The sequence below is a fragment of the Aspergillus aculeatinus genome, assembly GCF_003184765.1.
Source record: "Aspergillus aculeatinus CBS 121060 unplaced genomic scaffold BO66scaffold_31, whole genome shotgun sequence".
In the NCBI taxonomy this organism is placed as follows: domain Eukaryota; kingdom Fungi; phylum Ascomycota; class Eurotiomycetes; order Eurotiales; family Aspergillaceae; genus Aspergillus; species Aspergillus aculeatinus.
Genome location: NW_020291500.1, coordinates 105,639 through 348,338, shown reverse-complemented (window position 1 = coordinate 348,338; position 242,700 = coordinate 105,639). Strand labels below are relative to the sequence as shown.

The following is a 242,700-nucleotide window of genomic DNA, read 5'->3' as shown; positions in this document are numbered from 1 at the left end:
ATTGTGGTATCGTAGCCCCCCACAAGCTACGGAGTAGTTGTATGATCATGTGATAAGATAGTACCTCCCGAGTCGACCATTGAAGCTTCCTGCAGTGGTCGGTACAATACCTGGTGCCTCAAGCCTCCAATAAACTCGAATCAATAGCAGCGGGCTTGAGAAGCGAACCAGCCAACCTTTCGACGGCCCCTTGCGTTGCCGGACAGTCATAAAGATGGATGATATAACTGCCGTAGTACAGAGTGAGTAATATTGGTGGTACAGTCTGAAGTCGCCGACCAACTCTTCACACTCTTCTTCTATCTGAGGACCTTTTTTGTACTTCTTTCTTCATCCCCGTCGCTACTGCCACACGCTACCTACCGAAGTCTGAATTTACATCACTCCCCTTTTACTCAGTAGGTACCGTATAAGATTGGTTCCGCAGCCGGACTTTTCCAAACAGGCACCAGGCACAGTCGGGCCGCCCGCCCCCAGCCCCTCTTTGTTTGATTCGCCGTCCATAGAACAGGCTTCTCCTCTGGGAGCTTTCTGCCACACAAAATATTTCACCAACATTACATACTATGAACAGAATTTGGCTGAGCTGTCCAAGCCTCCTCCATGAGGGAGGACAAGAAGGAGAAAATTCAGAAGAAGAAGAAGAAGCAGAAAAAGGAGGAGTCCCGTCACGGGCGGAAGGAGAGAAGGGTGCTACTATAATTAGCAACATTCGCCCCCCACCTCCCTTCCCACTCCCCTATGAGGCTTAGATATGAGACTAGAAAAGACGACTAAGCTACTAATGGTAGTCTAGGTACGTACTACTGAGTACTGTCCGTATTTAGTGTTTTGGGTTCCACACCCCACTGGCACATCCAGGGTTTGTTGGATTTCTGATGACAGACAGTGTTGAGGACTCGTGAGATGCAGATTTATTCGAGTAGTCCAGTAACCACCAACCCATTGTCAAGAATGACAAGTCACGAGTCTGAGTCGATTCCTCTTGGTTGAAGTTGTTACTTCATTTTGACTTTGTAAGACTCCTTAGCATACAACAAATGGACTTCATATTGCAAGGTGAAATCTACTTTGTACTCCGTACTGTACATACGTGCGGATACCTAGTACTCAAAACTCAAGGGGTGCCTAGCTGTCTGAGTTTCCTCTATTTTTGCCGCCCTTATTACATCTGTATTATAGCTACTCCGTACGTTTAACATTCCATCCGTAATCCATTCCAGTCGAAAATAATAATACGTACCTGAAAAACTGGACTATTCTAGTCTAGTCTATCAAAATGACTAGTTGACCGACCAACTAAGTTAGTAAACTAGGGTTGCGCTCCGAGCTGTCTTTGTCATTCGAATCCATCTCCTTCTTCTCCCCTCATTCTCTCCTGTCCCCTAGGCAGGTTTGTTTTCGTTTTGCCTTTCGAGACCCCGTCGCAGAAAACCTAGCTATCGTTCATTGTTCATACGCGCACAACCAACCCCTCTTCTATACCCACTAATGCTGGAAACTCACTTAAGAAGTTAAGTCGCTTAAGAAAATCACTTGAACCCACCAGCCCTTTCCAAGGACCCGCTAGTGGACTGTGAGGGTCCCAGCCGCTGCTGATCGATCATTATACGTATACGCTGTATCAGAAAGAAAGCTCCCTTGGGCCACCTCGCCTCTTCAAACCAGATTCTTCGGAGACCCCTGAGTGAGCTCGAAGCCTCCCAAGCATCCACATCTACCACTCACTGATCTGCCTTGACGCTATCTCATTTTCCTTCACGTCATCCACTTCTTTGCTTGAAATATCATTATTCTCGTGAGCAGGCTTCTCTCCGCCCCGCTGCGATCGAAATCTGTGTGGTTTTCAGACAAGGCCCAGAATTATTCCAAGCACACCCAGCACCCTTTTCGAAAAACCACGCCGGTTCTCTCTCCCTCAGCTACGCGGGCCATCCCTCAGTCCAATTTCCCTTCCTCCACCACGCCGGTAATTTTTTATGGGACAACAATAGCGCCAACAGGCAGGGGCTGGAGTATTGCGGATTCTGGGAGCTGGCGTAGCTTGCTAATCCCATCTGGAAGTGGTTCCGGCTTCGCTAGTGGTCGCTTCGGTTTCAGTCCAGATGCCAATAAAGCTTCCCAAAGGTTTCGCTCGACGAAAATCGTCTGGCAATGCTCTCGAGGAGGTGGAAAATCCTCCTCAGTCATCATTTAAGGTTTTTGAACGACCATCCGCCGACAAGAAATCCTCCAGCGATGGCAACCTGATGTCGAAGAGGCTAAGCGAAGGTCAGCCTCTGTATTCGCCATCCGAAGACGATGATAGCAACATATTTGCAGCGTCGGAAAACCACCATTCACGCAATTCGTATGATCCTCTCCCTACTACACTTTTCTACTATCAAGGTACTAACGATCGTGGTGGAAAAGTCCATACGAAGGAAATCCTTCGGCCCGCTTTTCTCAGTCTACACGCCGGTCAACAGACGGAGCGCCTCCGATTGAGACTCAGTCCCCGCATTCGCGGAACTTGTACGAGATACCAATTCCTCCTATCTCTGGTGCACTTCGGGCAGCCGGGCGAACATTTTCTTTCGGTGGGAGATTTTCGAAGACTTCGGCTGCGGTTCCGCAATCTCAATCATCCATTTCTGGACCCTCAAGAAACCGAGCTATGACTGCGAGCACAACAAACACTGCGACCGCACCGAGACTTCCCGAGACAGAGCTGCAATTTAATGAGATGGAAGACGATTTTCAGAACATGTTTGGTAGCCTTGAAAAGCGCTACTATACTCCACAGGATTCATCACAAGAGAGAGCTTTACAACCGGTATGTCAATGCCTCTGCCTCTACTGTCCACCCTGCCACAGGGCCCCCTTAAAGACTCCGTAAGGGTCTTTGCTGATTTCTACATTAAGCCAGTCGGTGTCGATTTCTAACATGTATTCTAGGACTCGTCAGCACCACGCAAGTCTGGACACGAAGGTCCTGCGAGAAAAGATGAAAGGGTCCCCCGCCCAACACCCATTGATACTGATCGATCGCAGGAAGTTGAGCCGTCTCCTTACTCCTGGGATAGCCGACATTCTGAAGATGGTTTACTCGCAGCCATCGATTCGCCCAGAGAACAGCTAGGTAGACAGCATGCACGTCCAGAAATGAGTACAGGTTCCGCGGGAGAAAGGCCAAGATCTGCAGCGCTACCCCATGTCGTGTCGTTTGCGGCCGCTACTACCTCTCATCGATCTCTCGACAAACCACAGACTGCCTCTGATAAGGGATTGAGGCGAAGTGTGATATATACAAGCAAACGCGACTCCGCACCTGTCGACGACGAAGATGCTAAATTAATCATGGAGTCTCTTTATTCTGGCAAAAAGGGTGTACAGGTATTATCCACGTCCGACAAAGGAGTTTCAGACGCCGAGAACGAGTCATCCCTCTTCCAGAACGAAGACTTGTCAGTGGGTGCGGCTCATACTGAGCACCAGGGGCCTCCGACGTTAGTTGGGCCAGCGGAACACAACAACCTTGATGCTTCGATTGCGGCACATGCTCACCTGGCCGCACAATACGAAAGGTATCAACCGGCATCAGCCTCCTCAGCAAATAAGATCATGACGCCCTCCCAATTTGAACACTATAGACAACAACAGGAGCTCAGAAGATCCACAAGCGACGCATCTATAAGTGAGAAGTCTGGCGAAAGCGATTACGAAGAGGAGGATGAAACAGAGAAAAACCGTGAGGCTGAAAGGCAGAGACGGAAGCAGGAGGCTCATCTTTCTGTCTACCGACAGCAAATGATGAGAGTGACGGGCCAACAATCTTCCGCTCCTGCCCTGCCGACAGACATTGATCGGGCTAGCAAGAGTGCACCAAACTTGTTGCAACAAGGCAATTTATCCGGAAGCGGCAAGAGCAGTGATGGTGATGATGACGAAGAGATTCCATTGGGGATTCTTGCAGCACATGGTTTCCCAAACAGGAATCGGCCTCCCAGTCGCCTAACACCTTCTAACTCTATACCCAATCTTCGAAACTCCTTTCAACAGCCATTTATATCGTCTCCGGGGTCTGCCGCAGAACAGGATATGGCGAACCGTAGTAGCTTACCTGTCTTCGCCCGAAATCTGCCTCGAGACCCATATTTTGGTGCAAGCCTGGTCAACCCCTCTAACAGAGAATCTCTAGCCCTAGGAGGAGGCGCGTCTGTGCATGGTGGCCACTCGCCCGCGTTACCTCCAGGAGGCTTAGTGGGGGTCATTGCTACTGAGGAACGGGCTAGAGCCATGAGAAGGGGAAGTCCCAACACCCAAGCCATGTATGACTATCAGGCTGGTGGAGTATCCGGATCGGCAGTTCATCCTGGTGGTATTCCCAGACCTTACACTATGATGAACCTGAATCCAACCACTATGACTAGCTCGCAGCCATCGATATCTGCAACGGAGCAGGCACAAATACAACTTTCACAGCAAATGACGCAAATGGTGCAGATGCAGATGCAATGGATGCAACAGATGATTCAAATCCAGGGTGGCCAGAACGTTCCTCAAACTACAATCCAGGGCGGCCCTCTACCCGGTCTGGGAGCTAGTGTCAACATGCGGCCGTCATCGATGCCGTCAGCCGACACTATGAGCGGTGCATCGCCTGGTCACCAAGCTGACCACAGGACGCTCAGCATGCTTGACCCCAACGCCTCTTCTCGGTTGAATGCCCCGGCTTTGCCATATGCGTCTGGGGCCCTCAGGCCTGGCACCCCAGCAGGTCAAGGCTATGCACCCTCTATTGCCCCGTCCGAACGTAGCAATGTTGGGTTAGCATCCCGCTATAGACCTGTCTCCACGATGCAGCCAGATCCTGGGGCTTCGACTCTCCATTCCACATTCAACTCATGTAACGACGAGAATGAGAAACTCTCCGCTGTTGTTCCAGCCGGGTTGGCCATGTCTAATCGTCCGCTGTCCAGCCATAATCCCACACCCACTCACCCCAAGCCAAGTAACAGCGTTGCGGCGGACGATGACGATGACGATGAAGGCTGGGCTGAAATGATGAAAAAACGAGAAGACAAGAGGAACAATTGGAGGATGAAGAAGGAAACTTCTAGTTTTGGGGACTTGCTCAATGCAGTACATTAGCATGGTTAGTTATGTCCTGACGTATATTCTAGGTCTCAGGCCTAAATCTGCACATGCACCTTTCACTCTCGCCTCGATTTGTTTCCCTGAGAGCGATTTCTTCCTTCATCCGATCATCTGTTATCATTTGTGTGACATCTCAGCGCAGCAAACTGACTGTTCTGCATGCCTATGCAGTTGCTGTTGTTCAACCGTATTTTCGAAATCTGTTCGTTTCCTCGGTCCATCTCCCGACTGTCTCTTTTATTTTTCTGGATATGATTCTATACAACTGTTGGCCCCAGTGATTTGGCTTGTTCTCACTTGAGATATGGTTGATGGTGATAATGGCTAGCAGCTTTCTCCCTGTCTTTTGTCTTCGTGAAACGGACCTGGATAAGGGCTTATGAGTGGCGTTTTAATGGCTTGTCTATCTTTAGCCCAGTGCGGGTTGTGATGTTTTGCATTCATCTTCATGTCGCATGTATCTTTTTGAACCTGTACTTAATATGTACTCGATATCCATAAAATAATCTTACATCCTCGGTCTCTCTCACTTGGATAGAAGACATCGACTTCCTGCTGGAGTCGAAGTTATATAATGAGTTCCGACGAGATCAACGACCTTTCGGTGTGAGACGAGTGTCTTGTCCAAGGAAGTATCTTTTGTAAAACATGGGGTGACCCTCCCTGAGCAACCCGGAAAACGTCACCATTGTGGCTCGAGCTGGGAGCAAATCTTTAACATAGATAAGAAGGCAGACATTATTCACCCGGTCTGGTCAACCTGGAGCCTGTCTATAAGTGCGATCATAATAGCTATTTATCTTGTGCAGGAAGAAATGTGCAAAAACATTCAGGTACTACTATTTAGTCAATGGTGGTTGGTCACAAAGGGGAACTGATAGCCGAGTAACTGCTGATCACGTGCTTTGATTCCGAGATTCTTCAGACGTTACCAAAGCATTATCCGAAATTGCTTGCATCTACAACAATCTCACTTTTAGTACAGAGTCTTTGTTCAGCTCAAGCAGCGGGAAGTTGCATTCCTCATTTTGATCAAGTGAATCCTCTGTATCACTTCTCTATTATAACTTACCTACGGTACCACCGCTTAGGCTTCATTATCCTCCCTCGCACTTCCTAAGGGACAAAGAAGATACAGCGGAAGAGGGTTGGCTTCAGCTTCAGCTCTCTGCTTACTTTATAGTTATTTACTTGAGTCTAATACTGCTGACTGCTGTGTTGGGATCGCGGCTAGTTTCGGTTCTCTTGAATTCCCCTCCTTCGTCTGGATATCTGAACTCCAAATACAAGATGAACGCCCCAGATCGGTAAGAATTACTTTTAGTTAGAAGCATGGCTCTTCCTTCTGTTCATATCAGCATCCATCGTTTGAAATTAAAGACCTGTACGTGGGTGCAGCTGTAAGAGCTTTTGTCATTCATTGACTGACCCCAACCTTGGAGTCTTTGCATGGCAATTGCTCTTGTTCATTTCATCCTTTCCCCACAAATTCCCACGTCACACTGGTTGGTGTTTGCTGCTACTGTTTCCCCATTTTGTCTCGTTCTTCTGTACATCACCCTTACGTCAATCACCTTTCACCGAGCCCTTGCTGCCTGCTCCGAGTCATTGTCACGTTAGACGGCTGCGGCCATGAGTCCGAGCAAGGAATATCTTCTGCCGCCGGAGACAGCCTATGCTCGTTGGAGACACGGCAACGGCGGGCCTCGAGTAGGCTGTCAGTCCACGATCAATGTGTCCCATGACCAGCAGCAAAGGTCGGCTCCGTCCGATCGACAGTGTTGTGCCCTTGTGTTCATTCGATCCGTTGGCTCTTCGCAAGTGATGGTCAAGGTCCATCTACTGACCTATTCCTCAACCAGCTACGAGTCATTTGTGCTCGCCAGTGGCGAAAGCAAAGTCGAGATGGAGATAGATACTCGTGCGTCACTTATCCTTTTCGGCCTTGCCTGGTGAATGATACAAACTCTGATTTCGACCAGGCATCCCCTCTTCCGCTATCTTCACCTTTAATAAAGAGGATCACACTCTAGGGAACTTGATCCGTTCTCGCCTGCTACAGAGCTCTCATGTCCTCTTCGCTGCGTACAAGGTAAGCCCTTTCACGTTCAGTGATAACTACTGGCCAGGATGGATTTTGACAAGAAGTACATAGGTGCCTCATCCGCTTGTCCCGCAGTTTCTGCTACGCGTACAGACAGATGGCGAGATTACTCCCAAAGAAGCTGTTATTACCGCCTGCCATGAGCTTGTGCGTGACCTGGGTATTCTCTCCCGAGAATTCACTAAAGAGTATGAGCTCCGTAAGATGGTGGGGGCCACTCAACAGCAGAACGGTGGTCAGGATGGACTATAGTCACTATCTGCTGCTGTCCGCAGAATTAACCTGCTACGCGATTCCTGACGTGCTGAATCTTTAAACTTACCCAGCCGGATATGTTTCTGTTATCATCATACCCTTTGTTGTCAATATCCCGCTGTTTTCAACTTGGCTCTGTTTGCATGGACAGATCGAAACGCGCGTGCATCTATTTATCTGTCATCAGGACTAAGTGCTTTTATCGCTTGTTTTACTTCGCTTGTTTCACATGTGATTAATCTATAACTTGCTTAATGCGTTGCCTTAAGCGTTCCAGGGTGATACTTTTTCTTACGGCAGGATCAAAAAGTATTCACGTAACTTGTCTATATTTTTAATTCAGTAATCTTCTAGGTGGCTGAATATTGGCTAACCCTGTCCAGGCACTCGGGAGTAGCGACTATGTACTATACTAGTACGTAGATTAACAGTAATTGATCAACTTTCTTAAGCTTGAGTAGATACTTGTAACTTGATAGCAGTCGCTTAACTCGCTAGTAATAATAGGTTAACAATATTGTTAGTTAGCTAAAGAAGCCAGGTAAGTCAGCAAGCCACCTTGCAGACTCAATAACTCCAGATCTATTGAAAGCTATTGGGCCAACAAGCAACAAGCAACAAGCAACTAGATATAATCAAGATTTTCAGATTGATTGTGATACAAGTAATAATACATACACTTTGTACTGTACAATATATAGGTGGTTTGTGGGTAGGCCTAAATTGCCTCCGGGTTGGCTTGGTTATTATTTGACTGACAAACACACTAAGTTAGTTAGTTAACCACGTACCTAGTAGTTATTGTACTGTAGTACTGTACTCCGTACAGATTAATTACTGAGTGACTTACCGTCCCTGATTATGTAAGTTGTCAACCGTCGTCAGCGTCACCGGCAGCTCCCCTTCCCAGTTCCCCCCACCCCCAAATACTCCCGCCTCCCCCGAAACCCCCGAAACTGTTGCCTGTCCTGTTCGCGCGGCCGGCTCTTCTTCTGTTGTTTTACCTTTTCTCCTCCTATTCTGCGCTCTCCATCGTCTCCTTATTTTGAGCTTGTTTCTCTTTCCTCTCCTTCAGTAAATGTAACCGTGCGTTTGCTAATGTATTCTTCGTCGAGCTCTTTCCTGGGCGCCAACAGCGCTCGTCCCGGCCAACCCCCTTTCGTGCAGCCGCAGCAGCCGCAGCAGCAGCAACAGCAACTGACCCCCTACTCGCCATTTCCTCCCAGCCAACCACAGCAACAACAACAACAACAACAACTACCACTACCACTACCACATCAAACTGGCTTCGTTCCTCAGTCAACCGGCTATGGGCCTCAGCTGGTCGGGCTAGGGGGCTCTCAGCTACAGCCTCAGTCTACAGGATTCCCCACCGGGCAGCTGCAGCCTCAAGTTACTGGTTACCCTGGAGCATTATCACAATCGCTTCAGAATGGTTATCAAGTTTCAGCTCAGCAACCACAATACACGGGGCTTTCCCCCCAGCCGCAGACTGCGCAGTTTCAAGTCCCATCGAATACAGGTCTTCGACCTGCTCCTAGGACATCAACGGAAATGGCAGACTCATTCCAGGGCAGTACTAGGATGGCGCCACCGCCGCCGCCCAAGTCAGCCGGGAATAAGATTCCCAATATCAGACTGTCATTCATCACGGCGCAAGATCAGGCCAAATTTGAACAGCTATTCAAATCTGCCGTAGGGAGTAATCACACAATGAGTGGTCAGTCATGCGAATCGACCTTAGGAGAGCCTTAGCTCGCACGGTTACTAATACTTTCTCACAGGAGAGAAAGCCAAGGAGCTTTTACTACGGTCGAATCTTTCGGGAAGTGACCTATCCAAGATTTGGTGAGTTGCCAAGCTCCGTCTCCAGTATCAGGATGTTGCTAATGATTACAGGGTTCTATCTGATTCTACCAAGTCAGGGCAGCTGTTTTTCCCCGAGTTCGCTTTGGCAATGTATCTATGCAACCTCAGGATCACAGGCAGGGATCTCCCGGAGGCCCTTCCCGAGAAAATCAAGAACGAGGTATCTAGCATGGTCGACATAATCTCTTTCCAAGTTCCGGATACACAACCGGAGCCCGTCGCGAGGACAAATGTCCCGAACTTTGATGGTCTAGTGATGGAAAATCAAGCTATCCCTTCAGCTCCGAAGCAGCCTCAGCCTCAGCAACCTACTAACGCCCAGCTTTTGACCCAGCTCGCGGCGCAGCACACGGGCTTCCAGCAAACGAGCGGCTTCCAGCAAAGTCAGTCGTCGTTTTCAGGCCAAGGCTCTCTTCCTTCCCAGATCACAGGTCTACCTGGGCAATCTCGGCAGCAAGATTTGCAGCCCCAGCCAACAGGGTTCATGCCTAACCCTCAGCCTACGGGCTATAGCGGGCCTCGCCCTCCTATTCCACCAATGCCTACCGGTCCCGGGTACAGCCTTAGTCCTTCACAAACCGGGGCCGCCCCTGGGTTAATTGCGCAGCCTACCGGTGTTCCCGGTCAATGGGGCTTCGTCAATGCCCCGTCGTCGGGGTTGCCTAATATTGAAGCTCTCAAGCAGCAACTCATGCCGCAACCGGGACGCGAAGGAGGCTTTTCCGCTGCCGGCCTTTCGGGCAACGCTCGCATTCCCTGGGCTATCACAAAAGAGGAGAAAAAGATTTACGATGATCTCTTCCGGGCATGGGACGGATTTCGCAAAGGCTTCATCGGCGGTGACACCGCGATCGAGATAATGGGCCAAAGCGGCTTAGACAGGAAAGACCTGGAGCGCATTTGGACGCTGGCAGACCCTCACAATAGAGGCCGTCTCAACATGGACGAATTTGCTGTTGCGATGCATCTGATCTATAGGAAGCTCAACGGGTATCCAGTGCCTAGCCGCCTACCACCGGAGCTTGTTCCCCCGTCAACGAGGAATCTGGATGATTCTATCGGCACAATCAAGTCTATGCTTTCACAGGATGCAGAAACACGGAAAGCTTCAGGCGCGTTTCTACAGCCGCAGAAGACCGGTGTCAGCTATCTGAAAGAGCATTCATTCCGTGGTGGTTCAACTTCTCCAGGAGCCGGCCGCAAAGATGCCACTTTGTTTAAGAACAACGATGAGGCGGCTGCCGGTTATCGCTCCAGCGCTCGTCGTCGTGTAGGTAACAGTGGTCGGACACCGTCCCCTGCTACTTCACAGGCACCTCAAGAGGAATTTTCTGTCGAACAACTGAAGAAGAAGATGCGTGAGGCGCAGATAATGCTTGATGCGGTGGACTTCCAGGACGAGAATCAGGCCGAAGAGGATGATGCTTTAGATCGAAGAGACCGGAGAGAGGCGGAAAGCCTGATGGATCGCATTCGACGTGTGCAAGATGACATTGACACCCACCCAGATGCCTTCTTGCGCAACCTTGATTCTGGCGCAGAGCGGCGATCGCTACGCCGTCAGCTACAGGCTTATGAGGACCTAGTTCCGCAAATTGCATCGGAGGTGAGGCGCATCGAACGAGAGATTGCAGAAGCTAGATTAGAGCTATTCCGCCTCAAGGATGCCAAGGACCATCCTAACAGTGCCTCTAACATCGTCGGCACAGGGCCCGGGGGCTCTGTGACTGAGGCTGATCGCATAAAGGCACGGGCGCGTGCCAGAATGCAGGCCCGCGCTGCCGAACTCGCTGGAAGGCCTCCCCCGCCTTCCCAGGATGATGATGGAGCTGCTGCTCGTCGCCTCGAAGTTGAAGCTGCCAAAGTGAAGGCTGAGCGAGAGAAAAATGAGACGATGACTCGCGATGTGGAAGTTAGCGTGAAGGAATTCGCACAGAGTCTTGAAGACAGCCTCAAAGACGGTGGTGAGAGTTCCACACGTGAGCACGAAAGAAGACGTTGGGAAGATGCCTTGGGTGTGGAAGATTTTATTCGGGACTTTATTTACGATTTGAAACGCGGTAGCCGCACCGCCCATATTCGTAAGGACGAGTAAGAGGTCCCTCCCATATCACCCATGAACACCATATCAACCGCAGCCAGAGAGCCCTGGGAACGACCTCGTTAACTGACATTCGCATCTAGACAATCTGGGCCAGCCACTGCCGAAGACCAGCGTCAACATGATGACGGTAGATTGTCCCCGAACGTACCTGCCGTGCGGTCCTCCCCCGTGTCCACAGGCTCTATGGGATCGTTGCCTGGTTCTACACATGAGGACCGGGTGATGGCTGCCAGGGAGCGTGCACAAAAGCGCATTGCTGAGCGAATGGCAGCTGCCGGCCTGAAGCCTCAAAATGGCGCCATTGAAACTCTTGCTCAGCGTCAGGAGCGAGAGAAGAGGGAACGCGAAGAACGGTTAAAGCGGGCCGAAGAGGAAGATGCCAAGCGGGAACAAGAGAGACAGCGACGTCTGGCCGAAGAGCAACGAGGACCTGTGATACACTCCAAACCGGCTGGCAAGAAGCCTCCCCCAGCACCACCTTCGAGAAGGGTTCGCACCGACAGTGCGGACCAGGTTGATGCGAAGAAAGCTGCGAATGCAGTCGCCGAAACAGGACAGTCTAATCGTGAACAAGCCATCAGAGAGGAGCAGCGTGCACTAGAGGAAGAGACCATGCGCATGGAGTATGCCCCCATTGCAACACGATTTCTATAACCATCTTACTAACATGCAAACTTACTTTAGGTCCGAGGCCGAACTGCGTGAAGAAGAGCTGATGAAGGAGAAAGAGGCACAGGAAGCGCGCCTTGCTGCACTTCAGGAGCAGGTCAGGCAAGGCAAGATAAAGAAGCAGGAAGAGAAACGAAGAAAGGAAGACGCAATACACGCGGCGAAGGAGCAGGAAGCAAGGCTTGCAGCTCAGCGTGCTGAGCTTGAAATGGCACGAGAAAGAGAGCGGCAGCTTCAATTGGAGTTGGAAGGCCTTGAGCAGGAAAGTTCTTCAGATGAGGAAGGCCCCGCAGATATCGTTCCTCGGGATGCCACACCGACTCAAAGTCAAGTCTTTCCCGCGGCATCAACCACTGCGCTTCCAGCCTCGAACACAATCTCAGCGCCGCCGGTAGATCCCGTCGTCAGTCCCGGCCAGTCCTCCGCGGGTAATCTCAGCCCCGAGGCTGAATCCAAGAATCCCTACTTTAAGAAAATTGGTCAGGGTCCAGAAATTCCTGCTGCTTCTCTGCCGGTTTCTCACCCCACAACAAGCGTGCCTTCAAAAGCCGATTCCCAGTCGACGAACCCTTTTCATCGATTAACGCAACAACAAGAGAGCACCAAACCGACTTTCACTGCTCCTGGACCTTTGGAACGCAAGTCGCGTGTTCGTCCTGAAGCAGACGATGACTGGTCTGCAGCAGGCTCAGACTTCGATTCCTCTGATGACGACGATGACGAACGCCCTGGAGGTGGCAGTGCGAAGCAGCTCGCCAGTATCCTATTCGGTACTATGGCTCCTCCGCGGCCTTTGAGCGCCATGGATGACAAGCCTTCGTCGAAATCGTCCAGTTCTATACAAGATATCCCGGTAGACCCACAAGTGCCATCTGGTGAGAAAGAAGATACGATTTCTGGAACTGAAGGAACGCCCTCGCCACCTCCACCCCCCCCTCCTCCGGTGCCTGTTTTGAGCGTCGAGCCTGCTGCTCCGCCGCCGCCGCCGCCGCCGCCGCCTCCTGCACCCGGCATGGCACCTCCTGCTCCACCTCCGGGTATACCTCCGCCACCTGCACCCCCTTCAGCACCAGCAGGCGCAATGGACCGAGGGGCTTTGCTAGCCTCCATCCAAGCAGGTAAAGGGCTTAGGAAAGTGCAGACCAATGACCGAAGCATCAGTTCTACCGCAGGTCGTGTTTTAGACTAAGAACGCGATCTACTTGACCTTGAAATGTTTGTTTTTAGAGCTCTACCACTTTGGATGTCAAGAACGTAGTTGAGAAGATGCGCCGTGAACCTCACCTCGAATTGACTTTACTGTTTCAGATGACTACGTAAAAAGAGCACGCGGGATAACCCCTACAACAGTGAAAAACAAAACCTAACAAAGCATTGGTGTGACTTGAATACCCCCTTTCAATATATATCCTAATCTATATATAGTGTATAAATGACAGAGCAAAGCACCAGGCACCTTCCCAAGAGCCACTGAAGGAATGTGATATTCCTGCGAAAGATCTTTTAGGATAGCTCCCAAATCCCTTGCAAACTTCAACTTATAGAATTTCAGCAACAACATTGCCTAGTGTACTGATACCCCATAAGACCACAAGGCCCCAACCGATCTTCCGGTCCATCCTCCAGCCGTTCAACGGAACTACAATCAATAGCCCGAGCAGAGTAAGCAATAAGGTAGCGCCACTGATGACAAGAACTTTCGAGACCTCAATTTCGTAAGAGCCTCCGTGCGCTTCGATGGTTCCTGGCCTCGCATTCACAGTCATGTATAGACCCCCCAAGCCGATTCCTAGAAGAATATTTAGCATGGGCCCCCCAAAGCAGGCACTTAGTGCCATGACAGGATAGCCCAGACGCGCAACAGTGATATCTGCAACAAGATCACCTAGTGAGTTGCCCACGGCGAAGACTGTGAGTCCTAGAAGAGAATCACTGATGTTCAAGATAACACCTAAGGTCTTGAGGAGGTTGACCACTTCTGTGGCTATTGTCGCAATCCAGAAGATAGCGACGACAAACCCTAAGAGTGCTAGAAAAGGCCGCCACTTTTTTGGAGGCTGCGAAGCCGAACGGTGCCGCGTGCTGATTATAAGGGCCGTACTACATACCAGCGAAAATAGTAGTGAGACCAAGAACGGTAATAGTAGACTGCGAAGCTTCAACTCGGGATCCGTGGCCGTCCAAGTAATCAGAGCCACAAAGAAAGGACCCGTGAAAAGCTGGACCCAGACCAGCCAAGAGCACCACTCTTTCGTGGTTGTTGTACACGAACCCGTGCTTTCTTCAACGAAAGGAATTTCAGAATCAAGGCGTGACCGCGGTGGTGCACACTGGGACTTCCGGCTTGAATGAATGGCATCTTCGGTTCTGGGTTCTTGATCAAGGGCATGTAGAAGTGGGCTGTCTTCCGGTAAAGCTATCAGGGGCGCAGGGTCGTTGACAGTATTTGCAGGTGTTATGACGACGGAAAACCCGCCAGCATCAGGGCTTGACTGTGCTGCCTCAATGACAGGGAGTGTGATTGTTAACAGAAACACACTAGGAGCTGCAATGACGCCTAAAAGTCGCTCCCAGATAGATTTGGATTTCCATCCAACCATTGTAGGGAAAAGGATCGCCATGATTGACTGAAATTTAGACCAAGAGGTAGCCCAAGATGTTGCCGACGTTTTGATTTGGTTGCCCCCATTGACCTCAACACCGTCCTGAAAATAGAGTGGTTCAGTGGGACTTGTAGCAGGCGGTAAGCGAATGCTCGGTGCCCTCGATGACACTGGACCCATTCCATCCAGGAGAGGTGGAAAAGGGCTAATTGGGCTATCTAGATGGGCTTCTGCAGATAGAGCCGTACCCCTAGGGGATATGGCCAGTGGAGAACTGGGATGTGAGTTTGATGACTGATATGTGGGTAAGTGGAACGTTTCCGGAGGAGCAAGGAGGTTTGGACTCTGGCTTAAACAATTGGGCTGATGTATGCCGCTCATTGCTTGACTGTTGACCGAGGGTTGGCTGACAGTCAGCAGGGGTTGTCGGGAGTTAGACTCTAATATGCTTGTGTCCAATTTTAGGTCCACTGCAGCGTTGGCAGATACGGCTCGAGTTCGAGTTGAAACGCGTGCTTGGTTAGAATGCAAGCGATCGCTGGTCAAGGGTCGACTAGCGTGCGGATGAGATGCAACCGAGACGTTGTCCGAATGCACATATGGCGTGGCCATTTCCTCGCTGTCTGAATATTGGTCCAGGTTGACGGGTGAGGCATCTGGGTGAAGGTTCCTCGATTTCTGGAGAGAAGTAAGAATGGACTGGAATTCCAGTGCACCCACGAGGCTTGGCCGGATGGGATTTAAAGTATTGCGTCGCCGGGCAACTGGGCGAAAGACACGCATGTTATCCCGTATTTCAGCCAGGTAACGGTTGCGGGTTTCATCGTCTTCCTCTCCTTCTTGCCAAATCCCAGCATCAGACCTTTCCAGCGCGTTGAAATCTTCGTCGCGAAGGAGACTCGTAGACTCAGAGGCTATCCCAGGATCATCGTCCTCGAACTCTTCGATGTCGAGCTCTTGATTTTCAGGTATGTGGAAGTGCGACCGTGCCGCTAAGTTTCGCTCGTAGGCTCGGCGCCGTCGTAGGATATACCAGTGCCATGTTACAACAAGCAACACATAAAAACAGTATAGAGCTACCATTGTAGCTGACTCCCAGACATGCAGGCGTCCATCAGCAAGTAGAAACATACTAAAACTCACAGCCACAACAAAGTATCCTACGTCTCGAATGAAACTCCTCCGCGCAACCTTGAATGGGCGGACCAGCGCCATCGAGCCAGCAACCACTGATGTTATAAAGCTTGCTGCGCCGAGAAGTTCCCCGATAGCCAGACTACCACTGTTTGATCGCATGGCAGCAAACGTGGAGAACACGTCGGGGCTACCGTTGCCAAAGGCAAGGAAGGTGACGCCTGTGAGGCTTTCACTCAACCCGAGAACACTGGCCAGTGTGCTCAGATCGATGCAGAGGAAATCACTAGCAGCAATCCCAATAGTACTGAACAATAGGGAGAGCCATGATATGATGACTATGAGCGCCAAAGGCTTCGCATTCGCTAAGGTGCAATAATAGAGCTCAAGGTAGGATATGAGTCCATCTTGATCATCAGGGCAGTTTGTCCTAATGAAAGAGCACTGGTCATGGGCTTGACGGACTAAGCGACACTGTATAGAGCGTAAAGGAAGTCAGAGCCCCGTACTTCATCCAGACTATTACCCGAGACTTGAGAAGAGATACGTACCTCCAGTGTGTTGTCGCGCTGGCGAAGCAGCCATAGGTCGGGAACGGCAGGTTCATGCGTGAGCCGTTGCAAAGTCCAACTGGAGAGACCAAGAAACGTCAGAAGTATGATGGACCAGAAAAATGGCCGAACAGAGAAGCGCCTTTGCCGAGAGATTCGGTTGTGGCGAGAAATCAGTCTTGATAGCATTTTGAGAGATATCGCGGCATCCTGGGCGATAGGCCGTCACGATCCACACACCCGGATAAGCACGTGGCTGGTGCGAAACAGAGTGAGCACCATCCAGCTGCGGCAAAGAGGAAGCGACGAACAAAGTGCTGAGGGTCTGAAAGATGGAGACAGAGGGTGTTGGTGTCGCGCAGATGAACCGGCCGAAGATTGAATGAAGGAGGTAGACAGAGAAGGGGGGAAGAGCAGGTGGAGGACGGATAGTTTAGACAGACAGACCGATGATAGACAGACGACCATCGAGGAAAGACCAGTAAGTAGTTAAGTTAAGTAAGGTTGACTACGTATAGGGAGCACCAGCCACTGATGTCACGGCAGGAGGCGGTGCAGATATGATTATTAAGTATCTTCTTTATACAGTACAGTACAGTATGTGTACCTATCTTACCACTTAGTTACAGCCTGACTAGTTATAGCTAAGTTAGCTAGTATTGTACTATCTGGTAAGTTAACTAAGCTAGCTAACTAACTAGTTAACTAACCACACTCAAGCTGACTCAGCGAGCGGGGAGATTGCGGTAGTGGTTACTGTGGCGGGGCGGATGTTTTGTTGATTGTTTGTTTCGTCCCAGATGGAGGGCTGACTGGGTCAAAACGATAATCACCGCACACCACCACACACCACCACACACCGTTTCCTACGGCCTCATGGTACCTGATGCCGACTATTTGGCTCGTCTGACTCTTAACTCGGAATCGGCTCCCGTAGGGCTCTATACTCATTCGATTTCCGCCGTTCCTTTACAATCCCCTCCCCCACCAACGGAGACACCCTCTGCACAATGCCGCGCGTGGCTAATTCTAAGCACCGTCGCTCCAATGGTGGCGCATCTACCCCTCTCAAGAACTCTCCCATGAGGTTTGCACGGCTCCGTAACTATCTTGGTGGGAAGTACTGACGGACAGTCTTAGGATACCACTCAACGACGACATGGGAGAGAAAGCAGCGCGCATGGAGGCGCGCCAAGCTAGACATGACCGCCACATGGACCAAATCAAGGCTGCTGTCAAGACGCCTATGCCGCCTCGACGATATACTGGATACGGTCAGAGTGCTAGCATGAGCCCCGCCACCCCTCGAGGCTCGGGGTATCGAGGGCGAGAAAGTGATGTGGGTGGACGCAGGGCAGTGACACCAATGAAGCGCGTACCAATCTTGGCCAACTTTGAAGAATGGATGAAAATGGCCACCGACAACAAAATCAATGCTAACAACTCCTGGAATTTCGCACTGATTGACTACTTCCATGATATGTCATTACTCAAAGAGGGCGATGGTGTCAACTTTCAAAAGGCTAGTTGCACGCTGGATGGTTGCGTCAAGATCTACACGAGCAGAGTAGATAGCGTGGCGACGGAGACAGGAAAACTACTAAGTGGCTTAGCCGACAGTCGTGACAAGAGAGCTCGCGAAACCGGAGCTGAGGGCGGCGATGGAGATGGGGCAGACGACGACGAGGACGGAGAAGAAGGTGCCGTTCGAAAATCAAGGAGAAAGGTCTGTTTGCCCTCATAACTTTACTCGCAATCTTCTTGACAGTTGCTAACCCTCGCGAAGGCACAGCGATCACATGAAGCTACACTAGCACCATCCTTCTCCTCGCTCCAATTGAAAAAATTTGAGCTCGAATTCTCCGTTGACCCATTGTTCAAGAAGGCCTCCGCTGATTTTGATGAAGGTGGTGCCAAAGGGCTACTTTTGAATCACCTATCTATTGATGGGCAGGGTCGCATAGTGTTTGATAGCAGTGATGATGCGGCCGCGGCAACTGAAGCAAATTCAAAGGATGCAGACGATCAGGAGGCGGAATCACAGGAACCAGAATCACCACCATCACCGTCTTCGGCCAGAAAAACGGCGGACACCATGTTTGAGGACAGCATGGAGATAGATATGACTCCCTTGGCGGAACGGTTTTTTCCAAACTTGGACCTCGTGGACAATCAGGACATCTGCCCGTCATTGAAGAACTTTGATCTCGGCGACCCAAGCGGCTCGTTAGACATCCCTTTCTTGAAGGCATCCGACGACTGGCGGCATGAGAGAGGCCAAGAGGCGGGTCCCGTGAGTGACGCGTCCGGTATCATGCTGGATGATGACAATGCAGTCGGGTTCGACGACGACGACGACGATGCCACGCTGGCTGGCTTCGATCTAGGCGGAGATGCTGGCTTTGGCGAGGGAGGTGAGGTCTGGGCCCGTGAAGCTGCTTTGGAGCCCATGCTGAAAGTGCATCGTGTTGATCGAGAAGGCGAGGATGATGCAGATGGCGAAGATATGGATCGCGATGATGGGGATGTCTATGGTATCTCTTTGACACACCAGCAAGATAACAGGGATCATGAAAATATTCTCAGCTACTTCGACAATGCCCTACAGAAGAACTGGGCAGGGCCAGAGCATTGGAAGATTCGCCGGATTAAGGAGCATGCCGCTGCGAGCAACGCCAACGTTGCGCCGAAGCAACGTAGGGAAAAGGAACCTTTCGAGATTGATTTCTCTACACCGCTTGATACTACTATCGGGGAACTAATCTATATGCCCGCCAGCTCGAATTCCACAATTTCTCTGCCTAAAACACAATGGAAAACAAAGGGTCGTAACCTTCTTCCGGACGACAAGCACTTCAATTCACAACAATTGCTTCGCCTCTTTCTCAAGCCAAAAGCGAGATTGGGATCCAAGAGATTCACGGGTTCAAAGCGATTTAACCACCGGCGACCTGATCAAACCGCGGGCAATGGGGAGATGGACGAGGCATTTTGGGCAAATCACAAACCGGAGGATGTTGCCGCTTCCGATGAGGGTGTTCCAGGGGCATATGACGCCAACTTCTTCGCGGATGATGATGGCCTTGCATTCCCGAACGGTTTCGACGATGACGATGACGAAAACCTCCCATTCGCTGATGCTAGAGAAATGCTTTCCCCGCCCGCGGATGGAGGTCCAGGTGCATCTGTAGGAGAATCTGCGGGAACGTCAGGCCTTCCCGCACTCCTTAACATGATGGGGTCAGCCCCTGGCTCCACATTGCCAGTTGGTGCTGGAGGATTTGGATCTCAACTAGTAACGCAAGGCGGTCGTCGGGCGCGTCCCGAATATGTCGCTTATGCTCGAGTGGCTAAAAAAGTTGATGTGCGTCGGTTAAAGCAGGAAATGTGGAGGGGCATGGGAGAGCGGCTGATAACAACATCCTCGTTTGATACGCCTCGTGAGGCAGATACCGTACCTCATGTCACCGAGGAAGCTACGCCTCAACACCCCGAGACCGAGACGCAGCCGATCCCAACGTCTACACCATTGGATAAAGGCCGAGAGGATGTTTCTGCGGACAGTACGCTTCGATTCACACAAATCATGAACTCACTGAAAACGGTTTACGCCCCGGAGAAGCTACGCGACATTAGCACGTCCTTTGGTTTCATCTGCCTGCTCCATTTGGCTAATGAACAGGGTTTAGTTTTGCAGAACGATGATGGTCCTAGCAGCCTTGGTGCTGGAAGGTTGGAAGAGATCTTCGTTACTAAAGATGCAAACGCGATCCTCGACGAGGGCAATGCATGAATGGAGAGTGTGATCGGTAGTGCTACCACATGCACAAGGCCGATCACCGCGATATGAGGTAATGCTGATCATTTCTGTGACATGCTTGGGTCTCGTGGGCATAGGCGCTCTGGATTGGGGATTCTTTCGTTAGGAAATGGGCAGGTGTGGCTTTCTTGGCTGTCTCTACCGGTATGCTGTTTTTGCAGTGCAATTTTCAATGAGAAAATCAGCTTACATCTCGCGGCTGTCTTTATTGGCTGCGTTTTATTGTCTTCCTTGTTTCAAATGTCAAATAGTTTAGGCAATGCCGGGATGGACACTTACATATTCCCTCTTCACCTACCATAATATTGACATAATTGTTGATGATGCTTGCTTGCCCTTTCAATCAGGTGTCACATACTCCTTACTGAGTTCGTCGGCTTGAAGTACTTCCAACATCTGTCTCTAAGGCTCTGAATGCAGCAATGCTGCTTCACAGTGATTAGACATTTGCAATTCCAATAACACAGAGCTATGAAGTGAGACACTGTAGGTACATGCGAACGTGGTATCAATTCAAATTACGTATCAACAAAGAATCAGAAACGATTGTAGTAGATCGGCTCGAAAGGAAGCGGCAGTTGAGACCAACAAGGGAGTCGGGGGGAGAGGTGCGCACAGATCTCTCCACAAAATCGACTATCTAGGATATGGAAGTATTGGGAGGTGCTGGGTGAAGAGGGGAAGTAAGGGCAGGCTTATGCTCGATCACAACCGGGGCGTCCAGCAAAGCTTCCCAGACCTAGTATTCAGCATAATTGGTGTTCAAGGCAGACACGTGTGGGTTCCATTCCATCCTTTTTCCGTCATGATTATCTCCAACTATCGAACTCACCCCCGGGGAAATCCAGGGCTCATGGGGCTCTTGTATGCCTCGGGGATAGGTACATTCTCGTAGGTAGGTTCGCCGGGTGCCGCCGTCATGTGATGACTTGAAGTAGTAGGGATCAGAGCAGGTGCATGGAACTCTTCTTGAGCTGGCTGAGGGGTCGCATGCTGAACCCGGATGGGCGGAGGCATGAGTTGGAAAGGTGCTCGGGATTTGGTCTCGGTTGGCTGGTAGGCAAACTGAGTAGCATATACCTCTCCATTCTCTGCTGCGGAGTAGGGATCTTGCGGGAAGGTGTCTTGGGGCATGCCAGTTGATACAATAGGCGCCTTAGGCGTATGAGGAAACCTAGGAGTGTTCGGCGCGGACTGTCGGAGCTGGGCCATGTACAAATCTGTTCTAGCGCGATCGCGGCGGTCCATGGACCTGGCCAGCTTTCTTTTGGTCCAGAAACGGTACGCAACGACCACATAGACCAGGAGCACCAGTATTTCCAAAACGATCTCAATCACGGCACAGACCAGTCCCCAATCCTGTCAGTGTGATTGTGTTAGCCAGACAAAACTGAGAGAATGAGGTTAGCGTACCTGCAAGCGGCAAAGGAGCGCGTAATCAATCTGGTCTTGAAATAGCTGCTCTCGTTCGTTGTGAACACAAGACCACCCCCAGAGATCTTTGTTGTTCCCACTGGACTTCGAGTGCTGGAATATGGCGGCGGCCACAATCCACATCACCAGATCAAAGACAAAAACGCCAACTGTGATTGACGAATAGTATAGGGCAAACTTCTCCGCACGTTTGTGACCACCTTTCCAGTAGCCCCAGAATACTGCGAGACAGGCAAGCAAAGAGATACACGAAACCCCCAGCAGCAGATATTGCGGCCAAGGATTTGTACCAGTCTCCCATGGCGGGAAGGTATTCCGCTCAGGAATCGACTTGGTCGCATGGAAGACGGTTAGTGTTGTACCCAGTATCGTCAGGACGATCAGACTGCATCCAAAGTTGATGAAGCGGAGGAAAACCTTGGCCACGCGAACACGCAGTTTGATGCGCTAAATCATGCCCTCATCAGCATCTAGAGCGAGCATGGCAGCTAGTTTTCAGCTTTGACTTACAAGATCTCTAGCATTCTCCTTCTCGGTGACCTTTTCTTGCTTTTCCACGTAGAACTCTTCCCGAAAGGTCGGACTCAATGGATTGAGGGTTCTTCCTGGGGTGCCAGGAACTTTGAGTGCGCTCTTTAGACCCGGGGATGGGACGTCGTGATGCGAGGCATGGTGCGCCGGATCACTCGCAGCGACATATCCAAAACCCACGTCGGACACATTGGGGAGAGTTTGGAAGGCCTCAGGTGGGTCTGCGAATGGCGACTGTTCTAGATCTGCGGCGTGCGCAGGAGAATGAATGGTTTCTGCCTCTGCAAAACGAGTCACACGACAAGCTTTAAGCGAAGAAGTTGATGATTCAGAAGACTTCCGCTCCTGAATGGCGTTGGGTGGGAACATTGCGCCAGTATTACGGCCACTAACGATATCGATCGGGGACACGGCTTCATAAGTTTGAGGCAAACTTTTCTGGCTCTCTCCGGACATAGACATCTGTGAATGGGTTTGCAGTAGGCCGTATGTAGCAAGGTATGAAGAGGCCAGCTCTCAACCTTGGGTCGCAAAGACGATTGAATAGGGTTGAAGGTTTGAAACAATCGAGCAAGTTATACAACAAGGAGCATCGAAATTGAAAATATGTTTTGATGGCGAGAGATCAAAACAATTCTTTTCTTCGGGAAGGAGGTAGTGCGAATTCCCAATCACCTTCTCGTGTTTGTTCGATATTATTTTGAGCTTATGAATGGTCGAGTACAAGATGAGGGCCCTGAAGCTGGGCTGGCAGTCAGACACGAATACAAAAGGAACTATGAAAGATGAGGGGAGAGGTAGGGAAAGCCGGGCCTGGGCAGCATGATCGCTTTGAATATCAATGAAGAGGTCCTAGCAATACCTTGGGTGGGGAGACATCCCAATAGCATTATGGATTAGATGTATGTGAAGAGAGCAATTAAGCGCCGACAAGGTGCAGCAAGGTGCAGCACAACCTAGGGCGAAAAGTGATTGGATGAGCAAGGAAGTCAAATTGAACCACTAGAGCAGTCGACCTGGCTTGTCACAGTGGAGACGGGGGACGCGATTCGCCGCGAGCAAAGACCATGAAGAAGCCCTGGCTGTCACTTCAGATGCACGTTCCATCACCTGGAGAACGAATCAAATTGGGGATCTCCATGGACTGCCAGATGGGCTTCCCGACTGTGCTGGTGCCGAGCGCCAACTTTGAAACCTTGAAATGCTCACTGCCAGTGCCAGGTGCCTGGCAGTCAGTGTAAGTTGACCATCTTCCACAATCAGCCAATCAAATGAGCTGTAGAACCGCTGGCCATCTGTAACCCGAGAGCAGGTACTCATCAGTATATACAGTACCGGAGAAGCGGGGGAATTTGTTCAAGGACTCGTTACTTAGGAGAGGGGGAAAGGATCATCACGTGGTACCTATTAGTTCTCTGCTATCAATGACTTCGTTATGTGCAGTACTATTACTGTACGGAGCGGAGTACTGTAGTTATAAGTAAGGTGACAGCTGCAAGTCAATCCTTTTCCATCACATCGTCACCTGAGCCCACTCCCTCTTCTTTCCCCTTCTAGTATACTATGTATGGAAGAACTCCGTAATTGATGTTCGTTTATACCTAAAGTCCTCCTGCTTTTCATTTTCATTTTCATTTTCTACTTCTCCTCCTCCTCATTCTCTCTTTCCCGTCTTCATCCATCGCCACTTTCTTTCTCTTCTATTTTTTCTTGTTCTGTCTTCCAAGATTGTTTTTGTCTTCCCCCCCCCCTCCCCCAGAATAAGATACACATCACGACGAATCACAACAGGGGTGAAAATCAATACTGTCACTAGAATACTTTGACAGAGAAGTGCTGTGCTGCAAGAGCAGTGCTGCAGAGATACCTCTCTTCTTCAGAACACTCCATAGGATATTCACTGAAGGATGTGGTACAGTACACTTGAGCAGGGTAAGTCGCCGGCGCCCCCAGCTCGAGCCTAAATTGGTAGGCGGTCGGAGGGCACAGCCACCCAATGGCCCTCCACTGGGAATCTAGAAACCGGGTGTCAGCCCAGCGGTCTTCGCAGCCTTCGGCCCAGCCACGATGATATTTTCCAGTGTCTCAACCAACACAGCCTCGTTCCCACTCCTCTGTATCTGTCAGACTGTTCAGCAACCGTCCCACCCCATTCCCCATGGAGTGAAGGCCTGTCCATCTAGAAGACCGTCTACCTACAGTTGTTACACAGATTGTTTGTGCAGTCTAGTAGTCATATACTCATATCTTTAGGTATCCCGGTAAAGAACTTGCGGTAACTTACATGTATGTACTGTACTGACTTAAGGCTCGAGGTAGGAGTATTTTTAGATTGCCCAGTGGTGGATTGGTGGTGCTGCCCGTAAGGTTGACTGGATCTGGCCAATAACTCCCGAGCCTCAGTACTGTGACCCAGTACTAGCCACACTCCAGCCTGCTCGTGTTTCCCTCCGCTTTCTTTCTTACCAATTCCATACTCTCTCCCTCTCACACATCCACTCTTACACCCACTCTCCGGTTCCCTCAAATCTCTTGCTCTCTCTCTTTATCTGGCCCATGTCTTATTTTCCTTCTCCTCTCGCTTTCTCGCTTCTTGGCCCTCTGTCTCTTCCTGATTCTTTATGCTTGATCGAAATCTCTTGAGTGATTACGAGTACGTATACACACTTTCATTTTGACTGTCAATTTGTTTATGGCAGGGGATCTGGTCTTGTCTTCCCACCGCAGCCACTCTCCACAACAACCACAACAACCACAACAATAGCAATCATTCCCACTCTCCCCTCTACTACTTAAGGTACCTAGTATTCTTTGCCTCATCATTTCGTCTCAACCTTTCAGCCAATCAATTCCTCGGTCTTGTATTGGCTTGAATGTGTGCATCTTGCAGCAGCTTGTGGCCAAAAGCGATCAATTGGCTGGCATTGACATCCCTATCCAATACTCCGTCCGTACCGTTCATACGAAGCCTCCCCCTGCTTACTACTCCATCTCTGCCTGTGCCATTGTTCTCCACCTGGTTCACCATCTGCTCTGCATCTGCATTCAATCTCTCTAAGCTAGTTCGGCTGGTCACTTCTCCCCCTCCCTCTACCCTTTTTGACAGAATTGTGCGTTGAAACCATTTGTTTGTTCCGCTGTTCTTGTCAGCCACACATTTGACCCCTTCAAGAAGTCCTTCAACTCCTCTTTCTCTCTTTCCCTCTTCTGGACGGGACCCCCCCGGCTCCCCAAACCCCTCTGCTTCTTTCTCCTTGTTCGGTCCGCTTCTTCTAAGCTACTGGGCAGGTGTCACCTTGTGCCTGAACCACATTTCTTTTTGGACATATATTTTGCATGACTGTGACTGTTCGTCAACATTCTTGTTTTGACAAGTGCGGGTTTTAGCTTTCTCCCTGCAGCCGTACTATTTCCCCCGAGGCCTTCAGACGGGCTTTCGCCAGATGGACTAACAACATCCCCCGGCCCGCTTCTTGCTCAGATCCGGACGCTAGAATCAGACATCTTCATCCTCTGGTTGTAAAGGTCGCTCGCTGCTTCTGGGCCCTTTCCATGCGGGGGAGTCCATTCAGTCTTTTTATCTGATTATTATCCTTTTTCGTTTTTTTTTTCTTTTTTTAAGAAAAGAGAAATTAACAAGCTGCAACACCTGACCCTGGTCTCGGCTGTTGAATGTGTACGACTCGACTGTCCAGCAGAACATTGCGCGAAGGCTGAATTGGACGTCTCGTCAGCTTGCGCCACACTCGGTTCGACCTAGGTGAGCGCCCCACGCGACAGCGCCTCCTCCTCCCTCCTCCAGCAGGACATCATGCATTTCTTGGACTTCCCTCTTCTATCGAGTACCTGCCCTCTTCGCACATCGTGTCATACTTCATCACGCTTCGTATCTCTCATTAATTCCAGTCGCTTGTCATTGACACTCCCCATGTTTGGTTCCTGAACACACTGACAACAATTTTGCTGAGTTAGCAACTCATACTCTCGCCAAACCCCTCACGCTGGCGGGAAGTAATTATTATCCATGGCTGCGTTGATGCAATCGAACAACGAACCTGTCTCCATCTCTGCCCCACTGCCCGGCTCGTCCGCTCCGATCCTATCGACCTCGTCGGAGTCGATCGCCTTCTTCAAACAACCGAGGCCTGATTCCAGCCTGACGTCTATCGCCAGCGCCGGATTGAACGTCTCTCGCTCAAGAGAATTATTACCGCCAATGACGACCGCTAGTTCAGTTTCCGGTTCGATGGACCGACCACTCGAACAGGAGAAGGGATCAGAGCAGCACAATTCGCAAGTCGCGAGGGAGGCACTCGGCGCCAGCGAAAAGCAGCAGGATAGCTCGGCGCCAGATTGCATACCTTTGTCCTCAGATCAAATGCAGGTAGATTCGAATCCAGCCCCGGTAAATGCGCCTGATGCCTTCGGCACAGCCGAAAATAATCCGACCCTGATGACTACCTCAACAGTAGCCAGTCCTGGTCCAATCGAGGACTCGGCCTCTCATGATGGAGAACATCCTCGCCATCGAGAGGGACTTTCTCAAGAACCAGGAAATAAGTCGTTTTCATACCCAATGCCCACAGCCAGCTTAAACGACCCTCGCCGTGGCCTAAGCCTACCCAATTCTGGCTTTCACAAAGGCCAGCGGTCACCGTCGGCAAAGAAGCACCGTTGCCCTTATTGCTCGACAGAATTCACAAGGCATCATAATCTTAAGAGCCACCTTCTCACCCATAGCCAGGAGAAGCCTTATGTTTGTCAGACCTGTCAATCACGCTTTCGCCGACTTCATGATCTCAAGAGACATACCAAATTACACACCGGTGAACGGCCACACATCTGTCCCAAATGTGGGCGCAGGTTTGCTCGCGGGGACGCGTTAGCTCGCCACAACAAAGGCCAGGGGGGCTGCGCCGGTCGTCGTGCCAGTATGGGAAGCTATGCTCCTGAGGATGAATACGGCGACGCTGCAGCTGCCGGGGCGGCGGATGACACCATGGATGGGCTTGTATATGCTGAACCGGAGCGTATGGATGAGGAAGAAGAACGGCGGCTCAATATGCCTAGTATCAAGAAGCACGATTTACCAACAGAATCGATTTCTCGAGCTAATACTGCGCCGAGTTACCCGTCGCGCCAGCCGAGCACGTATCCCCCTATTGCATCCGGCAGACCATCTCCAGGGGGTCTTTTTCCGCCACCTAGCCACGGTGGCTCAAGCGCGTCGACCTCGCCGATTTCGCAGTCGGCCAACATCGCGTTCCCACCCTCCGGTCAGCCATCGGGCTCGTCTGTATTCCCCACCAATATAACTGAAAGCCCTAAGCCACTTTCTCCCAATGCTTTATCGTCTCACCAACTCGGTCACAACCCGGAGAATAATTCCCAGCTGCACCGCGCTCATTCGCCTGGTCTTTCTCAATCTTTTCAGCAACAAGGGCAACAACCGTACAGCAGGGCTGGCCCCTCAGCGGCTCCAGGGCTGGGCCTTCCCCCTCCTCAATCGTCTGCCCCCCAGCTGCCCCCGCCTCCTGGCTTAAGCTCTTCTGAATCCCGGTTTGCGCTTCATTCACAAGGATCTGGGCCTCCGCCTGCCTCGACTGGCACCAAACATACCCCTTCCCATAGTCATTCAAGCAATCACAGCGGGCCATTGACCTCGAAACCAGGACCGGAAGCAGCTTTGAACAATGGCAGTCAGCTGCCCGGCTCTCATGAAGCCATTTATCTCGAGCAGAGTCGTGACAGAGAAGAAAAGCTCTGGGCATATATTCGCTCTGTCCATGAGGAGTTGAACGGTCTGAAAGCAGAAGTTGCTTCGCTAAGGGTACAATTGGCGTCAGCCAATGTTAATGCATTAGCAACCCCCAGCGTGCCGCTATCTCAGCCAGAGTCCGGTAGTGTCACTGCTGGGCCACGCTGAACGATTTTCTCCATTCTTTCAGATTGCATCCCCTCGGCCCGCTGCCTACTATACATCTCTTGCTCTCTGGTCATGTCTCTTTTGTCTAGTGCTTAGACCCCACCCCAAAACTGGTCCTCGCCTCCACCTTTCTCTTGTGGACCACGAATTCAACGCTGCCCATATTCCTCAGAATACCCGGCAATTGTGTCGGAAGTCATTTACCTTGATCTCCTGCCCGACTGCCAATCCTGTTATGCTCATCCCATGCTCTTCTTACTTCTCTCTTCATCTTCCCGAACTCAAAACCTGGACGCCGTTAATGAACAGTATCCCATTGCCGTGTGTAGACCCGCTGTCAGGTGGGTCTCATTTTTTCCCCTCGAATTTGCCTTTCAGCTTGCCATCAGCATCCCCGGCAACACCGGGCTTTTCCTCGTTCCTGTATCCTTAGTAATTTGTTAGCCGTATGCTTCATTCCGTGCTCGTGGCCACCGGGTGGACTAATAGTCAGGCCATCCCGGGATTTGGCCTTGAATGGATTCACTGTTCACTCTATTTGACTTTACCTCAAGCGACACCTGATGCCGCATCCATGTTACACCCTACTGACTGCGGGAAATTGCCCTCCTTCTAGACTTCTATTTATTGGGCGTTGGTTCTTTTGACCATGCTACTTGTGCATCCACAACCTACCAGTCCACGGGTTGTGAGTAGTGAGTCAGGCTCTTCAAGCGGTCGTCGTGATTGTTTCGGTGGCTCTCTTTTTTTTTGCTGGCTCCAGATCATCAACCATGAGGCTTGGAAGGTAGAGATATATGATCAGACCAATATAAATCAGTGCCGTTAGGCCTATACAGTTCTTCAGCCCAACCTTCAGCCGTCTGAATGTGATCTGCGCATGATCATATTTGCCTTTTTATGACCTTTTGCTGGCTACCCATTTCATGAACAAGCCAACATCCGCCACTACAGCCTTTGGGGCTCCGCCCAGAGTCCAGCTTCGTTGCACCCAGCTCGGGATGGCACCGCCAGCATCAGAGGTGGTGGCCATTGTCCAGGTGACAACGTCGGTGTCCGTCTCGGAAGAAGTGAACAGCACCTGTTCGACACTCGCGTACGCGGCAAGTATCGCATTTGGGGGCTGGGCGGCCGTGACAGCAAAGAGAAAGTCTGACAGGGTCTCGGCCGGCTCCACAGTCGAAGACAGTGGGATTTGCACGGTAGCAAAGCCGCTCCGATCGCTCGGTTGGTCCGCGGAGACGACAAGAACGATGAAGGTGCGCGGGGCGATGAGAGTCCTCGGATGGAAGGTATGGGTAATAACATTTACTGGTCGCAATTTCAGTAAGCAAATTCAGGCGAGGCGATCGCTGTGAGAGGCGTCGTTGGCACCCAGGCAGGTTGCAACAACAGGGGGGACGACTTAACTCACCATGGGTTTCCACCCGCTGCCACCCACCTTCGATCACTGACTGGGATGGCCACTCCAGCAATGTCTCGACGGCGGTTACGCTAGGCGTGTACTCCATCTCATGTGCGGAATGGTTCTCCCTCAGCCCGGCACGAAACTCCGTTGAAGATGCGGTGCCATCGCGGGCTGCGTTCTCGTGCACGCTTGTGCGACAAATCCAAAACTCAGAGCCGCGCTGCTGCTGCTGCTGCTGCTTCTTTGTCTTCTTGGGACCCGTGCCAGAGCAGGCTTTGGGGAGCGAGCATGTCGAGAGGAGGACAGGGGCTGCAGCTGGGGGTGAACGGCGTGGTTTATGGGTAGGATGGAAAGTGGTCGGAATGGCAGACACGAAGGACTGAGCTTCGGTCAGAATGTCGTGGAGGAAGTCGCGCAGGGGTGGTCGAGTTGGCATCTGAGTGAGAGAGGGATGGTCCGGTAAGACGGAAAAGGAGAATGGCTGGAGACGAATGTATGATGGTGGTGACATGATGAAAATGGAACTTCGATGAGCGATAGGGGAGTGAGAAAAGAGAATGTAATTTTGGGAAGATGAGAGAGGAAACAAGAACGAAAAACAGATAGCTTTGAAAACTTGGATGGGGACCTTCCCCTTGCTATATACATATGTGTCGGTCGCTGTCTGGTTACATACCAACCATCCCGCGGAGGGAGGCGGGGGTGGGAGAAGAGAGGGAAAGAGAGATACATACATACATATTCGCGCGGTTTTTATATATTGTCATAGGTCTCATAATAAGGAGACATCTCACCTACTCGTAGTACACCGTATAAACATCAAAGGGTATCAAAAATCAAATATGTCATCAGTCCTCCATTAAAGACTGCGCACTCCCGGGCCAACACTGCCCGTATCAAAAAGCTCAATAAGCCCGGCTCCAAGGGCTTCCTCAAGAGCCCAACGGAAGCTCATCCCGTACAATTGCTTCCATTTTTTCGTGCGACCGGGTAGAATCCCCGCAAACTCTCCCCTTATTCTCTTAGCAATGCTAAAGCTCTGACCATTCTCGACGGCTCCGTCCCATCGGTCCCGAAGAAGGTACAATGGCACCTCCCGCGCACCCGACCGATTCAAAAGCGAAAGAAGGTGGGACCGGCTGGCAGCCAGTAGACGAAGATATGGTCCCGTGTTAGGTAAGGAAAGAAAAAGGGTCGCAGTTTGAAAGAACGTGTTATGCTCAGTCACGGCATTGTCGCTCGCCGCATCATGCGGGCCCTTTCGGCTCGCAGCAGCAGCTACAGCTGAGCTAGCCGGCAGTGCAGGAAGTGATGTGACGCCCGAGGCGCCCTGGGTTAAGGACGAAGAGGAAACAAGAAACCCGGCGCGAATCAAGGCCATATATTCAGGTACCGTGAAGGCGCTACCAGGAACGGCAGGGTTATTTCCGATGCGACTTAGGACTCGTCGGAATTTCTCTAGAGAAAGACAGTTGACACAGTCAGCAAAGTCTGTTTCATCATTTGTTTAAGAGGCAGTAGCTAGTGCCAGTACCTTTTAACGAGTCCTCCAAAATAGGATTGTCTTGCACCAGCTGATCCCACTCTTCAGCGAGGACCAGACAATCACCCAGGCCCGCAGCATCACTGCCTCTTCCTGGCACGATCAAGCGTCGTACGCGGCCCGTGCAAACCAACTCCATGATTTCTTTTTCGACTTTGGTCGGCGCATCGAGTAGCGTATGTACGTGGGCCACAGAGGCAAGCGGGGGGATCGACCGGCGGAGATTCAGCACTTCGGCAATGCGGGTGCTACTCATCCCTGCCCGCTGAGGGACATCCTCGAACATAGTTTTTCGGATGGAGTGAATCGCCTGCATCACATCGGTCGCGGGGGCAGTCTCTGAGATGTACCGCGACAGCCCCAAGTCGGGTAAGAAGCCTTGATCATAATCATCTGTGAAGTTGGGATTGAGAGCATCTGTCGATGAGGCCGTGGCTTTGCGACGCGGATGTGCGGCGAAAGGAGAGACGCGCGGCCTGACAGAGTTTGACTTTTTGTTCTTCTTGATTCCAGCGACAGGGGCAGAGGTGATCCGCAAGGGCATGGCCGGGTGAGTGGTATGATATGGAAGTGCGAAGTATAGAACAAGAAAAAAAGAAGAGCAGCCAGCAGAACTAAAGAAAGTTGGGGGCCTAAGGCTGATGCAGGGACCAGCGATTAGCGATTATCTGCTATCACGTGATAGACAACGTAATTCCTCAAAATACCGGATAAGGTATGCGTATGTATTGTACAGTACCCGTGACAGCACATATACATGAGTAGTTTAGGTTAACCAAGTACATACAGTACAGTCAAACGACCACCATGGATGTGTAAACGGTAAGTAATCATTGAAAAGTTGTGCACCTAAACAGTGACAGCTAAGATTCAGCCTGGAATTGAATCGGTTGTTTGCCTATCTTTCACTTCTTGGGTTCAATTGCGCAGTACAGTACTCCATACACTACCAGCTCTTTCCAAGGTTGTCTAGAACTCTAGACCCACTCCTTTGATAAAAAGAACTACTATTAAGTTATTACATAAAGGTGACATGAACTCTTTTTTATTCTTCTAATTCTACCTGATAATTTACTTCACATGACGTAGCCATGAGAACTTGAAACCCAAACCTGGCTTCTCTTTCTCGTCCTCTTCCTCTTCCTCTTCCTCTTCTTCTTCTTCCTCCTCATCCTTTTCCTTTTACTTTCCATCTCGAGTCTCTGTTCATTCTTTCACACTTCGTCCTACATTTCCCTCTTTCTTCTTATTCCAGACCTTGCTCTGGCTTACCTTCATCGGACCTCCATCCCAATCACTGGTCCTCCATTACTTGCTACCATTTTATGACCATTTAGCTTTTTTCTCCTTGCTTCTCCCCGCTTCATCCCCACCAGGCCGCACCGGGGACTTCCCCCCCTTCTCTGTCACCATGACTATCTACATTGCTTCATTGTATGTCGTCAACTAGGCCTTCCTCTCCATCAGGCAAAAATTTCGAGTGTAGGCTCGGATTAACAATCCATGGAACTCCAGGTTTCTTCCTTATACGGTAGACTTCCATGTGAACGACCCGCACAATCATGAAGCCAACACAACGACTAGCCCACCGCCGACCAACCCTGTGCAAAGCGTTGCTGCCACTCCGAGTGCGGCTGTGAGCTTGTTTGAGAGAAACAATGCCAATGTCAAGCCTGGAATCACCCCTGGGCCTGCATCAGAACATGAACAATTCTTTGCGGCAGACATCGCCAAGGCTGAACTGGAGCACTCCGGCTACCCGTTCCCCAGTACTGATCGGGAAGCAAACCTTTTGACTGAAAGCGAAGCTCACTCACCTGCATGGGGCTCAACCCTTTCTTTAAACCAGCCTCGACCACGCGCAGCTTTCCCGGCATCGCCTTCTATCCTTAAGCACCAAGAACCCATAGCGCCAGGGACGGAACCTGCCAAGGAGAAAATACGTACAACCCCGCAGCCGCCGACCTCGTCTACTACCGATCACCGTCGGCCTCAGAGCCGGAAGAGCTCGTTCTCCGACGCTGAATGGACCATTCAGACTGCGGAGCAGGGCAATGGAGGACTGCGCAACGCTGTGCGATCCGCCACGGATGCTGGCCAGTTGGAGGACAAGGTCTGGGTGGGCACGCTGGGCATGCCTACTGATGCACTGCCCCAATCAACGAAGGATTCCATTGCTCGGAAGCTCGAGGAAGAGTATGGGTCCATGACGGTTTATGTCAGCGACGGCGACTTTGACGGTCACTACACACACTTTTGCAAAACAATCCTCTGGCCGGTATTCCATTACCAAATCCCTGATAATCCCAAGAGCAAGGCATATGAAGATCACTCTTGGATCTACTATGTCAAAACAAACCAGGCCTTTGCTGAGAAAATCGCCCAGAAGTGGAAGCGTGGCGACTCCATATGGATTCAGGACTACCACCTGCTTCTTGTTCCGGCCATGCTGCGGAAGCTGCTGCCTGACGCACAGATTGGCTTCTTCCTGCATATTGCCTTCCCATCTTCCGAGGTGTTCCGTTGTTTGGCCCCTCGCAAGGAGCTCCTAGAGGGCATCCTCGGTGCGAACCTGATCGGATTCCAGACGGACGAATACTGCCGTCATTTTCTTCAGACATGTAGCCGCATCCTCTGCGTAGAGGCCACTAATGAAGGGCTTCAACTCGAAGATCGATTCGTCAATGTAGGCAAATTTTCCATTGGCATTGACCCAACCTCCTGGGATCAGCGGCGCAGGGCAGCCGATGTGGAGAGGTGGATCAAAACCATCGCAGAGCGCTACGAGGGCAAGCGTCTCATTGTTTCGCGTGACAAGATCGACCAGGTTCGAGGCATCCGACAAAAGCTGTTGAGTTATGAGCTTTTCCTTAACACTTATCCCGAATGGCGTGATCAGGTATGGCTATAAGCCAATCTCTTCCTCGTCCCTTGGCTTGTCCCTTAGCATGTGATAATGGTCTCCTAACGATGATTCAGGTTGTTTTGATTCAAGTAGCGACGAGCACGACCGAGCAGCCCGAGCTCGAGGCCACCATTTCTGACATCGCGATGCGGATTAACTCAACGCATTCCACGCTGGCCCACCAGCCACTGGTCTTCTTGAAACAGGACCTGGCCTTCCCTCAGTATTTGGCGCTGATTTCTCTCGCCGACGCGCTGATCATCACAAGCTTACGTGAGGGTATGAACTTGACTAGTCATGAGTTCGTCTACTGCCAGGACGGTAAATGGGGCAACAACAAGAAATATGGATCGCTCATTTTGAGTGAGTTCACTGGTAGCGCGTCTGTGTTTGGTAACCATGCGCTCCTGGTCAATCCTTGGGATTACCGGCAATGCGCAGAGGCGATTCACACGGCGCTGTCGCGGAGTGAAACAGAGCGGAAGGAGGTTTGGATGCAAATGCACCAGGCAGTGCTGCAGAACTCGACAGCCAACTGGGTCAAGTCGTTCAGTGAGACCCTGAACCGTGTTTGGAACGAGCAATCGTCGCGTGAAATAATGGCCGTGCCACGCTTACAGATGAATAAACTGGAGGAGATGTATCAGAAGTCGAATCGTCGATTGATAATTGTGGATTACGAGGGCACCCTTGCATCTTGGGGGTCTCCCAAGAGCATAATCGTGACCACGCCCCAGCGAGCCATCACTACGCTAGCAGAGCTGACGGACGATCCCCGCAACGTGGTGTACGTGATGAGTGCCCGTATGCCAGAAGAGATGGAGCGCCTGTTCCGCCTGGTCACTGGTCTGGGCTTGATTGCAGAGAATGGTTGTTTCGTGCGGGAGCCAAACTCGGAAACCTGGCTCAAGCTGACTGACAAAACTCAGACAGATGCCTGGAAGACAGCGGTGCTACAGATTCTGGATTACTACCAGGAGCGTGCTGAGGGCAGCTGGATTGAACAGCGACACTGTTCACTCGTCTTCCATTACGGATCCGCGGAAGACCAGGTTGCGGCTGCACGACTGGCGTCAGAGTGCGCTGGGCACATCAATGATGCCTGCGCCAACCAGGGCGTCCATGCCATTCCCGTGGAAGGAGCCCTTGTGGTCGAGCCGATGGGTACGAACAAAGCGTCGGCGACGGAACTGGTGTGGCGGTCGTGTCTCAAGCAGAGCCAGCAAGATCAGAGCGTGGCCCGTCCTGATTTCTTGTTGGCAATTGGAGACAGTCGCGACGACGAGCCTGTATTTCGATGGGCCAATAAGCTGGAGAGCGCACAAGCGATTAACCACGTCGTGACGGTAACACTGGGCTCTCGGAGCACAGAAGCCAGGGCTACCCTAACCCAAGGTGTAACTGGTAAGGCTTCTAGCTCTGCATGCTTTCACGTGATTGTGACAAGTGGCTAACTCATTCAATAGGAGTCTTGTCGTGCTTGGAACGATTGGCTGAGCACAAGTCGTAAATGACTCCCCATGCATATCCCAACGCGAACCCGCACATACAAATACACAGACGCGATGACGCATACATCCATAAGCACACGATGACACGATTACAGGACAAACAATCTCACATCTGCATAGGCATGAGTACACGGATACATGCAAAGAGGTGGTCGGCCAACCGCGGGGTTCTTCTAATCGCGGACGTACAGCACCATGCTTGACCTTACAATATAAAAGGACAATTATGCCAGTCTCGTAGGCAAGCCGAACAACAGGGACTAGAAAAGCAGTCAGGGAATTCTAGAATAGGCTGGTGCTAAGGACAGAGAGGATCGGTTGGAATTGTTCCTTGAGTTGGAAATCCTGGCGTTCACTATTAGACCGACCTTGTTTCTAGAGTAGTCAATGCAAACCATAATTAGTCAATTAGAGAAACCCATATTAATTTGAGTATATCAAAACATTTTTTGAAGTATGTACCGGACATATCGACGGATACAATACTTTGCTATATACAGCTTGTACAGTACAGTACAGTACAGTACAACTCGCCCCTCGCCATACCTACATTATCTGTCGCGTGTTTTCTCCGCTTTTCATTACGGCTGAACAGCCGAGGTTCACGGCTCATTGCGACATCCGTCAATACTTCCCTTCCCCATCCCAAGAGTTCGTCTATCGCTTGTCCCTATTTCCTAATCCCTGTCTCTTTATCAACTCATAACGTCTATGTGCAGGACATACGGCCTGTAGATTTTGCTGCTGGCTTGAGTACCATACGAAGGGGAAGGATTTGAGCGCGTCCGAACTATGAACGAGATGGCGATAGCACCTCCGCACGGAACCGCCTTTGAGTCCGCAATCCAAGTTAAACCCATCAACTCACATCAATACTCGGCCCATCTCCGGCAGGATTGGTGCATCGGAGCTGGTAAGAGATCATACCCATTGTTTGGAGTGTGTTGATCGGCAGCGACGCCACTTTTTCGCTCTCGTCCCATAATTCCTACCATACACTGACAAGGAACCACAAAACAGTGCCGCATGGAGGCTATACGAGTGCCATCCTCTACCGCTTGGCGCTGACACACTTTGCTCATACGCATCCGCTGCAGTATCGTGGTCCCGCCACACCGATTGCCATGCAACTGACCTTTCTGCGCCGGACGGCGGTGGGACCTGCCTTGCTCAACGTGCAGGATGTCAAGATCGGGTCGCGGACGAGTACGATTCACGTGACTCTGACACAGGCCCGGAATTCGGGCAGAGGGGCCGGTTCGGAGGAGGCCGCACCGGAAGAGCAAGAGCTCAAGATAGCGGGGTATATCACAGTCAGTCCAGCTCATGCGGAGGTTGGGTTGACGGCCCCAACGGGCTGGATGCCCCTGCCAATGCCGGCAAGGGGGTCGCGGCCCGATGGAGGTGTCGATCTGGTGGCGTTGGGGGGGTCAGGGCGCGACGGCGAGTGGGAGCGGATCAAACTGCCGTTTCCTGAGTTCCGGCGCGCGACGCAGCATGTGGATTTGTACGGTCCCCGACAGCCCAAGACCATGGCGGCTGTGGATCAGTGGGCTCGATTCCGACCGGAGGGTGATCAGACGGCGCGCTGGTCGAATGAAGCGTTGGTGTACCTGACTGATACCTTTCCCCTCGCGTTGTCGGGGCTGGATCAGAGGGCTGCGACGGCAGCAGGCGACGGCGAGGCCGGTGGTCGGCATTGGTATCCGACGGTGGCCTTGAACATCGATTTCAAGAAGCGGCTGCCAGCTACGGGGGAGGCCTGGTTGTACAGTCGAGTGCAAACGGTGTCGGTGCGGGACGGTCGGACGGACCTGGGGGTGACCGTGATGGATGCAGCGGGGCAGGTGGTGGCCGTGGCGACGCAGGTGGGCTTGGTGGTGAGCGCGAGCCGCAATCTAGGCCGTCAGCCGAAGTTGTAGAGGTCTTTGAAGGGGTCTCGAGTGTGTGTATATCAATAGATAAAGCATCTCTATCTTCAGTGAAGGTATATAGACAAATGAAGAGATATACATAAATCTATCTAGCTAGCATCAATATATGCAGGAAAATCGCAAGGGATCGCATTCTATCGACAGGCTCTTTGCGCTGTGCGAGGCCTTGAGTTCTGTGAGATGGCACCTGAGACGCCACGCGATTCACAAGGCTGCTTTCGTTTGAAGCCAAAAGGCAATTGCATCGGTTGTCACGCGTAGCGGGTCCTCGGCCGTCTCGCCTGGCTGCAGAATTTGAGCATGCACCCAGAACTTGCGACCTACCCGAGCCAATACCTTGGCCTGGACAAGCGCATAGCCCGGGACGGCGACGGGTGCGCGATAACGAATGTCAAGCTGGGCAGTGTACAGCATGCCGCGCGGGTGGTGGGCGGAGAGAGCCCCGGCGGCGCCTGTCTCGGGGGCGTGCAATGCAACGGCATAGGACATGGCCTCATCGATACAGGTCGCCAAGAGACCGCCATGAGCGGTCGAGGGATGACCGGAAACCCCTGGGGTGGCTAGCTGCAGGACTAAGTAGAGATCTGGGTTCTCAATTCGAGACACCGAGTTGGGAGCGGGCCAGACGGGGGCAGTATCAGGGAGGGGTGCGAGCAGCTCCGGTTGGCGACGAAGGGTGCAGACATGGGGAATCGTCAATGGGGAGGCCAGTGTACTGGCAAAATAGCCATCCTCACCTGAGTCGGATTTGAAAATGCGGGACCAGGTGCGGATGGGAAAGTAGTCGGGATGATGCAGCAACCGGGTCACCACCGGGGGAACAGCCGCCCGAAATGGTTCGAGGGCGGGGGGATGTGGTTGCTTGAGAATGGATATTGAAGGGGACATGACGTGGGTCAGAATCTGGGGGATATATGGAAGAAAGGGGAAAGGAGAAAGAAAAGAAGTACTAATTAATCTACCCCGAAGTTAGTTGATGCGACAGAGAAGAGGATGGAATGGATGTCAGAAAGTATTCTTATTTGGATAAGAGGAGGAGGGATTCTTCTAGTTATGGTATATATTACAGTTTACTTACAGTTTACTTACAGTTTACTTACAGTTTACTTACAGTTTACTTACAGTTTACATCGGGATAAGATATCTATCTTGCTGTGTACAAAACAGTATTGTCCAGTATTAGGTAGTTTGTTTTGTTTGCCCTTTATCTCTCTCTCTCTCTCTGGATCCTCGGCTACGGAACTCCTCGGGTGATCTACTGTAGTTACAGTCCTCAGTCCCTCTTTTACTGCCATGGTACTGTACTACGTACTACTCTGTACCTCTCTGAACTGTAACAGCAAATCACTTTCACTGGCATCACTTTTGAAGTTCCATTTTTCATTCCCATGATGAGTGGGCGGCTATGTCTTTCCATTCAAATAATTCACCCAAATTATTGGCAACTGAGCGACTGAGCCCGAGTCTACCGAGTCTACTGACTGGCAGCAGGGCAGGAACAAACTCTTTAGTGCCGGCCCTAAACCAAGGCCCCCAAACTCAATTGGGCCTTCCTTCTGCTTATCAACCTCGCACTTGCAGTGGTTCCACCAACCTCCAACCTCTCTTCATTATTCATACCATACCACTGGGCTGGGCAACATTCCTGGCCCAAAGCCAGGGAGACAAGACAAGACACACACTTGGGTCGCCTGACCTATGTATACTTACTTACTGGGTAACAAACTGAAACCCAAAGAGAATAGGGGAGACTGCCCTCTCCTCTCCCCTTCCCCCGCCGCAGCTGCAGGGAGGAGTTCATCTTGCGCATTGCACGCACGGCCTACTTAGTGGCAGTCAACGAGTTTCTCTTTTGTTCGCTCGTTTCATTTCATTTCAACTCGAAGCTCCCCTCGCATCCTAGGGTAGCCTTGACCAATCAAGTCAGTAAGTAGAAAGCGTAAAAACAAGGCACCAGCCATACTAATAATTTCCCGCCGGACAATAATGGGAGAAAGAATCCAGTGAGTGCCAAGGGCTGGCTCCATCTCCTCATTCATCATTGACAACGGAGTCGACTAGTCATCTAAGACTACTCACTAGTGCACCGAAAATTCCCCAGTCTGGTTATTATTGATCGTAATGCTAGTAATCTGGGTGTAAGTATCTGTTTTCCAGATCATGCGGGAACCATCAATGAAGACCATGATTTGAAAAACTAGAACTAGAATTGGAGGAAAAGAAGAGCGCGCGTGTGCATGTAGAAAAAGGGGATATTGAAAAGCAACCAAGAAAAAACAAAACAAAACAAAAACACAAAAAATCTTGAAAAGGAAGGGGAAATAGGAACTTACCTAACTTGAAAAAAATAAAATAAACATATACACAAACTAAGTAAGTAACTTAAGTAACTTAAGTAACTATCGGTAACTCAGGTATGCAGAGAAAGACTGGAGAAGGAAGGATGGATCTAAACTGGCTGTGGCACCTTCTCTCCTCTCCTCTCCTCTCCTCTCCATCCTGTTATTAGCATTATTATTATTATTATTATTATTACCGCCGGACTGCTGTAACTAGCTGTAGCTGAAGCTGTCGCGGTAGCTGCTGCTGCTGTTACTGCTTTACCCTCTTGGCTTAGCTTCTTTCCTTCAGCTTCCTTTCTCCTCTCTTCCTGCTCTCTTATCATCAATTCTTCTTCTCCCTCTCCTCTTTCCTTTCCTTCTCCTCCTCTCTTCTCCTCTTCTTCCTTGTTAAACTTCTGCCTTTCCCCCTTCCCCTCCCCAGAATAGTAGCGTCTCTTTATAACGTCTACTACGTACAATTACCCCATACCTGCTCTTCTTACCTTGCACGTCTCTTTACTGCGACTGTGATATACACATCAGCATCCTACCCTCGCCCATTCGAATATCTACTTAATCACTTTCATCATGTTGGCCTCCTCGCTCTTCGCCCTCGGTCTGGTCGCCTCGGCCACCGCCGCTTCTACCGGCAACTACACTCTACCTGATGGGTTCGACCTGAACGCCATCTCCTCTGGCACCCGCGGTATGCTAGTATGCGATGTTGTCTTCCTTACCCTTCACTGACTCGTTGATTCTAGCCTCTTGGTGTACCGCGGAGCGCAACTCTTGCCCTGAGATTTGTGGTGGAGTCGCTACCAGCAACTCCTGCGACTCGGTAAGCGCATAGCCGAACCAATTGAAGAGAACGAACCGCTCACCATGTCGCGACAGACTACCTTGGACTTCTCCTGCATCTGCTCCAACGGTTCCGCCGCCGACGTGTCGCTTTATGCGCAGACCGTCCCCTTCTTCGTTTGTCAGGCCAATTATGCCCAGTGCATTAGCAACTCGTCCAGCTTGACTGAGGAAGAGCACTGCAAGGACTATGAGAAGACCTGTGGCACCCTGAATGCGTCGGCTGCCTCGACTACCTCGTCCACCACCTCGAGCGCCACCAGCTTGACTACGGCTACTAGCACCAGCACTAGCTCTGACAAGTCTACCACGGCTACCGGGACCAGCACCTCGAGCAGCACTAGCAGCTCGTCCACGGCCAACGCTGCCGTTCGTTTGGCCCAGGAGCATGCCACCGGTCTGTTGGCCACCGCATTGTTTGTGGGACTGCGCCTGGTGTTGTGAGCGAAAGACTTGAGAGCGAAAACGACCCGAAGGAAGGGGCGTGTTATGTGCAAGCGGGTCAACAAACACCAACTGATTGGGACCGTTCGCATATTTTGATGTCTGTGGGTGTGGGGTTAGAGTGCTAGTTCTGCCTTCCAAGACATTTCTCCGAGTCTGTGTAGTGGTAATACCATGTTTCAAGGGGAGGAAGGGTGTTGGTTGTTGTGGTGGTTGTATGTTCTACGACTTGATGTCAAATACGATTATTCCCCGCTGGGCGCCCATAGGAGGGGTCGATCCTTGCACTTTAATTTAATCCGCCATTGAGCTGATTCGTTTTTCTTTTCTTTTCTTTTCTTTTCTTTTCTTTTAAGTGTATAATAGTTTTGTTGTTGTTGTTGTTGTTGTTGTTGTTGTATTGTTGTAGACGGAGGAGCATCCCACAGTATTCCAAGTAACTTATTGATGGTAGAAGCGGCGCCAAGAGTTTTTCCCACAACGGAATGGAATTTTCTCCACCGCCCAATCTCTGCCTGCTTGTAAGTTCTTTCCCTTCCTTTTCCATCTTCGCTTCTTTCGCTTCTCCTCCTTCTTCTCCCTCTGCTTCTCTTTTGGATCTTGTTTCCTTTCTGGTGGAACCCCCCTCCTTCTCCTCCGCCCTCTTATCTCCTGTATCTCAATTTTCTTTCGGTCTTCTCCTTTCCCCTTCCCCTCTCTCTTCTTTTCTCTCTCTCTCCTCCTCCCCCCCTCCCCCACCCCCTCCCCTCCCCTCTCCCCAAAGTACGAACCTCCTCCTCTCCGTACAACCATTGATCGATCTTTCGACATCGACTTCTAATAAACCACCACGATGCCCGCTCCTTCCACCACTCTCCTCATTGAGGGCTCGTTCACCGAACTCGCCGATGAGTTCGCCCAGTACATCGATGCTCTTCGCAAGCCCGACGCCGCCGCGTCCAGTCTCCAGGCCGACATCGCCCCACTGTTGGAACCTCTACGCCAGCAGGAACAGTCTGGTACCGAACCTGATCGCAAGCAGCGCGATGAGGTTCTGAAGAAGCTGGTCTCCGCCGCTGCCGTCCTGAATGCGGCCCCCGAGAAGGGTAAGCAGTTCTTTGGTTGTTGCTGCGGAACGAAGAAAGACACAAGACTTATGACAAATGGACGCAATTGACGCAAACCAGAGATCATCTCCGCCTACAACCTCCTCGTCCACCTTGTTCACCAGGCCTCCGATCCGGACATGTTCCTCTCCCGCATCTGCTCCTACCTCGCCAAACCCATTACCGCCTCTCCCCAGTTCGGTCCCTCCCTGGCCATCTCCATCTTGTCCACCATCTTCAACACCCTCGCTCCCACCGATTCCAGCCGCTACCACGTTCTTCTGGCCATCGTTGCCGTCATCCGCCAGGCCGGTGCCTCGGTCGCATTCGACGCCCTCAAGCCCCAGCTGATCTCCCAGCTGCCTGCTTGGCTCGCCGCTTGGGAGCTCGAGGCTGAGGAGGCCCAGCGCCTCCACCTCGCCATCGCCGATGCCGCTCAAGCTGCCGGTGACGCCGAGCTTTCCCAGTCCCATGTCGTCCAAGCCCTGCAGACTATCCCCGCAGCCCAGGCCTCCAGTTCCGAAGCCCGCGATCTGGCCGTTCGTGCCCTGACTTCTGCGCTCACCTCTCCCGCCGTCTTTGACTTCACTCCGTTGACCGCTTCCGATGCCGTTCAGGCCCTGCGCGCCAGCGACAGCACCCTCTTCGAGCTGCTTGAGATCTTCACCGCCGACACCCTTGACGCTTACGAGGCCTTGATTGCCACCAGCCCTCTGACTGGTATCTCAGGTGGTGTGCTGGCCGAGGCCGGCGATGCTCTGCAGACCAAGATGCGCCTGCTCACCTTGGCCTCGCTGGCCGCTACTACCCCCTCCCGCTCTCTGCCCTATGCCACAATCGCCAGTGCTCTGCGGGTGTCGGACGAGGATGTCGAGAAGTGGGTCATTGACACCATCCGTGCTGGTCTCGTCGAGGGTAAGCTTTCGCAGCTGCGCTCCGAGTTCCTTGTCCACCGCGCCACTTACCGCGTCTTCGGTGAGAAGCAGTGGGCTGAGGTGCAAGGTCGCCTGATGGTCTGGCGCCGCAGCCTGGAACGCGTTTTGGGTGTTGTCCGTTCCGAACGTGAGCGCTTCGTGCGCGAGGGGCTGCAGGCGGCCCAGGCGGCTGAGGAGGCTGCTCAGGGCAAGTCCTCCGATAAGGGCAAGTCGGGTGACCGTCGTCGCCAGCAGGGTAACAACAACAACAACAACAATCAGAACCAGTCTTCGACTCCGGCCGCTCCTGTCGCCAGTGCCCCCGTGGAAGCTGTGGCTGAGTAAATGATGAAAGGACGGAAATGCGGGGAAGGATCAATGACTGATGATGAGACCTACATACCTTGTTTTTTTTGTCTTTCGACCTACTATCTACCAGATACCACACCCTTCAAACCGCGCAGACGGAGCTAGGGACGAGCTAGAAAAAAAAAAGACTTAAAAGTATCTCTGTGTCATGGCTGGGCAGCGGTGTTTAACGCTAATTCTTCGTGTCTTTGGATTGGGTGTTTGTAACTGATTTGTGTTTAACGCTAGAATTGTTCTATTTCACTGTCGGATCGAGATGGACGGTTTGATCGCTTGTGGTGTCAGGGGGTGGTGTGCTGTACCTAGAACATGGAGGATGAATCAACCGTCAAGACGACCTTTCTTGTTGTATCTCCGCCCCATGGCAGAGGGACCTCACCTGGGGGATTTGTGCGTCCTTACGGAGGCAATGGCGGAGATCAGGGGCAGAAAACTCCAAAACAAAATGTAGAATCAGGCCGGTCAGCCCAGCAACAAATCTATAACAAGATCGAATCTCCAAAACTATATGCGGTGGAAATAGATATGAATATATATGTACTTCAGAACGCTGACACCATCGACCACACACGCGTATCATCATCCAAGAGACTGTTAAACAAGTTCTGGAATCTCTGCAACCCATCGCCCATTCTCCTAACGAAACTCACAGGGGGTTCAGACCCTTCTCGCGGAGCCCCGCCCGAATCCTCTCATAGACGTCTCCGACATCGCCGGTAGCTTTCACGGAGACCACCTTACCCTGGGCCGCAAAGGCCTCGACGACGGGCATACTCGTTTCGACAAAGGTACGGAAGCGCTTGCGAATGCTCTCGGCGTTATCATCGTCGCGACCGCTGGTCTCGCCACGCTTGAGGAGGCGGGCCTCCATCACCTCCTCGGGGCAGTCGAGGAAGAGGGTCATCTCGGAGGGGCAGACCGTGTCCTCGAAGAAGACGGCCTGGTCGAGCTTGCGCGGGAAGCCGTCCACCAGGAAGCGAGGCTTGCTGCCTGCACTGGCGGCCGGGTTCGTGCCGGCGGCCAGGGTCTCGGCCATGGCGTCGGACAGCAGCTTGACGGTGATCTCCATAGGCACAATCTTGCCCTCGCGGATGTAGGTGCGGATGAGCTCGCCGGCTTGGCTCCCTTCGCGGACTTGCTCGGCGCGGAGCAGGTCTCCGGCTGACAAGTGAGTGAAGCCGTAGTCGCGGACGAGGTTGGCAGACTGCGTGCCTTTGCCGCTGCCGGGGCCGCCGAGGACGAAGACGACGGTTGTAGTGGTGGGGGAGAAGCGCGGGGTGGACATCTTGATAAGGATGGGATTCGTTTTTTTTTTTTGTTTTTTTGTTTTTTTTCCTTCGTTGTATTTGATTTTCGTTGGGAGGCGAATGAGATTGATTGGTTTCTCCCAAAAGAGAATAAGATGGAGAGACTTTGTTAAGGGAGCGGCGGGGGCGAAGGTGGGGGGCGGGAGGCGCGGAGGGGTTCGAGTCCTGTAAATCAGGTAGAAGACAAAAATGTTAGTTTGTTTGATGGGGGACTGAAGCGGGAAAGAGGGGTAAATATAGCACGGTGCTTGAAGGTACTGTACAACGACAATCGATTTACTCACTTAATCTAAACGGTCTCGGATGGCTTGGGTTTATGGACGCCGGTACGGGACTTTGAGAGTAGAATAAAGGAGCCAGATCCGATACCAATAATAATCAAGAACGGAAGGACTTTGAATTGAGAACGGCTGTATTGAGTGGATTGAGGGGAAGGACCGGGAGCAGAAGTGGAAGAGGGAGAAGGAGAGGAGGAGGAAGAAGAGGAAGAAGAGGAAGAGGAGGAAGAGGACGAGGGAGAGGAGGGGGCGGAATAGGGGCGGCGGTGTTGCAACTGGAGCTGTTGCTGTTGCTGGAGAAGCACCCGAGAAGAGACACGCAGTGGGCGAGGAACAGTCCGGATTAGGGCCGACATGAGATTTAGATTGAGATGAGGATGATGAGAAGCGCAGGAGGAAACGAAAGAGAGAGGGGCATGTATCAGAGCAAGCAGGAATGGATTGTATTACTGAGTCAATGATGCTGTTAGATATCGAGTAACTACAAAGTTAAGTTGCAATTGATTGATTGTAGGCAAAAGGTTGGTCTGCAAGGTTCAGTGCAGTTCAGTTCAGGTTTGGTTGGTTTGGTTGGTTTGAGCCCGTTTTTGGCTGACGAGGCTGTTTGCGGACTAGCGCCACGTGGGTAAGTACACCTTGTAGGTATGTACAGTACTAAGCCTGGAGGTCAACTTATGGAACTAATACGGGCAGCTTATTAGGACGGAACATGCAGGTATATTGAAAATATATTCATATTCATATACATATTCATATTCATATTTATACTTATATATACACATATCTAGATATGTATGTACTAATAGGTGTAAGTTATATATGTCTCTCTAGAACAATATTGCCCGCTCAAAATCAATGCATTTGCTAACCATCCTCCACCACTGGAACCTCGTAGTATGCCTGCATACGACGCTGCTTAAGCACCCAGTAGCTGCCCGCCAGGAGCCCGCCGACGGAACACACCACCAAAATGAAAATCAGTAGGCCACCCACCCCGTGAATGACCTCATTGGCCATATTGACGGCCTTGGCCTCCTCCTTGGCCTTTTCATATGCCTCATCGACCTCTTCCACGTCCTCCTCTGGCGCCTTCTGCTTGCCATATAGAATAGCTGGATCGTCCGGCGTGGGCTTCGCATCGCCTTGGAATCCGGCCAGGCGCCAGTTCGGCGGTGTATCCGTCCGGTGGATCTCTGATGTGCCCAAAACGTTGCCATCCCCGTCCACTGCTTCCACTGATACCCAGTCCAGGTAGCCTTCGGCGATATACATGGTCTCGAAGTCGGATTTGGTGGTGTTGCCGATCAGCACTGGAAGACCCTGCCGGTCAACGCGTGCATAGAAGTTCCAGGATGCAACATCCGTTGCACCGTTCCAGCTGACATGCAAGATGGTTGCCATATCCGTCTCGTCTGTCCCGTAGACCGATGCCACAACGTCCGGTGGTTGGCTAGGCCGACCCACGAAGGGAAATTTGTACGACCGATAAGAAGAGAAGCGCGTGGATGCGAAGTTAGCCTGCATCAGTACCTTGCCGTCGGGACTATGTTCGCTCTGGTAACCCCGCTCGCTCCAGCCAACAAAGACGTTGCCGTTGGGCAACCTTTGGACACTGCCACGAAGCCTGGTTAGGTCGCCGTCCGGCCGGTCGTACCGATCAAGTAGGCGGGCCGTCATGGTTGTCGTGTCGACCTGGACGAACATCGCAGCTGAGACCGTCTCCTCGTTCTCCGCCTCATCAGACGCATTGTTTAGAAAAGAGATAGTCGTGTGCGTGGCGTTGGAATCCACAAACCGCGCGTGATGCTGCTTGGAAAAGGTGAAATCCTGGACAAAATCAGAATACTTTCCGCCCAGACGCCAAATGATGCGTCCGTCCTCGCCGGATATCAAGTAGATCGTGCTCGTGAATCGGGCAGACAGCAGATAATCACCTGCCGCGTTTTTGTCTGCCGCGTTCACATGCACATAATCCCAGCCAGGTTCATTGGATGCCGGCCAGTCGGCGTTCACTTTGACAGACTCATGAATGGGAATGTATCCTAGTGAATTCCACTCGAACAAGACCTCGCCTGTCGCGATGTCCAGCTCGACGAGCCCCCCCGTGACTATCCAACCGTACTCGTTTGGCCGGCCAAGGTCTCCTAGATCCACGTATTCATTCCGGTAGGCGCAAGCTAGTGCTGTCTTCCCGCCGTCGAGGACATTGAACTCATGCATATTGAAGGTCCCAAGATCGTTGGTCACTGCAACTACATTCTCCGGCTCATAATGCTGGTCGAGGATGTAACCATATCCTTTGTCCGCTGCACCGGAGTTGTAGCCATGTTGAAGAATGAATGAAAGGTGAGATTCGTTGTCAATATTGTTCACGGCCTTGAAATCGAATATGTTGCGGTTGTCAAACATGCAAGATCCGGCCCAGATGAGAACCTGATGATCCACACTTGATAAGCTTAGTGCTCCATAGTTTCGAGGCAATTTCAGACGAGCGTTCCGCTTTGTCGTAACAGGTAACAGGTCACAGAGAAATGACACAGCAGAGAGACGGATTCAAGGAGCGATGGAAAAGAAGGGAAGAGAGAAGCATGAAGATGAGCACTTACACCATCTGCGTCATAAATGTAGGGTCCAACTTGGCAAGGTTTCCATTGCTTCGTGGGTGCTTCTGGATCAATCACGCCATATGGCGCAACGAACCAATACCCCGGACTGACAGCCGGGCGATCGTAGTAGGCAATATCGAATTTTAATGCTCTGACCTCCGGCAGCTGATTGATTGTTAGTTAGTCAGTTAGAGACAGACGACGGTCGATATTAGCACCCTTGCCCATCACTTACCGTGACAAAGGACATCAAATCACTATCAGTCTCGGCTTTCGCGACTACACCTCGGAGAGCAAACAATGACAAGAACCAGAGGAATAACATTTTGAAGGAGTGACTGGGAGAGGAATGATCCCCTCCAAAGGCGACATACAACCAACTGAATGGGGAATAAGCAACGACTAATGAACTCGAGAATAAAAGGGCCAAGAAGAGAGAGGGAGAGAGAGAAAACAAAAGAGAAAAGCACGCGGCAGACGAAGAGGAAACGATCAAATCAACCAGGACGGTCGTCACTCGATCTCAGAGCCAAATTCGCATCGGTCGAGGGTGATCATCGGAGACGCTGCCGAGCGGCGGGCAAGGAAAAGAAACAGTTCCATCTTTGGAGTGTGAATAATGAGGACCTATTCATTTACTCGTACTGGATGGAGTACGTACTCGCCCCCGTATGGAGTACGGCAACAGGAGTAGTACGTAGCAGCAGTGTGTCCGCCAGCAGGAGAGTGTGAAAACCACTCTAGAAAGGGAAACGGGATGTGGTCGGGGACAACGCTTCCTTGCAATAGGCTAGAAGCCCGCAAAGTCTGGTAAAAACTCCATCAAGCTTGCCCAGGAAAGGTCAGTGACAACGTAATGGCTGAGATAGACGCTGACGATCAAGCGAGGCGGACACTCTTGGCGGCGTTTCGGAAAGTGGAGCTAAGGCACCACAATCCATCCAGATTCGTCGACTGTCACCCCCGGTGCGGAAAGGAACACTGGATTGAACGAAACGGACTGGGGCAGTTATGTACTATGTACAACCAGCGACTGAATTCATTGTAGACTGTAAGTTACTGTACGTATGAGTAGTACCTCATACTACTATGGAAGGGCAAATAGAATCGATTTACTACTTGATATACGGGGTAAAGAGTTGTCACCCGTACGGCGATATCTTCTTTGCTGAGATCGGACATCGGACATCGGACATCGGACCGTGGACATTGGTTCAAGTTACATGTCCCTGTACTTCGTACTCGGTACGTACGCTGTCCATTCGTGACGTTTCAAAGGTCTTGGCACCATAATGGTTAAATTGCCAAAATCTGATTTCAGAGAAAAACACGAAAGTACTGTACTTACACATACAGTAGCTTCGAGTCAGTTGGTTGTGAACCTGTGGTTCTCGCTCAATTTGGGTAAGCAAATGACACTTGAGTTCGTCTACTTGACCTGCCCCAAACTTGACGGAACTGAAGAAGAGACACTGATCCGCCGAGATCGGAGATGGTTCAAGTGCCTTACGGACCGGCTGCTCTCTCAATGATCTAGCCAATCACAAAATCAGAATGTTCGCAGTCTTTTGCAGCGCATATACATACAAATCCCTGTAGAGTCCATACAATGTATCATTCACAGAGAGATGAGGGCTGGAGCCTAGACGAACACAACGACGTGGGCTGGATCCTTCAGGGCTGCTTCACGGTCTCATTCCTATGAATAGTGGAACCTGTAGAGGCACAACTACGTAGTACGAATCCTTCCAGCTGTCCCACTTGCCCCTTGGCGCACCGTCTGAAATTTAGAATTGGCACAGATTGCGCTAAGATAAAACGCACAGTAGAAGCCTTATCAATATCAACCCTTTCACAATCTGATATCAATCTTTCAAATCTTTCATGCTCAAAGGATAAAATGGTCATCAAGAGGCCCACTAGCTGTGGCGCACGACCGGCCCTTCACCAAGCATAGTCCGCAACCTCAGGCTCCTGAAATATTTTTGGCTTGTATTTGAGAACTTCGGCCACAGCTATTAGCAGCAATCCCTCCGCGCGCTTCACATCCTCCATGCCTAGCTGAGGTGGGAGCCATTGCCCGCACACATTCGTGAGGTTGAGTCGGGATGGATCCCCCGGGCCATCATGCTGAAGCGCATCTGCGATAAGCGCCCATGCCAAAGAACTATAGAGAACTCCTTCATGGGTATAGAGGCCACCGCCGGGCCGATCCCGGCAGATAGTCTGCAAATGGTTGTTGGACACATCTGCTACCGGGGAACCTTGAAGAATCCCAGAAGCTTGTTTTCCACCCATCGGTTGCACAATCTGATCATATGAGGAATAGACAGTCGTCGTGGGCACATAGGCCGAATCGCCTCCGACGCGTCTCAGCGCTCGAACAAAGCCTGCATGCCACGCTTGTTGCCAAATGGCAGGAGTGCAGACAACGTTCGAGAGGATAGGGCAAACAAGTGTTGTCTCCACAGTCCCATGAAAGTCGGGACTGATCGCAATCAGATCCGTGACTACGGCGCGCGTGGACGGCCAATACTTGAATGCCCATTGGGTATTGAGACCTCCTTGAGACCATGCTATGACCGTCAGATTACTTTCCGAGAGGGCGGTGATGTAATTGATCGCGTATGCAATATATTCCGAGTTGACTTGGACGTCCCCTAGAGAAGCGGAAGGGACATTAACCCAGGCCATGCTTACTTCTGGTATGGCCTTTTGTAGTTTTGCGAGGTTGGACTGGAACATCGATCCGGCAGGAATGGCCGAGCCAGGAACGAGTAGAACGGGTTTGAGTTCACCTTTTCTCCTGGTAAGATCGTCTTGTATGTAAATAGCGGCCCGGAGAGTCTCCTCTGCGACACTATAGGGCACATCTTGAGCAGCTTTCCTAGGACATAGCGGTTGATGTGCTAGCACTGGATTTCTGTTGTGAAGCAAGTTTAGTCGAGAGGTCTGATACTGATTGAGTCCCATGAGTATGTCCTGTGACAAAAGTTCTGAAGTGATAATCTTAAGGGCGAGATCGACAAGAGTGAATTGCCGACCACTGGCGAAGATCTTCTCGATTATCTTCCAGACCAGGGGCAGGGAGCCGTCCCCAGTAATCGGAGGAGCGATACTTCCTGCAAGCCTTGCTTGTATGGCACGAGCGAGATCTGAGACCCGGCCATCCACTCCGGGTTCATGGGTAGCATCTGTCAAGATTGAAAGCAAAGTGGGAGCTGGAGTAGACTCGAGCGAGCAGTTAGCCAAAAGTGTCGGGCACGAGCTAAGTACCCCCACAAAAATGCCAATTAGAAAGCCTGTGCTAAAAAAAATACAGAGTCTCATTTTGAAGGTCAGAAAGGGAAGATTGCCTCAGTGCAGAGATTTGTGCCTTCAGAGATGAACCCTGAAAGAACCTGCAGCCATTCGACTGGGCAAGATGCAAGATGTATAAATCCAATCCATGCGTGAGATCCCCTCCCCTCCATTTCCCGGTGCAGTTGGCCTCATAGTTCCAATACTGGGAGTCTTCTCCTGAGTGGAGTCAATAGAAAGCGAGGGAAAAGAGGGATATTTCGCCATGGACCAGTCATCAAGCTTGCTAGAACTCAAAGAAGGGTGTCAGCGGCAGTAGTTTGAAAACAGAGCAGGTGATAGTGAATATTGAGAACAGCCGCAACCATTCGTTCAGTTGGCCAGCTCCTATCTTTGAAACTCAGCACCTAAACAAAGACATGACGTTGGCCGAAGGGCGCCATACAAAACCAGGGCTTGCTCTCACTCGGTCTCCAGGACCCTGCCGCGAGTCCCCTGTAAGCTTGTCATCCGCTCAAAGTTACAGACTTCTGAGCAACCCGAGCTCAAGCCAGAGCCGCGATGGTCAAATGACCAAGAATGCTGCGCAAATGGTTCGTCGGGCTTCTCGCCTGGGGAGAATATGACGGTCTGTGATAAATTCAATGCCACTATGAACTCAGCTCAAATAAGTCTGATCGAGAGCTCAAAGAGGAAACTGCCGATGCAAACGAGATTTGCTCGGGATGAAGGTGGCATTGCTGAGTAGGTAGGTACCAGGGTCCTTTCAATTGTTCGGGTGGGAGATACCTAACCACTGCCGCAATTGCAGCCTTGACTTCCGTCTTTCTGTTGTCGAGATACATACCTCGCTTTATCCGGAGTTTATGGGTCACTATGAATGATGGAAGGCTAGTCTGGAAAAGCTGGCCAAGCACCTGGCAATTCCAGATTCATCCGTAATTTAACTGTCCATCACTGCTCACATCAGTCAGTCCGGCATGCGGTGAAACGACGATGAGGATTAGGGGATAAGGCTGAGGAAAGTTGCAACGGAATCTGTACCAGTTCTTCATGAATTGGTCATATGTTGGAAGGCAAAGTCCCCATTCAGGAGAAGTTTCCTCGTGGTAACCTGTACACTTACATGCGGATAAATAGCAGCCACTTGGACTGAAGTGAACACGCCCATATGAAAGCCTCGGGCATCAACATGCGCAGAACCATGGTCGCCTTTCTGAATTGAATATGATATATCCTTATCCTCTAGAAATTTCGAAGCCGAAGCTGAGCAGATACCTGTGCAAGCCGCCCGTGTTACTGCAGTCGACGTTCCCAGATACCTTGATACGCTACGTACAGAACTAGTTGAGAGGAGACAGACCTTGACAAGGGATGGTTGTCAACCGCCAGAAGGCTTTAAGCACTAATCAAAGACAATCCTACGCTCACGTCGCCGACGATGTATGTGACTTATGGCCACCGGTCAAGCAACAAAGCTGATTGTTCAATTCCCGCGATGGCCGAATAATGCTGCTCTCGTCTTATGTAGGTATTGCACGAGAGGTTTCTGTTTGTCCAGAGGGCTGCTTGCTTTACGCCATAAATCGAACGCCTTGCAGGGGGTCTAGATCGTGGATGAAGCGATCTGCTCAGAAGCATGGATAAGTATGGTTACATCTTCCTGGATATACGAGGGCAGCACAATCTCTATGGTTACGGTTGCTTGCCCAGCCTGAACCTGGAGATTGCGTTTCGCTGCAATATCTGATGGCATGATTGGGAAGCAACACTCGGGATAACGACCCTTTTTAGTCGTCGAAACTTATTTTCATCCATATCTGCTTGACTACCATGAAGCTCACTGATGGGCAGGCACATTATTGTCTTGGTCTGAGTGAATAGTGTGAACGAAGCCCCGATAGTGGCATGTTGAGGTTGATATCTAAATTACAGCGGGGATACGAGGACGCTGGCCTACTATGTAGTGTCGAGCATTGCGTTGGTAAAGACGAGCACTTGAGCATCGCCCAGCAGACGTGACCTGACACCAGCAATGATGAAAGTCAGCTGCATCTGAACCAGGACTTCCCGCCCTTGCTACTCTTGAGCTGCATTCGATTCATCCCAAGCACGATGAGAGTCGTTCAAGACTTCCAGTGAACTCTAGCAGGGCTCAACCCTTGGCAGTACGTGTCTCGGTGTCTTGGCAGGGTATCTGGAATGCAGGAGGAAAGTGAAATCAGAGCAAAGTTCGAATTTGGCGGCGGGGATGGAATTGGAGGTAACTGGGGAGGTGTATGTTGAAACCAGAACTTTCTCAAGAGAGAGAGGAACGAGATTGGGGCTGTTCAATGGAGACTTAAGAGAGGAGGGCCCGGAGAAGGGTCGATGAGATTGGAAAGGATCATGCAAAGAGAACTAGCTTATAACTGATAACTGATACAATACCAGGTAGTAGGGGTGATGATTGGGAAGGGAGGGGAGGGGAGGAGGGAGGAAGGGAGGAGGAGGGAGGGAGGGAGGGTGGATGGATGGATGGATGGATGGCCCACCGGGGGAGGAAACCGAGGGATCCCTACTCCGTAGCCAGTGTAACACTACACGACGGGATGATTAGCCCGATTACCACCGTTGCACCCGCCAGTGGTCTTTATTGTACGGAGTACAGTAACTAACTACTTCAAGTTCTCCTGAGTCCTGACTAAAAGTGTCACATACCACTGAGGGGCAAAATCTCGAAATGAAGCAGAAGAAGAACGAACACCCAGAAAAGATGGATTGGCCAATGGCCGGGTCTCTGTTGTAACTCAACATCCTCAACAATACCCACGACGTTGTCATCATCATCATAACCTGTCGACTTCCGAGCCAGGGTTTCGGCCTGCCGAAATCGTTGCAGCAGCCACATTGCGACCTCCATACCTGTAAAGTGCCACTGTTGAGAATCCATCGGAGAATGTGAGTATGTGGAGGACATTCAATCGTGTGTCATCATAATCCTCATCCATCAATTGTCCATCGATTGTCCATCGATTTTTTCCCCAACCAAGAGAGACAGGTCACTGGTATTGGAGATACCAAAACAGTTTTCAAACAGTACGTATCTATGAGCGATCAGTAGTAATCAATCCACTTCATCCAATGCAACACTGTCACACTGCTGATGATCGAGTTCGATTGCGCCTTTGTATCCACTGATCCACACACGAATGGAACAGCACAGTACTCCGTACAGTACATATAGCTTCTCGTAGTACTTACACAGTAAGTAAAACACATTTATGTAAATTCACAGAGGTTAGTCGAGACGCCTGTCTGTCGGTTTGTCCTTTGTTATATCCCACGAAGAAAATTACAGCACATTGTCTGGTCACCTTCGAGACAAGACAAAAAAGGTTTGCAAACCCCCATAGACATTCAACTACCAAGAGCAGTAGCTCAGGATATGTATAACATGGGCCAAGCCTGAGCGACTCGTTGTGAGACTAATAATATACTACCTTAACCTGTCAGTCACCAAATTATAATCTAGTCCAACGGCAAGGTAGCAATTTGTTGTCTCCACCAGGGACTCAAAGTTGGGGAGAAAAAAAAAGTGGTAAGTACGGAACCATACCTACAATACCAGACCAGACCAACAGCACTTGCCCTTCCATTCCTTCTGCGTTTCCACTTTTCACCCAAGTACGCAAACAAGCAAACGCTCTCTCTCTCACAATACACAATCTCAAGTCACTTTTTCCCCTGATAAATAAATAACACATACTAAAATCGCAGTTCAATGTGTCCCTCCCTTCCTGCTTCCCTCCCTGTTTATCTGTCTGTCTCTAAGCTGTCATTTTCGTTTCTTCCTCCCTCCCCCTCATCCTACCCTGTCTTGGGCATTGCGTACCTCGTACCCTGAGGAATGATAACACGCGCGGCGTTGATTTCGCATACCTTAAGAGACTAGAAGTGCCGGTACAACTCGGATTACCATTGCGAAACCACACCTTGACCGCTGCCACTAAGAATAATCAATCGGTCCTACTACCACCACTACTACTAAGTTACTACTAACTTTACTGCTACTGATACTACTACAACTACAACAATTACGACTACGACTCCGACTACGACTACGACTGCTGCTGCTGCTACCACAACGACAACCACGACAACCACGACAACCACGACCATCCCTTCACCTACATCTTCACCTCCCTTCTTTAACTTACTCACCATCCCGCAACTGATTAGCAACTGAATATCACTCCACATCAGCAAACAACGACTACCACCTCCTTTCCTCCCCCTCCTCAACCACGCAACATCAGCACTCTCGTCCACCTTCATCTATCCTTTCTCTCACCCCTCTTCCGCCCATCCATCCGCCCATCCATCACTAAATTTGTCTCCCCGCCCCCCTCCCCCTTGCAACTTGTTTGACTTTGGCTCAATCTTCTCCACTCACAGGAGGAAGAGGAGGGCCCCAGCATCCGAAATACATCTTGCTCTTCTCCTCCCCTACTTCTCTCAGAAGGAAAATAAAAAAGAGAAAAGTGGAAGACAGTAATTCGGCACCAGGCTTGACCGTGGTCTTCCGTCACTGATATATCACTACGACACCGATATATTACCGTCTTCTCCGTCTTTTGACTCGTGGTTCACGGACCGTGTCCACTGCAAGCTGCGCAAGGATTTGTGACTTGCCGTGGCGGTGTCACCCTCGATCTCATACATCTGGTCTGCTCCACTGGTGAAGAGAACTTCTGGGGATTCTCACCTCATTGGCCCGGTCGAGTGTACTTTTCGTTTGATTGTCTACTTAAGTGGCCTTTATCCGTACTCACGACTGTTTATTTCCGGTGGTGGTTGCGGTGTATAAGGAGCAGCCAAAGTTGATCACGGCCCCATATTCTCATTTTCCCCTACCTTAAGCTGGACAGCCACTCGTCGCTACTGTCCAGACTCTTAAAGGTAGACGCAACACCCGCACCATGCCAGCTCCCTTAGTCAAGGTCATGCACAGGATGCAAGAACTCTTCACCAACATTGTTGCAGCCCTGGAGGCAATGCTTCTGTTCCCATCTCTCTTCCGCGACTCCTCCCGCAAGCGGCGGAAAGCTTTTCAGAGAGCTTATTGGGGACGCCGGACGCTGGATGATTTTGCGAATGAGATTGATCGTCTGCTCTCGGCACCTTTGTCTGTGCAAAACATGATCACAATGTCAGACAAGATTCGCGCGCAGTTCAAGTCCTGTCTTCAAGCCAGCCCAGTATGCATGCTGCCATCCTATAACCATGCTCTACCTTCAGGAGCAGAGAAGGGAACGTACCTGGCGCTGGATGTGGGAGGCTCCACACTTCGTGTAGCCTTGGTGGAACTACGTGGTCACGGGGTCATGCGCACCCTCCATGTGTCTTCTTCGTCAATTGATAATGAGGTCAAATTGCTAGAAGGAACGATGTTCTTCGACTGGATGGCAACAAAGATCGACGCCATGTTACAAGAGGTAGGCTCAAATTATGGCCGGGGGAATACCCCACTTTCCATGGGCTTGTCCTGGTCGTTTCCGATTGAACAAACATCCATCAGCAGCGGTTTGGTAATACATATGGGCAAGGGGTTTCATTGCTCTAATGGCACCGTTGGGCAGGAGCTCGGCAATTTAATTGTCCAATCCTGCAGAGCGCGTGGCCTGAACATTGAAGTGGATGCTATCGTGAATGACAGCTCCGCAACCCTGCTGTCTCACGCTTATGTGGATCCGGCGACTCGCATGTCCCTCATTTTGGGGACCGGAACGAATGTGGCGATTCATTTTCCTGTGCACCAGATCGGATTGACCAAGTTCGGCACCAGACCTCCAGGTTGGTTTGATTACGCGAAACACGTTATCATCAACAGCGAGATGAGTATGTTTGGTGGCGGAATATTACCTATGTCCCGGTGGGACGAGGTCCTGAACAGCACCCATCTTCGACCTGACTATCAGCCTCTGGAGTATATGATTACTGGCCGCTACCTCGGCGAAATCATTCGGCTTATTATCGTCGAAGCAGTGGAGACAGCGCAGCTGTTTGGCGGCAATCTTCCTCACTCAATGCGCGACGCTTACTCGTTTGACACTAGTATCATTGCTTGCATAGAAGCTGATACATCAACTAGCTTAGCCTCATCGACAAACATCTTGCAGAAGGAACACACGTTTGCCACACCTCCGTCGGTGGAGGAAATGAGATTTCTCCAGCGTGTCTGCCAGATCGTCTCGAACCGAGCCGCAGGATATCTTGCGACAGCAATCCATAGCATGTGGTGCTTGCGTAATGAGGCAGAGTACCCGGAACTCAGCACTCCCGCAACCGCATTCCTCAAAGAGACGCAGGAGGTGACTGTGGTTGAGAGTGAAGGTAGCCCACTAAGTTTGTCGATCGCCTGCGATGGTAGTGTCATCAACAAGTATCCCGGGTTCAGAGATCGTTGTCAACTCTATCTGAACGAACTTGTCAAGGAGACGCGCACTTTGCAACTGCCTTCCATTCCGTCGGCGGAACCTTACATCCGCCTTGATCCTGCTCCAGATAGTGCCATTGCTGGAGCCGCAGTCGCTGTAGCCGTGGCTGTCGCGGAGAAAAAACCAGAGTAGTCTTCAGAGGGGACCTGGTCTGGTGAGCGAAGGTGCCTGCGCTATGCATTATGAATTGCTCATTTCAACAATCACCCGGCCTTATGCCAACCTTCTTTGCATTCAAGGTGTTTTCTGCTCTCCGCGGGCGCCGTTGTGTCTGTTGCATTTTCGAATGTGGGCAATTGAACGATCGGTTGCCTCATTACCTGCTCCTTGCTTTGGGTGATTCACTGCCCATGCCATCATCAGGGCTGTATTTCTAATCTAGGGTTCGTTTCCATTGCATATAAGGGATTAATAATCATGCGCAGCATCTTTGAATACCAAGCGGCCAACAAGATAGATGGTTGAGGGGTTTTTATCCATACACTTTGGATGTACATAATCATAGTTAGCGGTACAAGAACTGTGTGATGCCCCACGGCCCCCTCGGACATATACAACGCCTTGGCTTGTCCTGATCTTCAGGGACTGTTTTTCTCAACTCAAGATCCAGACAGGCCTCGCTGTACGAAAGTGGCTACAACAGACCGCGGATTGTGACAGTAACACGTGCACACACATGACAATAGGCCACAATTGATTACAGCATCTGCACGTATTGTTCTGGGAGGCAGATGAATTACTGCTCCCCACAAAGATCCAATAACAACTCCAGAATCCGCCGCTGCAACTGCAACAAATCTTGCCTGCTAATGAGTGTCTCTTTCTGGCCGCCAAACGGATTCACTACAGTCTCGGACTTGGCATCAGCGGTCAGCACCAGGTCTTTTCGGATATTGAAGAATGGAATCCCTAATCCACGCAGCTCCGCAATCATGGCATCAGCCATCTGCCTCGAAGCTCTGTAGACCTTCGCATCGTAGTTAGTCAGCTCGGCTTGATCTTCTTCGGCTGTCTGTTAGTCAAGTGCCACGAAGGCGCATTAGTCCAGTCAGATAAAACCCAGTTCTGCTTGCGTATCCGCGTCGTGTCTTTTTTGTCTTCAAGCCATCACGATAACGCCACCAGCGCAGTACGTACCGAAATTGATTTGTTATTGTCAACTGGCGCACCGACAGAGCGTCTAGTTGGTCGAGAGTCAGAGAGAAACGATCTCCAGATAGTACCTGACCCGCTCCTTATTTCCCTTTTGTTTCTGGACCGAGGCAAACTGCATCGACCACGGAACATAGAACGACATGGCTTTCCTAGCGACTGTTGGATTCCACTCACAGCACAGCATCGAGCTCCTTTTTCTTCTCCGTTCGCGCTTGCTGCTTCTTCACCAAAGCTTCCCGACCCTGCCACCACTGTTTTTCGTGGTCGTGCTGGCGGCGGATTAACCATCGGATGCGGCTTTGGAGGTTCTCATTCTGGGACACTGTGCGCATGACGTGGCGGAGAGCGGCATTCCAAGTGGTTATGGATGAAGGATCACCACCCGTTGTGCTGTTTTGAGTTGTCTGGGCTCGCGGAGGGTGGGTATAACTGGGATTTGGAGAGGGCAAAGCCTTCTTCTGCTGCGCTTGCTGCTGCGCTTGCTGCTGGTGCGTCACGGGAACCGAGGGGAGGGTTTCTGATGGTTCGTATGGATCATTATCTTCGGGGTCATCGGGATGATGTGCCTGAGAGTCAGTGGGCGGGACAATGTCAGAAGATGAAGCTGGGGATTGTTGGTTGGATAGCGCAGAGAGGGTTCGCAGAACAGATGTCAGATCGGCTGAGTTGTAGTCCATTGTTTCTTGAGGGGAAGGAGGTATTTATTTCGCAGCCGAATTAAGTAGGTAGTGGTGGGAGGTATTACGCGCGATTTGAAATTTCCTGGGAGAATATCAATATACTATAGATATACTGAATGAAGAACATGGATGGCGGTTGTCGTTGCTGTAGGTTTGAAGAATGAACCTTAAGAGTTGAGCCGAAGTGGTGGTCGATGGGGGAGGGGGGGCTCGCAGGCTCTCTTTTCTTAGTGTTGCTCTGCTCTTCTTGTTCAATGCAATCGACCTCTTCATTTCCTCCGCTGAAAATTTCCCCGACCCCAACCAAACCTCCGTTTCTTCCACGATCCGCTCTCCATCTGTCTTCAGGGCTTCAGGTTACCGGAGAGGAACATTTATGCTGGATTTAGCCTATTGATATTGAACATTTATTGGTTTCGCTCGATTGCCTCCTCCTCCTCCCTCCCCCCACCACCACCTATTCTCGAACGACCGAGTCCGGCTTGAGGTCATACCATCATCCATCCATCCATTATCCCCACGCTCCATCCCGCCGCCTCCTTCCCTCCTACCCTCAGTACACCTCTTCCTTTCGCTTGTATCTTCATCAATCCTGATCGGCACATCGACGACTGGCATAATGTCTCGATCCGCCGCCGATGCGACCCGTTTCACGGCCACAGGGCCTTACGCCCACTCGAAGCCTGGTTCCGCGGCTCCGTACAAGCTTCCCGGCTTCATGGCCAATGCAGCTCAACAGCAACAGGGTGGACAGCCCGGAGGCAAACCCGAGACTCCTAAGGAGAAGGTCGAGCGATTGCGAGCACAAGCCCGTGCTGCCCGGTTAGCCCAGTCGACGTCGCGCGTGGATCAGATGATCGACTTTGGCCGTCGATTCGCCAACAAGGCCCACAAGACCATGGTTTATACTCTTATTGCTGCATCGGGTATGTTGAACCGCCTTTCCTCCTCGAGCATGCATTTGAGCAGAAGTTCGCACTTAATGCCAAGCTTGCTGCGGGGGAGCTGTTCCCTCTGCGCTCCCTCTCTCCCTGGCCCCTTCTACTTCGTGATAGGCGACAAATATCTATGAACCTCACCCAGCGACTGACCGTAGAGCGAAACAGGCGTTTGCGGAGCCCTCACCGTGTATTCCATTGTGTCTCTCTCTTTATACAACCGCCGTCAGCGAACACTGTGGATCGAGAAGGAGCTACAGACCCTACAGGACGCCAAGGTGGCCTACGTCAACGGAACCGCCACGCCGGAACAGCTGGAATTGCTGAAGAACGAGAAGATTGCCGAGATCTACCAACGAAAGAAAGACGAGGAGCGGCAGCAGCGCCCTTGGAACAAGGCGAAGCAGTACTTATTTGGGGGCTTGAAGGCGGACGAGACCCCCGCCGAGGCAAACCCCAACCCCATCCCCGAGAGCCTTGTCGCGGAGGACAAGCCTCGCGTCCTTGAAGCCATCAATGCCGCGAAGGCGTCCGGTGAGATTGTCGCTCCCGCACAGCAGGGCCAGCTGGACACCCTGGCGGCCAATGCCGAGGATGCTGCTAAGCAGACGACGCGAAGCTGGAAGAGCTGGCTCACTGGAAGGTGAAAGGACGACGTACGGAAATCAAGGAAAATACAGGGAAACTCACATGGCGCGCGGGGAGAGAGCAAAGCTTTCTCATACTGTCTGCTCGCAGCATCTCCCCCCGGAAGACCCCTGTTTCATGTTTCGCATGGCATTTTGTCGTCTCTTCCTTCCTCTCTTCTACCACATTTGGGGTTGTGGCGTATCCTGCTTTTTCTCTTCTGGGTGTGTGAACGTGTGTGCGCGCTTCGCCGAGATGTACCAATCTATGTGCTGTTATTCTATTTGCGAGACCTGCGCAAGTCTCAAGTGTGGTTTTGCCATATCGATGTACATATACATATATTCCTATTATTTTCTTTTTTCCCTTGATGATCTTACTACATTGGCTACTTATTTGCAGATGCTAAGCTAATTCGACACTAGCATCCGCCGAGCTGCTGTGTGAACTATGGAGATTTCAATGATTCAACTGTACGTTTCAAATTGCGTGCGAAACTTTGGATAATTGGATGTAAACCCGAACCAATCGCAGAGGACGTAAGATAATCATGCCAAACTTTTGATACTACCATGAATCAAGACCCTGAAACCAAGCTACCAAGGGCCACTGACGCGAGCACACAACACCCAATATGTGGACAAGTAAGTGGAAAGAAAACAAAACGAAGAGAATCATTATCGTCACCGGATTAAAGGCAGGAAAAATCAGAGCGCCCTGGCTATGGTATATAAATCAGACCATCTCGAATAAACAGAAGGGAAACCGTCACGCCTGAACTGTCGAAACAGTCGTGATAGCTTATTCGGCAGCAACCTTAGCCTTGGCGGCACGTCTGGCACGAACTGCATCTGCCAAGTCTTCCAAAACAGTGACCGTGGTCTCCCAGTCGATGCAAGCGTCCGTGATACTGACACCCTTGCGCAAGCCGGAGGGACCCTCGGGAGGGACCTTCTGGTTACCCTCGTTAATATTGGACTCGATCATAACACCGATGATAGCATCCTGGCCCTCGCGGAGCTGGTCACCAACTTCCTTTGCGACCAAGGGCTGGTTGCGGTGGTTCTTGTTGGAGTTACCGTGAGAGCAGTCAACCATGACAGCCTCGCGCTGCTTCTTGCCATGGAGGGCCTCACGGGCAGCCTTAATGCTTTCGCGGTCGTAGTTGGTACCCTTGTTGCCTCCACGAAGGATAACAAAACCGTGTTCGTTACCGGAAGTCTTTGTGATGGCAGCCAGACCCTGCTTGGTGACACCCAAGAAGCGGTGGGGGTGGGCGGCGGCGCCAATGGCGTCAATGGCCACGGTCAGGTTGCCGTCGGTGCCGTTCTTGTAGCCGATGGGGAAACTGAGACCAGAGGCGAGCTCACGGTGCAGCTGGGACTCGGTGGTACGGGCGCCGATGGCACCGAGAGAGATGAGATCCGCAAGGTACTGGGGGGAGATGGTGTCCAGCATCTCGCTGGCAATAGGCAAGCCCATGCTAGTCAGGTCTGCGTAAAGACGGCGGGAGACACGAAGACCCTTGTTGATGTTGTAGGTCTCGTCAATATCCGGATCGTTGATCAACCCTTTCCAACCGACAGTGGTGCGAGGCTTCTCCAGGTAAGCACGCATGATGACGCAGAGGTCGCCGGAGAGCTTCTCAGACAGCTCCTTGAGGCGGCGGGCATACTCCAAAGCCGTCTCAGGGTCATGAATGGAGCAGGGGCCAACAACCACGAGCAGGCGGTCATCGCGCTGCTCGATGATCTCAATTGCCTGGTTGCGGCCGGCACGGACGGCCTCTAATGCGCGCGCGGGCTAGGACAATGGTCAGTTTTATATCATTCAAGAGGTTTAGCAGGTTGACGGAGAGCGAAAGGTAGTCTGGTTTCATGATGTGGCCCCACGGTGGCTCACAATGGCCGAGAAAGTGGTGCGGAAGTGGTGCGGAAGTGGTATGACTCACAGCAGGGATCTCAGTCTGCAGAAACTGGGGGGAGAGAAGGGGATCATATCCCAAGACTACGAGGGCGCAATGGTTAGCTGAGAACGATCTCGGCCGCGCTTATGATGCCATTGTAAACTCACCACGAGTGTCCTCGCTGACTTCGGTGGTGCTGATCAAAGGCATTGTGGTGTAGGGAGACACGCAGAATGTGCTGGGAAAAAATATGGATGTAGCTCTTTGTGGTATACCCGAGGAGGGGTAATGAACAATGAATGAACAAGTGGAAGTAGACTTTAAGCTCTCAAGTTCTGTTGAATTGATTGGAAATTAAAAAAGAGGCTAGAAGCCGGCCAAGGTAGCGAGAAAATGAGGAGTTAAGTGATTGACGAGATGGGGGGAGGGCGAGAAAGAGGGAAGAAAAAACAGAATCAAATTGCAGATTGGCAAGCGGAGTTCAAGTTTAGAAAGAAGAAGAAGATGGATGGATGGATGGAGGAACAAGACGGGGATTGCACCGAGTGGGCCCCGCGATCGGACTGATTCACACAAATGAAAAATTAGGAGCCTCGATTAAGGTTGTATGGCAGGAGAGGCACCAAACCGTATTGACTGTAATGTCCGTGAAACAATACCACACTCTTCCCTCCACTCTTCCCTCGACTGGTGTATCACCACCATCATCATACAGTAATGTATGTACATATTGAGAGTCCAGAGTCCACAGTCCACAGTCCGGACTCCGTAGAGGCTCCGCGCAGATATCACACCTATTCCGGACAGACCTTAAGTTGTTGGGCTAGGATACGCTCCGACCTGCGGCCAAATGCACTACAACCGGGGTGAGATGGTGACGTCCTCCGTGTTGCGGTCAGCTCAGTAGGTATGCGCATAGCTGAACCTCACCTGCCAGTGGTGACACCAGAGAGGTTGATCTCGCACAGATCCGAGGCAATCGCGACTCAGCCCTCCCCGGCAGCACTTTGGTGCTGCGTTCCATAGCTGGTCGCTGATGCGCATGGTGTTTTCTCACCGCTAGACTGAAACGTGCCGAACTTGAGGCACTGACAGATCGACCGCCTCGTTGTCAGTCCCTCCTGCAGACGTAGTACAGCAGGAAGCGTGGTCTCGGTGTCCTGGCTCACAGAACTGGGGGTGCTGCCAATGATAATGGATCAAGGCCACACACGTGCCGCAGACACTTATCTCAGCAGGGAACCAGCCAGCTGGCCTTCGAGATACCATAATTCTGCATCAGGCAGAAGAACTCATCCTGATATACCGCTGCATAGAGAGTCGATATCTCAATCTAAATCATGATGGACTGACCTCACCCCACATGACTTCGACCAGCCAACTGTCGGTGTAGTGTTGATTGCCTGAACTGGAACCTATCAAGGTTGCCTTATGACAATATAAATCACTCTACCAGTACGCATCCTAAGACTTTGTTTACCGGAAGAGGTCATGCTCCCCTTCGATGCAAGCGACCTGGCTCAATTTCGAAGGTGTCGCAGGGCTTCAGTATTGAGCTGCAAGGTGCAGTCCATGCTCCATCCGTCCAACCATTGTGAATCTATGAAATATGCCGAAGCAGATTCGTATAGATTCTTCCGGAGCTACCAAACAGCCTCTTCCTCGATCTTTAAGGCAACCAGTTTGTGTAGACTATCACTGGTAGATCAAGTTGGATGTGTCAGACTACTTGGGTCACATAAACGGAGAGTCAGCGTTCAGCACTGCTGACGGTCACCTGGTCAGGGCCATACCACAAGGCAGGTCTGCAAGCCACGGACTGAGCTGGGAGCTTGCTCGGTCACAGGCACACAAATACAGGTGCTTTGAAATTACCCATACTCGAAATCTACCAAGCGGCCCACGACGGCAGGTTCCGTGTGGACCTGGGGATAGTTTAACGGCTGCATATCCTCCACAGTCCCCATGCAACTGACAACCAGGGGTAAGGCAATAAGCTTCCTCCAGAGTGGGCTGGAGATTGGTGGTCGACGAATGAATCAGAGTACTGATGATGCTAGCGAGTAGAATTATTAGTGGGTCAAGAGGAGGGGAGAACTCTTTTTTTGCTGTTGAGAAATGATTGAGAGGTGTGTCCAGGAGAAGAGAAGGGGAGAATCAAAGGTGTGGTGCGCGCATTTACTGGGGCCGGAGTAGTGTTTTGGGGAATTTTGGGGGAATTGCTAGCGTGTAAGCGTTTTGCCGGAGAGGAAGGGAAGAACGCTTCTCCCGCATGCAGGAAAAAGCGGCCAATCCCGCATGGTTATCTCTAAACCCAGTGGATACCTTTCGGTGAGCGATAGTCTAATAATCCATAGGAAGATCGATGTTTCGAAATCTAAGTTAGGTTCCAGAGTTGTAGATTGACTTTTCCCTCCAAAAGTGTTCGTTATATCAATGTGCTGGTGGGGGCTCGTTTGCCTTTGAATGCCTTATTGATTCTCGTCCCTCGTCCTCATTCATGGGAGAACCTCCTCTCCTTTCCAATCCCAACATCGACCTCGCCCGTCATTGTTGCCGGGCCTCATTGTACACAAGAATTGAAGTAGCTTATTAGCAGAGTCGAGAGGCTGTAACATGTTTCGTCCATCCCAGTATTCCTTCGTGAAGTCCGTCTGGACGGTACCGGGGTGCATCGCTACCGCTAATGCCCGGTCATTGCTCCGAGTGCGTAGATATAAGTCAAAGGTTTTCGCTATTTGGAAAACAGATGCCTTACAGGCACGATACGAGTACCAGCCTCCAGTTGCGTTGTCCGAAATTGAGCCTACTCGCGCAGCCATCATGGCGTATATGGCATGTGATGGGAGTTTCCAAGAGCAATCGTCCTCTCGAGGCTTTGGGTCTACCAGAAAGGGCTTCGAAGACTTGGTAGGCAAAAAGGGTGCCAGGTGCTTCATCAGCAGCATGGGGCCGAGAGCGTTGACCTTGTAGCTATTTAGAGCGCTGGCAGCATCAATTTGCGATGGTGATTTTTCGACGTGTAGGATTCCAGGAACGGTGATAGCTATACGGAGAGCAGCGTCTGGATACTCTCGTCGAATATGTGAGGCCATTGCTTGAATGGTTGATTCATCTGATAGAGTGTTCAGCAGGAGGACAAGCAAAGATTGAGGTTTGGCCAAGTGAAGAGCTTCGTACCAGTCACGTCCATTTGCAAAACCCTCAGTCGCTCTCTTGGGTCATCAGATCGGCTCTTGACTGCTTTTAACAGGCTATCTTGGACTTCATCACATTCCCTTCTCGCAGTTGCGATGACGGGTAGGTTCGTGTGAGACAGCAGCTGTTGGGCAAAGGCGAATCCCAGTCCTTTCGAGGCAGGAGCCACGAGGGCGAACCCGCTACCTGGAGATACCATTGATTGCTGAGCTAGGCTTGCGAAGTAAGATCGATCTATTGGGCTTAAAGAAGGATGGGAGCTCAACTGTCGAGGAAACTCCATTCACAGGAATGATTCGAGCAACCATGACTGGACAAGAGTGACATCATCGATCATTGATACTCTGAGATACCCATCCTGTATCTTGATACTCGTACAGAGATCAGAGCAGGCAACATCATAGGTAAGCCTTTATGTGCGCGGTCATTGCAGTGGCATGCTATGACCATTGAAGGAAGAACTCATCACCACTTTAGTTAAACACTTCAGACTGGGCGTCTCACTCACGATGATGTTCCTTAGGTTGGTTTGGTAACAGCTTAAATGTTCAACTGGTATTCGCTGTGTAATGGTGCTCGAATGCGGGTGTATCGTGGTGTATTAGGTATTTTTTTCCGTCGGAGGAATTCTAAAGTGCCTAATAGTTACTAGCGTAGTAGTAAGCAAAGCAAATAACCTGCGAAATCTCATTGGAAGGTTGTCCAATATGTGGCCTGAGGCTTCCATCGCTCTAGTTCTGGACTTTCCCTTTGCTCTGGCAACTTGAACTGAGCTTAAGTTCAATGTTTCATGTTCCTACCCCGGGTTTTGATGCATCCTTGGCCAACACCATCTTCTATAGACCGGTGAATACATGAGCAGTCAAACAAATGGTGTTTGAACTCGCCTCGATATAGCTCCTGCAACTGCTCGGGCACTTGGAATCCATTTTCCAATGTACCGAACTCCCATCTGTCGATAAAAACAGGGGGCCCCAGTCACTTTTCACATTGTCATTGCCATACTTTAATGGGTGAACTCGCCTCCAGTTCGCTCGCTTCCTCACTCGCTGTCTTGCAGTACTGCTGCCGATTTAGACATGATCACTTATACCCCCAAGCGTCCGCGAGAGAAGGAGGACCATGAGCCCGATGGAATCACAAGTCATGGAAAAAAGGTACGCCTGTAGCTGAAGTCCGCAGGAAACCGTGATGTAGTGCTCACAACAGTCAAACAGAAACATCGCTCTTTACCTCTACGTGCCTCTTCCCAAACAAATAGCAGTTTCCCGTTCTTGAAAAGTGACCAGAATGCCCCACAAGTCGGCGTGTCGAGTCTGACCCCAGCGGAGTCCTCGGAGGACGATAATGATCATGGACATCGTGGTGACAACCCTCGCAGCTGCTTAATGGAAGCAGAGTATCAGCAGGCCCAATCTGTGCTTTCAGCCGCTCGGTATGGCACGGAAATGGACGTTGACAACGGCAACAATGTCGGTGTGGATTTTGTTGACGAGAGCTGCAATGACCGCTCACAACAATCCCCAATACCACCCAGAGTCATCTACCGCTCGCTCACAATAAGCGAGCAACAGACTACACGCCTTGCCCTTGAAACCTGCCCCTCTGCGGTCGATTCCACTGAGAACATGGAACATCGAAACGGTGCATATCGTACACGTCGCGATGCTTTGGATGACTTGTACAACGACCGCAATACAGCTTGGTGGCGTGATCAACATCTTCCCAGCCCCGTTAGTGACGGCGATGCCATGGCCATCAGTAGCAAAGATTCGGCTAGCGATGCGGATATGGCCTACACTATGTCGCGCCCGGCGTCCCCTTCTTCTGGACAGATGAGTGGCATGTATAAGAGCATGCGTGATTCAAACCCTTCGCCGGGTACTATTACAGGGGGTGAAACCAGCCCAAAGAAGTTGACATTCTCGATGGGCTACCGGTCTGATTGTGAGAAATGCCGACGCAAGGTCCCTGGTCACTACAGTCACATTATACGCTGTTGATATTTTTATGATACCCTAGGCTCACGGTGTTTCTCGATGTTCCTTGTTTTACGTTTCTTATTTTACACGTCAAATGTAGTGGTCGATACGGAGCACAACAGGCTGCTGTTATATAAAATTCCAGTAAAGAGTTGTGGATCTTGGTCACTCTCACAGAATGTAGATCTCCGCCTGCAGAGTCGAATCGTAGATCTATTTACCTACCTTACTATACTAGGTACTTTGATTTGCCTACCTATTTCGGAATGCATACTTCGGAGCTATGGCTACCAAGCACTGTCCGGTCATTTCCGACTTGGTGTTCCGATGAAGCTGACATAAGCATCCGGATCCGAACAAGACGGAACGGATTCAACTGGTTATTTGCCATCGGAAAGCAAACCGTATGTACCTAGTCGATAACAGATAAGGTAAGGTATATCTATGGGAAGTATCTGCTTGGGCAGGCGAGAACAGCATTAGATCACTCGAGATTGACCACCAAGAGAATAAACAATACGGAAGGAGAGGGGGTGGGGGTTCCCGTCCCTGGAATATATGTACTCGAGCACGCACAACACTTCGGCAAGGCATAGCCGTAATCAGATCCTCAGATTCCCCCCCCCTCCGCCTTTCCCCGCGGCTGTCCGCTTAGCCGATCTTCACTGCCGGCAATACGGTGGCTCCTCCAGAACGGCTCGTTCACCAGCAATGGATCCCGAGCCCCAGAATTTCCTACCATGGCGGCCCTTTCGTCAATAAGTATGCTAGCGCTCCCCAGTTTTCTCTTTTTTCCTGTCGGAATTGATACACGAGCTGCGACTTCTGCTCTAACGTGAAATCCTCCAAGCTTCTGATCCTCTGGTCATCATTCTTTTTGCAAAGGAACCCCTAGATCTACTTCACGATGGCCTCTCCGATTCCCCGGGGCCTGCGTCAGGTCCTCCAGAAGTCTCCCAATGACATTGTCATTCTCTCTTCTCTCCGTACGCCTGTAACCCGAGCGAAGAAAGGTGGCTTCAAGGATGCTTATCCCGAAGAGCTCCTTGCCAACGTGCTTCGTGCCACTCTTGAGGCGAACCCGAACCTTGACCCGGCCCTAATTGACGACGTCGCCATCGGTTCTGTTCTCCAGGAGCTCGGCGGTGCCAAAGCTGGCCGTATGGCTCAGATCCATGCCGGTTTCCCTAACACCGTCTCTTTCCATACTATCAACAGACAATGCTCGTCCGGCCTGGCTGCTATCTCCACTATTGCCAATGGAATCCGTGCCGGCGCAATTAACGTTGGTGTCGGTGGTGGAATGGAGTCCATGACCCGCAACTACGGTTCCCGCGCTATTCCCACTGTCCTCTGGCCTGAACTCAAGGATTCATACTCGAAGGATGCTCGGGATTGCATCATGCCGATGGGTATCACTTCGGAGAATGTCGCCGCTCGCTACGGAGTCTCCAGAGCAGACCAGGATGCCTTTGCCGCCGAGTCGCACAAGAAGGCAGCTGCGGCCCAAAACGCCGGCCTTTTTGACTCCGAGATTGTTTCTGTGAAGACCGTGTCCTACGACCCCGAGCACCCCGACGCTGCTCCCACCGAGATCACCGTCTCGAAGGACGATGGAATCCGCCACAACCTTTCAGTCGAAAAAATGGCTAGCTTGAAACCCGCCTTTTCTGCCGATGGTGCCAGCACTGCTGGAAACAGTTCTCAGGTCAGCGACGGTGCTGCTGCGGCCCTGCTGATGCGCCGCTCTACGGCTACTGAGCTCGGCTTGACCTCTTCCATCAGGGCTCGCTGGGTTGCCTCTGCTGTTGCTGGCTGCGCTCCCGACGAGATGGGTGTTGGCCCTGCCGTTGCCATTCCCAAGCTTCTGCAAATGCTGGATATGAATGTTTCCGACGTTAACATCTGGGAGATCAACGAGGCCTTCGCCTCCCAGGCTCTGTACTCTATTCGCAAGCTCGGAATTGACGAGTCCAAGGTCAATCCCAAGGGTGGTGCTATTGCCATCGGTCACCCTCTAGGTGCCACTGGTGCCAGACAATTGGCGACTCTTATTCCTGAGCTTGAGCGCACCGGCCAGGATGTCGGTGTTGTTAGTATGTGCATTGGAACTGGTATGGGTATGGCTGGCATGTTTGTCCGGGAGTGAAAGTGCGGAAAGTGAGGGTTGCATCATTCTGTACAGTTTTGTGTTTTTCTCTTTTACATTTTCATGATTTCAGCGTAGACGCATGTATATACACCCACAATTCATGAAGTTTTACTTTCCCATATCCTTTTTTCTTGCTTGTTCTTCACGACCGTAGAGTTTCTGGTGTGTACTTTACGGCAATTTACGTGGTTCAGCATGAGTATTCTTCCCGACGCCAAGCCCGGCGATTTGTCTCACGTGACAAACCGTCCGGAGTTCTTGAAACTTTTCCCAAGACTGGCCGAAGAGTCCCCGACAGCAATCCCGCAACGCTGCAGTCATGCGTCCCTCTGTGCGTCTGTTAAACTTGGAAGTGCCCTCTATCCAGGGGGCCCGATCTCTCTATGTCTGCTCAGTCTGCAGACATGAAGCGCGTCCCCGTCCGATTGTCGCCCGCCAATTCTTGCGCAACGCCTCCAACGCGAACTCGCTGACCGAGAAGGTGCGCCGCAAGATCTGGGGCACCGACAACCCCCCCGGTCTTAAAGACCCCTATGGCGGTGAGGGTGCTCTTGAGCGGAAATTCAAAAGCAAGCAAGCTCCGACGGTAGTAGAAGAAGAGACACCTGAAGCTTCGCAGGCGCTTGACACCGCTGCAGACGAGGACGCTGCTCCCGCTGCAGACGACTACGAGCCGGCGACAACATGGGAGGGTCTCGATCGCGTCGGCCACCTCGGTCGGTGGTCTGACCTTCCTCCTGCGCCGACTGACGCATACAAGTCGTAAGTGGTCCTCTGGCTGTCCAGGCATCCCGCTTGTATTCATCTGGGAAGCGAAACCCTTCTGTATAGTTCTTCAGTGGGCTCTGTGCAGTTGTCTAATGAGTCTTTCTTAACACAGGTTCCAGTACAAGAAGAAGATTACTAAGAAGGGCTTACTCTCAATTGCGGCTCACCAGGCTGTCGTCGAGCTCTGCCTCATGCACCAGCTGGGTAAGCCCTTGACGAGCATCTGTGATGTCGAGGAGCACGATCAGTCGGTTTTCAAGTTAATCTGGAAGACCAAGGTTGTACCGACCTCGGATGGACAATGGAATGCGGCACTGGAGTATCCCAACAAAGAGGCTGAGGAGGCTCTTGTCTATGTTTTTGAGCAAATCGGTGGCCAAAAGGTCGCTCCTGAAACGGAGGAAGCGTCGCAGGATGTTGAAGAGGCAGAAGAAGCGACAAACGACTTGACAGACATCCTCGGCACTGACGAGACCAAGCAACCTTTCTTTGGTTATCAAACTATTCGTGACAATGGTTTCTTGTCTCTGTCGCTGAATGATCCGGCCACGAAGTTTGCTGTCAGTCTCCGTTCCCCCTTCGCCCTTCACAGGGCAGTCAATCTGTCGCAGTTGCTGACTCAGTTCGCAATTTAGTTCTTGAAGAGATTCTCCCAATTGACTGGCCACTTCTTCCCTGACCCTGCTGTTCATTCGATCGCCACTGTTCAGCAGGTCGTTGACCACGTTCAGCAAGTCGTGAAGCCGAAGCCGAAAAAACTGGCTGATTACCTCGCCAATAATCAGCGGTACTCAAACATGCCCAATATCAAAGTCTTCGCCAAGAGACAGAAGCGTTCTGACAGGGATGAAGAATTGGGCCGCAAGAAGCTCATTGAAGCCGAGCTTCGCGCCAGAGGTCTTATTGAATAGACTGCTACGATGGTGGATTTGGGGTAGGTCCCCGAGGTTTAAGTTTCTAGTTCTTGTAGCATGTTATTTGTTAAACCCTTGCTGTACAATAGGAAGCAATGTTTTGTTCGTTCGAATATCATTGAAAGTATCAGTACAAAAATTCAAATCTATCATATAAAGAAATTGGGGTAATGAGCTAGGTCCTATGCTTTGCCGAACTTCCACCGAGAAACCAATCCTTGAAACGCCAGTTTTGTGACATAAATGAGCAGAATGCAAGAAGGAGGTATTCAAGCTCGGTGCCTAGAATTTGCAGGGAGGGTAAAACCTCGGGTCATGAAGTCAGTATTCTTTGACATTCCATCTTTATCGGATTCCTTCGTGAAGAGACTGCTCAGGTTGTCATTATGTCCCATCAGCTTGCGTCGCTTTTTCTTCTCATTCTCCTCCTCAAGTACACGAGCAGTTAGCATGGCGGTGGCTGCATTCTTGATCCCACTGGGAACATTTGAAGTAGGCGTGGACGTGTTGCTACGGCTAGCAGTGGCAGATTCTTCCCTCGTGCGCAAGGCTGACGATGACACTGGCTTTGACTCTTTTCCCGGCTTGACCTCTGACTCGGTACTGGCGAGAGCAGCGACAGCATCGCCGTTGGCGTGCTTCTTGCGCTTCTTCGAACCAGGCGCCTTCTTCAAAGAATGTGTCAATCCTTGCTCAGCTAGCTTCTGGCTTCGCTCAATCAGCTGTTGCTTATCCGACTCTTTCGCCGGGAGTATGGTTATCACATTGTCGATTGTGTAAGGTTCGTCGCACTAAATGCACGCCTGTTAGCGTCACGCAATCATCGGTGCAGTAGCGGGTCGTAAGCACCTGTAAGCACCTCTCGCCCTTCAGCTGACGGATCGCTTCTTCGGAGAAGACATGTCCGCAAGGAACAAGGTAGACGGATTTGACATTCGGGCCCAACTGCTTGGCGGTGACTGGACAGATCCAGCCCTCGCGCTTCTCGTGCTTCCCAGATGGATGTCCGCCGTGCTCGGTGTCAACTTCAAACTTCAGCTCCACAACGTCACGGAGACCCTTCACACGGCCACAGAGAAACTCATCGCAGTCGGCTTTCGAGCTGATACCCTCGGCTTCATCTCCCGGTAACAGATATCGTAGGACGGAGTCTTTGTTAAAGAGGTTTCCGACGCAGTCGGAGACGATAGGTCGCATTAACTGCTTATGCGACAGTGGACATGTGTTCCAGAAGTGTTCCTGCAATTCGCGCTGGGTTTCTTTCAATTGCGCCGTGCTGGGATTCCGGGCGGCTTCGCGAACGAGCTCGCGGCGAGTGGGGATGCTGAAGACCGGGGAATTAGTGACTTTGCACACCACAGAACCCGAAGATTTAGTCCTTTACCTTCCACCATCATTACCCATTTTCTTTTGTTTGTTTGCTTTTGACGCCCGACAAGACAGAAAATGGTAAAAGTTGATCCCAAAGTGCTGGAGAAAGATGCTCCCGCTGGGTGACGCCCGGTCGCCACTTTAGATCGGGACTGATTGAATTGATAAGGGGCTGACTAAGACGCTCTGGGCGTCTCCCCGGATTGCTCGATAGAGACGCTCGTTATCAACAGCTGGCCAGAAGCTCTCTCCGCATTTTCTGTTTTATTGAACTCTTCCTACGGTGACTGGACGTCCGCTTCCGGTCGCAATAGTGGTTGGCGAGTCAAGCTCAAGGCTGCCCGCCATGATACTTCCTCAGGGATCGCTTTTCTTTGCGAGCATAGCTGCATGCTCGACCGTGGTAGCTGCTGCGGGTGATGCCTCGTCTCGACCCCGGGGAGTCGGACCCGAGTGTGAGTGTAACTCTTCTCTGCTGCTGTTCTCTGCGATCACTTGAGCTTGATGCATCCGCTCAGTCTCTGATGCCACTTCCCTTGCCATCTTCATTTGATTTCCCTGGCCGATCTACTACGTTCCATGAACCAAGCTCCCTCGGACGCACCCGAATAAACTAACACAATTGGTTGGATTTAACAGTCGCAAAGTTCTACAAGGACACCACAACATTCACCTGTATCTCCCATCCATCGATTCAGATCCCATTCTCCGCAGTAAACGATGACTACTGTGACTGCCCCGATGGTAGTGATGAACCCGGCACGTCGGCCTGCGCTCATCTTTCCCGCAACTCGGCATTGACAGTGGCCGACCGGCCGGGGAACAGCGACCTCGAACTCGTCCCTGCCCTTCCGGGTTTCTACTGCAAAAACAAAGGCCACAAGCCATCCTACGTTCCGTCACAACGAGTCAATGATGGTATCTGCGACTACGCACTTTGCTGTGATGGGAGCGATGAGTGGGCACGGGTCGGCGGCACCAAGTGTGAGGACAAGTGCAAGGAGATTGGGAAAGAGTGGCGTAAGAAGGAAGAGAAGAGGCAGAAATCCCTGACGGCCGCCCTCAAGAAGAAGCGCGACCTGCTTGTGGATGCGGGCAGGCAACAGAAGGAGGTTGAGGACCAGATCAAGAATCTGGAGGTGGAAATCCAGGCCCAGGAGATCAAGGTCAAAGATCTCCAGGCCCAGTTGGAGAAGGCCGAGCAGGAAGAGAAGAGCAAGGTAGTCAGGGGTAAGAAGGCTGGCAAGGTCAATGTCCTGGCCCAATTGGCCAGGGGTCGAGTCGAAGAGCTTCGGGACGCACTAGTGAACATCCGCAAGGAAAGGGACGATACCCGCGCACGGGTGAAGGAGCTAGAGGAAATCCTATCCAAGTTCAAGGTAGAGTACAATCCTAACTTCAACGACGAGGGTGTCAAGCGTGCTGTGCGCAGTTGGGAAGATTATGCCGTCAGGGGAACCCTTGAGAGTGCCACGAGCGCTGCCCAGGACAATGATTTGGACGAACTGGTCAAGCCAGACGATGCCCAATCTGGAATCAATTGGGAGCAATGGGAGAACGAAGACGAGGGCTGTGAGACTGACTCTGGTAAGTACACTCACTGCGATGGCAGCCTTGCCTTAGGTTTTAGTTGATGTTGACCGTGAGTAGCCCTAATCTATCAACTGGCAGCTTATTTGCCTCCTTCACTGGTTGAGTTCATCGAGACTAAAGTGGTCTCTGTCCGGGGTTTCCTTGAGGAGAACGGTATAGTGCCCAAGAAGGACGAACCTACGACGTCCGAATCCAAGGTCGTGTCAGACGCTCGGGATGCTGTCAAGTCGGCTGAGAAGAGCCTTGAAGACTCGCGGAGACAGTTGGAGACCCACAAATCCGACCTTGAGACAGACTATGGTCTTGCATCCATCTTCCGTGCATTGAAGGGAGTATGCATCTCGAAGGACTTTGGTGAATATACGTACGAGCACTGCTTCCTAGATCAAACCAAACAAATTCCCAAGAAAGGCGGTGGCTCGATGCGGATGGGCAAGTACTCTGGCATTGGGTCTGTTAGTGTGGACGTGCTCGACGAGTCTGGAGATATTATCCCAGAGGAGAAGGTCGCCCTGCATTATACCAATGGACAAACATGTTGGAACGGACCGGCACGATCGACAACGGTCGTCTTGGAGTGTGGTGAGGAGAACGAGATTCTGAAGGTGGCCGAAGATGAGAAATGCGTCTACTCGATGCTCGTTACCTCGCCGGCTGTTTGTCCCGGCGGTGAGGAGGAAGGGAATGCTGCCCCGAGGAGCAAAGATGAGCTGTGAGAGGCTGGCCGTACTCTACTGACATGCTTGTGGGGTCATATATAGTTAGCGGTTAAGTAGTTTATACTTAGTAGAGAATGTTTTGAATAGCATATACGGCAGTTGCGTTGTGTTTTGAAGGCCGAAATATCATGACCAAGCTGGTTACAGTAGATGCTTCTTACGTCGCAGACCCCCTCCCCCTCAGCAGTCTGTCAGGCAGGTATCATGGATGTGCACGGAGTAAGTAGAATGCGAATTAGTGTGACAATTTGAGTTACTCCCAGTTCTTACTTGGTTTCAGTCGTGATTGGTGCGGCTATCGCGGTGGTTCCATCGAGAAAGAACTGGGAATCTATACTAGAATGTGTATAGTACAGTGGTAACCTAAGTTAGGGTTTAAAGCAAACCAGCACTACTACTCCGTACAAAGTAACTCAAAGCCCCTACAGGTAGAGAATACATGTGACCGGCAAGTTTAAGTTCTTCCAAGTGGACCGGGTTGAAGTTGGGTGCCTCAGCAAAGCATCCACTTTTCTTGGTCAACAGGAGGGGTAGGGCGGGGTGGTTTTACTACGGCTACTACAGTACGTACGAAGTATTAGAGTAGTCCGTACAATAGTAAGTTAGTGCTCAATCAGGGATCAATGATAGAATAGATGTCGGCCAAAATCATAGACCCCTTCATAAAACAAGAATATAGCACTGTAGGATCCACAGTCGAGAAGCCAGGACGACTCTTCTCGGTCCACGCACGCATGCTGGTTGCTGATACCCACTTGATTCCCCATACCCTCTCGTTATACAACTCAGCCTTCCCCTCCTCGCCCCATCCACAGCGGCCTCGACGTGGCAGCACCGATCATGACTTCAAGGATCACCTCCTACGACCCGCAATCATAACTGGGCGTGCTATCGAGGAATTCTTTCAGGGGCATCCCAGCATAGAAATGATTCCAGAGTCAGCGATTAGAGATATCTGGGATAAGCCGTCTGCCAGGCCTTGTGATGATAGAAAAAGATAAGCCAATCCGCAGAGTTTGCGACAATTGCCTGCATGTATCATCAGCCCACTCAAGTGATCTGCTTCATTAGTGGGTGCTTCACATCCTGAGGGGCAAGGAACCCGGCTGCTTGCGGTGGGATCCATACGAGTCGCACTGTGGGTTTCAGCAAGCATGGAATCCTCCAGTCATGCTCGCCAAAGTCATGCAGAAGGCTGAAAAGAAAGGGAACAAGCCATTCGCTTGCCTCTAGTGAAGTATATACGTATGGATCAGCAGACGCCGTGCATCGGTGTTGGTGGGATGGAATTCCAAGCGCAGAGCTCACCCTATAGTCAATACTGAGAAAGTTATAAGAACCCTCTCCCTCTTTTGACCTGTCTGATCTAAATCATTCATCCTGCACAATTCCACTATTCTCTCCCAAAGACCATCACCTTCTTTCCATCTCTCGCCAAACAAGCTCAACAGACGCAAGTCTACCTCACATCCAAACTATCATCATGTCTCCGTGCACCTGCAACTCCTGCGCCACCAGCTGCGCTGGTAGCTGCAACTCCTGCTCTTGTGGCAGCTGCTCTGTACGTATCACCACATGGCTTGGGTTACATGACTCGCGACTGGAAACCATACCAGCCTGATAAAGTACTCTCGGAAGCTAACATCTGGGGGGGAAAGCACTAAACGCATCGTCCTATAACCCGCTCAATGCGGGAGACTGTGCGATCTCCGATCTCTGATGAACTTCTTTCGTGCTTATCGGAACTATGGCCATGGTTATTTGTTGACTGGCGGAGAGTGATGTGGGATGAGACTGTTTTGTTTTGAAATGCGCATGTCTCTTGTTTCTTTACTTTCTTGATGAGCCTTGGCATGTGCGGCGGATTGGTGCAACCATGAAGAAGACGGAGCCTTTACAGAAATGATCAGAAGCCATTTGACCAATAAATTTTGTGTTCCGAGTATGGCGGCTTCTTCAAGCACTGAGATCAAATTTCCCCGAAGCTCGGGTTGCACGACTGTGGCAGACATGCCGAATCCGTCGTGCTACGTAGGACTCGAATGATTAACGCGCGTAGCTGAGTTACCGGCTTTGGATTCCTCTATGTACTTGAAGACAGGTTAAGTCGTAGGTAGGGTCATTGTCCTCTGTTGTGATTTGATTTTGATCTTTGTATGGCCATAGATCTTATCGATCTAATATGTACATGGAGCTAGGAAAGGCCCTCCGAACCGTGGACCAGATCCATCTTGACTTGTTCACCGCAGAGCTCAACTCCGCACCTAGTTTATTTCTTGAGGAGGTTCAAAGATGTCAGCCTGCCAGATTCAGGTATATCATCATTTAACCTGAAAGGGATGCAGGTGAACATACCGGGCACTTGCACTGGCCGGCAGGGCACTGGCAAGAGGCGCCGCAGCTGCAACCGTGGTCGGAACCTGTCAAGGGACGAGCGATATTTAGCAAACGTGGCTGACAAGTCATCCATGATGACTAGCAGAGGCAAAGAAAAGAATAAAAAAGCCGCGATGTCCGAAGGCAGGCAGTGGAAAGTCATGCATGGGTCATGGATAATCATGAACCCCGCCATTGAATTTACCCCGCTGCGCATTAAGGCCCTCACACAAACACACACAACCATCAACGAACATGACGAAACAGAAAGCAAGAAAGCCAAACAGATAGGCTCACTTACCCATGATGATAAGAGTAGAAAGGTGTTAAAGAAAAAGGGTGAGATGAACAAGGAGTATCCCTGAATCTGATTGTTTGGAGAGGAGTAAGGAAGGAGAAAGTTGTTATTGTGGTCTGTGGCACGGGAGAAAAGATACTTAATGGCGGGGTCATTCAGCCCGGTATTTATACCTCGCCAGGCCATGACTACTTTACTACCTAAATAAACAGATCCTCAACAACGAATAGTAACTTTGCTGTACTGTACTATACTCACCGACCGTGGCCCTCTTCTCATCATCTTAGCGGGCCCCAGACATGAGCACATTTCTGCAGGTCAGGCTGATTTTGGTTAACTGAGAACCGGCGCTGCCCACCAACCACTAACTTACCACAGGCAGTGTATGTACAGTATTGAAACCAAGAAAAGTAGGTACTAGTATTAATTCTGCCTCGGGGGGCGCTCATAACGCTATTCTCTTTCATGTTGTTATCCTTCCTTTCCTGTCTCGACGGGTCTGTCTGACTGGGTGCAATAGGATTTGTATGCTCCAGATTGCAGCCAACGACGAAGCTAGGAATATCCAAGTATGATGCAGTGTGCCATCTCGTGTTTATGCGGGAGTCTTGCACAGGATGTCAGTCTGGAGCAGTCTACAGATCATTCAACCCTGAACCTCTGCCACTGCACCGCCTGTCGCACGACTACAGGCATGCTGTGCTCGGCATACCATCCCCTACAAGCAAGGCCACAGAACTTGGACGGCATGCACGAGTACCAGCAGTCCGAGGATATAGTTCGGTATTTCTGTAAAACCTGCGGCGCCCATGCCCTGGCGTATTCGAGGCCCTCGGAACGATATTTCGTGGCAGCCGGGTTGCTGGTGGACAATGCGAACTCGCCTCGGACTCGATCGGTGCGGCATTGGCGGGCTTCTGAAACGCGCGATGGTGGCCTGGTTTCTTTCCTCGAGGGGGAGCCTGCAACCATGGCCGCGACATGCTGGCTTCGTGCTTACTCCAATAGTGATAGTGATAGAAGCTGCTCGGAGGCGAAGGCGGATATCGAGCGCTCGCCGCAGGACTCCATGGAACTGCGAGGGCAGTGTCACTGCGCAGGTATCGAATTCTACGTTACTCGACCGGACGCTTCCTCCACGGAGGCAAGCTCTCCATGGTCGGATCTACTTGTTCCGTACTATGCCAATTCATCGGAAAACCCTGCCGATGTGAAGTGGTGGCTACGGAATGCGAACACCAGGTATCTAGCTGGGACCTGCGCCTGTCCGTCCTGTCGTCTAGCCAGCGGGTGTCCAATCCAACCATGGGCGTTCATCCCAAACGCCAATCTTCTCGATGCCCGCAAAGCACCGTTCGAATTCGGTGCAGGCACCATGCAGCGGTTTGAAAGTAGTCCGGGCGTTTATCGAGAGTTTTGCAGCCGCTGTGGAGCCTCGGTCTTCTGGCATAGCGATGAAAGACCCTTGTTGATGGATGTCAGCGTCGGATTGCTTCATGCAGATGAGGGGTCGCGAGCAAGCCAATGGCTAGAGTGGGCGACCTCGAGAGTTAGTTTTGCTGAGATGGCGTTGGACAAGACTTTGATCGACCGGCTACAAACAGGTCTTAGACAGTGCGGACCCGAAGATTAATAGCCAGTCTAATGGAGCGGGGGGTAAGCTGTAGGTGGTTGATAGCCAGGTTAAAGACTATAAATAACTAATGAGAAAGTAGTTGTAATCACTTGGTGAAAATCACTTGCCTCCTCTAGGTTGGAGCAGTTGCAGACGTTTGGTTCCCAATTTACTCCCATTATTCACTTACATGTCCGCTCACGTACCCACCTACCGCCTTCCTGAAATAGGCCGATACGATGCGCTCCCGTCCGCTTCCCAAAGAGACGGAAAAAAAAACCACAATGAAACCGACGGATCGAACACGGTAGAACACGCGCCATCTCTTTCCTTCATTCACTTCAAGGTCCAGTCGCGTTTCGTCCCTGAGTATTGGGCTTTTTCTTTCATCAACATGCCGCCGGCCTATGAGTTCCGGGGAAATGATCGACGGTCATCGTATCGCCCCAAGCAGGAATTCACCTTTCGTTATCCGCGTCCTGGTACCTCCGAGCGTCCGCTACTGAGAACCAGAAGAGAAGCTACACCAGAGCAGCTGCTAGCACAGGGAACGTCGGACAGTAAACCTGGCTTGAAGTTTGCTTCCATAGAAAACCTCAGCGACAGCGAAGAGGCGGATATGGACGTTTCCTCTGATGACGATGCGGATGCGACTCATCCACGCAAGAAACGCGCGATCGAGTCCAACAGTACCACGGATACCGCCCCTCCTGCGGCGCCCACTCCTAGGTGGTCCAACCCTGATCCTTATACTGCGCTGCCTCCGCCCGACGATAGTCAGTCAAAGCGAGTGGATGTAGTCAAATTAATCCGCAAGGCCCGGATTGCTGCGACCGCGACCCAGACCGCACAGAAGGATGCAGTAACTACCAACGAGGACTTCATCTCACTTGGTGGGCTGGGTGGTGATGAGGATGAAGACAGGAACCCCCCGGAGAACGCGCCTACCGGCCCGAAGCGTCAGCTTGACGGAAGAGATTCGGCGCTGGGCAGTCGAAAGAGAACATATGATGACGAGTTGAAGGGCATTTCGAAGAAGACCGGCAAGCCACTGAGTCGGTTCCATAATGATGGTTCGATTACTGATGAATGGAGGGTGCGCCCACTTCAATCGGGTGCGCCCTGGCTACATCATATGGCGCCTACCTTACACTTGGGTACCAGGTGGGTGCCGATCTTCAATCTAAGTAGGATATTGCCTTCCGCTGACTCTGCGACAGATTACACAACGAAATATTAAGCTTTTATCACTGGGTGAAGCCGGTGTCTTATGAGCAAATCGTGCGAGAAGACTTGGTATCTAGACTGCAGACTGCATTTCAGAGCAGGTACTACGGTGTGCAACTGCGTCCCTTTGGTTCCTTTGCGTCCGGCCTTTATCTTCCCACTGCGGATATAGATCTGGTCCTACTTTCAACGAACTTTATGCGCCATGGGATCAAGACTTTTGGCGAGCGGAAAGGTCAAATCTACGCGTTTGCTGCATTTCTGAAGAACCAGAACATAGCTGTTCCCAACTCAATTGAAACGATCGCTCATGCTCGTGTGCCCATCCTCAAATTCGTGGACAAGACTACGGGTCTCAGAGTTGATCTGTCCTTTGACAACGACAGTGGACTGGTTGCCAATGAAACCTTCAAGCAGTGGAAGGCCGAGTACCCCGCAATGCCCGTTCTTGTGTCCGTGATCAAGCAGTTCCTCCTTCTTCGAGGACTCAATGAAGTGCCTACTGGTGGATTGGGTGGATTCTCGATTACTTGTCTTGTTACAAGCTTGTTGCAACACATGCCTTATGGTCACTCGGCACCGAACCTAGGCAGCATGCTCATGGATTTCTTCGAATTCTACGGCAAGCATTTTGACTATGAAAACGTTGCCATCCGTTTCAACCCGCCTAGTTACTACAACAAGGTAAGTGCCTTTACAACTAGCTGAACAACAGAGCTGACGGTATGGCTCCAGAAGGTCTACGGCTCCCGAGATAACAACCCACGTCTCTCGATCGAAGATCCCAATAATGCCGATAATGACGTTTCTGGCGGCACACGAGAGATTGCTTTGATCTTCCGGTCTTTCGCTGAAGCTTACAGACGGCTCAAGGCGCGAATGATCACAACTGCCAGGTCAGAGGATCCCAAGGCCAGCATTTTGGAAACCATCATTGCGGCAAACTACGACGAATATACCGAGCAAAGGTGGCAGCTGCGCCAGATCTTCGACAATGATCCCCGCTTCGCTCATCTCCATCAGCCTCCCACACCCCCACCCCCACCTCAAGGCTCACCCCCGGCTAATACCGCCCCGCCACCACCCCCTCTGCCTCCCCATTCCCCTCCGCACGTGAAGGAGAAGGAGAAGGAAAAGGTTACTAAGCTGCAAAAGAAGCAACAAGCGGCGCGAGATCGTGCGGCACGTCTCAGGCGACTACGACCAGACCTTCCATCTGTTCCCAGTTCCATCACCAATGAGCAAGCAATGAGTCTTGGTGGGTATAAGACCCAGTCAGACATGGATCGGGATCTTATGCAACGCGAGAAAGAGTCCAACACACCTAGCGAAGACTAAACCCATAGCATGGTACAGTCGAGCGCATGTTGTCTGTACAATTCCTCATGATTCATCGGCAAGTGGATCGATGTCATATGCTTGGTGATGACGACGATGTATTCCTCATGGTGGCATTCTCCTGTTATCTATTCTACTTGCGTCTTTTTGAGCGTTAGATACCCCAGTTATGTAGACTTGGAAGGCGTTATGGGAGGAAGTGCTTGGGCTGGGCTGTTGTTGTCTCTCTGTGGTCCATGGGAGTAATAAGGCTGCGCCTGGGATCTCACAGCTTGGTTCGCGTTTCTCATTGATCGAAATTTCTGATGGGGAGATCTTGGAGTTTCGACAGGGCTAACATGTGTGCAGAATTACTGACGTACTTGCCTCAGCCGATTCGCAGTGGGAGATATCCTGTCTTTTCGCTCTGCAATGAGGTCCTTGTCACAGAGACCAGGGGCTCTCCTTACCGAAGCCGAAATTAGGGGCAAGACTTGTTCAGTGTCTGACTGGCAGGCAATACGCTACTAGCAGCAGCAGCAGCAATGAGTTAGAAGCAAATCGAAATGGTACAGCCGAGGAGACTCTTTGTGTCTCTGGTTCTTTCTACACACTCCTTTCCCACCTCTTTCTCATCAAGGAAGCGCTACATGCGAGTCCTTGGGGAGGATGCTGCGGGTTGAAGGAGATGTGGACCAGGGCTTGCAAAGGAATTTAGAAAGACCTGTCAAAGATTTGGTCACTTGAATATGCAAGTGGAAAGGCGGCAGATACACCATGAGTCATTTCAGATTATCGTTCGATATTCATGAAGGATACATGTAGGCAACCCACCCGAAGCCCCTGTCGGATGGGGAATGCGTGGCAGCCGGGCAGACCGATTAGTTTCCATCACAATCACTATCGTGAATCTGATGAGAAGACCAAATCGCTGTCTCGACAGGCGGCGTCGCAGAATGGTTTCCATCGCCCCGACTAATTAGCTTCCGCAGCAGCATCTTCAGCTTTCTCAAGAGATGCCAGGTGATCAGCAGGTAGAGTATTGACGAAGTCAGGTCCTGGGCTGGCCCACGTGTAGTCCACCCAGTCCGGGCCGAGGATAGCTTGGATCCGCTGCGCCAGAGATGCGATGCGGTGCCGAGGATCCTGGGACCAGTCCGACGGGGTCTGCTCCTGCTGCTGCTGCTGCTGCTGCTTGTCTTGACCATTCTCCAGTCCATCAAGAATACTTCGCCACACGCTAAGCGTCTCATCCAACTCATTCACATTGCTGACGCCCATCACGCTGACGCCCAGCCGCTCTCCAGTCCCATTGGAAGCCACAGAGACCAAACCAGAGTCAGCGGTAGGGGCCCGCGCAAGAGGCGGCCCCATCGCGCCAACCTGAGCCCCGTCGCGCAACCAGGCCTCCAACGCGAACCTAATGGCGATGACTTCCAGCTTCTCCGCCTCTTGGGTGTTCGCCCACGCGCCCGCTGCCAGGACGGCATTCCGCAACCCATCCGGGGCGGGGTGGAAATCCCCCATGCTCCCGATGGGGACGCCGTCCCTCCTCAACAGACCCATGCCCAGCGGCGACGCATTGGGCACCACGTCCACGCCGGCGGCCACCAGCCTCGGCAAGCCCTGACTGCGGAGCCGGGTGTTCTGCAGGGTGAAGTTGGCGTACGACTGCACGAGATCCAGGGGCTCGCCGGTCTCGCGCAGCACCAGCTCGGCGATCTCGCACAGCACGTGGACCGGGTAGCCCGAGATGCCGACGTAGCGGATGGTGCCCTCAGTGTCGCGGATGCGGCGCAGCTCGCGCACCGCCTCCAGCGCCTCGGCGCGCGACACGAACTCGACGTCGTGGCAGTACACCGCGTCGAGGTAGTCGGTGTGCAGCCGCCGCAGACTCCGGCGGATGCTGCGGCGGATCCACCGCGGCGAGTAGTCGAACGACGAGGAGGCGATCCGGCCCACCTTGGTGAGGATTTGGTAGCTGTGGCGCGGGAATGCGGCGCGGACGGCCTCGCTGGCCAGCGCCCGCCCAAGGAGCTCCTCGGCCGGGCCGTAGTATGGCGACGTGTCGAAGGCGCGCACGCCGTCGGTGAGAGCGCGGTGGACCAGCTCGGTGGTCGGGAGTGCGTACGGGTCGCGGTTATATTGGGAGTTGAATGTCGCCGTGCCCATGATCAGGGGCGGCAGATGCGTCGAGAGGGGTGTCGAAGGGCGACCCATTGTTTCTTCGTTCCTTTCGTTCCTTCGTGTCTGTCTTATCCTCTAATGGTAGAGATTGGCGAGAAAGTTGGAGGAAAGAAAAGGAAGTGCAGTAGCAAAACTCTGGGAATTTATATAGCCTGAAATAACCAAGTGAGGGGAAGATGGAAAAATACGTTGCGGAGATAAGAAGGCGCCGACGCGGGGACGGGAGGGAGGGGGCAGGCAAACATTTCCGACACAACCCCGGAGAATTGTCCCTGATCTCATGGGTCGTACATACTTAATACACCTCCTGGGGGTTACTGAGAGTAGGTAAATCGCACTAAAGACTACAGTAAAGCCGTGAAGTCGGTGTTTCTTGCAACGTTGCTGGACTGAGAGACAGGAACAAAGCATGGATCTTATTTATACATATGCACGTTGTGGATGGTCGAACTACAGCCACATAAGCCATCGCCTTTCAGCGCTTGAAGTACAGGAGGGGAGAATCAACAAAAGAGGAACAAAAAGCATACGAGGCGAGCAAGGCCCACTCTGACCCTGTCGGCTTGAAGTCCCACCTCTTCAAATAATGTACACAACAAATATCGTTTCGGACCCGATGCATCGAGAGGTAACAGTTGTCCGTCTGAAAGGTTTGGCTTCAGTAACAGCAGTACCCTTCTGTCACTCAAGTGCTGGGTCCGACACGGATAGGCGCGACACGCCATCGAAATCGAGGGAATCTAGAACAAGTCTTCCAATCCAAAAAAAACCTTGGATTCACCAAAAACGCCATGCTATGCTGCGAAGAAAAAACAGACACCTCGGAAGCGGAGGGAGGAGTCGAAATAGGTCGGCAAAGTCTCGAAAACCGTTCAGTTGAGGACGATTGGCATGATCAAGCCTTCTTTTACCGGCCTCGGAACCGATCGAACGCGTGGGCGGAGGGAACCGGGAGGAGAGAGGGCTGATTCGAGATGTGGAAGCTTCCCATTGTAGTAGCTTCAAGCTTTTCACCGATCCTTGTACACCTTGGGCTTCCATCCCTCCTGCAGTTCCTTCTCCTGGGCGGCATGGCGCTCCGCTTGTCGGACCTCCATCTCTAACCGCTCACGGGCACGAAGAATCTTGCTCTGGAGGTAAAAGCTTCCGCCCTTCTGAGGATCGTTCATGTCGAACAATTTCTTGAAGCGCTCCATCACCTGCTCCAGGTTGGCCTCACCACCCTGTGGGGGTTTGACATTGAGGATCTTGCAGGCTTCGTCGAGGGTCAACCCAGAAGCGGCCCCGCCGCCCACTTTCTTGCCTGTCTGGGCAGCGTACTTGGAGGAGGCCTGAGCTTGCTTGTAGGCCTCGGCGAAGGCGCGACCGAAGACGCGGGCGCCCGTAACGACAACTTGGGTGACGATGCGATGGGCCTAGAAGATAGCGAAGAGCGGGAAACGTCAGTCTGGAAACAGAATGATATCAGGAGAGCAAGGGGAAAATAAAACTTGGCCGACCACGTACCATGATGCGTAGTGGTAAGAGCCGATCTAGTGGGGAGGGGGAGGGGGGTTGAGGTGAGAATTCGTTGTCTGGTCTGGTTGAAGGGGAGGTTGAGCCAGGTTTGGATGGCAATGGAAACAGACAGAGAGGGAAAATTTCGGCGGTTGGTTTTAGTCCGAACCGGGGAAGTGCTGGAAGTGCTGGTGACGTCTGGTATGTTACAGTACAATACGGCTCATAGTTACAGTGATACATTACCCCGTACAATCGCTAATCGCTCGGTCAGAAGTCCCTGTCACATGTTCCCGACCAGACAACCAACATATGGACTACGACTTAGCAGCTTCAATTCGAACTTCTTCTTGTGTGCTTTCCCCCGCAATTTGAAGAATGATGGATCGGCTTTCCACTTACTGAATACTAATTCTACCTACCGCCCCTGCTGGAGCTTCTCGCCTGTCCCTTCTCTTCTCCTATTTCTTCTCCCCCACACCCGCCTCCTCCTTCCTCTTCCTCTTCTACTTCGCCGTACTTGCTCGTCCTTGCGACCTCCTCACTTTCTTCTCCGCTCACCGCCCGCAATGCCCTTGGCGAATGCATATGACGTCTCTGTTGTTGGATGGCAGCACTCGGTATGTAAGACATTCAACGCATCCTCAACGCTCCTCAAAGAGTCCTCGTTATATCCCTCTCGTGTCGGCCGTTCACCAAATACTGATATGCTGGGATAGAAGAACTTCCGTGGATAGATTCCATGGCCCCGTCATCTTCTTCTGCGCAGGACCATGCTGACTCTCAGCCTCCGACGGTCGCTGCTTTCTCTCCTACTACCATCTCCGGCTCATCATTAACCTCGAGACAACGCTCAAGTATAATTGTACACCGCAAGTCCCCTCTTTTAGTCGCCACTCCGCCTCAGATAACCCGCGCTTTGGCTTATTCGCACCCCTTTATTCTACCCTTAAATAAGCTCGTGGGTTTGCTCACATGGACAACCGGGGACGGATGGCAGAGTTTCTTACTTGTGGCCGTGTTTTGGACCTTGGTCCTCTATGGCGAGGTCATCATCTTGTGGGCAGGGCCACTCTTGCTGGTGGTCGGGCTCATTCTGGGCATGTACTGGAGACGATACTCGCCCTTGTCCTCTAGGGCTCACATTGCTGAGAAACAGAGCCATCAAAGAGCCATATCTGACAGCTCTCCTCATGGCAACGAGACCCTAGATGAGATTGTCGAAACTCTGAGGACATTCACAACTCGGTGCAACATACTGTTGGAACCCCTCGTGGAGCTGACCGAATTCTTATCAACGCAAAGGACGGCTACATCTGCCACCACCCGGCCAGCTCTTACTACTCTCTTCTTCCGGATCTTATTTGTGACGCCTCTCTGGATTGCTTTAACCCTCCCGCCATTGTATTTGATCACCACTCGTCGTGTAGTCATGATCTTTGGCACTATCATCATCACCTATCACTCCCGACCGGCAAGGGTTTGTCGAGTCATCTTATGGCGTTCATTGACCATCCGCAAAATCTGTTCCATGATTACTGGACTGTCTTTCTCGTCGGATGTGGAAAAGACATTATCGGCCGTGATGCAAAGTCACGGGCATGCGGTGAACATCGCCACGAGACGCCGCGGGGATTCCTCCGGCGTCCGATTCACATTCATCATCTATGAGAACCAGCGTCGCTGGCTGGGCATCGGGTGGACTTACTCTCTCTTCCCCTCCGAGCGTGCTGCCTGGACCGACGAGCATCTGAATCCGGTACCTGCAAAGGACGAATTTGAGCTGCCTGGCGTTCAGAGTGGGAATGCACAGTGGCGGTGGGTAGATGGCAGCGAGTGGCATATCGAAGGGGCCGATGACCAAAATGGACACTCCGATGCCAAGTCCTCTGACGGTGGGGGGTGGATCTACTACGACAACAAGGCAAGTTTGGTTCCTTGGACTCAATTCCAACACAGGCAGTCTAGCTAATATTCTGCAGTGGAATGAGGGTCGCCGTGGCCAGGACGGCTGGGACCGATACACCCGTCGTCGGAAATGGTGTCGCGACGCTGAACTCGTTGAAGTGCCTTCTGCAGCAGCCGAGGGCACATCTACAGCAGTGACATCCGGTCTGTCCCAAGCCTTGGAGGCAGAGAAACAGAAAAAGAAACCAATCGGCACCGTGGATGCGCATCCGGCGGATAGTAGCGGTGGATGCGATACCGATAGCCTGGCCCCTTCGACATCCTCCAAGTCACGGAGACGCCAATGGTTCGGGAGCACGAAGAGTGTAAGCGACATCAAGAACAGCAGCTTCTCCTCTGCTCCACCAACCTCCACCAACAACTCCTCCGTTGATCTTGGAAGAATAACGTCTGCCAATAGTACCAATCCACCACCATCCGGGAGAGCCCCTTCCAGGCCGATTAATATCTCTCACTCTCGAAAACTGTCCAATTATTCCGGCACCGCCAGTTACAGCAGCAGCCAGGGACCAGACGGTAGCCTCCGAGAAAAGGAAATCACTCGAGCGCAGGATCAGCTGGATCGATGGGCTGCCCGAGCGGCAGGAGGAACCGAACGGGCAGAGCGAGAATTGGGGCTAGGCGACGAGGTGAATATGGGATTGAGCTGATCTCAGTTTACAAATCCGTTGCGAAGCATCGTGCACAAACCTTTCAGATTGACCTTTGAGTGAAGCATCTTTCTTTTTATGACGCCCATAAGTTGAGTTTGGGCCTCTTGGGCGCTTCGACCATCTTTGTCCTGTACTTACGCCACGACGACATGAAGATACCCTTACAATTCTAGCCAAATATAACAATTGCGCTGGTGATTCAAACTTTGGCGCCGTCGCGCATCATCATTCTATCACCTGGCTAAGAGATAATCTTATATGCCTTGGACTCATAAAATTGTTCATTATGGGCATACCTCTCCGCCTCCGGAGGTCCATACCCTCTCCAAAATCGATCTCCCATATCAAGCCAGTATGAGATCCCACTGTAATTGATCCAGCAAGTCCAGCCAATGCACTCCTTCCATAGCCCATAGAGCTTGTAGCATCTCCTTCGCTCGTTTAACATTCCCAATCCCGAAGTTGACCTCAAGGCTACTCAAGCATGTCATGATAAGCTCTTTATCATCGGGTACCCTGATCTCGCAGCCCGCGATGAGCAAAGGAAATGTGAGCGCCGAATATTCGCAGTGGGCATCGAGGGGTGAGGCCGTTCGGATCCTGTCCAGAAGCATCTGCAGGGCATCCGACCTCGTCATAGTGATCAAAGCTGACCAAGGGCCTGCAGTGAAGGTGGTTTTCATACCCTTGCTCATCTTCTCCAGTATTGAATGGAGGTAGATGTATGCCGCATCGCGGAAACAATTTGCGACCATGCGGAGACGACAGAGGTTCATTTCTGTGATGCCCTCGGGAATGATGTACCTTATGTCCTGATGCGTCCAATCATGCAGTAGGGTATCACTGGGGTATGTATCAGCTATATATGCACGTCTGTGGGGTCGAAAGTATGACGGGTGGGGAGAGGCTATAGAGAAGTAGGCGGCTCACATTGCATGAATTTCGATTCCCAAAGCTACAGGGTCATGGCTCAGGGAAGGTAGATCAGCTATCCTCGCGCAGAGTTTGACAAGATCTTCCGCGTAGCCAATGTATATATCGAGCTTGGTGATCCTGACGTCCTCCATATCAAGCATGCTGGAGGTGATTTGCTTGCGATTGCTGATTTTAGCAACGTTATGAGCATAAATGTAGCTATTATTTTTTGTCAGTATGGCCTTTTTCTCCATGAGACTGACGACATACAAGCCCATCAAGAACTCCCGGGTATCATGATTCAAAGCCCCAAACCCTCCCCGTGCAATGACTAGCTTCTGAAGAGCATTCAGATGCGCTACCCACTGCTTAACGCTTCCACGGACAATCTCGTATTTGCAGAGTAAAGCCACCGCGAGAATAGCTTCATCAGGGAATCTTCCAGTGGGATATTCCGAGAGCACAGATTGCAGCCCATTCAGGGTTTGAATGTAATACATTGTGGCAGCAGTTTGGGCTTCTGAATGGGCAGCTATTCGATTCGCACAATGCGTCGCTGATACTGCGCATAACGCTTTCATAAGGAGCGAGGATGATAGGGCCCGAGGAATGATCAGAGACCGCAAAGGGTTGTCGGCGCTCTCAAGGTTTGCGAGTAACTTGGAGCCGAGCTCCATGTGGTATTGAAGATAGTGCGTTTCTGAGTGCGAAAGATGACTGAGGGGTTTGCAGGGTGTGAGTGTCATTATAGAGAGGTCACCATTCTCGGCAGTGGTATGTGCTGGCATTTGGTCAACCTCATCCATAGTGTCATCGACGTTCGATAAACACATATCGCTATCACTAGAATCTGAGAATGTGGTAGGGGTAGTTGGTTGGTAATGTAGCCATAAGGAGCTGGAGCATGGGGAGCTCGCACTTGCTCGTCCCAAGGAGGATGAGGAAATGGAAGACGATGTGCTAAGTCTCCTGCGCTTTGTTGGTTTTGTTTGACTGAAGACCTGTGCTGACGGGTTCAAGGGCTCTGCCCATATTGAGCCATATCCCTCACACCGTAGCCCTAATCTAGCACAGCTACGACATCTGATAAACGAGTTCAGTCAGTAACAAGGAAGGTAATCGACCACTAGACATACCCAGGCTTAGATTCGTCACATCTTTTCCGGCGACGTTTACATGTCAGACAGCCAGTGCGTGTCCATTTCCCGCCCTCTCTCCTGCATCTTCTCTTACTAACGACCTGAAATTGTGCCTCCAATGGGTTTGCAGCCGCGTGAGGTAGTGGTCGGTCTCCAGTCATAGTGTCGTCCCACATTATAAGGCTAGCATGGGCGAAAACCCGAGGACCGGTAGGAATGAAACGAAACGCTGAGCTTTGGCGGTGTACTGAGTAAATGAATGTTGTACAAGTTCTATGTCAGAACTGGTCCGATTGATTTAGCAGGGAGAGAATCCCCACAAGCACGTATCAAGTACTCATATGGACTCGCTCTTTGAGGCACAAGATCTAACCAATGCAGGTAGCATCGAGGCTAGTATCTTCAGATTCAGGTACTGATCGAAAGTGGCGAGGGGGTGGACAGTGAGCGAGAGTAGTGAGTTGAGTTAGTTATGGATTGATGACACGGCGGAGATGGATTTCCTTGATGGCACTAAACTGGAAAGGGTAAGTGATGCGCCCACGTTATCGCCTGGGCTTCCCCTCTTGGGATTGCCAAGGGAGACCCGTGACAACTGGGTGTACAGTACGGAGTACAGTACAGAAGGTACCTAGTACTGCGTAAGTACAGCGGAGTACAGCCTGCTCAGGAAGAATTGACGCTACTCATCACCAGACGAAGATAGTGGCGTCGGCTCTTTCGATTTCCCGTAGTAGTACGGAGTACTCCGTACTGTACCGTAGTCAGTAAGTAGACTGATAAGAGCGACAGATAAAGGAAAGAGTGGGACGAACATTTCTTATCGCCTCTGGAATTTTCTCGCACCCCTCGGGCTCCGAAGAGCATCATGCCAGGTACGAGAGACCATACCGTGTGACTAATGAAATTGCCGTGTATGATGATGATGATGCTCATCCTCGCAGTCTATGAGTAGCTGGAATAGCCGCGGTGGGGAGAGCGAAAGAGAAGTGAGAAGAGCGATTGAAGGATGATGTTTCATCGGCGAGATAAACACTTCCCCCCACTTCCCCCCACTACCCCCAGCCTACTTTCCGCTTTAGGCAAGTCCATCCAGACTCTCCCATGGTCAATAATCTTCAATCTCCTTAATGTGGAAGCTCTGGATCAACTCAACGCTACTACAGCTATTGCTGCTGCTGCTTGCGAAATGTGGAAAAAAGAACCTTTGCCTTTGGAACTACTTAAAGGCCCTTCAATATCTTCCTCCTCCTCCTCCTCCTCCTCCTCCCTCCCTCAATGGTCAAACCAGTACTTTTCTTCTGGTTCCTTAATACAACCCCAAGATGTCTCTCGCAACTGAACCCAGCCCTCGATTGAGTGCATCGAGTGGCCCTCATCCCTTCGATCCAGTCACTCCTCGAGAAATCAGACTAGCGGTTCGGGTTTTGGAAAATGCTTTCGCTGGTGTCAAGCTTCGCTACAATCGGATCGATATTCACGAACCCATCAAGCATGAGGTTGCCCCATACATTGAAGCCGAACGTCTAGGACAGCCGCTACCGCGCAAGCCCACCCGCCTCCTATACTCATACTTTCATCGCCTCGATACTCTTGAATGTTGCAAGGCGCTCATCAATGCTGACACCGCGTCAATTGTCTCAACTAAAGTGCTCCCTAAGACCGTTCAGGTATGCGCATCATCATCTACGATAATCTTTGTATTGAGCACTGACATTGATGTGCATACAGCCTCCCGTCGATATCGATGAACTTGCTGTGATTGAAGAAGTCTGCATGAAGCACCCGGCTGTGCAGGCAGAGATCGCGAAGCTTAACTTGCCCCCGGGAATGGCTGTGTGCAATGATCCATGGATGTACGGCACTGAGAACCAGACTGAGACACGTCGGATGTTCCAATGCTTCATGTACATGATGGAAGTCGACCACCCTCAAAATAACCACTACTCCCTGCCATGCAAATTCTCACCCGTCTTCGACGCCTTTACCCACGAATTGATCCGCATGGACTATCTACCAGGAGGCGATGATCATTCATTCACTGAGACGCAGGCTTGGAAGCCTGTCAAGGCTGTGCAATATGCTCACGATCTCCTTGATGAGCCTGTTCGCACGGATCTCAGACCTTACATTGTCCAGCAACCAGAAGGTCCCTCTTTCAACGTGGACGGCAACTTTGTTTACTGGCAAAAGTGGCGTTTCAGGGTCGGCTTCAACAACCGGGAGGGTATGGTTCTGTACAATGTCACATATGACAATCGCAGTGTTTTCTACCGTCTCTCGGTCTCGGAGATGACGGTGCCCTATGGAGGTGGGTTTTAACCCCAACGTACCTGTTCAAAATTATCGCTAATCTGATCCGCATAGACCCTCGCGCCCCTTATCATCGCAAGCAGGCCTTTGATGTTGGCGATGTTGGTTTCGGTCTCAACGCCAATCAGCTCTCGCTCGGCTGTGACTGCTTAGGCCACATCAAATACTTTGATGGCTACCGAGCCGACTCCAAGGGCAACCCAGTCCTGTTAAAGAACATTATCTGCATGCACGAACAGGACAATGGTATTCAACATAAGCACACCAACTACAGAACTAATGCGGCAACAGTTGTCCGCAATCGTCAGCTTGTTATGCAGATGATCTGCACTGTTGCTAACTATGAATACATCTTCGCCTACATATTCGATCAGGCGGCCAACGTCGAACTTGAAGTCCGTGCTACAGGCATTCTGTCTACGGTACCGTTTGATAACGAAGACGGCAAGACTGTTAGATGGGGTACAAATGTTGGCCCCGGTGTTATGGCTCCCTACCATCAACATATGTTCTCGTTCCGGATTGATCCCGCCCTCGACGGCTTCAAGAATACCGTCTTCTATGAGGACAGTGTCCCCTTACCCGAGGATGACCAGAACCCCTATTTTGTGGGATACACTACTCAGCAAACTGTCATCAGCAAGTCCAGCGCCGCAGATCTTGATATCAGCCGAAGCCGAGTTTTCAAAATTCGCAATGACAGCAGCATCAACCCTATCACTTACAAGCCCGTGGCATACAAGCTCCACGCCGCACCCAGCCAAATGCTTATCCAAAGCAAGAACTCGATCGGACATCAACGGGCTGAATTCGCTACACGGCCCATTTGGGTCACAAAGTACCGGGACGAGGAGCTTTACGCGGCAGGCGAATTCACGAACCAAAGCCACCGCGCAGACGGCGTAGAGACATGGGTCAAGAGAAACGATCCAACCGAGGATGAGGACGTGGTTCTCTGGCATAGTAAGTTCCCCCTCCCATGTGTATCGCATCACCTTGAGAAAGTAATGTACAATGGACTAACATGCCATCCTTCCGTAGCATTCGGACTGACCCACAATCCCCGCATTGAGGACTTCCCCGTCATGCCCATGGAACGTATCAGCGTCATGCTGCGTCCCGACGGCTTCTTCACCAAGAACCCCGCCGTCGATGTGCCGCAGTCATCTCAGGCCTTCAACAAGTCAACTCTTCACCCGGAAGCAGCGGCCGCGGCGTCTTGCTGCTCGGGTGCGGGAGGCAGCAAGGCGAAGCTGTATAAACGACTAGACTGAGAAACGCCCGCGAGCATGGAGGATGGCCCTTTTGATCTAGACTTTCGCCTTCATTGGCGAAAGCATTGTATGATTCATGACTACACATACCGCCATCTGGCGTTTCGAGCAATGTAAATAAGAATTTCGTTTCCCACATGTTACAACTAGGCCTTCGACGCTTACAGATTTGAAGAAGTCAATATCCGTCTTACAACCACAGTCGCATTCAATTGTGTCTCATTAATACATGCTGTTCTGATTTGAATCACACAGACTCTGTCTGAGCCAGACTGGTTATATAAATCAGAATCATTGTACGTAACTAAGTTCGTCATTTCTGTGAACCCCGCCCACACATTCGTGTCCCATAAACAGACCCCTTATCAGTCTCCAAACCATTTTCATTTCTGCACCTCATTATTCCTTAGGTCTCCACCTTGAAGAAAATTCATGCGACCATATCCATTTTCGCCAGGTCATTCAAACTCTGCGTCTTCAACAACCAGGAAACAGGAAATTTGTCAAGTCCAGGCACCAGAAGGGCCTACAGCATAAGTGTTGGAGTACCCCTTCAAGCCTTCTTAGGCACGTGAGCGCTGGGGACAACACCGTGGCCAACCTTGTCGATAGCGGACTGGCGGGCGCCGGTGAGACCGAACTGACGATTAATGCCCTCGACACGGTGAGTGGAGTTGATGTTTTTGACAAGAGTAAGCTGCCAGCAGGTAGCTCCACCCTGGCGAGAGGTGATGGTAGAGTAGGCCAAGAAGTACTCCCAGATCTTCAAACGCTGGTCAGTCATGTGCGGTGGTGATCATTGAGGAGAGTCACGAACCTTGAACCATCTCTTTCCGTACTTGGCCTCGACCTTGTCACGGTTACCCATCCAGTTCCGGTACCAGCGCCAAAGGGTGGCAGAGTAGTGGACGCCAATGGTATCGACAGCCTTGATCTCAAATCCGGCGGCCTCCAGTCGATCAACGACAAAACCAAGGGGGGTGCTAGCGTCGGCTCCGGGGAAGATGTACTTATTCATGAAAAGACCCCAGATCAGGTCCTCATACTGCCAGGACTTACGCAGACCAGCAATCTGAAGGAAGAAGACACCGTCATCATCCAACATTTCGTAGACCTGAGACAAGAAAGTAGTGAAGTGACGAACGCCGACATGCTCAGCCATTTCCAAGCAGGTGATCTTCTTGTAACCTCCGTCCACCCGGGGGGCGTCACGGTAATCGAGGCATAGGATACGGCTCTGAGATTCCTCAACACCAGCATTGCGAAGACCTTTGTTACCCCAAGCAGTCTGGTTACGACCGAGGGTGATACCAGTGACCTGAGCGCCATAGTGAACCGAAGCATATTTGGCCAGAGTACCCCAACCGCAACCGAGGTCGAGGACGGTGTCACCGGGTTGAATGCCAATCTTTTCACACACCACAGCCAGCTTGTTGTCCTGAAGCTCCTCAAGAGTCTCCTCACGGTTGATATCGCTGATGATTCCAGAGGTGTAAATCATGCGAGGACCCAGGAACCAAGCATAGAAGTCATCGCCACGATCGTAGTGGTCACGAACCTGTTCCTCATCTGATTGACGCATCTACAGTCAGCAACCTAGTTTCCCCGAAAATCAAATGACACCTGGTCACTTACCCTGGGAACGAGTGTGCATGATCATCTCAGGAATGAAACCGAAGAGGAAATGCTTGAAGAGACCCATGGTGAAACGGAAATTGGCCCAGTCGTGACGGAACTCGAGGGCTTCCAGGGCGTCACACTTGAATTCCACCTCACCGTTGAAGTACTTTTCATAGAAAACCTCCATGGGAATCTTGCTCTTGCCACGATAGGCAGCGCGATCATGCTCGCTGTGGAAGCTGAGGTAGTACTCGACGGGGCGACCGGCATACTTGGCCTTTTCGTTCTTGCGGGGAGAGATGGAAGAAGCTACAGACCAAAAGGCCATGAGAATGGGGATAGTGGTGAAGATAGCAAAGAAGATGGTGGTGTAGAAACCACCGCCAACTTGGCGAGCGAAGTACCATGGGATCAGCAACAATAGGGCGAACAACAGAGTGTTGGAGAAGCTATCGCTGCCGGGGGAATCGGCCGGTACAGGGGCATTTTTAATGGCCGGGTACTAGGAAACAGGGAAACCATTGACAGTCAGTGTTTGATTTCCACGGCTCTGAGGTCTCATTGGAATGAGAAGAACAAGGATTGCCAGAGGATAAAAGAAGGGAGACAGCAAAGCGACTCACGGAGGTCGTCCGCACACCACAGTCATCAGCGGGAGTGATGCACGAGGCGGGAGGAGTTTCGATGTACTCGAAGTCCTCAAGGGACTCGGGATGTACAACCGTCATGACGGAGGAGGCGAATTGACAGGATGAGGGGGAATTGAGAGAGAAAGGAGGGAGGGAGGGAGGGAGGGGGGGGAAGGGAAAGAAAAGAGGTGGAAAGAGGAAGAGGACGAAAGGGAAGGATGGGAAAAGAGGGAGGGAGAGCGGCGAGTGTCTGGACGGCAGCGAGTGGATGTGGTGGATGTGGATGGATTGCTAGATTGGGGAGGAGCAGCATCGGATCCCTTTCATTCCAATTTATCACTCGACTCCATATGGTACAGATTGTGTAGGTGCGTCTCTACTTTACACGTCAAAACAATTCCTAAATTGGTCTTTCACCAATTGGTAGCCATAAGCTATGCTTAAAGATGGCTCTGCTTGGTAGTTACCAATTGTTGAACAACAATAGTCAGATGTATGGATAGAAGCTCCAGGTACTCCGTACAACATGTACAGTGCCTAAGTTACGCCAAAGATAGCTTGACTTCATTTGGGTCTAGTGCTTCGTCAGTTGTTCTAGGGCTGTTCGCAAGGGTGAAAGAGAATGAGAAAGAGAGAGAGAAGCGGTGAGAAGAGGCTGGTGGTCTTCTAAGGTCTAATCTGATGTCTTTGGTGAGGCTAGACTGTTGCAAGCTCCTGGTCAAGGTACACTACCAATACTAGGTAACTATTTATTATTATTATTATTGTTCCAATTATGCGCCCGGCAGGGAAATCCGATGGAGATTGAGGTTCGGGACCCAGACCGATGCATCCACGGTAAGCACACACCGTCACACCCTGCTGAAACGCTGCCAGGCGAATAACCAGCCGCATTGTATTCTTAGTAATGGGTGTCGTGGCCTTTCAAAGTCCTTCTCCATCGTCTGATGACGACTGATTCCGAGGATACCGTGTCCATCCAGATAACATTACTGTACATAAAGATTTGTTAAGTTGATGCATGCTGGATGCACCTAATGCTACTATGTACAATGCTACTTGTAATTACTCAGTAACTTAATGGCCTGGCCTGTCGATCTCTTTAGCTCCCATTTCCCCACGTCATAAAAAAGTCTCATAAGCTAAATGCTGCATGTAATCATAATCATCAAATCACTTCATACAAAACGCCCCTGGAAACCTTCCACGCTGCGGTGTGCACATGGATTATTTGCCCACCATGGTTTGTTCAACAATAGAATCACATCAACCACAGAGTAAAAAGCAGACGGACCAAAAGCAAGCACCATCTGAAACACCGTGCACCCACCGAAACAATAATAAACCCACCCAGACACCGAAGCCTCTCCTTGGAATGTAGGCCTTTGTTCCATTATGCTAATTTGCTCTCACAGCGTCAGTTGAAAATCCTGAGCTTCCACGTCTTCATCGTAAACTGGAAGGTCCTCTTCAGCAACCAAGATGGGAAGTCCATCGGCCAAAGACAACGTGCCAGAAGGATGCAAGTAAGTCTCTGGAGATAAAATGCCCTTCGGGGCCGGGTCCTGCTCGACGGGGGTAGCTGTTCTGCTACTCATCTTAGAGGATACCTTGCGGCCTCGAGTGTACCCCAGAGTCGTTTTGGAATTGGCTTCAGCTGCGGTGTGATGCATGCTTGACGGGTTGTCTGGGGCTCGGGGCGGTTTGGTAGGAAACAAGGACGTGGCAATCCTTGTCCTTGGTTTGGCCAAAGCAGCTGATCGGGTGCGGGGAACCGATCGGTATGTCCCCGAGAGGGCGGTAGCGGCATCACGAGCACGTACGGTGGAAACATTGCTGGTGCTTTTGGTAAGGCCCGCAGTCGCTCTGGTACGGCGGATTCCGACACGGCGTTTCACCGTCTCTTCCACAGCAGGCTCCTCCAGTTGTTCTGTTTCAGACGGCTCTTCGAAACCGATACTCTCAACCTGCTTCAGGATCATATCATCGATCAGTTTGTCACAGGCTGCCGAATCTTGATGGAATTTGCGCTCTCTTCTAGTCAGTCCATCAGGTCCGATTTCATTATCAGCCCCATACACGCTTTCCAACCCGCGTGCAAGGTTCCTCCCTTGAAACTGAGGGAACGTGGTATCGTAGGTAATTTCCTCAGGGTAGTCCGGAAGATCTGCTGCTGTTAGATACCATAGATTGGTACTAGGAAGTGAGTAACCAACCTTTAGGCCTGGGCGGCATGTACTCAATATCGGGAACGTCATCCTGCACATGCTTGGTGTGTGTTTCTGGCTGCGCCTGTTCGATGAAAGGGGAGAACTTCTTCACCCTCTGGGTCGAGCCCCTTTTGAGAGACTTCTCTGGCTTTGCGGTGCCTCCGGGCGGGGCGGGGGTCTGTAGGCCTCTAGCTTTGGCATTGGTGGTTTTCATGCCCAAGGGGGCGCGTTGACGGGGGTCAGCTGGAAACAAAACGCGTCATATCAGTACATGGATCAGCTTCTGTTGTAGGGATAAAGCATCTCTACCATACCTAGTGGAGTCATAAAGGCATCTTTGATGCTTTCCTTCTGTTTACCTGCTCCCTTGACAGTCTTTTTTCCGAAAGCCAGCGGATCATTTTCGTCGTTCAATGGAATCTTGAAGGGCGTTTTGGGTGCTCGCGCTCCGGGTGTCTTCGGCTGTAGGTGTCTCAAGCCCTGATTCATGGGTTTTGATGCGGCGACCGTTTGGTGATTATGCACCAGGTTCTCTTGGTCGCGAAGAGCCAACATGGCGGCGGCTTACGAGTCACGACAGCGCATTCAAAGGCGAGGGCCCGGATCGGTGTGAATCTGTGGAAGTGTCGAAGTGTCGAATACGAAGACCCTTGCCAGCAACGAGTCTGGTGCAAGAGATGGCTGTCGAGCAGTCGAAGTGGTTCTAGACGCGCACATGACGAACAGCCAGGATGGGGGGGGGAGGAGGAGGTGAGAAAGGGTGTTTGCGAGGCGGTTGCCCGTGGAGACGGGGCTGGTGAAAGGGGAAAGCCACACCGTGGTTCTACGGTCGCCTCCCCGTCAGCCACGGCCCCTATACCAGATCGGCTAAGACCCAACCCGCTAGTTGTGCTAGCGGCTGACCGCCAGCGCCAGGCCAGAAAGTCAACCTTACCTTAAGGCCTCCTCCTCCACTTCCCTTTCTTTCCTCCCTATTATTCCCATCTGCCCAAACTATCTTCTTGCATCAATCACTTCTCTGTCCTCTTTCCCTGGTTTGTCGCTGAGCGAAAGCCTGTTGTTGCTGCTTACATCCTACTCTCTTCCACTTCGTACATATTTCCTCGTTGCAAATAACTTACTCAAAATGGATAAGATTAAGGAGGTGAGTGTCAACCTGTCCCCCTCTTTCCCCCCCCCCCCTGTTGGCGGGGTAGCTTACATGCTGCTGCCCCGAATGTCCACATGCACACCACCTATCGTCCTTGCCTTAACATCTTGATCCTGCATATTTCTGCTGCAGGATAGTTCTCATAAATGGACAAAAGCAAAATAAACTTTCCTGAGATGCACACTGACCTTGGCTGGTCTAGAGAATGAACAACCTCCGCCTGGAGGCTGAGGAGGCTCAGGAGAAGGTCGAAGAACTCAAGACCAAGGTGAAGACGTTGGAGCAGGAGAACTTGGCCAAGGAGCAGGAAATTACATCCCTCAACCACCGGAACCAGCTTCTGGAGGGTGAGGTGGAGAAGCTTGAGACTGCCCTTAAGGAGGCCAAGGACGCTGCCAACCAGGGTGCTCAGCACGATACCCAGAACGAAGCTCTTCAGAGACGTCTCCAGCTTCTGGAAGAGGAGGCCGAGGATGCCGACAAGAACTTGCGCGAGACGAACGAGAAGTATGTACTACCCACACCCTTTGCCTATCTAGATGAGGGGAGGTTGATGCTGACTACCTTGGTACTTCTCAAGGCTCCGCCAAACCGACGTCAAGGCTGGTCACTACGAGCGCAAGGTGCAGGCCCTCGAAGCGTCTCGCGACCAATGGGAGAGCAAGTATGAGGAGATGGCTAAGAAGTACGCCGAGCTGCAGAAGGATCTCCACGAGCTCGAGGTCTCCATTAGCAATGTCTAAAGGCCAGGGTGGCGCAGAATACCGGCAACAGGGGGCCCCAGCTTATTTTTTTCCCACATATACTATCCTTTTAGCTTTCTATCCCTGCACACCACAGCCTGATTTCTTTCGTTCCTGTCGGCAGGAAGCGGCTTTGGCAGTCTCTGTCCGTCTTGTCATCTAGCTGGCTTTGTTATTGTTCCCATCAACCGGTTTTCCGCTCGTCCTCGCAACCTTGTCTATTCTTCCACTCGACGTCAAACATTTCATCGTTGCCAGAAGGTACATAGAGTATATTTAATAGGAGTGTCCATGTGCATTATCACCATCTGTTGATTGAATTCAAGTCAAGTCCACTCACGATCGCTCGCGTCGGGCGTTTGCCTTCCTCGATTTCGATGCGCGCTCCTTCATTCTGGTTACCTTGCGCTCTTCCTTGCTTTCGTAACGGAACTTTTTCTTCTTCTTCTTGGGCTTGTTGTCCGCCTTTCGCTTCTTGCTTTGTTCGGCAGAGGGGTTGGGATCGGCAGTTGCTTTGGAGCCTGCCTCCGATTCTTCGGTTTCAATGTCTGATTCGTCGACCGCTGATCGCAAAAGTCCTTCCTTGGAAGTATCCATTTCCTCTACCGTCACCGTCGTATATTTGTCTTCGTCGATATATTCAGCTTCGTAGTCGACGGCGGGGGGTTCCGTGAACCCCTCCCAATCCTGATCCTCAACATCCTCGTCCTGGCTGTCCTGATCAGATCCATCGCTGCCCTCTTCCGCTGCCTGCAGCTTTTTGAGCTGTCTCTGATGTTCTTCGATTGCACGTTGGAAGCCAGCAGTGCGTTCTTCCCGAATCTGAGTAGGCGTTGCAATTAGCCTTGGTTGAGCGGCCTTCCACGGCGATTGCACACAAGCATAGTAATCCTTACCCTCTTGCGCTCCTCTCTCTTCATCTCTTTCGCTTTTTTGATTGCCACTTCTTGTGCATGTTTGATTCTTTGTTGCTTCCGCTTGCGAAAGCCTGTAAGAAACGATTCGCGGTCAGCAGCGTCGAAGTTGATCTCCTCGACTTTGCTGGCGACCTTTCTTCTTTTGGCTTGAGGACCCATTGTCGTGGGTGGCAATGGGTGTGGCAGTCCAAAGAATATTGATAATGTATGGCGAAATAAAAAAAAAATAAAAGCGATCTCAATTTTTCAAAACTTGCGCAGCGGAGTGACCATGCGATATTTCCGTGGGGGAAAATTGCGATCTAGAGCCCGGCATCTAAATTGTAAAGGAGGCTAAATAGTGCCCGTGCCGAAGTCGACCGCCTCCGAGCCGGCGGGCCATCACACCTGGCTCTAACATCATTCATTCATCTGGGGCCCTTCCGAAGAGCACTGCATCTATTTGGATATCTATATTCACCCAACCATCATGCGCTTGGGAGCTCTATCATTGCTCGCTCTGGGAGCGACTACAACCAGCGCATTCCACGATACTTCTCCCTTTTTTCTAGCATCGACCTCGGAGTATGCACAACCAACATTGCGCGCAGGCGAACCTTCAGTATCCGAGAAACGAGCCAGCTAACAGCTCCCTTAGGAATCTTTCTGCCTCAGCACAGCTTAAGACTGCTTCTTCGCTACTGGAGGATCTCTCCTCGAAGCTTTCTGGTTGTCCTTCCGACTATTATGTTATTGCTTCCCAACCCGGCGTCCACAGCAACGACTTCTCTACACTCAAGTCCGCACCCCGCCTCGGCGCGAGATTGACTGGAAAGGATCACACCATCCGCTCGAGGACAATCATAAACGAAGTCGTTGGAGTTCTAGAAGCAAGGAAGGTGCAAGAACTTATAGAAGCGGAGTGTGGAGCTCAATCCACCATCATTGACGCCTCCTGTAAGCACCTGGATCTGGGCAAGCTGCACAGGACAACCCGGGCTAACTCTCTTTCTCTTAGCTGGTATTTACTCACCCGACTTTGGCGCTGAGCCACGTGTGATCCGCCTCGACTTCCCTGTGCTTCCACAGGGAACTGATCGCCGCCTCCAGCTTTCAGATAATGGTCTGTATCCAAGCAATCTCACCTTGATTCTCTCCCGAAACACGGTACTAACAGCTTTGACAGATGGCCTTCTTTCCGACATCATCGAACGGCTACCGGATTCCAAGAAGTACACTGTTCTCTACATCACTTCGCCTAGGGAGACATTGAGCCCTGAAACCGGTGTTTACCAATCTGAGGATGCTTCCTACCAGGACCCCCTCCACATGGATTTGAAGCGGGACTTCTCGGCACATGGTCTTGGGGATGATGCCCCCTCAAACAAGACGCTTTTCCGCGAATACCACTATTTCACTCCAGGTATGTGTAGAGTACCCCAGGCCATGAACCACTCCCATCTGACAGCAAACAGGCATCATTATGGGGCTGATGGCCTCCTTTTTCTGTCTTCTGATCTTGTATGTTGGCCTCAGTGCTCTCCTGAGCCTCGAGGTTCCGTACGCGGCGTTTGAGAAGGACATCTCCGCTAGTGTGCAGAAGAAACAGCAATGATTTGTTCTTGATCTCTTGTGGAAGACTTTCCTTGAACGTGTCTAGCTTTTTGATTTTGTTCTTTTAAGCACAGTATATTTTGGTTTTGAAATTCACTGCATATTTGTATGCTGGCGTTTCATCTTCTTTATGCGATAAATCATGATGCTGTACGGAGTGCGATGTATGCTATATTTGGGTGCATGTCCCTGGATCTGGATGTTATCGATAATAGCCACGTGACTGGATGGAATGCGGGCATTTGGAGGCCAAGATGCGATTACGGTTCAGCTCAATTTGATAACCCATTGATACTTGGACTTTTCGTCCCCTGGCCTTGCTAGCGCATCAGAAGGGCTCCTACTCCTACTTACTCAAATCAATTATCCGCCGATTCATGAATGGCCATAAATAGCACCTGTATCTCCATCACGTGATAGCCTAAGTAAGGCAGGGAGGGACGCCGGTCCAGACGGCCGAACACGGGGCAGCCCACCCACACCACAGCCCCCCCCCGTATTCCTATTGCCTCTTCTTTTCTCTGCTGATTATGTGTTATCGTCCGTTGTCGTTGCACTTGTGTATCGTGATTTTTTACCGCGCCCACTCGCTTGCCCATATCCCTTGACTTTCGCTACTCAGCATGGCTCTTTTTTGATATTACTGTCTAGTCTCTGCATAGTCGTTCGTTAAGACTGCTGACGATCTGATCTTGTTCGCTTCTTTGCTGATCTTGGACCCTCTTCTGCTGGGTGGAGACTCGCCTGATAGTGCTCCCCCTCATCCCCGTCGTGTCTTTGGAGACAGCCGCTGTTGATGGGCTCAGTCTGCAGGAACGTTCGTTCTCATATGCTTGTTGTGGCTATGCCCAGTTACGTTCTGCGCTAGCCATTCAACGCACTTATCGACATCGCACCCTATTGAAGATCTACCTCTTAGCAGTTTGCGATTACCACCCACAATCATGGTTGCTCTGTTCAAGGGCATTGGGAGAGCCCACCGGCCTTCTTTCACTCTACTTCTTGTGTTGTTCGTTATGCTTGTTGCTCAAATATCCGTAGCCCAAGATGCGACCACGGATGACAATGCTACAACCACCACAAGTGTGAGCTCGACAACAGAATCGACTACAACTTCATCATCGTCGTCGTCGACAAGCACTACTACTAGCTCGTCGAAGAGCAGCTCCACGACATCGGCCTCGACGACATCAACTGGTACACATACCTCATCCACGTCGACATCGGCATCCTCGTCCTCCTCAACAGATGGTTACCCCGTCGTCACTGTGCCACCAACTGCAGATGCGCCATATATGCAAAAGTCCAACATCCCGGAGGGTACCCTGTTCATCGCCGTGGGAGCAGTTCTGGGAGCTATTGGGCTTGCAATCCTAGCATGGCGCGGCATAGTTGCATGGTCTGTGAATCGCTCTGTGCGCCAAGCCGCAATGACGCGCTCGTCCGAATCGAAGGGCCTTCTGCGTTCGAAGAGAAGAAAGTCGCGCACTAGGAGGTCCTCTTCCGCGGGCCCTGGCGTCGCCCTCGACAAGCTTGGAGGAGCCGGAACTCACCAGCATCACCGTCACAGCCATCACAGCCACCGACAGCACCGAACCTCCAAGGGCCCCAGTGCCAACAGCGGGCTCTTCTTCTCACCGACCGCCGGAATGCAACACGGCAGCGGAAACCGCCGTTCGAGCTACCTTCCGGCGGGCTACTACAATGCCAACAATGTGGGAAACAATCCCCGCACTCAAGATGCCCGTTACTCAGCTGCCGACCTGACGGGGCTTGGAGGTCCTCAAGCGCAGGGTTACGTCCCGACCCGATCCGGCTCCAGTCCCCCTGAGTCCCCGGGTCTGCCCCAGTATCACGATCAGCAGGATACCCCTCCTCGTCGCAACGCCAGAAGGTCTCACGCCGAAGCTTCGACGAGCACGCTGAATCTAGCTTCCCCGCCAGCGGGAAGAACTCCCAGCGCATATTTGGAAGATCTCTTCGATAGTCATCCGCCTCAAAACCGGGAATGATCTGTGTCCCAAACTGGATGGCTGAATGTTCGAAATTACTGTCCTAATCCTTCTCAACGCGCATCTTTCATTCTGGTTCTAGAAATCTCAGTTCAGCCCTTTACCCATTTCTGTGTGCATCTATTATATTACCCTGTTCCTCAAGTCACGCGGCATTTTTTCACTTCTGTTGTGTCTGGTATAAAGTTTCTATTCCCGAACATAGTCGAATTGTCTGATAGCAAATCCTGATGAAGTAATCATTGCATATCCTCTCGGCGCACCGCCCCGTACTCAATTGCCCGCGGGAGTTGGCAGGTATTTGGAGAACGTCCGACCATTCCCATACTAGTCATCTGTGGATTCGGGAGGGGTTTACCATGCCTTCCTACTGCGGGTAAGTAATGGCGTCACCTCACTGCCTCTGCGGCAGTTGATTTTCACCTTACTATAACGATTTTGAGAATGGAAGGCATCACGTGCTGTGTTCTAACATGGGAGAACAAGACAATCACATGGTATCCTGATGCGGGTATGCGGGCCGCAGAGACAAAGAAATCAAGACTGCGACTCGGGAGCGGGTGGAAGATTCAAAACTTAGAAAACGTCTATGAATATACAATATATACGAGGCGAAGACGATATAGAAAGCGTCTACGCCGGATTAATCAGTCCGCATCCAGCTTACCGCTGAACTCGCCGAGCAGAATATCATCCGGAGCTGGGCCGCGGCTGTTCCTGACTGTCGTGTCGCAAGATTAGCCGTGCGTCACACAAAGAAAAAAAAAACGTGGTGAAAGCAGGGAACTCACTCCACTCGGTCTCTATGCGTAGGAAGATCCACATCCATCGGCGTGCGACCTCGAGAAACATGAGGACAAAAATTCCGAATTCCGTGTCACTTAGCCAGACGAGACCTGGCACATATCTCGCGAGCCACGAGAAGCGGATGGCGAAGTCGATGCCAACGGCAACGTAGTACTGACGATCAGCGAAGAACCGGTGGCGACGGAGGCCAAAAGGATACTCTGGACTGTCGCGCAAGGGCGACAAAAGGGTCAGGTCCCAATCCTTGGTGACGTCCCAGTAGAATGAATATGCGGAGTTGGTCAGAGTGCAGAGAAACCTAGTGACGCACGAAGATTAGCCTCCAACTAGTCGGTCTGCGGCTCAGGCGATTGGAGATGCTTACAAAAGTCGTGAGAGACCGGTCTCGCTGAATCCATAGAACTCCAGGGGGTTATAGTTCCTCAATTTTGCCGTGAGCATGATGACGGGAAATGCGGTAGCGTATTTCAATGCGTTGGCCAGATGTTGGCCCCCCGTGTTCCCATTCTTGTGACCGCCTTGCCATACACGGAAGTATTCGATGAGACACTGACGTAGGCGGATCATACTGGGAATGGAGATGACAAGTGGAATCAGGTAGTCGTTCCCACATTTACGATTCGGTTTCGATGTACTGCCCAGATCCCCGGTGAAGAACATGCAGAAGGAGACAACCAGATCTCCTAGAACTTTCGAGTAGCTTGTCAAGGCATCAGCCAGGAGAATGTCCCCAAACTTGCCATCTTGGGGCTGCGCCAATCCACCAACACAGATGCGCTTCAAAGTAGTGAACAGGCGGAATCGGCCCGAGCGCGCGACCCTTATGAAGGGCTGAATCAGAATGATCGCGGCAATGAAGAAGTATGATTGCGGGATGTAATCCAACGACTCGACACGTTGTCTGGAACCGTGGGTGACGGGCCAGAAGATGAGAAGTGATATCACGAGAGGGATGGTCAGGAGAGTAGCTAAGCGGTAGGCGGAGATGTAATGAGGTGGATGGCTAGCTGACTGGCGGTGGGGGTATCGAATGAGAGAGGGAACGTCCTGGAGGATATTAGACAAGATGTCATGAGAAGGAAGGACTAGGATAGAATGAGGGGGGGGGATTAACCTACAATATTCGCTTTTGAGAGATACTGCAGATTGGCACCCCATCCCCAGAACCCTGTCAGGAACAATTAACAACGATCGAACAGGGTTGAAGATAAGAGAACAATTAGTATTGAATAAGTAGCATACCAGCCAGTAAGATTACCGCCACGCGCGAGGGGAAGGGAAGGAAAAGACTGAAGGCATCCAATTGAGCATGCTGATCAGGACCCATATTCCATTGAAGTAGCGGCGCCGGTTTCTGTTAGCACCTGGGGACTGCGAAATAGGGAGATCAGGTCGAGGACTGGGTAGATCCCGGGAAAGAGGAATGAGAAAGCCAGCAAGGTATGGAAGCAGAGAAGGAGGGGGAGAAAAAAGAAGAAGAAGAGGAGGAGAAGGACGAGGTACTCAGGGTGAGTTTGACGAGCACGAATACTCAATCACTCAGTCAATTCAATTCAATCATGACCGACCCGCAAAGGTCAACCTCACTAAAGACCAGACAAAAAGAAGCTCAGGGACGGTTTCAGTCTCGACTGACCAGCGGCTCCGCGCGGCTTCTCGGGTTTAGGATGCGTACTGGGTCCCGCTTTCGGTCTAGCGGCGCTTCTTGGCGCTGGCTTCCAATTTTGGCTGCAGCGGTCAGATCACGTGAGCACTGCCGAGGTATCTTTCAATCCACCACTCCGTACTCCGTACTGTACTGTACATGCAGTACGCGGGCGGAGCTCCGCGATAACTAACTACTACACCCATCATCTCAAGCGAAGCTGATGACTTTTCCCTTCTTACCTCCCTGGTTATCTAGCCTCTCTCCTCCTCGCGCTCCGCTCCACTTACTTCACATTGTCTATCGTCCTCTCTGGTCGCTCTTCTCACAATGGCTGACGAAGATCTCTCAATAACCACCGCCTCGGCTCCCACTACCTCCATACGTCCCTCGGGCCACTTCTACCCTTTCGCTACCTCGCCAGATATCATCCGCTCTCACGAGAAGGATGTCTTTCTCTCCGCGAGCTTGACCAACCAAGCTCAATCCATCGCCCGTTCCCTTCGTGGGGCTCGATTCGCCCATACGCACTCCGAGGCCATCAAACGACTGACCGAGACCCTGTATTTCTCCCTCACCACATTGGTCGGGAATCGGACATTGGGCGAGGAGTACTGTGATCTGGTCCAATTAGAGGACGATACACTGCAACTCCCTTCCCTCCCCCGGCGGGTCGGATACATCCTCAGCAGCATTCTACTCCCGTGGGCGCTTCAGAGGATCCTCCCCGCATTCCGACAGCGATTGCGAGCCAAACTCGAACGTAGTGTTGCCCGCCAGCAGGTCAAGAACGCCCAGACCAAGAGCACGCGAAACGATCAGCGCGACCAATCGGGCTCTTTCTTCACCAAGCTGCGGATACAACGATATATCCTGGAGCACCTCGAATCCATCACGTCGTTGTCGCCCATTTACGCCGTCAGCATCGCGACCTTCTATTTCACCGGCGCCTACTACCACCTCTCGAAGCGCTTCTGGGGCCTGCGTTATATTTTTACCAAGAAGATCAACGAGAACGAGCAGCGGGTAGGCTACGAGGTCCTGGGCGTGCTTCTCGTGCTGCAGATCGCAGTCCAGGGAGTTCTGCACATCAAGAAGGTGGCCGCCGGCCTGCAGCAGGAGGACCAGGACCTTCACGCAGCGGACGCTGGAGCGGCTGGCGGTCAAGGCGATAAGGCGATAAACTCCGTTGAGAATCCGTCTTCGCTTCCGCTTTTGCCCGCTAGCCGTGCCCGGTACGACTTCGCCGAGGACCCGAACGCTGTTCCCTGGATACCGGCTGGCCAACAGCGCAAGTGTACCCTGTGCCTAGAGTTGTTCAAAGATCCGAGTGCTACCACTTGCGGTCATGTGTTCTGTTGGACATGTGTTCGAGACTGGGTACGCGAGAAGCCGGAGTGCCCGCTCTGCCGCCAGGAGGTCCTCCTGTCTAAAGTGCTACCCTTGAGAGGGTAGTACTAGTCTAAGAGGCGTCCCACCTAGTCCCGTCGCATACTGCTTTCTTGGCATGTTTCAGCGTTGCAAATTGCTTGTTTCAGATATACCCTTTCAATTTAGAGATATATTTTGACAGTTCCTGCCTGGATCGCAGCCATCTGTCAAAGTCCTGGCTCACATCTATACATCTCTGAATACTTCGTAGAAGATCCCCAATGCCTCCCTAAGATAAGATCAAGGAAAGTTTTGCGTTTATAGCTCCCTTTTGACAGGCTAACAGTAATCCGATCACAGTATGCCGATATGACGGGCAAATATTGCAAATGCACATCCCTGAAACGTTGTGGTGAGAGGCACTGGTCTGTTTATTTTCAGAAAGAGGAACCGTATCTGTTCCCCGATATATATACGGACTTTAAATCATTAAATGGTACACTTTGAGTTTTCCGGAGCATCGCCGGGTTGCACTACTTCGACTTCTTCCAAGTCGGCAGTGACAGGCGCTTTGCACACAACCCGGATAGGTATATTCAGTTCGGCGTGGGCAGGGAGAGGGGGCGTGGGGTCCAGGGCTTGCCGTTTGGCGTCCATTTTGTCATATAAGCAGACGCATGCGTATGGGTCAGACGCAGCATCTATCGTGAGCCCCGTCAGCTATTTTCAAATCTTCTTTGGTCAAGGATCAAGTGACACTCACATTGGACCTGGCGATAGTTCAAGGTCGCCGTCCACTCGCTGCACCGCACGGTCTCCTCTTTTTGCAAGGGTAGCCCGAAATGCTCCTCCACCTGCTCACTCAGATTGACCAGTCGTTTGTTGATCAGTTTTGGGTTCGATTGGCAGTACTTGATCAGCTTGTGAAGATGGCTAAGCTCGAAAATCCCGTGCGCGTCTATCTTGAGAAACTTTCGGAGACGGGTGCAGTCCGCCTTGATCGACACGCCAGCTTTAGTGATTGCTGGATCTTCGATAATACGCTTCAGCGTAGGTGGTACAAGATCGGCGATGCCTCTTGCCGGCTTGAACAGTGCCACGTGAAAGAGCGCAATGCGGTGGCGGTTCGCGATCTGAATCAGCGAAACGTTGTCTTGGATGCTGCCCCATGCCGAAGCCGAGGCCTTCCATTCCAGGTCAAGCCCAAGGAGATCATCCTCTAGAAAAAGCTGTGCGATATCCTCGCTACTTTTCAGGCTCCTGCAATAGTGCACAACAATGTCTTTCCCTTCCGGGCTCTTTTGTAATTTGTGGCTCCAGAACTCCGGAGTTACGGGGTTCCCGGCTGCGTCCTTTTGAAGCTGTTGGGCTGCAAAATGACTCTTGATAGAATCCATGGGGTTGCTGCTGGTTTGATCTACTGACGTGGATGGCCCTTTTTGAGGACCCTTGAATAAAGTCGATGCCTCAGGCTTCTGCAGGGTTCCGAGCGGCCCCAGATCTGAAGCGATCGATATATTTGAGCTATATGATCGCCTCATCTCTCCCAGGCACGTTCTCTTGGGCTTTCGCCCCTGATGGTTCCAGACCCCCCTCCGAGACACGGAAGAGGTACCCGGGGGCACCTGAAATGAGCCCTGGGCTCCATTGGAAGAGACTGAAGGTCGACTATATATGTCAAACCATGGCAGGGTTCTGCGTCGCTTGGGGCCACTAGTCTCTGGTTGGGAATTCATGGTCAAGGCTGGCTTCGCCAATGCGGCGTAAAATCTGCCCGTATAGACGCTTGGTCCTGGCTGCTGGCTCGGGGCGCACGGCCTGCGTAGCGACCTTGAGCTTGCCGCCAACAAAGCCTGGTCTGGCGATGTAAACCTGTATTTGCGGTCAATCGGGGTCAAGGGTACGAGTAGAAGAAGGGTGCGACCTACCGTGTAAGTGCCGACGCAGTGACAAGCATCTTCTGAGGCCGAAAGGCTAAAGAATGTGGAAATGCTGTCCACGCGCGGTTCCTGTTTTGTCCCTTGTGATAGCAGGGCGCTTAGTGCGTATTAAGACGATTTAGACGAGGCTCAACCCGAACATGCTCTTGAGCTTCAGTCGATCAAAAAATTCCAAAAGGGAACTGAAGTCTCAGCTATTTACATTGAAAATAGCGGTGTCCAAAGAGACACGTTGATTGCTTTCCATGAAAGTCGGTAAAAATATGGTACCTGAAGAACCTTAGTAAAGAACCAGGTGGTGTACAGTACCTAGTAGGCAAGGGAAACACGCCGCGGCGTCACGGGTATTGTTAGTCAACTTGCTCCCTGATTGGGTTGAGTGAGCGGGCCGGATAAACGCGAGTTCCAGCGAAGATGCCAAGATTGCCTGGATGGATTCAACACTGACCGTTTCCGCCCACCGCGTCGTTTTCTAGATCAAGTATCTTGTGCTCCTGTCGTACTGTGAAAACCCTACAGACTCGTCCTTTGTCGTTTTTTTCTCTTCTTTCCTCAGGGTCTTCTTGAGCTTTGTACCAACTTTTCTCGATCTGGTATCACCGTTGGCCGAAACCTCTCATAATGGCTTCTCAACTTCTTCCTCTTGGTAATTCATTGAATTATATGGATATGCATTGACGTGACCGTGCTAACCCTCGGACTAGAGCTGATCGACAAGTGTGTCGGCTCTAGAATCTGGGTTATTATGAAGAATGATAAGGGTTGGTGCCGGCAACCTCTTTTCTTTCCCGGAAGACAGAATGATTAACTTCTTATCAAACAGAGTTCTCTGGTACATTGCTGGGATTTGATGACTACGTCAGTAAGTGGTCAAATTCTCTTCTGTCCTACTAGTATCAATAATCTAATTTTTCTTTCAGACATGGTTTTGGAAGACGTGACAGAATTGTAAGTGTCTTCGACTGCGTATCCTGCTCTGGCTACATCATGCCATCGCATTGAATCGCCCTGCAACTACCAGAACATGGTCCGATCTACGTACTAAGTGCTACCAGCGACTACTCTGGTGCGCAAGTTAAGCTCCCTAAGATATTGCTCAATGGCAATAACGTTTGCATGGTGCGAGCCCTTCCTGCTTTCGTGTCCACCAAGCTAACAAGATTGCTCAGTTGATTCCTGGAGGCGAAGGGCCAGTTGGTAGCTCATGAACCTCATGATGTTCACGATATTTCAAGCTCTGTTTTAATTATCCAATGAATATTGATGACTGTATTCCAATCATGTCTTTTAAGGCCAATAGCTTCGCAGGGCGTTCTTCATCCTTCCATCAGTCAAGAGGGGATCTGTATCCTGTTTTTTTTTTTCAGGCGTGCAATCGACGTGCAGATGCATGATTTATGGCAGATCAAGATGGCCTTCCCCAAAAGGTACATATCTCTCAATCAGCGAAGCAAACAGGCACGGGTTCGTCAGTCGCATATTGGTGTGAGATCGGGTCAGAATGCTCTTCAAGTGGCATCGACACGCCTGGATAAGATTTTTTTCGGATCAGTATACAACTGACCAGCATTTGGGGGCTTTGTCTGATTCAGCGCTTGCTCAATTAAGTTGCTAGCTTGATTTAACCGCGCTCCAATTGTCCGAATCCTTCTAGTTTCGTGAGCAACCTGTTCATCCATGAGTAGTCGACATTCGTGTATCTGAAGTGCATCACGCGACCGTGAATTCAACAGATGATCTGGTTTTATTAGAGCCCAGTCCAGTCTTTATGTAATGACAAGACCCGCGCCGAGGTTGTGATTCAATTCCCTGCATTCAATCACCGGGGATGTACTTCATTTGTCTTTTTTTCCCCAAATCGACTTTCGTTGACCCGGGCTATCAAAGGGAGTAGAGATCAGAGTGTCAGGCTGCGGTCGATAGATTATCTCTTAGGCGGTTACTGCTGCCTGCAACATTCAGCGAGGGCGACTCTTGAACCGAGGTAAAAGGAAATATGAGGGGAAGAAGGAAGTATAACATGGTTCAGTCTTACGCCCTCGATAGCCAAGACGAGAACTCAAGCCGACGAATGAGTGATGTCAGGATACGATGGATAGATCATAATTCATAATTCGAGCAACCAGATGAATATCATTCAAAGTGGTTGATCCCTTTCTGGTCAGTCCCCTGGGAGTGCCAGTCCAAGAATAAATCTTCGTATCGCCAGTGGACCAGACCAAATGCATGACTGCGGAAGGAATGAGAACAGACTCGGGAGAGATTCTTGTCAGCTACCCCAGATATTTCCCACCGACTGGGGCCGAGTGGAAACTGTTAGGTAATAGCTTCGGCTCTTTCCCCGCATTTTCACCCATTGTCCGCCCGCCCGCATTAAGGAGATAACCCTAAATGGCCGTCTGTCCCCAAACTCAACGTCGGATGGGTTTGAATGAGGTTGGCAGATTGAAAAGTGGAAAGTGAAAAGTGAACCGGCGACTCCGAGTCCGATCGGAGGTTGGCCCAACCTCGAGTTTCGAGTTAAGTGCAAAGGGCTAACCCGCTCGCCGGTTCTCGGTGTTAGAGATCAAGACCGCCCCAGCTGCAGTCTCAACAACGACCGGCAGCATGGGCTGATAGTCAGTGTTAGTTAGTAACTATCTATCATGACTGTAGCTGCACAGCTTGCATTGTCTGACAAGCTTATATCATCTATGTTCACGTTAAATTAGTTAGTTGAAAAGGCTGCGCGGAGGGATGCAGCCACCAGGGGAGGGTCAGGTTGCTCGGAGGCTGGGCTTCTCCCGGAGGCACAGTTCGCGATCAATCATTGGCTTTCGGGGATGCCGCAGGCTCCGTTGCCCGGGCTGGCTCAGTGTAAACTAAGGTGACATCGCGCGAAAGTATATCGTGTGGTAAGTTTTGTGTGAGTGTGGTCCTGGTATTTCCACAGATGGCTAGACTTGGATTGAGACGAGCCTCTACCCTACTAGTAGTCGTATTTACCTCTTCTCTTTTCCGTGCCATATTGAAAATGGGCGGCGAATTCACCTGTCGATGTGCAGCCGTTGGGTCGTTCTCCAGAAGTAGTATTTAGCCAATGATGCTAGTGTCTGAGAATTGCTCCTCTTTCTTCACGTGCCGAACATCCCAGCATCATGACCCGTCATCAACCCGTTTTCTTGTGACACTACATGTCTCAGTCAACAGGGTATACTGCAGCAGTGTAAGGCTGATGTCCTCCTTGGCTGCGACCATCACTTATTGGTTCAATCTGCAAGACCGGCTAGCGAAAGGCACAGCCTGATGCCCGGCCCGGTCCTGTAGCTGCGATGATTTGCTCGATCTCATCACCAATCTGGCGTCCCAACCGCCCTGATGAAGCTACAAGACGAGCAGAAACCTGGCTAGGCGTGTCTCCATTGACTTCATCCTCCTCCAAAAAAGAATTCGGAAGATGAGTCGAGCGGGTATCTGCGGTTGCATTACGAGGACGGAGGGGAGCAGGGTCACACCATTCTCCTCAGTTTCGTTCCTTTCATGGTTTGGCCAGATGAGTGTAACGCCACCCATGCACAAGTGGGATGTTTGGCTCAAAAGCCACAGCAACAATACTGAACGACAGCTGGGTTTCGCTGCCGTGAGCAGTCAACCCTGGCCGCGGGAGAAGGATTCTACCTAACCAGTTGACACTAACCCTTCTCTGCATTGACCTCCGTCGCCATGACAGGGGGAAGTGTGCGAATCGACCTCCAGCTCAGGCGATTTTTGCCGGATCAGGGTTCGCGACAAGACAGACTCGATCCTTCGGGACCTTCGAGAACTTCGAGAACAAGACGAAGAAGACAATTGGAAGAAGAGGTGGAAGATGGTGGCAGTCACCACGCAGGGAGGTATCCGTTGTACTCCGTAGATCTAGTACAGGGATTGTCAAAAAGGAGTGTACGTCAGCCACCCGCAGCGACCATAAGCCTCTGATCGCATTTCTGGAGGTTGGTGATGATCTTCTCACAGGAGACAGCATACACAAAGATACTGGTAACTATATGTGTATTGTTCATTGTTTAATGGTGACATAACAATCTGAAAGTCAAGGCAACATATACACACAGCTATCTGCTGGATGTGGCAGAAGGAACTGCAGGCATAGACTCGAGAGATGAGCACCAGGCCTTTGACTGAACAATCCCAAGGAGTACCGAGGCTAGCCTCTTATCAAACATTTGCCTTCCAGCTGCTTGATTGGCTCTCGCTTCGCTGCGTGAATTAAATCTCGGGGAGGTAGCTGCATGCCTGAGGGATGAAGTCCGTTTACCGTCGGACATATTCTAGGAAGGATGAGGCGCGTAAGCACGCGGAGGGGCTTCTAGACACATTCCAATGATGCGATGTGATGTCGGCATGATTTTCTATCAGGGGGAGAAAAAAGAAAAGAAAAAGAAAATCAATTATCAGGAAATCCAGAGATAGCGGCCATTGATAATGATAAACCCGATAGCTATCAATCGCCTGCTTAGACTTCATAGATAAGAGAGACTCCACTTGAAGGACCCTGGCCATGAAACCCAACTTTACTTACTTGCAGCAGCACACGTGTTGAACTGTAGGCAAAATTGCCTACAACTAATTCATTATAACAATCACACCACGATTGACTGACTTCTTCTTGTGGGTGGGTGGGTAGGTACTTATTGGGAAGGATGAAGCCACCTTTGGCTATTGGTTCGGAAGTTCTGCACTACAGTACCAGTGGCGTTGGAACCTTAAGGACGAAGTTATTACATACGTAGTAGCTCGGAGAGGACCAGGGCTTCAGTGGCGGAACCAAGGTCAGCTGCTGTTGTTTCGGCGCTGATTCTGGGCACTTGAAATGCTGTTTTGCATCTGAATGTGGAGCTTGGTTGAGGCTTTAATCATATTGTAGAGATTTATTTCCTCCAGTGGAACTATCACACTCGAGACGATAATTAACAAAAACAAAGAGGACACGATAAACTACCAAATAGCAACGCAACATGTACGGAGTGCTGTACCTACCTATGGGGCATAGCAGAAGGTACGTAGTAACTACGGCGTAGATTACCTACCTAGTAGTAGTTAACTAGGTAGTGGTGGGATACTCCGTAGATACCCACTGATAAGTGGCTATGGGGATTCTGGGCGGGCTAGTCATGCTTGGGACTAGTCCGGTTTGAAAGGTTTCCTTCCCATGTCGTGTGGCTGATTGTGATTAGCAAGTCAGCTGCTGGTAACTGCGCACTTATCAATCCTAATTGTCAAGCAAAAAGTAACGGTGAATAATGCTGCAGATGGCAGCCAATCACGATGCAGACATGCTCAATCATAAGGTGGCAATCAACCCCGTTCATGAAATCAAGAGATTAACAAGATACTCCCCCAGAATATCAATCGGATGCACCACCACCTACAGTGGCCTAGCCACGATCAATTTTAGTGAATTGACAGGAAGTAAGGCCCCTCTTGTAGACTAGCTTCCCCCAGACTGGTCCCACTTCAAGGTTCCGAACCCAGAGAGTTTCCTGCCCGTTTGGCTCGGCCACATGGATGGTAGGTAGACAGGGAGGTATACCGTATCAATGCTTGCAATGGCATAATCTGGCCCACCCCTCCTCTTCCTTCTCCATGCTGATTGATGGTGGATAATTACCCCCGAAAGCATGGATGTCAGTCAATTAAGCCAGACTAGCTAGGCAGGATTTATTCATTTGTTCCATCTCACTGCGCTCTGAAGGCTGATCTTCCCCATTTAAATACTGGCTGGCATCCCATGTCAATCCATGAGGGCTTCCGAGCTTCTTAATTCTTCCCCCTCCTCTGATCCCTCTTTGCACCCCCGCTAGCATTGCTCTGTTGTGATCGCAGCAGGCAGTCCAACACATTGTGCCTCTGATTAGCGTGGCTCGCCGGAGTGGTTCAGTAACACACATTCACTCATCGTAGCCTAGCACTCAAATACGCCAGCAGCTGCTCTGCACAATCACTATCACCTTATCTTGTTCCTTCTCCTTCTTCTCTTCCTCGACCTCGACCTTCCCATACTGAAAGTCTCTTTCTAATTGTGCAAGCTTGCTGCCCTACTGAGTTCCTAGTACCTTGTGCGAAACCATACCCGACTCTTACCCTTCCAGCCATGGAGAAAGATTTCATGGAGCCGAAATATGAATCCAAACCCGAGGCCTCCTCGGCCGCCGACCCTCCGCCATCCTATGGAGAGACCGAGACAACTAAAGGAAGCTTTGGCCAAAGAATCTGGGACAGTTTCAAGAGAGATCCTAATGCACAAGTGACGGCCGCCGAGCACTCGGGTGCCGATGGATCGACATTCGATATCGAGGAAGCTGCACGGAAGACTGCTCAATCCCCTCTGCAGCGCAAGCTTAAAGGCCGTCACCTTCAGATGATCGCTATCGGTGGCTCAATTGGTATGTACCCCTATATGGCCCCTGGTTCTTGCATAGATGGCTCATCTGGTCACTCAGGTACTGGTCTCTTCGTCGGATCCGGATCAGTTTTGGCTGCGGGTGGACCTGCATCGGTTCTGATTGCTTACGCGTTGATCGGCTGCATGCTTTACTGTACCGTGCACGCGCTGGGTGAAATGGCCGTCTTGTTTCCTGTCGCTGGTTCCTTCTCCCACTACTCCACTCGCTTTATTGATCCCGCCTGGGGCTTCGCCATGGGCTGGAACTATGCTCTGCAATGGTTGGTGGTTCTGCCGACCGAAATTGTCGCTGCTTCCATGACCGTCAACTACTGGAACTCGAGTATCTCGAGTGCTGCCTGGGTCGCCATCTTTTGGGTCTTGATCGTCGCAATCAACCTATTCGGTGTCAAGGGCTATGGAGAAGCTGAGTTCGTCTTCTCGATTGTCAAGGTCCTTGCGGTTATTGGCTTCATGTGAGTGACCTGAGCGCATTTCTCTTACGGGAATCCTGGAAACCATCCGACTGACTTGAATAAGCATCCTTGGCATCATTTTGGATTGTGGTGGTGGCCCCAACGGTGGCTATATCGGTGCACGCTATTGGCATAACCCGGGTGCTTTCCATAACGGATTCAAGGGTCTTTGCAGTGTCTTCGTCAATGCTGCGTTCGCATTTGCCGGCACTGAGCTGGTTGGTCTTGCGGCAGCCGAGACCGCCAATCCTCGCAAGTCCCTCCCGACTGCCATTAAGCAAGTGTTCTGGCGTATCACCTTGTTCTATATCTTGTCGCTTCTGCTGGTCGGCTTGCTGGTCCCTTACACCGATGACATGCTCCTTAGCGGGTCATCCAGCGCCGACGCTAAGGCATCGCCCTTCGTTATCGCCATCAAGAACGCCGGTATATCTGGACTGCCCTCTGTCATGAATGTTGTGATCATGATCGCCGTGCTGTCAGTTGGTAACGCCTCGGTCTACGGTTCTTCGAGAACGTTAGCAGCCCTGGCTGAACAGGGACAAGCCCCTAAGTTCCTGGGTTATATCGACCGTAAGGGTCGTCCTCTCTGGTCCCTTCTGATTGCTTCGTCGCTGGGTGCACTTGGATTCTTGGCCGCGTCTTCGAAGCAGTCCGAAGCGTTCTCTTGGATGATGGCGATCTCTGGTCTCTCGTCCATCTTCACTTGGGGTTCAATCTGTTTGTGCCATATCCGCTTCCGTCGTGCTTGGAAAATCCAAGGACATAGTTTGAACGAACTTGCTTTCCGGTCTCAACCTGGAGTGGTCGGATCCTGGGTCGGATTCGCTTTCAACTGCCTGGTTTTGGTAGCCCAGTTCTGGGTTGGGTTCGCGCCTACCGGATATGCGAGTATGTCTGCCTCGGCATTGGTCGAAAACTTCTTCTCGGCCTACCTCGCCGCGCCTGTCGTGCTGGCATTTTACATCCCTTACAAACTGTGGTACAAGACTCCCTTTATCCGCGCCAAAGACATGGACCTGCAGACTGGTCGACGTGACTTGGATATCCAGTATCTCATTGAGCAGGAACAGGCCGAACAGGCGTCCTGGCCAGCTTGGAAGAAGGTTTACAAGTTTTTCTGTTAGGTTGAAGTGTTGCCAGTCAGACATTGGACATACACGGGCGCCTTAATATCATGATACCTTACGTGCCTGAACTTTGTGTACCATAACGATAATCTTTCTTTCCCTCACTTGTACAGATGAGAGCATCTGGTGCGTCTTGGTGTTTTAAACCGTCTTCATGGTCAAATACAACTCGACTCGAATTGATGTCTTGCGCAAGGTACATGGACTATGAGTTGTAGAAGCGAGCGGAATGAAGTGACTTGATTTCGCGTTCAAGACTGTCATTTGAAATCTCAAAATTGAGGGAGGTGGTCTGTTCTGTGGTCTTGGCGGCAGGAGAAACTGGTGTCTTTCTGGTCCTCCGTCAGTAGCGAATGAACACACCGAGTGTTAGTGGAGGAGGGTTGGATTCCAACCTCACTCGGGCAATGATCAGACAGCAGACTATACCTAATTATACCATGGTCACTTACGGGAAGGGGGGGGCCATGTGAGATTGTTGGGAAATCAATCTAAGACAACGGTAATAATTAACCGTGACGGGGAGACCAAAAATAGTAGCCACTTTTCCAGCAACAGCAGAACAACAGCAGAACAACAGCAGAACAACAGCAGTTCTCTACTAAATAACTTAGACTACTTATTCCTAGCCAGCAAAGCAACACGTGAGGGATAAAGCGAGGCTGAGGAGGAGACTGGGAAAAAAAGAAGGCGGGCGGCAATGGTCTAGTGGGGACTGTACTCCATAGTAACCAAGAGTTACGTAGACCTCAGTAAGTTAGAGTTGACTTGACCAGCCCTGCCCAGTCACTTTTCTTTTCTATAGGGCCTTTTATTTAACGTGGTTTCAGGTTGGTACGTACTCCGTATTCCTGCACTAATCGGTCGTAGTGTTGAAAACTTACATGTAAATTACCGTACCCAGTACCTACACCGTCGCCCTCCATAATGACGGATGGAGAGCCCAAGGCCCGACCGAACCTCTCTCTCTCTCTCTCTCTAGTCTAACTTATCCTCTGGAATCTCGAAATATTCATCCCATCATCATCATCATCATTGTTTCTTCCTCCCGGTTTTACTTCTCTTCCTTTCACCTCTCCTTCCCTGACAAAACAATTGCTTCTCTTCTAGAGCATATCGTATTTTATTTTCCCCCTCTATCTCTTCTCTCTTCGTTATTATCTACTGCATCACTGCTCTCCATTGGCGCTGCATTCATCCCACCTTCTCCCCCCCCCCCGAATTCTAGGCTGTCGTCTTCTGTAGCCGCTCTCGCATACTTGTTTCCCCCCTCCTCCCCTCTCCCCGAGCCTATGTCTCTTCGCAGCTCCTCCGTGCCACCTTAGGGATCGTTGAAACCTTCAGCTATATTGGTTGCGCTCAAGCCGGTCGTTTTCTTACTTCTCTTTTCACTTTCTCCACGGTCCTTGTGTACAGTTGCCGTTGCGCCTCTAGTTTGTTTAATCCGGCCGCCTTCCGCTGGCGACGACGACCGATCATCTCTACCTTGGGAGACTTGCCGACTTCGAACAAGTACCTCTGCGTATCATTGCAGCACCTTAGGCGAGACCAGGAACTCCAATTCATTGCTCGTTTGTCGGTCGCCGATCTTGCTTCACAATGCCTGGCTTCGCAGATTCGTTTTGGACCCCAGATTACGCCACAGGTCTGGGGGTACTCTACGGCAAACTCCAGCAGGGCGCGGTGGAAAACAAACAAATTCTGACTATTGCCTCGATGCGCGCGGACGCGGAGGACATGTATGGCTCCAAACTCGGGGACATTGCGCCGGCCGTCGACCGGGTGACACCAACAGGGTTTGCGAAGGACGACGGGGCGAGCGTGAGAAAGGTAAGCGGATCGGAGAGTTAAAGCTAGGTCTTTCATGTCTATGCGAGTACTAATGCAGGGTTGCCATCTTTCTCTGCAGGCTTATGAAGGTGTTCGCACGGAAATGGTCGAGGCGTCCAAGAACCACCAGAAAATCGCGTCCAACATTCGGGAATTGGTCGTGTCGCCGTTCCGCCGCTGGTGCGATCAACATGAGGCGCGGATACAGAACTCTCACGATGATTTGCAGGCCCGCATCAAGGAACATACGAAGCAGGTCGAATTGGTCAAGAAACTGCGGAGCCACTACTTCAACAAGTGCCGTGTTGTGGAGGATTTGGAGGAAGAGAACAAGCTTGCTTTCCAAGGTCCCGAGACCAGTCCCAAAATCAAGCCCACTCCCAAGATCGTCTTGCCGGAAGAAGAGGGAGAGGAAGAAGAGCCGGTCGAAATCGGCGATCGCATCTATCCTCCCGAGGACCTGAAGAAGCTGTTGATACACATGCTGGAAACGATCAAAGTGGGCGATGTCAAAGTGCCCATCATTGGAACCTATCAGAACACATCGACCGGTGCCGACATCGTCGACTATATTCAGAAGTATCTGAACGGAACCAGCATCAGCTATTGTGAAAGAATCGGCCAGGACCTTGTCGACAACGGGGTTCTTAGGCTCGTGGGAAACATGGGCAGCACGTTTGCCAATAGCTCTAAGATGCGTTATCAGTGGCGCCCAAAAGTCTTCCAAGTCACAGGCATTCCCGACAAGAAAAAGCCTCTGATGCGGGTCACTTCTATCGCCTCCAGCGAAGATGGCAGTGACTCCCCCCTGTCTTCTGTATCCGAGATGCTCGCCGGGTGGAACCCGCTGAATAACCCATACCCGAACGAAACGCCAGCGGAAAAGTTGCGCAGAGAGGCCCGCGAGGCTGATGAACGGTACAAGGCTGCTGTGCGGCGACTTGACCTGATCAGATGCAAGCTCGAGGAGGAGATTGTTGAGAATCTGCGCTTTATGGAGCAGTGCGAATTGGACCGTCTCAAGGCAATCAAAGCCGTAATCCTAGATTTCTCTGGGGCAATCAGCAACGTGATTCCTAACCTGCAGAGCACGGTGGATCACATGATGCTGTACCAGGAGACTATTCAGCCCCTCGGAGATCTTAGATACCTTCTGGAGAACTACCGGACCGGCGGTTTTGTCCCCCGCGTACAGGCTTACGAAAACTACTACGGCTCCGTGGAAGGTATGTAGAAGACCCCGTTCTTCGTAAACCGTCTGGGCAGCTGAGATCTAATCTGCATCTAGATCAGAACTTCGGTGTTGATCTCGAGGCTAGAGCAAGAGCCGATCGCAAGCGGGTTCCAATTATTGTAACGACTATCCTCACTTATCTTGACAACCGTAAGAGCGCTGCAGTATTGACGTCGTCCTCTTGGAGATTGACTGACCAAAAATATAGGTTACCCTGAATTGGAGGGTGACGAGGCCCGACGTGCGATATGGCTCTATGATGTACCTTTAGCGGCAACGCACCATTTGCGGAATGCATTGAACAACAGCAGAGCGGACTACAACGAAGTGCTCGAGAAATACGAGATTCCTATCATTGCCAGCGTCTTGAAGTTGTATCTTCTTGAATTGCCAGGTTCGTATCCATCTCGTCTCACAATCTGATTCGCATTAACATGAATCAGATTCGCTCGTTTCTTCTCAAGTTTATGAAATTGTTAAGACAATTTATTCCACCACCGCCCATGAGACCACAGAGGAAGGCCGCATCAAAGTTCTTCAAAGCACACTCGGCCAACTCCGTCTCAATAACATCGCCACACTTGACGCCATTATGACCCATTTCACGCGTTTGATAGACCTGACGTCTGCCGACGAAGCTTATGTATCTTCTCTTGCCCAAGCGCTCTCCCCTTGCATTCTCCGCCCCCGCACGGAGAGCAGCCTTACGATGAACGAGCGCCATAGCTATCGCCTAATCCGTGACCTGTTCGCTCACAAAGATGCTATTTTCGGCGAGCTCAAGCGCCAATCGAGCGCTCTCGGGATCAGTGGCACCAGCAATCGCCCCCGTGCTATTAGCACCGATGAGAGCAATCGACGCGCAGCCATGGAAGCGCGGAACCGCGCCATTGTCGACCGCAGCCGCGCCCACAGCCCCAACCCCCCACGGAAGCACCGTCGGGATCGTTCTAGCGGTGCTTCAGAGGCCGGGCGTTTCCCCGTCAACGTCACGAGCCCTACCGAGCGGAGAACCAACCTCCGTAATAGCCTCGACGTTCCCACCAATGTGGAATCTCCTACAGCTGCCGAGAAAATGAGCAGCGTGAACATCGACAACTCAGAGGCTCTTGAGACCAACGGTGCTGCGGATGACTCTCCCGCCATCAGTGCCAGCTCCGGATCTGGAACTTCGAGTCCTCCTCCGGTCGCAGGATCAGATGGATCCATGAGCCCCGTGACCGCTGCCACTCCCACCCAGGAAGCCGAAAAGCGCACTTCGATCCCCCTCTCCAGTGTCATGTTCAACCGCAAACCCGGTCTTGGCAACCGTTCCAGCTTTCCCATCGCGGTGAACAGTGAGAATGGATCTGACAGCAAGCGCAGCAGCCTGGCAACCATCGAGAACGAGCCCAAAGGTGTTACATTGGAGGACAAGCCAATGGACGATGATTAAACGCGACTCAAGTGATGTGTGGATGCACTCACTAACTGACTGATTGACTCATATGACCTGAACGTCTTGAATGTTGTTGCATGTCTTGCTTGAGGTTCTCTCATCATGACAGTGGGTTGGGGAGGGACTAGCAGCCACCAACGACTATACTCTATTAGTCTGCCGGGAACAGATCGTTATGGTGCTCCACCCCCCTTCTGAGAGATAAGGATGGTGGAGCAACATAAAGTGAGTGGAGTTTACGCATGATATGTGTCTGCTGACCTCAGTTACCTTGGCCTCTTTTTCGGATCTGAGAGCCGGTCTTATCAGCCAAGAAAGCCTTGGGCCCAAGGACTACCTACCTAGTCAGCAGTCTTTCTTCGCCACTTCTCCTTTCCTCTGTGTTCTTACTGTTTGCTTCGTGCATCCTCGATTGTATCCCGCTCGAGAGTCGACATCCCGCTCCCTCTGCCTGAGGTTCCTTTGCAAACCTGCTTCTGCTTCTTTTCTTCCTCTGACATACCCAACATCTTCGTATGTTTATTCTATCTTTGGTGTATACATAGTGCTCCCATTCCATTTATCTATCTTTGTTTCTTTCCTTCCATCGATCGATCAATCTATCTATGCCTGCTGTGTTTTCAGGATTTTATCATGTGTTCGCGAAATATCCACTTCCGTGCATTGTCTCGGATTTATCCTCGAACAGTCCCCGCGTGTGATATGCACCGTCTAGTTTGCAGATAGAATCCCAATGTAGAATAAACCGTCAAAGGAGAACTGCAAGTAAGATGAATTTTGATTGTATTTTTCTCTGAATTATAGTGCCAAGTAAACTAAGTATACAACGCTATGAGGTATGTTCCGTACCGTGCTGTGCCATGCTGTGTGTGCTGTGCTAATCCCAGATATGAGTGATGAAATGTTTGTGCGGGGTCCAATGCACCGATAACCAAGACATAAGAAGTCGGTGCAATGCAAAAATGCAATGAAGGCCAGGTGGCCAAACGCTCAGAAATGCAGAATGTTGATGAAGTGTTAGGCTTGACCTAAAAGCAGCCTGCGGAGGATGCCCTCTCCGGGTCCTGCGATTTGGCTCTCGATCTCCTTCTGAGACACGAAGCATACGAGGCATTGCTCGTCCAGCGCTCGACTAGGAGTCATGGGGCCAGCTCCATGCTTAGAGGGAGAACGTCGAATGTCGGTTCCGCCAGCGACTGTGCCACCTCGACCGCGGCCTTGGTGTTCGCCCACGAGACCCATGGTTTCCAGATTGCTAAGTACATCCTTGAATTCCGTCGATGTGAGAGGGTGCAAAAGATTGTCTTTCCGACACAGGGCGCAATACGCATCATAGACCTGCTTGACCGTGGGAGCCACATTTTTGTTCTTGGATGGAGTACCTGGGATTTCTGTCTCTCGACGGCGCCGATCTAGAGCGATCAATACACAGATTGCGGCTTTCTGTTGAAGATTGATACCCTGAAGTCTTTGCACGGTGCCCTGACCGAAAGCAGAGGAAGTGATGCGCGCCACATGGGCGATGCTCGCTCGTGGTGCGGTGAGGGGGGTGTAGGCCTTCATAGACTTCTGGAAAGGTGGTGAGCATTTGCTGATGGATGAGAGATTATTGTTCTCAACGAGAATAGTTTGGTTTTGAGTGCCAGACGCGGCATCTTGCTTTTCGAGCTTCTGTAGGGTTTCTTGTTCCACAAGATCGATGGCGCGCTTGATCAGCTCAAATGCCTTGCGTAGGTCGCCAGTCTGCGAGGCCACCTTCTTCGAGCACAGCTGGATCGCTGCGGGCTGGACAAATGGGATGAAGTTTGGATCTGCACTGTGACCCTCCGGAAGCAGGGAACGAAGTCGACCAGTAATGACTCCAGCAATTTGAGCCGCATTATAAGGCAGAAATGGGAGCAGACGTGGCTTGAGATTCTTGGCTTTCAGCTGAGGCAACGACCTGTCGGTTAAATCAAGTGCATTTGCAATCCCAATGAGCATAAGTTTCGACTCGCTCTGTAGAGACCACTCGAATAGGGACTGCAAAATGCCAGCGTCCGCAGTGAGGAGATGGTCAATCTCGTCCAGGGTCACGAAATATAAATCGTTCTGTTTCTTGTTCGATGTGAACATCATTCGTAGCCGGTCCGCCTCGCTCTTTTTAAACACCTCAGAGTCATCGCAAAGATCCTCGATAAGCTTGCTGTAAACATCACGGGCGGCTCGCATGCTCGCACAATTAATGTGTGTAACCTTGGCTGATTGCAGGTCCATCCCATTACACACTTCCTGAACCAATGCGCTTTTTCCGGTACCAGGAGGACCGCTCACATACAGGCAGCCACCTGTGCGAGTGTGTAGGCTGTCCTGTATGAAATCGCGAAGCTTTTCCCGTTCGGCCTCCCTGCCAACGATCCGCGTAGAGGATGCGCCTCGTGCAAACAATTGTCTTGCTTGCGTATAGACAGTCTGTGCGGTGGTAGCAGTTGTAGGAGTGGTTGCATGGCGGGGAGTTCGTGGCGTCGACGGTTTTGCGCCAACCTGAACGCGGTGTTTGGGTGTGACCGGCGGGGAGTCGAGTGCATCCCGAAATCTCGACTTCGAAGGAGTCTTGAATTCGACTGGTGTTGAATTTTCGTCTATATTCCGTCAGTAGTGGCCTTGAACATTGCTGCTCCGGTCGACTAACCATTGATAGGATCTGTAGTAGCATTGCGCTTGACTGGTGAAAGCTTGACTGGTGAAACGATCTTGTTTTTCCTCAAGCTGCGGTCTGAGGTATGGTCCGTAGAAGATTCTAATTTCTTGAGGCTTCGGTTCTCTTGCGGATCGGCAATGCTATTGTCGATTGTCCTCGAACGAAGCTGTCGTGTTTGTAATGCAGTGGGTTCGGGTTCTTCACGGATGCGGGGCGGCTGTGCTCGGCGCTTGCTTCCACTGCGAAGTAGCAATTGAGGAGCTATAGAAAAGAATTGATTAGACAAGGAAGTTGATAGTGAGCTCCGCTGAGGAAAGCAAGTCAACGTACCTTCTGTCTCGATGGCACCCCGTTGGCGCTTGCCCAGAACCGAGACAGCCATTGTTACGATACGACAAACCCTCACACAAAGGAGGTAAGAGCGTTGGGTGAGATAGTAAAAACAAATTAGTGAATAGGAAGGCAAGTGCAGACTGGATTGGATAGTAATGGGGGTAACGGGAGTGAGTGAGTGAGTGAGTGAGTGGACATGGAGCTATTTTTCCCAAGGAGGCATAATTGAGCCTCGCCCGATTTTAGGGCCGCGGCGCTATCCACGACGCGCTGCCTCGGCGCGTCACGCGTCGGCTGCGAAAGCCCTGCGACAGTCAAGTAGGGTTCCCGACAAAGCCCAGTGCCGCAGCTTTGGTTACTGCATTTGAAGTTGGGCTGCGTCGGTGATTATGTAACTGTGCGGGCGCTTAGTTGGTCAACCAACTAACTTAACTAAACGAAGTGCGTCACTGATCCTGCCTACCTAAATATCGGAGCGGACATTGTCTTCTACTACTGTTATATAACTAGGTACATAGTACTTACTTGCTTATACTCTTCTCTTAGCTTATATCTCTATATTCTTAGCACACTTTGATTGACAATCAAATAAATCTATGTATCTCCGACCTCCACCTGTTCAAGCTGAATCTATTCCACTGAGCCTATCTTGTTGCCCTGCTGCCCTGTAATCTGTCATCCCTGATCACCGCCTTAATACCGTCATTGGAGTTTGCAGCTGTTTGCATCATATTGCCCTCCTCACTCATCAACCTTGCAGCTCGCAGTTAAGTTCTCCTGCAGGTGGTTTCCGTCTCGCACCGGCCTGATACCCCACTATTTATCCTGTTTACATCTTCTCCTGCTTCCAAAACAAAACCCAGCGTGCTTTGCCCGTCATGGACGGCGATGTGGTGGCCCAGTTCACCGAAATTACCGGCTCCAAGCCGGAGCTGGCAATCCAGTACTTGCAGCTTGCCGATTTCAACATCGAGCAGGCTATGCAACTTTACTTTGAGAATGGTGGAGCACCGCTAACAGAAGAGCCTGCGCCATCAACTTCCGCGCCTCAGCAAGCCTCTCGCGCCAGAGGATATGAAGATGATTCCGGCGTTGTACACATCGACTCAGACGACGACGACGAAGACGACACCACGGTGGACGAATCGCGGCCTTCCGCCCGCGGCGCTCACTTCGAAGATGATGCGGCCATGGCTCGTCGGCTCCAGGAGGAGATGTACAGAGGGGCGGGTGCTGAAGAAGAGGTGCGCGCACCGATGGCTCGCACCACAGAAACTTTGGTGGGCCCAGAAGCGGACTTTGACGACGGCGACATGCATGCCAGCATTTTGGGCCAACTGCGCGCTCGCCAGCAGCGACACAGTCAGTATAACCCTGTGATACCATTTATCTTCCCGTCTGTCCGTCGCTAACTCATTGTTTCCGCTTCCCAAGACCGTCCCGGTATCTTCAATCAAAGAGATACGGCGTCGATATGGCACGGCGAAGATGAGGCGTCACAACGTGAGCAACTGGCAGCAGCGACTGGAGGAGCCTCCGAAGCCTCAAGTAAACAGAACATGCTGGCTGAGATGTATCGTCCGCCGTTCGAGATTATGTCTCGGCTCCCTTGGGATTCCGCTCGGCAGGAAGGCCGCGATACTGAGAAGTGGTTGCTGGTCAACATCCAGGATTCTTCAATCTTCGACTGCCAGGTGCTCAACCGGGACCTGTGGAAAGACCCTGGAGTGCGGGATACCGTCAAGGAACACTTTGTCTTCCTTCAATATTCCAAGGACGACCCACGGGCTACGCCCTATCTCCAGTATTATTTTCAAGCAAGCGCAGTATCGGACAACTACCCTCACATCGCAATTGTCGATCCTCGGACGGGAGAACAGATGAAGGTCTGGTCTGGTCCTCCAGTTGTGCGGGCCGCCGAATTCTTGATGCAACTTCACGAATTCTTGGACCGGTACAGTCTGAAACACAACGTGCGGAACCCCGTTGCTAAGCGCAAGCCGGAACAGAAGGAGAAGAGCATAGATGCCATGACTGAGGAAGAAATGTTGGAGATGGCGATGAGGAACAGCCTGGGTGAACAGGCGGCCCAAGCCCCGAAATTGGAGGATCCTGATGAGCTTACCCGCAGTACTGGAGACGTCAAAGGTAAGGGGAAGGCGGTCGATGTGGAAGACGTCGACATGGATGAAGAGGCGCCAGGTGAGCATAGTGCATTCGCTGCCATCTCAAATGACAACCCCCACAACGAACCACCGGCCGATCCCGCAACAACGACGCGCATTCAGTTCCGCCATCCCTCCGGAAGAGTCATTCGCCGCTTCGCTCTGGCGGACCCGGTTCGGAGGATCTACGAGTGGCTCAAAGCCGAACCTCCGTTGGCAGACAAGCAAGGGGTGGAGTTCGACCTCAATGCCATGGGTCGTAATCTGATCGACTCATTGGATGCAAGCATCGAAGAAGCCGGTTTGAAGAACGGAACGGTAATGATTGGTTATGTTGAGAATGAATGATCTCACAGTTGACGAAAACTTCAATGCTCAGGATCCAGGAGGGGTCGCTGTGATGAAGGGAAAGCCCCGTTTCGCACTGAGTGCATCTAGTCCTTCGAGCCTGCACGTTACGAGCTACGAAGGCGGGAGGTTTTTATCTAAGACGTACATTCGGAACTATTTCATTTGAAGGATGAAATGGGAGAAGATCATAATGGATGACCGGGGACTTATAGATCTAAGCCAGGATGCAATAAGACACATGATTTTTGAGCGATAGACTTGATGGCAAGTGCTTGACAGAGTATGGAGTACACCGTAGGTACCCGCAGTTAACTTACCGGGCTACTGGGGGCTAGTAGTAGCAGCTGACCGCCATTCAGGACTGAGCCCCACTATTGGCAAGAAATCAAGGCATTGGGCCGGCAGAAACAACCCCGCGTTGCCCCAATCACCGGGCGGTCCCTCCTTCGTTGTTGTTGTTCCATGTTTGCAGTGGCCCTGCCCATTACTACACTATCAGTATGCAAGGAGATTCTTCTCTCTCTGCCATCTGAGCTCTGTCTGAGATCCTTACTTGTTTCTAAATTGATTCTGAAAGGACGCTTGTCTGTCTGTTTTTCTAACTTACCGCTTCCTCCCTTCCTCCCCCTCCTTCCTCTCCCCTCGCCCCCTCCTTCAGAAGTGCAAGTCCTGGCTCAGCTGGGTTCAACAAACACCCCCCCCCCCCCCTCCGCCAGCTGATCGTGCACTGGTCGACCAGTGTCTCGCATTCCACGGGTGGCACTTGAGCTTAATCCTCGCTTTCTCGCCCTTGTGAACTCTGACATAGAATTGATCTTCCCCCCTTGTCAATGAATGTTCTCAGTGTTTCATTGAATCTTATCTGTTCGTTCCATACCTCCTAGACTGCTGAATCTAGGCGATCGGTATGTTGTCCCCGTTCTCTCATGGCTGATTGGACGATTCATCCACTATAGCTCTCCTCGAAACCTCTTGGCCCATCCCCTGCTCACTGGCTACTTGGTCCTCCCATAAATATCCTTTGTGTCGGCTGTCAATGCTGATTCTTACATTGACTATGACAGAACCACGTCGATCACTGGCCATTAGCAGGTCGTGAGTCCAAACACAGCCAAAATGGAAGGCCTTGTAGATCCAGAGACAATTTACATGAAGCAGAATTGCATCGGTACGTATCCGCTTTGCCGCCTTGACTGTTAGCTGGCTTTCCTGACCGACCGTCGTCTAGGTGGCGGAAGTTTTGGGAAAGTATATAAAGGGTACGGTGCTGTCTTTATCCCCCGTTTGCAGAAGACCTATAAGATCATCGCTCACGCTGTGGTTCGATCTAAGGGTCGATAAACGTAACGGAGCATCTGTTGCGATCAAAATCATCGACGTCGAGAATGCCGAAGATGAGGTTGAAGACATCATCCAAGAGATTGCTATCTTGTCGGAGCTCAATTCGCCCTACGTGACCAGGTATCATGGCTCGTTCTTGAAAGGGTCTAGCTTGTGGATCGTTATGGAGTTCTGCTCCGGTGGTAGTTGCTCGGATTTGATGCGCCCCGGCACCATTCCCGAGGAGTATATTATGATAATTCTCCGAGAGTTGCTCCGGGGATTAGACTACTTGCATAGCGACAAGAAGCTACATCGTGATGTCAAAGGTGCTGTTTATCATACCGCTTATGTATCGGCCCGTCCAACACCAGCTAATCTGTGGTATAGCTGCCAATATCCTTCTCACTTCTAGTGGCCAGGTGAAGCTCGCAGACTTTGGTGTTTCGAGTCAGTTATCAGCAACTATGACTAAGAAAAACACCTTTGTGGGGACACCATTCTGGATGGCACCAGAGGTAATCAAACAGTCGGGCTATGATTATAAGGCCGATATCTGGTCTCTTGGAATAACTGCAATTGAGCTGGCGAATGGAGAGCCACCTTACTCGGATATTCATCCTATGAAGGTTTTGTTCTTGATTCCTAAAAATCCTCCCCCAACCTTGCACGGGGACTACAGCAGAGCTTTCAAGAACTTCGTGGAGCTTTGCCTGCGGAGGGATCCGCGGGAGCGACCTTCAGCCCGAGAATTGTTGGAGCATCCATTCATCAAAAGGGCGAAGAAGACAACATACCTAACGGAATTGATTGAACGCTACGAGCGCTGGAATACTATTCATGGAAATAAATCGACCGATGACGACGAGGACAACTATCAAGAACCTCCATCCAAGACCAGCTCTGTCGACGAAGAAGACGATCTCTGGGACTTTGGCACTGTCCGCCCTGCTGGGGGACGAGCTCCTGCGCTGAAGCCCATGAAAGAAGCCGACGTGAATGCACGAGCTCATGACATCGCTGAACAAAACCTGAAGGCAAGCAGTCGTATGGAGTTTGCACGCGATAAAATCAATCCTCCTACTGTGCCGATGCCGCCACCGCGTACTCCAGGCGCTGTATCCGTACCATCCTCACCCTCTAAAATTCCTTTGCCGCCATCTCCTATGAAGTCTTCAGCATCAGAGTTCAGACCACATACACCTTCTTATCTAAAAGAGCCAGCTACGCGCCTGCCTAAAGAGAGCCCCGGCAATGAATACGATAGAGCTCTGCAGCAAGCTTTAGCCGAAGACTTGAGTTTCCTCAACCTCGACCAGTCACCAAACATTTCCCTAGCCTCCTCGAACAGCCGCCACGATACTCATGCAACACAGGGTTGTGAGAGAACGCAACCATCACAATGCACAGAGGATGCACCCTTTCAGAGACAAAGCCCCTCTCGCGCTGTTCCTGGCCCTTCATCCAGTCAGGGATCCAGACCTGCCGCAGAATCCAGCCCACATCGTCAGCTATTCGCACCGCCGCAACCACTGCCTCGGCCTCCCCCTACTCCTAGGCACATGTCGCCGCAGTCGCCATCATTCCGATCTCAGCAAGTGCTCGCGCAAAACAACACATCTACCCCAGTGAAGCATAGCCGAAGTCAGTCTCACATCGCGATAGAAAGCTCCTTTGACAGCGCTGCACGGGCAGCAAGTAATCAACCATCACAGTCCTCGTCGACCGAAATTACCGCCTTGAACAGTGTGATATTACCTGCTCTCGAAGCCGCCATACGTCGTCGGGCACGGCGCTTGGAACTTCTTACTCACAACTCCGCTGGCAATAAGAGCACCGATGCTTACAAACAGCAGGCGCGTCAGTACCACGCGCACGAGATGATGGAGTCTCTTGTGGGCGATCTGTGCGGGATGTTCACAAGACTTGAACGTTGGGATAATGAGGCCCCTGTGGGAATGGGCGCCCAAGTCTCGTCGTTCTTAGAGGGGTTTCTCGAAGAGATCCTTGTTCGGATTGAGCCATCCGACGATGATTCGAACTCAAGCGGGGCTTAATTGTTGTCTTCTTGGGGCAACGATGCGGTCCGCTACTGGAATTTAGGCCTCTCTGGTGATGATAACGAATTTCCCTCCACACATATTCGCTCGCAACCTCATCTGTCCCAACAAGCCTGGCAGATCTCTACCGTTGGACCACTTTCCATGAATCCAATGCCTGGTGTTCTCATTGATAGGAGACTTGCGCATTCAAGACCCCTGGACTACACTTTTTTTTCTAGTCATGTCACCTTGGCATGTCTTCCTGTTGGAGTCAATACTTTCTCGTTCTGTTCAATGTATGCATGACGTTTCTATCTACCTTGGGCTGGAACCTTTGTTATTCCCATCATGATTATTAAGAAGGAACTGGATCTTTTCAAAGTCAAGCAGGCTCCTGACTTTGTTCGCCTCCTCTATTTGTTTTACAAGTTCGCTTTTGTGTTTGGGTAAGAAGTTCTCAAGTCTTCCTCTCCCTTTTCTTTTCTTCTGTGGCTATGTTTTCTTAGGTTAAGATTGATGGACATAAGCAAATTTACTTCAAACGAATTCACGATAGGTCACACGCCTGAATTTTTGCATCTCAAAACAAAGGCTCCGTGTATACTTGGCCCTGTCTTAACAGCTTATGTGATATATACTCTAGAGATTTTGTGCCTTCCTCCGGCTTCCCACAGTTTACATTTATCGTGCGCGCCACTATCCCTATCATATATTGAGTGGTAGGACGAGTACCTAGGCTGTCCTCACAGGACCAATATTATGATGCGTAATCATGCTCAAAAGGGTCGAGTCTGCCTCTGTGACATCAATCATAAGACTTGCTTCGTCCTCTCGCTTGTTTCGAAAGAGAGGCGTAGTGAAACTGCAAGCGGCCGGAGCCAAGCACTGCTGTGCATAAGCAGAAACCAAGCAGGTTCAAAGATGCAGAGACTTGTTCCTCGTGAAGGACTTGAATGCGAGGAGCAGCTTGCCCTCAGGGCCACTTTCTTTCTCACTGCCCCTTTGTTGGAACACGCTGTTGCCATCTAAAACTATCAAGACAGGGAACAACGAAGCTCCGAGACGCACCGTTGTCATGGCAGACTTAGACAGTGGTACATATAGTCATTGTTCATCGGACTTATACGCTTTTGCTGCGTGACTGCCTGTGACTTTGACGGTGATCCCCAAGTGGCTGGTACTAGCTAAGTGTTTTCATGTGTTCGAACTTCACTTGGTGGTACTATTTGACTTAGTCGTTAGGCTCGCCAGAGCTCTTTCAACCACTGGGACGAAACAGCCAGTCAGTCTCTGGTGTTGGTATCAGGTAGTTGGTGATGTTGAACTCGTTCGTGTTTGTGTTGGTGCTATCAACGACAGGATCGGTCGTGTTGCCAGTCCCTGTAAGGCCATTGATCGGCATCTGCTCGTTGACTGCATCCCCCATATCCAAACTGAGGATCTCAGGGCCTCTGCCGGCCGGCACACGCGGGACATTGAAGAAGCCGAATACATCAAGGTACTCGAGTTCATTGGGGGCTAGATTGCGAGCTGGCGCGACTGCAGGGGCTGGTGGTTGGCTGCCAGCTGGGGATGAGCGCGGCTGTCGTGAAATGAGAAAATCGAGATCAAATGCACAACGACGCATGTCTGCTAGGATTTTCACAGACGATGGCGTGACGCGCTCACCCTCATTAGTGCTGGACTGTTGGTATTCGCCATACTCGTCGAGTACGCGCTGTAGGAGTGAGCTGTAGCGCTCTGCCACTTTCCAGTACTTCCCCATTTGAGAAAGGGTGTCAACAAAGAAGATGATATCAGGGCTAACAATATGGGCGATGGTGGATCCATGGACAAGCAGCAGGCGAGCAGAAACCCAGAGGGTGAACGCAAAAGGCGGCCCCATCTTGTCTAGCATATTATTGTCCACGACATAGCGGGTCACCGAAAGAATGTTGTCAACTGCCAGCAAGCACCGTTGGCTAGCACTGTATGATGGGGTGAAGATTGGAGAACGTGTGGTGGGGTAAGCGGCCGACGAATGGAGTCGAATTACAGCGCTACAAAGTGTTAGCCATTTTACCGCGGGGCTGAGTGCAAGGGTGTGATATCTATACCACAGACAGAACTCACGTTTGATATGTAGCGTGTAGTTGAACCCAGTCACAGTGGAGGTTCCGGCTATGCTTGGGTCCACTGAAGAGGCGAGACGAGTTTTCATAAGCATACTCGGCTGGAAGGTTGAATTCCCAGGATGTGAGTTCGCTATCGAGCTTGCGATACATCACTTGCCATTCCTCGACATCAGAAAGTGCACCTATATCGACGGGTCTCTTCAGAAACGTATGTATCCGAGATAATATCCCTAGAATTTCCACGTAGAGTCCAAACGTTCCCACATTCTCGGCGCGACTCGAATATTCAGCACGATCGCTGGTACGTCGGAACCACCGAGTCTCAACCGGCTGGTTCTTGTGGAAGTATTCATCTTTGCATGGAAGCTTGCGGTCAATATCCTTGTCGTCCAAGGCAAAGTCAAATGCAGTGGCGATAGTTGAGTATCGGTCTAGGAGGTAAACCATCCAAAACAGTCTCCGTCGGCTCTCATCCTCAATCCAGGTGTCAGGATCTGGAAGGGTGACTGCGCGCAGGGTATAAATGGAAGGATATAGAGGAGCAATGAGCGAGGATTTAGACTCCACGGCTAGGCCCAGTTGGACTACGGACCGCGTGACTAAAGCAAGTAACTTCCATCCCGGGGGGCCGTTGGATGAACCTACTAAGTCCAACGCTAAAATCACCAAAGCTTGGAGCGCTTTGACCGAAGAGTTTTCCAGCCCATAGAAAAGCACCTTCTGCTTAGACGAGTCATGATATCGCTTCCGGTTCTGTGCGTTGAGTCGACTATCATTCGAAAAGCGGAGCGTGGTTGCCACAATAGCATAAAGCACGACTCTATCGGCTTCCTCTAACGGAGAGGGTCCAAAGAACGTATCGAGCGTAGTCCGGCGATGCAGTATCGGACACCATGTGTTGATGTGTTCGAAATAGAGGTCGACTAGTGCGTATAGTAGATCGTAGGGGGGGAGATCGAGTTCCGGGTCAGCTAGTGATTGTTCCTGGCTGTTATATAATGACACTGGGACCTTCAAAGAAGATTCGTTCCCTGTATAATCACTCTGGGTCGAATTGTTTGGAAGATGAGGCAACGAGATCGCAGAAGAGATGCCATTCGGAAGGTGATTTGGTAGCGTGTTCCGCACCGACATGTCCGAAGGACTTGTGATAGAGACATCAGATTGACGAGTAGGGTGCGGGAACGAGGCTGGCTCTTGGAAGTGGGAGGTAGTTTGAGGACTTGTTCCATGAGCGGCAGAAGGCTCTGAAGGCGAACTGTAAGAGAATGGTGCAGGATGAAGAGCATCTTGGCCCAGGCGTGATTGGCCCCCAATGATATGCTTCTCAATGAGGCGAGCCTGCGTCTGGATAACTTCCTCCAAGCGGTCTATATCTCCGATATCAGTCGAGCGGGCTACAAGAGTACATGAGATTGGCAGAAAGTATGCCTACCGAGTCGCTGTTCGAGCTCCTTGCCATACCCCGCACGAAGGCCAGGCTTCTTGCGTTCCTTGTACTCACACAACTGGCCATTACGTGCACACCACCCACAGCTTGGTTGAGCTCGATCTAGCAAGGTTAGCAAGACATGTATGTAACATTGCACTACCACACGGCTCACCTACCACATTTGACTTTCCTCTGCTTACAAAGCTCACACCTGGTAGTTAGTTAAGGAGGTTAGCAAGGTCGGTAGGACAGTCACTACTGTTTCACAAAGGAGAGTACAGGGCGAATGCAGATGCAAGATGCCGGAAGAGCATTCATTCATCAAAAGCTTGTTTAGGCCGGGTTGAGAAGGGGACATACGAGACAGTGAGGGGGCGCTTGCGCTTCAATGCTCGAGAAGCACTCGAGTCGTTCTGGGCCACACGGTCATTGTCACTGTCAGCAGCGGACCAAGACTCATCCCCGCTTTGATACCGTTCTGGCTCGCCAGAAGGTCGATATGGTGGTGGAGTCCGCTCAGCAGAAGGAGCTGTTGGTGGTGCTGGTGGTGCTGGTGCTGCAGCAGAATTCGGCATAGCACTTCACTGTACTTCGGCGAATCGGGATCTGCAAGGAAGGAGGGGAGGGGAGGGGAGGGAGATAGGTCGGTTTAGCCACGGCAATTGGTATCAGTAGTCAGGAAAACCTCATGATGACAGGGGGAGGGGGGCGGGTTGAGGTGAAGATCGGGGGAGGAATTGAACCGAATTGAACAACAAAAGAAAGAGACCGGGGAAAGCGAAAGGGAAGAGGCAGAAAGAAAGGCGAAGAGCAGACAGACAGACAGGCAGGCGGGAGTGCGTGCGGTGCGGGCAGGCTAGGCTAAGGCCAAGGCCCACGGGGTTTAGGTGGGTTTGGCAGTAGTGGGTTTGCCCCCGCAATCTCCCCTACGTACCGCGGCGCTTCTTTGTCTGGCTCGTTTTCATTCAGGTTGCACCGTTGCAGAAGTTACAGAAGTTGGGGCAAGGCCCGATCCGCCAGTCAGCTGACGATTTCGATGAGAAGAGAACCTCGAAGCTGTTGATCTCGGCCACTATTACCCCGAACTTGCGCTGCCCGCCCGGGGCGATGGAGAATTATTTCCCCTCGATGCCATTCCGGTAGCATGTGTTCAAATATGAGAAGTTTTCCAGGGGATGTTCTCATTTGCTTTTTCATTTTTATTCTCTAAGAATCTGTACGCGTGTGTAGATTTACATCCTGTTGTCTGGACAGCATCGTCACCATGAGCAGCACTACGCCCACTTTCCCCCGCATCAAGCAAGTTCGCACTTTCATCACTAGCGGAGTGGGCTCCGGAGGTGACTATCACAATGTAAGTCGCAGCCCGGGATTCGCATGTGGGAAGAGACTGCCCTAACCTTGCTTTCTCTCTCTTCAGGTCAAGGGTGGTCACTGGCTGATTGACAGCGATATTTCGACCCCTATGACCAAATGGGCGGAATACCGTGGCTCGCGGACCTCCTGGGGTATCAACGTCCTCGGCTCTTTCTGCGTCGAGCTGGAAGCCACCGATGGAACCAAGGGCTTCGCCACGGGCTTTGGTGGCCCCCCCGCTTGCTGGTTGGTCCACCAACACTTCGAGCGTTTCTTGATCGGTGCTGGTGAGTCTTGATTTGAATATTTTCTCAATATTATAGAATGGAAGACGACTAACCCCTGTTGTTTCATTGGTAGATCCCCGTGATACCAACGACTTGTTCGAGAGAATGTATCGGGCTTCGATGTTCTACGGCCGTAAAGGTCTTCCTGTGGCCGTCATTTCCGTGATCGATTTGGCACTTTGGGATCTGGTGGGAAAGATCCGCAAGGAGCCCGTCTACAAACTCATTGGCGGAGCGACGCGCTCACGGCTGCACTTCTACTGCACTGGGCCGCAGCCCGCCGCCGCCAAGGCTGCCGGCTTCATTGGCGCTAAAGTCGCCCTCCCCTACGGCCCCGACGAGGGCACCGAAGGTCTGCTGAAGAACGTTGGCTACCTGCGTAAGCAGCGCGACTCGGTCGGCCCCGACTTTCCCCTGCGTGTGGACTGCTACATGTCCCTGAATGTCCCCTACACCATTGAGCTCGTCAAGCGCTGTGAAGCCGAGGGCATCAACATTGACTGGTGGGAGGAGTGTCTCACCCCGGATGACTTCGACGGCCATGCACTTCTGAAGAGAGCCCACCCCACGGTCAAGTTCACCACCGGCGAGCACGAGTACTCCCGCTACGGCTTCCGCAAGCTGATTGAGGGACGCAACCTGGATATTGTGCAGCCTGACGTGATGTGGGTTGGCGGTCTGACCGAACTCTTGAAGGTCTCGGCCATGGCCGCTGCCTACGATATCCCTGTGGTCCCCCACGCTTCAGGCCCATACTCATACCATTTTGTTGTCTCCCAGCCCAACACACCGTTCCAGGAGTACCTGGCCAACTCCCCCGACGGCAGCACTGTTGAGCCCGTCTTCGGAAATCTGTTTTTGAACGAGCCGATCCCCACTCAGGGCTACCTGGATGTGTCGATCCTAGACAAGCCCGGATTTGGCCTCGAGCTGAACCCCGCGGCTCCCCTCATCAACGCCGCCACTATCCTCACTCCGGCTCCCCAGAAGGGCTTGCCCGCTCCGGTAGCAGAGCAGCCCGAGACCAACGGAACTGCATAGAATGATTGATCTCGATGGAAGGCAGTTAACAGGATTGCGCAGCGCGCAATGGATCCTACTTTTTGTTGTCATTGCCCTTTTTCAGATGTCCCATGTATGACTGATGCTCTTTTTTTTTCCTTCTGCCTGATGTTACGCCATGTTCATAGACGGAAAATTCTCATTGACCGACCAATGGTCCCGACCGTGGAGAATTGTATTGTGGCACCGCCGAGTCGGCTAAATGTAGCGACACGAGCAAGTGTGGGGTAAAAACAGGTTAGCTCGTAGCTCGGGGCATCAATACTGCGAAACCCCCGAGACCGCCCGCGGCGACTCCACGTGCCCCCTTTCCACCTTCCCCACTATCTTATCGCTTCGGCGGGGTTGGCCTTGATTGTAGCACTTGAAAAAACAAAGGCCGACTCCTCCAGCGAGGTCCAAATCTAAAGGTAGAGATATATTTAGGTATTTCCCCGGGATACTCGCCCCGGATTGAGCTCTTCTTACGACTCTGTTGGGAAATTGGCCAACATTCAACATAAAATCACAACACCATGCCGCTTCCACAGCTCCTCATCGGCAAAGTGGCCGCCATCACAGGTGGTTTGACCGGTATTGGCAGAGTGAGTACCTTCATTTCCCCTGGGGCTCTGCGATGAGCTTCCCAGAGACAGAAGAGCCAGCCACGACCAACTGAAATCTCTACAGGCCATTGCCCTCGACTATCTTCGCCACGGCGCCAAGGTAGCCGTCAACCACCTCGGCGGCCCGAACGATGAGCCACTCCTCGAGGCGCTGCGCAAAGATGTGTCCGAGGTAACCGGAGACGAGGAGACCAGGTTCATTGCCGTCGCGGGGGATATCTCCCAGCCCGAGACGGGGCGCGAGTTTGTCGCCAAGACGGTAGAAGCATTCGGACGACTGGATGTGTTTGTGAGCAACGCGGGCGTGTGCAAGTTCGAAGAATTCCTGGAGTACGTTTGATACTTACTTGCTGGCTGGCGTGGCTTCTGCGGTGGCCGTGGCGAAACACAATGCTAATAGTTTCCATCTCTGACAGGGTCGACCCTCCCCTCCTCGGCCACACCTTCAACACCAACCTCTCCGGGGCATTTTACGCCGTCCAGGCGGCCGCGCGACAGATGGCGCTCGCCCAGTCGCCCCCGGGCGGCTCGATCATCGGCATCAGCTCCATCTCGGCGCTGGTCGGCGGAGGGCAGCAGACCCATTACACGCCCACCAAGGCAGGCGTGCTCAGCCTCATGCAGTCGACGGCCGTGGCGCTGGGCAAGTATGGCATCCGCTGCAATGCGCTGCTGCCCGGGACCATCCGCACGCAGCTGAATGACGAGGATATGAGCGACCCCGCGAAGCGGACATACATGGAAGGCAGAATTCCGCTGGGACGACTGGGTCAGCCGCGGGATCTGGCCGGCCCCGCTGTGTTTCTGGCGTGCGAGGAATTGAGTGGCTATGTGGTGAGTTTCTGCGCGATAGCCGTGATTATCTTCTATTACCGAGTACCATGACTAACTACTAGGGGATGAACAACAGACCGGTGCGCAGCTACTCGTAGATGGTGGATTGTTTGTGAATCTTCAATAGATTGGGATCTTGTATTATGACCGACACCTTGCATATCACGTCGCATATATAGCTAGCTATAAATAGGCCTGAGCGTAACCATTAAGTACAGACTCAAATCTCCACGCCGTAAGCCTTGACAGCAACACCGCCCCAAACTCCTTCTCTCTCCGCCTGGGACAAGCCTCTGCGATCCAAGATCTCCTCGACGACCCTCTTCCACCGGCCCCACGAGACCGCATTCCCTCCGCCACCGACATTGCAAACCGGCCAATCCGACCCAAACATGACCCTCTGCGGCCCAAAGACATCGAACACGAGATCAGTCCACGGCTGAATCCTGTCCACCAGCGCCTTGACATCCGGCTCCGTCCCCTCCTCCAGCGGCAACAGCTCCGAGAACCCTCCGGAGAGCTTCATAAACGTCGAAGGATACTGCGCCATGGCCATGATCAAGGCCGACCACTCCAAGAAATCCGGATGAGTAGCAACAGAAGCCGGGCCACGATACGGCAGGCGAAGATTCGGCTTACAGAGATGATCTAACACATCGCAAGTCAGAATCTTCCCCTTTTACCCACGAGACAGCAGCATCTACACGGAACCGAATCTGAGGTGGGGGGGGGAAGCACTCACTAACAACGACCTTCACGCGCGACCCATCCTGAAACACCAACCTCAACATCTCCGCCGCCTCTCTCAACTGCCACATCCCGCCCTGCCTCGCATCGACCCCGAGATCGAACGCCAGCCCCTGTCGCCCCAACCATCGCAACCCCTCGACGAACCCCGCCTGCACCATCACCCCGGCCGGCTTATCCTGAACCAGATACCGAACCCCGCAGACTTTGTGGAACAGAGCATCCCCCGTCCGCTCCCGCACCAACCCCATATACCTCTCCAACACCCCGGGACCCCCGGGCACCGGCGCCCACGGCACCATCCCAAGACACAGATGGCGATCCGCCGCCGTATGGCCCTCCCCGGGCACGGGGTCGCCCGCGATGATCCGCGTCAGGAGGGAGACCTCGTCCAGCGCGTGGGACCAGCCGCGGTTCTCCGAGTCTTCCTCCACCGAGGATATGCGGTCGGTTTCTAGGAAGATGAAGCCCCGGAGATAGGGCGCTGCGCCGGGGGCGGCGCTCGGGCTGGTCGGGATCGCGGAGGCAGAGGCAGTCGCCTGGCGGTACTCGGTGACCGAGTGCTGAGCGCCCAGTGGGTTTTGGGGCCCGTGCCAGGCCAAGGTCGGTAAGTGGGATTCGGGGAATAGGTGGATGTGTGAGTCCACGATGGGGATGGGAGTGGACATCTTGGTTGGTGGGTGGGTGGGTTGGTTTGAATTGGTTTTGGGGGGTTCGGCTGGTTTCTTCTTCCCTTAACAATCAAGGAGGGACTGCGTCTTGGAGTGATATTGTGTTGTGCTAGCCTTGGGTTGCCGAAAATTGCGGGGTAATCTTAAGGACGATTGAGGAACTCTACTGCGGTGCTTAGCCCTGAAGTAAACCGGAGGCGCAAGTTGACGAGGGTGTTTTCGAATCGTGGGAGGAGTAAGCTCGAGCTTCGCAGAACACGCGGTATGCAGTACAATGAAGCTTGGGAGGAACATTCCTTCAGGATTACGTCGCGTGTGTGCGGGGGGGGGGGGGGAAGAGGGGCAATGAGGAGCTCGAGATCTTCTGACTTGTTTACTCCTACTTCGCTTGTCAGGCGATCGATCGGTAGCCATTACTCCGAATAGACTGTCTCCGACTCCACTCTCCAACAAATATACTTGTACATAGTATCTCCAACCGTTCTCCACATCTTATCTGCTCTGCTCGTCTCCCGGTTTGTCCTCCGCAGAAGATTGAGCGCCAGTTTGTTCCATGGAATCGTCCGCTGGTCGATGGCCCTTATAGAACGGCGCCCGGGTCAACTCATGTCGCCCTCATTGCTGATAGCGTGATCAATGAGCCCATGGACCTCTATTCAAGTCTGCCATATGCTCCGGTATGCTTAACAACCCACCTACGATTTTCCATTGCACGGCGGCAACCTTTTAATCGTCAATCTTGCGAATTGTTAAGTTGCGAAGCAGATCCGAGTGTTGAGCGGTCGAAGCCAAATATGTTATGAATTGGCGGGGACAATACTCATCTGTCAAGAAGCCTGGGGTCAAACACACGAGAGAGTCAGGACATACTCCCAGAAGACATACACTCCGAGGACAGCAGGAGAAATGCTTCAAAAAAAAGCATCAACCGACTTTCCCCAAAGCTATACACAAAAAGGCCAGGAAGGGAGAGAATCTCATGCTTCCCGTACTCCGGGAAAGCAAAAAGTCATGACCTACGCAGGGCTCGAACCTGCAATCTCTTGATTCGTAGTCAAGCGCCTTACCATTGGGCCAGCAGGCCTTGCTGTTGGAAAACCGCTGTTTAGTTAGGTCTACATTACAAATCAAGGACTGACTTAGAACCGATTAGATTGAATTGTGGCTAATCGACAGGACTTGATCTCATATATCTGCATGGGTAAGCTGCCCACAACCCACGGCACACGTCCATTGTACGGTTACCCGGACAGCGGAACGAGGTGAACAATCCTCCCAGTAAGGCTTGTCGAAGCCCGCGTGGAACCATGGCTTCTGCGTGACTTTTGTGTCACCGGGCGCAAACAAAGTATACGAACTTTGGGCTATCCGCTGCGATGACATCAGTAGTACTCTAGTACACGAAGCAGAGGCGGCCGATGTACGAGAATGATCGATGTCAAAGGAAACACGAAATAAGCTGCAAAGCTGCCAGGCTGAGATTGAGATAAATGAAAATATGATACGCTGAGCACAGAAAAACATAGAAAGTCACCAGCGGCAAGGGTATAAATGAAAGAAACCACCCAGTGCAACGCTATCTAGCCTTTAAAGGTAAAAAAAAAAGTGGAAAATTTGTTGAAAGAGGCAAACGCAGCGCCCAAAATTCATCGAACTCGCTTGCTATTGCCGGGAGTCGTAGCTAAAGACGGCCTTTTCTGACCAGCACCTCCGTCAGTAGATGCCAGAGCACGGATCAGCGCGTCCAGCCGGATGATATAAGCCTTGGGCGCGCGGTCTACCTCCACCCTGCGCAGGATCCCCTTCAACTTGTTCTCAAACTGACGAAGGTCCTTGAGGGGAAGTTGCTCGAGAACATCAAGGACAAAGAAGTCTCCAGTTTCGTGGGTCCTGCCAATGAGCTGGTGATAGAGATTGCGCTGGTCCTCGTCCTCGCCGTCAAATGTCTCCCGACCCCAGTCATTGCCCTCCAAGGGATCCCGATTACGGCCGCAGATGTCTTCCAGTAATGTAATGAGCGCTTTTGCAGCTCCATCAGTGCCGTACGGTGCCCGCGCCATAACACTCCTCTGGACTCGGTGGACATGGCCTTGGATCTCCTCCAGCACAGTGCTGGCCGTTAAGTCTTCGACTCCCGTCGGGAGCTGTCCGGTCCGACAGTATCGATCGAAGTCGGCGAGTAAGCTGCGCAGTCTCTGCTGGACCTTGTCAAAGTATATCACCGCGCAAGCCCCGATGGGCATCGCTTTACGCAGGCTGGCGTAAACTGCATCGTCGTGGACCGCTAGCCGGAACAAGGTAGCCTCGAAGTCCCCCTGCACCACGCACTGCTCGGGCGTGCGCGACTGCCCCGGGTCATCACCGGCAAGGTCCGGACGGAAATCCTCAGGCAGTATGGCGCTGTCAAAGGCGGACATGATATCCCTGACCATCTCCTGACGATTCATCCCCCCGTGGGCTTCGAAGTGCGAATACGGCCAGTCAAATTCGTGCGCAATGGCAGGTATCTTGCAATCGAGCAGTGGTCTGATGCGTTCAAGGTTCGGTAAGCGGTCATGGTCGGATAGGGGAATGTCGGGGGTAGGAGGTCGGGAGAAGAGGCGGCCATGAAGCTGATCGTGAAGCCACTTCTGACTGTTAGTATCGAAGGGTAGTAGAAAAGGAGAGCTTCTCCGACAAGTGGACTAGAGTCATACTGACATAAATATGTTGGCAGGGTACACTGGATCGACTCGAGTACGTCGGACAAGTGCAAGTGACAGACTCTGCGCCGAGATGAACGTGAGGCCGCTCTGACAACTGGAACCCGTATCCTGTCTGCGTCTCATGGCAGCGGGCCACGTCGAAGTGACTCGTCAATCCCACCAGAGCTCTGGCCTTGGAACCGACATCCAGCCTGGAGAGGTCGTAAGAAATGCCCGACTCGCCATGTACAATCGAGTGTGCCGGCGGGGTTGCCCTTTCGTCAGCGCTGGAATCGCTTCTACTATCCGAACCATCGCTGTCATCACTGTTCTCGGCCTGGTTTCTGATGATCTCTTTTCTGGGGGGAACTGTTGGCATGTCACCGGTAATTGACAGTCTTCGAAGTTGGCGAGTAGGAGTAGACATGAATACTCGGTCGTGCTTCGGCAAAAGCCAGACTTCAATCAGATGTGCAGCTGTGTAGCTGTGTAGCTGTGCAGTGGGGACAATAGCGGACATGCGAAACTGACATTATATAGAGTTTGCTCCGAACCAGGGACGAAAGCGGGTACTCTTTGCTGCCAGTGCAGACATCCAACTGGCACAGTGACAATCACAGGGACTTGAGCAGTCCTTATCGCTTGGCACTCATTAGATAAAACTGCAATTGCAGTGCCCGCAATAGTGATAATCACAACTGGATGATTATTTGCCTACTAGATAACCCTGCCACAGGATTCATGCCTTCCAAGTGGTGATTCTGCGCCGCAGAAGAAGACGGGTCTCGGTACTGTATGAGCGGAAATTCATCCCGACGCAGCTGAAATTAGTTGCCCGGAGCATTTTCAACACTTCTTGTCAATATTGCCAGTCAGCTTTCTTCCTTGAAGCCATTGGTTACCTGAGCTCTACAATACCAATATGGCACAACGTATATTTTTTCAGTTCCACACCGACTGGCTGCGAAAAGACTTGGGTCGCTCCGTGCCTCGTATTGCGGACCAAATATCAAGGTGGGCCGGTGTAGATCACCACTGGTAGCAACCTGTCAAAGACTGCGCCTCAGGGTTTGCGGTCGACGTCTCTACTGTTTCAGTCGCGGCAGGCTGAGAGGTGAGTTGGTCGATACGCGAACAAAGCACTCAAGATTTGTGGTTGTGGTGCCATCGCTGCGCTGTGCCGCTGGGCCCATCGCAGCCACTCGACATGGCGTGCGGCGCATCTCCAGTTATACAGTACATACAGCCTCAGCTTGAAACCTCCACACTTCGTAGCAGAAGACCATTCTCTCTGACTGTGCCGCAGTCCCCGTATTGGCATTAAAATTATGTGGCTAACGCCACACTAGGATACCCCCACGGCCCCAGTAGAAAGATGGGAGAACATGAAAAGGAAGAAGCTTAAGGCTCCACGGAACGTCGAATTACATATTAGATAGAAACACCGATGATGTATGTACTGGGATAAAGCTGATTCTACACACAACAAGCTTGTGCTCATGCTCATGTGACCTTCCTTGCAGCGTTTCTCTTCTTCGCATTCTCCAATGCCTTGCGAAGTCGCTCTTGATGCTCGTTGTCTTCCACAGGCTGGCCCGAGGCAGGCTTGGTGGCGGAGCCGGGACTCGGTGAGCGAGCATTCTTCGGTGGCTGTACAGGCTCCTGCAATAGAGCAGGCGATTGTTCGGAGGCATTATCGTGGCCGAGGGAACGGAGAAGATCCTTGATGCTAGCGGCCACCTGAGCTGGCCCTTCCCTAACACTCTCAAGCTTGGATTCTAGATCATCCTGGATCTTTTTATCTTCTTTCTGTTTCTCAGCCTCTAGCTGACGAAAAACATCGGTCTCAGCGTCTGAGCATCGAGCCTCAGCAACAGATACACCATAATCGGCGTCGTTGAGAACTGCATCAGCGACACCGAAATTCTCGAGTATGGACTCGGAGTCCTCGCGCAAGCAGTCAATGAACTGATTGACTGATTTGAATAATTGCACAATTTCACTCTCTGAGAGAGGAGAAGAACGAAGGCTTGCCGCATCGATTCGTGATACCTTTACAGTGATGTCATCGAGAATCCTCTGGTTTCCTCCTAGACCATGCATGATAACATCATCGAAAGAGTCCATCAATCGATTGGCTCTAGCATCCCGTTCCCGAGCAGCCTCCAGCTTATTGCGCTTCTCCATATGATCGAATTCCTGATCCAGCCGTTTGAGGGCAGCCGAGTCGCCCATAAAAACAAGAGGCCGCCTCTCAGCTTTCTTTCGTCGACGTTCGCGATCTAAAGCAATCTCGAGGCGCTTCTGATAGCGGACCTCCAGGTCACGATAGATCTCATTGACAGTCTTCATTGTCTTAGACACGTGACTATGGTCATTTGCCGTTCTCTGGATCGTATTGTCACCGTCGTCAAGCTGGGCGAGAGCGGCTTCATAATCAGTTTGCAATGCCAGGACCTCCTCTTCCAATCGTTTATCTAGCGGGTCAAAAACGTGTGCAATAAAGTCGTTCAGTTCTTGTCTCTCCTCCTCCAGCTGGCAGCGAGCCTCTTTCTGACGGAATTCCTCCTCGAGGACATTGATATCAGCATACCCTATTTCCTTTGCGTTGAAAAGGGCATCAATGTGTCTTTCGGACTCTTCCTGACGTTGGACACGTTTCTTCTCCAGTGCGTCCCTACGAGACTTATTCGAAGCAACCCAGGTATTTATCGCCTCGTGAATGTAAGTGAAGTCATTGGTTGTTCCCTTGGGCTCCATTTTCGTGGTAGTTCCAATACCGCTCACAGACTCTTTGCTCAGTGACGATGACACGATTGAGCGTAATTCGTCCAGGGGGTCATGAAGTCTGCCTTGTCTCAGGGAGGCAGGTAGTGGTGGGAGAGTCGACGACTTCTGGGAAGCTGTTTTTCGGTACGCAATACTTTTCTCCCTGATGAGACCGATGAATGTTTCGTCCTGCCCTGCTTGATTTGGTGTCTCTGCAGGGAACGAGAGGTCTTCTGATGCAGGAAGCAAGCCATTGGACATCACCCGCCCGCTTTCAGCAGATGCTTGACGCAAGGCTGAATAAGCTTGATATGCCGGACGATCAAACACGAGGGCATCTGAGCCTCTCTGAGGACCCTCCGTGTAACGGAACGGCGTGTAAATCGGCTGTGGAGGATTGGTAGCAAGTGGAGAGAGATCCTGCTTATGTGCCGCAAGATCAATCATCGTAGGCGGTACTGAGGCAGGTCTTGGGGATGACATCTGTGCGCCAACGGAAGGGGCAACAGCGTGTGATGGGGAACTTTTCATACTTGCAGGGCCAGGTGTGTGAAGCCTAAGGATTGGTCGGCCACCCGGACTGTAGCTGCCATCTCCTGGTTCGTCCGCAGTAGTAGTAGGTACGGCAAAGTCCTCAGCTTCCACCGGGCACAGTCCAGATTCCACAGGAGGGGACACACGATCGATTTCGCTGCTGTTTGCATGAGAAGTTGGTGTCACCGATGCTGAAGGAGAAGTGCCCGTCGTTGTCTGGTTGGCACTTTTTGAGTGAGGCTCAATGCCATACAAGACTTCACGTAGCTTCGCCTCTTTGGCCATGAAACTTGCAAAAATCTCAAATCGATCTGAATCGGTATCTGCCGTCGCCTCCTTCCGTAGCATTGCCACATATCGTTCCAAGGAGGATTTAGACCAGGTATCAAGATCATTAAAGGGATCAGGCCGTTCCAATGGCGCAAGTGCTGTCCGATATGTTCCTTCGACTTCACCGGCCTTACTTTCGGTCCCTTTCAAACCAGTCTTGCTCTCTTTCCACGCTGCATGTTCTGATTTTGCGTCATCGTCTAGGTCATGGTTTTTTAAGTTTGTTTTAAGCGGGCGCGTCCATGCTTCAATGACACCATCAATACTCTCCACGGTTTCTGAAGTAGAGATAGAGCTATGGATTGACTCAGTACCATCCACCCTGGCATTCATGCCAAGCGAGAGGGGTGTTTCGTGATCGTCCTGTACTGTATCAACACTCACGGGGGAATCATGAATATCCGACTGCGTGTTGGTATACCCTGTGTGCAAGTCCGATATAGGTGGCGCGGAACTACTAGGGAAGTTATGAGGTGCTGAATTTGCTTCAGGTAAGCGAGAGGGGGGTCCCGAGCCCACTGGGCTTGCGTGTTCACGCTTGGGAGCTGAGGCCGCAACGTCGTCAATGTTTCCTGGCGTCGGCGATAGATGCTCCCAGGCAGAAGGAGTACCAGGGCTAAGAGCGGAGGCGCTAGTAGCAATTGAAAAGGGATTGGTTTTGGGTGGTACCGGAGGCGCGGCGACAGGTAGCAATTCAGGGGCTATGCTAGTGGTTGTTTCATGAACCCACGGAGACCGGGTTTCTGGATGTCCAATGACATGTGATGAATGGGATTGCTGTGGACTTGTAAGTGGAGGCAGTCCTGAATCAGGCGCTGGAAGCCCTACGAGATGGGCTTGAATTGGTGCTGGTGGGCTGGGCTGCTGTACGGGAGAATCATGAGGTTGATTGAAGACGGCGCTAGAATATGGTGGAGGTTGTAAATGATTCTGCGTTTGGCCGCCGGGCTGAGAAACAACGCCCTGGTAACCGAAAGGAATAGGAGGTGGTGGCGGGGCCTGGGTTGGTGCGAAATCAGTCTGTTGATGGGATGCAAATGGAGGCGCGCTCCATTGCGGATATGGATTCGATGCATCTTGAGCTGCCTGCACTGGAGTTGCCGACGAAGGCCTTTTGACATCCAGCGAGCCACCGGCGGAAGAATTCGTCTGGATAGAATGGGACTGTGTCGTGCTTGGAGGTCGCGGCTGGGGAGTTTGTCAGTTACGAAAGCCCCCAAATTCTGGTAATACTGCCAGGTGTATGTGTATACAGTGTACTGTACTCTAGTACACTTACCGGGAGTGGTGGGGGGCTCGGGGCCTGAAACTGCTGCCTGTTGTATTTCACTCCCCATGAAGTTGGGTCCATTCCTGCCATATTGGAGGTTGGAGAGACATTTGCGCCCGCGTTCTTCACCACAGGAGAACTGGCATTCGGTCGCGATCCAGCCTGATTAAGTGTTGGGCGAGCCGGAAGAGGGGGGTTTGCCTGCCATGACGGCTGCGGGGGAATGTGCGACGTCGCAGTACTTGGAGTAGTAGTGGCCGACGTGAGGCGCCATTCTGGTTGTGAAGGCCCTGTATTCGACCCGTACATCTCCTTATCAATTTTTGTGTTTTCAACAGAGAAGTTCGCCTGTGCGAAGTAGATCCTCTCCCTCAAGAACAGTGAGGCGAAAAAGAATGACAGAGCGGGAAGAAGAGAAGTGGCTGGCTGATCTAAGAGAAGCACGAGGAACAGAAGAAACAGATGGATGGATGATTGTCCTGCTGACTTTGGGTGGCACGAGATCAACTTAATAGGAAGCAAGCTGAGCTGTACTGTACCCCCTTTCCCGGGTGACCCAGTTTATCTGCGGTCTTGGTATTATTTTATCGAACCCTTCGGCGTATGGATGGGGGAGGGGGAGAAGAAGAGTCGGAAGGAGAGCCGAGCGAGGCGGTGCCGAACACCCACTGCAATACCTACAATACCGTGCCGACTTCACTTATTCTCCATCCACTACCCTCTTCTTCTACTTCTCTCCTTTTCAAGCCTTCGGATAATGCGAACGAAAAGCATACCACTTTATTTCGCCTCGTTCTTACATGGTAGACAGCTCAGGCTGAGCGCACACCTTCATTGCCCAAGAGTCTAAGGACCACCTGAAATATGAGCACGGGCAGAGGCAGAGGTTCCAAGGTTCTTTTCCGTCCTTTGTTTACGCGCGCGATGCTGTCTCGGAGGGACATTTTCTTAAACATGGACCACTTCCAAATCATTAGTGGCTGGTGAGCCTTACGAGCTCATTCCCCGCAGTTTACATGCTTTGTCTTCCTTTGTGCCCTTTGCGTTCTTTGTTGCTCGAAGTCGCGCGAAGTCGTAGCCCTACCACCATGTCTAAAAAGGTCAACACACCCAACAAGCGTTGGAGCAAACGCGTAGTTCTCTTCTATCAACCCGAAATTTCATTTCCAGAAGACTCTTATCGTCTCTCGAGCACAGTACCTGGGAGAGAACCAGCAATTGCACCATGTCGGACAACAAAATCCCTCCTGACTATCATCTGCAGCGTCCCCCTAATAACGCGATACTGCCGCTGCCGCTGCCCCCGAGGCCCAACTTGTACGATGAGGTCGAATGGGGACCGCACGTGAACCAGAACGATGCCCGTATTGCCCACCGCTTCTGGTTTCGCGCAGACTCGGCGATTCAAGCAGACCACAATACTGCAGGGGAGAGGCCATTCTTGCGCCCAGTCGATGACGAGGAGAGGGCTGCGGACCAGATGCATGCCCTAGCACGTAACATTTACAACGACCTGATGCGTCAACATCTCGCCCCGGTTAACCCCAATGATCAGGGGACAGCATGGACGAATCACTCGTGGCAGTTCCATGACATCTTCCCAAAGGACGAAAGGTCCCAGGACGATGACGAGATTATCCGGTGGACATTCTTTGCACCCAAGGCGACCCAGTCCATGAAATCTGACCAACTCAAAGAGGCTCTTGTTGAGAGGGGCCTCGATCCCAAGGGTACAGTGGCTGTACTGCGCCAGCGTCTTGAAGCATACCAGACAGCAGGGCCGGAGTGTTATCGGGCCCTGCGGCGCAGTGACCTCTCCCGTTGGGGAGCTGAAAGGACAGACATCAGTCGCCTGTTCGCGATCAACATCTCAGAGGATGAGACAGCACGTACAGTTGACCTGTACACTTGCGCCATCCTCCGAAGCCCATACAACCCTGTGTACTGGATGGGTCGAGCTTATTGCCACTACCGACACGCCATGGTTGACCTTGCCATTGGGGACGCATATCGAGCCCAGCTCCTACTTGAGGTGTTAGTCAATCCTTTAAGACGAAACGTCCAACCTGGCCTCTATACTCTGGTCTGGCATGCGATTGAGCAGCATATTGAGGTCGGCGGAGTGCAAGATGAGATTCGCTTGCGGCGCCGTGGCAATGGAATCAACTACTTTATTCCAACCATGCGCAAGGCACTTCAGAATATTATCTGTCTCAGTCTCATGGCTCTTCGAGGGTGGAATGATCAACCGCACTTCGAGCAGGACCTTGTGGACAAGGTTATCATGAATGATCGCGATACGCTACCGTCCAAACGGCGCCCTGAGGTTTTCAAGAAGATAGAAAAATCTTCGACGTGCAATTGGAAGTTGACCAATGACTACGCTCGCAATACTCTGTATCACGAGCGACGTAGTGGGTGGAGCTATGGAGACAGACCATATCCCTATGAAGCAGATGATACGGTGAGATTGCCCAAGACCGGCGAAGGGGAAGGCTTTGCGGAAAAGGCAAACGAGTTATTCGTCACCAAGAATGCCAGCCTTCCCTGGAAGAAGTGCAGGATCGCGATGGAAAGAGAGCAAAGGTATATGATGTTGGCGACCGAAGACATCGCCAAAGATGAACTCATCTGGGTCGAAATACCTTCAGCCCGGGGCCACCTTACCATCAAACGACCGCCACTTCCCCCAGACCACGTCTCCGCGAGGATACTCGATTGTGATAACTGCCGAAGAATGATCACTTCCAATGAGCAGCGTAGGCAGATAGATGAGCTCAGCCAGGCGAGAAGGGCTAACCCGAAAAACAAAACCACCAGAGAAGCATGCGGCTGTATCGACAGTGACCCACCTATTATATTCTGCCCTGCTCGAGGAGAAGACGGCGACGAAACCTGCGCTGAGAACGCTCGGAGACGATACCATTTCCGTGCATGTGGGAAGGATTGGGAATGGCTCCACGACGCCATGCGACCTATCGTCTACAGATTCAAGGATAAAGAAACGTGGCTCTCACATTCCAACGAGATGCATGGCACCGTTTTAAGCCTCCTGCTCCGGGAAGTCCTCGACATAACCCTTCTCAGACGGAAGACAAACCCGACTCTTCACGCACACGAGATCGACGAGCTCTTCGCCCTCGAAGGCCGCGCGGACTGGGCCAACCAGAGCTTCCCCTTTACATTCGCCGCCAACATCCAGGTCCCCATTGACATCCTGATGACCCTGGGCGTCGACGTATTCCGGGACCTCAGTTTCGATACCTGGGTGATCCAGCGGGTGCTACAGAAACTCCTGGTGAACGCCGTACCTTGGGATCAGGGCCTACGCGTCAAGATCAACCGAAACGACAAGATCAAGAAGGGCTGGGGGTTCCCAAGACCCAGTCAACAAAAGGGATGGGGTGACGAAAAGTACGAGAAGTACGACCCCACCTGTCGGTTTTTATACCTGTTTCCGGGATTCAGCTTCTTCGATCATGCCTGCAAGGACAACGGCAATGCGCAATGGGGATATGACACGGAGATCCCCAATCGGTTGCTCGTATGGGCGACTAAACCGATCAAGGCCGAGGAGGAGATCCGCATCTCGTATATTTCCGATCGAGATAGAGACGAGAGAGAACCTGTCCTACAGCGTGTGCTGGGTAAGCCATGTAGCTGTCCTGGGCCAACACATGCCGCACCCGGTGGTCCTGCGTCACCCGACCCCCATATTCCTACAGGGCCATCAAAAGCGCGGACTAAGTCTTCTCGGCCCCGACCGCACAATTCTTCTGAAGATGATTCTTCTGAAGACGAGTCCAGTTGACGGAGGTTGGAACTGCTCAGGGTGGAACTGCTCAGGGTGGAAATGCTTTGGGCAAACAGCAAGATCCTTCCGGGGCCCAAGGAGTGCAGGGAGAGACTATCCAGGGAGCTACTCAGTGAGCGTGAGTCGGACATATCGGTCAAGAACTGTCGTTATCAGGCCACGCTCAAATTATAGCCATCGAAAGTATGAACTGGTCTCCTCGTGTATTCATCTCAACATGTCTTGACTACCGTGTGCCGTACCCTTTCTTTGGTTTGCTACCGCACTATTGCCGATGATGTTTTGCTGTATTTGTTCTGTTAACTTATAAATTGTGTCGTCATCTGTTCCTCCTCATCTGATGTAAGTATACAAACTTGAATAGCCACGAAGTGCTCCGTACACAAGTATGAATTAACACCCACCACGCAAAGGCGAGCATGCTTTTTGGTCAAAACGAAATTCCATTATATGCACACACAAGAAGAAGAAAAACAAGCCAGACACAAATGAAACCCAATCATATAGAATACAGTGTTTATCTTTAGAAAGCCGTATAACAACGACCCCATGGGAAAAAGACCTTGGTAGTCTATCCAGAGCATCACAGGCCGATGGGTGTGAGGATGGGCTAGAAAAGGGAAAACCAGCATGAAACTTAGCAAACACATACATAAATCGCTCCGTATGACAAGATATGTCAGTGGTAAGTATCCCGAGGGAGCGATGAATACTGGGCGTCTCAAGCTCCCCTCCCTGCTAATCGTTCACTGAACAATCTTTAAACCTGGACAGGCACCGTGAGACGTCTTCCCAGCTTCTCAAGCTCGCCGATCACACCGCCACCAGCCAGAGTCCACTTCTCATTGACCCATTCTTCACTAACCTGCTGTCTCAGAAGACCGCTGCGCGCGAAGTACTCCATGAAGCCCCGGGCTTCTTCGCGAGAGATACCGGCAAGGGTCTGAAGCGTCAGGGTTCCCTCCGTGGGAACGGAGGACTTGGGAGACTCAAACGCAGCAAGCACACGCTCGTCAGGATGACTGAAGGCGGTGGGCATGGGGTAGTCCGGGCTGGAAGGATACACGCGGTTTTGGCGAGCGGCCACCCGCTCGAGGGCAACATCAAGACTGTAGATACTAGGGCTGTTGGAGGCGGAGGTGGCGTAGAGTAGGATACCACCGTTGGGCAGAACGGACTGCTGATTGTTGCCGGGCTTCAGCAGAGAGAGGAAGTGCTGGACGAAAACAAGGTCATGAGCGTGAATGAGCTCGTACTTGGCAGTGCGGTATTTGGTCTCCTTCATCCAGTGGGCCAAGCCGTCGACGGCGACGAGCATAGGAGGACGAGAGGCGAAGTCCTTCTCGAAGCCAGGGGCGGGGGATGTAGCCGTGAGCTCAGTCCACAAGGCTTGGAAGACGGGCCAGGCGGAGGCAGGGTCTTGAATCCCAAGGTTGGCGAGAGCCTCGAGTGTCGTGTCGCGCTTCAGGGGAGACTTGAGGGCAGGATGTTCACGAGAGACCTTCAACTTAGAGAGAACTTTCTGGTTGGCCGTCACAGTGCGGGACAAGAGAGCGGCAGTGGCCTGGTTTTGAACATATACGTTGGGGTTCTTCTCCGAAAGGGGTGCGTAGCTAGTGTTGGCCAAAACCAAGTCCTGACCTAAAAGCCTTAGGTTAGTGATTTGTGGCATGGTACATCAAGAGGGGTCAAGCATACATTCGGGAACAGTCACAACAACCCATTCCTTGGTGAAGGCCATCGACATGGCCTGAAGGAGGTGAACTGTCTTTCCGGTACCTCGGGGTCCAGTGACGATTCTCTTGACTACCTTGCCCTTGTCCTCAGGTTTATCGGAGATACCATCGATCAACCGTCCAAGTTCGAGGGTTTCCCGTCTCGTCACGGTGCCGGGCCGGCGAAAGATAGACCAGCCTTGTTTGGGCTTGAAGGCCTGAACAGCTCTCAATTGATCCAGCATGGGCACGGGCAAGCCAAGAATGGATCCACGAAGCCGAGAGTCCACCATGTTTTCTGCAGAGATATCCTGCATGTCTGCAACTTCGAGGGCATTAGGGTTGCTGAGGACAATGCGTTTCCGGAGCGCTCTCCGCTCCCCGACGGGAGGAGGGCGCACTCTGTCAGTGGCCTTTCTCTTCTTCATCTTGAACGTCGTCGCTGTACGATGCTTCGGACCCTGTTGTTGACCAGGTGCCTTCTTCTTCGGAGGCATTGCCATAAGTGGACTCGACGTGTGGAACGCCGCGACTCGCTGTGCTGTCAAGGTCGGCGGAAGCATGGGCCGGGGGGACGCTGTTGGGAGCCGCGTCAGGCAACTCCAGCAGAATGAGGATACCATTGCGAGTGGAATGGCACACTGGCACCGTGGCCAGTGTCTAAGCGGTCAGTGGAGGAGTGCGGTGGTGAAAGAAGGAACGGAGGTTGCGCCGGAGACTCGCCGCAACGGCAATGGGAGTTGGAATTGGAAATTCGGAGGCACATTTTCGAACCTCGACACTAAGGAACTTCCTCTAAGTGCCCCTTTGGGATTAGTGCAATGGCAGCCTGTTTGTAGAAGGCGGTGTAACATAGCAGCAGCGGACCCGGTTTCACCGCCCGTCGTTTTTTTTCCTTTAATTTTTTTTCCCCCGCGCTATCACTAGTCCAGCACGCTTGGACGTCCAGATACTGTCCTTTCTTCTCAATCTTGATTCGAGTGTGAATTCAGTTACAAGTGGCCGTGTCGTCACCGAATTAGTACCAATGGCGACCACTGCTACCCAGGCAGCTTCTGCCACCAAGTCGAAGCCGGAAAGACTGTAAGTCAGATCTATAAATGCGCCTCCCCGGAACGTGACAAAATTAACATACAGTACATGTGCTGACTATCCCATCGCCTCAGTCCTATTACTGTCTCCAAGCCCACTCCGTACACTTTTGATCTCGGTCACTTGCTTGTCAATGATCCCAATCCCCTCGAAATCTCCCGCTCCGAGCCGCTGGAAACTACCCTGAAGGCCACCGCCCGCGACGGCACACAGTCTCTCCTCAACCAGCTCTTGACAACCTGCCCCATCAACTCTTCACAACAGGGTGTACTTCTCACTCTTCCCGCACCCGCCACTGCTCTTCCCCGTCACAAGCCCCTGCCGACGCCCAAGCCGCCGACCAAGTGGGAGTTGTTCGCACGCAAGAAGGGTATTGGCAAATTCAGCAGCAAGCCTGGTGCGGCTTTGGCAGACAAGGAGCGCCGCAAGAAGCTCGTGTACGATGAGGAGAAGGGTGAGTGGGTGCCTCGCTGGGGCTACAAGGGAAAGAACAAGAACGAGGATGATTGGTTGGTGGAGGTGAACGAGAAGGATTGGAAGAAGGAAGAAGAAGCCGCTGCCAAGGGAAGCTCTATCCGTGGAATCTCGCGCGCCGAACGCAAGGACAGGATACGGCGCAATGAGAGGAAGATGCGGTCGAATGAGCGCAAGTCGAGAAAGTCTGGCGGCGGTTAAGCCAGTCAGGAATGACAAGTGCGTTTTGAGAAGCCGTGGTTGTGTTGTTGGAGATAATCCCTCATTTGCATCATTTAACGGGGGCTTTCCTTATAGGGCGTTCGGTCGGAGTCGCTGGTCTGCTGGTCTTGAATGTCAACTTGCCTACGTATGCACATTATCATTGGTAGGCCCAGAAAAGCAATATTACATTTACGCTTTGGTAGTATTCAAGTACCATTTAAGTCATTCGAAGTTTCGTTGAGGGCCTATAATACAAGACAACTTTTCATAAGAGGTCTTTCAATTTAACTTGCAGCCGCCCGCCGATGTGGTCTATATTACAGCAATGGATCAAAGCAATACAAATCCTCAAGGCGCAGCGAGGAATAATACAGAGAAAAAGTGAGAAAAAAAAGGCAAATTTGCCAAATTTAGGTCAAAAAAGCATTCAATGGAGCTGTAATGGGGAATCCATATAGGGCAAACCAGGAAAAAAGAAAGATACATGCATGCCAAAATGTAATAGAAAGATGTCACCAGGGCTAAAAACAAGATGAAGCAAAAGGTTACCCAACGATACTCCAAACTCTGTACAAAAAGAGCAATAAGACTGTATAATGATAAACGACTCCAGAAGCGCCAGGCATGCAGTATGAGATAGGCTCAAGATGATTGGGATGGCGAAAAAAGACAAACAAACTGCAAGTTCGAAGGACAACGCAAGACTAGAGAAGGGCATATGCTGGAAATCATGTATGTATCGACGTTGAAAGCGAGATTGATGAAGATTAGACGCCTAGATCCGAAGTATATAGCCTTAGTCATAATGCATTACCTGCGGAACCAGTCCGAGAGGCAGCACATGATGCCATTGACAGGTTTGAATCCCTTCGATAATCAAAAGCAGAGAGAGAAAGTGCGACTTCTGGCGCAGCCTAGTCGGTCAAACAATCAGAGTGTAGGAGAGAATTTCGCCTCTTCATCTCAAACTTCAGAAGATGCGTCGTTCATATTTGAATGGGAGAAAGAGGGGGTCCAAGTTCAGGAAGCTGGGAAACGCTCCTAGTATGCGCAGTCTCGATATTCTTAGGCCTGTGTTTGCGGACCTTGGGCGTCTCCGGATGTGGCGCTTCTTCCTCAAATGCAGGCTGGCTGCTCCCAGAAGACACGGCCCTTTCATCATTGATTGACGAGTGTTGGATTGAATAGGACATCCCGTCATGGGGGGAAGAGAAATTTTCCTTCTCATCCATGTCCTTCTCGAGCTGGAGGTACTCTTTCTCTGTCCAGCAACCTTGCCAGCAGTTTTTCCAATCGCAAACAAGGAAATGGAAACAGAAAGCATCGATTTTCATACAAGGCTGGAAACAGATGCACAGATTTCGATAGTCCATCTTATTTTGCTCCACGTAGGAATGGAGCAGGTTGAGGTGACATGTTATGGCGAAGAGAAGATAATAGTTATACGGCGGCAATTTGGAGAGCTCGTCCTTCAGCAATTGCGGGGCTGTTGTTGCGCCCTCACATTTCTCGGCAATCATAGCCTGAGTCTCCTTAGGAAACAGTTCATCGGGAAGTTCACGGAGCCAAGCCTTAAACATTGACCCAATCGTATTGATGTCGTACAGGTTCGGTACATCAAAGAGGTTGATATCGTATTCTGTTTCATGAGTTAGCATCCAAGCAGACCGCAAATGTAGTCTAAGTGCGCATGCCTGTGTCAAATCTCCGTTGCCAGTGTTTCACTTCCTTGCCGCTACCTGGCACACGATATAGCCCTTCTTCCTCGCAGCCCTTAAAATTGAGGTAACTGAAGTCACGTTAGCAGCTAAGTTCATCAATGGACACTTTCCAAACTCACTCAATGCAGCGATAGGGCAAAGCAGGCATCCAAAATTCTGTCTTATCCCGACAATCTTCGAGCCTTTTCGCTATCCGGGTCCGACGCGCTTGCTGTATTAAGGGCAGGTTGATCACGGTGCAGACGTAGTTGTCGTCATTGAACAACTCGCGCTCATTGGTGCTGCCGCTGCGAGTAATTTTCCCGAAGAACCCTTTCCCAGCTTTGCCAATGCGGTCTGCTGCACCACTGGAGGACTGCTTCAAATTATTGAAGAGTGTAGCCGATGCGCCGGAAACCTGACTCAGCGACGCAGACGGAACTATGGATGCGCCATAATTTTTATTACTGCGTACAGAGCCGTTGTGATATTCTGCAGGTCGGTCGGAGGTGTAACTGCGTGCTGTGGGGTTGCCGGCAGTCCTTATACCACGATCATGACGTGATGCTTTGGGGGGCTCGTGAGCCTCCCGCTTGCTGCACTCCTCCAACCTCATGAGACTAGTGGACGGTCGTCTGTTCGCTATCCTGTTCATAGAAGACTCGTCTAGCCTGATCGAACGGGAACGAGAGAGTAGATTTGCAAAGCGCGGTTTATTCTTCCGAGCTGCACTGGCCGCTTCCGCCTCCGCAAGTATTTTTTTCGCGTCTGTCGGCTGTGATATCTTCTCCTCTGGGTGATTGCCACCTAAGGATCAATTTGTCAGCTATAGTTATAAAAGCTAAGCGCATTGGATTTGTACACACGTTCTTGTTGGGCTGCGCGCTCAATGGTGCCCGGCAGGTCAGGGGTCGATTCGTATTGCTTTGTTGAGATCTGTGTTTTGCGATCCCTAGAACTGCCACGGCTCTTTGGGTTACTCCCTGAATCACCAGAACCGTCTGACCTCTGAGCCCTATGCGACACCTTGGGCGCCTTGAGATTGGCGAAGAAGGAGCGGGATGGGTCCCGGGAGTGCTTGGGAGAATCCCTCGGAGAAGGAGGATACTGAGGAATGGCTGTAAGGCCTGGGGTAGCGGGTTCCGCAGTAGCAGGACCGGTAGACGTAGGGCTGCTGTGGTTGTTGTGGTTATTGGACTCTTGTGTGACTGGTCTTATTGTTGCCCCCTTGAAAAATGGCGAACTCGATGAAGACTTGGGAGAATGGGGTGTCAGGGGACTCGGTCCGTCGGAGCTTTGGGCGCCGGGCGTCAGTGGAGACGAGATCTTCGCATTTCCCTGCAGGGTGGAAGGGCTAAGATCTAAATTGGGAACAGTGGACTGCCTCGACGGCATTTTAGTTGTTTGTCACGAGCTAGATGCGTGCTCGAGTGAGGGGTATCGAGTATATTCTATCGATCGATTGTGAAGATGGAATCACCAAAGGATGATGGGAAGGCGGTGTCTCGAGGAAGAAAACGACCTAACTGCAAGGTACCTATGTCAGCAACTCACTCTGATATTAGGATATGGGATCTATTTGAGGCGCCAACCCACTGATCGCAAGCGGGATTCCAGGGCTCGCTTACTTGTTTGGGTAGCGCTAACCACCGTCCGGCGATATAAACATATGTCTCCTTGCTTTTCCCTCTTCACGAATGGGCGGTATTGATGGTTCGGGTTTATAGAATGGGCAGGCTGAGGTTGTCGCGTTGAAAGGATCGGAAGGGAACCAGCCTTCGCCAATCTCTCCTAAATTATTGAGCTAGCTGAAAACACGAGGAGTAAGCCGAGAAGGTGCTTGGAAGTCAGATTGAGCAATTGGGTCTAAAATGGAATTGCATGGTCGTTAGTGGAACCGAGGATAGGAGAAGCTTTGTTCAACGAATAATGCTGAAAGAGATAGAGAACGGTGTCATTGTCACACGAGAAGCGATAGATGCGGCGATGCGGCGATACGACAAAGCAACGCGTTCCCATCGGGGATAAGATGCGCAGCAGGGAGGCCGAGATGAAGACATAAAGAGAGAAGCGACATTGACCAGCAAGGCAAACCGCGCGAAAGGGTGGAAAGAAAGTTGTCCGTCACCACACATACCTAGCTGAATCGCCCCTCATATTAGACGCTGATACCCCTCCAGTTAATCCTCTTCTCCCCTGCAACTATAATGGTCGGGGACCCGATCCACACTGCTGCACTTGAGGGAAACCCGTGGTGGCCGCTGAGGAAAATCCACGCTCGCCTAAGACCGTTGGTTTGTGTGTGTCTGAGCGGTGCTGAAGAGGGCGGTGGGTGGGTGTACCAAGGGGAACCCGGGCGAGCGAACAAGAACTGAAACCAACGACGAGGACGGTTCGAAGATTGGCAAAGAGAAGTCGGGGAAGAAACAAAGACTAGCTCGTCCGATGAGTAATTTCGAAGACGCTGTGTTTTGAGGTAGATCAAAGAGACACAAGAAGTGAATGATTCCCGCACGGTGCTGTAGGTGCTCGGACTCGAGTGTCGCAGCGACGACACATTCCTTGACAGAGCGTTATGCAAGCGCGGCTGTGTGTCAGGCTAAGAAGCCTCCGTTTTTTAAGGGGGGGGGATAATCAGCAGTGGAGATGGCGTTGCAAGGCTCCAAAATAGTTACTGCGTGGCTTCAGAGTGCTTATGGATTTATGGAAAGCCTATCTGGTTAGTGCACAGACGGACGCTTTGGGGCCGGTCAAAGGAAGACGAATAGTAGTCGGCCCGTCGTAGTGATAAAACAAAATAATAAATAATAGAAAAAAAAAGAATTTAAGACACGGAATAAGAAGACGGTATAAAAATACTAAAGAGAAAACCAGGTAAGGCTGGGCTAATGTGCTTTTGTCGCTCGAGCTTTTACTGTCAGAACTTGTTCCTGGCTAATGGGATGGGATGGCAATAAAACCAAGCCTTAGCAGATTAGATCTTAACCAAAGAACGAGTGTCAGTTAAGCCAGGAACTGGAAAAGAGCTGGTGGTCCGAAAATTTGGGAGGGAGAGATTGATTATGGAAAAGGAAAAGGACTCGTGGCTGGGGGAGGGGAGGGTGGAAACGGGAGGATGACGTTGGTCCACCACGTACTGATTGTTCCAATTTCTACTCCTACAACCATAATCGATTGCCATTCTTTTCTTTTCTCCATTTTTGACTGGAAAAGGATGGGTACTGTACTGTGCACGTATACTAGTACTAGCATGGTGAACATAACAACAAGAACAACAAGAACAATAATAGTTCTTGTTGGTAATTGCCGGATAAAGCATTGCCGATTTCTTCACCCCGGAACAAGTCGATCAAACGTTTTCTCTTAGGTGCACGGTCTATCGGTCTGATAGTATTGGAATTGAACAATGTGTGTGCGCGTGCATCAACAGTATAGGGGAAGTAGTACTCCGTTACCTACACCGTTGTACGGGGCTACAGCCTCCATCCAACCGAATGGGGACTGAATTTCACACCGAAAGATCGGGGCGGGAACGGTGAGTGGCTGCCATGATCGGGACTGGAAGGTACTAGTTTGGTCCACGGTGCCTTGGACCAGCGGGATGATGCAGAGACTCCCCATTAAACCTAACCAACCACCAGCTGCTGCTTAACAGGGTTTCCACTGACCCGGGGGGCAAATCAAATACACCCCCGGCCTCGTCGACGACTTTGTTCACCTCGGAAAGTCCCAGATGAAAAAAAAAGAGAGAGAGAGAAAAGCAAAGAAAAACTTAAGCCTGGAGCCTGGAGCCTGGAGCATGTTCCTGAAAACGCATGGCCTTCCCTCCTAAGAAGCACTCTATATCTTTGACGAGCGCAGTGCACACTATAATATTCTACTTACATTTAGAATCATAGCACCTACCGTACGGAACTGTCCGACCTAGCTAGGTGAAAATTTCCAAATATACTTCTCAGTCCTGATGCTGCATGATCCACTTCATTGTATACCATTGCTCATCTAAGGTTGTTCAACTGGTCTCTGCGTTTGCTCAGGGAACCCTATGGCCATCCCACTACAACTATTTGTCTCAATAATTTCTCTTCTATTCTTTGTTCTAAGAACTCGTTACCATGGTTCAAGTCATACACTATGATACAACTGGTGGGGTGTTGGGAAATCAGCGATACATAGAGAAGGCATGCAACCAGCAAGCGAACCATGGGAGAAACGGTCCTATCCTGCCCCGCTTGTTGCAGGTACCAAGTCACTACCCAGTACCCATTATGCATCCCATTCAATCGCAACAAGGAAGAAACATAGTTTCCAGGACAGTTACTGGAAATAAAACGCTTCTTGAGGATGGATTGCAAGCTCTCAATTTACTGTGATCATTTTTGCGCTAAGCATTGATTACTCTGACATTAGCACTCCACAGAACCACCTACACGTAAGTGGGGATGCGTGATCTCGCTTGTGTGTTGCGGATGCCCTCACCATTTGCAAATAAGTACAAGACTCAGTCTGTCCCTACACCAAGTGTCTACATCCTGTACAGTACGATACACGTGGGAGCCGCCTGCGGCTGTGCACCCATGCGAAGATAGTACATGAGTACGAGTAAGAAGGACCACTACGGTGTAGTATAGATGAGTGTATCCGTACTTCTACCTTGTCTAGGTTACCGAGCAATTGGAGAATTCACTAGATACTACACGAGTAGAATATTCCGTAGGTCAACCCCACTTAGACCATACAGCACCTCTTGATCAATGGCTGCAAATAACTATTTGTCATACTAATCAGAGCGGCAAGGCAGCACCATCAAGGCATATATACCGCAACCGATGTACTAGAGTACAGGAGATACACTTATACGCAGGTACTTTGAGAGGTACAAAATGTATGTATGTATGTATGTATGTATGTATGTATGTCAATCAACTATAACACTTCCCAGCGAGTTGTAGTTAATGCAGGTGACGGAGGATAGCAGTTAAGTGGTTGCTCTAATGCTTGTCTTTGCATACGCATGAAGAGATCAAGGAGACAGAGTAGTAATGCAGGCGAGAGCCACTGGGAGGAGCAGGGACCCAGGGGCAACTGCCATTTGGCTCTCAGGGGTTTCACACGGTCACACACCGCTGTCCACGGTCCATGACGATCCCGCCTTAGACTAGTACCTTTAGTAGACGCCGGGCTGAAACATCAGCCCCGCCATCTTACTAAGGATGCTCCAACGGCTGCTTTCAGTGGGCATCATCCCACGTGACACAAAGCCCTCTCGGTTTCCGACTTCCGGCACACATCCCTGCCAAAGGTTTTTCCTTTGTCAAGTCTCCGGCAAGTTCACTTGTGTGCATCGAGGATCGAGTGCACTGGAATCTTGTCTTCCTGTGTTCTCTTATCCTCAAGCCACCAGACGTCCAGGTGGCATCTCAAGTTGTCCCTTACAACTGTTTCATTTGATCTCCGCTGTGGCGGGCATTATAGTTACGACGTCAAGTCCTGTTCACATCCCGGAAAAGCTTTTCTTGCCCCTCAGTCGATTTGATCGAGGGTCTTGCAATTAAGCTGATCTCATATACTAACTCTTACTTCAACTCTAGAAGGGTGTCTTTGCCAGGCCCCGGTTGCTGTATCTCCCGTTTCTCACACATGTCCTTGGTTTCAGATCCGGGGAAGGCCGTTGGCCATCTGCTCAACCAGCAACTTTGCGTTCAGAAACACGTGGAATACGTCAAAAAACTGGATAGCGTGCGTTGCTCTTATTCCAACCATAGCTCCCCATACGGTAGGGAAGGCGGTTGACAGATGATGCTAGAGGAGGGACGAGCTGGAATATTGGCTCACGGAGCACCTTCGCCTCAATGGGGTTTATTGGGGGTTGACAGCTCTGCATCTCATGGGATCTCCAGAGGCATTGCCTCGTCAAGAGACCATCGATTTCGTCCTCTCATGCCAACGAGAGAATGGGGGATTTGGAGCTGCTCCAGGCCATGATGCACACATGCTGTACACAGTGTCAGCCGTGCAGCTTCTCGTCACACTAGATGCCGTGGACGAATTAGAGAAGCGTGGCCTAGGAGGCAAGGAGAAAATTGGCTCTTGTACGATATGACTTCACCTGGGTCTTCATCTACAAAGCTTTACTAAACATGCGCAGTCATTGCAGGATTACAGGATCAGGAATCTGGTGCATTCCAGGGAGATGAGTGGGGCGAACAAGACACCCGTTTTCTGTACGGTGCATTCAATGCCTTGTCGCTTCTGGGACTTCTTCACTTGGTTGACGTCTCCAAAGCGGTGGAGTACGTCAAAAAGTGTGAAAACCTGGACGGTGGCTATGGTATACGACCAGGAACCGAGACCCATGCTGGCCAAGTTTTTACTTGTGTTGGCGCTCTAGCGATTGCCGGGCGGTTAGACTTGGTGAACAGGGACCGCCTGGGCGGCTGGCTGAGCGAGAGACAGGTGGATAATGGAGGTCTTAATGGGCGTCCTGAAAAGCTGCCAGATGCTTGCTATAGCTGGTGGGTTGGTGCTAGTTTGGCAATGATAGACAGACTGCATTGGATCGACGGCAGCAAGCTTGCTGCTTTCATTTTGCGCTGCCAGGTAATATCCCCTTCTATGTCTCGCTGGGTATTGACTAATCCGCCATAGGACTTGGATGCTGGAGGTATTGGTGATAGACCCGGTAGTATGGTCGATGTCTTCCATACTTGTTTCGGTGTCGCCGGCCTGAGCCTTCTTAAATTCGATGGTCTGCAGGAAGTAGATCCAGTCTAGTAAGTGACTCATTGAGACAAGTCCCTTTTTTAAAGGGACACCATGCTGACGAGTTGACTAGTTGTATGCCGAAGAGTATAACGACGAGATGCCTCGCCCCGTAATCAGCTCTCCTTGTTTGTGACGTTGTGGCTTCATCCATCGATACCTTTCGTAGTACTACCTCCTGCCATCTAATAACCCATTTTTTCTTTTCTCAATGGATAATGGGATACAAGGCAGGAGAAGAAAGACAGGCACTGCGACTTATTTCCGCTTCACCCCTCTACAATGGCCTGTTAAGCGGCCGTTAAGACGCAGTGGCACATATGTATCCGAATTACGGAGTACAAGTAGTAGATTTATATTGATAGTCAATATGTTAGGATGTGCCATTTTATGCATTACGATATCCTTGCGTCAACAATATGCCTCATTCCGGTCACGGAGGTGTCAGTCTATGTCCCTAGTAAACCCTCCCAACAGCTAGAGCGGCCTTCCAAGGCGACTGACAACCTTACTACTAACCACCCTCTATGGTCCGTGGCGGTTAGTTCCTTCTTCAATTGTCGTCGGCTAAGATGACAACAACAATAACAATGGTAGGTAGGCACGAGTGTCATCGCAGGGAAGGAAGGTCCTCAGGTGTGCCTGTGCTATCTGCCGTCCTCACGTCAGTGGTCTTGACCTTCCCACGCTATTCTGTCAGGTCCAGTCTTTCTATATTGGTCTCTATTCTAGCACATTGATCGCTTCCTATCCATGCAAGCACCACTTTGGATTTAACCCTTTGTTGCTTCCCTTGATAGCTTTGTTCAAGTTCGAATTCTTATCCTTCCAGATCCCTTAACCATGGATGCAGCTGCACTTTTATGCAACATCTGCCCCAAACGTCCCACGTTCAGCGATGTATCTCACTTGCTGACCCATGTCGCTTCAAAAGCCCATCTCTCTCATTATTTCAAGCTTCAGGTACGCAGTCATCAGGAGCAACAAGCAGTCGACCTGCTGGACGAATATGACCATTGGTATAAGACCAACAATCTCGGGAGACTGCTTTCGGACCGAATGTCCTCAAAGGAAGCTCGAAGGAAGAAGACATCGACAAAGCCCACGACCCACGCAGAAGTCAAGGTCGAGAAGCCAGACGTCGCGCTGTCTGTTCTCCCCCTGATACATAACCCATTTCCGGACTATATAGACCCTCGCCTCGCTGATACCTACATCGAACAACCGTTGGAACTCCCACACGCTGGATCAACCTCCTCTGCATCCTATGTTACTCGCACAGACCCTTCCGCCCAGACGTGCCAGTCCTACTCGCACACAATGCACGGAAGTGACTCCAGAGACACTGAATACGAGCTTTGGAAACGTGAGCCCAGAGGTGATGTGATTGCGTACGACGATGGCTTTTCTGTTATGCCGTACTGCACAAGTCCAAGAGAGGACAGAATGGTGACCGGCACAAACACAATGAATCGCGGATACAGAAGCGACCCCTTCCTGGATGAAAGTGAGAGCATTGACTGGCCTGTGTCCGACCTTCTGGACAAAGAGCGGGCGGATGAGATGGCTAGACTTAAGGGCATCCTGTGGCCCGGGATGGACATCTTCGACTCTGCTACAGAACAGATGAGGCGTCGACGTAACCAAAAGAAGGATGAGAGCATCTTGAGGATGATGGAAAAGACCTCCCTCTGCGTCGAGCCGACAGAACTTGTCTTCTCTCCAACGGGAATCCTCCGAAAGCAACGGGTGATCTCTGGCAATGTTGAGGATAGTAGCCCGCTCAAGGGTGAAACGCCAATACCCAAAAGACGAGTCAGCCGCCCCAAGAGGGTTCTCTCGCGACTTGACGCTAACATTAACCGTCGGCAACATGGACCGAACAAGAAGAGAAACAAGAAGACCGAAAGGCAGGGTGTCGAGTGTATGGCGGAGCATTCGACCCAGAGTGCTGCGCAAACACGTCAGGGCCAAGTATCGATATATCGGAGGAGTTGCGCAGACGATCAGGCTAAGTCTGTCCATAAGAGAAGGAGCGGGCCCAAGGATCGCAACGAGTTCGCAGTGTACCGTGACGAGGAAGGACAGCACCGGCGAAGCTCGAGGAACCAGCATATCAGTGGTGGATTGTCATATGCAGCATCTGCCGTTTCCCACCCCATTTTTCTTCTGCGCGAATACACAACCCGCACGGACGAGTGTGCGTCCCGCTCCGCTACTCATCTATCTGCATTCACAGAACGTACCGCTGATGAGACCATGGATAAGGAGAACATTGAACCTCTCTTCAATGCCTGCGGCCGCATCGATCCTGCAGTGGGCTGGCGTTCCCCTGCCATGAAGCAACATCTAGCAAATGACATAGGTTACCCGCCACAGCTCTTCTATCAAAATGCTCAATCTGCCGGTTTGAGTCCATTTGGAGGTCATGATAGTCCCGCAGGGTATCACTACAATCCTCTATCAGTCTCGCTGGGCAGACTACCTGTTGAAGAGACTCAGTTGAGTACCCTGAACTCACAGGCGGGAGCAGATTATAAGGCACGGCCTGAGTCCCCTGAAGACACAATCTCAGATGCCGAGGAAGGGGAACTCGAGCGGCTCTACCTGCCTGAAAGCTCTTGTTAATCTTCCACTCTTGCTATGGCTGCCTGCCCGACTGCGTCCTCAAAATGTTGTCGCTGGCTTACTCTCGATGTCGTCAGCACTCAATTTCAGCACCCAAGCACACTTCAACGGGAGAGGATAGGACGAATCTCTGCTATGGGCACATAGCCCACTGCTTTATATGCGAAGTTCTTATAATCATGCATTACCTATATGTCAGTAGAGACAATGTGTCGCTGCCTGGAGGCTGATGTCTGACGTCTTTCATTACTGCGTTGACTGTTCAGGTATCGCATCGCAGACGTATACTGCTATAGTATTAGATATCCATCAACCGAGGTATACTCGAAGACCTACAGGCTATGTAGCTCCAAGTCATTAGAGAAATCCCCATTGCGTGCACCGTCCAGTGCTTGTAGTGGATTACATAAGCCAGAAATATAGGCGATCTTCAACCCGGAGACACGAAAGCGCGTTGACCACGCGTCGAGCTCTCGAAGTTCTGAAGCGGCACTAGCTTCGCCGAAGTGGACTTTTAGTGGCGCTGTTGATACAATACAGTACCCGCATGTGATGATGATTTTCAACTGTGACAAGGAGGCTCACACAAACTCGATACTGCAGAAGGCTGCCAAGTTGTCACAGCTTTTGATTGCGCCGATTTGAGTTCCTTGCCACTTGGTTGCAGCTGATGGTATACAGCGGTTTCTCATCTACCTTCGCTTGAGCTTGTCCAAGCTCTTCAGCAAACCACACACAAAGGCTGCACCCCGCTGACAGACTCTCGAAGAACACGGCAAAAGATGCCTTTACCTTCCTCATCACCTTCCTCTTCCCAGAATACGAAGCGCAAGCAATCGACACTCGCCAGCTTCTTCACCAAGAAGTCACAGCCTCTCCAACCCGGTTCGGTCAACGGCGTCGATAGACAGACGAAGATCGCGGAAACTGGCTCGGAGGAAACGACGGCCTCCGAAAAATTGCGAAACCGCCAGGATGATTTGGCTCGGGACAGGAAGGATGAAGACGATGACGACGATGACATAGTCGCACCGGCTCCAAAACGAAGCAAATTGAACGGCTCCAACTCCCAGGAAAATGGTTCGAAGACAGGCTCCTCCGTTATTGAAGAGCATATACCAGTGTCGCAGAGTAGCCAGCGGACGGATCTTTCTAGATTCGCTAGCTCACCCGCCGCTGGATCTGGGGCCCAGAGACATCAGGAACCGGAGCCCACCGAAGCCAAACAGAGGCAAAAGGAATTGGAGGATTTGCATCAGAAATTTGTGCGCAGGCTGGGCGGCGCAGATTGCTTGATAGGCATCAACAAGCATGCTACTGGTGTGACTGATGTCGTGTCTACTGAGGATGCAGCTGAAGGGGAAGAAGACGAGGATCTGGCGCCCGCCCCCCCACCTCGAGGCAAATCTGCTAGCAAGAAGGGTGCCAGTAAGCTTACGCCAATGGAGAGACAAGTTATTGACATCAAACGCAAACATAAAGATGCGGTTTTGGTAGTGGAGGTTGGTTATAAGTTCCGGTTCTTCGGCGAGGATGCAAGGATCGCAGCCAAGGAGTTGTCGATTGTCTGTATCCCAGGAAAGCTGCGCTTTGATGAGCGTGAGTGTACCACGTCCCTCGCGACCGCAGACACCGCTAATGCTTGAGCTCTTTTTTTGCCTTTCAGATCCTTCAGAGGCACACCTCGATCGATTTGCATCTGCCAGCATACCGGTCCATCGACTACATGTGCATGTCAAACGCTTGGTCGCTGCCGGACATAAGGTTGGCATCGTCAGACAGATCGAAACGGCTGCGCTGAAAGCGGCGGGTGACAACCGAAACGCGCCATTTGAACGCAGACTCACAAGTTTGTACACGAAAGGCACATATATCGACGACGTTGACGGTCTGGAAGGGCCTGCGGCATCTGGCAGCGCGTCCCCAGCAACAGGATACTTGCTTTGCATCACTGAGACGAATGCGAAGGGATGGGGCAATGACGAGAAGGTCCAGGTCGGCATTGTCGCTGTGCAGCCTGCCACAGGGGACATAATCTATGATGATTTCGAAGATGGTTTTATGAGGACCGAAATCGAAACCAGGTTGCTTCATATTGCGCCTTGTGAAGTGTTGATTGTGGGAGAACTTTCCAGAGCTACGGAGAAGCTGGTTAAGCATCTCTCGGGCAGCAAGTTGAATGTATTCGGTGATAAGACTCGTGTGGAGCGGGCTTCCAAGTCGAAAACAGCCGCCGCCGAGTCCCACAGTCATGTTTCGAGTTTTTATGCTGGAAAGATGAAGGCAGCTAGTGCTGAAGACGATGTGCAGGCGAGTAGCCTTCTTCAGAAGGTGGTAAATTTACCTGAGCAGATAACCATCTGCCTCTCCGCCATGATAACACATCTGCAAGAGTACGGCTTGGAGTATGTGTTCCAGTTGACCAAATATTTCCAGCATTTCTCTTCGCGATCACATATGCTTCTTAATGGAAATACCCTTATGAGTCTCGAGGTTTACCAAAACCAGACCGACCACACTACTAAAGGCAGTCTCTTCTGGACTCTTGATCGCACACAGACTCGTTTTGGGCAAAGACTGCTTCGGAAGTGGGTCGGACGCCCTTTGCTGGATAAGACGGCTCTTGAAGCGAGGGTCAATGCTGTTGAAGAGCTGCAAAGCCCGGAAAAAACTATCATGGTCGAGCGACTTAAAAGCTTGTTTGCCAAGATCAAGAGTGACTTGGAGAAGAGCCTCATTAGGATTTACTATGGGAAGGTGAGTTTTCTTCTCGTACCCAGGTGATATAGTGTTTGTGTATAGATGCTAAGATCCTGATCGCAGTGCACTCGGCCCGAGCTCCTTACTGTGCTCCAAACCATGCAAATGATTGCGCAGGAGTTCGCGGATATCAGGAGCGCTGCGGATGCGGGATTTGAGTCCCCTCAGATAGGCGAAGCTATAGCCTCCCTTCCAACAATTCTGAATGATGTTGTGTCGTTTCTGGATAAGATCAATATGCACGCCGCACGGAATGATGACAAGTATGCCTTCTTCCGAGAAGCCGAAGAAACCGAAGACATCAGTGACCACAAGCTGGGAATCGCAAGCGTCGAGCATGACTTACAGGAACACCGCAACGTTGCTGGTGAAAAGCTCGGGAAAAAATCAGTGGAGTATAAGTCCGTTGCGGGCATTGACTACCTGATCGAAGTTGATAATAGCTCACCATTCATTAAAAAAGTACCTGCGTCCTGGGCGAAGATTAGCGGTACTAAAAAGGTGTCGAGGTTTCACACGCCCGAGGTTATTCAGCTCATTCGACAACGAGACCAGCATAAAGAGGCGCTGGCTGCGGCTTGCGATGGAGCCTTTCGTGCCCTTCTTGCTGACATAGCCGCCAAATATCAGGCCTTCCGTGATTGTGTACAAGCATTAGCCACACTGGACTGCTTGATATCCTTAGCTACTATCGCGGGCCAGCCTGGGTATGTGAAGCCTCAATACACGGATAGCACATGCATCAATGTTGAGCAAGGCCGCCATCCTATGGTTGAGCAATTACTGCTGGACAGCTACGTGCCAAATGACATCAATCTGGAGAGTGACAAGACCCGCGCACTTCTAGTCACTGGTCCCAACATGGGCGGTAAGTCTAGCTATGTGCGACAAGTTGCCCTTATCGCCATCATGGGCCAGATTGGCTCCTATGTGCCTGCGCAGTCCGCAAAGCTCGGCATGTTAGACGCTGTGTTCACCCGCATGGGTGCGTTTGATAATATGCTGGCTGGGGAGTCCACCTTCATGGTTGAGCTCTCTGAAACAGCAGATATACTCAAGCAGGCAACGCCCCGCTCGCTCGTCATACTGGATGAACTAGGCCGAGGCACGTCCACCCATGACGGTGTCGCAATCGCCCAAGCGGTTCTGGACTATATGGTTCGTTCTATCAAAAGCCTCACCCTATTCATCACACACTACCAGCACCTCTCATCACTGGTACATTCGTTCCCGGACAATGAACTACGAAACGTGCACATGCACTTCACCGAATCGGGGACCGGTCAGGATGAAGAGATCACATTCCTGTATGAGGTGCGAGAAGGAGTCGCGCATCGCAGTTATGGACTCAACGTGGCGCGATTGGCAAATCTTCCAGGTCCGCTCCTACAGCAAGCGCGTCAGAAGAGTAAAGAGCTCGAGGAGAGAATCCGTCGCCGGAAATTGGCAGGTCTTGTTTCGGCAGTTGGGAAAGCTGTGGGCGATTCTACGAGCGGGGACGATGAGGGATTGATGGATCGACTTATCAGCAGCGCAGAGCAGCTGTAGATGCTAATCGACTCGCAACATTGCTTTTGATGTTCGCGTATCACATTTGATGCAGGAATATATGAAAAACAAAGGCACAACGGCCATTATGTATAGACCTGACAATACTCCAAATTATGTCATTACGGCACCTTATCAAGTCCCCTCCGTCGCAAGCAAATTTACGTGTGCTGCTTTCCGGAGGTTGCACGTCCTTATAGTTACCGGAGCTAGATCTACTGGACAAGCAAGCGTGTAGCAATTCTATGAGATCGCGTCCAAGCCTTTGAACCTTGAATTTGCAGCTTTACCGATGCCTGTAATCGTTTTCGCGCGAGCCCAGAGTGAACAAGGTGAAACGATCAACCCTCGAACAAGCGGGATTCCATGGTATAGCGGAAACCGTAGTATCAAAACTTGATCCATTTTTGCTCCAGATCGTGGGCCGCCTGATATCGTCCCTGGTATCTATCTCAAAGGTCCGGTGGATTTCAAATTTTTTTCCTTTTTGTATTTCAGGTTGATCTCGGTCTCGTTTGTTTCTTCTATGGAACCCTGGTATATCGGAACACAGAATGGTAAGCAAACGCAAATCATCACAACCCGGATGCCGCATCAGCCCATGAGATGTTTTTTATTGCCTTCCCGACCCCCAGAATCATTTCCAACGCAAGCAAGGGTACATAGCCTCGAGAGGGAAGAAGATAAGAAAATTCGGAGAGTTGAGGAGATTTTTAACGGAGACGGCGGGCCTCGCGTTCGGACTCGAGCAGGCAGAGGATGTCGTCGACCTTGACTGTAGATTGCGGGGAAAAAACCCGTGTTAGCCTTTCCCATGTGCGACGTAAAATTATAGTCGGATTGACTCTGGCGAAGACCCGAAATTCTCCTTTCCCGCCGGTCGAGAATATCCCAAAAATTTGTCCCGAGTGATTCTGCGTCGAACGAATTTCCTCCCCAGGTGTCGAATGACTTTCCCGTCTTCGTTGGCTGATTTTCCGATCGCGTTCCTCGTTTTCAATTCCAAGCTCTTTCTTTTTGGGATATCTCTCTTGTCAAAGGGTCGGAGAAAGCGGGTCATGCCGAGCGCAAGCGAATAACGAAAACAGAAGAATTGATCAGACGGAGAATCGCATACCAGGGCCCTTGACGTTACGGATGATGCTGCGGGAGGTATCGTCCATGAATTCGACGCGAACCTGGGTGACACCACCACGGGAACCTATTGTGAAATCGAGAGCAGTCAGCGTTGACCGCACAGCGAGAGAGGCGTTTTTGCGGCAGCGCGACTGCTGCCAGCGAAGCGGTTTATCGTCAACATACCGGTACGGCCGAGGACACGGGTGACCTTGACGAGCTTAGCAGGCTGCTTGGCGGAATCCATCTTGAGGTTGGGCGTGACGGCAGCAAAGGACTGACGGGATGGAGGTGAAGATGGCGAAGGGGGACCGGGTTGATAGAAGTTGAAGCCGCTCGGTGAAAATCGAACGGGATTGCGCGCTTGTGTGGGTTGCATTTCCCCTTTGGGAAAAAGACGAGGGCTCAGGGCTAGTGTTGCCTCGCCCGTCAGGCATGAATAGCTGGCCTGGTACATCAGGCACAAGCAGGAGGGGTACTGTGTGCCTCAGGCAGCAGAACATGCTCGCCCGGCGCTCTCCGTCTGTCTTTTCTGCCGCATTGATGTCCAAGTCGCTGCCCCGTCCCTCTGCTTTTCTCCTCTGCCTTTCCCCTCACCACCACGCCTACTTCACTCTTGTCAGAGTACTATTTTGCCGGATTGTATCCGCTTCATCTAGGGCTTTTTGCTGTCCCCCAATTTGACCAATTCTTTCTCCATCCGGTGTCCTATTCACACTTTACGCCCCGAGTAACTTACCCCGCGCATCACCGATCATCGACCGAAATGGATCTCGTCAACCAGTAAGTGTCAATTGGTCAACCGGCATGGTTCAAGCGTGAAACCCCAGACAACAGAATTACTGTTGGTCACTAGAACTGTCATCATGTTAACCTTTTTCTTCCCAACAGCCTCGAAGGAAGACTACTCTTCGCCGTCCCTAAGAGCAAGTGCCCGCCATGACTCACTCACTCCCCTCCGCCGCAAGAAGCCTCAATACCTTCCATGAGATCCGAGCATTGGCTTGTTGCACCTGTACAAGAAGTTTCAAGCTAATACTGTTCTTGCCTTTACAGAGGGTCGTCTTCAACAAGCTACCTTGGACCTCCTGGCCGGTGCCGACATCCAGTTCCGTCGCGAAACCCGCTTGGACATCGCCTTGGTGAAGAACTTGCCGATTGCGCTCATTTTCCTTCCTGCCGCTGATATTCCGACTTTCGTGGGCGAAGGGCGCGTGGATCTCGGTATCACAGGTCGCGACCAGGTTGCCGAGCACGATGCCCAGCTTCCCAGCGATGAGGTTTCCGGCGTGGAGGAGGTGATGGACCTTGGCTTCGGCGCCTGCAAGTTGCAGGTTCAGGTTCCTGAGAAGGGCAACATCACGGAAGCCCGCCAGCTGGTGGGCCGTAACGTCGTTACCAGCTTCACTGCCCTTACCGAGGCCTTTTTCACCAAGCTCGAGGCTGAGGTTGAAGGCAGCCCGAAGACTAAGATCAAGTATGTCGGTGGCAGTGTTGAGGCTGCCTGCGCTCTGGGTGTGGCCGATGGTATCGTCGATCTGGTTGGTACGTGCAGGCTAGTATCACCTCGCTTGGAGGATGCAATAGCTGATCCGTGTTTCTGTATAGAATCCGGTGAGACCATGAAGGCTGCTGGCCTCAAGGCCATTGACACCGTTGTTGAGACCATCTCTGTGCTGGTCAAGTCCCGGAACACCCAGAATCCTCTGGTTGACCTGATCGCCTCCCGCATTCGTGGTGTTATCAGTATGTCTTTCCCCTTCGTCTTGGTGAATTAACCACTAACGGCTTTCTACCTCACAGCCGCCCAGAAGTACGTTCTGTGCCAGTACAACATCCCCCGCGCGGAATTGTCGACCGCCTCCAGCATCACTCCAGGCAAGCGCGCCCCCACGGTGACTGCCTTGGATCAGGATGGCTGGGTGGCCGTCAGCGCAATGGTTGAGAAGAAGAAGATTGCTACCGTCATGGATGAGCTGATTAAGGTTGGCGCCACGGACATTCTCGTCCTGAACATCGCCAACTCGAGAGCTGCCTAAAATGCTATGTCACTAAGTTCAGGGCAGCGCTTGTTTTCATTCATTCTTGGTTGTGCACGTTCATGATGATCTCCTTTTTGCATTGGGCGTGATATATTTATTTCTTAGTTTTACTTCCTCTTATGTGATTACCCAGCATTTTGTTCAAAATAGAAGGATTGGGTTCAAAATGTGAAGTGGCTGGTTCGGGATAAAGGCTAGACACCTATCGAGTTGTTGATGATTTCATAGGCTTTGATTGAGTAGTTAGATGTTCTATGGCAGTGGCCTCAACCGGGCCAATTTCTTGCAAGCTTCAGAGATATATACCTGCGCATTTAGTCACGTGTCTCCGCGGAGACTATTCCGGGCCCGTCACAATTGTCCAACCTTCATCTGAGTTTCTTCCATTTTCCCCCATCATTGACAGCTGTCTTGGAATTGAAACCTATTCAATAAAGATATAATCCATTGCCCACCTCACTCCCAGAGAGTGGAGAGGCACTTTTTTGTGGTGCCAAGGAATCGTTGCCTGAAATCAAGGGCATACAATCATGTGCCATCCATCCGAGCGGCAAGTAATCAAACCGCAGCGGAGTTCAAGTCCACTTACCAGAGCTTGCGACGCAGTTCTATCATTTCAATTGTCAACTGTGCTGTAAAATCACTTTCATATTGTATTGATGTTTCATACATTTGATCTGAACTTAAAGCACGGGGCTGAAGGAGAAAGTGATCAATCGCCGGGCCGCAATGATCGTGTTCGCAAAGCATGTGAGCTATGTCGACAGATGAAGGTCAAATGCGACGGGACCCATCCCTGCAAGCATTGCTCTCATTCTTTCCACGGTAGGAGCTTCTCAAGCCTCGGGGACTGTCAATAAGCCTAAGGACTCGTTGCAAAGCAACCTATGTATAACATACTAATAACCAAAGAGTGCATCTATCGCGTTACACATCGGAAAAGACACGCCGACCTGGACCACAGAACTTTCGCCAGACCAGGCAAAAAGCCGAGCTTACAGAAGAGCTCGAACCATATCGATGACTCGGATGCAGACGCTTCGCAGCTTGCTGCTTGTCAGTCAGACACGCCGGGAGTCATGCATGAATTCGATAGAGAAGAGGGCCGGCTGGAAGCACGACACCATGGGTCTTCCGGAGAGCGGTCTTTTATAGAACGACTGAAGCTAGAACTCGGAGACTCCCCAGGCATCGACTTTGAAAGCAGATTGCGCGTGAAAGAGCGACTGGCTCCCAGGCTGTTTCTGCTAGGAGTCCCAAATTGCTTATCGAGGACTTCTGCGCCTCTCCCACAGCGCGAGAGGGCACAGATCCTAGTCAACCAGGCTTTGGATGCGCACTTACTCTACAATGCTCTGCATCGTCCCACCTTCACTTCTGTCTTTCAGTTGTTGTACTCTCTCGATAGAGAAGACTACGGAGAGTCAGAGATTAACCACTTTCCCCTCCTCTACTCGCTGATGGCGGTAGGCTGCCTATTCGAGAAACACAACGAACATCACCCCGCGGAGCCATTAGGGGGCTCGCTTGCTGAAGGGTGTGTTGCCTCCCACGGAAACAGATCTACTGACCACATATTGACTACAACAGTTTGAAGTACTTCGAAACCTGCCGCGATATGGTTGACCTCGAATCTTGTGATAATCTTTTTGCCATGCAGGCCATTTTTTTCATGAATATCTTTCTCATCAGCACATGTAGATTATCCCGGTGCTACACGTATGTTTCTCACATGCTTTCTTTGGCTTTTCGCATGGGCCTGCACCGTCCCAGTAAGACAGATAGTCCGGTCGTTGTCGAGACCAAACGATCTCTTTTCTGGGCTATATGGCAACTTTTGGTCACTTTAGCTTCCATGTGCGGCCTCCCAAAGCCTGTACCTGCTGATGAGATAGGGATGGATCATCCCGAGGCTATAGCCGTCAGTGTTCAGCCAGATCAAGAAAGTGTAGGGGCCAAGCAGAGTGTTCAGGTCCCAGAAACGATACCGAGTCATCTGAGTTACCTGAAACTTCATGAGATTCTTCACAGAGTTGTGAAGAGCCTATATCCTCCAAGCACTATGCAGCATCGGGATGCGAGCGAGTTATTGAAGCACTTTGTCACCAAGGATGCCGTTTTCAAATTCGAGGACGAGCTACGGAGATGGGCCAAGCACCTTGCAATTCGTGACATACTAGCAAAACATGAGGACAGTCACTGGTCTCGAAGGTAAGGGGGTTTGGAAGTTCGCAAAGCCATCAACTGTACGAAAACATCACAAGCTACAGGGCGTAGTACGAACTCTGCATGACCTTTGCTCATACTCAAGTCTACCTATACCGACCGTTCATGCACTACCTACTTGAAAGTCACAACAAACAGCAAGAAGGCCGAAATCATGCACTGGCCGGGATTCGTGCAAGCTGTAATATCATCCGTCTCGCGCAGGATATGCACCGCCATGGTCTTCTATTTGGATCGCAGTGGCGAGTGGCACATATGATCTCGACATCTGCACTCACACTTCTGTACGTTCTTCTTATCGATAAGACCTCTAAAATGGTGCGATATCTCGAGGCCGAGCTGGATATAGCCAGGGCCATGCTTATCACTCTTCGACCTTATTGTATCCACTCGCAACGTACGCACATCGCCTTGACGGTATGCTATGTTCTATGAAGCAACTTCTCCATTGAGGCTGATCAATTTGACTAGGTGCTGACGACTGCACTCTCTCAAGGGTCAAAATTGCAAGAGCTGGCGAGTGCAGGTGATCAAGCTAGTCTCGCAGGAGAATCAACCTATCTAGAGACGATTGACTTGGTAGCGAGGACATTTGCCAATCAGTCCAATCGAGAAGAAATATGCCGAGCACACATTGAGAACCCAGCAATCGGCCAAGAGCCTAGGGGTTTGCGGTATCCATGGGAAAAAATTGTACAAACCCAACCGCCTGCAGCCAACGCAGCTCCACAGCAGGGCAGTGGACACTTTGGAATTTCAACCACCCCCGTTTCTGCGCAGTTTTTGCGTGAGGGGGATACTGCGACAATGTGAGGAATCACAGATGTCCCGCAAGAACCCTTCCCGACGCAGCCTGAAACCGTACATCTTGAACCACGTATAGGCACAGTTGAGAGCGCAAATATTATGGAGGCACGACCCTATGTGGACCAGCAAATTTATGAGCAGTTTGACTACTATACGCAGTCGGCCGGCTATGAAGACATTGATTTCGACGGGGACGAGAGCTTCTACCCTTTCAGTCTCTATTTCTCAGGATTATAGTTCGAGAAGATAATGTGCCTCCACTTTTTAGAATTGACGGTGTTTGTTACGAACTTTTATAGATATTATCCAGCGGGACCCGAGGGCGTCAGAGGATAAGGGCAGAAAGACGCTAACCCAAACTTCGGATCTCATGCCCATTACGGAAGTGCCTTCTATTGCCCATGCAAACCAATCATTGCCCTTTCGAGTCATGGATCGATGTTATCTGCATAATAAAAAGAGCCATGGACCCAAACAGACAATTTTAGGATTGATGAAGTGTGGGTGCCGTCTGGCAAGCAATCGTCTTTGTTTCACTGCTTCACTGAAGTGGTGCTAGAGAAGACCCAACATCTCAGCGTTATGAAAGAACAGGAGACTGTGGTGGTGTCTCTGGAAGACAAGCGAGAAAAGCAGGAATCAGGTGCTGAAATGTCCTTAAGTCAAGCCAGAGAGGAGTATCCAGAGACCGACCTGAGCATAGGAGTTGTTGGGTGGGAAAGTCAGGAAGACCCTTCGAATCCGAGGTAGGTGATGGCTACACCTGTTTTGAACAGCGGTGCTGAGTGTATGGTAGGAACTATCCGGCATCTCGAAAGTGGTTTTTGCTTGCTTTGATTAGCATGATCACGCTAGTTAGGTACACCATCACCTTACCGCATACTCCCAGACCTATAACTTACCTATACCCCTCCGATAGCCCGTTCGCATCTTCTGTGTTTGCCTCAGCTGCAGTGTTTGCTGGAGAAGAATTTGGGAATACATCCTCGATTGAACAGACTTTTTCCGTGACGGGCTACCTGTTTGGCTATATTGTACGTGCTCTCGTACTCTCCTAAGCTCATGTGAGAGTGCTTACCAGGGTTGTATAGGCTGGACCTCTTCTGTTTTCTCCGTTGAGCGAGATGTTTGGCCGTACGGTCGTTCTCAACATTGCAACGACCTGTTTTGTTCTGTTCCAAATCGGCTGCGCGCTGGCCCCTTCCATTCGAGCATTGATCGGCTTCCGACTTTTGACGGGCATTGGTGGCTCAGCATGTCTTGCTACAGGCGGCGGAGTCGTATCCGACCTGTTCGTGGCTGAAGAGCGAGGCCTTGCCATGTCGATCTATCAGGCCGGTCCATTGTTCGGACCTGTCCTCGGGCCCATCTGCGGGGGATTCGTTGCCAAAAGAGCCGGATGGCGATGGGTAGGTATTCCGATACATTCGTCTCTCTTGCTTGCATGCGCGCGCCATATCTAAGAGCAGAGTATAGGTCTTCTGGGTCCTCGTCATAGCCGGTGGGACGTTAACCTCCCTTGCCGTGATTTTCAATCGCGAGACAAACCCCACGGTCCTCATCCGCCGCAAGACTGCAAGGCTGCAAAAAGCTCTCGGCCGATCCGATCTGCGGAGCTGTTTCGATGCGCAAGGCGACAAGCTGAAGCTGCCCTTATCCCGCAGGTTGTCCATGCCTCTCCAACTACTATTTCGATCCCCGATCGTCTCGATGATCGCCGTCTACATCGCCGTCGTCTACGGATGCCTTTATCTCCTCTTCACCACCATCACCGATGTCTTCCAGAGTACATACCACTGGAGCCTCGACATCAGCGGGTTAGCCAATCTCGGGATCGGGGTGGGCTTCCTCACAGGCCAGCTCGTCTTCGGTCTGCTGAGCGACCGCACGATCGCGCGGCACAAGCAGCGCAACCACGGCGTCTACGAGCCCGAGATGCGGCTGTCCCTGAGCATCTACTTTGCGATCTGCGTGCCGGTCTCCTTCTTCTGGTACGGCTGGTCCGTGCAAGCGCAGACGCACTGGATCGTGCCGATCATCGGGCTCTTCCCCTTCGGGTTCGGGATCGTGGGCATCTTCGGCACGCTGCAGACGTACATCATCGACTCGTACCCGCGGTATGCCGCCTCCGGGACCGCGGCCGTGACCGTGACGCGCTCGTTGCTGGGGGCCTTGCTGCCCCTGGCCGGGTCGCCCATGTACGCGGCTTTGGGCTATGGGTGGGGGAACTCCTTGCTGGGGTTTGTCACGCTGGCGCTGCTTCCGTTGCCCATCGTTTTCAGTCGCGTTGGCAAGGGTCTCAGGCAGCGTTTCGCTGTGGATGTGTGATCGTGTGGTGTGGGTAGATCCGTCTTGCAGTTATCGGGATAGATGATTATGTGGGCACACGTTTTGGTTGTGGTTGCTAGTAGGGTGGCAGCTGTACCAGTCTATGCTTGAGTAGAGTAGCCTACAATGATAAAGGGAGGATGGATGGGTGTTAGTGAGTGATCGAAAGGCATGTCCTATCATTGCTCTTTGATCCGACTCCACAACCTAAGAATAGCAACTTCACCCAATTCCGACATGAAATCTGTAGCTCGATTTCCTACCAGCGTAATCCTCAGATTTCCCTGTCATCCCCAGTATCTCCCCTCCAAATGAGCGATCCTAGTTTCAATCTAACTCGACCTCTGTACCCTTGATCTAGAGCTTCACAGTCGATCTTGGCACCCACCGAAGATCGATCCATTATACCCGCGATTACGACCAGTCAGCACGTCAGCCGTGGAGCAAGTCATAAGGAACACTCACTCAGCCATGTGCTTACTCGTTCTAGGCCGGAACTCTGACAGCTTGTTCGCGAAAAGGGAAGTATGTTGCTGACCGACTAACCCTGATCTCGGGGGTTCCCCCGATATTGAGGTTAGCGCCACGCTAACCCTAGATTCGGGATCTTCAACAAGCTCCGGGCTAAGTATGAATGCGAGATAGTACGGAAGGTCATGAGTATGAGTGGCCCAGCGACCATTAATATGGTCCTTCTCCACAGACAGTTCAAGCTAGAGGGAACACATACTGACACCAACTTTCTATGCTTGGCGGATGTACAGCAGAGAGGAGATGTTCTTCGATTACTACAGCTCCGCGCCCAGGCGGCCTTGCCTGGAGGATCACAACTTCCTCCCCCCCTCCCCAACAAGAGATCTATAATGTAGTACTGTACTCGGCACTCCAGCCATCCATTTCGAATACTTCCACCCCACGACTAGCCCTCGACACCCCCAACAACCACCAACTACCCTACACCCACAGAACCGCATCAAAAAGGCCTATACCCCTGCCCCTCGACCTCTTCCAAAACCTGCACAGCCCTCCGATACCCCTCCATGCCCCTCAAACCCCTCACATACCCCCGCAGCCGCGGGAACCGGTAGGGATCAATCGCCTTGATCTCCTCAGCAATCACCAACGGATAACTCATGAGGATATCTGCCGGGGTGAACCGCGCACCGGTCAGGTAGGCAGGGGCAGCAGCAGCCGCCCCCGCCCCCTCCCCCGCGATCCTCTCCAACTGCGCCTCCAAGAACCCAAAATGCGTCTCCAGATTCGGCCGCGTATACTCCCTGTTCACAATGGCCGGCACGATCCCGAGCACGGGTTTGATGAAGAACGGCGCGGGGGCGGTTTTGACCACTACACACCCATACCAGCCACCAAATTGTCAGCGGATCGAGACTCCTTGCCTGAAGAAGCAAAAGGGGGGGGGGGGTGCAAAAACAAACCATCCATCAAAACCCGCACCACAACCAACGGCATCAAACTCCCCTCCGCGTAATGCATCAGATACCGGTACCGCAGCCACGCCGCCGTCTCCCCGCCGGGCTGGTTCTCGCGGCCGGCGGTCCAGCGCGGCGGGAGGGTCAGCGTTGGGGGAGGGTGCGGATCCGCACCCGGAGCCGGCGGGGGGAGGAAATGATCCACCAGATACTCGATGATGGCGGCGGATTCGGCGAGGATTAGCGGGGGTGGTTGTTGTTGTTGTTGTTGGTGGTGGTGGTGGTGGGCTGTCGCGGGCGGCGGCGCGATGGTGAGCACGGGGCTTTTGCCGAGCGGGTGCAGGTGCTTCAGGGCGGCCGGGGCGCGCTGCGTGGCGTCGCGTTTGTACGGTTGGATCTCGTAGGTGAGGCGCAGTTCTTCGAGGAGCCAGAGGATGCGTTGGGACCGGGAGCGTTCGAGGCTTTGAGTCCCCCGGGGGGCCCGGGGTTAGGGGTTGGGGAGGGTTGTGGAGAGAGGAACTGCAGGGAACTCACGAGTGGAGGATGATTGTGGCGCCGCGGTTGGCGGACATTTTGTTTGAGAGGATACGGGGGGTGTGGGTGGATGATTTGAATTCCAATGAATTGGAGAAACTTGGAGGGAGGAGGAGGAAGAGGGGAAAGGGATTGGATCGTAGGCACTCCGTACTTTATAGTGTTTTCACGAGTAGGCTGGACTTTCTGCAGTGCTGTCATCAGCTCGCCTTGGGCTAGACTTTCTACAGGAGTGTACATCCCGAGTCGTACCATTGCGCGGCCGGATCGGGCTCGGTAAGCGCTAACCACGTGGCTGGCGTCATTATCCTCGGCCTTGAACGTCCTTGCTGATCTTGAACTTTCCAAGTATTTGCTGCTAATGAATCGATTGGCGAGCATAGAGACTGAGGAACTGATAGTGCAGTGTATACAGTATATGGCTCAAGTGTAAATGTAAATATGTATGTACAGTACATAAAAATAGCATAGCACAGAGAGGAGATTCAGGCCAATATGCACAGGTCAAGCCGCGGACAGGTCCAACCATCCATCCGCTTAGATCACTTTTCATTATGTCATCCATCATAGTCATAAACAATAAATAGTAAGAGGGTATCGAGTCTAAGGTGCTCCCAGTAAGCAATATGTGCGTCTAATGAAGGGGCGAGGGGTATAGGCAAAAGACAACAATCAAGACGAAGAACCAGGGGACTGCCCCAGTCCCACTCCTTCTCGGCGACCCCGGATCAACGCCTGCAGGCATTGGCCCACACCTTCCAGATCTCCCAAGAGACCGACATGGCCTCGTTCGCTTTTGACCAACCCCCCCTTGATCACACGGTATCCGGAGGGTAGCATGGCCGCCGACGCCAGACACACTCCGTCTCCCGCGGCAAAGGCCAGGTCGTCGTACGCGTCTTGCCGTTTGATGGCCTCCCGCGAGGCGACTCGCGCGCCGTATAGCGTGGGCACGGACTTCCCGTACAGCACGGCGAACGGCGGATACCGATTGTTCGCTTGATGCGCGGCATCGAAGACCAACTCTTCCTTGAAGCGTCGCACCTCGGCAAGAGTGCGCTCGAGGTAGGTAATAGCGGTGGCCCGCGGGATGGTCACGGCGGTGGTGACCTTGGTGTTGCTCGAACCGCGTAGGTTAGAGTTGGGGCCAATAGCCCCTTCGACGGCGGGAGGCGCCACAGGGGCGGGTTTCATCGCCGCTGCGGTCGGTGGGTTGGCACTCTGGTTCGGTGCTGGCTTATAAGAGTTGGATGCCTCGCCGCCATCAGATGAGGAAGCCGATCCACTGCTCGGAAGGCTTTCTTTGCTGTTTAGGACGGTTGAGAGACGTTTGCTGATAAGAGGAAGGTTGTCTTTCACGAAGCCCCGGCTGGGGCTACTCACCGGCAGGGCCGGGTTGATGCACGGTGATAGTCGATACTCATCCCAGGTTTGCGCGTCGAAGAAGTCGACCCGATATTCTTCTTTGGTGCGCTGGTCGATGAAGCAGTGCCCGTCCTCGGGCAGCAAGGCAAAACTGGTGCGGAAGGTGAAGTTGACCTGAGCCGTCAAGACACGCGAACTCAGCAGCACATCGTCGCCGTTGCGCAGCGGCCCGAGGATGTTGACGCAGTGCTGCGGTACTCCAGCGTATAAAACTCCAGCGAACAATTCGGGCCGCTGGTTGACGGCATGTCTCGTGATCAGCCCTCCCAGGCTGTGAGCGATCACGTATGCCCCGCGCTTTTCACGGGGCGTGCCCGGGGCATTGCTTGGAAGGCCCTCCAGAAACTTGATCAGCCGTTTAGCCAGGAGGTGCGGACTCAGACGCCAGTCGTAGCCGTAATCCCAGACGCGCAGATCCCCGCGCGTCGAGTTGGGACACTTCTGCAGCCGCTTCATCAGGCGGCGACAGATGTCCACGGGCCCGACATGCGACAAGACTCCGGACGGTATGATGGTCTCCTCCATCCGTTCCTCGTCTTCCGGGTTCAGACCCACCTCGAGGTCGACTTTGCGCAGGTTCAAGCCGACCTTCATCGGTACCCACAATTGGCGCTGCGGAGGTTTGGCAGAACGCAGAACTGAGCCTCGATAGCCTCCTAGAATGACGACGTCGCCCGTCAGATCATCCATAGCGTCAGCTAGGCGAGGGTGCTGGGCACTGGAGCTAGATCGCGGGGAACGGGTGCGTGGTGGTGGTGGCAGCGACGAGGGTCCCGTCGGGTCAGCTGGCGGTTGTTCATGCGGCGCAACAGGCTCCTCCTCGTGGACCTTTCGGGGATGGGAGACCTCGGAGAGGAAAGGCCGATAGCCCCAGTCGCTGCGGAGATCTTGCAGGTGCAAGGTGGGCATGCTTAAAAGTCGACTGCTGGAGTCCTGCAGACTGTCCTTGATGGCCTTGAAGCGGCTATTTACCTGGGAATGAATATGCTCATAACGAGGGCGCTGTTCCAGCGAGGAGGCTGTGGAGGAGCGTCGCAGATAGAGCGACTGATCAGAGGATGAGCGCCGCAACATCGGCGGCGCTTTGCCCGAGACGGCAGCACTCGGCCGCCGTGCATACGAATGGCGGGCGGCGGTGGCCCCCGCCAAAGGCTTGAGATCGGAGATGGGCTCGTCCGTGGACTCGTCGGTCAAAGATCGTCTCTGCGCCGGCCCGGGAGCAGGCTTGACGTTGCGTGGCGCTGGCTGGCTGGCGATGCGTTTCGTCCACGAGTCCGGTAGGAACTTCTTCAGACGAAGGTTGGTGATGGAGTCGCCGGACCAGGCCCGAGGGCGCAGCGGCAGACTGGTCTTGAGGAGAGAGCGCGTAAAGCTGCTCCGATGGTCTTTCAGCTTCTCCTTGGCACCTCGCGAGGGATGCGGTTGCGCAGGATGCGGTTGCGAGGATTGCATTTGTTCGGGTTCTTGGGTGAGATGGCTAGCAAAGAGACCACTGTCGGATTCGGGAGAGTCGGGAATGGCATCAAAGTATCCGCCCTGCTGGTCCATCACGCGGGATTTCTCGGCAGCTGGCGTGCGACGGGCCTTCATGCGACTCTGAGTTCGACTAATACTGACCCCAACCATATCGTATGCTTCATCCTCCCGGGTGGGATCGCGAAGAGACGGGTCTTCGCTATCGGAGCTGGTATGACCACCAGCCGGTTGCATGTGCACCGCCATGGTGAGTGATGTTGGATGCTATGAGGTTGTTGAAGGAGAGAATCTACCCATTGAGGGGCGGGCACCAATAGATAAGAAGGGAATTGGAGAAGCAACGACGCAATAGCTTGCACGGATTCAGGCAAGTCAACAGAGGCTCCATGTGAAAGTGGATGATGATGGGAGGGGCGAGGAGGAAAAGGTGAAGCTAAAGTAGAACTACGGAGCCGTCGGAGGTGGAGCCATCGCTAGTTTATTGATTAACGATAGAGGGATAGAATCAATAAGAAGCAGCAAGGAGAGGAACGGAGGAGTAACTGAGATCGGAAGATAGGGGGGTAAATCTGAATTGGAGGAGAAAATAACCTAGCAGTTCGGAAGATGATGTAAAAGCGAAGAGAGAGAAAAAAAAAAAGGAAAAAAAAGAGCAAAAGAAGAACGAATACGAGTAGCTGGAGAGAAAAAAAAATGGCGAAAACGAGAACGAGAGAGAGAGAAGAGCAAGAAAGAAAACGGTTCCACCGGCACAGCCCCGGGAGGGCCGGAAGGCTGAGAAACCACTCAGTCGACAGTGGATCAGGGCGAAGCTTTCCTTCCCCCGTCATCTGAAAGATCGTTTGGTAAGCCATCTTAAGTTGGACATCTTAGAGCAGATGTTATGTATTAATAGCAATGGTAAGCTGGTAAACTGGCGAAGGATTCAACTCAGCCGAGTTTCATGCTGTATAAGGAAAAGCTGACTCTGGCGATGACCCAGTCCGTAACATTAGCTACAAGCTACCTCGTGCGCCAAGGAAACACGAACACTCTGCTTCATCATACATACTCCGTACACAGTGCACATAACATATACAGTTATACATACTTAGTACTGTACAAAGAAAGTACTGTACTCCGTACATCGTTACTCATTACACCATCACAATCGAAAATCGACAATCGTTGGCTACAAACAGGCAGCCATCTGGCTGGATCCACTCTGTCGACTAATCAAAGAGAACAATCAAGCAACAAGCATCAGTCGTATCATCGTAATCGCATAAGAAAAATCCCGAACTAGAAGTCCCGAGCTAGAGCTGAGGCCAATTTTGTTTCAGTGCGAACGCCCAAATCGCCCGGTTTCAATTTCTCGCTCGCCCTTGTCCGCAATGGCTGCGTTCTTGGCCGCACCCTGATCATGGCCAAAGGCTGAGTCGACAGCTGCGTTTAGTCCACCGCGGAGCGATTCTCCGGCCCCCTGTTAATGGCCCGTCAGCTTCTGCAAAGGTGCAAGGCTGCAACCAGTGATTATTGAGATTAGTGACTTACGTGGATCCCCGCCGCTACCGACTTAACCCCGCGCCCGACATTCTCGCCCGTGCGCGCCGACTGACCGCCAGCTGTGGTTGTGCCAGCGGTGCCAGCAGTGCCGGTAGTCCCAGTAGTAGGAACATTGTTGGTGGTGTCAGCGGGGGCGGTAGCGGTAGTACTAGGATTAGCACCGCCGGCCGCCCGCGTGCCCTGGCTAGAGGACGGCACCGTAGGCTGATAGCCTACTCCGCCCGCGGTGCCGGTGCCTGTCGTATCGGTCGGTTCGCGCATCGCACCCGAGCCCGACTGGTTTGTGGATTTGGTGGACTTCTCCCCCGTGCGGCTGTCCACGCGAGGGTCCAGCTTATTCAGCAGCGAGGAGCTGTGCGGGCCCCGCGTCGAGGTGCCCGAAGTCGAGGTGGTTGCGGTCCCCGCGGTGGCCTGCGGGTGCACGTTGCCCGTGGTGGTCGTGCCGGGGGCGTACTGGGCGCGGTTGTTCAGGTCACTGTCGACTCGCGGATCGGCCTTGTTGGCCATGTCGGAGCCATGCGGGCCAGCAGTGGTCGGGGCCGGGCCGGTCCTGGCATCGCCTGTGCTGGTGATACCAGCTTGGGTAGCAGTGCCGGTGGCCGCGGCGTTGGTGTCGAAGTATGGGGTCTGCGAAGTAGTATTCATCGTGATGGTAGGTAAAAGGTGATGGGTGATTCGGATTCAAGCTTTGTTGGTCCACTCCACCTGTCACTTTCTGGGTGTTATATAGCCATCATCGAAGGCAAAATGAGCGACATCGACATCATCGCGCGAGCCGGTGACGTCAATTTGATCATAAAGTGTCGTCCCCTGGGGACAAGCTCTCTAAACCGTGGGGTGGGAGGGATGTGACCAGTCAGACAAAGGCCCTGTGCCGTGGATTGGTGGATCGACAGTCCCTTCTTCAGATGAGCGACACAATGACCTAAGGTAGGCTTGCAGTGCTGCATTTCAAGAGTGCTTAACATACAAGTCTGGAAGTACTCGTGAATACTTGGAGCAGCCGATCAGGTGATCTATCTTATCGATTAGAGAGGGAGGAAGGATGATGTCATGGACGGGCATAGCAAGAAGATAAGTTATGCCCGCTTGTGCTGACTTAGTCATATTTATCTACTTATGCACCACTTTTCTTCACGACTGCAATTCCACTCTCTATACAAACTAAGGCTGCTGTCTCCTCTTCGTATTAAGATACTATCCTTCTCTATTAAGGGTCCGAATTCTCGTTTTTCCAATTCTCAGCACTAATCCCCAGATGTCACACCCCACCTCGGCTGTGCGACCCTCTGGGTCGGACATCTTACCTCAAAGAGCTTCTTCTCCATGAGCCGAGGTTCAATCCATTCCAATCCATAATCTGAGCCGACAACCCCCTTCGACCATTCTCCTCGCCATCTCCGTTCCCTTTCCATCAAGACCAACTCCGAAATACCCACAGTCCCATCCTCATCCAAGAACAAACCACCCACCCATAATGCCTCTCACCAACCGCCAACTGATCTACACCAACCCGCCGAAAGCGGCCATCGACCCCTCGCTCAACGGCACCGGCACCTTCACCCTGAAGACCACGACCCTCCCCGACGATGTGCCGCTGAAGGACAATCAAGTGCTCGTGCGCATCCACTACCTGGCCCTGGAGCCGGCGATGCGGCAATGGCTGACGGCGAAACGGTCGTACATCGCGCCCGTGGAAGTCGGCAGCGTGATGCGCGGGCAGAGCATCGCCCAAATCCTGCGGGTCGGCCCGGCGCTGGCGAGCACCTACAAGGCCGGGGAGTGGGTGGCGGCGCACTCCGGGTGGCAGGAGTACGCGATCCTGCCCGCGAAGGCGATCGAGAAGATCACCATCCCGGCCGGGTGCCAGCCCACGGACGCGCTGTCCGTGCTGGGCATGACGGGGCTGACGGCGTACTTCGGCATGACCGAGGTCGGCCAGCCGCGACGCGGCGATACGGTCGTCGTGTCCGGCGCGGCCGGCGCCACGGGCATGGTGGCCGGCCAGATCGCGCGCATCAAGGGCGCGAAGCGCGTGATCGGCATCGCCGGCAGCGCGGACAAGTGTCGGTTCCTGCGCGAGGAGCTGGGGTTCGATGCTGCCATCAACTACCGGGATGCGGACTGGCGCAAGCAGCTCAAGGAGGCGACTCCGGACTATATTGATGTGTATTACGACAATGTGGGTGGTGAGATCTTGGATGCGTGTCTGTTCCGCGCGGCGAAGGGCGCGCGCTTTGTCATTTGCGGCGCCATTAGCCAGTATAATGTCGAGAAGCCCCAGGGGCCGAAGAATTATCTGATGGTCATTGTGAGTATCCTAGCGAGCGGTGCGGTGGAATGGATGATGGCTGCTAACGAACCATAGTCGCAACGGATCACTATGCGCGGGTTCATTGTGTTTGACTACGCCGACAAGTACGCGGCTGCGCTGAGGGAGCTGGGCACGTGGTTGAGTCAGGGGAAGATCAAGCGGAAGGAGCACATCGTGAAGGGGGGGCTGGAGACCACGCCCCAGGAGTTGATCAATCTATTCAATGGTGTAAATACGGGTAAGATGATGGTGGAGGTGGTGCCTGAGAGCGAGGCGATCAAGGTGGAAAAGGCTAAGTTGTAGGCTGAGGAGTTACATCACGGTAACTACAAGCAAGCGTACTCAAGAAATCAGAGATGATATGATACCATTAGGGACCAGCTTGGGGTCAACCCCAGCGCCACGATCCATTATCGACATAAGACATTCTCGTAAGAAGACATTAATCATTTCCACACACTCAGCCACAATTAGACAGTACCCGCAGCCAAAACATAGCCTCCATCAACAACCAACGTCTGACCATTCAGATACTGGTTGGTGGCGGCAAACAACACGGCACTGGCCATATCCTCATCCTTCCCGGGGCGTCCCGCGGGGACCTTACCCTCATACTTCTGCTTCTCCAGGGCACTCTTCTGCTTCTCATCACTCTTCCCGGCAGTCATCTCACTGGGGAACACGCCGGGGGCGATGTTATTCACCCGGATGCGCAGCCCGGAGCTCGAGATCTCATGGGCCAGCATCTTGGTGAGATGGATGGCCGCACCTTTCGAAGCATTGTATGCGAAGTGATGCTGGCTGGTCTTGACGATGCCGGAGATGCTGGTGATGTTGATGACGGTGCTGCTCCAGCCGTGGGCCTGCTCGCTGCTCTTCTGCAGGAGGGGCAGGAAGGCCGAGGTGACCAGGTAGGGGTGCACGACGTTGGTGCGGTAGACGCTCTCCCACTCCTCGGGCGAGGAGCTCTCGTCGAACAGCGCCTTGCTCAGGTCCGCCGCGTTGTCGTGCTCCGTGTTCTGCGTGCTGCTGCTGATCCCCGCGTTGTTGATCAGGATGTCCAGCCGGCCGGACTCCCGCGACGAGATCTCCTGCACCAGCTTCTGGATGCTGGCCTTGTCCGTCACGTCCGCCGTCAGCGGGATGATCTCCCCCTTCACGGCCTTGCCGCCGTACAGCTCCGCCACCCGCTCCAGCTTCTCCGACGTCCGCCCTGTGATGTACACTTTGCTGCCGTTGGTGGCCAGCGCCTGCGTGGCCATCAGGCCGATGCCGCTGCCGCCACCGGTGATGAGGGCCACTGTTTGTGGGTCGTGTTAGTACGAGGTGTATCGCAAAGGAGGAAGGGCAGTGGGTGTGAAGGTATGGAGCGAGAGCTCGGAAATGCTTTCGTTATACTTGGGGTCACAGGCCTCGAGGTTGAAACGTACCCTTGTCCTTGACATTGAACAGGCTCTCCAAAGTAAAGTTGGTGTTGCTGACTTCCGCTGCCATTGTGGTTTTGGATTTCTTGAATTGAGGTGTGGTCACTGTAAATGGGGTAGGTCGTGAGGTTGCGAATGCTCTGGGTGATGCAGTCGCACTGGCGGGGAGAGAAAGACGACTATATAGCTTGCTTGGGCGATGGCGTAATGACGCACCGAGAGAGCGTGGCAACAGAATACTGCGATTGAACATGATGGTAATACATGGAAGAATCGTCTGGCTGGCGTGATTGAGTGGGTTTAATGTAGGGATTGTTGGGGCATCATCATCAGTATGACGTTTTCGGCGCCGGCGCGGATGAAGTCATGGTGATGGTAAAGGTGAAAAGTAGTATACGATCGGATCACTAACCATCGGTCCCTGTTGATCTCACCTTACCTTACTGCTAAGTATATTCAGGAACGGCCCCTTATCTGTATCATGTACAGCTACCCAGCTAGTGAACTGGCCAGGTCACAAGAAAAAAAAATAGCCCAACAGAAACAACAGTTCCTATGTGTTCACAGCGAGTTTGATTTACTACCCACTGAACTGAAGACAGACCAGCCCATCCTATTAACAGTTGCAGCCAATATCGTATCCACTGCAGCAGAATTATGTTCAAGAATAAGAAATTGAGAAACGAATGGAAGTAATCACCGAACCTTCCCTGCTTCTCTCACCTCGCTCATAAATCCATCCTCGTCGCCTGCCGAGGAGAGTCGCCAGTAGTCACCAACCCCGGAAGATGCTAGACCTCCACCACCAAATCCTGCCGGCATAGGAGCTGCCGGTGCACTGTGGCGTTGCTCTGTGCTACTGTTGGTCCCCGCCTGACGCGGTCCCCAGCTCAGGATCCCCTGCACCGACTGTCGACTCTGGTCATCCGGTTTGGTGAAGCCAAACAGCTGCAGCTGCAAGCTGCCCAGAGTCGCAACCGCCGCGCGAATCATGATCCGATCTCCTTCGAATACCCAGCAGTCCCAGACTCGGCTGAGACGCTCCAAGTCCAGCCCGTTTGTCAGGAGGGAGCGGAACATCGGTTCCCAGATTTCCTCATCGCTGAGACGGAGAGTCTCGTAGAGGTGCGTTGAAAGACGTGGGAACTTGTATTTAAGCGTCGCGGACGCTAGCGAATATGTCCGACCGATAGCCCCGCGGTCGAGTGTCAAAAAGGCAACAGGAAGAGGGCGGTTTAGCGCATTGGCCATAGCGAGGAACGCGGAGGACGGAGACGGGAACTGGAGGACCAGTAGGGCCGCAATGGTATGCAGTCCAGTGATGTATCCAACATCGCTCCGATACATCGAGTAGGCCTCCAAGACGTCGATCAACGTCTCGCGAAGTGGACCACCAGGTTGAAATAGCTTCAGATCCGGGAAAGCCTTAGACACGTCCTGCTCGATAGTCGCGAACCACTCCCGCATTCGCTTGTTGCTTTCCCCAGTATCACTGTCCGGACGGGCACGCACGTCCTTGGCCCGTTGCAACGCCTTCTTGTACGTTTCGTCGGAGAGAGCCAGCTCATTGCCGATGGCCCGCTGCCAGGTCGATCCCCGAAGTCGCGGCGGCACACCGCGCCACCAGAGCTCCCGCGTGCGCGGCTCCTGAATGACGTTATCCCAGTTTGGATAGACGTACTCGTCCCAGATTTGTTGGAGGGTTTCCCGGGTATTGTCCTTCTCGCATTTCTCGGAAGCGACTTTGGCAGCTCGACGTTTGTCTGTACCAAAGGTTAGTGGCCTGTCGAAGCTAGCCTTGGACGCAAACTTACCTGCTTCCCGAGATTGTGCCATCATCTTCTTGTACTCCTTCAAATGCCGCTTTTCCTCCAAAGGATCCTTGGGCGGCAGCCAGCTTGGCCGTGTCCGACTCAGCACCTTTTCTTTCTCCTTGCTGATAGGCAACGGGTCAATCATGATATTCGACTTCTGCAACGGTGGCAGCTCAATCGGTGTCTTAGAGCCCTGCTTGGAGTCCGTGCTAGACCTCAAAGAAGACAGCCCGCTCTGCAAAGTCTCTCCACGCCGACGCTCTCGCTCGTCAGCATGAAACTCCAGCGTCTCAGTGATGATCCGCGCCTCTTCCGACAAGTCCGACATCATGTTGTTATACGAGTAGGTTCGGGGATTTCGAGGAGAAATCTGGCCTCGTTCCGGCCCCGCAGAGCTGGACCGTGGCTTGGAGCGAGCCTTCCGTGACGTAGGGGATCGCGAGCCCGATGGGGACTTTGGAAGGGTCACATCTGAGACGGAATGTGACAGAGGCAAGGGCCGGGGTCCCGGGCTGCGGCCGTTTGGACTTGTACTCCGGGAAGGGGCTCGATCTTGCATCGGTCGGGGAGAGATGGGAACGTTCCATAGACTGGCATCTTCGGGCAAGTCATCATCAGAATCGTGATATTCCTCCTCCAGATCCTTGAGCGTTCTGCGAGTGCGCTGCCAGGATGGCTTGCGGTTGAGTGTCCGGGGAGCAGCGGGAGCCAGAGACAAGCTGTGTGTGGAGGGTGAGGATCCTAAGCTCGAAATGGGTCGCAAAGGCGAATTCGATCGCGATCGACGGGGTTTAGACACTTGAAGCGGTGCATGCTTATTCGCAGTCGGATCCCGCTGAGTTCCGGTCTTGGTGTTGTGTCCGCCGCGGCCCGGCTGGGTCAGGGTGCCATTAGTCTGCCCCGTCAATTTACTCGGTTTCGTGGCGGTCAAGTCGCGGGTCGTGACTACAGCGGACTTGGCCTGCATCCTAGCTGGGAAAGTCTGCGTGATAGTGCCCGCCCGACTAAAAGGGACCTTAGTGTCCATATAGGCGATGTGCGCTTCGTCTTGGAGGTCGACTTCTTCGAAGTTGGCAATATCGGTGAAAAGAGCCTCGGGGCCGGAATGTTGGGAGGAAGAACGAAAGGAGGAAGACTTGGAGGATTTGGACCCGGTCAGATCGGGCGGAGAATTTGGAGTCGAGCAGATGGTCGTCATCGCGGACAGTGGTTCGACTTTCAGACGACACGCTCCAGCAGTGAGGAAAACGAACCCGATAATAGACTTCTGAGAAGACGAATGAGGTCGGTGTAAACAAAGAATTGACTGCGCCGGGTTCCGATCGCGCCGCGAGCGTTGACCCAATCAGAGCAAAAAGTGTTTAGATGATGATGCGTTCGACGTCGCAGGGTTGATCTGATATACACGAAGAGTGAAGTCGAAGGGCAGTCGCGCCCGTTGGATCAGGCTGTAATATTCCGGGGGTGGGTCAATTCAAGAAGAGCTGGACAGGGAGATCAGGCGTTAGTTGGCAAGAATGAGCGCATTGGGGGCCGCAACAGCAGGGGAGGGGAGGGATGAGAAAAGGAGACGGGAAAGGTACCAACCATCGACTGTAGGGAGATACCGAATTCCGAGAACGAAGGAATAGACAGAAGGAGAGTGAGTATAGTATGTATGTATGTACTGTACGGGGTGAGTACTGTTCAACGATTGACTTGACTTGACAAGCGAAAGACAGGAATGCAGGGAAACGAAAGGAATAATAGATGAATAGATGGAAGGAGGAAAGAAAGACGAGAGGAAGAAGGAAATAATAATGGGAATAAAGAGTTGGACCAAGCGGGAACAGAAGAAGGAGAAGGGGAAGAGGAGAAGGAAGAACGAATGGATGGAACTACACTAAAGTGACGGGGAAATGATGAACTTGCTGCATCCGGTGATGGAGAGTGGAGGAGAAGGAGAACGGAGGGAGAGAGAGAGGGAGGGAGGGATTGGAGGGAGAGAGTGGATGAGGTGGTAATACACATACATACGGAGGGGGCAGCCTTACTGGGAAAGAGTACGGAATAGTCGTAAGTTAACAGGGCTACACTATTAGGCTGCTCCTACGGAGTACTGCGCGCAGTTGTTCAGTAAGAGAGCACTTAGTACTGTACCAAGTCCGTAAGGATAGTTAGCAGCAGGGTGTACAGTACTGTACTGAATCTGTACTGCACCTCACAAGAGAGAGCCTCAGGCCATCTCAATCCCTCGATTTCCTCTCTATCTACGCCCCAGTGTGCCCCAGGAGGTAAGCCAGGCTGCTGCCACCTGCTAACTAAACTAAACACTAGACTATTAACTCTCTAGCTCAATTGTCGGCAGTGTCCACTGTTATTGTCGACGACGGTCTGGCCAATCCGCTAACACCGCACCAAATGAAGCCCCAGCGATACCATTTCCCACCTCAAAAGCTTCATTGGCTGGCTTCCGGTAAGATGAGTTCCAGGTAATGCCGCCCCTCTCTCTCTCTACTAGTAGTATCTCTTTCATTTTCATTATTTTACCAGAAGATTACCGGCTCTCACAGTTAACTTACAGACAAACGAGATTAGCGTTTTTGGAAGGACGACGAATTCGGGTGATCCAATGAAACATAGTGGTTTCTAAATCTCCAGATTCTGAACCATTGTACTGAGTACGTAGTATCAATAAGTGGTTCGACGTGAGGGCACCTCATGATAAGATGGTCGAAACCGGCCCCCCGCCAGGAGGAGGAGGAAGTGAGGAACTCCCCCGAGGCAAATAATACCATAGTTTAGAGATGCAACGCACCGCCACAGCTGAGACGCGATCGACTGGAAGATCGCTGGGCTGCGGAGAGGTGCTGCTGCTGCTGCTGCTGCTGCTGCTACTCTCCAGACGAACCCGGGGAGGGTAACAGTTGCTCAGGTTTGCTGCCACTTCAGATCGATCCTGAGAACCTTCGGTCCGAAATTTGCCTCCCCCTTTCCTTTTTTTTTTGTTTCTTCTTCTTCCCTCTCTATTTTTTTGGGTCTTGTTTTCTTTGCCTGTAAGTGACCATAAACCCCATCCCTTCTGTTTTTTTTCCTTCCTCTCTTACTTCACCCCTGACCCAGATAATCCTCGTCCCTTTGGTAGAGGTTCCGTGGGTTGTCGGCCTGAGGATTGCCAGGTACCTACCGGCGTACCGGTGGTACTACTGAGTAAGTACGGAGTAGAACGAGCAGCTTTCGGAGGTGGACCGCCACTGACCTCGGTGGAGGGAGGTTTGTGGTACTGTACCTGAATCCTCAGTACTCGAGAGGAATAATTCTCCACTCCCCAAAGCAAAAAGTAGCTCCGACCCGGCTTGGAGCCACAGCCCTAAACCCGTCTTGGGTAGTCCACGCTTGCGGTAGTTACAAATGAGTTGTTAAACGAAAGCAAAACAGAAAATAATTGAAGATTGGTTATTAACTAATAATAATACTCGAGGGCTCGCACCACCACCCACTACGGTTACATCCCACACCCACACCCACCACCACCACCACAACACCACACTTGAACAAGCGGAACTGTCGTCTAGAAGAACGATCATAATAATCAACAATGCAACCTTATTGTGTCTTAGACTTCTGACTGAGTACTTTGGGTCAATCCTTCGCTGCGATCGGATCGGATCTGCTGGGGGGGTGCTCCATATCTCCGTCCACGGACAGCGCACACACACACACACACACACACACACACACACACACATTCAACCAGTCGATCTCAGACATCCATGAGATCTCACACACTCACGGACCGGTCGAGATTGCCGATCAACGGACCACTCTTTTCCTGCTGGCGGATGACCCGGATTTCCTGCTTCCGTCGCTGTAGTAATCGTCGCTGTAGTAATCTTGTCGTCACTAAGTTAGAGCCCTCCTCCCCTCTGAACCGGTTCTCGGACAGCACGAACCATGATCTTAATGTTTATTACATCACCGTTCTTGGTCTGATCCTGTTCACACAAACAAGATCCCAGACTGGGATTATTGATACTAGCCCGTTTCCAGTCAATTTTCGATCCAACCAGCCCACGTTATTTCAGTACCCCAGGTACAAGTACAAGCAAGCTAAGGCAAGGTAAAAACCAAACAAACGGTCGCTCAGCCAAAGCCGGTGCCAAGGAAACGCCTCCCGGGAGTCTATCAGAACTTCCACTTGTCATAGACGGCATTGCCGCGGCGCACCACTAGGGCCAGACGAGCAGCGGTGGCCGTGGATTTGGGACGGGTCTCGCGTAAAATTGCCTGCAGCCAGCGCAGGACACCTACGTACCGCGTCTGCTTGCGCCCAAGAACGGCTTGGAAGGCTGCCGCCGCCAAGTACTCGACCTCGGCCGGTTGCGCAGAACATATCGCGGCCGAGGAGTTGGCCTTCTCTTGTCGACGGCTCAGAATCAAACGGTTGGCAAGATAGACAAGATCACGGATGATCCGAACTACGACCCCTGGTGCAGGATGTGCTCGTCCGGACAGGGAGCGCGTGTACCGGTACAACCGCATGCCCGAGATGACAAAGCTCGCATATAGATTCGCCAGTGCGACCTCGACCGAGTTGTGTTGAGTATCAAGATACATCGGGTGCATGAGCGCCTTGAAAGACGTGAGTAACTTGCGATGCAGTGAGCGGGCTGGAGTTCGCGTCGATTCCACGGTCAAGGAGTTGGCCAGGCTCGCCGCGACCGATTCGCCCCCGTCGAGAATCCGATCGTGGTCCTTGTGTAGTTCTAGAGTGCGGGAGTCAATCAGACTACCGCAGTAAGGAAACAACCTAGTGTCTACGATGCGGGGGATGTGCGCGCCATCCACTTGGACGGAGAAGTTGACCAGACTCTTGGCTGGGTTTACGGAGATCCCATACGCTGGTTGGCCCCGGATCATCACCTGCAGGAAGCGCTTGGCTTGGGCGAGGTCTGACGTAATGAGTAGGAAGTCATCGATCAAGCGAAGAAGCAGAGTATTGTCGGACCGGAGGAATTCCAGCACCTCCCGTTCCATCTCCGCGTAGAAAAGATTACACAGCAGACTGGAGATGACCGAGCCCTGGGGAATACCGTTGCGCTGGCGGAAGAAGCGCTCTCCGAACTTGACCATGTTGTTCCGTACATGCTCTTCAAGAAGGTCAAGTAGATCATCGGAATGCTTCTCCCATTGCCAGAATGTATCCACAAAGACAGTATTCCTTCGTTGGCTCGTGCCTCCTCTGCTGGCTAATTCTTCCAAATGCTGGGGGCTCTTTGTTGGAGCAGCTCTACCCACCCATCTCTTCCAGGCCCGGCTTTGCCGCTGTCCATGAAGCGGCCACATATTGTTAAACTCGTCTGCCGGCTTCATCTCGACGTACTTTGTAAAATGATATGCGTCTGCAGAAACCACTTTGTCGACGAGACGAACCATACTTTGTTGTGGAATAGTGTCAAAGCAAGACTGGATGTCGACTTTGACGAAGTACAGCCGAGGTAAAGACAATGGACCTACAGCCACCGGCTGTCGCGCGAGTAAATCCCTCTTGAACCTCTTCAGCCGAGAATGCAACTCTCCAACCGAATTTAGGCACGAACCTAAATGAGCTGGATTGTGCATCTTCTCGTAGTTCAGCACACTGAGGATGGGACCGACCGTGGAGTTCACAGTGCGTTTCGATGATGGCATCCGTCGTTTGAGATTCACGATGGGACGAATACCAGTGGCTTTTGGTAGAAGGCGTAATGATCCATATCCCAGAGTCCTCTGACCTAGCACCCGTTGGGCTTCTTCCGGCTTCAATTCTTCGAACATAGAAGCCTGCAGTTCATCTATCGGCTGCTCGGTCAAGGTGCGCCAGACCTCGTGTCGGAAATAGAACAACCGGTTTCGGTGGCACTGAGATTCGGTGACATAAAAGGCTGCACGAATCATGGGGATGAGGATGGATTCGAATAAGTAGTACATAAACTCATGAAAGAGTTCCGTGCGCTTCTGCAGGTCGGTGAGCGAAAGCTTATGATGTGATGGATCGGCAAGCTGATCGCGGCCAGCAGCGGGACCGAGCCAGGATATGCAAGATATCTGCAAGCAACAATCGGCCCGTTAGCATGCATGACACGATGTCGATCTTGAGTTTGTGCAAACAAACCTTAACGCCCTTGCACACTTCCTGGAGGGACATGTTTTCGTATCGTCGCATACGGACAAACCTGTCAACGTTCTTGAAAATTACACTTTGGTTGTGAATTCTGTTCTGTCCGGCGCCGAAGAATTGTGGTGGGATTAATTTACGGATAGCGGCTTGACAATAGGCCGAGATGGAAGAGGTCGGGGTCGCATAGTCCGTCAAACTGGGCTTCAATATAGTTGCTGATTTGGTCGCGGGCTCCCTCGCGACAAACGCAGGTCTTTCGATATGATCGTGCTCTTTCTGACCTTCCGAAGTAGAGACACCCCCATTCAATGCATATCTTTCGAGCCCTCGTTCCTGGGTTGTCAGCTTCTCGGACGCCGGGGGGTTCAATTCAGTGCTCGATTGGGAGTCCCGTGGGCCGAGTTTCCATGGACCAATATGCTAGATTCTTAGCCTGTTATATCAATCGTAGGGTCGCTAATTACACCTACCTCGGAAGAACAGTAGTAGTCCAACAAGTATCCGTACGGGCAGCGTTTATGACGATTGAGTAATTGTCGAACCAGCTCCGACGCCTGTCCTTGAAGGCGCTTTGGGATTTTCGCCGGCTGGACTCGTTCATTGTTCGTGATCTGATTCTCAGAGTCTGTGGAAGATCGTTTTCGCTTCTTTGAATTCGCTGCGATCTCATCTTCACGTGATGAAAACTTTGAGTCGTTCTCCGGGTCAGGTTTGAAAACGTTTGTCAGTGCAAACTGCAGGGGGAAAATGTGTTGCATGACGTGCACGGCCTTGGACTGCGAGATGGACGAGGAATAACGGTTGAGAACATCTACACCATTTATGAGTAAATTGATAGCGAGAAAGGACTGGGGACTACTTACGGTTCCCTAGGCCCAATATGGATTTTCCTTTGGTAACAGGCATGGGCGAAGCGTAAAGCATGCGGTGACGATTGAAAGCAATGGCACTCGGCGTCCGCAAGTTCGACTGGCTTTTCGAACAGCAATTTGCCGTCATCTGCCGGCCATCCTTAACCGCCACGGATCCTTTGCCAGTGGTGAAACAATTTGACTCTAAGGATATTTGCTGTGGCTTCGTGTTGATGGGATCAAGTTTCTCAAGAGAATATCCTAGCTCATTTAATCAGTCGTGTATCACCTCCATGTGGCTCGATGAGGAGCACATACCGCAGATCTGGTGGTATATGCCTTTGCGTGAGTCCAAGGCTGTGAAAATCCCACAATCGCACAAGAGATACAGCATAATGACTTCCCCATTATTGCCCAGTAATCCCAAGACCTCCGTCCAAGGGGCACTTTTGAGCTTCTGAACATTTTCATTCGAGAAGTGTGTCTCAGCAACACTTCGGGATCCCCGGGTCAGAAGGTGATGCGGCCTTTTCTTGGACTCGGAGAGAAATGGCTTCCAGATCAATGCTATAGCACGGTCCACAAGCTACAGAATCAAGTCAGCTTTTCTGTGCTCATATTCAGTTAAAGCCCAGCATCATTCACAAGGGAGTAATTCGTATGAGCTAGAACGCAAGCAGATACAGCGCTGTCGGGATGAGAGACGACAAACTCGTGTGAGAGTCATACCTCTGCTTGTGCACATGGCGGACCAGTGTCTGTGCTCGCTAGTTGAGACTTGGGCTGAGATTTGCGCAACGCAGCCAGCTCTTGGCTTCGTTCCTGATCGCGGGCAGGGGATGGGTCTTGCGTAATTCCCACCAAAGTAGAATCAAGGAGAATAGCTAGTTCTCGCTGTGAATCCGAGCACGAGTGATTGGCGCCTTCTTCGAGATTCGTTCCGACCGATGCGATTTTTCGACGACGGGACCGTGAGGCTGATGGTATCTGGCGCAGGAGGAACTGTCTCAATGTGACCACTTCCTGGTAGTAAAGCGATATTACCGGGTGTGTGAGTTTGGTCGCGTGGTCAGAAGAAAAGCCACTTTGATCCCTGAAACCGGTGGAGGCCGCAGTGATGCGAATCTGCGACGAATGGCCTTGCGCATGCTTGCCCTTCACGGGCCTCTTCCTCTTTTTCCCCATGTAAAAGGAGACGAGATCCAATCGCTCCTCAGCTTCACTCGGACGACAGGCAGATCTCCCGGCGCCTTTGCCGGGCGACGAACTATGATGGACGTAGCTGACCCAGTCAACCAATGTAAGTAGATACTTCTTGGCGGAGAAGAGGAAGCGCGCGGATGAGTGACTGGGGACTCGGGACGCGCCAGGACGCGCTACTCCTGGATCGCGTAGAAACCAAGCCAATCAAGAAAGATAAGAGGCACACTGGGCAGGCTGTCTGTCCCAGTTTGAGAAGCAGCATCACCCCATTTCGGGATAACGTCCTTTCGTATACAGGAATAGACAGACAGTCAAGTACGGAGTACCACCTAGTTACTCTAACGAGTAACTTACCATGTTAACGAAACTAAACTAAGGGACTCCGGAAGGCCACACAGCCTTGCGGTCCCTTTTTTTCTCCCCAGTTTGGCGATCAATGGGAGCTAGTCCGTTTTGGGCGATCGAACAGAGATGAGGTGAGGTGGTGTTTTACAGTGAGACAAAAGAAACCCCTCCCCCTCCACTCTTCGACGTAAGCTATTCCCCAATGGAACATGTCTTCGGTGGTTCAATTATTGATGGGCACCCGAGCTGGGGAAGGAAGAAAGTGCATCTGAGCAAAAAGGAGAAGGAAGGGAAGGGGGAACCTTCCGGGCACCTACCGTATTGTTCGAAGCGAGCTCTCCCCCGTCTGGAATGCGGTGCGATCCTGCAGCCTGCGAACTCTATCAGATTTAGGGTGCTGGGGCGATCACCTATTGTCTACATGAACCTTGTTCGGTCTGCGATATGTCCAAATTCTGCTCCGTAAAGTCCTAGCCCAGTGGGTGCCAGGGGCGCAGATCCTTAGAAAAAGACAAGAAGAGGAAAAGAAAAAGGACAGTAAATGATCGAGAATCCCATGTATGGCTCGAAACTGCCGACCCGTCACCTTTAGGGGGCGATGAGAGGCACCGAGGATAATCCTCGGTACACACAACACCGTGTGTCTTGTTGAACAGCTCTTCCGGGAGTGAAGTAAGATCCAGTCACGATGTATTAGACTGGTAATAGAAGGCTTGCTTCAGGCGCCTCGCTAACTAACGGTGACCATAAAAACCTTTTCAAGTGACTGCCGATCTCTGCCCCTACAGGCCCAACCGCGAAATAGTTGCACACGAGAGAGCATACTCGTCATCGGCACTGACTCCTATGGTGAAAGACAGCAGTCAGCAGCAAATGTTGCTGCTATCTGTTTTGCAATGTTGAAATATTGATGTATCTCAACTGGAAGCTGTCTCTTGTAGACAGCATTTGCAGGTGTCTGTCAAAAGGGTTGCGGGATGCAAGAGAGCGACATCCGGCGGGCCGGCGGGTGGCTAGTGATAACTTAACAGTCATTAACTTATTGATTGAACTCCCTTTGTACATGTACTTGCGTACCGGTACTCTGTTTTGAGCTTGAAGATGTTCGGTGCAGACCATCCTTCAAGCTTAGCGAAAGTAGCACCTGTCTGCTGCATGATGATGTTGAGCTGTCTACCTTTTTTTCCCAAAGGATTTACTACGTTTGAATGTGTGGTCAATTGAGGACAGAACCACGGGGGTTCGGTCTTCATCTTATTTTACCGCCGCTTTTGTTTCACTGAGCAGAAGCCACGAGTGACAGGATTACAAGCATGAGGAATTGGACCCTCCCTTGAATGGACCAGGAGATCGAGGCTCCGGAAAGAGATGGGGCTGGTCACCAATAATAATAGTATCACAATGAGGTTGTCGTCCGGCAATCATGACCCCAAATATCGCACGTATAGTAATAATCATAGCCATGGTGCTCGCACGGACAAGGATGGTCGGCTGTGCCAGATCCTTGGAAAGACGGTGGTCTAGAAAGGTCGCCGCGCTAGGCTTTTAGCAGCGGCCTACGTAGCAAGGAAAAACAGATTGCCGCATTGCGTCCCCACAACGTCAGCCTCGCGCTTCAACATGCTCCCCTCAGCAGGTGTTTGGTGTTGATTGAACGAGATTGGCAAAATGCTGGGGGTTTATGGTGTATCTGCCCACTATCTATGTCTGCTTCCTGGGAGGAAAAAGAATGATCACGGCCCTGAGATTCGCCCCGGGAAAGCAAGTACATCTACTCCGTATCTGTGGGACATTTTCTTAACTGCAAGGAAGACAGGCCAACGGACCATCGTCCAAGAGAAGCGGTGTGCATCCGGGGGTATCCTGGGCTGTAGGAGACGGGGATCTCATCATTGTTCTGTCTCTACTCCGTATATCCTCGACGAGCCGAATAGAGGCTGACCAGCCAGTAAGATATTTAACATCGTCACCCGGCGTCATGTTACCCACTCCGAATCACAAATCGTCCATAGGCCGAACATGCTCAAGTGGATCCAGTCAGGTACAGTACGTCAAGCCTGTTCTCCGGACATCCTGGAGGCTGATGAAATTTTCCGGCGAGGACGCTGAGTTGGTGTAGATGCACTCTGCAAATGAAAGTGGCCGTTCTACCATTAGTGAACACCTTAGAAGAGCCTTCTTTGTGTTCCAGTCACAAGCTGTTTGATATATGATACGGCAATCTTTTGGTGGGATGAGTATATGTATAGGGTAAGTAGAACACGAGTGATCTGGTATGCCTCATTGCCTGCAGACTAGCTCGAATTATAGAATCTAGTAGTAGACTGGGGTAGTACGAAGTGAAATTGCTGGTGCCCCGTGTGCCACCTTTCACTTGTCTCGCCTAGACATTTGCTGTGCGACCGTGATAATAACCTACTGGGGCAGTTCTGCTTGCGTTCATGGCAACTGTCGAAATGGACCCATCTCTCCCTTGCGCCGTCTTACTGCCATTTTAAGACGGGCAAAAGTCGCAGCACGAAGCGGTACCGTGTTGGGACGGATGCGAAATAAACTACAGCTTGCGAGGCTCGGAAATAGGAGTCGATCGCCGATGGCATTGTCCTCCTGCTTCGACTGAAAAGAGAAAGTCATAAGAGCCAAGCTCCGGAATCTGGAACCTTTGATGTTATAGTGAAATAGACTATGCAGGGTTATAACGCACAAGGAAAGGAATCGGTGATTTGTATTGCTTGTCAAAGACCTGACAATCCAAGAAACTGGGCGCGGAGATCGCAAGAACCAGATTATACGAGTCATTTGTTCGAATCCTGCAGAAATGGAAGAGAACGAATACCAGGCTAGCTAAGGTATATTACCGCGTCGACTCAGCACAATAAATTAGGACCCTTATCTTCTTTGTACGTCAAGTTGGAGTAAGCTCTCTTGAACGTGACCGGGAAAAGATATATATGCACGAAGATAGATAGACGTATGGACGAGATGGTTTTCGCACATACCTCAAGTATGCCAATCTTGAGGAGTTTTGGTCGAGGCAGATCGATAGTAGTTCATCCAGCCCTTTGAAGAATAGGCGCCACAGCGAACAAAGCTCAGCGGGGAAAGTGTTCCATGGAACGCCCGAAGGGACGACGAGTCCCGATCCGACTAACACCACTAACGGTTGTGTCTCCAATGGAAGGGAATAGAGTTCATGTACCGACTTCTTTATGGCTTCCATGCTCGCTTCCAGCCATAGCAGATCAATCGATTTCTGTCTCGTCTACTAAACTAACTGCGGAATCCTCTCCAACACTATCCTATCATCTTCCGGTGGTCAGGCAGAAACCAGCCTACCTATGAAATCGAAGTGCGCACGGAGATTCCGCCACTGGACCCGTGGAGGTGTTCGCAAATCGACTCATCGAATCTTCTTCTCTCGTCGGCCACACGTTGCCCCTTCAATCTGGAATGAACCTCTGCAGGGCGAGACACCTGGAGAGGATGTGTATTATGACTCTAGTTACAGAATTTTGAAGGCTGAGCTGAAGGCTGAGCAGACAGGCGAGGTAGGGATTAGTACAGTAGTTACATACCTGACTAGTACTGATTAACTCAGTACGGAGTAGATAGGTAGATTACCTATAGTACCTAGTTACTAGCCTCTTAGATAGCCTCACGGTTCTTGCTCTCTCATCCAGGCCTTCCATCTGGCCTTGTCTGTGGATTTCTTTTTGTCTTCAAACTCTGGCGGTTTAGGATGTCAAGAGAAAGTCTCTTTTTTAGGGCCCTCGGTCGGGTTAACATTGTTATTATCATACAATTTCTATATTGGTTTTCTTCGACTAGTTCTAGAATGGGGGGTGTGGGCAGGGGGAGGGGTTCCTTTTTTTTTTTTTTTTTTGTCTTTTTTTTCCCTTTACCCCCTCTGCCCTCTGCACACCCGTCACCCTTTCGTCTCAGAGTTCTGGTCAATTCCTTGGGTGGATTCCCCTCGCTTTTTACTCCTGATTATCCACCTTCTCCGCACCCACTTTCAAACCCAAGGTCGATTCTTGCCGTCACTAGTAAGTTACTAGGTAGTCGCTCCTCAGTACCAAAAAAAATTACCGACGCATCAAGTAATCTGTAATTCTTCCAGTCCCCTTACCCTACCAAAATCAAAGAAGAAATTCTGGAAACAGAAATAAAGGAAATAAAAGGAAAAGGAAAAAGAAAAACAAATGTTAGAGGGGACACACGCACACACATACACCACACACACACACACACACACACCCTTCCAATCCATCAAACGGGGCATCTGAAAGTAGTCGGCCCACCTGCAGCCCTTCCCAATCGATAGGAAGCAACCCGACACTGGACTGACTGGATACACTGGGTCTGGGCTTTTCCTATCGATTACTTGATGGGTACTCCGTACCGTTTGGTTGCTGTTCGTCATCCATCCATGAATGAAATGAATCAATGAATGGTTTGTTTCTGCTCTTTTTTATTTGACTACGGTCTTACCCTGCCCTGCCACTTTGACCTCAACAAACCCCTCCCCTCTCGGCCCGCTTGTTACGTCTTCCCACACCCTCTTCTTTCTCTTGCTTCCGTCAACCATCACCCACATTACCACAAACCTACCTCCTCTACACCTCTACATCCCCTCACCCCCTCACCCCTGCTCGACGCCGTGCAAACGTTTGTTCCGCCCGTCGTCTGACCCAACAGGAATTGTTGCTGTTGTTGGTTTTCTCTCTGTCGCCCTTTATCCACCTGGGGGTCATTGCTGACAGACGGCTGTCTCGCAGTCTGTTGTTCCTTCAGTCCCCGCTTCTATTTTGAGTCCAGCAGCTTGACAAATCTTCCGGTCTTCGGGGGTACGGCTTTCGAATCGTCCCTCTCTGGCTTGGTGGTCTCAACTCGTCTCAAATATGACGCCGTGCTCGGGTGGTACTACCCGGTGATGATTGCCTTATAGTTCTGGCCCGGTTAACCTGCAACCTCATCGGTGGCCTACCAGCGGCGAACAACGCATCAAGAGATTAGTACCTTTGACCTGGAAAACACCCACCCCTTCCCAACCAAATCTTCTATTGGGTACTTGCTCCTTTCTTTTCGCATTGATTTTTTTCTCATCCAGCCTCCTCCCTTGCCCACCTCTCTTTGGGAAAAGGGCAGAGTCGAAGGAGGACAATCCGCTGACTCTCCGCCTGAAGGATGCAAGATGTCCGGGAGTGATGTTGAGCACGCTTCCCGGCTCTTGGACGTCAGCCCGCGGTTATCTTCCTCAAACACCCACGATATTCACAATTCCTATTACCGTTCCCTGTCAAACGACCCTTACCACGTCTCCCTAGCCGCGCCCTCCTTCTCTCCTTCTCTGTCGGGTAAAACGTATGCCACTGAACCGAGTTTCACAAGCCTGCAACCTTACTCCCTACCTGCAACCCTTCCCTCCGACGATCATAAGGACAATTCTGGCCGATCTTCGCCTGACCCTGACGACTTTTATCGAGCGCAACTGCCCACAGGCAATTATACTGTGAATGATGGTGCTGTGGACGAAGACCAGAGTGACGTAACCGCAGAGCAGCGTCCCCATCTATTCCAGCGTGTTTCCTCGGTACCAATACATTCGATCGAGTCCTCAGGCGGGAGTACGGGTCAGGGTCGTTCTTTTTCCGACTCGTCGTATAAGGGCGTTGGTGGTAACTCCGCTTGGGGCTCCTCCGCGCGGGCCTCGACGACCAGGGCCAGGCAGACATCATTCAAAGACCTGGTCAACAAGTTTAATAACAATAGCGACCAGGTTCTCCCCGTTCCTTCGTCACTCACAGCTGGATCTCGGGCACCATCGAGGGCTGCTAGTCCTACCAGCCCAGTAGGAGGATCACATCGGTCGGGAGCGCTTCCTCGTTCGCGTGAGGCTCACGACACGGCCAATGCACAAGAGCTTCCTCGCTGGCATTCCCTAAATACCTTTGGTGAAGACACGTCGGATCCGGTTTCTCTACCGCTTCGACCAATTGACCAGGGCGGGAATATCCTGAACAACCGCAATTCAGATAGAGATCCCCGACGTGCAGTCTTCGGCGAGAAACTCAGTGTCGATACGGGGTTTCTGGGCGCTGAGTACCCTGCTTCGCGTCGTCGCGGATCTGAGGGGAATATTCTCAGCTCAAGTCCCGCTTTCTTAGACCACCTAGACCATTCATCCGGTCCAACACCACTAACACCCACCGCATGGTACCTTGGACGTACCCCATTCTTGGAAGAAGTGAGCACAGGCAGCAGTCCGAATAATCACAGAAGAACACAAAGCGATTTCGTCGGGACTTTGTCGGTGGAAACGGCCGTGCGGCCTTCTGATTTCCACATGGCTGTTCCCGCCCCCTTGCAGTCCGGTTCTCAAACATTTCAAGAACATTCAAACGCTAAATCTCGCATTCCGATTTCATCTCACCGCCTTCATTCAACATCGGATTCAGACGAGTCTTCCACCCCCTCGAGGACCGGTTTTACGGGGTCCGGAAGTCATTCGACGGTTCGAGTTCCCCTGCCACCGAAAGGCACTAGCCGCCTTCCAAAACCGTCGCCTAAAGCACAGCGTGACACGTCACACAATGATCATCACGTCCTGATAACACCACCACGCACCCACGCCCGGTCCCGTCGTCAAATCCCCGAGAGCAGTGGTCTCTTGGAAGCTTATATAGAGGCGCCTCCGCCAGCCAAATCGCCACCCCTCCGGAGCTCCCGGCCTCGGCAACCCGTATCACATACTACCCTCCAGACTCCACGATCGAGAGTCGTTGAAACCGTGTCGAACTTCCAGAGGCAGATTAATCGTGACCGAGAGTCTAGGAATTCGCGACCTTGGGATCGCCGATTGCCAGAGTTGGGCAATGTTGACTTTGCGACCCGACGTGAAAGGATTCAACAGGCATTCAATCGCACGGTACAGGAGAATGAGAGAAAGGAGGAGAAAGCGGCCGAGATTCGACGTCGAAATAAGGAATTGGAAGACACGAAAGGCACCAACGCCGCTGAACTTGAAGCATTGCAGGCTGAGCAGCAAGACTTTGGTGACTCTGCGCTCATGAAGGATGACCTTCCTGTCGCAGACGAAGCAGCGGGTGTAGGTCACGAGCAGTTGAACCTGGAGCAAGAGCCCGAAGAAACGCGGACGGTACCCCAATTATATGTCGATACACATGTGGTCTTGCAGGGGAAGCAAACTGAAACCTTTGAGTCGCATACAACCATGGATTCTCCAACATTAGGGCACCAGCCTGTTATTGCTGGTGAGCTGGAGAGTGACTGCGATGCACACGGGGCTCCTGTGTCTGCTTCAACCTCGGAATCCAATGAGACACATGTCACCGCTTTCGACATAGAACCACAAGTCGACCTCATGCAAAATCAACATGCTTCGCATCGAGCATTGTTGACTCAAATCATGCACATACGCGAGTCGAGCTCCAGCAGTTCATCATGTGATGAACAAGATTGTAGCCTCTCTGAGGCTGACGACAAAGAGTCGGTGCCCATCATGCTACGGGATGCGCTGGGCTTCGATGACCATACGGACAGCAGCGAAAATCAGGAGCCGTGCGACCTCTATACACAACATGAAACAACAGACAACGAGATGTCCCACCGATGGAGTATTAGTTCTTGGTCATCATCCCTCCACAACCAGCATTCTACAGACGAACAGTGCGAGCGCAGTGTTGATGACATCCCACCACCTCGCCATTCCGCTGATGGGAGTGAGTTTGCAACTCATTCATGTTCTGCGTCGTCCTGTACTCGGTCTGAGACTGGTTACCCGCCCGCGAATCCATTGACACAGATATCATTACACGACTTGAAGACAGAGGCTGTGCCACAAGCCAATCTTTATACACTGACTAGTGCCCCTAGCTTAGCCAGGCTCGGGGGCTGGGACTCCAAGCGAGTCAGTCAGCTCTACATCCAAGAGATCGCTAACGGCCGAGGGCTTGGTCTCCCCTTGCCGCCTATACGTGCTTCTCCGGAGCCCCAACAGCTAGCCGTTCATACGAAGGAAGACGACGGGTCTGAGGACGCGAGTTCGGTCCCTCATAGCACAGATATGCCTGCCTCTGAGCGGACCAGATACGCAGCCAGTCTCGTCATGCGGGACGACTGGGAGCATGCATCTCCTTCGATCATGGATTGGATGCAGGTTGCTGCCGCGGATGGTTCAACTCCGCAAGGCGAACGAAGCGATTCGGCGTCTAGACTAGACAATGCTTCCACGCCGCGGCTGGACACGTCAAGCGCCTGGGATCCATCGCAGCAAGGGACAGAAGGACGTCTCGAACTGGCACTCAACGTCCAGGTCCCTCAGGACTCGCATTTCCATGAACATAGCTTGACCCTTGGTCATAGGCAAGCGGCAACCGACATCGCGCAGCCACCCACTCAATATGATTCAGCCGCCACTATCGCAAATCAGCGTTTCAGCACCTATATCAATGGGATATTCTCTCCTTTGGACCCTATAAATAGCACAGGGAGCAGTGAAAATTCATCTCTGCAGCGGCTTGAACCGACGCTATCTCCGGAGACGCTGCACTCGTCTGCTACATCACTGGCACATTCAAGCTCTGAGCATCTCCAGTCCAAACCCCAGTCGCCTTCGCCCGAACAACGGCGGCTGAAGAAACGACGAAACGTGATCAAGGAGCTCATTGATACTGAATACACCTTTGGTCGGGATATGAAAGTTGTTGACGATATATATAAGGGAACCTCGAGTTCATGTTTGGACCTCTCTTCCGAAGACGTCAAAGTTCTCTTCGCAAATTCCGACCAAGTCGTTCAGTTTTCTATGGCTTTCCAAGACGCCCTGAAAGAGGCCGCGAAAAGTGTCTATGTAATGCCAAAGTCGCAAAGATGGAGCAGCAAGCGCAGTGCGCGACATCGCCAAGCTTCAAGGAACGAAGACAAATCAGATAACATGGGCCTCTCGGACCATGAGAAGGACCAAATGACATTCATTGGACAGGCTTTTGTGGCACACATTGGCGACATGGAAAAGGTTTATGCGGATTATCTCAAGAATCACGACGCTGCTAATAGAAAGCTCCAAACTCTGCAGCGAAACCCGAAAGTGGCGATCTGGCTCAAGGAGTGTCGTGATTGGGCTTCCGATCTCACAACTGCATGGGATTTGGACTCCTTACTGGTGAAGCCCGTACAGAGGATTCTGAAGTATCCTCTATTACTGTCTGAACTTCTCGACTCGACACCCAATGATCATCCTGACCGGACAGCTCTCATTACTGCTTTCGAGGAGGTTACCAATATCTCTGTCAGAATCAATGAAATGAAAAAGCGTGCGGATCTTGTGGGTCAGGTGGTCGGACGTAAACGCAAGGAGTCTGATGTTCGGACCGGCTTTTCCAAGGCTTTTGGCAGACGCACCGAGAAGCTGAAGCAGCAAGTAGGACTCATCGACTTGTTCGAAGATAAAGAATACGACAGCCTATCCCAGAAGTTTGGAGATAACTTTTTCCAGCTGCAGCTCGTCATGCGTGATGCAGAATCATACACAAAAGAGGTCCAGAGCTCAATGGATTGTTTCAACGAATTTGTCACTGCGATCGAAGGATTTGTCGATGTCGCGCAGTCGAATTATGTCGAGCTGGAAGGGAAATGGCGGGAGCTTAAAGTCTCTGTTCAGGCCATCATGACGGTGGCTTTACCCGACCATGTAAGTGCAACATCATGCTTAGGAAGAGTTGAACCTGTCGATCTCCATTACTAACAGGTGGCCATTCAATCATTCAGCTTGCGGTGGTCCGAAAAAGCGTCATCGATCCGATGGTCACCCTACTCAAGCTCCACGATGGTCCCCAGAGAGTGATGAAGAAGCGCGACAAGCGACTAATGGACTATGTTCGTTTCAAGAGCATAAAGGACCGAGGGGACAAGCCTGACAAGAAGACGACGGAACAAGGGGAACAATTCATTGCCCTCAATGAAACCCTCAAGGATGAGCTTCCGAAGCTCTATGCTCTCACTGCCAAATTGATGGAGGCGTGTCTGAAGAACTTTGTGCAGATTCAAACCACCTGGTTTCATCAATTGCAAAGAAATCTTGGATCCTTATTCGAGGCATTTCCAGAGGACATTCAAAAGATCGTTGAGAATTGGTCCTCCAAGTTCAACTATGCTGAAGGGCAGGTGCTCTCGCTTGGAAGCTGCAATGGATCCTTGCTCGCCGATACCATGAATCTTGTCAACTTCAACACGCCTTCGAGTGGGGCAACCATCAGCTCGCCTCGACGACCTTCCACGGTGAACAGTGTCAGCACGCGGATGGGTTCGACGGTTGAAGAATCGCCCAAAGCGTCTCAGGAATTCAGTATCGGCGGCTATCCTTTCCAGTCGCCCAGCGTCGACAGCCAATCTCAAGTGTCTTTGGGGCGACGTAGGGCAGACTCGACATTCTCCGGCCGTGCCCATGAATCCGCTGAAATCCCTAGAAGCCAAGTGCTTCAGCAAGTGACCAGCGCATCAACAGTGTCGCTTGCAGCATCCGGCTCTAATACTGAGTCATTCCCGAGCCTGCCCAGATTGAGCCTCGACTCCCCATTCTTAGTCGATGTCATTGGTCCCTCCCAAACAGAGACTAGGCCTGATGATGAACAACATGCGTCGTCGAGTGGCCAGTACTCGAACTTCTTCTCCTCAGCGATGCCGATGTCGGATAATCCACAAGAGAACACACCAATGGATCACGAGCCCCCGAAAGAGCCAGCAGTCCTTTTTCTCGCAGCCAGTATATACGAATTCAATATTGATCGCGCTCGAAGAGAAGCTGGTTACCCATATCTGACATACGTTGTGGGCGAGATCTTTGATGTCATTGCTGAGAAAGGCGAACTGTGGCTGGCTAAGAACCAAGATGATCCCGAGCGTCAGGTCGGCTGGATCTGGAACAAACACTTTGCGAAGCTAACGAACTAGAGCACTCGTTCTGCACGTTCACTCTGGTTACAAGTCTTACAAGCCTAAGGAACCATGTCTTGGTGCGACTCTTCCCCGGGCGACGACTCATTCAAATTTACAATCTCATGCCTCCGCATGTCATACACATCTATGATCTTACATGGTGGTACCTTTGACAGTGCGACATTGTTTATACTATTAATTTCCTCTTACCTGTCCTTATATTCCCTCATTGTTTTTGAGTTCAGCGCGTTGGGCGGGGATTTCATGTTGGCAAGTATTTTCTGCTTTCTCTGGTCTGGAATTATGCTTGGGCGCTTGTTATGATTGGATGAAAAGGATGTGGGGTGGATGGTTGGTGAACTTCATGCCATAGGCGAGATTTGCAGACGGTCATTTCTGTTAAAGATTGGTGTTGCTTCTGCTCAAAGAGCTTGCATGCATGCCTTTGAAGATGTATTTGTTTAGATACCCCCTCGATTAAGACGAAGAGATATTGTTTATTGTTGATGCGATCTTGCAAGTAAAGTATGTAGTACAGTACTATCTGTACTATCCCAAGCCAATGCTAAGTACACAAATATACGACTTGAATGTATTTATTTCCATTAAACCCTTAGAACCTGATACTAAGCCTCAGCCAGCTTATTCTTTGGGGGTGGATGCTCAGCCACCGAGGAGTGACGTGCATGGCGTAGCGGTGTGGCTGATGAGAAATCTCCTTGCTGGAATTTGCCGAGGATAACAACAGGCCCCTCCCTCCTCTTCTCTATCGCTAATGAAGTCGGGTCGATTCTCTCGTTAAATCCTTCCTTCTTGCCTGTGGGACCTTCATTTCCCGCCTTATGGTTCTCAGTCTGTAGCTTAATTCGACCTTATATTTTTCTAACCCCACATTCGCCTACTGTGCATGAAAACTAGAGCCCACTTTCGCCGAAGTCCGATTAAGCTGTTCAACCTTCGATTCCTTCTGCGTCCTCCGCCGCCTTAGCCTGCCGCCTATGAAACCAAATCGAACCCACTAGAGAGAGCGCGCGATTGTTATAATTAGACTCGCACTCGTTTGACGACTATCAGAATTAACTGCCACAATATACTGATAACTGCACCTCAAACAACCTACACCTCATCTCTAGACCCACCCGTGCGCATCGCCGTTGACCTGCATCTGCAGCAAAACCAAAGCACATCCCCCTCACACAATTGGACAGCTTATACTCGGGCTTGAGCCATCATAGCATACGTGCTGCGTGGCATTCCATTTTTCCTGTCGCCAAATCCAAGCGTGGACGGAGGCTGGGATTGCGACGGAGCTTTGTCTACTGCATCCGCAACGACACTGTGAGATCGGATCTAGTGACCAAGTCTCAAGATGCGGGACGGTGGCCTGGGAGGCAAATTGGTGAAGAGAATGAAACGATTCGGTGATACTGTGAGTTTCCTGGGCTACGGTCATACTCCGTGTCAGACATCTGGCTAATCGAGATGACTCCCCAACTGCAGTTAAACCCTGATGACGCGTACCTAAGCTGTGAGTTCATGCTACGGGTTCTTCTGGTGAATATTCGGTCGTGGCGTTGAGAATCCAACTAATTGGTCTTGTTCATGAATAGATCATGATATTCGATGTATGTTGCCTTCGTTCCTCGCAAAATCCGGAGAGATTCTGACCAGAATTCTAGTAACCAGAGGAGACATGCAATCTTTAAAAGATGACTGGCTCACCGATAATGTTCGTTGATATCATGTTGTTGGTCATTCATGCACATTGGTCGTGGCTGGTATCAGAGCTGACATGATATACCTACCTGCCTAGGTAATCTCTTTCTGGGAAGAGTGTGTTAGCCCCCGATTCTCTTCTCTCTCCGAATCAAGGACTGATGACATGCGCCAGATATCTCGAGCGGGAATTCCTCTCCCATTCCAAATCCGCCAATATCGTTCTTCTGCGCCCCAGCATGTCCTTTATGATTCTCCAGACGCCAGACCCTCGAACTCTCCGCGAGGCCCTACCGGACTTTTCCCGTACTACGCATGTTTTCCTGCCGATCAATGATTGTCGTAACGTCACCGAAGCCGAGGGCGGCACACACTGGTCATTGCTGCTCGTATCGATCGTTGACGGCCTCGCTTTTCATTATGATTCCCTGCCCCCTGGAAACTTCTGGGAGGCCCAGGCTGTGACGATGAAGTTAGGAAATTTGTTGAATCGGAATATCCGATACGTCCATTTGGAAGACTCGCCCGTTCAGGAGAACGGGAGTGACTGTGGGGTGTTCGTCTGCTTGAGCATGCGGTATCTCTTGTTGAAGCGATTATTGACAGCGAATACGAACGAGAAAGTCAGTTTGAGTCTAGGCGGAAGAAAGGTGGATGCGAGATCCGGCCGGAAAGAAATCGCGCGGATCATTGAGGGGTTCAGGAAGGAGGGGGAGAGGCGAAGATCGTATGTTTCCCTTGGTTTCGGTGCATTGTTCTCACGATACCCGACGTGGTTGCTAATGAATAGATGAATAAGGGCGAGTATGAGCCCAATGGGTCATAGGTCGACAAGTCCGCCTAGGATCGAGTGATGGGTGGTGTTTCTGTATAAATTTGAAGGGACGGCTTGGAGCTGTTGGGAGAACTCATATTAATAAGGGACGGAGAGGGGCGGTTAATGTTTTTACAACCCGTCCCTCCTCTCTATTCCGACTTCACTACATTGTTAGTTCATCATTACGCACCGCTACCCTCTGGCAGAGGAGGCTCTACAATCCTACAACCCCATGGCCGTCGGTTGCTTAGGTGGGATGGATAAAAGACGCTGAGCATGGCTGGCTGGCTGGCTGGCTGGATGGGCGTTCTTAACATGATCATCTTTGGCTTTTGCATTCTGTGTTTGTTCAGCAATGACATGATACCTCTGTTCTCTCGAGCCAGACTAATAAGCTATCTGAAATGCATATTAAGTGAGATATCACGGTTGACTTGGCCTTGTCTGTGCTTCGTGTCTCTGATGGTGTATGATTCGAGGACTAACTCATCCCATGTACAGTACCTCCTAGCCTTTCAGCCGAATGTACAGTAGATGCTCTTAAGACTTGGTGGTATAGAACCCGCTTCTGGTCCTACTGCTTCTACTGCTTCTACAGCTGTACCCGGCTTGACGACGAGTGTTCGCACTCAAGAGGCTGAAGATCGATGGAAACAAGCAGGTAGGTGTCGATTGAATAAGTTTACCACATACGGAGAGTCACTTGTATATACCAACGGAATGCTTGGCAGATTGACATTGACCCGCCGAGGTCTGTGCACGAGGCACGTGGTGGGTTGGGAAGGATTTCTCCTGTCATTTTCCCGAGCATAACAACGGTCCTCGGGAGGGGGGGGGGGGGGGGGGGTTGACCTCCTTTGGTTTTCTGATGTCGGGCCTGGGAATTCAGGGTGACTCGCTGTATCGTCTCGTCCAGATTGCGCCGAATGTAAGTTACCCATGGCACGGTGACCTATCAATATCACTTTTGTCCCCGAGCTCGCTGAGTTTCCAACTACTTCGTAATGTAATGATTCTCAATATCATGGTAGTCTTGAAGACAAAAGAATTGTCCTACAGTGGAGTAGGATGGGAAGTTACCGGCGGTGGGTTCCAGGGTATTTTTGGGGGGGGAACAAACACTCTGGCAGACAATAGGATAGCTGTAGTACGAGTACTATGTACATCAGCACGGACACGGCAAAGAATATGGGTAGTTGGATGGGATGGCGATCAGAAGTGACATCAATAGCACGTTTCGAATAAATAAGGTTACTTGGATCGTCGTCATCGGGGGATTCCTCGCCTTTTCTCTCCGACTCTCTTGTTCGGTGGAAGTGACAAGAGAGAGAATGGGAGGGATTGTGTGGGAAGAATAAACCAAGAGAGACTTTGTCCTGTAAGGTATGCTCATGGTATGCATGATCTGAGGTCCGAGAGAGAGGGAGGGAGCTATAACAACATCCGTATTTGGATTTGTCTTCCAACACTCAATACGAATAGGGAGGAGGAGGATCAGCCTTCTCGACTTTAATAGTCGTCGCCTTGAATAACTATACATAGGAGTCTAAACCTCACCTTTCCCCATGTCATGGTCGGTTGGGAGAATCGGCGATCGTCGTCATTAGGGGGGGAGGTGCATTCAAAATACGGAGTATTATACACATAGAAAGGAGGCTAAGTGTCTACCAACGGATGGAGTAATCTACGTACATAGTAGTACGTGGAAGAAATGCGTGTCCCTAGGTCCAGGTCCTGTACAAACCGGTTTGCCTTTTTCGCGGGGTGTGCAAGGTTTCCAATGTTCCTGGAACTCCACGTTTGCTGGCCCCTTATCCTGGAAGTACTACTAGAGTATAAGTAGCTGGTCGTCAGAGGCCTTACTCGATGTGGCTAGCGAGTACTCATACCTTATCACTGAACTAGTGTGGAGAGGAAAGCATGTACTTGATAACATACTGTACTCGGTACGAGTATGAGGAGCAGGAGTATAACGTAACGATGGCAACTATGTAAATAGTCTCATCCAACCGTACCCACTTGGACTGGGTGATCGGCGGGGGGATGATGTAATCGGATCATCCATCTGTGCACTAGTATGCTCATGACTTGCACAGTATGTGTATGTAATACACGCTCTGGGAGGCCGAGGGAGTACTATTCGTAGCTCGAGCGGGAAGTCGCGGGTGTCTATATTCGTTTTCTGAGAGTTGGTTGAAGGTTGGGTGAATAAGCTTCTATGGTAGTGGTGGGCGGTGGTGGCACTGTCTCGCATACGGTTGATATCATTCCGGTGGGGAAGAGCGGTGACGGCTGTGGCAAAAGGGGAAAGGAAGGGGAGTTAGCTTAGAAGTCATGACATAATTAATGCTAGGCACACGATATTGACGGGTGTTCAATGGAAGTACCTCGGTTGGTGGAAAGATGAGCAAGATGGGCGAGATAAGCAGAAATATTTGGTAAGGCACGCAATAAATAGCCGGATTAGATGGACAACACTGATACAGTTGTTCTATCAAGAACACTTAAAAGAAGGCTGCAATGCTTGAGATTGGTTTCACCCATACAAGACAACAAGACAAGAATACAGACCACGAACGCCGACCCAATGACAAAACCAGATTATGCGGAATACTCTGGGGAAACAAGCAATTGTATACACAGTAGACATAAAAAGACAAGCCACCCGAGCAATCCAGCGACGATCGAACGTGCCGGCCGCAATGGAAAGTCTATAGATAGATTGCGATCATCGTTCTGCCGGGAACATGCGTGATTAAGACAGGACTAGGATATATGTACCAAAGGGGATATGCGACGCCAATAATGAGGTATAGTAAACCAGCAGTCGATACATACACCCGCACATGAAGCCAAGCGATAGTGGGAAAATCGTTCACCTGTCGAAGGAGAACAGTGTGGATCGTCGATCCAAGAGCGAAAGGAAGCCCCGCGTGGCCAATTGTGTAGACCATCTAGGGTGGAGTAGGGGTTTGGCGAACCTCCGGCTGGTCAGGTCGGTGCTTCTCCCGGGTGCGCATGTACATCCCATCGGACTGAGAGTTCACTGCGGGAGGAGCGTGGATTGAACGAGGGATGCCCGACTGCGACTGCTGCTGCTGCTGTTGCTGAGAGACGATCTCTCGAGCATAAAACTCGACCAGCATTGTGCCATACGCTTCAAGCTCTTCCACAGGAATCGAAAGACGAAAGTCGTTCAAAAGAAGGAATTGGAGCTCAAGGTGGTTAAGTTCAACCAACGGTAATCCTCCAACCTGCATGCAGCTTTGATGTCAGTTCTGCTATGTAGATAATTGGATTAGGAGCGAAGAAGACGAAGATAAGTACCTTTGCATATCGTGAGTTGGTGTAGAAAACATCGGAGAAGAATTTACTGGCACAAGTCACGCCTGCGATGACCAGCCGATGAATGTTGAAGCTATCGACGATAAAAAAGTGAGAAAGCGCCTCTTCCTCGTCCTCGGCGTCCAGAGATGGAGACATGGATGACGGAGTGGACGGGTCTTCTTGGGCGGCGAAGCTGGCAGAAGATGGTGGAGTGGCCAATGGAGAGGCACCTGTCGCCTGTACATTTGACGATCGGAGCGACTGGGGCTGATTGCCATCAGTCCTCAGCATGGAAGCCGATCGGGCCTGGCGACGCCGTAATCGCTCAAGTTGCGACCGGTTGACGAGCTCCGTCATGCGATCAAAATACACCAGAAGACTGAGGAAGACTTCATAAGTGGTGGGACAATATTTGTGAATTCTCGTCAAATAGCTGAGAATGCTGATGCTAGGTACATTCTTGCCATGAAAGGCAAGAACACTGGCGGCCTGTGGAGTGAGGTTTGAGGTCCCGTCGGGGGGTGGTATGTGGCGATGGATATGCTCATGGTGCATGTCGTTGGTCGTAGTTATCTTCGTCAAGAGCCCAGCTACCATCTCAATGATGTCCGTGACCGGCATGGAACTGATTTCGTACTGGCGCTCTTGAGGACCCCACTGTCCCGTCATCCGATCTCTTTGTGCCAACATTTCCTCGCTCGCAAAGCTTTGTATATGGGACAGATCGCGGACCTTGATGCGACTGGGCGAGCTTGCCTCCGAGCCACCTAATGAGCGCAGGGACTGATGAGTCGGCCTCAACTGCGGTGACGCGGGGGATGAATGACTTCGGTTGTGTTGCGTAGATGCCGCGGTCGCGTGTGCATGGCTGGCGCTGACATGAGGGGCATACGTGTGAGGCGCGGCATGGGTGTGATTATCGAAGCGAGATAGATGGCTATCGCTCGTGGTTGTGGTCATTGATGCTGAGTTCGGGTGGGCGCTTGTTATACCCGAGATGGTTGATGACGCCCGCGATGAGGGGTAAGAATTCGAGTCGGAAGGGTGATAGATATAAGGCGGAACATCCTGGGTGGTTTGGTGGGAGGGGAGGCGAGCTGAGGCGGATGTTGACGGCGGGGCTGTGGACGAGGTGGGGGTGGTATTAGACGATGCCGACCTAGAGCCGCCGCCGGTCTCCAGACGTGACGAGGGTTGTTGGAACGAGGCTTGGGTCTGCGACGAGGATCGATAGCCAGATTCCGAAGTAGGTATGGCGCCCCCCAGCATGTTGTAGGAGGATGTATCAAGATGATCCGATCGCGGATGATTTACGATAACGGATCCCATGTCAGGTTTAAACAGAAGTGAGGGTAATTTATGGAAGGGCGGACAGTGGTCGGGGTTGAAATATTGCAACTAGAGCCCAGGCCGGCGAGCAACGGTTAGCGACTGAAGACGACAGTAGGGTCATTGAAGACCAAGGAAAAGGCCAGAATAAATCATAGGAGAAATTTGAGATCAGATTGAAGAAAGTAAGTAGAAGATGGTAGGAGGAGAGAGGGGGGATCTAGCAAGTAAAGAGAGAGGGAGAAGTACGAGATCCAGCGATTGATTGATGGGTTGATTACTTTAGATCGTTCAATGAGCGAAGGGGGAGGGGGAGCGCAGCGAGAGGAGGAGGAGAAGAAGGCGCAGGCGCAGACAGAGAGGGTCTGGATCTGGAGATGCGGCGAGTGAGGGTCAGAGCACTGGGGAATGCGCGATAAACCCGACCCAAGCCTGGAGCGGATAAGGAATCACAGGCAATTGACGGCGGTGGAAAACATGTCCATTGCGATGGGAGATGACAAGATGAATTGAAAGGGGATGAAGGTTAGCTAAAAAAAAAAATAAAGAAGAGAGGAGAACGGGTGGCAAAGAAAAGTGAATGGATGAATGGATAGGTAGGAAGTATGGCGATTGGCAATTGGAGAAATAGAAAATAGGATGGATGGGGAGAGTGAGAGAGTAGGGAGAGAGGAGAGGAGAGGAGAGGAGAATGGAATGGAGAATGGGATGATGATGTTGATGATGCAGCCGCAGCCGTAACAGCAGCAGTAGCAGCAGTAGCACCAGCAGCACCAGCAGCACCAGCAGCACAGCAGCACCAGCAAGAAGGAAGGGAACAAGAAACCCGGGCAGAAAGGCTGGGGTCCACCACGACGAGATCCAGAGCCACTCAGCAGCACTCCCTCTACCACCCAGCAAGACCCAGACCGACCCAAGGGTGGAGTTCTGATTTATTCAACGGGGGAGGAGAGGTTCCCTTCCCCGAATGCAGTAACCAAAGTAGCAAGTAGATGGATCGATCAAGCCGAGGACCAAGAATTCCCTCTCCAAAATCAAGGCAGCTGAGGTCCCGAATGAGATAAATGGATGGTAACTTACGAGTGACAGAGAAGAAAGCAAACATAAAATAAACTAAAATGCAAAAAAATCAAGAGGTAGGTAGCTAGGGAATGGACAAAGAAATAAGTTAGGAAAAAAAAAAAAAGAAACAAGAAACATTGGACAGGGTTGAGACGGAACGGACTGGATTATTATCATGAGACTGAAATGATCCGTCAATTGGGAGGTCGCTCGCTCTCTCATTTTTATCGTTCTCTCCTTTCTTCTCCGATCACCAGTCAAACATCCTACCTAATACATACTAAGGACGACTCAATTCCGAGAAGTTACCAGTCGAGAAAGAAAAATGCCTCGCATCGAGATGTTTCCGCATTGGACTATATCCGGGTCATTCAGCCGTTCTTGTCCATGCTCCTACTCCTGGGTTGAGCCTGCATCAGTACATCTTCACCTCCAGGCTCCAGTATCAGTAGTATCAAAGTGCTCCGTACTCCGTAGGTACTATACGTACAGACGAGTCCGCCCAGAAAACCGGAAAGGATAGTGGCAGTTGGGATCATCCTCCGTCTGAGGGGGGATGGGCGAATCGCGGCTCTGCAGAGGCGCAGGTGTTCATCATCGCTGACTGATTGGTGCTCGTCCCAGAAAACCCGCGAGGCCCTTCGACCGGTCACATCCTCGACCTCTACTACTGATACTGATACTTTAGTGGAGTAATCTCCGGTCTGATATAGCCGCAGCAGTACGAGCTACGAGATATCTACTACCTACACCACTGCAGGCCTACCTATTTAGACTTGCCTTTCTTCTAAGGAAGCCTAAGACGAGGTGGTACTTTGAAAGTGACAGCCCCTGACCGCCGGATCCGAGTGACAATTATAGTCAGGTCAATATCCTCAGTCATGGCAAACAGCCAACCTCCGATAGGAGCTCGATTCGAGCTGACGAGCAGTGGGTGAGGTCAAATCCCAAGCCAAGACACGCATATGATGAGCAAGCACCGCGCAACTTGCTAGAAGATATGACCGTGGTTTGCGAATAGTCCTTCTTCCTGACTCTCGGTTGACAAGACCACGCCTTGTCCTGATTGTCCAGAAGCAGGCTGATTTACCGCTTACATTGGCGGCGAACTCATGCCTAGAATGAGGCTATCTTCAGTGCCAGGGAGAAGGAAAGGTCATGTTGATCGACAGCTAACAACGATATGAATCATCACTCCAAACGGATACACTCATTAGTTGGTAACACCTGGGCCAGTGTAACCCGTGTCCGGCAGGTAGAGATGTCGCTGAGCGCCCTTGGCCGTCAAAACCACCATCCGGATCACACCGCCAGAGCTACCATCCCACTTGATCGCCTCCTGCAGAGCTGACCGAACAAACTGGACGCCTTCTTCCTCAGTCATATTCTCCTTCCAGTTTGCATCGCAGTAGCCGTAGATATAGGTTGAACCAGATCCGCCGATGGAGTACGATTGCTTGTGGAGGGATCCGCCCAGAGGTATCGAGTAAACTTGTCCTCCGTGCCGAGGATCATATCCAGCAATAATGATGCCAGCACTAAACATTGCCATAGTCAATAAAAGAGCAATTCTCGTGGCTCGGAGGGGCACAAAGAACTTGCCTTAGCATGTCCTTGTTCTCATAGCACAGCTCCTGGAACAGTGCGGCGGCAACCTGAGTGCTTGGCGCCTCGTTGTTTGTGATCGAGTACATGTTGAGATGGTAGGATACAATATCAGCCACAGCCTGTGTGTCAGCGGCCGACCCCGAGCGGCAGCACCAAATCGTGTCATGCACCTGTGTCAATTTGTCGGTAACCCGGTTGGCGATGTAAGCTCCAGTGGTCGTTCGGCTGTCGGCACCCAATATAACACCGTCCTTGAAGTTGATTGCCATACTGATGTCGGTTAACAGGATGTCGTAATCATGTAGGGAAAGTCTCACTCACATTGACGTTCCGAGGCTGGACAAGCATGGTATATCAGTTAACTGCCTCACACGAGTTCTTGAATCCATAAACTCACTTAACTTCACCCTTCTTCAGGTGGTTCATATCGACATGAATACCATCTATGAGAGCCGTGAGCTTTGGCATGACGTCCAGTAGATGAGGTTACCACTGACCTTCACCGAGCATCCCCGTCATGCCGTGACCGACCATACTGACTGACGAAATTGTGGAGGTTGGGGAATAGGTAAGGGTATGTATATTGACTGTGTGCCAAAGAACGGTTTATATGGAGGAAAATCGAAGATATGAAAATTTATGATGATTGCATTCAAGAAGTATCTGGCTGAAGGAGTTGATGGATATGAGCTCTGACGGAGCTCTGAAGGCAGGCGAGCGCGTTACGTTGCCAGCAGCTGGAGCTGGTTCCGCCGGGCGGTGAGACAGCGTATCTTTCCTACTGGACAGCTCCCCATCCCCCGCAGGTCTCCTGAACGACTCCCCCCCCCCTCCAGCCATCACTTCCGATGAAACGAACCGACGCTTTAATTTCCGCTAGACCAGTATCTGGCCGCCTGCGAAGCTCACTCGCATTATCATCCTTGCCGTTTATATTCGACTTCTTTGTCTAGGGGTCTTTGATAGCTTCACTTGCTTGATCCAGTCCCAACTCGCAACGCCGCTTTGTCGCATCGGCTATACTATTCTGTTCGCTAGCATGTCTGAGTCGCCGCCTCCACCCTCGTGGACTATCGCCAGCATGGCCAATAGTGCCGTTCAGTTTCTGCGCCTGCCGGTTTTGGCCTCCTCTGGTCTCGCCGTGGTGGCCAGTGGTCTGTTGTACTTTAAGCAAAAGTAAGCAGTGACCCGCATTTGCGCCTGGCTATGATGACAGCGGTGCCTGAGATCTAACCCCGTGCGCAGTGAGCTGATCTATCCTCGAAATGTCCCTGTCGACGCCCGGACCAATGTCCCCAAGCCACAGCAATTCGGCATCACAGATTACGAAGAGCTCCATCTTCCGACCCCGGACGGGGAAACACTACATGCCCTCTTCATTCGTCCTACACGGAAACGCATCGCTCAAGACCTTACAGTGTTGATGTTTCATGGGAACGCGGGTAACATCGGCCATCGTATCCCTATCGCCAAGATACTTCAGGAAATTCTTGGTTGCAATGTGTTGATGTTGGAGTATCGCGGCTACGGCCTTTCGACTGGTACTCCAGATGAGGCAGGATTAAAGGTTGATGCGCAAACCGGCTTGGATTATCTGCGACAAAGGGCCGAGACCAAGGATAGCCAGATCGTTGTATATGGACAGAGCCTGGGCGGAGCGGTCGCGATTGACCTTGTGGCCAAGAACCAAGACAAGGGTGCAATCGCTGGCTTGATCCTCGAAAATACCTTCCTGAGCATTCGCAAATTGATTCCCACGTATGTTCGGCTTGACCCACCGCACACTTCTTACCTACAGGTCGATGGCGATTTTCTGACTTTTCTTAGAGTCTTTCCACCCGCACGATATCTCGCTCGTTTATGCCATCAATACTGGACTAGCGAAGAGGTTTTGCCTAAAATCACGAAGGTGCCTATTCTCTTCCTCAGCGGGCTGAAGGATGAGATTGTACCGTAAGTGTCAACTGCCTTTCTTCCACAGCTCCCCAAAGCTAACAAACTACCTAAACAGACCGTCCAACATGACGCAGCTTTTCGCTGTCTGCAAGTCCAGCCGCAAAGTCTGGCGTACTCTTCCCAACGGTGGACACAATGATAGTGTCGCTGAGCCGGGGTATTTTGAACACATTCATTCCTTTGTCATGGAAGAGATCGTACGACATGATTAGTGAACAATTGTTCAACAGTTGTGCATCTCCTTATCTCAATTATCGGCGAGTTTGTTGTTTCTGTGATGATATCATGTGTGTTCAGCACCGGTCCCGAGCCTTCGATTGATTGCTCGGGATGCCGTCGGTTTTTGCCTTTTCTTGCTCAGTTTATTGTCCTTTGATTTCCCCCTTACGTTGTATTAGAGTGGTGTTTCGGATGCTTCTTCTTCTGGCTGGCTGCCTTCGCGTTTATTTTCAGGATCTTATGTCTCAACTAAACATGGGTTGAGGATCCGCCTGTGTTCCAAGAGCAATTTAGCCCAATACCTAATGAAGACAACTTATTTTTTTACCGGGCGGTGTCAGATAAATCATGTAGTCAGTATTCGCTCCAATTGTCCCTTGAGTGAGTTGCTCAGTACCATTGGAGGGGTGACCCGCTATGAGTAATCTCACTGGCAGGATGAGTCGAAGGCGCAGCACTAGACCAGCATGAGTCATGCTGCAGGAAAAGCCAGGGTGATCTGAACCTGACAGCTTTCCAGGCCCTTGATTATACATGAGTACATGCGTCCGAACCATTAAGAAGAGTAACTCCGACGTAGCGAAAGTTGTGAAGTAATTGGAAGTGTGAAGAGTTCCGACAAGAGTCCTGACCAGCTCTCGGAGGCAAACCGCCGCCACCCGAACCACATTCACCCGTTCGTGCTTCAGGAACAAAATCACTGTTTGAGTTCCACCAGTTTCTGTTGGTTTTTAAGTGGCGCCCCCCTGCCTGATCTGAACTCGCCTTCGGTTTCCTTCTATAGCTATATTGGAATCGATCAGCTCACAGATTTTCATTCCACTCGAGCGGAAGCCCATCTTCGATCTTTTCGCGGCAGTAATCTCCTGCTTCTCAAGCTCCTTATCAAAGACCGATTGATCTACGCTTTCCCTATTTTGTACTCGGCCCTTGATTGGTGCTGTTGCATGGACGTGCTTTCTCCGCGTGCAATTTCCGAACTTAACGCCTCTGTAAGGACCTTGGAGCCAACGATGTCGAACTCTCCAGCCCTCGTGGCAGACAACAACAGCACTACCCCGCGCACGAGGTCCAGACGCGGAGGTAGAGGCCGTGGTGGCGATCGCAGTCGTTCTCACAGATCTGCACCACAGACACAGGCACAGGCACAGGCACAAACACAATCTCAACAACAAACGACAGCACACCCGGCTACGAACCCCCCATTGCAACAGAACGAACCTTCTGCGACACAGACTGCGCCCGACACAAACCATCCACCAAGAGGACCGAGGGGAAGCCGAAGAGGGGCGAGAGGCGCAGGCGCACAGTCGAATGGAGGCCGACGACATGGTCGAGCACGCGGCGGTGCTGACCACTCAGCGGTCACTACTGGGGGGCGAAGATTCGAGGGTCGACTGACCAAACCAGAGCAGTCAGAGGAGACTCAAGATGTCGATCCCCAGAGCGCAGGCGCGGAGGACATTGCTGGATTGAGAGCAGATGCGCCAGCATTCGTCCCAGGAGGGCCAGCCGGAGATCTACCTCGACAAAGTGGACGTGCTCCTGCGAGTGGAAAGGGCAAATCGAAAGCGAAAAACCCAAGCCAGCCTCGATCCGCGCCCCCTCCGCCTGCGCCCAAGATTACGACGAAATCATCGGCACCGGACATTGCCACTCGAATCCACGAAGACATCGCTCACAACCTCTACGAATGTCCGATATGTACATCTGAGTTGGGCAAACGGTCTCGTATCTGGTCCTGCGGATTGTGCTGGACGGTTTTCCACTTGAGCTGTGTGAAGAAATGGTCGAGGAACGAAGGCGCGGCGGCTCAAGATGCGGCGCGTCGCCGGGGCGAGGAGGGCGAAAGCAGCGCTCCTCGTGCTTGGCGCTGCCCGGGCTGTAATCTGCCGCATGAAGTGTTTCCTTCCTCTTACTCCTGTTGGTGTCAGAAGGAGGCTGACCCACGCTCATTTCCTGGTCTCCCGCCCCATTCGTGTGGACAGACCTGCGCGCGATCGCGAAAAGGTTGTCCACACCCTTGCGATGCGACGTGCCATGCTGGTCCATGCGCTCCTTGTACTGCTATGGGTCCGACCCAGGATTGCTTTTGTGGGAGGAACTCATCTACGAAGCGTTGTCAGGACACCGACTACGATAATGGATGGAGCTGCGGCGAGATATGTGGTGATCTGCTACCTTGTGGTGAGCACACCTGCCCGCGGCCGTGCCATGAGGGCCTCTGCGGTGCCTGCGAGGTCAAAGTCGATGCGCGCTGCTATTGCGGGAAATCGCAGTCTGAGATGCTCTGCAGTTCCAAAGATGAGGAGTTGGATAGTGAAGCCCTGCGCATTAGCGAAGACGACGGCGGGGGGGAGCTTGAAGAATGGGTTGGATGTTTCAGTTGTGGTGATCAGTGCAATCGACAGTTTGATTGTGGGCTACACTCGTGTCAAAAGTCCTGTCACGCCCAGGATGCGCATCCCGCTCATTGCCCCCGATCGCCCGATGTCGTGCTTTTCTGCCCGTGTGGGAAAACATCTCTAACAGACGTTGCGGGTTATTCGCCCCGAACTACTTGCGAAGACCCCATTCCCAATTGCTCGAAGCCTTGCGGGAAGTCCTTACCATGCGGACATTCCTGCGAGCAAGTCTGCCATACCGGACCGTGTGGGCCTTGTTTGCAGAAAGTCACGATCCATTGCCGATGTGGCCGCAATGACTTCCGGACGACTTGTTTCTCGGGAGACTTTGAGCCACCTCAATGTTTCCGTATATGTAAAGCCGGCTTGCATTGCGGTCGCCATGCGTGCGCGGAGCGCTGTTGCCCCGGCGAACAGAAGGCAATCGAGCGTCAGGCTATCCGGCGAAAGCTCAAATCCCATCTTCGACCAAGCGATGAGGATTTTGAGGCTGAACATATCTGTACCCGGGTCTGTGGCCGTATGCTGAAATGCGGGCGGCACACATGCCCGGAGATCTGTCACAAAGGGCCCTGTAACACTTGCAGGGAGGCAATATTCGAAGAGATCCCGTGTAACTGCGGTCGATCTGTCTTGTATCCGCCTCTGCCCTGTGGGACACAGCCTCCAGCTTGCTCACACCCCTGTGAACGCGTTAAACCGTGCGGTCACCCGCAGACGCCCCATAATTGCCACACCGACGATGAAAATTGCCCGAAATGCCCGTTCTTGACGGAAAAGGCGTGCCTGTGCGGCAAACGTGTGCTGAAGAATCAGCCGTGCTGGCTTGCAGATGCACGGTGCGGACAGATTTGCGGCAAGCTCCTCAAGTGTGGCTCTCATACTTGTAAGGGAAACTGTCATCGACCGGGTGATTGTGAGGATGCTTCCCAGCCTTGTCAGCAAGCTTGCGGGAAGACTAAGTCGCTGTGTGGTCACCCCTGTTCTGACCAGTGTCACGCTCCTTATCCGTGCCCCGAGAAAACCCCCTGTTCATCCATGGTCGCAGTAACATGTAGCTGTGGACGACTTCGACAGGAGCGACGTTGCAATGCAGCCAAGGCTGTTGTGACCAAGGGCCACCTCCAGCAGGCGCAGCGACTTCCATCGGCGTCCCCGCTGGCGTGCGACGAGGAATGCGCCCGCCTCGAGCGTAACCGTTCTCTGGCGTCTGCGCTTGGCGTCGATATCAACCCGACGACGACTGTTTCTCAGGCGCTCACCTCCACCAACCTACCCTATTCCGCTGAAACTCTCGATATTTACCTCCAGCTTTCATCGTCGTATCCTCTATCCACTCTACAGTCCTACGAATCGACCCTCCACAGCCTCGCCACGAACAAGAATCCAGCAAACCGCTCCACCCGCTTCCAACCCGCCAAATCTCCCCTCCGTGCCTTTGCACACTCCCTCGCCGCTGACTGGGGCTTTGCCAGTGAGAGCTTCGATCCGGAGCCTCATCGCCATGTGTTTGTTCTCAAACCCACTGCCTGGACTCCCCCCCTTCTGGGCATGGGAAACGGTACCACCATTGGTATTGGCGGTGTGAGCGTCGGGGAATGCGTCAAGTTACGTGATCGCCAACGCCTCAAGGAACAGGAGGAGCAGCGACTCGCTGCAGCGGAAGCAAAGGCCCAGCGCGAAGCTGCACGGGCCCAGCAGAATGCGAACGGCGAGGGCGGCTGGGCGCAGGTCGCAGCTTCAAAGAGAAGTAACGGTCTTGGTAGCTCGCGGAGCAGTACGCCTGGTCTCCAAACACCTGGTGGCAGTTCTTGGTCTACAACTATGTACTCTGCTCTTGCGGGTGACGATGGCAGCGCTTCATGGAATTCCCCCGCTCCGTCCCAACCTCAAGCTAAGAAGGAGAAATTGGTGTTGCGGTCGGGTGTGAAGCAAGTGAGGACTTCCAGTGCGATTCTTGATGCGAGTCGTGGCGAGTCAGTGCGGGATCCTAAGTCGGATGGAGAAAAGGAGGATGCTTGATCTATCGGCTTGCTGGAAGAGCCACTTTTATCTCTTGCATACGCTAACAACCTTCGAATGATGCCATGTGCGAGGAAATGACCTCTTCCGGACTTACTTCAATCTCTCGGTTCCCCTTACCATTCGCTTTGACTACTTGAAAACGTTCACGACTTTAATGTTTTTCGCTGCTATTCAGCTTTTTCTATGGTTAGCGTGCATAGCTGGCCGGTCGTGTGCTTAGTTAGAAAGACCAAAAGTCGATAGAATCGGGATTTGGCAAATCAATGTCACTCTGTGTCTATTTTGAGATATAGACATGCTCTGATATTCAGGGTATGCCGTGATCTATCGCTAGTTTTGTCTTATAGATATATGGTATACCTAGGAACCTAGCTACAAGTGCCTCAGACATCTATACAAAACAATGTGATACTCGCTGTAGTTGGTTAGCCAGGCTGACGTACCTGGCTGTAACGTTATGTACCTGTACTGTACCTGTACTAATTTAAGCATAAGCAGACAGTTAGTCAGCCCCAGTGAGCTGACGAGCAAATCAGAGAAGACTACTTGGGGCTAAGGCCGGCTGCACCTTCCCAGCCGGCCGCTGCTCGGCACCAACTGCCTCTCCTCTATTTATTCCCTGGAGCGCAATCATCGCCTCAGCTCGTGGTATGTTATTTCCATTTGTTATACGGAGTATTCCGCTACTACATGAACTACCAAGTCTCACCAAATCGGTCCCATCCAGACTTGAAAGTTTCAAACAAGTTATTTAATCGCATCGAACTGCATCTGCAACGAAGCATTTCGTTTCACATTCCTACTACTACTATCCATTCCGGTTCGCTCAACCGACCGTATGATACAGTAATTGTTGTCTTGACCGGGAGAACTTCAATTAGCCCCGAGGCATCCAATAGCTTTCTACTCTCCGGAGGATCACAGCATCATATCCCACCGCTGACTCCGTATTAAGTTTTGATCGAACTTGAGTCGAGCCTAATGCCCTCGCGCCGCAGCCACACCAAATCCCGGAAGGGTTGCATTCAGTGTAAGAAGCGACATGTGAAGGTTTGCCATTTCTATCTCATACTAGCCGTGGCTGTCCTTGCGTGCTACTATCTCAATCCCATCTTCCCGCCAACCGGACACCCTGGGATCTACTCACCGGCCGTTCAGTCTCTGCTTTCGACCAGAAGTTGACAGTTTAGTCGCTGACAGTAGTGCACAGTGCGATGAAGAGACGCCTCGATGTGGGTTGTGCAAGAAGAGAAAATTGGATTGCACGTATCCGTCCAATGATGCGGATGGTCAAAACCCCTCCACACCACATGAATCACCCGAGGCGGTATCCGGCCCAGAAGCAGATTCGTCGCAGACCCGAATGCTCGAAATGAGATTATTCCATCATTACCTTACGGAGACATACATCACTCTCTGTCAAGGTCGCCTCGACGCACATCATTTCCAAGTCGTCATCCCGCGAATCGTGGTGTCCCATCCATTCCTGATGGACAGCCTTTTGGCACTATCTGCTCTTCATCTTGCCTATCTGGAGCAGCATGACAACCGGTCGTGGCTGGAAATTGCTCTGAAATATCAGAGCCGCGCCTGCTCAGCCTTTAGTCGAGTCTTGGCGGACATCTCCCCGGAGACTTGTGGGCCAGCTTTTATCTGCTCCATTTTCATCATGCTGTGTGCAACGGCGTATCCTTGTGTTTCCGAAGACAGACAGACATTCGAGCCGTTGTCTCATGTACTAGAGATTCGCCAGCTCATTGCTGGCTGCGCACTCTTATTTGTGCAACTCAACGGCATGGAGTATCGGGGTGACTTGCAAGGATGGTTGAAATGGAAGGACGATGAAGTCGATCAGGATGGCAATCCTTATCAGTAATCCTCACCCTTCTCACCTCTGACCTGATCTGGAGAATTGACCTTTTTATAGAGTTCGAGAATCCCAACTGAATCTTCGGAGGTATGTTACTTTCGCCTGTCTGGCAGCAGTTACTTCACAGATGCTAAACTACTTCAAGTGCAATCATGGCTTCCTTGAAGGGCGTTCAAGAGAAGTTTAACAGTATCGGTGGACCAAATCAGGCAATATACCTGGCTACTTGGCAGATTCTTCATGAAGCAATCAAGAGATGGCCATTTGGCGGCCCGAACGGTGGTATAATCGCATGGCCTATCAATATTAGCGAGGCCTACATCGATCTGCTCAAGCAGGGTGATTGGGTGGCTCGTATTCTGTTTCTACACTACGGCGTTGGACTGCATTTGCTCTCAGACAAATGGTTTGTTCGAGACTGGGGCCGTCGTCTCATCGAGACCGTTCTACAACCGGAAGATGAGATTCCCTCGATCTGGGCGAGCACTATCTCGTGGACCAGGAGCGCAGTTGAGCTCGAAGAATGATGGGGTTTCATATGGGTCAGCTTGGACTCAACCAGCCTCAAAAGCTTTAGGTTCACTGAAAAGGACACGATTCATGGCAGATCAGGCCTTGAACTTGGTAAACTCGGTACGGCAAAAGCAAGAGCAAGGAAGCTTGTCATGACGAAAGACGTGCGGCATCGGTATTCCAGTAGCCGTTCCGAGATGGTTGAAAACTGACTTCGATATATCTGGATTTCTTCTTTCTGCTTGAAAGGTGCATCCGAGACCTTGTCTCAATCCAAAGGTGATTCTCTGGGTACGGGCCGCCCGGGAATTACCTCATGATCTGGGACATTTTCTTTCTAAAGTCTTCCAAACGCAGTCTACTCACTTCTAGCATTGACGAAGGGCGCTTCTCGTCAGTATCATCGTTCGGAGTGATCAACGAGAGCCCCAAACTCTCTCTGACCCGAAGAAGTATGGTTGTCTTTGCAAAGCGTCACGGCTACCATACTTCTTTTCAAGGGCGCTCACGAGGACAAGAGACGCGAGGAGAGGCTTATCGCGACCTCCCGTTGACCCCAGATAACTTTTCGGATGACCAGTCATAATCTCGAGCGTGGCCAAAACCCCACTCCAGGTCAAGGTGCATGGTTGACAACAGCAGAAACTCTCCGGCTTTCCGAAACCTGAGCCCTGGTTTGAAGAATGCATCAAGTCGGACCAAATTTTTGCTCTGCTGGGTTCAGAGATTTGATTACCCCAAAGTATGCACGTCACGTTTCAAGGTGAAATTTGATTGGATGAGGCAGGTATTGCGCCTTTGGATGAGCTTGGTGTGCCATCGGGTGACCAGGCCGAAGTGGCGGTTCGGATTGCTGTTGGTTGAGGCTGATAAGGAACCAGGCATGCGGGACTCTGCAGGAAACTAAACTGTCGTGGTCCTTATCGCCGTTGGAGTCAGGATGGTCAGAGAGCCCTCGGCCTCTTTAAATAAACATAACCGGTTCCGAATCTTCTTTGCTTCGTATCCTTCACTTGTCATCCATACTTTCAACCTGTATCTTATCCTGCCTAAGGTAGGCTGACTATTCCGATTGTCGATCCCCGTCTGTCTGGCATCTCGGAATTATAGTGGTAGTTCCAGGCCCATCGTTCTTTCCAGTAACCGCATCCGGCCACCAAGTATACTAAACATGCAGGGTTGCAAACCGGATCTCATCGACAACCAAGATGCAGAGAAGCAGGTACTTAGACGAAGTCCTCCCCTGTTCCAAGAATTACTTCTGGTCTCTAAATTCCTAACCTGCATTTCTCTCATAGCCACTCCTTGAGGCCTCGGAACGCCCGGTCGCGTGCACTCAGTCGGCTTTATCGCACGATAAACCCCGGAATAGGTCGAGAATGTTCCGTATCCTGCGATTTACCCTGTCAACCACACTAGTCTTAATTGTCTTGGTCACACATCTGCCGAACGTACTCACGTCGCCTCTCGACTATGCGACTCGTCAGCTGAGCTGGGACTATGAGTTGGAGGACGGCAAGCGTGGCGCCGTAGCGAGTGAGAGTGCAATCTGCAGTCGCCACGGAACCGATATACTACTACAAGGCGGGAACGCTGCTGATGCTGTGAGTTTCTGAAGTCTATTGACTTAGACGATACGGAGATCCCGCGTGGCAAGGATCAGTTGAAAGTCGTGCTGACCTGAAGGCCGGTAGATGGTGGCAACGATGCTCTGCGTAGGGGTTGTGGGTTAGTCATTCCCCTTCCCTGGCGGTAGTGGAATTTTTGGAGCTAATTTGTCTTGCGCCCAGGCATGTATCACAGCGGGATCGGAGGGGGTGGCTTCATTCTAGTGAAAGACCCTAACGGCGCGTTCGAGTTTATCGATTTTCGCGAAACTGCCCCAGCGGCAGCATATGAGGACATGTTTGTCAACAATACGGAAGCAGCTGTCACTGGGGGTCTTGCAAGGTACAGCTTCTCATCCCACGATGACAGACCTTGGTACTAACAAGATCTACAGCGGTGTTCCAGGCGAGCTTCGTGGTCTTGAATACCTCCACCAGAAGTATGGCTTACTTCCTTGGCCAGCCGTTGTTCAACCAGCAATTAAGACCGCGGATGAGGGCTTTCCGGTTGGCCCGGATCTAGTACGCTACATGGCTTCCTCGATCAGCGACGCGGGCGGCGACGACTTCTTGTCTAATGACCCGACATGGGCAATTGACTTTGCTCCCAACGGAACTAGACTCGGCCTCGGCGATACCATGACACGGAAGCGTTATGCCAGCACCCTCGGGATGATCGCTGAGAAGGGCGTTGATGCATTCTACTCTGGATATATTGCAGAGACGATGGTCAATGCGGTACGAGTAGCTAATGGCACGATGACTCTTGATGACCTTCGTAGCTATGCCGTCGAAATCCGGAACATCTCACAGATAGACTATCGTGGATACCGAATTACCAGCACCACTGCTCCATCTAGTGGAACTGTTGCACTGAACATACTCAAAGTTTTGGATACCTACGACAGTTTCCTCGCCCCAGACAATGTGAACCTGAGCATTCATCGGCTGGATGAAGCCATTCGGTTTGGATATGGACTGGTACGTCTCACCTCCTTCTAGACAAAATATGTCAGGCTCTGTGTGACTGTGGGCTGATTCTACGATAGCGAACAAACCTGGGAGATCCTGACTTTGTGGACGACATGGGAGAATACCAGGGTAACATGCTTGAGCAATCTACTATCGATGAAATCCGGGCGAAGATCTCCGACTCTAAGACGCAAGATATAAAAGCATACGACCCGCGAGGTATTGAAAGCTTGGATACGTGCGTACCTCAATGACACGCCTTCTGAGCCAAGCTAATGGTGTCTGTAGCCCGGGGACCTCTCATATTGCTACTATCGACCACGAAGGCCTTACTGTATCTGCAATCACAACGATTAACTTGCTTTTTGGGAGCAAGATTATGGTCCCCGAGACAGGAATTATCATGAACAACGAGATGGATGGTAGGTGAAGGCAACCAGACCTTATATCTTCTCTGCTAATCTACTTCTCAAGACTTCTCTATTCCTGGCTCATCCAACTCGTTCGGATATGTTCCCTCTGAGGCGAACTTCATCCGACCTGGAAAGCGCCCGTTGTCGTCCAGTACGCCAGCCATCGTGACTCACCCTAACGGCACTGTCTTTTTCGTGGCTGGCTCGGCGGGCGGCAGTCGGATCATCACCGCGACCATCCAGAACATCATCCACGCTGTTGATGGTGGTCTCACGGCGGCTGAAGCTCTGGCTCAGCCTCGTCTGCATGATCAGCTGATCCCTAACCAGGTCACGTTCGAGTATAGCTACAACAACGAGACCGTGGCCTTCATGAAGGCGCGCGGGCACAACGTGACATGGGTTGCACCGACTCAGAGCTCGGCGCAAGCAATCCGTGTTCTTCCGAATGGAACCTTTGATGCTGCTGGGGAGCCTAGGCAGCTGGACTCGGGAGGATTTGCCGTCTGATCGAGTCACTCGCTACCTACGCGGCCCGCGGTCCGGGACTGGCCGCCACATACTGTGAATACTGGAGACTTAGAAGTATATACAAGCATATAGAGCTTGGATGTCATCTCCTTCAAGAACCCCGACCCACGGATCTACTATGCGATAGAAATTCATAGATCTTGACGATGAACGAAACGGAGAGCGGGGATGTAGTCGATCTGATCGAACTCGACAAGAAAGGGACGCTGAATTTGGTCAAAGAAGTCAAAGGGTGCACCAAAAAAGCAATCACTTCGTACAGTTGACTTTTCGTAGTACGTAGTACGATGACGATGATGGGCGCCATCTCTTCCGCAGCCCAATGCAGCCTGAGGCATCCCGGGATCCCCGCCAGAAGCGGTGATGCCTGAGGTGTAGGTGTCGAATGTACCGCTAAGTTTCGGTGGTGAGGTTGATGACGATAATGTTGTTGTTGTTGGTTGGTCTTAATCACAACACCTTCCATTGATTGTCCTGGAACTCTTATCTGCGGTCGAGACCTGGTCCTTTAAATGACCGATCACTTAGTTTGTCTCCTCTAATGTGTGATATGAGGTGGTGCTTCATGCAAGTAGTCTAGTGAACCCCTCCTCGCTGCCCGCTAGAATACTGCGTACTGTACTAGTCTGGTTAGTGGCTCTTTAGTCCGCAGTTCGTAGGGAGTTTCGGGGACCCTTCATCGGGTTGCAATAATCAAACGAGTTGGAGAGGAGTCTGCGGGGAGGAGTCAATCAGTGTGTGTCTGTCTTCTATTTCTTTCCAGTCTAGTCACTCTCACCGCAAAATCGATCCTCCCGCCAAATCTCCTTCCATGCACAGTCACTGCATCTGCAATTCTCTCCTTCTTTGGATCATTGACGTTAACTCACTATACTGCACGATATTCCAACAATTGATTCGTCACTTCTCTCTATTTTTCTGTTCAAGCGCCTGAACTATCTTCCAATTTCCGCCCTCTCCGACCCTTATCGTTCGTTTCCCTCCGCGCCCCTCACGGGATGCTGCATCGGTTGCAGCAGCCCCCTCGGTGGATTGACACAGGCGCCTAATTGGGCATTCGACCACTGGGAATTGCGTTTGGTTCCAGATCTCTTAAGCGCCAGACGACGAAAGTCCGTCCGGCTCTCGGATCATCTGGATCTCCTTCTCGCATTGTGACACCACACAAACTCTTTCTTCTTTTGCTCGCCGTGAGAGCTGTTTAGCTGGGCCTCTCATCCCGCTTTCGCGATCTATAACTCGAGGTAACTACTACAAACGCAATACAACCCGATCGAAAGCGAAAAAGTGGGGACGAAGAGCAAGGAGACAAGGGGTTGTGTTGAGGGGGGAAGATTGTCTTCCAACCTTCCATATCCACCTCGATTCGAAGCCTTCCGCCTGATTTCACACCCACACCCACGTCATGTTCCATCTACCGTTGAGACCTAATGACCGAGATCGCGACAGGGACCGGACTCGCAAGGCATCGACTTCCTCGAGCGTCTCTTCCAAATCCAAACAACACAAGCACCGCTCGTCCCACGGACCATCGTCTACCCGCTCCCCAACCAAGGAACGACCTCCCGACCCTCCCACGGACCGCTCCTCGACCCCTTCGCTCTCCGCCTCTAACACCAGCCAGCAACGTCGTGCCTCAATGCCCGGCATAGACAGCGCCAGCCGTTCCGGCACGGCGTCCTTCCTCGAATCGAGAACCAGCCTCCCTTATCCGACCTTCTCCAAGGCTCACAGCAGGGAAGCTGTCGGCAAACCGAACATCCCGACCCCAGATCCGACCGACCTGACCGACCAAGGCAAAGAGGCAGCTGACGGAGGAAGCCATGATCGATCGGACAGCAACAAGAATGCGCCCCCGAGTCCCCCATTGACGAGCGTCGACCAGCAATCCCGCCAAGGCAGCACGGTGTGTGATAATAAAGACGCGAAGAATACAGAGGAGAAACCGAAGACCAAGATCCGGATTCGAGCCGAATCCACTCGCTCGTCCTCGAGTCTGCGGTCAAAGAAGGATGAAGGGACCAAGTCAAGCAAGACAGTGCGATCGGATTCGACGAAAGCCAAGCGCTCCAGCCATGACAAGGAATCGCCGTCTCGTACAGCTAGCCGCAAGTCCTCCAAGAGCAAGATCGTGGAGGAAACAGCGCCGCCCAAACGACCCTCCAGTCGCACCGCCACGACGCCGCCACGCTCCCCAGCAACCGTACGCGACATTGGTCTCGAATCAACAAATGGGTCGGAGGCTACGACGGTTGCGCCCGCGCACCAGTCTACCACGTCCCGCAAGGTCAGAAGCCCGGAGAAGCCGCCTTCTCGTACCCAAACACGGTCGTCCATGTCTCATCGCCCGGGGTCCGCATTCCGGAGCCCAGTGGAAGATGCATACGATTACGGGCGGCCTCCGACCGCGAACTCAGCCTACGGAGCCCCTCCGCCTCCGCCTCCGCCCCCGGAGGTGCCTATATCCATCCCGAAGGTCGACTACCTTTTGCAGCACGGTGGCTTAGATCATCGCGCGCCAAAATCACTCCTTCAGAGTTTGAGCGGCTCGGAAGCCGCGCCGTATCCCCCAGCGCAGCCGCAACTCGTGGCGAGCAAGATTTTCGAGCCTCTCAATCGGCTCCTGGAAGACTATCAGCATGTTATGACGAAGAACGGCTCACTCGCCGTTGCAACGGGATATCGATCAGTAGCGCGGCGACTTCTCGACCGTTTGGAGGCCGTATTTGCTCGCGATATCTCGTCCGAATCATGCAATTGTCTGATGTGCGAACATGAAGAACACGAGGAGCGCCCAGCGGGCGTGAGCTGGGGAGAGGTTCTTGAATTGGTATCCGGCCGTCGCGAGCTCCCCAACTGGCCACCCTTCAGATTGTCTCCGACGGTCGTGGACCCGGATTGGTCAGGTGACGAGCACATCCCCATGCAGAAACTGGATATCGACGTGCCAGAAGAGTATCGGGAGCATTACATTCGGCAGTCACGTAAGACGAAAGTGGCCGTCGATAAATGGCTCAGTGAGCAGTCTGGTGGAGGCACAAGCGCACCCGATGAGGTTGACGATGAGACCTTGACGTTCGCCATCTTGACCCATCTGGAGCCCGAGGAGCGGCAACTCTTCTCTGCCATCCTTGGAATCAGCTCTACCTCACCTACACCGCGGCCCGAGGGACAGCCACGCCCCCGACCGGCTCCATTGGTGTCCTCGACTCTGGCGATTCAACGACTGTACCGACTGTCATCCCCACCGCGGGACCCTGAAACTGCGATCTACATGCTCAGCAACCCTGGCATGCACCATGTCCTAGCCACCCTAGCGGCGATCAGCGACGATGAATGGGACATTCTCATCTCCGGTCGCTTTGACGGGTTTCTACGCAGTGGCGCCGAGGACTCCTTCCCGTCCGGCTCAACCCCCTCGCGCTATAGCAGCACCCGGTCCAATACCCCGTTCACGACGGGTGGTATCTCGCGGGGTCCAACGCCCAGCCAGCTGGACGGAGTGTCCCGACCGGCCAGCCAGCCCTACGGCACGTCCCCGTCTCCAGCCCCTGCATCATTCGGAGGCCCCATCGCTCTCGATGAGGAAATGGAGATCGCAGCGCTGGCGGAGGTCGAGCGAGACATCTACCTGGGGATGGAGGCGCTGGAAGATGCCTTCGAGGCCCTGCATTGCAAGGCCGAGGTCGTGCGCCGGGCGCTGCGCGAGCGCGGCGCCGGCCTCTCGATCGCGAACCAGAACCGCCGCGGCTCCTTCGTCGAGGCCCGTCTGGGCACGCCCGCCTCCGGCTTCGGGCTCTGGGAAAACGGCGCCGACGACGACTTCTTCCTCGACGATGGCGTGTCCCTGGCCCCGGATGATTCGGCAAGTAACATCAGCTCTAACCGGCGGCGTCGTCCGAAGCGGCGCACGGAACGGCGGACCCCGGCCCCCGTTGAGGAGGAAGACGAGGAAGAGGCATACGACAGTCGACGGGGAACTCGAAGGAGATGAGTTCGGTCTAAGTGGTTAGGTCCTCCTACATGTGTTTTATTCTCCGGGAGCAGTGGACCGTCAGCGCTGTTTCCTTCTCGAGCTTTTCTTTTTCTTTGCATTCTGCCTTTACGATTTGTTTTTGTGTTTTGTGTTTTGTTTTCCTTCTCAAATACAGCGTTAACGACATTTGATGAGCAATGGGGATCTTATTGATCAGATCAAATTCCCCCCGCGACGAATTGCATGAAATGAATCGACATGAAGAGGATGTGAAGGAATGAGGGAATGGTGGGATGGTGAGGAACGGTGCGTTAATTTAACCTCAGTATCTAATGTACCTACCCACCCATGGTGGGTGTGGAGAGAGAGAGAAGGCATGGATTAGTATTCATTTTCCCGACAGCTAAAGGGAAGGAGTTGGGTTGTACATGAGGACAATTGATTTGATATGACTCTTGAATCCTTTCGACTCTTTTCGATTCTCTGCTTTTCCTCTCTTGCTGTTGTCATGTTCTCCGGACATCTAATGTTTTTTTTTTATTTCCCTCTGTATTCTAACAGGCATTCATGAGTTGAATGAATATCATGTTCTATGCGTGGTGAGCTGGTTTATCCTTCGCATGGAGGCTTTGATAGAAGTTCCGGTCCTGAGGTTTGGGTCTTTCGCTGCAAGGCTTCCCGGCTACCGGGTCCTGCACTCACTCACTTTGTCCCCGTTCAGGCAGGTGAGCCCGGGTCCCAGTTTTGTGTGCCGTGGTATACGAAAGAGGGTGGATGAGGGAGTTGGGGTTTAAGGGATGAAAGCTAGTTGCTCTGCTCATCTGAACATCATCCCCCCCCCCCCCGAGTTCCACAGCCCTAGGAGGTTTTATCGGTCTAGTAGATCAACTAAGGTGGGCCGTGGAGAGCCTTAGAGTCTCAACAGGGGAGAAGAGGGTGACTGAGCAAAAGGGTTAGGTTGGGTTAGGGTAACTAAGCCGAGACTACCGGAATCCACGCCTTGAGGTCTGTTTCATCACGGGGTTTCTTTCTTTGGACCTTCTTCTCTGGGGGGTGATGTGAGGACCATCGGCGCTCGAGTTCGGAATCGGATGGTTCTAGGTTGAGGATGATCGACGTGCTGCTGTTGCACTGGACCCTGACCTCTGACCCTGACCCTGACCCTGACTCTGAGGCTGATGGTGGGTTGCGGTAGACTAACTTACTGCCTGGAGTGTGGACCGGAGACGAAAGCAGTAAAGGGAGGGTGGGGGGTTGTTGAATACAAAGGGGGCGGGCTAGATGGGGAAGAGGCTCAGCTCAGGACACACAGGCGACCAGGAACCATTTTTGAGTCGATTGGGTGTTTAGTATCCGGATGGGGTGGTGTGTTCATGTTCTTGAAGCCTCCTGTGTTGATGGAGAGGGAAGGTGCTCGCGACTTTGTGGATTAGAAGAATGTGGATGTCTGCATTGGTCTCGCCGTGTGAGGTCTCGCAGTTTGGCTAGGGTTTGTCAAGGAGACAATTTGGTGGGTGCAGCGTGTAAAGTGGCTTCAGGTACTTGGCAGATACATGATCAGTCCGGAGTATACATGTGCTCGTGTTGAGAAGATAGAAAGAAGAAGAGGTGATGGTGGAAGGACCCGTCATAGCTCAACGAGCATGACACCAAAGTTGGTCGATAGATATGATTACTTCACAGGCCACATGGCTGCGTGGAACCCTGATCTCGTTCAATACGAGAGCGAGATCTCGGAAGCTTTCCTTCAGCCAGGCAAGGAGGTAGACAGACAGACAGACAGACAGACAGACAGACAAGACGCAGGTCCGATCGGAAGCTGCCGTGCAAACAAACTTCTCCCTGCCTCCCCATTGGGCTCGACTAAGACTGCCGTCGGTGCCGCTAGTGAAAGTCAAAGAGAATAGCTCTGGGCCCCGTCCTGGGGGTAAACTACAGTAACCTCACGATATAACGAACTAATTGAGACGGCCCTTTTTGTTCGTTATATCGAGATATTCGTTTTATCGAATGTATGTAAAAGACCCTTCACGTGATTTAGGCTGTTTTAAGAAATATGCTGACTAAGCAGTTCTTTTTAAATCTTCAGATTTTCTTCTAAAAAATCCCTAAAAAGTCCCTAAATAGGTAATTATACTCAATCGATATAACGAACCTTGTATGTAGAGACAGAATCATTTTACGAACTTCGTTATAACGAGATATAGCGAATTTTGTATGGTAGAACCTATCCAGCGGTTCTTGAATTCGTTATATGGCAAAAATTCGTTTAATCGGGATTCGTTATAGCGTGAGGTTACTGTAGGAATTATGGAAGACTACAGCAATTTCAAACAGAGTTTTTCTCTTTCGACCCATCTTCCGCCCTGTGGGAATTACCCTAGATGCTGAGAAGGGAAATTCGGTGCCACCACCTGTCGGGGTCTCGCCGATAGAGAGGATAACATTGACATTGTATCATTTGGCTGAAGCATTGTCATTGGCGCTTGTTCTTTCCGAGGAGAAGGGGCAAAGTTAAATTTCCCGTGTCTACTCGTGATAGATACGCGAATTATGTTGGCATTTTGTCTCTTCGGTTCTGGTTGAGGCTGAGGAGCCCTGAGATCGATCTTCGTGTGGGAAAATCAGGATGTGGTCCATGTGCCGTGTTTGATCCACTGCTACCACGGTTGAGGATGCGATGGGAAAGCCCACAAGGCACAAGCAGTTCGACCACGATGCGATGCGATGCGATGAGATCCAGACCCGCACAGTGTGCAGAACTTCGATTCAGGGAACCATGTCGATCCGCGAGCTTTGACAGTTTCTATGTCGACGATCATCAAATCCAGTGCGGATGCAATGCCGAGTCGGAGCTGCAGGGTTGAGATATCCGGTACTATGGATGTGTACGCTCGCAGCAATTCAAGGTAGGTTAGGTGGGCTCTCGCAGCCACGGCACGCACGACGATTTTACGAGGCCAGAAGCTATCGGCAATAACTGCCGATGTCATAAGTCATGTTGTAAGAAGGAGATCAGCCACAGTGGCCATAATTGGTTAGTGTCACTCGAGAGGTTTTATGAAGGCCTGAAGCAATCGGACTTGCCGCTTGGAACCAGTTGTCTTTCTCTACTCGAACCGGTCGGGATGATGCCAGACAGGCCCGAACCAGCGGGCAGCATTCCATGGAACCTGCCAAGAATTGCAATGCACCATTCAACTCGAATTCGAAAGGGGTCAAGAAAGGCAGTCAGATCACGGGAGGCTTTTACTCATAACAAAACTCCTATCGTGACTCCGTGAGGTTGCGGGATTTATCTGCGTTGTGTAGCGGAATCTATAAGGATGGACTAGACTATGGGGTGCAGCAGACTTCGGGAAAGGTGCCAACAATAGAAAATGATTGTCGCTCTCGGATGATGTGGATCTGGGCTAGCCACACCCTATTTCCTAACGACGACAATGATGCGCGGCTGAAGAAACCGCAGATCTGCGCTGCAGTTTATCAAAGAACTTCTTTTCACTAGTGTTGTGCTCGTGGATGTTGGGAGATCAATTTGACCACCGATGACGGCCGCATCACTGATCAATCAATGCACCCTCTTCGACTCAGGATAACTTTTGAAAGAGCTCATAGGGCTAGCGAGCAGGATTGCTGGTTAGATGCTTGAGTAAGACATCGCCCCCTTACGACTTTTAAGAGAGGTAATGAAGAGGGTCTCGAATCGAGCGGCGATATTCACTGCCCCTCGGAAAGAATTACTCCGAGCGGTCACAATGAGTTGCAGAGTCACAGGTGCCATAGGATGCACGATGGTTTGCCAGATCCCCCAGCTACCAGATCTCTCTCGCTGGTGCAACCATGGGAGATTCAACTTGACCGATAGCAGAAGGTGGAGGGGGAGGGCAGAGTTCGTGCAACCAGATGGTCCAAGTGCACCCCATGTCCATGGACTCGGGAAGATTCCGAAATCATCCTTGTCCCTTGCATGACTAGCAGAGTTGAATAGATCAGAGCTTGTATGCATGTGTACGTACTGGTGTAACTAGGAGTTTCTGGGGAAGGTTGAACACCCAACCAACTCCATGGTGTCGGTAGAGGAAGGAACGTTCAACAACCGAGATCGGCATTCAAGCCATAGGGCTCTTATTCAAGCCAAGAGACAAGGGGGGAGCTACTGCGTAGTGTACCGTGCATGTGAATCTGAGTAGGTGGAAAGGGCAGAAGGAGCATATCTCTGTGGGTATTATACGAAGACAATGCGGCAGTTCAAAGTCATATTGATGGTTTACAAAGCCGACCAGGGATTGTGGTGCATTGAGACAACTGAGAGTCTGATACTGATGCATATGCGAATGTACATTGCAGTTCTTGGGCTGTCGAACTGGCCGAGCCATGCCCAGTCGGTTGGCTCAACCGAAAAGACCAAGGCCTCCTGTAAGTTACTATCACTGGTACTGCCCGCATGTACTCCGTACATGCTAACCCAAAGTGTAGGATCCACGAGCGTGAGGCAAATCGTATGCAACGTTATCAACAGTGACAGCTTATTTGTTCCTGCGGCCGGAAAAAGTGGGGAGATGCCAAGAAATGGTCGGGGATAACCGCCCTCACCCATACTAAGAGTAAGTAATCTCCGTCCGCTCCCTCTTTCTTCCTTTCTCTCCCTCTCCTTTGACTTCCTTCCCTGATAACTACGCACTATCAGTTAATAATCAATCACCGCTAATCCCCATTGCGAGAATGGTCCAGCCTTTCTCTCCTT

The 242,700-nt window shown here is 51.7% G+C and overlaps 90 protein-coding genes and 1 non-coding gene across 91 annotated transcripts; 50 read left to right on the top strand and 41 right to left on the bottom strand.

Annotated features, from left to right (window-relative positions):
* Nucleotides 1–2,105: 2,105 nt before the first annotated feature.
* On the top strand, nt 2,106–5,133 carry BO66DRAFT_325863 (uncharacterized protein; the record flags this gene model as incomplete). Its single annotated transcript, XM_025643881.1, has 3 exons — nt 2,106–2,350; nt 2,413–2,815; nt 2,938–5,133. 3 exons carry the CDS (start codon nt 2,106–2,108, stop codon nt 5,131–5,133), a joined length of 2,844 nt encoding a protein of 947 aa, XP_025502839.1.
* Nucleotides 5,134–6,341: 1,208 nt separating this feature from the next.
* pan1 (actin cytoskeleton-regulatory complex protein PAN1) lies at nt 6,342–13,594 on the top strand. The gene is made up of 9 exons (XM_025649943.1): nt 6,342–6,896; nt 7,002–7,060; nt 7,122–7,231; nt 7,295–7,450; nt 8,666–9,218; nt 9,283–9,346; nt 9,398–11,458; nt 11,552–12,094; nt 12,156–13,594. The coding sequence occupies exons 1-9, from the start codon at nt 6,772–6,774 to the stop codon at nt 13,327–13,329; spliced, it is 4,845 nt and encodes a 1,614-aa protein (XP_025502838.1). The 5' UTR covers nt 6,342–6,771; the 3' UTR covers nt 13,330–13,594.
* Nucleotides 13,536–16,880, bottom strand: BO66DRAFT_421297 (sodium/calcium exchanger protein). Its single transcript, XM_025649942.1, has 2 exons — nt 16,429–16,880; nt 13,536–16,351 (listed from the first exon to the last, which is right to left on the bottom strand). Exons 1-2 carry the CDS (start codon nt 16,615–16,617, stop codon nt 13,679–13,681), a joined length of 2,862 nt encoding a protein of 953 aa, XP_025502837.1. The 5' UTR covers nt 16,618–16,880; the 3' UTR covers nt 13,536–13,678.
* A 379-nt stretch (nt 16,881–17,259) lies between these two features.
* Nucleotides 17,260–20,532, top strand: BO66DRAFT_392825 (condensin subunit BRN1). The gene is made up of 3 exons (XM_025647616.1): nt 17,260–17,515; nt 17,569–18,154; nt 18,215–20,532. Exons 1-3 carry the CDS (start codon nt 17,439–17,441, stop codon nt 20,219–20,221), a joined length of 2,670 nt encoding a protein of 889 aa, XP_025502836.1. The 5' UTR covers nt 17,260–17,438; the 3' UTR covers nt 20,222–20,532.
* A 544-nt stretch (nt 20,533–21,076) lies between these two features.
* Nucleotides 21,077–22,582, bottom strand: BO66DRAFT_412458 (uncharacterized protein; the record flags this gene model as incomplete). The annotated part of the gene is made up of 3 exons (XM_025649353.1): nt 21,077–21,607; nt 21,662–22,129; nt 22,193–22,582. The coding sequence occupies 3 exons, from the start codon at nt 22,580–22,582 to the stop codon at nt 21,077–21,079; spliced, it is 1,389 nt and encodes a 462-aa protein (XP_025502835.1).
* Nucleotides 22,583–25,784: 3,202 nt separating this feature from the next.
* Nucleotides 25,785–28,463, top strand: BO66DRAFT_119611 (C2H2 zinc finger protein). The gene has a single exon (XM_025641897.1). It carries the CDS (start codon nt 26,238–26,240, stop codon nt 28,137–28,139), a length of 1,902 nt encoding a protein of 633 aa, XP_025502834.1. The 5' UTR covers nt 25,785–26,237; the 3' UTR covers nt 28,140–28,463.
* A 574-nt stretch (nt 28,464–29,037) lies between these two features.
* Nucleotides 29,038–30,141, bottom strand: BO66DRAFT_421293 (SRPBCC family protein; the record flags this gene model as incomplete). The annotated part of the gene is made up of 2 exons (XM_025649941.1): nt 29,554–30,141; nt 29,038–29,450 (listed from the first exon to the last, which is right to left on the bottom strand). The coding sequence occupies exons 1-2, from the start codon at nt 30,056–30,058 to the stop codon at nt 29,038–29,040; spliced, it is 918 nt and encodes a 305-aa protein (XP_025502833.1). The 5' UTR covers nt 30,059–30,141.
* A 58-nt stretch (nt 30,142–30,199) lies between these two features.
* Nucleotides 30,200–31,668, bottom strand: BO66DRAFT_392818 (Stk19 family serine/threonine-protein kinase). Its single transcript, XM_025647615.1, has 2 exons — nt 31,082–31,668; nt 30,200–31,005 (listed from the first exon to the last, which is right to left on the bottom strand). The coding sequence occupies exons 1-2, from the start codon at nt 31,632–31,634 to the stop codon at nt 30,407–30,409; spliced, it is 1,152 nt and encodes a 383-aa protein (XP_025502832.1). The 5' UTR covers nt 31,635–31,668; the 3' UTR covers nt 30,200–30,406.
* A 491-nt stretch (nt 31,669–32,159) lies between these two features.
* Nucleotides 32,160–35,920, top strand: BO66DRAFT_392817 (putative alpha,alpha-trehalose phosphate synthase subunit TPS3). The gene is made up of 4 exons (XM_025647614.1): nt 32,160–32,524; nt 32,606–33,989; nt 34,070–35,399; nt 35,462–35,920. Exons 1-4 carry the CDS (start codon nt 32,502–32,504, stop codon nt 35,503–35,505), a joined length of 2,781 nt encoding a protein of 926 aa, XP_025502831.1. The 5' UTR covers nt 32,160–32,501; the 3' UTR covers nt 35,506–35,920.
* Nucleotides 35,921–36,307: 387 nt separating this feature from the next.
* BO66DRAFT_325884 (thioesterase family protein) lies at nt 36,308–37,428 on the top strand (the record flags this gene model as incomplete). The annotated part of the gene is made up of 2 exons (XM_025643882.1): nt 36,308–36,419; nt 36,527–37,428. 2 exons carry the CDS (start codon nt 36,308–36,310, stop codon nt 37,426–37,428), a joined length of 1,014 nt encoding a protein of 337 aa, XP_025502830.1.
* BO66DRAFT_392815 (PaaI family thioesterase) lies at nt 37,309–38,444 on the bottom strand. Its single transcript, XM_025647613.1, has one exon. It carries the CDS (start codon nt 38,326–38,328, stop codon nt 37,645–37,647), a length of 684 nt encoding a protein of 227 aa, XP_025502829.1. The 5' UTR covers nt 38,329–38,444; the 3' UTR covers nt 37,309–37,644.
* A 1,463-nt stretch (nt 38,445–39,907) lies between these two features.
* On the top strand, nt 39,908–41,377 carry BO66DRAFT_392814 (uncharacterized protein). Its single transcript, XM_025647612.1, has 3 exons — nt 39,908–40,467; nt 40,523–40,599; nt 40,656–41,377. The coding sequence occupies exons 1-3, from the start codon at nt 40,350–40,352 to the stop codon at nt 41,061–41,063; spliced, it is 603 nt and encodes a 200-aa protein (XP_025502828.1). The 5' UTR covers nt 39,908–40,349; the 3' UTR covers nt 41,064–41,377.
* A 420-nt stretch (nt 41,378–41,797) lies between these two features.
* BO66DRAFT_421285 (PCI domain protein) lies at nt 41,798–43,886 on the top strand. Its single transcript, XM_025649940.1, has 2 exons — nt 41,798–42,148; nt 42,230–43,886. Exons 1-2 carry the CDS (start codon nt 41,896–41,898, stop codon nt 43,405–43,407), a joined length of 1,431 nt encoding a protein of 476 aa, XP_025502827.1. The 5' UTR covers nt 41,798–41,895; the 3' UTR covers nt 43,408–43,886.
* Nucleotides 43,807–44,812, bottom strand: ura6 (uridylate kinase ura6). The gene has a single exon (XM_025641896.1). The coding sequence runs from the start codon at nt 44,714–44,716 to the stop codon at nt 44,078–44,080; it is 639 nt and encodes a 212-aa protein (XP_025502826.1). The 5' UTR covers nt 44,717–44,812; the 3' UTR covers nt 43,807–44,077.
* Nucleotides 44,813–45,542, bottom strand: BO66DRAFT_119187 (uncharacterized protein). Its single transcript, XM_025641895.1, has 2 exons — nt 45,023–45,542; nt 44,813–44,903 (listed from the first exon to the last, which is right to left on the bottom strand). Exon 1 carries the CDS (start codon nt 45,370–45,372, stop codon nt 45,028–45,030), a length of 345 nt encoding a protein of 114 aa, XP_025502825.1. The 5' UTR covers nt 45,373–45,542; the 3' UTR covers nt 44,813–44,903; nt 45,023–45,027.
* Nucleotides 45,543–45,780: 238 nt separating this feature from the next.
* On the bottom strand, nt 45,781–48,432 carry BO66DRAFT_392810 (uncharacterized protein). The gene is made up of 3 exons (XM_025647611.1): nt 47,858–48,432; nt 47,623–47,787; nt 45,781–47,449 (listed from the first exon to the last, which is right to left on the bottom strand). The coding sequence occupies exons 1-3, from the start codon at nt 47,945–47,947 to the stop codon at nt 45,881–45,883; spliced, it is 1,824 nt and encodes a 607-aa protein (XP_025502824.1). The 5' UTR covers nt 47,948–48,432; the 3' UTR covers nt 45,781–45,880.
* Nucleotides 48,433–49,566: 1,134 nt separating this feature from the next.
* On the bottom strand, nt 49,567–50,952 carry BO66DRAFT_376656 (putative lipase; the record flags this gene model as incomplete). Its single annotated transcript, XM_025645716.1, has 1 exon — nt 49,567–50,952. The coding sequence occupies one exon, from the start codon at nt 50,950–50,952 to the stop codon at nt 49,567–49,569; it is 1,386 nt and encodes a 461-aa protein (XP_025502823.1).
* Nucleotides 50,953–51,341: 389 nt separating this feature from the next.
* Nucleotides 51,342–52,331, top strand: BO66DRAFT_454407 (uncharacterized protein; the record flags this gene model as incomplete). Its single annotated transcript, XM_025652021.1, has 3 exons — nt 51,342–51,419; nt 51,449–51,666; nt 52,172–52,331. The coding sequence occupies 3 exons, from the start codon at nt 51,342–51,344 to the stop codon at nt 52,329–52,331; spliced, it is 456 nt and encodes a 151-aa protein (XP_025502822.1).
* A 3,230-nt stretch (nt 52,332–55,561) lies between these two features.
* BO66DRAFT_119107 (putative hexokinase) lies at nt 55,562–57,647 on the top strand. The gene has a single exon (XM_025641894.1). The coding sequence runs from the start codon at nt 55,884–55,886 to the stop codon at nt 57,531–57,533; it is 1,650 nt and encodes a 549-aa protein (XP_025502821.1). The 5' UTR covers nt 55,562–55,883; the 3' UTR covers nt 57,534–57,647.
* Nucleotides 57,648–58,137: 490 nt separating this feature from the next.
* BO66DRAFT_376650 (uncharacterized protein) lies at nt 58,138–59,415 on the bottom strand (the record flags this gene model as incomplete). The annotated part of the gene is made up of 4 exons (XM_025645715.1): nt 58,731–59,415; nt 58,539–58,581; nt 58,279–58,413; nt 58,138–58,218 (listed from the first exon to the last, which is right to left on the bottom strand). The coding sequence occupies exons 1-4, from the start codon at nt 59,231–59,233 to the stop codon at nt 58,138–58,140; spliced, it is 762 nt and encodes a 253-aa protein (XP_025502820.1). The 5' UTR covers nt 59,234–59,415.
* Nucleotides 59,416–59,515: 100 nt separating this feature from the next.
* BO66DRAFT_392807 (cytochrome c oxidase assembly protein COX14) lies at nt 59,516–61,250 on the top strand. Its single transcript, XM_025647610.1, has 2 exons — nt 59,516–60,162; nt 60,343–61,250. The coding sequence occupies exons 1-2, from the start codon at nt 59,856–59,858 to the stop codon at nt 60,819–60,821; spliced, it is 786 nt and encodes a 261-aa protein (XP_025502819.1). The 5' UTR covers nt 59,516–59,855; the 3' UTR covers nt 60,822–61,250.
* A 158-nt stretch (nt 61,251–61,408) lies between these two features.
* BO66DRAFT_119054 (3-deoxy-7-phosphoheptulonate synthase) lies at nt 61,409–63,068 on the bottom strand. Its single transcript, XM_025641893.1, has 3 exons — nt 62,875–63,068; nt 62,753–62,808; nt 61,409–62,604 (listed from the first exon to the last, which is right to left on the bottom strand). The coding sequence occupies exons 1-3, from the start codon at nt 62,915–62,917 to the stop codon at nt 61,603–61,605; spliced, it is 1,101 nt and encodes a 366-aa protein (XP_025502818.1). The 5' UTR covers nt 62,918–63,068; the 3' UTR covers nt 61,409–61,602.
* A 2,016-nt stretch (nt 63,069–65,084) lies between these two features.
* BO66DRAFT_392805 (short-chain dehydrogenase/reductase) lies at nt 65,085–66,458 on the bottom strand. The gene is made up of 2 exons (XM_025647609.1): nt 65,888–66,458; nt 65,085–65,822 (listed from the first exon to the last, which is right to left on the bottom strand). The coding sequence occupies exons 1-2, from the start codon at nt 66,102–66,104 to the stop codon at nt 65,206–65,208; spliced, it is 834 nt and encodes a 277-aa protein (XP_025502817.1). The 5' UTR covers nt 66,105–66,458; the 3' UTR covers nt 65,085–65,205.
* Nucleotides 66,459–66,707: 249 nt separating this feature from the next.
* On the top strand, nt 66,708–68,030 carry BO66DRAFT_429636 (uncharacterized protein). Its single transcript, XM_025650467.1, has 2 exons — nt 66,708–67,062; nt 67,123–68,030. The coding sequence occupies exons 1-2, from the start codon at nt 66,985–66,987 to the stop codon at nt 67,906–67,908; spliced, it is 864 nt and encodes a 287-aa protein (XP_025502816.1). The 5' UTR covers nt 66,708–66,984; the 3' UTR covers nt 67,909–68,030.
* A 544-nt stretch (nt 68,031–68,574) lies between these two features.
* BO66DRAFT_392803 (thiolase family protein) lies at nt 68,575–70,141 on the top strand. The gene has a single exon (XM_025647608.1). The coding sequence runs from the start codon at nt 68,795–68,797 to the stop codon at nt 70,034–70,036; it is 1,242 nt and encodes a 413-aa protein (XP_025502815.1). The 5' UTR covers nt 68,575–68,794; the 3' UTR covers nt 70,037–70,141.
* A 200-nt stretch (nt 70,142–70,341) lies between these two features.
* Nucleotides 70,342–71,850, top strand: BO66DRAFT_352159 (mitochondrial 54S ribosomal mL50 protein). Its single transcript, XM_025644769.1, has 3 exons — nt 70,342–70,801; nt 70,920–71,367; nt 71,443–71,850. Exons 1-3 carry the CDS (start codon nt 70,359–70,361, stop codon nt 71,716–71,718), a joined length of 1,167 nt encoding a protein of 388 aa, XP_025502814.1. The 5' UTR covers nt 70,342–70,358; the 3' UTR covers nt 71,719–71,850.
* Nucleotides 71,821–73,205, bottom strand: BO66DRAFT_392801 (uncharacterized protein). Its single transcript, XM_025647607.1, has 3 exons — nt 73,106–73,205; nt 72,571–73,045; nt 71,821–72,512 (listed from the first exon to the last, which is right to left on the bottom strand). The coding sequence occupies exons 1-3, from the start codon at nt 73,123–73,125 to the stop codon at nt 71,991–71,993; spliced, it is 1,017 nt and encodes a 338-aa protein (XP_025502813.1). The 5' UTR covers nt 73,126–73,205; the 3' UTR covers nt 71,821–71,990.
* An 85-nt stretch (nt 73,206–73,290) lies between these two features.
* BO66DRAFT_392800 (putative protein kinase C substrate) lies at nt 73,291–75,521 on the top strand. The gene is made up of 3 exons (XM_025647606.1): nt 73,291–73,547; nt 73,732–74,679; nt 74,743–75,521. The coding sequence occupies exons 1-3, from the start codon at nt 73,439–73,441 to the stop codon at nt 75,399–75,401; spliced, it is 1,716 nt and encodes a 571-aa protein (XP_025502812.1). The 5' UTR covers nt 73,291–73,438; the 3' UTR covers nt 75,402–75,521.
* A 3,048-nt stretch (nt 75,522–78,569) lies between these two features.
* On the top strand, nt 78,570–79,808 carry BO66DRAFT_392796 (GFA family protein). Its single transcript, XM_025647605.1, has one exon. It carries the CDS (start codon nt 78,650–78,652, stop codon nt 79,709–79,711), a length of 1,062 nt encoding a protein of 353 aa, XP_025502811.1. The 5' UTR covers nt 78,570–78,649; the 3' UTR covers nt 79,712–79,808.
* Nucleotides 79,809–80,087: 279 nt separating this feature from the next.
* BO66DRAFT_325862 (putative topoisomerase family protein TRF4) lies at nt 80,088–82,258 on the top strand (the record flags this gene model as incomplete). Its single annotated transcript, XM_025643880.1, has 3 exons — nt 80,088–80,857; nt 80,914–81,604; nt 81,656–82,258. The coding sequence occupies 3 exons, from the start codon at nt 80,088–80,090 to the stop codon at nt 82,256–82,258; spliced, it is 2,064 nt and encodes a 687-aa protein (XP_025502810.1).
* Nucleotides 82,259–83,051: 793 nt separating this feature from the next.
* On the bottom strand, nt 83,052–84,561 carry BO66DRAFT_392795 (D-arabinose 1-dehydrogenase (NAD(P)(+)) ARA2). The gene has a single exon (XM_025647604.1). The coding sequence runs from the start codon at nt 84,455–84,457 to the stop codon at nt 83,213–83,215; it is 1,245 nt and encodes a 414-aa protein (XP_025502809.1). The 5' UTR covers nt 84,458–84,561; the 3' UTR covers nt 83,052–83,212.
* Nucleotides 84,562–85,434: 873 nt separating this feature from the next.
* BO66DRAFT_402555 (import motor complex subunit PAM16) lies at nt 85,435–85,933 on the bottom strand (the record flags this gene model as incomplete). Its single annotated transcript, XM_025648821.1, has 2 exons — nt 85,435–85,839; nt 85,931–85,933. The coding sequence occupies 2 exons, from the start codon at nt 85,931–85,933 to the stop codon at nt 85,435–85,437; spliced, it is 408 nt and encodes a 135-aa protein (XP_025502808.1).
* Nucleotides 85,934–86,268: 335 nt separating this feature from the next.
* BO66DRAFT_376617 (PEX28-32 family peroxisomal membrane protein) lies at nt 86,269–88,823 on the top strand. Its single transcript, XM_025645714.1, has 3 exons — nt 86,269–86,541; nt 86,641–87,845; nt 87,904–88,823. Exons 1-3 carry the CDS (start codon nt 86,529–86,531, stop codon nt 88,537–88,539), a joined length of 1,854 nt encoding a protein of 617 aa, XP_025502807.1. The 5' UTR covers nt 86,269–86,528; the 3' UTR covers nt 88,540–88,823.
* BO66DRAFT_118861 (Zn(II)2Cys6 transcription factor) lies at nt 88,457–91,025 on the bottom strand. Its single transcript, XM_025641891.1, has 4 exons — nt 90,594–91,025; nt 90,377–90,540; nt 89,473–90,307; nt 88,457–89,385 (listed from the first exon to the last, which is right to left on the bottom strand). Exons 1-4 carry the CDS (start codon nt 90,770–90,772, stop codon nt 88,887–88,889), a joined length of 1,677 nt encoding a protein of 558 aa, XP_025502806.1. The 5' UTR covers nt 90,773–91,025; the 3' UTR covers nt 88,457–88,886.
* BO66DRAFT_118864 (uncharacterized protein) lies at nt 90,941–91,576 on the bottom strand. The gene is made up of 3 exons (XM_025641892.1): nt 91,412–91,576; nt 91,283–91,349; nt 90,941–91,227 (listed from the first exon to the last, which is right to left on the bottom strand). The coding sequence occupies exons 1-3, from the start codon at nt 91,530–91,532 to the stop codon at nt 91,110–91,112; spliced, it is 306 nt and encodes a 101-aa protein (XP_025502805.1). The 5' UTR covers nt 91,533–91,576; the 3' UTR covers nt 90,941–91,109.
* Nucleotides 91,577–91,660: 84 nt separating this feature from the next.
* Nucleotides 91,661–94,404, top strand: BO66DRAFT_352135 (amine oxidase). Its single transcript, XM_025644768.1, has 4 exons — nt 91,661–92,266; nt 92,328–92,907; nt 92,964–93,872; nt 93,951–94,404. Exons 1-4 carry the CDS (start codon nt 91,922–91,924, stop codon nt 94,181–94,183), a joined length of 2,067 nt encoding a protein of 688 aa, XP_025502804.1. The 5' UTR covers nt 91,661–91,921; the 3' UTR covers nt 94,184–94,404.
* On the bottom strand, nt 94,369–96,597 carry BO66DRAFT_392789 (putative cyclopropane-fatty-acyl-phospholipid synthase). The gene is made up of 4 exons (XM_025647603.1): nt 96,427–96,597; nt 95,819–96,305; nt 95,001–95,752; nt 94,369–94,946 (listed from the first exon to the last, which is right to left on the bottom strand). The coding sequence occupies exons 1-4, from the start codon at nt 96,529–96,531 to the stop codon at nt 94,737–94,739; spliced, it is 1,554 nt and encodes a 517-aa protein (XP_025502803.1). The 5' UTR covers nt 96,532–96,597; the 3' UTR covers nt 94,369–94,736.
* A 927-nt stretch (nt 96,598–97,524) lies between these two features.
* BO66DRAFT_421264 (uncharacterized protein) lies at nt 97,525–99,409 on the bottom strand. The gene is made up of 3 exons (XM_025649939.1): nt 98,957–99,409; nt 98,649–98,885; nt 97,525–98,599 (listed from the first exon to the last, which is right to left on the bottom strand). Exons 1-3 carry the CDS (start codon nt 99,195–99,197, stop codon nt 97,842–97,844), a joined length of 1,236 nt encoding a protein of 411 aa, XP_025502802.1. The 5' UTR covers nt 99,198–99,409; the 3' UTR covers nt 97,525–97,841.
* Nucleotides 99,410–99,635: 226 nt separating this feature from the next.
* BO66DRAFT_392787 (tropomyosin) lies at nt 99,636–100,991 on the top strand. The gene is made up of 3 exons (XM_025647602.1): nt 99,636–99,786; nt 99,995–100,299; nt 100,373–100,991. The coding sequence occupies exons 1-3, from the start codon at nt 99,769–99,771 to the stop codon at nt 100,533–100,535; spliced, it is 486 nt and encodes a 161-aa protein (XP_025502801.1). The 5' UTR covers nt 99,636–99,768; the 3' UTR covers nt 100,536–100,991.
* On the bottom strand, nt 100,667–101,730 carry BO66DRAFT_118773 (rRNA-processing protein RRP17). The gene is made up of 2 exons (XM_025641890.1): nt 101,432–101,730; nt 100,667–101,357 (listed from the first exon to the last, which is right to left on the bottom strand). The coding sequence occupies exons 1-2, from the start codon at nt 101,609–101,611 to the stop codon at nt 100,872–100,874; spliced, it is 666 nt and encodes a 221-aa protein (XP_025502800.1). The 5' UTR covers nt 101,612–101,730; the 3' UTR covers nt 100,667–100,871.
* Nucleotides 101,731–101,834: 104 nt separating this feature from the next.
* BO66DRAFT_392786 (Ac45/VOA1 transmembrane domain-containing protein) lies at nt 101,835–103,416 on the top strand. Its single transcript, XM_025647601.1, has 5 exons — nt 101,835–102,016; nt 102,090–102,388; nt 102,450–102,554; nt 102,618–102,854; nt 102,907–103,416. Exons 1-5 carry the CDS (start codon nt 101,922–101,924, stop codon nt 103,044–103,046), a joined length of 876 nt encoding a protein of 291 aa, XP_025502799.1. The 5' UTR covers nt 101,835–101,921; the 3' UTR covers nt 103,047–103,416.
* A 437-nt stretch (nt 103,417–103,853) lies between these two features.
* On the top strand, nt 103,854–105,402 carry BO66DRAFT_118733 (uncharacterized protein). The gene has a single exon (XM_025641889.1). The coding sequence runs from the start codon at nt 103,990–103,992 to the stop codon at nt 105,055–105,057; it is 1,068 nt and encodes a 355-aa protein (XP_025502798.1). The 5' UTR covers nt 103,854–103,989; the 3' UTR covers nt 105,058–105,402.
* On the bottom strand, nt 105,381–107,479 carry BO66DRAFT_118727 (EXS domain-containing protein). The gene is made up of 5 exons (XM_025641888.1): nt 107,107–107,479; nt 106,983–107,032; nt 106,229–106,911; nt 105,849–106,162; nt 105,381–105,778 (listed from the first exon to the last, which is right to left on the bottom strand). Exons 1-5 carry the CDS (start codon nt 107,189–107,191, stop codon nt 105,705–105,707), a joined length of 1,206 nt encoding a protein of 401 aa, XP_025502797.1. The 5' UTR covers nt 107,192–107,479; the 3' UTR covers nt 105,381–105,704.
* A 208-nt stretch (nt 107,480–107,687) lies between these two features.
* On the top strand, nt 107,688–109,427 carry pex10 (ubiquitin-protein ligase peroxin 10). Its single transcript, XM_025647600.1, has one exon. The coding sequence runs from the start codon at nt 107,840–107,842 to the stop codon at nt 108,962–108,964; it is 1,125 nt and encodes a 374-aa protein (XP_025502796.1). The 5' UTR covers nt 107,688–107,839; the 3' UTR covers nt 108,965–109,427.
* Nucleotides 109,370–110,277, bottom strand: BO66DRAFT_325851 (3'-5' exonuclease; the record flags this gene model as incomplete). Its single annotated transcript, XM_025643879.1, has 2 exons — nt 109,370–109,581; nt 109,644–110,277. 2 exons carry the CDS (start codon nt 110,275–110,277, stop codon nt 109,370–109,372), a joined length of 846 nt encoding a protein of 281 aa, XP_025502795.1.
* A 1,164-nt stretch (nt 110,278–111,441) lies between these two features.
* BO66DRAFT_412421 (RNA-binding protein LSM5) lies at nt 111,442–112,028 on the top strand (the record flags this gene model as incomplete). Its single annotated transcript, XM_025649352.1, has 6 exons — nt 111,442–111,466; nt 111,525–111,581; nt 111,644–111,682; nt 111,741–111,768; nt 111,876–111,939; nt 111,990–112,028. The coding sequence occupies 6 exons, from the start codon at nt 111,442–111,444 to the stop codon at nt 112,026–112,028; spliced, it is 252 nt and encodes an 83-aa protein (XP_025502794.1).
* Nucleotides 112,029–116,950: 4,922 nt separating this feature from the next.
* Nucleotides 116,951–118,844, top strand: BO66DRAFT_439673 (amino acid permease GAP1; the record flags this gene model as incomplete). The annotated part of the gene is made up of 3 exons (XM_025651172.1): nt 116,951–117,242; nt 117,300–117,717; nt 117,782–118,844. 3 exons carry the CDS (start codon nt 116,951–116,953, stop codon nt 118,842–118,844), a joined length of 1,773 nt encoding a protein of 590 aa, XP_025502793.1.
* A 1,602-nt stretch (nt 118,845–120,446) lies between these two features.
* On the top strand, nt 120,447–123,346 carry BO66DRAFT_412419 (GTPase-activating protein RGD2; the record flags this gene model as incomplete). The annotated part of the gene is made up of 5 exons (XM_025649351.1): nt 120,447–120,677; nt 120,757–121,903; nt 121,966–122,061; nt 122,120–122,305; nt 122,355–123,346. The coding sequence occupies 5 exons, from the start codon at nt 120,447–120,449 to the stop codon at nt 123,344–123,346; spliced, it is 2,652 nt and encodes an 883-aa protein (XP_025502792.1).
* A 125-nt stretch (nt 123,347–123,471) lies between these two features.
* On the top strand, nt 123,472–124,284 carry BO66DRAFT_118478 (uncharacterized protein). Its single transcript, XM_025641887.1, has one exon. The coding sequence runs from the start codon at nt 123,597–123,599 to the stop codon at nt 124,062–124,064; it is 468 nt and encodes a 155-aa protein (XP_025502791.1). The 5' UTR covers nt 123,472–123,596; the 3' UTR covers nt 124,065–124,284.
* Nucleotides 124,129–126,523, bottom strand: BO66DRAFT_429619 (AAA family ATPase CDC6). Its single transcript, XM_025650466.1, has 3 exons — nt 126,360–126,523; nt 126,021–126,290; nt 124,129–125,970 (listed from the first exon to the last, which is right to left on the bottom strand). The coding sequence occupies exons 1-3, from the start codon at nt 126,409–126,411 to the stop codon at nt 124,367–124,369; spliced, it is 1,926 nt and encodes a 641-aa protein (XP_025502790.1). The 5' UTR covers nt 126,412–126,523; the 3' UTR covers nt 124,129–124,366.
* A 359-nt stretch (nt 126,524–126,882) lies between these two features.
* On the top strand, nt 126,883–129,128 carry BO66DRAFT_376576 (DNA-protein crosslink repair co-factor UBX5). The gene is made up of 2 exons (XM_025645713.1): nt 126,883–127,724; nt 127,797–129,128. The coding sequence occupies exons 1-2, from the start codon at nt 127,241–127,243 to the stop codon at nt 128,873–128,875; spliced, it is 1,563 nt and encodes a 520-aa protein (XP_025502789.1). The 5' UTR covers nt 126,883–127,240; the 3' UTR covers nt 128,876–129,128.
* An 866-nt stretch (nt 129,129–129,994) lies between these two features.
* BO66DRAFT_325846 (putative Ste20-like serine/threonine protein kinase) lies at nt 129,995–132,255 on the top strand (the record flags this gene model as incomplete). Its single annotated transcript, XM_025643878.1, has 4 exons — nt 129,995–130,046; nt 130,107–130,137; nt 130,211–130,527; nt 130,589–132,255. The coding sequence occupies 4 exons, from the start codon at nt 129,995–129,997 to the stop codon at nt 132,253–132,255; spliced, it is 2,067 nt and encodes a 688-aa protein (XP_025502788.1).
* Nucleotides 132,256–133,498: 1,243 nt separating this feature from the next.
* BO66DRAFT_412415 (putative C6 transcription factor) lies at nt 133,499–136,751 on the bottom strand (the record flags this gene model as incomplete). The annotated part of the gene is made up of 6 exons (XM_025649350.1): nt 133,499–134,279; nt 134,353–135,724; nt 135,790–135,906; nt 135,963–135,997; nt 136,147–136,315; nt 136,721–136,751. 6 exons carry the CDS (start codon nt 136,749–136,751, stop codon nt 133,499–133,501), a joined length of 2,505 nt encoding a protein of 834 aa, XP_025502787.1.
* Nucleotides 136,752–137,050: 299 nt separating this feature from the next.
* On the top strand, nt 137,051–138,608 carry BO66DRAFT_376569 (L-rhamnonate dehydratase; the record flags this gene model as incomplete). The annotated part of the gene is made up of 3 exons (XM_025645712.1): nt 137,051–137,140; nt 137,207–137,429; nt 137,503–138,608. 3 exons carry the CDS (start codon nt 137,051–137,053, stop codon nt 138,468–138,470), a joined length of 1,281 nt encoding a protein of 426 aa, XP_025502786.1. The 3' UTR covers nt 138,471–138,608.
* A 173-nt stretch (nt 138,609–138,781) lies between these two features.
* Nucleotides 138,782–140,085, top strand: BO66DRAFT_118348 (SDR family NAD(P)-dependent oxidoreductase). The gene is made up of 4 exons (XM_025641886.1): nt 138,782–139,075; nt 139,161–139,426; nt 139,513–139,930; nt 140,007–140,085. Exons 1-4 carry the CDS (start codon nt 139,007–139,009, stop codon nt 140,055–140,057), a joined length of 804 nt encoding a protein of 267 aa, XP_025502785.1. The 5' UTR covers nt 138,782–139,006; the 3' UTR covers nt 140,058–140,085.
* Nucleotides 140,066–141,668, bottom strand: BO66DRAFT_421250 (uncharacterized protein). Its single transcript, XM_025649938.1, has 2 exons — nt 140,673–141,668; nt 140,066–140,578 (listed from the first exon to the last, which is right to left on the bottom strand). Exons 1-2 carry the CDS (start codon nt 141,343–141,345, stop codon nt 140,151–140,153), a joined length of 1,101 nt encoding a protein of 366 aa, XP_025502784.1. The 5' UTR covers nt 141,346–141,668; the 3' UTR covers nt 140,066–140,150.
* A 692-nt stretch (nt 141,669–142,360) lies between these two features.
* Nucleotides 142,361–142,432, bottom strand: BO66DRAFT_t200. Its single transcript has one exon. It is a non-coding gene; the product is annotated as a tRNA-Arg (tRNA).
* Nucleotides 142,433–142,994: 562 nt separating this feature from the next.
* BO66DRAFT_429614 (uncharacterized protein) lies at nt 142,995–144,538 on the bottom strand (the record flags this gene model as incomplete). Its single annotated transcript, XM_025650465.1, has 2 exons — nt 144,049–144,538; nt 142,995–143,975 (listed from the first exon to the last, which is right to left on the bottom strand). The coding sequence occupies exons 1-2, from the start codon at nt 144,457–144,459 to the stop codon at nt 142,995–142,997; spliced, it is 1,392 nt and encodes a 463-aa protein (XP_025502783.1). The 5' UTR covers nt 144,460–144,538.
* Nucleotides 144,539–145,547: 1,009 nt separating this feature from the next.
* Nucleotides 145,548–149,512, bottom strand: BO66DRAFT_352086 (uncharacterized protein; the record flags this gene model as incomplete). Its single annotated transcript, XM_025644767.1, has 3 exons — nt 148,945–149,512; nt 148,451–148,853; nt 145,548–148,366 (listed from the first exon to the last, which is right to left on the bottom strand). Coding segments are annotated over exons 1-3 (3,522 nt in total), but the record flags the coding sequence as incomplete, so codon positions are not given.
* Nucleotides 149,513–150,223: 711 nt separating this feature from the next.
* On the top strand, nt 150,224–152,608 carry BO66DRAFT_280640 (uncharacterized protein; the record flags this gene model as incomplete). Its single annotated transcript, XM_025643061.1, has 1 exon — nt 150,224–152,608. A coding segment is annotated over one exon (2,385 nt), but the record flags the coding sequence as incomplete, so codon positions are not given.
* A 464-nt stretch (nt 152,609–153,072) lies between these two features.
* Nucleotides 153,073–155,209, bottom strand: BO66DRAFT_472356 (mitochondrial 37S ribosomal protein mS29). Its single transcript, XM_025652942.1, has 2 exons — nt 154,448–155,209; nt 153,073–154,390 (listed from the first exon to the last, which is right to left on the bottom strand). Exons 1-2 carry the CDS (start codon nt 155,085–155,087, stop codon nt 153,510–153,512), a joined length of 1,521 nt encoding a protein of 506 aa, XP_025502780.1. The 5' UTR covers nt 155,088–155,209; the 3' UTR covers nt 153,073–153,509.
* Nucleotides 155,210–155,385: 176 nt separating this feature from the next.
* BO66DRAFT_472355 (ribosome biogenesis protein RRS1) lies at nt 155,386–156,508 on the top strand. Its single transcript, XM_025652941.1, has 2 exons — nt 155,386–155,547; nt 155,631–156,508. Exons 1-2 carry the CDS (start codon nt 155,492–155,494, stop codon nt 156,229–156,231), a joined length of 657 nt encoding a protein of 218 aa, XP_025502779.1. The 5' UTR covers nt 155,386–155,491; the 3' UTR covers nt 156,232–156,508.
* A 578-nt stretch (nt 156,509–157,086) lies between these two features.
* BO66DRAFT_118210 (putative Rho GTPase activator (Bem2)) lies at nt 157,087–159,650 on the bottom strand. Its single transcript, XM_025641885.1, has 5 exons — nt 159,563–159,650; nt 158,801–159,460; nt 158,075–158,741; nt 157,929–158,023; nt 157,087–157,873 (listed from the first exon to the last, which is right to left on the bottom strand). The coding sequence occupies exons 2-5, from the start codon at nt 159,327–159,329 to the stop codon at nt 157,221–157,223; spliced, it is 1,944 nt and encodes a 647-aa protein (XP_025502778.1). The 5' UTR covers nt 159,330–159,460; nt 159,563–159,650; the 3' UTR covers nt 157,087–157,220.
* Nucleotides 159,651–163,258: 3,608 nt separating this feature from the next.
* On the top strand, nt 163,259–165,109 carry BO66DRAFT_352077 (Rab geranylgeranyltransferase subunit beta BET2). Its single transcript, XM_025644766.1, has 5 exons — nt 163,259–163,673; nt 163,741–164,026; nt 164,083–164,534; nt 164,583–164,707; nt 164,770–165,109. The coding sequence occupies exons 1-5, from the start codon at nt 163,575–163,577 to the stop codon at nt 164,810–164,812; spliced, it is 1,005 nt and encodes a 334-aa protein (XP_025502777.1). The 5' UTR covers nt 163,259–163,574; the 3' UTR covers nt 164,813–165,109.
* On the top strand, nt 164,746–165,220 carry BO66DRAFT_118188 (uncharacterized protein). Its single transcript, XM_025641884.1, has one exon. The coding sequence runs from the start codon at nt 164,908–164,910 to the stop codon at nt 165,175–165,177; it is 270 nt and encodes an 89-aa protein (XP_025502776.1). The 5' UTR covers nt 164,746–164,907; the 3' UTR covers nt 165,178–165,220.
* Nucleotides 165,221–165,539: 319 nt separating this feature from the next.
* BO66DRAFT_376550 (uncharacterized protein) lies at nt 165,540–167,324 on the top strand (the record flags this gene model as incomplete). The annotated part of the gene is made up of 1 exon (XM_025645711.1): nt 165,540–167,324. One exon carries the CDS (start codon nt 165,540–165,542, stop codon nt 167,322–167,324), a length of 1,785 nt encoding a protein of 594 aa, XP_025502775.1.
* A 472-nt stretch (nt 167,325–167,796) lies between these two features.
* On the top strand, nt 167,797–171,860 carry msh3 (mismatch repair protein MSH3). Its single transcript, XM_025652940.1, has 3 exons — nt 167,797–168,923; nt 168,991–170,081; nt 170,148–171,860. Exons 1-3 carry the CDS (start codon nt 168,107–168,109, stop codon nt 171,630–171,632), a joined length of 3,393 nt encoding a protein of 1,130 aa, XP_025502774.1. The 5' UTR covers nt 167,797–168,106; the 3' UTR covers nt 171,633–171,860.
* An 869-nt stretch (nt 171,861–172,729) lies between these two features.
* Nucleotides 172,730–172,995, bottom strand: BO66DRAFT_439655 (40S ribosomal protein eS28; the record flags this gene model as incomplete). Its single annotated transcript, XM_025651171.1, has 2 exons — nt 172,730–172,833; nt 172,935–172,995. 2 exons carry the CDS (start codon nt 172,993–172,995, stop codon nt 172,730–172,732), a joined length of 165 nt encoding a protein of 54 aa, XP_025502773.1.
* Nucleotides 172,996–173,317: 322 nt separating this feature from the next.
* BO66DRAFT_392763 (ATP phosphoribosyltransferase) lies at nt 173,318–175,014 on the top strand. Its single transcript, XM_025647599.1, has 5 exons — nt 173,318–173,531; nt 173,640–173,674; nt 173,805–174,293; nt 174,357–174,494; nt 174,552–175,014. The coding sequence occupies exons 1-5, from the start codon at nt 173,515–173,517 to the stop codon at nt 174,785–174,787; spliced, it is 915 nt and encodes a 304-aa protein (XP_025502772.1). The 5' UTR covers nt 173,318–173,514; the 3' UTR covers nt 174,788–175,014.
* Nucleotides 175,015–175,288: 274 nt separating this feature from the next.
* BO66DRAFT_472348 (Zn(II)2Cys6 transcription factor domain-containing protein) lies at nt 175,289–175,749 on the top strand. Its single transcript, XM_025652939.1, has one exon. It carries the CDS (start codon nt 175,450–175,452, stop codon nt 175,648–175,650), a length of 201 nt encoding a protein of 66 aa, XP_025502771.1. The 5' UTR covers nt 175,289–175,449; the 3' UTR covers nt 175,651–175,749.
* Nucleotides 175,750–175,869: 120 nt separating this feature from the next.
* On the top strand, nt 175,870–177,581 carry BO66DRAFT_439653 (fungal specific transcription factor domain-containing protein; the record flags this gene model as incomplete). The annotated part of the gene is made up of 4 exons (XM_025651170.1): nt 175,870–176,327; nt 176,381–177,001; nt 177,142–177,433; nt 177,513–177,581. 4 exons carry the CDS (start codon nt 175,870–175,872, stop codon nt 177,579–177,581), a joined length of 1,440 nt encoding a protein of 479 aa, XP_025502770.1.
* Nucleotides 177,582–178,405: 824 nt separating this feature from the next.
* BO66DRAFT_376539 (MFS transporter) lies at nt 178,406–180,229 on the top strand (the record flags this gene model as incomplete). Its single annotated transcript, XM_025645710.1, has 5 exons — nt 178,406–178,569; nt 178,620–178,682; nt 178,743–178,857; nt 178,915–179,232; nt 179,300–180,229. The coding sequence occupies 5 exons, from the start codon at nt 178,406–178,408 to the stop codon at nt 180,149–180,151; spliced, it is 1,512 nt and encodes a 503-aa protein (XP_025502769.1). The 3' UTR covers nt 180,152–180,229.
* A 755-nt stretch (nt 180,230–180,984) lies between these two features.
* Nucleotides 180,985–182,153, bottom strand: BO66DRAFT_429604 (glutathione S-transferase; the record flags this gene model as incomplete). The annotated part of the gene is made up of 3 exons (XM_025650464.1): nt 180,985–181,498; nt 181,588–182,042; nt 182,116–182,153. The coding sequence occupies 3 exons, from the start codon at nt 182,151–182,153 to the stop codon at nt 181,125–181,127; spliced, it is 867 nt and encodes a 288-aa protein (XP_025502768.1). The 3' UTR covers nt 180,985–181,124.
* A 527-nt stretch (nt 182,154–182,680) lies between these two features.
* BO66DRAFT_118047 (uncharacterized protein) lies at nt 182,681–185,381 on the bottom strand. The gene has a single exon (XM_025641883.1). The coding sequence runs from the start codon at nt 185,260–185,262 to the stop codon at nt 182,788–182,790; it is 2,475 nt and encodes an 824-aa protein (XP_025502767.1). The 5' UTR covers nt 185,263–185,381; the 3' UTR covers nt 182,681–182,787.
* On the bottom strand, nt 185,382–185,916 carry BO66DRAFT_118046 (uncharacterized protein). The gene has a single exon (XM_025641882.1). The coding sequence runs from the start codon at nt 185,868–185,870 to the stop codon at nt 185,502–185,504; it is 369 nt and encodes a 122-aa protein (XP_025502766.1). The 5' UTR covers nt 185,871–185,916; the 3' UTR covers nt 185,382–185,501.
* Nucleotides 185,917–186,340: 424 nt separating this feature from the next.
* Nucleotides 186,341–187,161, bottom strand: dprC (the record flags this gene model as incomplete). The annotated part of the gene is made up of 2 exons (XM_025643225.1): nt 186,341–186,478; nt 186,550–187,161. Coding segments are annotated over 2 exons (750 nt in total), but the record flags the coding sequence as incomplete, so codon positions are not given.
* A 570-nt stretch (nt 187,162–187,731) lies between these two features.
* BO66DRAFT_352050 (NADP-dependent oxidoreductase) lies at nt 187,732–189,236 on the top strand. Its single transcript, XM_025644765.1, has 2 exons — nt 187,732–188,872; nt 188,930–189,236. Exons 1-2 carry the CDS (start codon nt 188,039–188,041, stop codon nt 189,176–189,178), a joined length of 1,083 nt encoding a protein of 360 aa, XP_025502764.1. The 5' UTR covers nt 187,732–188,038; the 3' UTR covers nt 189,179–189,236.
* A 2-nt stretch (nt 189,237–189,238) lies between these two features.
* BO66DRAFT_429600 (SDR family NAD(P)-dependent oxidoreductase) lies at nt 189,239–190,448 on the bottom strand. Its single transcript, XM_025650463.1, has 2 exons — nt 190,306–190,448; nt 189,239–190,175 (listed from the first exon to the last, which is right to left on the bottom strand). The coding sequence occupies exons 1-2, from the start codon at nt 190,367–190,369 to the stop codon at nt 189,346–189,348; spliced, it is 894 nt and encodes a 297-aa protein (XP_025502763.1). The 5' UTR covers nt 190,370–190,448; the 3' UTR covers nt 189,239–189,345.
* Nucleotides 190,449–190,986: 538 nt separating this feature from the next.
* On the bottom strand, nt 190,987–193,503 carry BO66DRAFT_118012 (putative TBC domain protein). Its single transcript, XM_025641881.1, has 2 exons — nt 192,114–193,503; nt 190,987–192,062 (listed from the first exon to the last, which is right to left on the bottom strand). The coding sequence occupies exons 1-2, from the start codon at nt 193,309–193,311 to the stop codon at nt 190,996–190,998; spliced, it is 2,265 nt and encodes a 754-aa protein (XP_025502762.1). The 5' UTR covers nt 193,312–193,503; the 3' UTR covers nt 190,987–190,995.
* A 2,147-nt stretch (nt 193,504–195,650) lies between these two features.
* BO66DRAFT_117999 (uncharacterized protein) lies at nt 195,651–196,254 on the top strand. Its single transcript, XM_025641880.1, has one exon. The coding sequence runs from the start codon at nt 195,866–195,868 to the stop codon at nt 196,214–196,216; it is 351 nt and encodes a 116-aa protein (XP_025502761.1). The 5' UTR covers nt 195,651–195,865; the 3' UTR covers nt 196,217–196,254.
* Nucleotides 196,255–198,645: 2,391 nt separating this feature from the next.
* On the bottom strand, nt 198,646–200,288 carry BO66DRAFT_308943 (telomerase reverse transcriptase; the record flags this gene model as incomplete). Its single annotated transcript, XM_025643262.1, has 5 exons — nt 198,646–198,672; nt 198,723–199,063; nt 199,116–199,364; nt 199,422–199,689; nt 199,833–200,288. Coding segments are annotated over 5 exons (1,341 nt in total), but the record flags the coding sequence as incomplete, so codon positions are not given.
* Nucleotides 200,289–205,845: 5,557 nt separating this feature from the next.
* BO66DRAFT_325804 (putative Rho guanyl nucleotide exchange factor) lies at nt 205,846–211,622 on the top strand (the record flags this gene model as incomplete). The annotated part of the gene is made up of 2 exons (XM_025643875.1): nt 205,846–210,363; nt 210,441–211,622. The coding sequence occupies 2 exons, from the start codon at nt 205,846–205,848 to the stop codon at nt 211,620–211,622; spliced, it is 5,700 nt and encodes a 1,899-aa protein (XP_025502759.1).
* Nucleotides 211,623–212,976: 1,354 nt separating this feature from the next.
* On the top strand, nt 212,977–214,177 carry BO66DRAFT_439643 (Ulp1 protease family protein; the record flags this gene model as incomplete). Its single annotated transcript, XM_025651169.1, has 7 exons — nt 212,977–213,036; nt 213,108–213,135; nt 213,218–213,232; nt 213,287–213,336; nt 213,421–213,440; nt 213,499–214,050; nt 214,123–214,177. The coding sequence occupies 7 exons, from the start codon at nt 212,977–212,979 to the stop codon at nt 214,175–214,177; spliced, it is 780 nt and encodes a 259-aa protein (XP_025502758.1).
* Nucleotides 214,178–217,094: 2,917 nt separating this feature from the next.
* On the bottom strand, nt 217,095–218,796 carry BO66DRAFT_325727 (putative cyclin-dependent protein kinase complex component; the record flags this gene model as incomplete). Its single annotated transcript, XM_025643873.1, has 2 exons — nt 217,095–217,394; nt 217,468–218,796. The coding sequence occupies 2 exons, from the start codon at nt 218,794–218,796 to the stop codon at nt 217,095–217,097; spliced, it is 1,629 nt and encodes a 542-aa protein (XP_025502757.1).
* Nucleotides 218,797–220,124: 1,328 nt separating this feature from the next.
* Nucleotides 220,125–220,544, bottom strand: BO66DRAFT_392751 (uncharacterized protein). The gene has a single exon (XM_025647598.1). It carries the CDS (start codon nt 220,395–220,397, stop codon nt 220,230–220,232), a length of 168 nt encoding a protein of 55 aa, XP_025502756.1. The 5' UTR covers nt 220,398–220,544; the 3' UTR covers nt 220,125–220,229.
* A 238-nt stretch (nt 220,545–220,782) lies between these two features.
* On the bottom strand, nt 220,783–222,175 carry pre3 (proteasome core particle subunit beta 1). Its single transcript, XM_025650462.1, has 5 exons — nt 221,964–222,175; nt 221,864–221,909; nt 221,788–221,802; nt 221,461–221,736; nt 220,783–221,396 (listed from the first exon to the last, which is right to left on the bottom strand). The coding sequence occupies exons 1-5, from the start codon at nt 221,998–222,000 to the stop codon at nt 221,072–221,074; spliced, it is 699 nt and encodes a 232-aa protein (XP_025502755.1). The 5' UTR covers nt 222,001–222,175; the 3' UTR covers nt 220,783–221,071.
* A 120-nt stretch (nt 222,176–222,295) lies between these two features.
* BO66DRAFT_117685 (alpha/beta hydrolase) lies at nt 222,296–223,789 on the top strand. The gene is made up of 4 exons (XM_025641879.1): nt 222,296–222,642; nt 222,730–223,224; nt 223,294–223,419; nt 223,478–223,789. The coding sequence occupies exons 1-4, from the start codon at nt 222,506–222,508 to the stop codon at nt 223,632–223,634; spliced, it is 915 nt and encodes a 304-aa protein (XP_025502754.1). The 5' UTR covers nt 222,296–222,505; the 3' UTR covers nt 223,635–223,789.
* Nucleotides 223,790–224,207: 418 nt separating this feature from the next.
* Nucleotides 224,208–228,347, top strand: BO66DRAFT_392746 (putative NF-X1 finger transcription factor). The gene has a single exon (XM_025647597.1). It carries the CDS (start codon nt 224,655–224,657, stop codon nt 228,066–228,068), a length of 3,414 nt encoding a protein of 1,137 aa, XP_025502753.1. The 5' UTR covers nt 224,208–224,654; the 3' UTR covers nt 228,069–228,347.
* A 705-nt stretch (nt 228,348–229,052) lies between these two features.
* BO66DRAFT_325820 (uncharacterized protein) lies at nt 229,053–230,468 on the top strand (the record flags this gene model as incomplete). Its single annotated transcript, XM_025643876.1, has 4 exons — nt 229,053–229,121; nt 229,282–229,943; nt 229,999–230,028; nt 230,087–230,468. The coding sequence occupies 4 exons, from the start codon at nt 229,053–229,055 to the stop codon at nt 230,466–230,468; spliced, it is 1,143 nt and encodes a 380-aa protein (XP_025502752.1).
* Nucleotides 230,469–231,493: 1,025 nt separating this feature from the next.
* On the top strand, nt 231,494–234,032 carry BO66DRAFT_117568 (gamma-glutamyltransferase). The gene is made up of 8 exons (XM_025641878.1): nt 231,494–231,676; nt 231,753–232,058; nt 232,149–232,182; nt 232,245–232,404; nt 232,457–233,042; nt 233,111–233,271; nt 233,322–233,455; nt 233,508–234,032. The coding sequence occupies exons 1-8, from the start codon at nt 231,626–231,628 to the stop codon at nt 233,954–233,956; spliced, it is 1,881 nt and encodes a 626-aa protein (XP_025502751.1). The 5' UTR covers nt 231,494–231,625; the 3' UTR covers nt 233,957–234,032.
* A 1,350-nt stretch (nt 234,033–235,382) lies between these two features.
* Nucleotides 235,383–237,971, top strand: BO66DRAFT_325729 (uncharacterized protein; the record flags this gene model as incomplete). Its single annotated transcript, XM_025643874.1, has 1 exon — nt 235,383–237,971. The coding sequence occupies one exon, from the start codon at nt 235,383–235,385 to the stop codon at nt 237,969–237,971; it is 2,589 nt and encodes an 862-aa protein (XP_025502750.1).
* Between the last annotated feature and the right edge of the window lie 4,729 nt (nt 237,972–242,700).

Bases quoted from the DNA above. Each gene is read 5' to 3' on its own strand.
- BO66DRAFT_392786 (XM_025647601.1), top strand. From the start codon at position 101,922: ATGCGCTTGGGAGCTCTATCATTGCTCGCTCTGGGAGCGACTACAACC. The intron at 102,389-102,449 runs GTAAGCACCTGG...TCTTTCTCTTAG, and splicing joins CACCATCATTGACGCCTCCT to CTGGTATTTACTCACCCGAC. The intron at 102,855-102,906 runs GTATGTGTAGAG...GACAGCAAACAG, and splicing joins ATACCACTATTTCACTCCAG to GCATCATTATGGGGCTGATG.
- BO66DRAFT_119187 (XM_025641895.1), bottom strand. From the start codon at position 45,372: ATGTCGGCCCTAATCCGGACTGTTCCTCGCCCACTGCGTGTCTCTTCT.
- BO66DRAFT_352135 (XM_025644768.1), top strand. From the start codon at position 91,922: ATGTCTCTCGCAACTGAACCCAGCCCTCGATTGAGTGCATCGAGTGGC. The intron at 92,267-92,327 runs GTATGCGCATCA...ATGTGCATACAG, and splicing joins TGCTCCCTAAGACCGTTCAG to CCTCCCGTCGATATCGATGA. The intron at 92,908-92,963 runs GTGGGTTTTAAC...TGATCCGCATAG, and splicing joins GATGACGGTGCCCTATGGAG to ACCCTCGCGCCCCTTATCAT.
- BO66DRAFT_352050 (XM_025644765.1), top strand. From the start codon at position 188,039: ATGCCTCTCACCAACCGCCAACTGATCTACACCAACCCGCCGAAAGCG. The intron at 188,873-188,929 runs GTGAGTATCCTA...AACGAACCATAG, and splicing joins AGAATTATCTGATGGTCATT to TCGCAACGGATCACTATGCG.
- BO66DRAFT_429619 (XM_025650466.1), bottom strand. From the start codon at position 126,411: ATGGCTGTCTCGGTTCTGGGCAAGCGCCAACGGGGTGCCATCGAGACA. The intron at 126,291-126,359 runs GTACGTTGACTT...TCTTTTCTATAG, and splicing joins GGGTGCCATCGAGACAGAAG to CTCCTCAATTGCTACTTCGC. The intron at 125,971-126,020 runs GTTAGTCGACCG...GACGGAATATAG, and splicing joins TACTACAGATCCTATCAATG to ACGAAAATTCAACACCAGTC.
- BO66DRAFT_118210 (XM_025641885.1), bottom strand. From the start codon at position 159,329: ATGCCGTCGAGGCAGTCCACTGTTCCCAATTTAGATCTTAGCCCTTCC. The intron at 158,024-158,074 runs GTGAGTTTGGAA...ACGTGACTTCAG, and splicing joins TTGCCCTATCGCTGCATTGA to TTACCTCAATTTTAAGGGCT. The intron at 157,874-157,928 runs GCATGCGCACTT...CTCATGAAACAG, and splicing joins GCAACGGAGATTTGACACAG to AATACGATATCAACCTCTTT.
- BO66DRAFT_376617 (XM_025645714.1), top strand. The intron at 87,846-87,903 runs GCAAGTTTGGTT...AATATTCTGCAG, and splicing joins GGATCTACTACGACAACAAG to TGGAATGAGGGTCGCCGTGG.
- pan1 (XM_025649943.1), top strand. From the start codon at position 6,772: ATGAGTCCGAGCAAGGAATATCTTCTGCCGCCGGAGACAGCCTATGCT. The intron at 9,219-9,282 runs GTCAGTCATGCG...ACTTTCTCACAG, and splicing joins GAGTAATCACACAATGAGTG to GAGAGAAAGCCAAGGAGCTT. The intron at 9,347-9,397 runs GTGAGTTGCCAA...TAATGATTACAG, and splicing joins AGTGACCTATCCAAGATTTG to GGTTCTATCTGATTCTACCA.
- BO66DRAFT_118861 (XM_025641891.1), bottom strand. From the start codon at position 90,772: ATGTGGGACGACACTATGACTGGAGACCGACCACTACCTCACGCGGCT. The intron at 90,541-90,593 runs GTATGTCTAGTG...CTCGTTTATCAG, and splicing joins TGTGACGAATCTAAGCCTGG to ATGTCGTAGCTGTGCTAGAT. The intron at 90,308-90,376 runs GTGCGAGCTCCC...CCACATTCTCAG, and splicing joins ATCCTCCTTGGGACGAGCAA to ATTCTAGTGATAGCGATATG.
- BO66DRAFT_118348 (XM_025641886.1), top strand. From the start codon at position 139,007: ATGCCGCTTCCACAGCTCCTCATCGGCAAAGTGGCCGCCATCACAGGT. The intron at 139,076-139,160 runs GTGAGTACCTTC...AAATCTCTACAG, and splicing joins GTTTGACCGGTATTGGCAGA to GCCATTGCCCTCGACTATCT. The intron at 139,931-140,006 runs GTGAGTTTCTGC...GATGAACAACAG, and splicing joins AGGAATTGAGTGGCTATGTG to ACCGGTGCGCAGCTACTCGT.
- BO66DRAFT_392789 (XM_025647603.1), bottom strand. From the start codon at position 96,531: ATGACGGTTGTACATCCCGAGTCCCTTGAGGACTTCGAGTACATCGAA. The intron at 95,753-95,818 runs GTAAGTGACCAG...TGCGTCAATCAG, and splicing joins CATGCACACTCGTTCCCAGG to ATGAGGAACAGGTTCGTGAC. The intron at 94,947-95,000 runs GTTCGTGACTCT...CAGCGTTTGAAG, and splicing joins ACGGAAAGAGATGGTTCAAG to ATCTGGGAGTACTTCTTGGC.
- BO66DRAFT_392801 (XM_025647607.1), bottom strand. From the start codon at position 73,125: ATGGGTAATGATGGTGGAAG. The intron at 73,046-73,105 runs GTAAAGGACTAA...CCCGGTCTTCAG, and splicing joins ATGGGTAATGATGGTGGAAG to CATCCCCACTCGCCGCGAGC. The intron at 72,513-72,570 runs GTGCTTACGACC...GCGTGCATTTAG, and splicing joins AGGGCGAGAGGTGCTTACAG to TGCGACGAACCTTACACAAT.
- BO66DRAFT_392810 (XM_025647611.1), bottom strand. From the start codon at position 47,947: ATGTTATTCCTCTGGTTCTTGTCATTGTTTGCTCTCCGAGGTGTAGTC. The intron at 47,788-47,857 runs GTAAGTGATGGG...ACAATCAATCAG, and splicing joins ATTTGATGTCCTTTGTCACG to CTGCCGGAGGTCAGAGCATT. The intron at 47,450-47,622 runs GTAAGTGCTCAT...GTGGATCATCAG, and splicing joins ACATTTATGACGCAGATGGT to GTTCTCATCTGGGCCGGATC.
- BO66DRAFT_117685 (XM_025641879.1), top strand. From the start codon at position 222,506: ATGTCTGAGTCGCCGCCTCCACCCTCGTGGACTATCGCCAGCATGGCC. The intron at 222,643-222,729 runs GTAAGCAGTGAC...GATCTATCCTCG, and splicing joins CTGTTGTACTTTAAGCAAAA to AAATGTCCCTGTCGACGCCC. The intron at 223,225-223,293 runs GTATGTTCGGCT...GACTTTTCTTAG, and splicing joins ATTCGCAAATTGATTCCCAC to AGTCTTTCCACCCGCACGAT.
- BO66DRAFT_118012 (XM_025641881.1), bottom strand. From the start codon at position 193,311: ATGACGACCATCTGCTCGACTCCAAATTCTCCGCCCGATCTGACCGGG. The intron at 192,063-192,113 runs GTAAGTTTGCGT...CCTTTGGTACAG, and splicing joins GGCACAATCTCGGGAAGCAG to ACAAACGTCGAGCTGCCAAA.
- BO66DRAFT_117568 (XM_025641878.1), top strand. From the start codon at position 231,626: ATGCAGGGTTGCAAACCGGATCTCATCGACAACCAAGATGCAGAGAAG. The intron at 231,677-231,752 runs GTACTTAGACGA...TTTCTCTCATAG, and splicing joins ACCAAGATGCAGAGAAGCAG to CCACTCCTTGAGGCCTCGGA. The intron at 232,183-232,244 runs GTTAGTCATTCC...TCTTGCGCCCAG, and splicing joins GCTCTGCGTAGGGGTTGTGG to GCATGTATCACAGCGGGATC.
- BO66DRAFT_392818 (XM_025647615.1), bottom strand. From the start codon at position 31,634: ATGCCCTTGCGGATCACCTCTGCCCCTGTCGCTGGAATCAAGAAGAAC. The intron at 31,006-31,081 runs GTACTGGCACTA...GTCTTTCTCTAG, and splicing joins TTTGGAGGACTCGTTAAAAG to AGAAATTCCGACGAGTCCTA.
- BO66DRAFT_118188 (XM_025641884.1), top strand. From the start codon at position 164,908: ATGGATAATGGGATACAAGGCAGGAGAAGAAAGACAGGCACTGCGACT.
- BO66DRAFT_421250 (XM_025649938.1), bottom strand. From the start codon at position 141,345: ATGTCCACTCCCATCCCCATCGTGGACTCACACATCCACCTATTCCCC. The intron at 140,579-140,672 runs GTGAGTGCTTCC...GCGATGTGTTAG, and splicing joins GCGCGTGAAGGTCGTTGTTA to ATCATCTCTGTAAGCCGAAT.
- BO66DRAFT_352077 (XM_025644766.1), top strand. From the start codon at position 163,575: ATGTCCTTGGTTTCAGATCCGGGGAAGGCCGTTGGCCATCTGCTCAAC. The intron at 164,027-164,082 runs GTACGATATGAC...AAACATGCGCAG, and splicing joins CAAGGAGAAAATTGGCTCTT to TCATTGCAGGATTACAGGAT. The intron at 164,535-164,582 runs GTAATATCCCCT...AATCCGCCATAG, and splicing joins CTTTCATTTTGCGCTGCCAG to GACTTGGATGCTGGAGGTAT.
- pex10 (XM_025647600.1), top strand. From the start codon at position 107,840: ATGGCTGACGAAGATCTCTCAATAACCACCGCCTCGGCTCCCACTACC.
- BO66DRAFT_472348 (XM_025652939.1), top strand. From the start codon at position 175,450: ATGTTTCATACATTTGATCTGAACTTAAAGCACGGGGCTGAAGGAGAA.
- BO66DRAFT_118727 (XM_025641888.1), bottom strand. From the start codon at position 107,191: ATGGGTCCTGATCAGCATGCTCAATTGGATGCCTTCAGTCTTTTCCTT. The intron at 107,033-107,106 runs GTATGCTACTTA...TGTTCCTGACAG, and splicing joins GGCGGTAATCTTACTGGCTG to GGTTCTGGGGATGGGGTGCC. The intron at 106,912-106,982 runs GTAGGTTAATCC...AATATCCTCCAG, and splicing joins ATCTCTCAAAAGCGAATATT to GACGTTCCCTCTCTCATTCG.
- BO66DRAFT_429636 (XM_025650467.1), top strand. From the start codon at position 66,985: ATGATCACTTATACCCCCAAGCGTCCGCGAGAGAAGGAGGACCATGAG. The intron at 67,063-67,122 runs GTACGCCTGTAG...ACAGTCAAACAG, and splicing joins TCACAAGTCATGGAAAAAAG to AAACATCGCTCTTTACCTCT.
- BO66DRAFT_472356 (XM_025652942.1), bottom strand. From the start codon at position 155,087: ATGGTATCCTCATTCTGCTGGAGTTGCCTGACGCGGCTCCCAACAGCG. The intron at 154,391-154,447 runs GTATGCTTGACC...TAAGGCTTTTAG, and splicing joins TGTTGTGACTGTTCCCGAAT to GTCAGGACTTGGTTTTGGCC.
- BO66DRAFT_421264 (XM_025649939.1), bottom strand. From the start codon at position 99,197: ATGTTGGCTCTTCGCGACCAAGAGAACCTGGTGCATAATCACCAAACG. The intron at 98,886-98,956 runs GTATGGTAGAGA...TTTTGTTTCCAG, and splicing joins TGCCTTTATGACTCCACTAG to CTGACCCCCGTCAACGCGCC. The intron at 98,600-98,648 runs GTTGGTTACTCA...TAACAGCAGCAG, and splicing joins CATGCCGCCCAGGCCTAAAG to ATCTTCCGGACTACCCTGAG.
- BO66DRAFT_392763 (XM_025647599.1), top strand. The intron at 173,675-173,804 runs GCAAGTGCCCGC...TTGCCTTTACAG, and splicing joins ACTCTTCGCCGTCCCTAAGA to AGGGTCGTCTTCAACAAGCT. The intron at 174,495-174,551 runs GTATGTCTTTCC...TCTACCTCACAG, and splicing joins CCGCATTCGTGGTGTTATCA to CCGCCCAGAAGTACGTTCTG.
- BO66DRAFT_118047 (XM_025641883.1), bottom strand. From the start codon at position 185,262: ATGGCGGTGCACATGCAACCGGCTGGTGGTCATACCAGCTCCGATAGC.
- BO66DRAFT_421297 (XM_025649942.1), bottom strand. From the start codon at position 16,617: ATGCTATCAAGACTGATTTCTCGCCACAACCGAATCTCTCGGCAAAGG. The intron at 16,352-16,428 runs GTACGTATCTCT...CGCTCTATACAG, and splicing joins AGCGCGACAACACACTGGAG to TGTCGCTTAGTCCGTCAAGC.
- BO66DRAFT_119054 (XM_025641893.1), bottom strand. From the start codon at position 62,917: ATGCCTTTGATCAGCACCACCGAAGTCAGCGAGGACACTCGTG. The intron at 62,809-62,874 runs GTGAGTTTACAA...GCGCCCTCGTAG, and splicing joins AGTCAGCGAGGACACTCGTG to TCTTGGGATATGATCCCCTT. The intron at 62,605-62,752 runs GTGAGTCATACC...CCATTGTCCTAG, and splicing joins TGCAGACTGAGATCCCTGCT to CCCGCGCGCGCATTAGAGGC.
- pre3 (XM_025650462.1), bottom strand. From the start codon at position 222,000: ATGGTCGGTCACGGCATGACGGGGATGCTCGGTGAAG. The intron at 221,910-221,963 runs GTCAGTGGTAAC...CGGCTCTCATAG, and splicing joins GACGGGGATGCTCGGTGAAG to ATGGTATTCATGTCGATATG. The intron at 221,397-221,460 runs GCAAGTTCTTTG...GGCAATGTTTAG, and splicing joins GAGAACAAGGACATGCTAAG to TGCTGGCATCATTATTGCTG.
- msh3 (XM_025652940.1), top strand. From the start codon at position 168,107: ATGCCTTTACCTTCCTCATCACCTTCCTCTTCCCAGAATACGAAGCGC. The intron at 168,924-168,990 runs GTGAGTGTACCA...TTTGCCTTTCAG, and splicing joins AAAGCTGCGCTTTGATGAGC to ATCCTTCAGAGGCACACCTC. The intron at 170,082-170,147 runs GTGAGTTTTCTT...TCCTGATCGCAG, and splicing joins TTAGGATTTACTATGGGAAG to TGCACTCGGCCCGAGCTCCT.
- BO66DRAFT_118773 (XM_025641890.1), bottom strand. From the start codon at position 101,611: ATGGGTCCTCAAGCCAAAAGAAGAAAGGTCGCCAGCAAAGTCGAGGAG. The intron at 101,358-101,431 runs GTAAGGATTACT...ACGCCTACTCAG, and splicing joins AGAGAGAGGAGCGCAAGAGG to ATTCGGGAAGAACGCACTGC.
- BO66DRAFT_118864 (XM_025641892.1), bottom strand. From the start codon at position 91,532: ATGAGCATCATCATCATCATACACGGCAATTTCATTAGTCACACGGTA. The intron at 91,350-91,411 runs GTTCGTCCCACT...ACTACGGTACAG, and splicing joins TTCCAGAGGCGATAAGAAAT to TACGGAGTACTCCGTACTAC. The intron at 91,228-91,282 runs GTAGCGTCAATT...ACGCAGTACTAG, and splicing joins CTATCTTCGTCTGGTGATGA to GTACCTTCTGTACTGTACTC.
- ura6 (XM_025641896.1), bottom strand. From the start codon at position 44,716: ATGTCCACCCCGCGCTTCTCCCCCACCACTACAACCGTCGTCTTCGTC.
- BO66DRAFT_392796 (XM_025647605.1), top strand. From the start codon at position 78,650: ATGATGCAGTGTGCCATCTCGTGTTTATGCGGGAGTCTTGCACAGGAT.
- BO66DRAFT_118478 (XM_025641887.1), top strand. From the start codon at position 123,597: ATGTGTCTGCTGACCTCAGTTACCTTGGCCTCTTTTTCGGATCTGAGA.
- BO66DRAFT_421285 (XM_025649940.1), top strand. From the start codon at position 41,896: ATGCCCGCTCCTTCCACCACTCTCCTCATTGAGGGCTCGTTCACCGAA. The intron at 42,149-42,229 runs GTAAGCAGTTCT...GACGCAAACCAG, and splicing joins GAATGCGGCCCCCGAGAAGG to AGATCATCTCCGCCTACAAC.
- BO66DRAFT_118733 (XM_025641889.1), top strand. From the start codon at position 103,990: ATGGTTGCTCTGTTCAAGGGCATTGGGAGAGCCCACCGGCCTTCTTTC.
- BO66DRAFT_392795 (XM_025647604.1), bottom strand. From the start codon at position 84,457: ATGGGTCGCCCTTCGACACCCCTCTCGACGCATCTGCCGCCCCTGATC.
- BO66DRAFT_392805 (XM_025647609.1), bottom strand. From the start codon at position 66,104: ATGGTATCTCCAGGTAGCGGGTTCGCCCTCGTGGCTCCTGCCTCGAAA. The intron at 65,823-65,887 runs GTACGAAGCTCT...ACACTCTATCAG, and splicing joins TTTGCAAATGGACGTGACTG to ATGAATCAACCATTCAAGCA.
- BO66DRAFT_392807 (XM_025647610.1), top strand. From the start codon at position 59,856: ATGTCTCGATCCGCCGCCGATGCGACCCGTTTCACGGCCACAGGGCCT. The intron at 60,163-60,342 runs GTATGTTGAACC...AGAGCGAAACAG, and splicing joins TACTCTTATTGCTGCATCGG to GCGTTTGCGGAGCCCTCACC.
- BO66DRAFT_117999 (XM_025641880.1), top strand. From the start codon at position 195,866: ATGAGATCTCACACACTCACGGACCGGTCGAGATTGCCGATCAACGGA.
- BO66DRAFT_376576 (XM_025645713.1), top strand. From the start codon at position 127,241: ATGGACGGCGATGTGGTGGCCCAGTTCACCGAAATTACCGGCTCCAAG. The intron at 127,725-127,796 runs GTCAGTATAACC...CCGCTTCCCAAG, and splicing joins CGCTCGCCAGCAGCGACACA to ACCGTCCCGGTATCTTCAAT.
- BO66DRAFT_429600 (XM_025650463.1), bottom strand. From the start codon at position 190,369: ATGGCAGCGGAAGTCAGCAACACCAACTTTACTTTGGAGAGCCTGTTC. The intron at 190,176-190,305 runs GTACGTTTCAAC...ACCCACAAACAG, and splicing joins GTTCAATGTCAAGGACAAGG to TGGCCCTCATCACCGGTGGC.
- BO66DRAFT_392803 (XM_025647608.1), top strand. From the start codon at position 68,795: ATGGCCTCTCCGATTCCCCGGGGCCTGCGTCAGGTCCTCCAGAAGTCT.
- BO66DRAFT_392787 (XM_025647602.1), top strand. The intron at 100,300-100,372 runs GTATGTACTACC...GTACTTCTCAAG, and splicing joins TTGCGCGAGACGAACGAGAA to GCTCCGCCAAACCGACGTCA.
- BO66DRAFT_392815 (XM_025647613.1), bottom strand. From the start codon at position 38,328: ATGTCCCCTTCAATATCCATTCTCAAGCAACCACATCCCCCCGCCCTC.
- BO66DRAFT_352159 (XM_025644769.1), top strand. From the start codon at position 70,359: ATGCGTCCCTCTGTGCGTCTGTTAAACTTGGAAGTGCCCTCTATCCAG. The intron at 70,802-70,919 runs GTAAGTGGTCCT...TTCTTAACACAG, and splicing joins CCGACTGACGCATACAAGTC to GTTCCAGTACAAGAAGAAGA. The intron at 71,368-71,442 runs GTCAGTCTCCGT...TTCGCAATTTAG, and splicing joins ATCCGGCCACGAAGTTTGCT to TTCTTGAAGAGATTCTCCCA.
- BO66DRAFT_118046 (XM_025641882.1), bottom strand. From the start codon at position 185,870: ATGGCTTACCAAACGATCTTTCAGATGACGGGGGAAGGAAAGCTTCGC.
- BO66DRAFT_392746 (XM_025647597.1), top strand. From the start codon at position 224,655: ATGTCGAACTCTCCAGCCCTCGTGGCAGACAACAACAGCACTACCCCG.
- BO66DRAFT_392751 (XM_025647598.1), bottom strand. From the start codon at position 220,397: ATGATCCCAACTGCCACTATCCTTTCCGGTTTTCTGGGCGGACTCGTC.
- BO66DRAFT_472355 (XM_025652941.1), top strand. From the start codon at position 155,492: ATGGCGACCACTGCTACCCAGGCAGCTTCTGCCACCAAGTCGAAGCCG. The intron at 155,548-155,630 runs GTAAGTCAGATC...CCATCGCCTCAG, and splicing joins AAGTCGAAGCCGGAAAGACT to TCCTATTACTGTCTCCAAGC.
- BO66DRAFT_119107 (XM_025641894.1), top strand. From the start codon at position 55,884: ATGCCAGCTCCCTTAGTCAAGGTCATGCACAGGATGCAAGAACTCTTC.
- BO66DRAFT_119611 (XM_025641897.1), top strand. From the start codon at position 26,238: ATGGCTGCGTTGATGCAATCGAACAACGAACCTGTCTCCATCTCTGCC.
- BO66DRAFT_392800 (XM_025647606.1), top strand. From the start codon at position 73,439: ATGATACTTCCTCAGGGATCGCTTTTCTTTGCGAGCATAGCTGCATGC. The intron at 73,548-73,731 runs GTGAGTGTAACT...TGGATTTAACAG, and splicing joins CCGGGGAGTCGGACCCGAGT to TCGCAAAGTTCTACAAGGAC. The intron at 74,680-74,742 runs GTAAGTACACTC...GACCGTGAGTAG, and splicing joins GGGCTGTGAGACTGACTCTG to CCCTAATCTATCAACTGGCA.
- BO66DRAFT_392814 (XM_025647612.1), top strand. From the start codon at position 40,350: ATGTTGGCCTCCTCGCTCTTCGCCCTCGGTCTGGTCGCCTCGGCCACC. The intron at 40,468-40,522 runs GTATGCTAGTAT...CGTTGATTCTAG, and splicing joins CATCTCCTCTGGCACCCGCG to CCTCTTGGTGTACCGCGGAG. The intron at 40,600-40,655 runs GTAAGCGCATAG...ATGTCGCGACAG, and splicing joins CCAGCAACTCCTGCGACTCG to ACTACCTTGGACTTCTCCTG.
- BO66DRAFT_392825 (XM_025647616.1), top strand. From the start codon at position 17,439: ATGCCGCGCGTGGCTAATTCTAAGCACCGTCGCTCCAATGGTGGCGCA. The intron at 17,516-17,568 runs GTTTGCACGGCT...GGACAGTCTTAG, and splicing joins CTCAAGAACTCTCCCATGAG to GATACCACTCAACGACGACA. The intron at 18,155-18,214 runs GTCTGTTTGCCC...ACCCTCGCGAAG, and splicing joins TTCGAAAATCAAGGAGAAAG to GCACAGCGATCACATGAAGC.
- BO66DRAFT_392817 (XM_025647614.1), top strand. From the start codon at position 32,502: ATGACTATCTACATTGCTTCATT. The intron at 32,525-32,605 runs GTATGTCGTCAA...ATGGAACTCCAG, and splicing joins ACTATCTACATTGCTTCATT to GTTTCTTCCTTATACGGTAG. The intron at 33,990-34,069 runs GTATGGCTATAA...ACGATGATTCAG, and splicing joins ATCCCGAATGGCGTGATCAG to GTTGTTTTGATTCAAGTAGC.